Source organism: Molothrus aeneus, chromosome 20 (genome assembly GCF_037042795.1).
Source record: "Molothrus aeneus isolate 106 chromosome 20, BPBGC_Maene_1.0, whole genome shotgun sequence".
In the NCBI taxonomy this organism is placed as follows: Eukaryota; Metazoa; Chordata; class Aves; order Passeriformes; family Icteridae; genus Molothrus; species Molothrus aeneus.
The window spans coordinates 6,609,224-6,883,471 of record NC_089665.1 but is presented as its reverse complement, the minus strand read 5'-3'; the positions used below and the strand labels follow the sequence as shown (position 1 = coordinate 6,883,471).

The window sequence follows — 274,248 nt, the reverse complement described above, 5'->3', positions numbered from 1 at the left end:
TTCTCTGCCTCCACTGCCAAATGTCCAAGGCTGGTTTTTCTCCTTTTCCCTGCCCACTTCCCAAGCACTCCCACCTTTGCTACACCCACCTCTTTTCCCAATGCCTGGTTTATTCCTCTAACCTATTTCTGTCTCACAAACCCAGTGTCCTCACCATGAACAGCAACAACACCAAGAACAGCTGCTTGGTTCATAATATAATTTAATTTTATTCTTCATCTACTTTAACTCTTTTGGGGAAATTCTTTGTGAAAACTGTTTCTCCTAAAAGAAAAGCAAAACAAAGTTTCTTTCCCCAGTTCTCTTCATTCCTGAGTGTTTGGAAACAGATTGTTCCAGCCAGTGTGATTTAAATGTTTCAAGCAAAACTTTTGCAAAATTTGTTAATCTGGGATGGATTTGTTCAGCCTTGTGAAATGTGAGAAGCTTTTATATTAATTTTTTTCTATTTTAATATTCATTATATATATATATATATATATATTCTATATTATTATATAATATATTAAAATATACTTATTGTATTTATTTTTATTTTAATTTAAATTTAATTTTTCCTCAGCAAGACCACAGAAATGGTGGGACCACAGAGGGAAAATGTCAATGTTCATGACGTGCAGAATTTTTTTGAGGGATAGATAAATGAACCTCCTCAGGGCTTCAGTCTTGAGAGTATTTAATCAAGAGTAGGTAAGAAATGGAGACGATGACAAAAATCTTTTCCATGCTTAAATATCTCAACTTTTAAATGAATATCTGAAGCAATAACCTCCTTCAAGAGCTCTGTTGGTGTTCAAAATAGCATCTCTGCTTTCCACTGTTTCTGAGCAAATTCTGAATTCAATATTTTTTGTGTGTCCCTGTACCGGGTGAATCCCTTCAGCCTGAGCACATCCACTGTACTGATACCTGAGACAACAAATGTGCTTTTACTTTTTTCTATCCCAAATTATGGTTAATGAAGGTATCTTATGGCAAAGTATGAATAAAGAAGAATAAAAGCCAGGTTAAATATACTAGAAAATGCAAAGGAAGAATTCAGTTCTATGATTTTATGAACAATTCTCACTTACAGGAAAACAAAAAAATATAGGGATTTCTTTCACCACAAAACCTGAGGTAATAACACCCTTGAAATAAGGGACAGGAATTTCACAGAAACAGCAAACATCCCCAAACTGTGTGTGCAAAAACAGTTTTGCAACAAACACTCTGAATAAACAGTCCCTGTTTCGTTGAGGAAACATCATTTAAGCAAGAATATTGAATTGTGTACAAGACCTTGAAGCTGTTACAAAATTCTTCATAGAGAGGAAAATTAGAAGCAAGAAAAGAGTTGAAATTAATTAAGAATCATCCAAGTCCTGCATTTTCCTGTATCCTTGTGTAGTTTATGAAGCCCTAGAGATTCTTTCTGGGAGCCTCATTCTCCCTCTGAACGGGGATTTTGTCCATTCTCTCCTTAGTGTGAAAATTAACTCCTTTATTGTAACAGAATCTTAAATTTTCAGGAGCAGCTGGCTCTAAAGAGGTTGAACCTAAGCTCATTTCTTCTCTTAAAATATTACATTTCAGTGATACATAATACAGAATTAACTGATCTAAGGGGATTACCACATTAAAGGCCGAGACATAAAACTAAACCTATCCCAAAAGCTGCTCTGTTTTCTTATACATAAAAAATCATGCAAATTAAACTTTTTATAGGTGTTTGTTTTCAACACACAAAGCACAGCTGATAAAGAATATTCATTAAGGGACTAGAAATACAGTTTTGTGTTATTGCTGACGAGGTCTTGTGACAAGCAATTGCAGGAGAAAAAAGAATTGATATTTTAATATATTTTAATATATTTTAATATATTATTAATTATATAAACACTCACAAATCTGTATCAAGTTTGATAATGGCAACAGCTCAACATTTTGCCTCCTCTTACAGATCTCTGTGGGTAATCAAATTTTCACTTGTTCCAGTGTTTTTGTTTTCTTGGGTTTTCTAAACAACTACAGGATTAAATTTATAATATTATGATATTTTGGGCATTATAGAGAGTGATGCAAAACCAGAACAAGGAGTCATGGATTCAGTAGAAGAAAAAAGATGTCGACATGGGAAAGTAGAAATCTGAACAAATAGACTTTGTAGATGTTTATTCATAAATTAATGAATAAACTTGAAATTAAAGAACGTGTCTTTATTTAAGAGCTTTTGCTTTCACATATTTACACCCTTAAGTATGTGTAAATACACATATTTACGCATGTTTAAAAAGATTTAATATCTTTTCCTGTTAAACCCAGAATTTTATATTGTGGCAGCTTGTCAGTTATTAAGTGGGAAATGTGTTTTATAGCCAAGGAGATTTGTGCTTGGGGTGAGTTTTATCTGAGTTTGTTGTAAAGGAATTTCTATGTGAGTTTTGTCAGCTTTGGCTGCTCTTTGCTGGCGAAAAGGCACAAATTTCTATGTGGAAGCAACCTCATACTTTGCTTCTTTTGTCACTTTTTTTATGTTACAGAAGATCTCACTCCACAGTCAAAGACCATTTTCCTCCATGGCTGGGAGTCTTTGGAGCAGAATTAAAAAATGTCTGGTTTTCAAAGCCTTGATTTCAAACTCATGCCAAGATTTACGGAGCAGAAATATCATTGGAGAAATTCAGGAAAACTGGGCTGGAAGGGATCTGGTCCAGCTCTCCCTGCTCAGCGCCAGCTCAGTCAAAGTGGAGGCAAGAGCAGGAAAACAGCTCAAGAATAAAAAGCACGTGCCTGGCTCCTCCTGCCAGGGAAATCCAGGCCCTGTGTCTGCTCCAAGACTGTGCCTGATGTTTGGGCATTACCATCCCTAATGAGCCCAGCATCAAACTTGCTCAACCAGGGGAAAGGAATTCTTATGGGTTCTCTCATTTGCTTTTCTTACAGTCCTCCTTTTCTCCTCTCTCTCCAAATTAAACAATGCCACTTGTCACTTTTCTCATTGTGATCCCTGGTATCTCCTTTTTTTAAATTATTTTTGGGAAACTCAGTGTTGCTGGGATAGGGAGGGTGCAAGAATTGCAATTTTTACCTCATCAGGAATGCAGATGTTTGCATTGGCAGTTAAGAAATAAAGGTAAAAGCTTGACTCTCACGGGTTTCTTGTAAAACCATAGGCAAATATCATAGATACATCACATGCTTATTTTTCAGAATTTGAAGATGCTCAATTTGATTATCCATGTTGGTAATTTCATGGAGTTCATGAAACTCCCCTTTCAGTACTCACAGATTCCACATTTTCATTCTCTCTTAAATTCCACTTTGCCTTTTTTTCTCTTTTTTTTTTTTTCCTTAACAATGTCTTTATATGTAGGAAAATATTCTGTTCCTGTATATCTGATATTTTACTATTTTTGTTGAACAGATTTTCAAGAATGGCTTTTTCTGAGGAGGCTTCAACAATGAGGAACATCATCAGTTTAAGGCAAATTTTGCAGCCTCCTTTGCAGTTTTGTTGAGCATTTCTGCATGGGTAAATCTGACTTATTTTGCCTGTTGGAAACAGTTTCCTGCTGTATTTTTGTAGAGTCAGAGAGGAGAAAGAGCAGGTGACAGAATTATGCAGGGTTTTAGCTGTTAAGTTTGCTGAACACTGAGCTGCAGAGCACTCTCACCTCTGTGAAGATGGGCAGAAATCTAGGAAATTTTACCTTTTTTAGGAAGATTTCTAGAGTGTTTTAACCATTAAATGATTTTTTTTTTGAGGCAAAGAGCTTTTCCCCACAGGTATTTTATGCTGTGTGCTGAACTGGTACATACCCACAAACAGTAAATTTCCATAGATTTAAATAAGTGGTATTATTGCTCAACACCTCACAAGACTGTGTGCAGACTATCCAAAAAAAAAAAAAAATTACTTTGCATGAGTGGCTAATCTTGGGTAACTTGGTCCTGGTTTATAATTTTTCAGTCCTTTGAAAGGTTCTTACAAAAGATGTTGGACAATAATTCTTGCTGCAAGTTCCCAAAACAGAATCCAGGTGTCACAAAGCTGACCCCAAACCCATAGGGTAGAACAGGTGCTCTCTAGACACTCTGCATTTCAAAGAAAAGAAAAAAAAAAAAAGAAAAGAACCCATCCCAAATCTATTCCTGGTTGGAAAAGTAGGGCAAACATTAATTACTGACCTTAAAGCACAGTGGAAAACTAACGGGGCATTGCCAAGTCAGAGGAGGATGAGAAATTGTGGAATATTAATGATGTTTGCCTGTGATCTCACCCGTGGAAGAATACCTGTGTTCTCACCTCCCAGAGGACAGGGCTGGGGCTTTGTGAGGTCTCCAGGTTCAGTGGCCCCAATTAATTTAGTTCTGGTGAATTTTAGAGAATCAGCTGAAATTCCTGCAGAGCTGCAGGTCTGAGAATGGGCTGGGTACGAGTGGATTTACAAGACTGAAAGGAGGTAAATCACTCCCTGTCATCAAAGCAGAAAGGGTGAGGGAATTACAGGTGGCAGATTTAACTTTAACTCCCAGAAAAGGACAAAATTTTAAACCCACTGAACTAAGGGGGAGAAAAAAAAGGCAAAAGTAGAAAAGGACAAAATTTTAAACTCGCCAAACTAAGAGGGGGGAAAAAAGGGCAAAAGTAGAAAAGTACAAACTTTTAAACTAATTGAACTAAGTGGAGGAAAAAAAGGCAAAAGTAGAAAACAACAAAATTTTAAACTCACCAAACTAAGGGGGAGGGAAAAAAAGGCAAAAGTAGAAAAGGACAAAATTTTAAACTCGCCAAACTAAGGGTGAAAAAAAAGGCAATAGTAGAAGCTATTGTGAATTTGCTAAGGAGGAATTGTCCTGGCAGTGTAGTTTTCCCTGGATTTTGGCCTTGCAAGGACAGAATAATACAGATTATACAGCTGGGTATTAGTGAGGCTGCTCTGCTTTTGCCTGTGATGTTCTCATAAGCGAGCTAAGAAAAAGTATTTGAGATAAAACTGCAAGAGAGGAGGTGAAGCTGGGTGGAGCAGAGCATTAGGAGGAGTGAGAGACTGGCTGCTGTCAGAATGAAAGGGTATTTGGAGTGGATTTCTTCAAGAGCCTGCCACTACTTGGTATTTTCACTAATGACTTGAGTGATAGGCTGGAGAGGAGCTCTAATCAGATTTGGAGACAACTGGGGATGGGAGGCTTTGCCTCTCTAGGTGGAGGGCAGGATTAATATTCAAAAGGAGACAGGAGAAAGAGTCTGCAGACAGCAAAACACAGTTCAGTGACAACTGAACTGAGCATCCAGGCAGGAATAAGGAACCCTGCAGCCAGTGAGGGAGGAGAAAGCAGCAATTCTGCATGGGAACATCTTTGGGTTTAAAAGGGTTGTGAGCTGAGCCTAAATCAGCCAGACTGTGGCATAATGGAACAGGCAGACAGGCTGGCAGAAATGTGTTCTGTGAGACCTGGGAGGGGAAGTCCTCTTGGTCAAGAGTCGGCTGAAGGTTTGGGATTTTTTGGGATTTTTTGGGATTTTTTGGGATTTTTTGGGATTTTTTGGGATTTTTTGAGTCAGAGCATTTCAAAAGGTTGCCCTCCAGTTTGAAGTCCACAGGAGAGGAGGGAGAATGGTCAGAGCCCTGGGAATTCCGGCCTGTGAGGAAAAGCTTCCAGAATTCAGGTTGTTTGTTCTGGAGGAGAATTTATACTTCAGAACATTCCAGCTCTTTTTTTTTTTTCCCCCCCTCTTACTTGCTCTTCTTTGCAGCAGCTCAGGAGGACAGTGCCTGGCTGTTTAATTATTCCAGCTGGGAAAATAGTAAATTATTTCCTTCTATGAATTACTTGCATTCCTGGGAGAACAGGTTCCTGTCTAATATTTCTGGCATCCTACCATTTGCCCACAGAGGGGAATGTTGCAGGGACCTGTCCTGGCAGGTCTGTTGAACCAGCAGTTAAGAGTTTGCAGGGCAGGGATACCTACCCATTCCAGGAGTAAAGTACTGGATAGGTGTGGAAGTTGTAAGCTGACACTGGATGAGCTCCTTTGAGAGGCTCTAACAAACTGGTGAGGCAGCAGTACAGAGGGAAACAAATTGGGTTAAAATGACAGCATGTTTAACTTCATTACATGACTCTGATGGAACCTCACCCTCGATGCTTCATTCATTTCTGAGCACTTCACCAACAGAAAGATAATAATGCTCTGCATTGCAGTGGCCCTGTCTCATCCAAACATCTTTAAATGATTTTGCATATATTTACCGAGCCTCAAAAGGCACTGCTGAGATTTGTAAAGGCTGCAACAGCAATCACTTTGCTAACCACATGTTTAGCAGCTCCCTCCAGTCAGCAGGGCCCAGAGAATGCAGGTTTGGTTTGAAAATGGAGGGGGTTTAGGTAGAAGACATATAATGACTTTATGTGTTATTATTTTGTTCATAGAATGCAAAAAGAGGAACCATGCCAGATAGCTCTAAGCCCTTGCATCCTAAATAAAATAAAGAATTATATATTCTAGCACAGCTGTTTGGAGCAGCCTGGTCTAGTGGAAGGTGTCCCTGCCCATGAAACAAGAGGAGCTTTAAGGTTGCTTCCAATCCAAACCATCCTGTGATTTTATGGTTCTGTGTGGGCTCTTTCAAGGAATTATAGTGGCACATATTCCCCTGGGAAAGGGGACTTTTTTTTCCCCTCAAAAAGGGTTTATTTTCTTGCAAAAAAACCAGCAAGCACAGAGCTCTGGGTCATACCCAGGTCTCAGCTCTCTTGGCATGATGGAAACAACCACTGCTGGTATCTCATGTGTGGCCAGGAAATTGGGTGCACAAAACGGGTGAAAAACCCCCCAAAATGGGCAATGTTGTGTGTACAGGACCTAATTGATTTTAAAGAAAACAACAGAAAACCCAGGATGTTTGTCTGTGGGGTGAGGAGACAGCTGGGGAAGCAGCAGAGGATGTCCTAATGAGGGCACAACTTGGATTTATGTCTGAAATGTGGCAGAAGGGTTAATTATTGCCCCAATCTTATCAGAAGTGGCAAAGTGTCTTTGACCAATAGGACTGGCCAAGACTTTGCTTTCAGTTTCCAATATTTTAATTTCCAATATTCCAATCAGCATCCCAGCAGCACACCAGGGCATTGATGCCAGACTGACTCAGGAGGGAGAGCAGCACCTCACAGCTCTGATCCTGAGCCACAAATCCATGGAATTGTTGGGGTGGGGGAGGACCTTAAAGCTCAAACCTTCCACCTGAGCAGGTTGTGGTGATTTACTCAGGGTAAATCACTTTGCTCTGGCAGCTCCCACCCTGCTCCCAAGCAGTGCCACCACGGAGAATCCCTTGGGAGGACACAGCCCTGGCTGTGCTCACGCAGGCAGCAGAGGAGGATGTGATTTGTAGCTCCCTCCTAATCTGCATTATCTCCATAATTAATCTCTTTGTCTTTGGAGCTAATGATTTTTGAGGTGCAGGAGAGCAGGGAGGTGTGTTTGACCCAAATCTCTGAGCTGGGCCTGTCTGAGGAACGAGAAAGGGCAAGGCCACCACCAGCAAATCCTCTCTGCTGGGAGAAATCCACATTTCCTGTGGATGAAAAATCCACATTCCTGCCCATTTACTGAGCCCCAGCTGCTGCTTCACCAGATTTTCCTCACATCCCACCCAAATTTTCCTGACTTTCCAAGGGGCACAGGCAGCAGGAGCCAGCTCCAAAGCTCCAGCAGGAGCCAGGCTGGAGTGCTTTGCATGTGTAATTGTTTGGTTTGTAAGCAGGACCTGTAAAAATCCTCCATGAGACACTTCAGTGCTTTGAGTCCCTGCTTTTTAAAGGGTAAATACATGTAGTGGTTTAAATTTTTTTTTTAAATTTTGTTTGGATCTATTTGAAATTTTATGCTTTTTAAAATGTCTTGCATGGACTAATGCAGGACTTCTGCCTCCCAGCCTATCATGGTCACTTTAGGCTGTAACCAAAGGGTCGCTTTGGTTCTAACATGAATCCATTATCAATATTTTCTGCAGGGGCTTGGAAATTTCTGTTTCAGATGTTTTTGGAGGCCTGATTTTGAAATCAGGTTATGGGAGTGATTTCATGAATGAAAATAGTTCTGACACCACTCTTGTCTGACCTATCTGGAACTTTGTGGCCAAAAATATCAGAATATTGTTGTTGTTGTTGTTAATGTTCAGTTTCCAGAAATCCTAAAAAAATGACATTTCCTTTAATTTCTGCTTTACAACATAGATGCTCTGAAAGGACAGAGAATTGAAAGGACATTTTCTGATTTTTTTCAATTGTATTTTTCTCATTATCCTGAGCTGCAAAAAAAGGACAGCCTGTTGTGACCAGGGATGGATCTGAAGGATTTTGCTCCATGTAGGTGAATCTTCCCTCTCTCTACACTTTCCTCTTTCAGGTCAGTAAAATCAAATGTTTTATGTGTTCCTGGCAGGTTCCTGTGCTGCACCCACCCCAGTGGCATTTTGCAGATATTCCCATTTGCTCCCCAGAGTGCTGCACTGACTCCTGTCTCTGGCACGTGGCTGCAGAAACACCCGGGAGCTCAGCAATGTCACACCAGAATCTGTGCTCTTCTACAAGCCAGGACTTTCTCACACTCTACTTTTACATTTGAAGCTCAGATTATTTCATTTACATTAACCCTTCTTCTGCCAGTGCCCATCTCCCCCCACCAGGGTAAACAATCTGCTTTAATGGTGCATTTTCTTGGTTACATATAACTGCTGACAGAGAAGTTCACAATCCTTTGCTCCTTCAGAAACATACTTTATCTATCCAATATTTTTTTCCTTTATGCCCATAATTAGTTATTAACAAAATAAATACATTTTCAGCCTACATCTCATCCAGTTCAACATATCTCATACAGTATTCAAATTAGAAACATATGATCCTGATAAACCAAACTGAAACATTTATAAAGGTCTAATTCCCCAAGATTTAATCTGCTGTCCAGGAAGGCAGGAGGGTCAAGAGTTGAATGACAGATGGTTGTTATTTATAGGTTTAGGTAATTATTGTGTTTGTAACACAAACAGTCCCTTTCTTGAACAGTCTGAAACTAAAAAGCGAAGAGAAAGAGATGTAAAGAAATAAGAATTCAGTTTCTACTGGCAGTGCTCAAACTCAGCCATTCCTGCCCTAAACACACCCTGGCTTCTCTCTGGAGGTGACTTCAGCCACCTTTCCATATGGGAATAAATCCAAACAAAGTTTTCATCCTCTGCTACAAACCACACGAGGCAGAAGCACCAGATTTAAAACAGCAGTAAAAAACAAGCTTGGCTTCAAAACACAGAGCTTCCCAAGGTTTTGATTCACCGCTGGAAAAGTTGGACACAAATCTTTCAAGAATTGGTGAGATATGGGGCTTCCTGCATTTTTTCAGCAACACTTTTCTTGGTTTGTTGTTTAATTCCCCCTGTTTGTTTTTTCCTTTCAGGTAATGAAAACACTTCCAGCTTTCTTTATAATTATGGAGCAGAAGGATTGGATCGAGCTGCACCCGAGACGAGAAAAGCGACTTTTTTTTTCCTTTGGGAAGGAAAAATCTTCCTTTTCCAACCTTCCTTTCTCCCAGCACCAATGGATCCATGAACTTACCTGGATTTCCTTGGCTCCTTCTGTGCTGCTGGCTGGTAAATACCTACAGGAGCTGCCGAGGACCAGGATGGAGGTGCTGACCTTCCCTTCCCTCAGCCTGCAGTTCTTCAAAGTCAGCCCCAGGGACTCCACATTAAATAGAGGAGCCAGGCAGGAGAGCTCTGCTCCCCCTTCTGTTTGGCTTTCACGGCTGAGTTCTAAAAAGCTGCACAGAGGTTTCCTCTTACCTTTCTACTGAAGCACAACGGCGTGGTGCTGCTCCAGGACAGGATTAGGTCATTCAAAGAGCCCAGAGAGAGAGAGAGTGGAGCTCAGAGGCTCCAAAGGCTGGAAAGATCTGATCTTACATCAGGTGAGAGAAGGCAGCTGGCTGGGCAAGCCAATAATTATGATATCAGCTCTTGTTGGCCTCAGGCAGTCCTGCATTTAATAAGAATACAAATATGACTAAGCTGCATTTTTTTTTTTTTTGCCTTGTTCTCTTGGTAATTCCTCAGAGAAGCTGGGCAGGTATGGAGCTCTAACTGTCTGGAAAGAGAGAGCTCCCTCTCCACCTCTCTGTTTTCCTTTTGATTTAAAACACCCATCTGTTACCCTGTTTTGCAAACCTATTATCCACCTGTGGTTATTAAAAACACTCTTTCCTGGCATGGAGTTTGCCAGAGGATCCCAAAGCCTCCAGCTCCCAGAAATAGGTGCCTTTCTTGCATTTGTTCAGCCTGAGCTCTCAGCATGGAAAGAACACGTTGGAATGTCAAAACATCTTGCACTGTTTAAAGCATCAGAGGAACACTACAAAACCAGGGCACTCAAGATTTTCTTCCTTCCCAAAACCAGAGTGCCTTACACAGGACTAAACCAGAGGAACAGCTTAGTGTGGGCCTGATTTTGTACATGTATTTATGTGGAGAGGTCTTTTTGTGTGCAGATCCATAGAGGGGAGCAGGAATCGAAGTGTGCAGTTGCAGGAATGTGTGTTTGCTGCCCTTACCTGGCTTTGTGCACCCTCTCCAATCCCCTGCTCACACCTACTGTAATAACACTCACCTACCTCATAGGGTGTTGTGGGGATTAATTAATGTTTGTAAAGTGCTTTGAAGATGAAAAGCCCTGAATGAGTGCTAAATATAATTATCATCATTCCACAAAACAGTAGAAACATCTCCATGGCCCCCAGGTCATTGTATAGGTACACCCATGTTTATCTGCCACGATTATGGTCAGATACTGAACCAGGTATTGAAACTTTGATAAAAATTCCCTCTCTGCTCTGGAGGATGTATTTAAATTCATCTTAAGTTCATGCTATTTGTGAATTTTTTTTTTGGGAATCCTGTTGGAGAATATTTTCCACTGATCTGTGATAGAAAAGCTCTGCCAGGGCACCCACATGCCACAAAAACAGGTGGAGGAAAATCCATGTTTTCACTTGTGATGAATTATTTCCTATCACGAGTTTGCCAGTTTGATTTTATTAAATCTATCAGAGACTTCTGATCCTAGAGATGAAGACTTTGTCAATTTATCTGCTGGATCTTCTAGCAATGTGGAGTGTTGGTGGATATGCTCTTTCCTGTCTGGAAGATCCCAAAGATAGTGCTGGGTAATGACTTGTCTTTTCCAAGGACTTCCACGTTTGATGTTCCTCAGAGCTGTGTGTCTGAATCTGCCAGGGAAGGCTCTGAGATGGCTGGGACGGCACCCCACATCTCCACTTCATTATTCCCAAATCCTGCACCACCTTTAATCTCCAGCTCTCACTGTGATGGCTGGGACAGACAAACCTGAGATGGTTTTTGTGTGATGGCAGCCCAGAAACAAAGGCAGCTCCTGGCCTGGCTGTCCCCCCAGGCTCCTGGGGTGCAGCTGCTGGTCCCTAAATTTGCTGTTTTTACATCATCACCCTGGTGGGTGTGCTCCCTCCAGCTGGAGTCACGGGTCGGTTGCAGTGCAGAGATAAGAGCCTGAATGAAAGTGAACCACTGAGTGGAGAGCATTATCTCTTCATTCCTGGGATGAGGATCAGGAGGAAATACCTAGAGGAAAGCAGGGTGTCAGAATTTGCTGCACATTTTCCCGTCTCTTACCAATGTGGGTCACAGCCTTGGATCAACACCCAATTTTGTGGGTGTGAGGAGCACAGCCCAGCACTGCTTCCTGGGGTCTCTCCTTTCCAGTGGCAAAAAACAGTTTTGTGGCATTTAAAAGCAGTAATTTTTTCCCTTAGAGAGTTTTGTTTAAAGCAGTTTTTTCTTCAGGACATGAAGCCAAACAACAGGAGAGATCAAGATGTTTAAATCAGAACAACCTTGGTTTTGTCAGATCCAGACTAGACTACTGCAATGTGATAACTTTATATCTCTTTGGTCTGGGCTCTTATGGAAAGACTGAGCTGTTGATTTGCTCTACTGGCAGCTATGCTAAACTGCTAAATTCTGTTCCCTAATCTGATATTTAATTTTAGGGGGAAAAAACTTAAAATTGCAGCCATTAAAGTTGTAAAGTAAATATTCAAAAAGCGAGTCAGTGGAACCCATTCAGTGCTGTCTGTGTCTGCAGCCTGAAGTAACAATGTCAGGTGGAAATAGTTCCTATCCACTTCCAGCAGAGCTCCTTGTTTTCCACAGTTTGATCCTTGTCCCAGAGGCTTTCCCTGGACTGGTGCTTTCTGCTTTCCAAAGGGAGAGGGAAAGCTGAGCTCAAAGCTGTGCATGACACCCTGTGTGCAATTCAGAGTGTTTGATCAATTTTAACATTAAATATTCTTCAATTCCTTGACATGGAAAAGCACTGCTGACCTCATTATAAACCCCTGCTGCTATTTATAATTGACAAGAACAGTCTTGTTGATCTGGAAATTTATCAGCCAGTAGTTCTCCCTATGAACTTCACTTTTTGCCCAGCCAAAGCATAAATTAATCCCTTTGATTCAATATTCCTGCTTAATTTAGCAGTGGGATAATTGCTTATTTTTAATACATTGTTTATATTTTATTATGCAGTGATGGCAGCAGTATTTGTTATCATAAATAGATTTGTAGGCTTACAATTTTTGTATCCTAACATTTGGATGATAAGCTTAGAAAATGATTTAGGACGTAATCTAACCAGCTATTCTGCCACCATTAAATAGGAAAAGTGGCCCAGCATCTCTCCCTTGGGATCACCTGAGGGAAGACACACCTGGGTGTAACTTTACTCGTCTGCTGGGCTGCCTTTAAATAGTAGTTAGGACTTGCTTTTTATCTTCTGAGATATCCCTAGGGAATACACACCTTGGTTTAACCTACATACACTCCAGTCCATTTCTGTCCCTCAGAAGTAATCACAAGTGCATTTATCTGGCAGTTTGATGTGTGGAGAAAAACACATTGGTTAAACCTGAGCTTGGCAGTGTCAGCATCCCAAATATTTCACCAAATCAGAGAATGCTTTGGGCTGGAAGGGACCTTGAAGACCATTTGTTCCACCCCTTGCCATGAGCAGGGATGCCTTCCACTAACTTGTTCCGGCCTGGACTTGAACAATTCCAAGGATTTAAGAGAGTGTAGCTCTCATTCCCTCTTCTTTTGGCAGAATTTATCTGTCTTTTTCCTGTTATTGTTATAGAGGAGCTGTGAGCTGGAAGAGTGAGGGATAAAATTCACCAGGGAGATCTGAATTACAGCCTCCAAATCTGGCACACCCAGAAGATGCTCTTTTGTTGGCATTTGCAGAACTTTCAGCTTGCTAATTGTTCAATCTTAAATTAAAATAGAAAGAGCCATCATTACACACAGAAATATCATTTCCTGACCAGTGATTTAGTGCTGCCCATAAAGCACAGCATGAGGAGCAGTGTGGCAGCCACTGTAAGGTGTTATTTTGTTATTTTGGAAATGAGGCTGAGCTCAAGATGCTGTTAGACTTGACTCTGTGCCTTTCTGCTCTAGGTGAAATTCAGGAAGGCGATCCTGACACGTGTTCCAGGCATTGTGTCACCAGCACTGGGCTTTGCTTTGCATTTTTGACAAGACTGCTCTTAGTGTGCAGCTTTCAGTGCAGAAGGGAGATAATTAATTAAAGAGACACAGAGATCAGGCTGATAATTGGGAGTAATAATCTCTGATTGGCCTCACAGGTTTATTTTGTCCTGTGAGGAGTTATTTGGTCCTTCCATATTCAGTAGCTGGACCCTGCATTGTTCCAGGGTAGCTGGAGCTGGATCCTTCTCCTGTCCTCAGGGAGGAATTCCCGTTCCTCCTTGCAGCTGATCACTGTAGAAATACAGAATTTCAGACCTCAGAACCAGGTTGGGATGCCCTGTAACAGATGATAAACCTCCCTCTCTCCTCACAGAACACAGTTAGTGAAGAGTTGGCAGCATTCTGTCAACTTTCCCTTTTTGTTGACACTGCACTTCAGAACAAGCCTTTTGTGATTTTTCCCCTTTTTAATTTTTTTTTTTGTTTTGAGGTTAACAGAAAGGGAGCAGGCTTTCCTAGCCTGCAGCTGCTGGATAAGTGGTAGCTTGGCAGGCTGTCTTTGTTTGTTTGGTCTGATGGCTCCTGCATTTTTGGCTGCCAGGCTGTTCCCAACATCACAGAGTGAGGCTGTCGGGGGAGTTTTGGTGACACGACAAGGAAAGGAGAGATCCTGCCTTCCACCAGCTTCCAGAGACGGGAGCTGGATGGATGTCAAAGCCAGGGGTGTAGGAGAATGTGGCCAATGTCACAGGGCAGCGATGGATGGAATCCCAGCAGTGCTGCTGATATTGCAGGGGGTGTCCCTCTGCCTCTGCAGCTCCTCCATCTGAGCAGGACCTTCTGAAGGTCAGAGCACAGAGATTCAGAGGAGAATCCTGCTGCATCCTGGTTTTAAGGCCCTGAGGGACTGTGGGAGTTTCAAGAACAGGTGGATCTCCAAGGGAGACCTTTGAACCACATGAGTCTTCCCAACCCACTCCTGTCACACTCCTGACTCTGAATATGTCATGCAGGTTTGGCCACTTGGTGTCCAGGCATTGGCAGGGAAATGATCACTCATCCATGACTTCATTCTGTTGTTTCTAAGGCTTGCTGCCTGCTCTTTTTATTTTCCATTTCTTTTAGGCTGAGTGGTGATTTCAGAGCTGTTGAATAACCCACACCTTCCCCCAGTAATGCCCAACTTTTTGTTCTTGGGTTTTGTTTTTTATTCTGTTCCTCCTTGCTGATGCTCTGTGGTGAACTTGCAGCATCATTTCTGGAGCTGTGGCAGAGCTCAGAAGCAGAATTAGTTTGTGAATAAGATGTTGCTTGGTGGCTCAGATGAAAATGTTTGCAATTCACTGCACTTCACAACCCAAGGTGAAACACTGTGCTCTGGCCCTGCTCCTCTACAGCAGCAGAAGAGAGGATCTTGTTTGAATTGCCGGAATGTCTCTCCACATCCTCAGCTTGCAGAGCCTCCTAAATCCTTTCAAAAAAAAAAAAAAAAGAATTCAGGAATATTGCTCTGGATTTTGCCTTGCTCAACATATTTTCTGTAGAAGTCAGGGAATCCTTCAGCTAGAGATAAAACACTAAAACCTCTTGGTACCACAACCTTTAACCAAGTTTCTCTCCAGTTAGTGACATGATTGGTTCTAAACAGGATGATTAATATTTAGCCAGCTAGAAGACAGCTAACAGTGTTTTACTCCTGCCAGAGGCTTAGGCTAGCACATGATTATCTTCTTATAACTGGCTTGGCAGAAACGTGTGTGTGTGTTGTTGGTTTGGTGTTTCTTTTCTTTTCTTTCTTTTTTTTTTTTTTTTTTTTTTAGCCCCTTAACCATGTCTAATAACCAGAACAACTGGTCTGTCTTCTTTCCTTCTTGGAGTGTGTGCTTGGATGTTCCTGACTGCTCCATGAGCAGCCAGTGCCAATACATGCACACCCTTTTGGTGTTTCTCCACTTCCATAGAATCTGGGGGAATGTTTTCCCCAAGATTTCCAAAGAATCAATGGGAGAAATGCAGATGCATCAGCAGAACTGGTTTTTATTGCAGAAAAACTGGTTTAGGAGCACAACTCAAATTTATCTCTCCAATCACAGAGTCCCAGGATGGTTTGGAAGGGACCCTAAAGGTCATCCCATTCCAAGCTCTACCCAAACATTAACCAGTCTGAAATGTGAATTTCTTGGGAGCTCCTGAAGAGAACACAGTGATACCTGCAGGCCTGACAGGGGAAGCTGACAGATGTGTGATATCACCCCTCCAAGGTGTTGTCTCAAATCCTACCAGCCACAATTGAATTTGAAACAGAAAGGAGAGCTGGGAAGAGCTGACCTGGGACATTGGGAAGCACTGACACACTTGGGTTTTCCTGACCAATTATAATGCAAACACAAGCTGGGATGAATTATTTGAGCCAGACTAGAGCAGAGCCTGGATTTAGGGAAATAAGCAGCATGTTCAGCAGGAAGGTTATGGAGTTATAGCTGTGTGTGCTCAGGCTTTGAGCTGACCCCCCAGCTCCTCTGTTCACGACTTTGGAGCCATCAGGTCAATAATCAGAATTCCCAGGTTCTCCTGGCCCTCTCCAAACCATTTTCCCATCTTTCTTGGACCACCTTCATCTTCAGCCCTAATAATGGAAAACACAAAAACTCTGTGCTTCCTCAAACAGCCACTGAAATCATCCCAGAGGTATTATCTTAAAAATGAGAAAATGATTCAATGAAAGAAGGAGTGAATCACGTAAATACCCGGAGTGTTGTACCTCAGCAATGTCCCTCCCTTCTGAGTACAAAGCAAAGAACAAAAGCCGGCTGCTGCCTGGCATGGGCCCCTCCTAGATGACTTACTGGGACTGTGAAATCATCAGAAGCCTCAGAAAGAAGTGCTTAGGCAGCGTTTATAACTTGATTTTCTTCTCTTCAGTCCTCTGTGAGCATGGACCTGCTCACTGTTTAGTCCTCGAGATGGATGAGGAAGGCAAATATTTAATGCTCACTGAATTCTGGATGCCTTTTACATTTTAGAGGCTGGCAATTGGTTTTATAGAGCTAAAACATTGCATGGAGGAAGGGGCATAGACATTGTAAGGTCATGAAAATATGAAACCACATTTTTATTGCTGAGGATGATTTTAAACACACTCTTAGAAAACAGGCAGTGTGAAATCTTGTCTGTTCAAATGGAGAGTTATAATGGGAGGTAAAAATCCTCAGCAGGCCATTAATTCCTCCCTGGCAGCCAAACCAAGATTGCTTCAGCACTTAGAGGAGCTTCAGGTAGAATGAAATATTGATCTCAGATTGCCAGATTTAAAATTAAGTGTGTGAGATACAAGAGTCAGAGTAATCCACTCTAGAAGGTATTCAATGCAAAATATGCTGTGAAAGATCCTAATTATTTTATGAAAAATCATTGTACAAAAGATGAAAGGACCCAAGGAGGATAAAAAGGAAGTAATTGCAACCCTGAGGTTTCCATTCTGAATTCAGTTTAAAATGTTTCAGCTTAAAACAAGTGTTTTGAGTTCATGTGATTCTCCACAGGCTCCATGCAGCTCCTTAGGAAGAACAGGATCAGTTCTCCCTCATTGTCAACCTTCTGTAAATCCTGATTTTTTAATGGTTTGTTCAGTGAAATGGGAATACTCTGCAGCCACTCCACAGTGCTGAAATGCCTTTGTCAGTGGTTTTTTTTTCCCTTTCTCATTGCCCTCCTCAGTTGTTTTTCTGCACTGTGTGCTTTTCACTCTGGCTCTTGTGACATCAGTGGCAAATGTCTGTGAGGAATTGCCCCGGGCCAGTGTGACTTTCAAAGGATAAGACAATTTGTTCCCTTGCCAATGAACAGTTTATTACATTTCTAATTATTGTTATTAGTCTGGCAGGTGGTGCCATGCATGATATTTTTACAACTGCCAAAGATGCAGGTACTTCTTTCATGATGAAAAAATAACCTGGGTGAGATTTAAAGGAAAACCAGGTGCTCTGCTGTTGTATGTGCTGGATAATTCTCTGCACTAATGTGGTGCACTGGTTATTTTCAAATCTTAAGTTGAAACATCCTGACTCCTGAAAGATTTTGTTGTGAGACCAATTGTAATTAAAGTGTGTTAGCAGCCTAGGTTAGATATGGAGATTTCTCTCCCTCTCTTCCTCTCAAGTTCTTTCCTCTAATCTTTATTACTCTACTTGTTGTGCAAATTAAAGACTCATCATATTTATAAACTCTAACTCAGAGTTCATGTTAATCACTGCCTAAGAATATTAAATACCCCTTTCCCAATGAAGATCTGGGTTCCTGAACACAGAGATTTGACTTTCTCTGCTCTGTGGGGTTGCATGCAGTCAGATTAAAGACATAAAAATGATATAAATACTCTGTGCTGGTGCAATACTTTAATATCCCTCTGGAGCAGCCCAGTCCAGTTCCACCCACTGCTACCTGTGCAGAACAGTTTATAAAACTCTGAGCAACCTGATCTAGTGAAAGGTGGCCCTGCCCACGGCAGGGTGCTGGAATGAGATGGTTTTTAATGGTTTTAGCCTCAAACACTCCATTATTCCATGATAAACTCTGCCATTCCTGCCTTTTGCACTCTCCTGCTATTGTGTGGCAAAATGCACTTTCTTAAAGCAGTTTCACACTGTTTATCCTGTAAATCCTGGATGATTTCATGTCACTACAGAGAAGAAGTGAATTCAAAAGCAATAGAGAAATAAAGCAGATATATTCACTGATGGTTTCAACAGCCCAAGCTGACAATAATTAGAAGGGTCAAAGTCCAGCTAGAACTTAATCTGGCCACTGCTGTAAAAGGCAATAAAACTGTTCCTATAAATACATCAGTAACAGAGGAAGACCAAAGGAGATTCTCCCTCCTTTACTGCTTGTAGAGGGAAGCCCAGTGACAACAGATGAGGAGGAAGCTGGATCCATCCAGGGACACTGAGGATCCAGCTGGAAATGCTCCCTGAGCTGCTGGAAATTCTCCCTGAGCCCCTTTCCATCCTTCCCCAGCAGCCCAGGCTGACTGGAGCTCGCTGGAGGTCAGCAAATGTGACACCCACCTCCAAAAAAAATAAGATCTGAAGGGGAATCCAGGGCATTCCAGGGCTGCCTTGGTGCCAGGACAGGCTGTGGGGCAGCCCCTCAGGAACGGCATCACGTGGCACGGATGGGACAGCAGGTGATGGAGCACAGCTGGCACAGATCCACCAGAGGCAGGTCCTGCCTGACCAACCTGATCCCTCCTGACAGGGTCAGGATGTCAGGAAAGGCTCTGACACCACTTCCCACAGGATTCTCCTGGGGAAACTCATGGCTTGGGTGGGTGCACTGCTGGTGGAACACTGGCTGGAGCCCAGGGAGTGGTGGGAACGGGGTCACAGCCATTCCTGCTCACCTGGCTCAGCACTGGGGCCAGTCCTGGTTCACCTCTCCATCATTGGTCTGGCTGAGGAGGGCGGGACAGCCCCAGCAAGACTGGATCTCAGGAGGAACATCTTCACTGAAAGGGCCACCAGCGGTGGAGCCACCATCCCAGAGTGTGGATGTGGCCCTTGGGGACAGGGCTGTGGTGGCTTTGGCAGTGCTGGGTAACGGCTGGACTGGGTGATCCTAAAGGTCTTTGCCAACCTAAACAACTCCATCATTCCATGTTTGGGTTCCATCAGTGTGACCGTGTTCACAGGGGTCTCAGGCTGAGGGAAGAGACGAGGATCTGACTCCATGTTTCAGAAGGCTTGATTTATTATTTTATGATATATATTATATTAAAACTATACTAAAAGAATAGAAGAAAGGATTTCATCAGAAGGCTGGCTAAGAATAGAATAGGAAACAATGATAACAAAGGCTTGTGGCTCGGACTCTCTGTCCGAGCCAGCTGGACTGTGATTGGCCATTGATTAGAAACAACCACATGAGCCCAATCCCAGATGCACCTGTTGCATTCCACAGCAGCAGATAACCATTGGTTACATTTTGTTCCTGAGGCCTCTCAGCTTCTCAGGAGGAAAAATCCTAAGGAAAGGATTTTTCATAAACCATGTCTGCGACATATCAGCACTGCAGCAGGAGCTACCTTGTTGTTACTCACGTGGCTGCTGTCTCAACAAGCACAAAGCAGCTCTCTCTGTCATTCTCATGACAAAAATAAATTTATTCTGGTGAAAAAATTAATTTATTCTTTTCATATATAGCCCTCTTTTCTTCTCCATTTGCCCAGGAATATCAAACAATCCTATTCAGTAAAACCAGACACACAAATTTGCTGTAATTTATGCAAATGGATTTTACTGAATTGTACTTTGAGGAGTTAAAGAGGTGGGACACTCTTCAGCTCTGTCCCCTACCCTGATGTTTTATTTTGACAGGACAAATTTCCTTAATGCCACGTTTTTACCTCATAAAAACGGCAGCACCAGAAAATTAGGTATGTCCTGCAAGAAAAACAAACCAACAGAATAATTTAGTAGAAAATTGAGTGTTTTTGTGTTTCTGTGACTTGCAGGAGCTGCAGCTGTGCTGGGATGGGTTCAGGGTTTGGCTGAACCTGCCAGGGCTCCGGGAAAGAGCAGATCCTGCTGGAGCAGGGAGCATGGGCATGTTTTGGAGTCACTCCCTGCAGGGGCTGTTCAGCAGGTACAGGAGGCCAACAGTGGCACTGAGTCAAAATAGAGGCTGCAAAGATATTACAGAGCTGACTGCACCTGGTGTAGAGGAAAATAAAGATGTCAGTGCCCTCCCCTTTCCCCATCACTTGTCTCATATTTCTGAGATACAGGTGTGTGGTTACTGTGTAAACACAGCAAAGATTTTTCTTCTAGGCTAATAAGCTGCATGTTTTGGTTTGGGGTTTGGTTGTTTTTTTTTTTTTTTTTTTTTTCCTCTCTTACAGTATCTGTGCCAAATTACAAAAGCTTACAGTGTGAACTCCTGCACTTCCACACCCCCGTGCTCACTTTGGTTTCTGAGCCAGGATTCAGTCACAGCCTGCCCCTCTGGCAGCTCTGCCTCAGCCTTTTCTGAATTTATTTCAGAAATTTATTTTTGTCTTGTCCATGCACTATGTAATCCACCAACACTCAGAGCATTTTAAATTAACAGATAATGCATAAGCGTGAAACTGCTGCTTGTTTTACTGCCCCATTCACCAATCTGTTGTGACTATCCAGGTAGCTCTGGCTGTGATCATTGATTTTTGCCAATAATTGCAGGGGGGGGAAACTGCCCTATCTACACCCTAGAAGTCCTCAGAACTAATCCTGCTGATGTTTCTATCTGCCACAGAGTGATAAAAACATAACACTGAAGGAATCACACAGGTTATTTTGAGTTATTTCCACGGAATCTTGTGGGGCTGCTCTTTCTCCTGTGCCTGTTGCAGCTCTCAGTGCCACGAGAGCCCTTGCTGAGGTCTGAGAAAAGCAAAAGCCCAGGTGTGAGGAGGCTGCCCCTGTCCAGCTGTGCTCCCTGGGATGCGCACAGGTGATTGATGACTGCAGGTTTCATGTAGCAGCAATGACATTGCCAGAGGAAAGAGCAAGGAGGGAAACTCAGGCTCCCTTGGGGTGACAGAGTAAAGAAAGAGGATCCTTTTTCAGCTTTCTGGCAAGTCTCATCAGGAGAGTCCTAGAGCAAAAAAGGGAAATGTGGCTTTCCTTTTGCAGTCACTGAACTGCCCCAGACTAACCAGCATTGGCTAAAGGCCTCTCAAGAGAAAACTGGGAATGCTGGTGCAGCTAACTGGAACACTCTGCACACACCCTGCTGGTCTCACATTGTGCAATTCCATATAAATGTACTTTATTTTCATGGACAACCCTGACCACTTCTCCTTGTGCTTGATGGAAAGGCGCAAGAATCAGCAGAATTACTGAAATTGGGGTTCTGAATTGGGAAATGACTGAGAGTCCCTTCCAAAGAATGGAAAGTCTTAGATGAGGAAAACTTGGAATTGCTCTACTCCTCATGGACTGGATAGAGATCAAGGCAAGTGAGGAAATTCCTGAAATTTTTCCATTTCATTTACGGAGAATGAAATTTCTGGATTTCATTCCTGAAATCCGGATGCTTTTAGGACCCGAAATCATCTGAATGGTATAAATTGGGAGCAGAGTAAGTTTCTGATGGTCTAACTAATTCTATTTAATATTTCAAGTGCAATGGCAACTAAAGTAGTTGTGATTCATTGTTAGATCACAAATACCTCACACAGGCATCCAACATCTGAGCCTTGAAGCAGCTGAATCTGGTCTGATTCATAAAAATAAATGTGTTGAACCTTTGAATTAATCATTCTGTTCCTTCTCTATTTTCAAGTCCATTTGGTTTTGCTGTTTTTCGGACAATTTTCATACATTTTATTAAATGTATGACTCTGCTGCCCTGCATTGCTTTTGAGAAGTGTTTCCTTGTTCCATTCCTTTCTAAGGGAGTTTTCCAAGGAAAATCAACACCAGCCCAGGTGCTTGGCCTGGATTTGGGGACCCTGGGCTTGGCCTGGTGCAGTGTCTGCAGCAGGAGGTGACACCTGGGGAGGGAACCTGCACCTCCTGCATGGTTTCGGTGTCTTAATATGATTAAAGGATAAATAATACTAAATGTTTCCTTAATAGGAGAAAATACCCAGCATTGACAGTAGTGATTAAGTTCCATTAAACAGTTGTTAGTTTGGACACCAGGTGATTAGTACATCCAAACCACTTCATTTCCAGACTTTGGCACCTTGCTCATTACTAACTCAAGCCATAAAGTTCAGTGAATCAAGTTGTAAATAGTTTTATTGGTCCCATGTTAGAAAAAAAAAAAAAAAAAAAATTGAGGGTTGTGAAATTCCTGGATGATTTCAAGTTAGGTATTTCTTAAGTCCTTGTGTTTCTGCTTTCTGTTCTTTAGTTATTCATCATTGCAGAGGATTTAAACTCTGTTTCTGCTTTGGCAAGCACTAAATCCAGTGGGCTAGTTGAGAGTTGTGTTCCTAAAATAAAATAAACCAAATGGAGAGAGGGCTGGAGATGCACTCAGCTGCCAACATGCCATAGTTATCCAAGGGAGGAATTTCCTCAAGGACACCAGAGGAACAGCTTTTACAGCTCCTGGAGAAAGGTCCACAGTTACCCACATGCTGCTAATTATTGAATAAAACACAGAACCTCGTGTTTCTGTTTGTTTGCTGAAAACAATTCTCACCTCTTGGAGAATTATTTCACATCCATTTTATGATAAGGTGTCCTTCCAAGTAGTTTTTGTTTATTTACTTTTATTTTTAATGAAAGTTTAGGAATTGAGCTGTACGTCCTGACTTATTTCAAGATGTCAGTCCTATGCAACAAGTCTCATTTTAATACCTCTTAAGTGACTGGGAGCAAATTTTTGGTTTCTCCAAAGCAATTTGAGGATTAGAAAGATGTGCTGGCTTCATCCTGGTTTAGCTTTCAAATTGCCATGTGTCCTGTTAAGTCTGTTTATGATTTCAGTGACCCTTGCATCACTCCCATGCCACTTTACAAATTGCTGCCGAGGTGTTTATGGCCAGGTTTCTTTCCCAAATGTAAGCAATTTTTTTTTCAGGAGCCTGCCCAGAAACCATCAGCTTTTATGGTGTGGTCGCAGAAATTGTGTGTTTTTAGCAGGGCAAGGCCTCCCTGCTCCCTCAGAGTGCATGTGTGTGCCTGCAGAAGCTGTGTGTGTGTGTGCAAGGCAAGGCAGGACAGCTCCATAACTGCAGGGAGAATCAGGAGGTGACTCCGAGTCACCCACTTACTCACTGCTGGAAACCTGTGTTTTGTGGTTTTGCAGAGCAGTTTTTTAGGCCAAGGCAGGCAAAAAAAAAAAAAAAAAAAAAGACACGGGTCCCCTCCTCGTTACAAAATTTATCACTTGTGGAAAAGCAAACTTGGTGTCAGCTGGGAGATGAGGAGCTGCAGTGGGAATCCCAGCTGAGCACAGCAGGTGCTGAGCTGGCAGTTTCACAGCAGATTGTGAAATTTGATCTCACAATGGGAAATGGAGCCACTCCTTGAGGGCAATATCTGGAAACATAATGGGGAACCACCCTTCAAAGGTGATCCGGGTAATAATGGGGCTTAGAAACACTTTCTACCTGCTTTGCTTAGAAAATTATGAAAATTTTTAATGGTGTTACTGGTTTTTGCACAAGCACACTATATTTAGCTGTACCTCGACTGGTCCTGGGCTCAGACACACCCAAGGCACTAAACTGCCCAGTGCCACCACCACTGCAAGGTGGAATCATGGGATTCTCAGTGATCCTCGTGTCCTGTTTGTTCTTCTCTCTTCTCTTCTCTTCTCTTCTCTTCTCTTCTCTTCTCTTCTCTTCTCTTCTCTTCTCTTCTCTTCTCTTCTCTTCTCTTCTCTTCTCTTCTCTTCTCTTCTCTTCTCTTCTCTTCCTCTCCTCCAGATTTCCACCCCTATTTTTTCTGGAATTTGGGCGTTTTTACACCCTCTGAGTAACTTCCACTGCAGATAAATCTGGTAAATCTGTGCTCAGCCATGCTAATGAAGGTGGAACACCCAGCATTAATGCATTGGCTCCATGACACTCTCTGCTACTTGATGTCTCCCTCCTTTCTTCTTGAGATTGGCATAAAGATTGCACCTGTGCTCCTGCAGGTACTTTATGCACACCACAGCCTCTGAATAATGTAGACTAATAGAAAGGACTTCAAAGAACCATAACACAGTTTTAAAAGGGCTGGGAGGAGAGGCCAATGGGAAATGTTATAAGAATTCCACCTTTCCTGCTTAGCTAAGCAGTGATTTAGGAGGACATGTAAAGTCTACAGGAGAATTTCAAAGAAAACAAAAAGCAAACAAAAGCAGAGCACACTGCCTTGATGCTGGAGACAAAGGGAGGGAGAAGGGAGAGGCTCTCAGCAAATCATCTGCTCCAGTTTGGCATTTTTAAGACAGAGGGTGAGCAGAGTAATGAAATATTTAGAGAGATTTGGGTGTTATTTGATAGAGGTAAAAGCAAAGGGAAAGGAGAGTGGTGTAGCAGTGACCTGAGCAAGTCATTATGTGATTGAAATCTGTTACCCAGGAGCTCATTAGCAGCAGAGAATAAATGCCTTTCCTTCTGGAGCTGTGGATATTCTGCTGGATCTCTATCTCACATCAAATTAAAACTCTGTCAAAGCCACAGGAGGATTAACACCACCAGGCTGCTCTTTCCAAGACAGAGATTTCCACAACCACTGGAACCATCAGTGCTGAGGAATTAATGACCAGCAGACACCAGAATTATCTGTATCTTTGGAACTGGAAAAAAAATCTGCAGCAAGTCAGTGAATTTTGGACATTTTATGAACCAAAATTACACTGCATGCTGCCCCCTCATCTCCTAATAATTAGGATAGAGAAAGAAAAAAGAAAGATTTTGAGGAGAACATTCTGTTTTACAGTGAAATTCCCTCATTTTCCCTCTCATGGAACCAGTGTGGAGATCCCACCAGAGTGGGATTTCAGAAATGCACTTTGTGCACAATTGAAGCAGGAAACAACAGAACAAAGGTTTCAGAGCAAACTTCAGGGGCACACATTGAGCAACTGCTCTGCCCAAACCCAACCTCATTTATGGCACCAAGAGATGGTTTTGGCAAAGTGCTTCTGGACATTTTTCAGTTTGGTCATTAGGAATTTATCTGCTACTAAAAGTCAGCTCCAGCAGAATAGGGATGAGATATGGAACAGGATTACATAATAGGCTTTTACAAAGGAAAATCTTGGGCTGCACAGTCCAAGAAAATTTGACTCAGTAATAACAACAACATAATTGCTACTTTAAAGATAAGAGAAAATCAGCTATGCTGATTTCTCTGATTATTTAAAGATATTGCAAGTGAGAACATGGTCAAGCAGTTGATACCTGGAAGACAGAAGCAGTGATTTATAATTAAAATAAAACAAAAAAACCCTCTAGAACACAGGGGTACGTTAAAAAAACCCTTTAATTCAGTCATACATATTTTAGGACACAGGGAGTCTCTCTCTTTCAAGGAAATGCCTTACCATGAACTTGCAGGCTGTAATCTGACATAAATAACACGGGGGAGGATGTTCTGGGAGAAAATTCATCTTTTACATTCCTAACAAGGGGACTGCAAATAAATACATTTCAAAATAGGAGGGGCTGACAGTGCTTTTTCTGTGATCACACAACACACAGCTTGCTGTCAGTGCCCACAGAGTATAAAACACCTTGAACATTTACACATATACAGGTGGAGAGCTGTGCACAAAATCAGGAGCTCAGAGTCTCTCTCTCCTTCCTTTTCTCTATTCACACCTCTCTCTTTTTTTCTTGCTGCAGATTTCAGACTTACTGGAAAAGCACTGGGGGCAAACACCCCTGCAGAGGCAGAAAACCTAAAGGTGGGAGGGCTGGAAAGCCAAAAACCACCTCAATCCTCCTGCTGGGGTGACAGAACCCAACAGCAACCAGGCAATTTCACTGCTGGTACCATTGGGAGGGTTTTGCTTGTCCTTTTGCACAGAACAGGCTTTTCTCTGAAGCTCTGTGGGTGAGAGCCCTGCTCTCCTTGCAGCTCTGGCAGGAGCAGTCCTGGCCCTGTCCCCTGCCCAGGTCACAGGCAGGTCCCTGTCCTGTTGGCCCACGAGGGGAAGGTCTGCAGCTGGAACAAGGATGAAGCCCAGGTGTTGATGGCCAGGGTGATGGTCAGAACTCCCAGAATGTTGAGTACAAACCCAGCTTTGGCCTAGAATTGGAAAAGAGAAGGGTTGTTAGCAGCCCTGAGCATTTTTTTTCCTTCCTTGATGGTTAGGATGGTTTGCATGGTTTGATTTTGTCTTTGGTGGTCTTTTTCACACCTCCACCAAATTATGTTTAAGTTGGTTTTCTTCACAAATATAATTTGTATAAAGGGAAAGGTTTCCATTGGATAAAACTCTTAAAACTAGAAGTCCCAAAATCCTTTTAATCCACTTCTCTTCTGACCTGGTATTTCTCTCTAATGTTACTTTGGGTTTCTCCTTGGATCAATTATAAGTTAGGGAAGTTATCAAGAGACATGGCACTGCTGTCCCTGCATCTTTAGTGACTTCTGGAGGCATCAGGGCACCCAGTGAGCCGTGCCAGGCTGTTCCCTGTCCCTGCAGAAGGACTGCCCAGGTGACAGGGCCCTTGGACACCCTCATGCTCTACATTTGGGTTTTTCCAAGCAGCTAGGCATTGACAGCTCTTATTACAAAATCTTCAAGAGGTCCTGGGTGTTCTTTAAAGGCTCATTAGCACCTTTCTAAGATTCTCAGAGCATATTAAAGACAGTGTGACCCTTTATTAATGCACACACATCTTCTTTCCACTTGACATAAGCCGGGCACACTGACTTTTCCAACTCTCCAGGAAGAACCAGAATTAGGAAAAGATCGAACCTAGGGGTGAAAATTCTGGGAAAAAAGTGTTTGTTTGTTTGTTTGTTTTTTCTCACCATATCAATAACCCTGAGCTGTCCATAGGAGAAGACAATGGCATTGGGAGGAGTTGCCACGGGGAGCATGAAGGCCAGAGATGCAGAGAGTGTGCAGGGCAGCATGACATAGAGAGGGTTGAGGCAAATTGCTTCAGCCTGTGCACAAAAAGAGAGCAGAGATGATGGCTTTGACACCCAGAAATGCACAGAAATCTGGTTGTATTTGTCCATGTCAGAAGGCTCATTCTTCCCCAAACACTGCAGCCACTCATATTTTGCTGCTGCTTCAGACACTTCCAGCATATTTACGCAGCAAATGCAAGAATTGATTTTGTGGTCAGGGCTTTGTATAAATGGATAAATAATGCTTATATTCAGCTCTAGACCCTGGCTTTGAATTGGTTAAGAACAAAATTAAAGTACCAGGGGGGGCAGGTGAAGCTCTGGAGGTGAGAGCTTTGGTTTAGGGGCTGGCTGGAGTCTGTGGCCTATGCAAAAAGATTTTGGAGGAGCTCATTCCAGTTTCTGTCTGGAACCAGCTTTTCAGTTTGCAGAACTCTGTCTGCCCCAGCAGCAGGAATCTCCTGTGGAAATGCAGAAGTCTGAATTAGGTCATGCTACCACCTTCAGAGACTTCTGCAAGGCCTTGGTGGGGGTGAAATACAGTCATGGAATGTTGCAGGCAAGGAAATGCTGCTGCTGCTGTCTCCGTGCAGAGCAAATTGGAAAAAACAAGTACAGCTGGCAGTGACCTCATGTTTAGGCCAGAAGGCAAAGTCTTCATATGCCAGTGAATTGAATCCCTTTGCTTTTCCCCAGCAATGGTTTCATAAAGGTTGAACACACACATAGGTGTGTGTGTGTTCCTATGTGCACACGCAGATTTTTGTTTCAGGTCTGGTACCCCTGATGGGATACAGGAACCACTGCTTGGCTTTGCCAGTAAAATTGATCACTTTAATTTTGGCAACTGAGGAGCTGAAAGCTGTCCTTACAAGAGTATTTTGACATGCTGGGACTCACCATAGAAGCCAAAATGGGCAGGAAGAGGGTGGTGGTGGCCACGTTGCTGGTGCACTCGGTGAAGGTGGCGATGAGGAGGCACAGGAGGAAGGCAATGGCTGGGTGAGGGATGCTCTGCAGAGGGGTCAGCTTGGTGCCCAGCCATGCAGACAGACCAGATTCCTGCAGCAGAGCAGAGAGGGATGCCAGGTTGGAGAGGGGAGAACAACATCAGTGTTCTGGGGCAGTTCTCATGCCTGTTCAGCCCTCCCTTCTCAGAGCAGTTCTCATGCAAACTGCAGGAAAACACAGCCAGTGCTCACAGACAGGATTGTCCAGTCAGGTAAACAAAAATACCCCAACATTATTTCCCACCCAAGGAACTGGAAAGTAGGAGATCCTGCATTTATATTGCATTATTGACAGCAAATAATTATTTCTCTGTTCAGATCATTACTTGTACATGATCAATATTTGAGGTGTTTTTTTATATATAATCAAAGATATTTGAATTAATTTCCTAAAATATTTTAATATAAATCTTATCAGATGCTGTAGTGATTTAATGTCATTTCATCACATTGTCTGAGATCTTGATAACTGCCTGAATCTTTTCACACCCTTCATCCTTGTTAGTCACTGGGAAGTAGCAGCATCCTCCCTGTCATTCTGGGCTTTCTGCAGCAGCTTTTATGTATTTGCTTAATTATTCTAGGATAAATTAAAGTGATTTCCCAAATATTTCTTTTTCCAAACATGTACTTTTCCATTTTAGTGTTGCTCTTTGAATTCCAAACTAGTATTTCTAGGCACTTGAAGCCTTTTAGAATTTCTTTATTGCCTATAGATTTAATAAATGGATTGTCTGTTCCATCACTTAAATCATTACTGAAAAATAATGTGTGGCATGGGACCTGAAGTTTCTCTAGCAAGCTCTACATTTCTCTCCTAATACTTGAATTTAAATCCTATTTCCATAACTCCTTGGTTTGAAATACTTTGGAGACCCCTCCTGGGTGAATCATCTCATTGTGCTGGCTGCATCAATTACATTTTATTTAAAAGAACCTTTAACATGTTGGGGGCAGTTTCTTAATCAGCCAATTTTCTAGAAACACAGTTAATGGTGCTGCCCTGCTTGGCACGGGGAGCAAGCAGGGTGTGATGCCAGCACTCCAAGGCTGGTCCCAGTGCCAGGAGCTGGGTGAAAGGAGCGTTTGATGCTCCCGGTGTGCCCTCTGGTGTCCTGGGAGAGCAAGAAGAGCAAGGTGGAGAAGGAGCCAGCCAGGAAAACACAGATCACAGGTGAGCTGAGGGATGTTACCTCACTGCCTTTGGCCAAGGCAAAGCCCCCTCCCAGCAGGAACACGATGTTCCAGGGCATCTTCTCCTGCACCACCTTCCAGTCCAGCAGGGGTGGAGGGGCACGGAACTTTGCCCTGCCCCCTGGAACCCAAAAAGAGATTTTGTGAAGCCACAAAAATCCCCAAAGAAAGGGAGAACTTCTTGGTGGGAGGTGAGTTTGGTCTGAACTTCAGGAATCCCTTCTGTCAGCAAACTCTGGAATTATCTCCCGAAGCAAACGCTGGGAGCACCAGCAACAATGGTTTTAAAAACTTGACTTGTAAATGAATGATCTGTAGCTGCTCCAAGAAGCTCAGTAGGTGGCAGGGAAGGGTGAGTTAAAGGTGTGGCAGGAGCTCTGTGTGTTTCTGTTAAGTTGTGTGCTCCCTCCTGAAGATTCCAGCTTGGAATCCTTTACAAATGGGAATAACAGGGCCAGGAACACTGCTGGGATAAGAGTTTCCTGATTAGTTGATGAGAAACTGATTAGTTGATGAGTTCCTGATTAGTTGATGAATTTCCTAATAAAATGATGAGAAACAGAATTTTATGCAAGATGTGCTTTGCCAAACCTAAAGCACACAGCTGGAAGAGCACTTTGAAGTGTTACTTGATATTTGAAGTTTCCTTTGTAAACCCAAAACGTAAACATTTCCCACACACCTATTCAGACAGCAGATTCGTGGTGCTTCAGTGACTCACCCGTTTGCCCTTGCTCTCTGTCCTGGTTGGAAAAGCCAGAAGGGAGGATGAAGAGCAATATTGAGATGAAGAGGGCGACTGTAGCATCAGTGACATAGCTGCAGGAGAGCAGGCAGGAATTTATTCAGCTGTGATTTCAGCTGGGTAAAATCCAGCCTGTTCCATTTTTATTCCGAGTGAGGAGGGGAAGGGGCACTACCTGGTATTATCTTTGTTGAAGAGAACTGTTGCCCAGCCTGGGATGAACCCAGGTTCTCTTGTAAACCACAACACCACCAGGAGAACAAAGAGGATTGAAACTTCTATTTCTGCAAAGCTCATTTTGCCCAGTTTCTTGCTCTCTTCCTTGATGATTTCATAGGCCTGTTTCTCCTTAGCCTTGGCAGCAGGACTGGCACCACAACCAAAGTTCTTCTTGAAACTAGAAGAAAATGGATGAGAAATGTCTGAGAAATTTGCCAGCTATCCAGAGAGTTAAAAATCCAAATTTTATACTCAATCATAATGTCTTTATATGTATTTATATATGAATATTGAAATTAAATATATTATAATTTGCAGCCATGGTGAGTAGGAGCTGCATGTCTTGACAAGATGATCAGAAAGACAAGATGATCTTGTCCCTAAAAGCTCATTACTTTAATGTAAAGAAGTGAGATATATGGGCATGTGAGGAAAAAAAATACAGAATCACAGGATGGTTTGTGTTAGAAGAGACTCTAAATTCCATTTCATTCCAATGAATGGGCAGGCAACCTTCCACTAGACCAGGACAATGTTAATGTGACTGGCAAGGCTGTTTGATCAGCTTACTAGGAAGTAAAGAGCTGCCAAGCTTTTTAAAATGACAGGAAATGAGAATTTTAAAGGAGGAGTTTGACGGTGAAAAAGCATTTCAGGTGTTACAGCACTCTTTCCTATAAAATGAGGGAAGTTGGGATAACACAAACATGAAAAGCTGAATATTAAACAGGCAGGAAATGCAGGCTGGTTGTGTGGGGTGATGTGCTCCAGAACCAGCCCAGAACTAATCCTCTAGGTCTGAAGCAACCCTGGTCACAAAGGCATTTACAGCTCTCTGTAGAAATCAATTTCCTGCTTTGGAGCACAGCAATCTCCTAGGACATGACAGCAATGCTGCAGAACAGGTCATTCATGTGCACTCACAGCTCCCTGTTTTCATCTACAGGGTACATTTAGCTGGGATTTAATCAGATTCCTTAAAAGAAAACTTGCAGAATTTTAACAGGCACCGAGTGCTGTTCTGGTCTCTGTTGTGTGTCAGGACTTCACCACCTTCTGAGTGATTTTTCTCATCAATAAAGGGGTCACTGGTGTTGGACAAGTGCTGATCAAAGCCTCCCCAGGTGCATGGCAGGGGCTCAGGGTACTCACTTGAAGCCCAAGTACAGGATCTGCAGCCAAATCCAGGCCAAAATCAGCAGCACCAACATGGTGGGGAAGGCGAAGGAGAACCAGGAGGCAAAGTTGATGATACCACCATTGTCTGGATAGATGCTGGAAAATGCAGGTGGCTGTTAGCATCCAAAATTCCACACTCTCTTCTGAACTTCATTAATGGGCCAGAAAAGGGGAGGTTCTGTAGGGCCCATTAGGGAAGAGAAGCTCACATCCCAGGAAAGGGACCAAAGTGACATTTTCCTTCTCTGTGCTGCCTGGGAGTCAGCTGGAGCAGAATGCTGCAGTTTGGAGGGTGTTTAATCCCAGACTTACTCATTAACTTGTCCTTGCAGCACCAGATTTGGGGTTGTCCCAGTCAGAGTGGCAATCCCTCCAATGCTGGATGAGTAACAAATACACAGGGACATTCCCTTGGACAGCTTCAAGTGTTTCTTCTCAAGCTCTTCATTTCTCTTTCTCTCTTCCTCAACTACCAGGACATGAGAATTACCTAGATCCCAAGGAACAGAAGAGCTGCAGGAGCTATGTTGGACAGCAAAAGGCCTCGGGCCTGCAGAATTTAATATTTCAAGGCTAGGACACAATGGATTCAAAGCTGAAGGAACCAAAGTTCCTCCTTTTAAGGCTGGCATTGTTAATTTGTTGATCCTCTGCCCATTTTCACTGGTTGTCTTGGCACAGAGCAGTTTTTCAGAGGGGAATTTGAAATGTGTGCTAAAGTTTGACACTTCCTTGTGAATGAGGGCAATGTCTGAACTGCACATGGAGGAGAGTGAGGCAAGAATTCAGGGAATTGTAACAGAGTTGGAGGAGCTGGGCTAAAAGGAACTTTTTCTGCACCAGCACCTGTCTGCTGGCACTGAGATTTATGCTCAGAAACTCTGGAATCACCTCAAAAATGGGGAGAGGGCAAGACAGCTGGTAAAGAGATATTGTTGCTTGATTGTGTACCTTTGGATTAGAAGGATCTTTTTAATCCCTAACCTTCCATCTGGAAATAGGCCAGAAATTTTGCCTTGGGAATCCCCTATGATATGATAAGTTACACAGTAGATAATAATTGAACAAACATAAATATGCAGGGAAATAGCAAGCCTGATATAAAGTCTTCCCCTAGTCTAGAATTTTAAATTTTTGTCAGTTTGTTGAGTAGTTATAACCATTTTATATTTTTGATTTAACTCCAGCCTATCCATAATAATAATAACAATAATAAAAATTGTGGTTTTGTCTGGTTCATGGAAGAGCCTCATCAGGGCCGTGTGGTGCAGTCAGGATGCTTTGGGGACAGTTTTCTTTCAGGATTTACTAGGAACTGCTACGACAGAAGAAAGGCCATCCTCCATCACTCTGAAGAAAAAAACACCCCCAACCCATTCACCTTTTTCCTCTGGCTCTTTCAAGCTGTCAGGTGACTTTTCCTGCAGCTCAAAGGCTTTGTTGGTGTGTTCAGACACTTGGTCAGTGGTGCCAGACTCTGCTTCTGACTTGTGCAGCTGCTCCATCACGGCCTGCGCAATGGGGACCATCATGGCAGTGGTGGCTGTGTTGCTGATCCACATGGACAGGAAAGCTGTCACCACCATGAAACCCATCAGGAGTCTGCAATGAGAAGGTTTGGAAAAGCTGGATCAGAACCCAGCCCTGCAGTGCTCTTTATTTTTATTTGAAAGAGTCAGCTGCAAATGCTGGGTTTGGAGAATGCTCAGCAATCCCCACCCAGCATTTCCTCCTGCCCTGGTTTGCTTTGTGAGCGACCCACTTGAGATTTAACATCAATTTCTCTTTTCCAACCAATTTTTTGACATTCTTATGGCTAAGGAAGTGGAAGATGGTAGGTTGGAGCAAGCAGTTTATCCAGTCAGATCCTGCTTATCCCACATCATTCTCAGGAAGACATTTCTCATAACACGTGTCAATGCATTATAATAGATTTTGAAGAGGGATTGCGAGCTGAATTTGATCCCAAATGGCAATCAGTTTAAGCCATAAGGAAGATGATCTCTTTTTTTCCCTCTTGTTATTTTATCCCACCTCTATTATTTAAGATTCTCTTCTGACTCATCTAAAATTCTAATCCTCGTTTCAGTATTACTCTGTTATTTGTCTCAAAATTATTCTTTAGATGAGATGTAGATTATATATGAGATGAAAAGGGGTTTATCTTGTATGCATTTTTATTCTATTGCTTCGTAATTTCCTTCAGTATTCCCTCTTCTTATGAGCTGAAACTGATTAAACAGGGCGGTGTAGCCTGTGCATCGCTTAAAGTTCTAGTCTGGAAAGCATTTGTTGTTTTCCAAACAAGCATCCTCATATTTTCTCTTCTCTGTGCAATCAGCAGCAGGCAGAGAGTCCATGTTCTCTGTGTTCCAGCTGTGGTTCTTCCTGACTGTCCAAAGCTGTGCTCCTGGCCCAGCCTGGCAGCACCCTTCTCTTTCCAGCATTGACTCCCTTGTTGCTATTTCTCCACCTAAAAGCCTTTTGGAATTAAAATAAAATAAAATAAAATAAAATAAAATAAAATAAAATAAAATAAAATAAAATAAAATAAAATAAAATAAAATAAAATAAAATAAAATAAAATAAAATAAAATAAAATAAAGACACACCAGGTGTGTAACACCTCGACATTTGCAAGGCTTGCTCAGGCCCTAACTCACTTGGGCTGCAGGAAAGCGTTTGCAGGGAAAGATTTGCAGATTCCCATCAGAGATGGGGTCTAATGCCATAAAATCCTTCATCCCACACCATTTCCACCCCTGTCACTCACAGGGCTGGCCTGACACCAGTGATCAGCAGGACCCTCAGAGCCACTCGCTTGTGCAGGTTCCAGGTCTCGATGGCAATGGCCATCACCAGGCCCCCCAAAAAGAGCATGTTGGTGTCCTTCAGGTACTCCTGACACACCTGTGAGGTGGGAGAGGGGAGAGGGAAGAGTCACAAGAGAGTAGGACATTTTCTGAGGGAGTTTATTCCAAAGGCATTAGCAGGGAGTAACTCTGGGGTGCATCTGAATGGGGAATTTGCTTTGATTTCAGATTAGCAGCTCCACCCAGAGCTCACTCTGGGCTCATGCATGTTCTAGTCCATGGAGAAGACAGAGAATAATAAGAATAAAGTTAAAATATAATAATACTATCAATAACATAACTATAATGGTGGTCATCATGTAATCCTGGGGAACAATCCCAGAATAAAAGCAGCTGACTGATTAATACATGGAACAAGATCTCTTACTGTGGTTGAATCCATGATATTCATTAGTGGGAACAGCAGGACGGGCAGGAGAGCTGTGACAGCCAAAGGCAGAGCTTCTGTGCACCAGAAAAGTGCCATCAGTATGATCACATAGCCACACAGTGCCTCCTGCCAGGGAAGGGGACAGAAATAAGAACATGCTGAACATTGAACCTGGGACTTCATTCAAAGCCAAGGCCTCTTAATTACATTCACTGCCTGATAAAGGGATTAGATAAAAGGTTATTTCCTGTGCTTCTCTCCCATCTAGCCTCTGACCTCTGCAGATCCTAATCAAATGTCAAACTGTGCAGCAATCTCATCAGAACTCTGAGGAGCAGATGAGACCTTCAGCGAGGGCAAAAATAGCACCAGGGCAAAAGAAGCGTGGGTGACTTTGGACTTTAATGATAAGGGATTGGCAATCACTGAATAGGCTTCTTGATTGTGCTGATGGTGTTATATTCTGATATTCTGGTTGTGCTGATGGTGTTATATTCTGTATTTATGTCCTTGAGTTGTAGAATCAGTTGCTGATCCAGTCAAGGCTTCTCCATCTGTTTTCACACCAGCTTCAGGTCATGGCCCAGGTGAACCACAGCTAATTTCAACAGCTTGGACTCCTTGTACTGTAAATACTTTTATAACTTTTCACTGGATTTTTAGTTTAGTAGAGACTTTGAAAGGCTTACTGGCAGACTGGTCACAGATCATTTCAGCTTCCACTGACTTTATCTTTTTTGTTTGAGGAAAGTGAGATTCCCTATTTCATGTCACTCTCTTTCCAAGGAAACCTTGGTTTACTTCTGCTTTGGACAACCACTCCAAATTTCATGTAAAAATGATTCCGACAGTCCCTCTACACTGAAAAGATTCAAAATTACTTGTCACAACAGTGGCATTTGGTTAGGCTGGGAAAGAATGTCAGAGGAGGTTTTGGTGTCTTCTGTGTTTTGGAACTTGCACAATTGTGGGAGACCCCAAAGCCAAAGGAAGAAAACCATGGATGTGTGGTCTTGGATAAAGAATGTCCACTAAAATATACTGCTCAGTATGAATGAAATTGTAGTGATGCTTTTGGAGGTTGGATATACAGAGGATTAAAGCAAGGAGCTGGAATAATGGGTGGCAGGATTGAATTTGAGACTCTTGGGAACATGCTCAGGAATTCTGAACGTGGTGTGGAGGTTACAGAGCTGTGAAGAGAAAGGATGAGCAGGGAGCTGAGCAGTCTGGAGGAAAGAAGAAGACAGCAATCTAGGTGTGAATTGTCAAAGCAGCCAGGCTGAAGAAGTAAGTCTGAGAGATTCCCCAAGATACTAAAATGTTCCTTTTTGAGCCTTATTTTTGAACGAGAGCATTAAGAACCTCAATTATTCATTCCAGTGATCACTGAGATCAATTTGCCCTTTTGACAATCCTTTTTCTCCATTTTTGTTATTAAAAGACACAGATAGGTGCCTTTTGAGAGACCCTGGTAGAGCTTTGGGATGTATCTCATAGGCACAGTGCCATTGTCTCCCATCCTGCTGTGAACAGGCTCTCAGTCAAAGCTGGGAAAAGGCATTTCCCAAAGTGAGCCACCCTGTAAGGACTTCTTCTGCCTGAAAGCAAGACTTTTAGCATTGTTTGCCCTCAATTATAATAGCTCAGTGTCCAGTGCTATGTCATCTTAGGGCAGGTTAATAGATGAACAGAATAGAAAAAATGTGAAATTCCACCCTGTAGCTGCTGGCTCACACCACCAGCTTTTCCTGCTCAGCAGTGGCACAGTGCACAATTTAACCCCAAAAAACCCTTCTCAAAGGTTTCCTTAAGTGGCAAAGGGAAAGATCCTGGACGTTTTCTATTTTTGTCTTGTTGCTGACTGCATAGAAACCAGAGAGAGTCATTTTCAAAGAGCAACTGAACCAAGACTGCCAAATCACTCCACAGGTAGCTCCAAGGACTCACTGTATGTAACAATGCCTCCAGTAAGTGAGTTTGAACTCACGGCCTCAGGGCAAAAAAAAAAAAAAAAAGAAAAAAAATCACTCTCTGTCTCCTTAGAACTTAGAACTTTCCTGATCCTGATCTCTTTCCACTTCAGTGATTCCTTTGCCTACTGGACGTTAACTAGCAAAAAAAGGTACTTCTTATTTTTCTTGGTTTTTGGTTGGGTTTTTTTTTTGGTTTTTTGTTCGTTTTTTTTTTACTTCCTGGTGAGCTTTTAAGTAATAATTTAAACTATTTTATTTACCTAGTGAGGGAATGAGAGCTGACCAGCTGTCACACTCAGAGCTGAGTTAGGGAGGGAAGGGTTAGAGAAGTAGAGAATGGAACTTGGAGAAGGAGCCTTAACTGGGAATCAGCAGGGATTGGGAGGCAGAGACCAGAGGGAAGAGGTAGGATTTGTTGTCCAAAGAGAAGTGACAGGAAGGGCAGTTTGGGATGAGCTATTTCGTGGTGCTGGGGTTGTAATAAGAGACCAGAGATCAGATCTTTCTGCATGAAGAGATTGGGAGTGCAAAAAAGAGTGGAGAAGCAGCAGAAGACTGGGAGTCTGTCAGCTCCCAGCTCTCTCTTTAAATGATCAATACCCCAGAAATACCAGCCCAGGTACTGCAGGTCCTGAGTCAAATTTCCTGAAGGAATCCTAAGCCAGGTCTGCCAGAACTTGGTGTTTTAAATTTAAAATCCTTGTTTGGGAGGATTCTTACAGAAATAAGTTAAACTGAAATCCATGTTATTTTCCCTTATGTATCAGAATGCCTTGTCTGTCTAAAAATGCCTCTTCTAAGCAGCAGTGATAACAAGGAAAAAAAATAAAAGAAGATATGGACTGAACACTGTTAGAAAATGAAAAGGGGGGTTAAAATTGAGCTTTAGGTCCACAGGAATATCTTCAGCATAGAAAGTCCTCATAGAAAGTCCTTCTCTAAATCAGCCAGATACAAAGCAAGAGTCCCAAAATCTCTCTCGGGTCACTGAGTGTTCCTCTAGAAGATGCAATCACAGATGTAGCTCCTCATCCATCTATGCCCCACTGCTGTTTTATTGCCCCAATATACTCAGGAAAAAAAAAAAAGAAAAGAAAAGAGATCTCCAAGCAGCAGATGCAGGTGCTCCGAGAAAGAACCTCTTCCCCCTCGAAAAGAGCAGCTCTGAGACGTGGAGGCTTTGAAACGGAATTTTAAAAATTCCTTACCTTGGTGGGCAGAACCAGGGGCAGAGGGAGGAACACCAGGGGTACCAGGACGATGATGAGGTATTTCCTGCAGGCCAGCACTGCCTGCCAGGAGAAAGCCATGGTGCTGGAGCTGGCCCAGTGCTGAAGGGCCTGGAATCTGCTCTCGGAGCCTATATAAACACCAGGGAATATTAACCATTGACCTCGGGAGATTGGGTGTTGTTTTTGGAACTGTAATCGGAGAAAGAAGGAAGCGAACAAAGAAGGGAGGAGACAGTAGAAGAGTGTCAGAGCAGGAACTTTCTGAAGAGAATCTTGCAGAAAGGTGATAAATCTGGCAGAGAATTAATTCCTTGGGGAGCAAGCAGGTTTTTGAAAGCATGACCTACACTTTTAAAAGCATAATATTAATGATTTGCTCTTTAATAATGCCCTTTTTGAATAGGTGCTGTTATTCCTCCTGTTAAAAAAAGAAACTGCTCCCTCCAAAACAGGTTGAAAAATAATTTCAGTTTTGAAAAAATATGGGAAACACTGAAAATGGCATCTGTAATGCTCAAATACAGGGATTAGAGACACCAGTGTAAAATAAATAAATAAATAAATATAATTGTTCATGATGTTTATGTTTGTTCAGTGAGAAATTCACTTTGGGTAGCAAAACCCACCGGGCAGAGCTGGTGTCACCAGGTGCCACATCAAATCCCCAAACCAAAAGGGACTGACAGGCCCTACCTTAGGTCTTAGTGGATTGGGAAACACTTGGCTACAGGAGATCTCTTTGCAGACACTGAGCTATTTTTTTTTTCCCCCTCACATTTTTGATCTTGCAGGTTTATAGGCACAGCTTTGGGAACTTGCAGGGTGTATTGGGGGTGAGGAAAATTAAGAAGAAAGGGTGCTACAGGGAAATTACCAGTGATTCTTGTCCCAGTTGCAGGCAGCTTCCAAAATACAAGCTGTGAATCACTAGATTCTATACATTAACAGGAATAGTACTAAACATTTTAAGTCCAAAGGGTAATAAATGAATAAAAGTAATAATACAATAACAATAAAATAAATAAAATAAATTAAGTCCAAAGGGTAATTTCTTATTAATGCCATGTTGATGGCTTTATTAGATCATCCAGGTCCATCCTTCAGCTGATGATGATAACATTTCCATTTGATTGCTATAAATTATCTTGGTACTGTTTATAGCTTACTAGAGAGAGACAAAGTGAAGCACAGCCATCAGGTCATCTGATGTCAGCTCCACAAAAAGCTTCTGCTGTTTCTGCCTCTCCTCCCTTTTTTGCCAGGGCTTTTCTCTCAAGAATGTGCTAATGATGGAAAATCAGCTGCCAGATTTGCAAGCTGGACTTGGGCATATTGCTCACAACAAACAGCATCACATTTCTTGGTGCCAACCCTGAGCTTCACCATCTCACCCTTGGTACAAAAAGAATGAGAAAGAGCTTTCAAATTTATTCTGTTCCCCCGTATCTTGCATCTATGGAATGTTTAATTACTGCCTGACAAGGTGCAGTGACAGCAGCCAACAGCAAGGTCATTTTTCTGCTTTTTACTCTTATGCCCTAAGGCTGTGATGGAAATCTAAAATAACACCTCGTTTTTGTATCTCTGCAACACAAATGTTGGCCTCCAGCTGCAGCCTCATTTATGGAGTGTAAATACCAATGTGGAAGGGTCTCAGCTGAAGAATTGTGCCTGTCCTTTAAAAGCAGCACCTCCACAGAGATGGTTGCCACTGTCATGTGCGTCACAACACTTTCAAAGATGCTAAAAATGAGTTCTAGAAGTGCTTTACTGGAAAATGAGTGGTACTGCTCCACTTTATATAAACAGGTTAAATCAATACTCTGAATTGTGCGCTTTGAATTTCAAGGACAACTTGGTCTTTGCTTCCTGATCTGCTCTTTGAGGCAGCCAAACCTCACAGAAAAGCAAACAGCACAGCCAAACCCTTCTTCATTAACTGAGTTTCTAAGTTATTTTGTCCTTTATAAAAAGCAGTATTTTCTAATGTGCTGTGAATTAATAGAAATGATGGTATATTGCTAAATACAGTATTTTGCTGATCCTAGTGCAGTTAAAATGTTGATTTATGTTTTGCTTGGTTTGTTGAGCCTGCAGAACACTGAGGGGAGCCTTCATGGCATCCTGCAGCTTCCTCATGAGGGTGCTGGAGCGGCAGGGGCTCTTCTGTCCTCTCTGGGGACCAGTGACAGGACCCGAGGGAGCAGCATGAAGGCATGCCAGGGGGTTTAGGCTGGATATTAGGAAAGGGTTCTTCACCCAGAGGGTGTTTGGGCACCAGCACAGGCTGCTCAGGTAAGGGGTGGAGCCCCATCCCTGCCGGGGTGTAACTGTGTGAAGGTGTGGCACCTGGGGACACGGTTTAGCGGTGGCTTTGGCCGTGCGGGGTTAACGCTGGACTCGATGCTCTCAGAGGGCCTTTCTCGCCTCAAAAATGACATGATTTGTGGAACATCATCCCCTGAGAGCTGCACCTTTTGCACCGGGCTCGCTGCAGCGCCAGCGCCGAGGGGTCTCGGGAACCCCCGCGGTCCCGGCGGCGGAGGGAGCGGAGCCGGTCCCGTTATGGGCACAGCTGAGCCTGAGCCGTTCTGAGCGGAGCCGGTCCCGTTATGGGCACAGCTGAGCCTGAGCCGTTCTGAGCGGAGCCGGTCCCGTTATGGGCACAGCTGAGCCTGAGCCGTTCTGAGCGGAGCCGGTCCCGTTATGGGCACAGCTGAGCCTGAGCCGTTCTGAGCGGAGCCGGTCCCGTTATGGGCACAGCTGTGCCTGAGCCGTTCCGGGCGGAGCCGTGTCAGTGCCATCCCGGGCGGAGCCGTGTCAGTGCCATCCAGGGCGGAGCCGCGCCAGTCCCGTTCCGGGCGGAGCCGTGTCAGTGCCATCCTGGGCGGAGCGGTGTCAGTGCCATTCCGGGCGGAGCCGTGTCAGTGCCATCCAGGGCGGAGCCGTGTCAGTCCCGTTCCGGGCGGAGCCGTGTCAGTGCCATCCCGGGCGGAGCCGTGTCAGTCCCGTTCCGGGCGGAGCCGTGTCAGTCCCGTTCCGGGCGGAGCCGTGTCAGTGCCATCCCGGGCGGAGCCGTGTCAGTCCCGTTCCGGGCGGAGCCGTGTCAGTCCCGTTCCGGGCGGAGCCGTGTCAGTGCCATCCTGGGCGGAGCGGTGTCAGTGCCATTCCGGGCGGAGCCGTGTCAGTGCCATCCAGGGCGGAGCCGTGTCAGTCCCGTTCCGGGCGGAGCCGTGTCAGTGCCATCCCGGGCGGAGCCGTGTCAGTCCCGTTCCGGGCGGAGCCGTGTCAGTCCCGTTCCGGGCGGAGCCGTGTCAGTGCCATCCCGGGCGGAGCCGTGTCAGTCCCGTTCCGGGCGGAGCCGTGTCAGTCCCGTTCCGGGCGGAGCCGTGTCAGTGCCATCCCGGGCGGAGCCGTGTCAGTCCCGTTCCGGGCGGAGCCGCGCCAGTCCCGTTCCGGGCGGAGCCGAGTCAGTCCCGTTCCGGGCGGAGCCGAGTCAGTCCCGTTCCGGGCGGAGCCGTGTCAGTGCCATCCAGGGCGGAGCCGTGTCAGTCCCGTTCCGGGCGGAGCCGTGTCAGTGCCATCCTGGGCGGAGCGGTGTCAGTGCCATTCCGGGCGGAGCCGTGTCAGTCCCGTTCCGGGCGGAGCCGTGTCAGTCCCGTTCCGGGCGGAGCCGTGTCAGTGCCATCCCGGGCGGAGCCGTGTCAGTGCCATCCCGGGCGGAGCCGAGTCAGTCCCGTTCCGGGCGGAGCCGCGCCAGTCCCGTTCCGGGCGGAGCCGAGTCAGTCCCGTTCCGGGCGGAGCCGTGTCAGTCCCGTTCCGGGCGGAGCCGCGCCAGTCCCGTTCCGGGCGGAGCCGAGTCAGTCCCGTTCCGGGCGGAGCCGCGCCAGTCCCGTTCCGGGCGGAGCCGAGTCAGTCCCGTTCCGGGCGGAGCCGTGTCAGTGCCGTTCCGGGCGGAGCCGTGTCAGTCCCATCCCAAGCGGAGCCGAGTCAGTCCCGCTCCGTGCAGAGCCCAGCCAGTCCCGTTCCGGCGGAGCCTCCGCCCCTCCATGGCCGCCATGGCCGCTCCGCCGCCCGCCGAGCCCCCGGTGCCCCCCGGCCGGCGCCGCCTGTCGCTGCCCGCCGTGGAGCCGCTGCTGTTCCTCGCCACCGTGTCGCTGGGGCTGCAGGGCCCGCTGGCCACCCAGTACCTGTGGGACCGGCTGGGGGCCGAGCACGGCTACAGCGACCGCAACAGCACCGACTCCTCCGGCTGCGGGGACGGCAACGCTACCGCCGACCCCCTGCGGCAGGTGGGGACACGGGGGGATGGGAGAGCCCCGGGCGAGCTCTGGTGTGGATGAAGAGCTCAGGGGGAGAGCCCTGATAGGAGGCACGGGATGGATGGGGACCGGGGGGAAAGGTGGGTCCCCGGAGGGAACGGGAGGCTCAGGGTGAACGGGAGGCACCAGGGGAGCAGGAGAGGAGAGGTGCCCCGGGGAACAGGGAGCCCCAAGGGGAACAGGGAGCTTGAGAGGAGCTGGGAGTCCCTGGAAGCAGAGTCAGGAAGGAATGTGAAGCCCCAAAGGGAGCAGGGAGCCCGGAGGGGAAGGGGAGCGTGATGGAAGCAGGGAGCCCCAGGAGGAGTGGGGAGCCCAGTGGGTGCTGTTGGAGCTCCTCAGCTGCCTGTTTTTCCTGCAGGAGGTGGAAGCTCTGGTGTCCCACTGGAACCTCTACATCAACCTGGGAGGTTTCTTCGTCAGCCTCTTCTCCGTGACTCTCTTCGGCACATGGAGCGACAGCGTGGGCCGGCGCCCGGCGCTCATCCTGCCCACAGCAGGCATGGCCCTGCAGACAGGCATCTACCTGCTGGTCATGTACCTGGAGCTGCACGTCGCCTTCTTCCTCCTGGGACGCATCCTGAGCGGCCTCACGGGCGACTACAACCTGATCCTGGCCGGCTGCTTCTCCTACGTGGCCGACACCAGCGAGCGGCGCGCGCGGACGTTCCGCGTGGCCATCCTGGAGGCGTGTCTGGGCACCGCGGGCATGGTGGCCAGCATTGGCGGTGGCCAGTGGCGCAAGGCCCAGGGCTACATCAACCCCTTCTGGCTGGCCTTTGCTGCCAGCCTTGCTGCCACCCTCTACGCCGCTTTCTTCCTGCGGGAGTCGGTGAAGCAGAAGAAGGCGGCCAAGCTGTTCACGCTCAGGCACTACAAGGCTGTGTTCAGGCTGTACACGGCCCCCGAGCACCCGAGCTCCAGGTGGAAGCTGGCTCTGTACTCCCTGGCTTTCTTTCTGATTGTCACAGTGCATTTTGGAGCCAAGGACATCTATGTGTTGTACGAGCTGGGCTTCCCTCTGTGCTGGGCTTCTGATCTCATCGGGTACGGCTCGGCCGCCAGCTACCTGGCTTACCTGAGCAGCCTGGCGGGGCTGAGGCTGCTGCAGCTCTGCCTTGAGGACACCTGGGTGGCAGAGATAGGATTGATCTCCAACATTGCTGGGCTGGTGGTGATGTCTCTCGCTACCACAACGGCACTGATGTTTACAGGTGATGCTGGAGGCTTAAATCCCTGTTTCTGGTAGTGTGCTTCTCAGGGAGTTCAGGCAAGTGAGGGAGTTCTGCCTCATGCACCAACAAAACTGTTCTGCCTCATACACCAACAAAACTGTGCCTTGCTAAGGGCAGTGTTGGCCAAACCCTGAATTTGGAAGTGCATCCATGTAGTTCCTAGAACATTAGGCTTCCCAGAACTGCAGACACAGACTGAAGTGCCTTATGAGATCCAGAAGGGTGAATTGTGTTTAAATATAGCAGGGAGACACTGCCAGCAGCTGCAGTGCATTTCTGGGGCTGACTTGGGAGGCTTTACTTTTCAGGTGAGCTTTCCCTAATGTGCTGTGTCTTGCTCACAGGTTATGGAATTCTGTTCCTTTCCATGGCAGCCACTCCAGTCATCAGATCCAAGCTCTCCAAGCTGGTCAGTGAGACAGAACAAGGTAAGGAATTAAGCACTGTGCTTAAGCCAGATCCTGAAACACTTTTTTCTTGGAATATTGAAACCAGACTCTGAGCAGGTTAGGAGCTCCCTGGCTCCTCTGGACTCCTGCACCCCTGCATTCACCCTCAGGCCCAGGGTATTTTATTTTCTTTTCCCCCCAAAATAATTGTCATTCTTTGATTCAGACTTGCTGCATTTCCAACATGAGAACAAAGGAAGAAAAGCAGGAGTAGTTAATTCATCCATTCATGTATTTCCAAAGCTTTTACAAGGAGCAAGAGTTAAAATGGATTATATAACAAGGAGAAAAGAGTCATTCTCCTGACCATAACTTTCCTCTGTAGATCAGTAACAGTGGGGAGAACCAGGTGCTGTTGGAGGGTTGTATCATTGACCACGGTGAAAGATCACGGATAACCCACAGGAGGAGCATATTTGCCTTTTGTCCAGTTCTGTGTTTGGAGGGTTTGCACTTGCTGTGAAACACAGCACAGGAATGTCTCTGGGGCAGACAGGGGGAGGAGGGAATCCAGGTGACAACAATGGAGAGGTGATTTTGCAATGCTCAGGTTTCTCATTTTAGGGTGGCGATGGCACATACAGCATATTTATGGTGCTAAATCTGCTGCTGTACTTAATGTTTAACAAGTGATAAGAGGTGCCCTGGCCTGGAGCATTTACAATCCAGCTGATAAAATGTCCTGGTCATCTCCTGATACAAATCCTGCAGATTGGTGAGGTGGTCATGGCCACAGGCTGGATGTGCCAGGCCAGTCCTGTCCCACACTTGATATTCACACACTTTTCTGATGGCAAGTGCAAACCCTTGGAAAGATTGGCAGAATGCACTCAGGGTGATGTGTTACAGCTGTTTATAGGCAATAACCACCTGCCTATCTCACCGTTAACCTCTTATCTCTTTCCCAGGTGCTCTCTTTGCTTCTGTTGCCTGCGTGGAAGGGCTGTGTTCACTTGTGTCTACAGGAGTGTTCAACTCTCTCTACCCTGCCACCTTGCACTTCATGAGGGGATTCCCATTTCTCTTTGGGGCCATAATCCTCCTTATTCCAGCAGCTATCCTTGGGTAATTTACTTCAAATGTCCAAACTTTGACATGCAATGTCATATGGAAAATACTATTTACTCTATTTACTCTTAGGATAGAAGCTGGCAGTTGTTAAGGCATATTTTCAGTTCTGGTTGTGAGAGGGTGTCTGGTGCTCCAGTAAAAAGAGGTGCAGGTCATTTCCTTTGGAATCTGAATCCTAGGGATAAACCTGCAGCCTGAGTAATGTAGCTGCCAATATTCAAAGTGCTTCAAGGCCTCACAGCAGCCTCAATGGAATCCAAATTCTGGAATTGAATTTGAAAGTTCTTCATGGAAGTGATGGAGCTCTCTCAGCAGTCCCTCTTCCCATAATTTCTTTAGTAATTGAAGCAGAAGTTTTGTTGTGATAGAAAACAAATACCCTGGTAGGTTCTGGGAGAGGGAATGTATTGGAATTTGCAGAAGTGCAGCAGCTCCTGGCAGGGTCATTTTATTTTGTTCCTCTGAAACTTTTAAGACACACTCAATTCAGTGACATCCCCATGTTTCTTTGGAAGCTGAAACTGTTCATTCTTTTCTAGGTGGATACAAATCTGGGATTCAAAACACGACTACAACCACTTCCAAGAGGCTTCCCTGTCCCCCACAAAAGACTGAATTTACCACCAGCACGGCAGTGTCCACCTGGACACTGCACTCCATTCTTCCCTCAAAGGACTGATCAGTGTGGGAGGGACACTCTGCTTGTCCTTACTGACTTTTAAATGCTAAATAATTGGAAATCACAGGAGGAACTTGATTTGGAGCTGTGAATGCTTCCTCAGCGTTGTGTTGGCTCATCTGTCAGAGCAAATCCAAGGGACCCAGGAGCCAATCAAGCTTTTGTGGGCCTTTTGCAAGGCTGCTTCGTGGTTTGGGGTTTGGTGGGGCCAGGAGGCTCTGCCATGCTTTTAGTGGGGAGAGAGGACTGAGTTCTGCTTTAATTGCTGAGCATTTTTCCCTCAGGGTATTCCAGTGTGCAGAGATGAGCTGTTGGTGTGGGTGAGGCACAGGCTGAACCAGAGGCACCCAACAGTGTCCTGTGCTCCAAATCATCACATTGCCAGTAAAAACCCAACAAATGTGACATGCTAAACCGCAAAAATCCTTATGGAGAGGGGTAGTTTAGCACAGGAGTGCTATTGCTGTCCTTACTGACTGAACCAGCTTTAGTTTTGCAAGTCAGAGGTGTCCTAAGATGACGATCTAATTCATGAAGTGTTGGTAGGAGTGCCAGTGGTATGTCCTGCCTTGTCTGCAGCTCAGACCAGGATCTCAGAGGTGGTTTTGAGAAGTGGCAGATCATCTGAGAATACTGCAGGGCCAGTAGAGTAAATCCTGGGTTAGGAGGAACCCACAAAGATCCTTGGAGCAACTCCTGTAGGTGCCTTAATTGACATTTGCCAAAAGCTATGAAGTTAAGGAGAAAATTGTCAGAATTGTTCCCCCCTTACACTGTAGATCTGAGCACCAGTCCTGTGAAATCCCTGCTGTGCTTATCCAGAGCCCTTCCTCAGCAAGCTGGGGACAGGACTAGTGTCTTAAAGATTAATCTTTTTGGTTGTATGTGGCCTAATCTTGTGTTAATGACCTCAGTGCTGCTGCTTGGGATCTGTTGATGCCAGCAAGCAAACCCCATGTCCATGGTACTTAAATTGTTCTTTCCAAAGCATTACCTGTGTTGCTGCAATCCTTTTTTTTCTCTTCAGTGTGCCATAAACCAGCAGTTCTGTGTACACTGCACTGCACATGCTGTTCAGGTACATGCAGTAATGACTTAACTGTTACTTTCAGAATGAATAAAATCTCCATGCTCTTTTATGGTTCATAAAACTCTGGATACCTTGTGCAGTTGTTGATATCGTTTGTCCTTGACTCATTGGCGGTTTCTCTCCATTATTTTACTTCTCAGTCCTTTATTGAAGACTGCAGTAAAGAAGGAGCAGCAGGAATTTATCTGTCTCATGGAGAATGAGTGTGTGAAAGTGGAAAGTCGGGGGAAAATGCAGGTTTGAAACTTGCAAGCAGCCCAAACTTGCTTTTCCTGACCACCAGAGTAAAGCTTGCAGGAGAGCTTTGTCTGAAATCTGTCCTTCAGTGTGCAGAAAATGTGAAAGGCTTTAACCCAGCTTTGTCCCTGTCCATTGGGACTTTGTGGTAAAAGCAGAACTGGGGAGCGGAGAAGCAGGGAGGCTTGAAGAACTTGGTGTTATGCCACTTGCCCCAAGCACTTCTGCCAGGGGAGGTTGGAGTTACAGGTCTGACTGCTGGGCTCAGCCTGGAATTGGCCTCCCTGAGGAACAGGGCATGCTGTGAACGTTGCAGTAGATGTTTGTGGCTGAGATGATTGTGAAGTGAAACCCTCTGCACCCCCTGGGTGCCAATTCAAGCAGCTGCTCAGTGTTGCGCAGGGAGGTGAGACCTGGCTCTGCATGGGGACACATTCAATGGCAGCTATTATGCCTAATTAAAAAAATTAAATCAAAGTTTTTCTAGGCCACCCTCCAAGAGTTGTAACAGTGGAGCCATGGCTGATGAGAGCAGGCAGAGTCCCTGGGGGTGCAGTGCATCAGTCCATGCAAAGGTGAGTGGGAAGTGAGGGGTTCCTGCAGGAATGGTGCTTGGGAATGTCAGTTCTGCTTTGTGGTGGCAAGGAAAAGCAAGTGTGAAATCTTGCAGGGAGAGAAGCACGTAATACAGACAAAGAGGAAGGGATTTAGAGTAAAAACCAGATTTATTAATAATGCCTGATTGAATAACTTCAAACACTTTTGATGTGGTAGAGCAAAGGAATGAGGGAGGGTGAGGACAGAGGAATTCATTTCCTTGGGTCTGCTCCAGCTGGAAGGGGGTGGATTTGGGATGCTTTGCCAGAAGCAGGGCAAGTTCATTAAGGTGAAGATAATGATGGGGAAACAGGAGGAGTCACAGTCCAGGCAGCTGGAGCAGGAGATGGGATCTCGTGGCAGGTGAGAATGAGTAAATCTCCACACTGAGTGCTGGGTGAGGAGGCTGATTGCTACAGAGCTCCTGGGAAACAAGACACAATCACTTACCAGATTATTGCAGGGAGGAAAATCCTTAGGACTGTTTGTGTGGGACTCCTTCAGTGGCCATGGAGGCCCTGACATTCAGTTACTGAAGGCTGTTCCCTGAAGCAGCTGACAAGAGGCTTTTATCCTTGGGCAGATTCACCTTTGGGCTCATCTGCTGCCTTCTTGTTATTTATTCTGGAGATTAGATGGATTCTAATTCTGATGAATGCTGGGCAAATATGGCTATTAACCTTTCACTGGAGAGCAAAGATGCCATTAACTGGGAGCTGATAAGAACTGTCCATAAAGCACCAGAATTAACTTTTCTTCTGCCCCTGATATGTTTGTGGATCCAAGCCAAAAGAAGAAAGTGTTTGTGTTCCTGACAGTTAAAGCAGAGCTCCAGGGAGAGCCAGGAGGAGGAGAAGCTGGCTGAGACTCCTTGTTACCTCCTGAAAAGGTTGAGTTCTTCTTGAGCAAGGATAGGAAGAGGAGCCTGTTTGTTTTTCAAGGTGATTCAGCAGCCTGGAGTGTGGAATGCAGGGATTTGTGTCAGGATGCCCATGGTTCCTTACCTGCAGTGTTGGCAGCAGGCACTGATGGTTCTGGAGCATCCTTTGCCAGCCCTTGGCAAAAACTCCACTTTTTCTCAATATTTTAAGGTGAGGAGCTGCAGAAAGCCCAGGTGGGTGTTGAGAAGAGGTTGATAGGAAGAAGCAAGTGCTACTTGAATTGCATCCAGCAGTGAGCAGGGACAGCCCCAGGGAGCTCAGCCAGGGCTGTGGGGGTGTGGTGGTCAGCAGAGAGATTCACCAGCTCCTGCTGAAGGCACAGACCACAGGAGCAGGATAAAATACAGCCACAGTGTGGAATAACTCCACAAGCACAGCAATTAGCATCTTCCCTGCATGGATTTCAAGTTTTCCAGGGTCACAATCCAGCCTCCTGTGCCCTGGAAATACAGACCTGATAAAGGGGTGAAGCTGAGACTTCAGATGGAGGGAAGGAGGGTATTTGAAAAGCACTTTTTGCAGGGATCCTGCAGAAGCTTCACATGGTCTAACCCCAAATTCCCACTGCCAGAGGTAAGAGCACAAAGTGGTTTTGCAGCACTGGGAGGTGGAAGTCCTTTGAGGGGGGAAGGAGCTCTTGTGATAAAGGGACATTGCTGGGAAAGATAAAGCACTTCAGAAGGCCCCTGTGGGTTATCTTTCCCAAACACAAAGATTTTGTTAGGGCTTAATTTTTACTTGCCCTTTCCTGCTCTCAGTTTCTGACCACAAGGATACTCCTGGGGCACACGGCAGAGCCACACCTTCCTCTCAATTGCTCTTCTCTCCCTTGTGTCCTCTTACGACGGATTCTCAACGCTTCTCCAATTTTCAGTTCTCCAAAGGTTCTCCCTCTTTGGACGTGTTTCTGGGGGAAGCTGCAGCTGCCTGTGGGGGTCTGGATGGTGCCAGTCTCCCTCACACCCCACAGGAGGACATGGAAGACACATAATCCATCCCAGAGTCCAGCTTGGCTTGGCTCCCCAGGCACTGAGGGAGTGCTGGGACCAGGGGCTTGTATTGGGAGGGAGTAAGAGCCACAGGATTTCTCTCAGAGATAGGAAAAAAGTCAGGAGGGATAAATTTGGACCCCCACAAAAAAAAGGGGTCACCTGTGAGTCTCTGAGGCTGCTGTGCTGGTTCTAGCTCTGCCCCAGGGAGTGCAGGCAGTCCAGCCCATTCTCTGAGCCAGCCGAGGAGTCCCGCGAGGAGCGGCCCTGGAGGAAGCGGATGATTTTATCAATCGTGGCCTCCTGGTACTCGTGGGACCACCTGAATCAAAGGGGAAAAAATGTGCTGTTTACTTTTTCTGCTGTGTGTGGGGTGCCACAAGATAGCTCAGTTCATTTGGGCCAGCCAGAGACCCCTTTCCTCCACCCCAGCTCTCCAGGAGTTCCCATGGGTGCTGCAGAATGCCCTGCCAGGTTGCACAAAGGGAAAGCAGGGGGGAAAGAAACCCAGGTGAGCTGTAAAACCTGCCAGCATCACTGAGGATGTGTGTCTTCCCCCTGTGTCACCCAGAGGAGCCCCAGCACAACAGCAGCAGCAGGGATGTGGTGGGAACCTTTGCTCCCTGCAAGCTCTGGAGCACCTGGAGTGACTCAGTGTCCCTTTGACCTGTTCTGCCACCCTCATCTGTTTGTCCCAATGTCCTTGGGCTCTTTGCTGCTCCTTATGCAAGCTGTTCTCCCCAGGTGTCAAGGAACCCCATGGCACAGGTGGCTTTTACTTACATGATACCATTGAATTTCAGGACAGCCCTCATGTCCTTGGGAAGTGTTTCTGGGTCTGGCCACTCAAAGTGGTCTGTAACAGGTACAATGTTCTTCCCAGAGTTCAGGGCTGTCACAATCTCCTGCAGGAACAGAACATGCAGGTGCTCGTGGCCTGTATTAGCCCCTCACCAACTCTCTCCCACCAGAGGTCCCACCTGGTGGCATCTCTTACCTTGTGTACCCAGTCCTTGCACTCGGGGTCCTCCATGCATTTATCCAGTGCGTTTGGTGAGAGCACCAGCACAAAATTCCGGGCACTCAGGACACTCTGGATCAGCTTGTCTTCAAACTTCCCTGCCTCCAGCTTCTCCACATCAATGAACACACTGAAGCCGTGGAGCTGCAGGTGCACCTTCAGCAGGCTGGTGGCAAGAGGGGACAGCACCATGAGGAGAGGTTTCATTTGCTGTCTCAGCACCTTGGCTGAGACACGATGAGACAGAGGAGCAGGGAATGAGGTGCCAGCTCCAGCCCCAGCTGTCTGGGCATGTGCAGAGAACACGAGGAGCTGGCATTGACTCCATGCTGTGATGCCCTACAGCCATAGGAGCATGAGGAAAAGGCCACTCAGTGCCAAAGTGGTATTGGAGCAAGGCAACCCCCAGCCAGGGAATAATATGCATTGACTCCAGTGATTTCAGAAAGCTGAACAATTGCTATATTAAGTTATACTATATTATACTACATACTACACTAATACTGTAAAATACTAAAGAAAAACCCATGACCCCTTACAGACAGTCACGACACAGCTTTGGCCTAATTGGTCAATCAATCAAAACAACCATCACCAGAGTCTAATTAACAAATCCCTTTTGGTAAAACAATCTCCATAACACATTCCACATGTGCTAAACAACAGGAGCAGCAAGTAGAGATAAGAATTGTTTTCTTCTTTGTCTGAGCTTTCTCGCAGACTTTCCCCAGGAGAAATCCTGGGAAGGTTGTGCCTGCTGCTCTCTGTGAAGAGAGCTGTGGCCACAAAGTGGCAGTGACAGGACTGGGAATTGGCCTGTCCACGGTGCAGCTCTTCACATGTGCTGTCCCCATTTCCTCTGCAGCTTTTGGCAGCCTCTCCCTCCTCCCCATTCCCCACTTTTCCCACAGCTGACCACCCACCTTCCCCAGGGCCTCTCCGTTCCCTGCAGGGCTCACCTGGCCAGCTGCGAGCCGGTGCTCCTGCGGTAGCTGATGAACACGTCGGTCCCGTTGGTCGTGGTTTGCAGCGTGATGGGCGAGTGCAGCGTCTCTAGAAGCACAAAACCACCACCAGAAGTTACAAACCAGCAGCTTGGTGAGTTGTGATTTCAGGGTTTACCTCGGAAACCCGGGTCCCTCCCCTGAAGATTCCCTCCCAGGTGTGTCAATCACCTCGCCTTTCCCCTCCCTGACCCCTCCCAGCACTGTCTGTCAATCCTGGAATTCCAGAAGGCGTGGAGTGATTGGGAGATCCAAAGGATGTCCTCTACCCCTGGGGGGGCATTGGGCCATTCAGGTGTCCTTTGTCCCTTGAGACCTCCCCTCCTGTCCCTGCTTGGTGGCTCCCTGCCCCTTCCCTCCCCTCTCCCCGGGATTCAAAGGAGCAGCAACCACGGGCTCAGGGAGTTCTGTTGGAACTGGTGCTGGATTCAGAGGCCTGAGGGCCAGAATAAAGCTCTGGATCCAAACCCTTCATCAGAACCGACTCCTTTCCTTCACCATGGCCTTAAAGCTTCTCCACAGAGGGAAACCTGAGGAGCAGCCCCTGTTATGGGGGAAAGCTCCATCCCATCACCACCAGAGCTCCTGCAAGCCTGGACTTGGTTCCACATGCCCAGCTGCAGCACCCAGCCAGGCAAAAGTGTCTGTGGGGTGAAACACCACACACCCAGGCAGCCAAAAGTGTCTGTGGGGTGAAACACCACACACCCAGGCAGCCAAAAGTGTCTGTGGGGTGAAACACCACAGTTAGTGCAATTTGATTCAGCACCATGGGCCAGACAAGCCAAGGCACATCCCGTCCGCTATATTGGTAATACTCTCTTGGAATAATTACCAATATAGCCAGACGAGACATGCCTGAGCTTGTCTAGCCCTTGCTGCTTGACCAAATAGTGGCAACTGTAGTGTTTTCACCCCAGAGCCACTTTTGGCCAGCTGGATGTTGCAGCTGGGCACTTAGAAGCAAGTCTGGGCATGCAAGAGCTCTGGTGGCTGCAGAATGGACCCCATAACAGGGCCTGCTCCTTGAGTTTCCCTCTGGCAGAGCAGCTTTAAGGCAGTGGTGAAAGAAAAGAGTCAGTTCTGATGGAGGGTTTGGATCCAGAGCTTTATTCTAGCCCTCAGGCCTCTGAATCCAGCACCAGCTCCAACAGAACTCTCGACCACGTGGTTTGCTTGCCCTGTTACCTGTAAGAGAAGAAGAGAGAAAGAACACAAAGACCACCAACCAAGCACAAGGGACAAAAGACACCTGAATGGCCCAATGTCCCCCCTGGGGTAAGAGGCATCTTTTGAATCTGTTTAATCACTCCACGCCCTTCTAGAACGCCAAGACTGACAGACAATACTCACCAAGGAGCAAGAGAACAGAGAGAAAGAAGTGACTGACACACCTAGCAGAGAATCATCACAAGAAGAACCAAGTTTCTGAAGTGAATCCTAAAATCACAACATTGCTCCAACAGCAGCTCATCCCAAACACCCCTCCAGCCCGTTCCCTGCCGGGCAGGCGCACCCCTGGCCGCGGTGAGGATGCGGACGCGGTGGAAGCCGGTGTGGATGTGGCAGTCCTCCTGCAGCTGCTGCTCCGTCACGCGGTGCAGGAAGTTGCGGTCGATGCCGCAGGTGAGCAGGTTGTAGGTGTACTGCCGGAATTTGGGCTCGATGCCCCCCAGCCAGTCGGCCAGGTTGCTGCGGTCACAGGTGGAGTAGTTGGCGAAGGTCTTGAGCTCCGTCAGCTCCCGGAAAAACCTGGTTGGAGGGACAAGTGGAGCAGTGTAGCCATGATCTTTTCTGAAAAATCCTTTCCTTAGGATTTTTTCTCCTGAGGAGCTGAGAGGCCTCAGGAACAAAATGTGAACAATGGTTATCTGCTGCTGTGGAATGCAACAGGTGCATCTGGGATTGGTCTCATGGGGTTGTTTGTAATTAATGGCCAATCACAGCCCAGCTGTCTGGACTGTCTCGATCAGTCACAAGCCTTTGTTATCATTCTTTTTCTATTCTTAGCTAGCCTTCTGATGAAATCCTTTCTTCTATTCTTTTAGTAGAGTTTTAATAATAATATATTTAATAATATAGATTTAATAATATATATTGTTAAATCTATATTATTAAATATAAATATATTAAATATAAATATATATAAAATATATATTAATAAATATAGATTTAATAATAATATATGTCATGAAATAATAAATCAAGCCTTCTGAAACATGGAGTCAACATTCTCATCTCTTCCCTCATCCTAAGACCCCTGCGAACACCATCACAGAGCAGCACTTAGAGACACGTGGTACCACTATGGGATTTTTGAAGGAGTTTAGAATGAGTTAGAGACGGGACCTCTGAGTTGTTTTAGGGGATATGGTTTGTTTTTCTTATTTTCTGCATAGGCAGGAAGGGTGAGTTCGGCTCACATCTTTACTGCACGGTTCAGGAGGTCACAAGACTTGCAGTTACAAGACTTTTTAAGGATTTATGGACCAATAAAACACTGCTAACAAGGATATTTATGCTTTTAACTTAATCCTTAATCCTTAACTCAATCCTCCTATTTTGTCTTATGGACTCATGCTACAATGTAAGTTTTCTTAACCAACTATGTTATAACACACAAACCTACAGTACTACATTCTAAAAATCTTGTTTACCTTTGTAACTACTTTTATTTTTTCTGTATCTTAAACTCTAAAACTCTAAACTTTCCTCTTCTTAACATGTCTCTAGTTTAAACTATAAATCCACATTCTTACTTCTAGCATCTAAGCTTGGAAGCTTTTTCCAAAGTCGCAAGTCAAATCCTATGTTTAATTCTTTGGCTTACAGGCCCAAAGTTCTGAGAGTTCCCTGCATTTCGGATTCCAACATTTTACCTGCTCAGGAGGGAGTGCAGCTCCATGCTGGGGTGAAGGATGAGCTCCAGGAAGAGGAAACAGAGGAACAGCTGCACGGGAGTGCTGATCCTCTGTACACTGAGGTGTGAGGAGCTCAGCTAAGGGTAAGTTCCCATCTTTCTGCGTAACTTGCATGATCCCACCTGCCCTGTGCCATAGGTGGTCTTTCCCCCACCCACACCTCTGCTGTGCAGTGGTCCCATTACAGAAATCTCTCTGTGACTGCAAAAAGTTCAGTGGAAAAGCCCTGGCAGTCCAGGTTTTGCATTTGGAGGATCTCCGTTCCTGTTTTTGCAGGAAGGGAAAGGCAGAGACCTTGTCCCTGCTCTGCCACTGTGGTGGTGGCCCCGAGGCAGTCTCCAGTGTGCCCTGGTGGTGGCCCTACCTTTTCCGAGTGATGCTGGAGTCCATCCCCAAATCCTTCTGCAGCTCCTCCTCTGTCAGCCTCAGGAGAATGTCCCCATCCACCTGGTGATCCTGCCAAGAGAAACCCAGGCTGGAAAGGTCCCAGGAAAAGCTGGGTGAGATGCTTGCACCTCTGCTGCGAGATGGGGCAGAAATGTCCCTCCCCCAGCACAGAGCCCTACCAGGAATCTCTGGCAGTATTTGTTGAATCCAATCTGCTGCAGCCACGTCTGCACCTCGCAGGATTTCCAGTTGGGAACCGTGGGCAGGATGCGCCGAGGAACCTCCTCCCCTATCAGGCGCAGCACCTTTTTGGCCAGGGAGGAGGTGGTGCTGCTGGTGGAGTAGCACACAATCCTCTTCAGGCTCTGCGTAGCCCCAATCTCACTGAAAATCTGGGGACACAAAGGGAGGAGACGTCACTTTGTCTCCCCTCATCCTCTTCCCTGTTGTTCCAGATGAAGGAAGGAATGATAAATCTGACTCCATGTTCTTAGAAGGCTAATTTATTATTTTATGTTACTATATTATGTTAAAGAATACTAAACTAAAACTATACCAAACTATACTAAAGAATACAGAAAGGATACTTACAGGATACTTAAACTATACTAAAGAATACAGAAGTGATACTAAAAGATACTAATTAAGACTCATGACTCTTTCCAGAGCCCCGACCCAGCTTGACTGTAATTGGCCAATGAGTCAAAACAATTCACATTAAACCAATGAAACAACCACCTGCTGGATAAACAACCACATTCCAAAGTAGCAAAATACAGGAGAAGCAAATGAGATAAATATTGTTTTCCTTTTTCTCTGAGGTGTCTCAGCTTCCCAGGAGAAGAATCCTGGGCAAAATGATTTTTCCAGAAAATACGACTGCCACGCTTCCCAACAAGCTGTGCTGGGCCGGGTGAGGACCAAAACACACCAAGACGCAACTGTGCCACCCCTTCCCTTTGTCATCACCCTCCTCCAGGCCAACCTACCCTTTACCTGTGTTTTCTTCTGCCTGGCTTTGATGGCAGCCTCGGTGCACAGGTAGAAGGCGGCGATGCACTGAGCCTCCAGCCTGGAGCTGTCCAGCAGGGGCACCAGGCGCTGCAGGTCCTGCGCTGTCCTCCCCTGGATGTTGTCACTGCTGCCCAGCATCTGGCAGGCAAACTGCTCGGGGTCCAGCGAGGCGATGAAGGGCTCCACCAGAGCCAGCGTCCCCGAGCGCTCCACCTCCTTCTCGATCTCCTTGTTGGTGGCCAGCACCGTGATGGCCAGGCAGGCGTGCAGCCGGATCAGCTCGTCATCTTTGGAGAAGGCCAGGGGGAAGAGCCACTCTGCTGCCTTTTTCTCAATCATCAGGCGCTGGTTGGCCTGGCCCCCGTACATGGCACAGTTGGCCAAGGCCATGGCGCAGTGGCGCAGCACGGCGTGGTCCGTCCAGCGGCACCAGTACAGGATGGTGTCCAGGCCTCCGTCCGAGATGAGCTGGAAGCAGGTCTCCTCTGTGTGCTTGAACATGTGCTCCAGGATCCCAGAGAGGCTCTGGGCCAGCTGGGGGATGTCCCTCTCCTTGGCTAAGTTCAGGATCACGCCCAGACCGATCCGAGCAATGCGGTCCCTGTGGGGAGGAGATGGGAAGGGGGGCATGTGGATGTGCAAGGGGTGACAGCAGTGACTGGTGTGGCCCATGCCTTGGTGGCATTTATCCCAGGACAGGCATTTATCCCATTGCCAGATATACAGTGCAGCAAGGTGCAGCAGGCTGGTGTTGGAGGAATCTCTGTGGGTCTGATGGAAGAATTTGTGATGGAGTGCACATCCCACCTACCCTCACTGGATGCTCTCATGCCTGAGGTAGGATCTTCATAGCAATTAACAGGCAGGATGGGTTAATGCCAGACTGGAAATGGATCTGCTGGGCCATCATTGCTGTGGTGTGGAGCTGTTTTGTGTTTGGGAGTGAAACTTGTTTGTCCCCTAAGCACTGCTGTCAGGGCTGTCAGGACAGGGCTTCCACACCTGGATGAGCAGCCAAGCAGCCCCGTCCAGGCCCCCAAGTGGGGCACAGGGGTTTGTCTGTCCTGGGATGGCAGCTGGAGGGAAGCTCTTTATTTCCTCCCCCTGCACTCTTCTGGAAGAGAACAGCAAGAGCCTGGGGTAGGTGGGTAAGGGCCACGAGCTGCTGCTTGGCCATGGCTGGTTTTGGAAGGCCTGTGCTTAAAATGACACCTGAATGGGACTGTGCCTTGAAAATGCAGTGGGAAGGGAAAACCAGGGTCATAGAATGATTTGGATTGGAAAGGACCCAAAACTGGAAAACTTATCCAGGTCCACTTTCCACCAGCCCAGGCTGCTCCAAGCCCTGCCCAACCTGGCCTTGGACGCTTTCAGGGATGGAGCAGCCACTGCTTCTCTGGGCACCCTGTGCCAGGGCCTCACCACCCTCTGAGATGAGCTCTTGGCTGTGCTCCCATGAGTTTCCTGGGGCGAGTGGCAGCTCCATTCCTGCCCTCAGCCGTGGCCATTTGGTGCCTCTGTGCTGGAGCTGCTCTGTCAGGGAGGCAGCACTGGCACTGGTGCCCCACGCCCTGCTGCTCAGGAGGGCAGTGGCACACTCATGGTGGGGTGATGGCACTCCAGCTTCTGTGCTGGCAGGCAGGAAGAACATTTCTGGGAAGCCTGTGACCCACAGGGCTCTCACTGACCTTGGGGTGGGTTTGACAGGAAATGTTGTGGAGAGCCCTGGGGAAAAAAAATTAAATAAATAAACCCTTAGCCTGGGTCTGGCTGTGAGCCCAGACTCAGCCGTGGAGCTGGATGACAAACACAGGTCCCTGACTCCCTGCAGCTGCAGACGGAGCCAGGACCTGTCCAGCTCCCAGCTCAACACCTCTGCTGCTAGGCACAGAGTGGGAGAGTTCTGCAAGAGAGAGGTTGGGCCCAAAGGGGAGCCCCACACCTCCCTGCCATGGCTCAGGAGCTGTGGGAAGCGAGGGGCTGGAATGCCATGGCTGCTCCAAGAGCATGAACTGCTCCTGGAGCAGAAACAACAACTCCAGCAAATGCTTTCTCTTGCTAAGGAGCTGAGTGCTGAATGCAGACCATGCCAGTGATGCTTCCTGGGATTAAATTCCACCCTAATGGGCTTTCCTGATTTAGCTGCTGCTTATTTTTGCCTGCCAGTGCATGAAGTGAGGCCCAGGCTGTGAGTCCACAGCCTTGCAGCAAGCGACATCCCCCAGGAAACCAGAGCAACACTTTGGCCAGGCTCCCTCCACATCCTTTCCAGAGCCCTGGCTGGGCTGGGTTAGGGTGCTCTGAGGGAGAGCAGAGCTGTCAGAGTGCATTTGGGGTGTTGGAAGGGTGAGCTGTGTGTGGGTGCTGTGAGTGGGATGTGTCAGGTGTGCACATGCACCTTTGTACACACACACACACCATGCCCATGCTCTGACAGAGACATCCCAGCACCTCTCACCTGTCCTGGGCAGCAGCACACACACCTGAACGTGGGGCTGAGGGCTGCTGACCAGCTGAGCCCTCCTTATGGCTTCATCCCAGCCCTGGTCAGCAGCAGGGAGGCTCTGGGGAGTGGCTTTGTCCTCCTTGTGCTGCAGTTATGGCTAAAGGAGAGTCACACCTTGTCCTTTGGGTCGGATGCTCTGAGCCAGCCAAACTGACTCAGCTCAACTTGGCTGAGGGGGGTCAGGAGGACACCCCAGTCCTCACCAGCATCCCTGGGCTGGGGCTGGTCCTCCTCCCCCAAACTGTAGGGATCCAAGGGGAGTTTGTGCAACTGAGAGCACCCACAGCAGGGAAATTGGGGGTGTGAGGATGGGTGAAGGTAGGTCAAGGCCAGGTTGGATTGATTTGAAGCAACCTGGTCTGTGGAAGGGGTCCCTGCCCATTGCAGGGGGTTGAGATGAGGGGGTCCCTTTGAACCCGCCCCGTTCTGGGGCTGGCAGGGCTGTGTCCAGCAGGGTGAGGCTGAGGGGCTCTTTGCAGACTCACCTGTTTTCCGCCACCAGGATCTGCTCCAGGAGTTTCCCTGCCTGGCACTTGGTCTCCAGCTCGGCGGTGTAGAGCAGGTTGAGCAGCAGGTCCAGGCCCCCCTCGAGGCGGATCACATCGCACAGCACCTTGGCCACGTCCCTCCCCACGGCGGGCATCCCCCAGGCCTCCTCCACCAGCCGGAACACCTCGGACAGAGCGGCCCGCAGCCCCTGGGCCGTGTCCGCCCGCGTGGCGTGGCCGATGGCCCTGCGGAGCACGGGCAGGACCCGCTCCAGCGCCTCCCGCACCTCGCCGCCCACCCCGGGGGAGACCCCGCCGCTGCCCCCGCCCGCCCGGCTCGCACACCCGGGCACCGCCAGCAGCTCCGCGCTCGCCATGGCCAGCGACCGGCCCAGCGTGTGCAGCGACAGCAGCAGGGCGAGCATCGGCGGCGGCTACCGCGGCATGCCCGGCCCCGCGCCCGCGGGGAGCCCCCGCTGCTGCCGGGACACGGGAGGGGCGATGCGGTGCCCCCGCTGCCCCCGCTGCCCGGCCGGGATGCGGAGCTGGGAGCGGAGCGGGATCCGCCTTCCCCGAGCCGGGCTCAGCATCCCGGTCCCCGGGGCTGATGTCACCGGGCGCAGGCGCCGCCTCTCTCCGAGGAGGGGCTCGGTGCTGGCGGCTGCAGCCCCCTCCCGCCGCTGAGCCCCCCGGAGCCCTCCTGCCACCGGCCCCCGAAGGATTTAACAGAATCGGGGATGTGGCACCTGGGGACGCGGCTCGGTGGTGGGCTTGGCAGTGCCGGGATAACGGCTGGGGTCGGGCTTAGAGGGCTTTTCCATCCTAAATTTTATGTTTCTGTGATTGTGGCCTTTCCGTGCTTAAATAGGGCTTAATAAAAGGGGAAGTGACTTTTTACATGAATAGATACCGAGGACAAGGGGAACTGGTTTTAAAATAAAATATGAGAGATTTAGATTAGATACTAGGAGAAAATTTTTATTTGTGAAGGGCTTGTTCAGGGAAGCTGTAGATGTCCCAACCCTGAAAGTGTCCAAGGCCAGGTTAACGGGGCTTGGAGCAATCTGGGATAGTGGAGCATGACAGGATTTGGAACTAGACAATTTTTCATTTTCAACCCAAACCATTCTATTCCACAGCCCTCCCTGCCTGGCCCGAGCTGGGGCTTGTCCTGCTGTCCCCAGGGCTCAGATCCCCCTTTGTCCCTGAGCTGGTGATGCTGCGGTGTCACCCCCATGGCAGGCAGGGACCCCCACGCTGATTCTGCAGAACTCCTCTTCAGGACCCTGTGTGACCAGCGAGGGGACCCAGGGTGCAGGCAAAGGGCACCAGGCACCGTGGTGGTCACGGTGAGGCTGTGACCACCCTGGCACGGCGTTCTGAACCCGTTTGGTACCAGCAGGAAGCAAATACCCATTGCTCGGTGGAAATTCAGAGCAGCTCTTCTGGGTGGGCTCTGGATTTGCATGATAAAAGAAAGAGCAGAGGCAGCCTGGGCCTCTTTTGTTTTCTTTTTTCCAGGCCAGACGTGCTCAGGGCAGAAATGCTTAAATGCTTTGGGCATTTCTCGGATGTGCTGGGAGGAGCAGCTTAAATCCTTGCCTCCAAAACCAGGTTGCTGCCAGGTCAGCCTGAGACTTAAATTCGAGTTGATGTTTGGATGTGACAGAGTCGCTCTTAATCCTCTCTGAATCCACTACGAAGGGACAGACAGAGGAAAGGGAATCATCCCACAAGGAAGGACGGCGAACGAGGCACCCCGAGAAGAGCAAAACTGCGGGAGCAGCTCGGCACAGAACCAGTAAGGAATTTCCCGATAAATCATTATTAATCAGGGGTAACCATAAGGGTTGTTGCAGCGTAGAGCAGCAGAGGGTTTGCTGCCCGGGAGCAGCAGAATTCAAACCATTCCCTTCGGCTTGTCCTGGCTAGCCCAGAGAGCTGAGCTTTGTTTTGCTCTTAATTTTGCTTTGCTTTGCTTTTTTGGGGGGGATCTGGATCTGGAACTGCAGCGGTTCCCAGCCTTGCCCTGGCGTTTCAGCCCCGTTTCCCGAGTTCTCCTCACCGGCTCTGCTCAGCCCTTGGCTGCAGGAGCTCCCCGGGGCCCTTTTATCCACCCAACCCCTCTCCTGGGATCTGCTCCTGGCAGGGAAGGGATCGCTGAGCCTTCATGGAGCTCTGGCTGGTGGTTGGGAGCCTGGAGCAGCAGGAGGGAGCTTTGTCTTAGCTGATCAGCCAAAGCAGCTCAGACATTGCCCAGCCCTTCTCCCCCAGAGCCTCCTGCAAGCCTGGCAGGGCTGTTGTCCCCCAGGGCTGGTTCAACAGGGATGGGATGATGCCCAAGTGCAGCGCTTGGGGACAATGCCAGCCCTGCCATAGCTGAGGCCAGGGGACAAGGAGTGGGGTGAGGGCTGCAGGAGAAGTTCTGCCCCAAAAGACAATGTCTGGTAGCTGCCCTCAGCTCCCCAGGGCTTCCAGGTGGAAATGCCTGTCTCAAAACCAAATAAAGCTCTTTCCAGCAAGATGCCAGGAACTGCCTGTGTCTGAGCTGGCAGAGGAAAGACCCCTGGAGAATTGGCACCCTGCCTGGATTTCTCTCCCCCAAAAGCTGCACCACTCCTGCCCGAGGGCTGGGACAGATCCCTTGGAGCTCCTGTCCCAGCAGAGGCAGAAGAGACAGGATTGCTGCAGCCTCGTGTGCATTTGCTCCTTGCCCCGATTAAATAAACATCCCAGAGTTATCAGGAGCTGCCAAAAGAGCTGAGTCGACATTAATTAGTAACTGAAAGATTGGTGGGAAAGGGAATGACGGGAGCAAAATACACAGGCCTTTGTTTGCCTTCTGCAGTGAAAGTGCTGAGGGCTCCTGGCCCCGGGCACTCACCTCTGGCCTCTGGTCCCCAGGCATGGAGGTGGCATCTGCCCCGTCAGAGGAGCCACCCTGCCTTGGGGTTCCCCAGGTCTGTTCCCAGTCTTGATGTTGAGAAAGCTGAATTCCCAAGAATAAGCCCTCCAAAATGGTGTTATTTTGGGCAAGCATAAGCCCGTGGGTTTTCCCTTTGTCTTCTGAGCACTGCTCCCCCATCCCATCTCATTTGGGTTTTTGGCTTTGCCAAGACCAGGCTGGGAAACAGCTGCTTGCTTTTACAGCATGAGGTATGTTGTGAAATGAGTGTGGCAGGACCTCAAAACTGGTTCCTGACTATCTGCTGTCCCTGCCCACTCTCTGAACAGTGCCCACCCTGCACCGGGGCTGGGGAGGAGGTGCTTACACCCCTCCCCAGCAGCCCTGTCCCCCTGCAGACACCCCCAGTTCAGCGTGGGCTGTGGGGGAAGCTGTGTGGGAGATCATCTCTGCCCCTTTCCCCTGTGCTGACCTTGGGCTGTTTGCTTTCCCCTCTGGGGCAGGCTGAGCAAACACTGGACGCTGCTGGGGCTCTGCTGTGCTCCAGCACAGTCGCAGGAGGGACACCCAGGATGAGGCTGCTCTTCCCTGCCCTCGTGCTGGCCCTGCTGGCCACCACCCGTGCTGCAGAAGGTGAGCTTTAGCCAGCCAACCCCTTGCCAGGTGCTTTGGGGATGGAGAAAGAGAGGTTCCTGGGCTGGTGGAGGGGCTGGGCAGGGTGGGGAGGGAGCGGATGGTGGCCATGGCCATGCTGGCTGTACCCTGCAGGATGGGGAGAAAGTGAGTGGGCAGTCAATGGTGCCGTGGCAAATCCCTGCCCATGCACAGCTGGGCTGCCAGCACTGAACTGGGAGCATGGCACAGCCCAGCCCGTGGCTCCCATCCCAGCAGGACCTGAGTGGGAGCAGGGACCACCCCAGTCCGTGGCTCCCATCCCAGCAGGACCTGAGCGGGAGCAGGGCAAGGAGCTGCTGTAGCCCCTGGTGATGGATTTGACCATGAAGGGGTGGGGTACCCCCAACCAGGACATCCCCAAGTTTGTTTTCCCCCATGGAGCTGGGCTGGGAGGGGAGGTCCCACTGCCCCACTCCACATTACCCCTCCTGAGCTGTGGGGTGGCTTTTGCAGACTCCTGCGAGGGCCGCTGTGAGGAAGGCTTCGATGCAGGGCACAAGTGCCAGTGTGACACTCTCTGTGTGTACTACCAGAGCTGCTGCAGTGACTACTCCACTGTCTGCAAAGCCAAAGGTACTGTCCCCATGGCCACCCTTCTGGCCAGGGCACCGGGGGAATGGGTGCTCCACAGCGTGGAGTCTGTGCTGGCTCAGCTCTGCACCCACCTGTGGCTGAGGGGTGAAGTCAGCACCAGGATTTGCTGCAGCACAGGGGGGTTTTGGGAGCTGGCTCATTGCCATCTGGAGTGAGGGATCTGTGCTAATTGGATAGATTGGTTAGTAGGAAAAATGTCTTCTCTGAAAGGGTGTTCAGGCATTCAGTAGGCTGCCCAGGTGGAATCATCATCCATGGAACTGTTCCAAAAATTGTGTACTTGTGGCACTTGGGGACATGGTTGGCAGTGCTGGGTTGAATTGGACTTGAGGGCTTTTCCAACCTTAATGACTCCATGATTCTATAAATCCCTATTGCCTGGGAGGGAGCATCTCCTGCTCCCAAACCCAGGGGGAACCAACCTGCTCCCTCCTGCAGTGACCCGGGGAGACGTCTTTGCCTTGCCGGAGGACGATTACCTGGACTACAACCTCACTGTCGACTTTGTCACCGAGGAGGTGCCTGTGGCAGACCCCACAGAGCTGCCCACAGCCCCAGTGCCGGTGGAGACCACGCCAGAGAGCAAGCCAAACCCTGAGGAGACACTGCCAGAGGTGCCCAGCACGACCCCAAGTGTGTCTGAGGAGCCTGAGGAGCTGTGCAGCGGGAAACCTTTTGATGCCTTCACCGACCTGAAGAACGGTTCCCTTTATGCTTTCCGAGGTACTTTGGGGACCTTCCCCAGGCACATGGGACATGCTGCCATGCTGTCACCCTGTGCTGGTGTCTGCAGTCCCTCCTGCTGCCCCTACCTCTTCTCTCTCCCCAGGGAAGTACTTCTATGAGCTGGACAAGACCAGTGTGAGGCCTGGCTACCCCAAGCTCATCAGTGATGTGTGGGGCATCGAGGGCCCCATCGATGCAGCCTTCACACGTATCAACTGCCAGGGCAAGACTTACCTCTTCAAGGTGGGCTGCAGGGCTGGGGGTACTCCCAGAATGGCCAGTACAACCCCCCAACCCACCCTATATCCCCTTCTGGCACCTCCCATACACCCACACACACAGTGGTTGCCAGAAACCCCAAATCCCTGTGGTTGTTCTGGGACCCCAAGCAACCACAGCCTCATGAAGGGGCTCCCCATCATCCATTCACTCCTTCTGGCAAACCCATGGCTGGGGAATGTTGCACCTGTGACCCTTCTCTGTCCCCCACCCCTCAGGGCACCCAGTACTGGCGCTTTGATGATGGAGCCCTGGATGCTGGGTACCCTCGGGACATCTCTGAGGGCTTTGAGGGCATCCCTGACAACGTGGATGCAGCGTTCGCCCTGCCTGCCCACAGCTACCACGGCAACGAGAGAGTCTACTTCTTCAAGGGTAAGGGGGGCTGCCCCCTGCTCCTGGCAGAGCCTGGCACCACTGGGCACCCCTCCAGTGCTTGTCCCCTTGTCCCCCCCACCCCTAACACCCTGCTCGTCCTCTCCTAGACAAGTACTACTGGTCCTACGACTTCGCCCAGCAGCCCACGCAGGCCGACTGTGAGAAGTCCTCGCCCTCCACGGTGTTCAAGCACTATGCCTTCATGAACAGGGACAGCTGGGAGGATGTTTTCCAGCTCCTCTTTGGCAGCAGGATGCGTAAGGGCTGGGAAGGGTTGGCAGGTCCCAACAGCGGGCACTGACAGGGCATGCAGACACCCAAAGAGGAGGCAGCGATGCCTGAAAGCAAAGGTGGGCAGGATGAGCCATCACATCCTGCCCAGGCCATGCACAGGAACTCCCCAGGCCACAGCTGCACCTCCCACAGCATCCCCAATCCCACCCTCACAGCCCTTATGCCCCCCATGACCAAACCCATCAGCAGCTGCCTCACACCACGGTGCCACTGCTGGGGACTGTTTATTGTCACTGGAGCTGGAGATGCCACAGCAAAACCCCAGCCCTGAGCAGGGAGAATGAAAGATAGAGAGGAGGAGAAGGGGGCTCAGCAGATCCCAGCCAAGGGGGTGGGGGGGCCACTCCTGGCTCAGCCTGGCCTGTGTCATTGTCACACATCCCATTCTGGCTGGGATCCCTTGGAGCATTCCTGTGGGTCTCGGGCACGCTGCTGTCCCTCTCACTCAGCCTCTGCTCCTTTTGCAGCCGGGGCAAACGGCCCGGGGTACATCAGCCGGGACTGGCGGGGCGTGCCCAGCCGCCTGGACGCTGCCATGGCCGGCAGGATCTACGTGGCCTCCCAGCAGCCCCGCAGGAGGAAGTCTCGCCGCCAGCGCAAGAGGTACAACCACCACCGGTCACTGAACTTGGGATTCTGGAGCTGGCTGCAGAATGACCCCGACTCGTCAGGTGTTGAAAGCGATGGGCTGTCGGGCTCCACGTGTGAGATGCTCCAGAGTGTTTACTTCTTTGTGGGAGGTGAGTCTGGTCTGGCAGGATCCGGGAATGATGCGGGATCAGGGCTGCTGGGGCATGGGGAGGGCGCCTCTCTCTCTGCAATGGCTCTGGGATGCAGTGGGAAGGTGCTGGCAGTGAGGGCTGGCAGCTCCCCAGAGCTGGGGACAGTCCTGACTGCCATGTCCCCTTCCCCAGACAAGTACTACCGTGTCAACCTGCGCACCAAGCGCGTGGACCTGGTGCGGCCGCGCTACCCCCGCTCCATCGCCCAGTACTGGCTGGACTGCCCCCAGCCCGGGGAGGAGAGCACCTGATGGGATCCCTGGACCCACCAGCAGCACAGCCCCAGCTAGACAGAAATAAACTGTGAGGGCCAAGCAGGCTGGAGAGCTCTGTCTGTCCTTCCATCCAACCGTCTGGGCCATGGTTTGTGCAGTCCTCGCAGTCCAAGGTCCTGTGTCCCCAAGGGCTGTGGTTGTCCCCCCAGTCTGTGCCAGATCCCTGATGTTGGCCCCATCCATGGTGTGCCTGTGGCAGCTCAGATCTGCTCTGCCAGCCAGTCCAGTGCCTCTTCCCACTGGAGGAGAGGGACGGTGCCGGCAGCTGCCAGCAGGGAGCAGCAGGGTCAGGTCTCCATCTCCCCAGGATCAGTGCACAGCCCTACCTGTGAGAGGCTGAGCAGGATTGGGTGCCCATCCAAGGCCCTGCCTGCTCTCCCAGCACTGCCCCGCTCACCTCTGGGCTCTGGCAGCCCTGGCCATGGTGGTGCTGAAGGGATGACCCTTCCCTCAGGGCTGGGGATGCGCTCAGGACCTGGCAGCTCTCGCTGCAGTGGGTGCTGCTGAGACAAACTCCTGCTCCTGCCACGACTCCTGCCATGAGGGCACACAAACCATCCCTACCCACACAAACCTCACCTACCATCCCACCACTCCCCAAAACTCCAGGGAACTCCTGAGCTGCAGCTGATGCCCAAGGAGTGGCTCTCACCGTTGCCTCTGGTGCGGCTGGGGGTGATGTGAGCCAGGCAGAGCCGCGTCCTCCTGTCCAGCACTTCTATCAGGGGGCACCGGCTGTGGCACAGCGGGCACTGGCAGCACCTGGGGGTGAGCAGAGCGGTCAGGGTGGCTGTGCCACCTCTATGCCACCCTTCCAAAGGGACCCCTGGGGCTGTACCTGGAACATGGTGGCATTAGCTGGCCCAGGGCAGCACTGTGGGCAGCTGGGGTGGCTGGAGGCAGGAGGGAGCTTCTGCAAGAGAGGACAGCAGTGAGTGGGTGGTTGTGCATGGGTGGGTGGTGTGTGCATGGGTAGGTGGTTGTGTATGGATGGGGGGTTGTGCATGGCTGGGTGGTGTGTGCATGGGTGGGTACTGTGTGCATGGGTGGGTGGTTGTGCATGGGTGGGTGCTGTGTGCATGGGTGGGTGGTTGTGTATGGATGGGGGGTTGTGCATGGCTGGGTGCTGTGTGCATGTGTGGGTGGTTGTTCATGGGTGGGTGCTGTGTGCATGGGTGGGTGGTTGTGCATGGCTGGGTGCTGTGTGCATGCTCTCCCGGCTGTGGTTGCAGGCTGCAGAGCCCTCCCTCTCACCGGCAGCCGGGGCACAGAGCTGGGTGTGGTTTCGGGCCGCCGCTGCCTCACCGGGAGCTGCTGGGGGACGTGCAGGCTGTGGGCATTCCGCAGCAGGGGCTGGCTGTCACAGGAGCTGCCTCTGTGGGATGGGCCAGCTGGGATGTGCCCTCTGAGGTGTGGGGACAGATGGGAATGCCTGGGGAGCAGTAAGGAAGCCCGGCAGGGCATTGGCAGCCTCCAGAGAGCCCTGCCCAGCCCCACGGAGTCACCGAGGGAGGCTGGTTGGTGCAGGGTGCTGCCCGGCCAGGGGCTCTGGCTGCCCTGGCAGCCCCTTAATCCCCTATTCAGGGGTCCCACACAAGCTTCCCATACCTCATCTGCTCGTTCTCCACCACGAAGTCCCGCAGGAGACCGTAGAGGCTGGGCCAGGCCGGGGTTCCCTCTGGTGGGAGCTGCCCTGCAGGGCCGTGCCTGTCTCCAGAGCCCACCCATGCCTTTGGAGGGTTCCGTGCGACCTCCGTGCCCCTCACTGGCACTCTGGGCAGGCACAGCTGCTGGCGCAGGGAGAGGTTTTCCAGCTGCAGAGCATGGATTTCTTGCTCCAAGGTTTGCAGCAGCTTCTCCCGGGACACCTGGGAGGGGTGGGTGGATAAAGGGGGGGTGGGTCAGGAGGGTCCCAGCAGCGGGGAGAGGAGCTCAGAGGGGGTCCCTGTCTGCAATACCCTGTTGGCCAGGGGTCTGGTGGTGACCCTGCGGGCACGGCTGGCGTAATGCAGAGTGCTCAGGGTCTCTGAGAGGCAGCGTGAGGATGGGGAGATGCAGGCGACCTGCCAACGGGCAAGACATGCAGGTGGGCTGTCATCCAGAGGGTCACCATTCTTTTCCAGCCCTCCCCTCCACGGGGTGAGACCCCTGCCCAGCCTCCTGCATGTTTTACCATCAGGGTGATGCCCGAGCCGCCCAGGGAGCGAGCCAGCAGCCGGGTGAGCTTGCTGTCCCGGTAGGGGACGTGCGTTCGCTTCCCTCGGGGTTTGGCCAGCAGGGAGATGCAGTGTCCTGCCGGAGGATGAGCCACACAGGATGTGACAAGGCTCTGGTGGGGGCGCTCCCAGGGCGGGTTCCCCAGCCCTTACCCAGCGCCAGGAGGCTGCGGTTGATGCTGTTGGCCTCCACGGAGAGCTCCCCGCTGGAGCCAGTCTCCTTCACCCGCTCGCTGCCAGCCAGGTCCACGAAGCACAGCGTGCCCTGCTTGCTGGGACAGGCGCTGGCCTGCAGAACCACGTTGGGGGGTGATGCTTTGGCCCCCATCACCCCTTCCCCATGGCCCACAGCGCTGTCCCGACTCTTGGGTCTTGGATAGGATTCCCGGCTGCTCACTCCAGCCCCACCCCGGTATCCTTGAGGAGAGCATGACCCCCCCACCGTGGGGCTGTTTGCACCCCCGCGCTGAGCCCCTGAGCCCCCCAGCCCTGCCCAGGAGCGGGATGCGCGCTCACGGCTCGGCTGCGGACGTGGATGGTCAGAAGGGCGTGGCTGCGGCTCGAGTGCCTGTTGAGGGCATGTGCCGAGGTCCGGCGCCTCTGGGATCCTGCCGAGGGAGGAATTGATTACATGGCACCCCCCATCCCTGCCCCACCCCACAGCATCCACTGCTCAGCATCCCCTGCCAGACCAGAGCTGCCTTGGCCGCTCCTCTTGGCTGCTATCGGAGCGCCACCAGCCCTGGGATGGTCTGCGGGGGGCTGAATCCCCCCACACCGGGTCTTGCACGCCCTGAACATGTCCCAGCCCCGTGCCTGCGGCTCAGCACCTTGCAGGAGCAGGTTGACGATGGCCTCCAGGCTCTCGAATTCCACACTGAGCTGGTTCTCCACGTAGAAGCCGCGGGATTTGCTCCAGCGCAGGGGCAGGGCGCACGGTGGTCCCGGGCTCAGCAGGTCCCGGACCTGGGGTATGGCAGGAGGAACGCACCGGGAGAGGGGGGCAAGGGGTGCCAGCAGGGCCGGAGGGGGCGGCTGGGCAGGCACTTACCTGTTCGTTGTAGATCTCCAGGTAGGAAGCGCTGAGAGCCAGGTCAGAGGCACGGCTCCGGCTCTGCTCCAGGAGGCAGGTGAAGGATCTCTGCATCAGCCCCAGCAGGGCAGGGGACGCCGGCTGGGTGTCGCTCTGCAGAGATGCCAGGATGGTGAGCGGTCACATCGGGCACCCGCCTGCACCGTGACCGGACGGGGAGAGCTCATCCCACGACCAGGATCAGGTCAGGTGGTCAGCGTTGTACCTGGCCGAGAGGTCCCATCAGGGTGTAGGTCTTCCCCGAGCCGGTCTGCCCGAAGGCAAAGACGGTGCAGGAGAAGCTGTGGAAGATGCTGAGCGTCAGGCACGGCCGCAGGCGGTGGCACAGCGATGCCACCTCCCGACACAGCCCGGGCAGTGCAAACCCGCCGGAAAGGCCCGGCGTGGGCTGTCGGGAGGGTTGGGGTCCGCGGGGGGCTCTCCGGGACTCACCCGTCCATGGCCAACTCCACCAGCTGCCTCATCCCGCTGCCTTCGAACACAGCCTCCTGCGAGGCGCCGGCGTCGAACACGGCGCTGAAGCCGAAGGTGGCATCGTGCCTGGCCGCGCTCACCTGGCCGTGGGAACAGCGGCGGCTCAGGGGGTGCCGCAGCCCTTCCCAAGCCTGACACCCCCGCGGGGAGGTGGCACTTACGTGCACGGCGCCGTCACCGAGGCTGTGCACCACTTGCTGGTCACCTCGCCGCGTCTCCGTGCAGGTCAGTGGCCGGACCCTAAAGGTGGGGTGTGGACGGGGACACAGAGGTGTCGCTGCACGGGGACCCTGCGGAGCCCTGCTGTGACCTCGCCCCAGGCAGGGAGGTTCCTGCCGCGTCCCTGAGCCCTTTCGTCTCACCTTACCTTAGCACCACTCTCAGACGAGTCTCTCTGCCCTCCATGGGCCCTCCCCGCTCCTCTCCAGGACTCCTTTGGGAAACAGAGGGCAGCAGGGTGGTGGGTGCCCCCCAGCTGGGGGGTTCTGCCCGCGGGCACCCCGGGGGCTGGGGTAGAGGGACCCCCGGTCATGCTGTGCTCGCACCGTGCTCCCACCTCCACTGTGCCCTGAGGCCTGGCAGGGGACTGAGCTCACTGTCCCCGCCATGTCGCCGCAGAAGGACGGTCCTGTCCCCCCCCAGCCTTTTTGGGATGCCACCCCCCGCTGCCTGTATCAGCCGGGCAGTCACTGCCCAAGTCCTGCTGCTCCAGGACGGGGTGGCCTCTGTCTCCTCCATCTCCCTGACAACTTACGGTCTGTCCTGGCCCCGTGGGAGCGTCCTGGGCCGGGGGTCCGGCTGGGGGTCCCCACCCCGCTCCCCCTCTGGTTCCATGCGGCCCCGAGCACGCGGTGGTCGGGGTGCCCGCAGCGCCCGGCCGGTCCCGGTGGGAGCCACCCTCAGCCGGCCCCGGCTGCCCCGCACAACCGGTACCACCCCTCCGGTTAAACATTGACCGTGCCAGCCCTGCGGGAGAGCGGCGGTCGCACGGCGGGGGGCGAGCGGGGGAGGGAGCGCAAGGGGCGGGTGGCAGGTGGGTCCCCGAGCCCTGGGATCCTCACGGGCCCCACCGTGCCCCTGTACGAGCAGCTGGTGCGGGCACCAGTCCCCGGGGATGCTGGGGAGTCAGTGGGGCTGTCGGGGCTCTGCCATCGGGGGCGCGGAGCTGGGATCGGCCCCGGGAGCCCTTGGGAAGGGCTGGGGCGGGGGGGGACAGCACCGCCCGCTCGGGGCGGTCCCAGCCCGCCGGGGGGGACCCAGGGGGGATAAAAGCCGGGGCGGCGGCGGCCCCGGGGGAGCCGGGCAGGATGAGCGCGGCCCCGGGCACCTCCCGCGCTCCCCAGCCGCTGCTCCGCTTCCCCGACGGGGCGGGCGGGCCGGGCGGCGGGCGGGCGGCAGGCGGGGGCGGCGCCCCGGGGCCGTGCCCCTGTCCCTGTCCGGGGGGGCCGCGGAAGCGGCGGCGGACCACGTTCAGCCGGGGGCAGCTGTCCGAGCTGGAGCGGGCCTTCGCCGCCGTGCCCTACCCGGACATCGCCACCCGGGAGCGCCTGGCCGAGCTCACCCAGCTGCCCGAGGCCAAGATCCAGGTGAGCGCAGGCGGGATCCTCCCCTCCATCCTTTCCTCTTTCCTTCCCGGGGTACCCTCTCCTCCGCGGGACCACCCTGTCGGGGTACTCTCGGCGTCTCACAGCTCCCCTCGCCCGTCCCAGGTCTGGTTCCAGAACCGCCGCGCCCGCAGGATCCGTAGCGCCAAGCCGGAGCCGCCACCGCTACCGCCGCTGCCGCCGCCCGGGGAGCGGGGTCCTCCCGCGGCACCTCCCGACGGCAGCATCCCGTGCCCGGCCCCTGCCCTGCCGCCGCCGCCATCCCACAGTCCCGCTCGGGGCCTCCCCACCTCGCTGGGCTCCATCTCCGACCTCATCTACAGCGCGGCCATCACCAACCTGGGCGAGCCATAGCCGTGGCAAGGACCCCTGGCTCCTGGGGACCCTCCTGGCACCGTGGCCCCCCCGGATTAGCGCCACGATTTCATTAGGGTGTGGAATTACTGCCGGTCCCAAAGGCTCCGAGGATGTCATCCAATATCCTAAATGCCGGTGCGGCCACAGCAGGGACAGCTCCCCATCAGCTCCCTAATACCGACTAATCTTTTGGAAAAAATACCTTAATCTGAGGCCGTGTCCAGGGATGATTGTGGCGCGGCCGCCCCTAATCCGCAGGCACGTTCGCAGGTGCCGGCAGATCTCCCTGGATCAGATATTAAACCATGTTTCCAGGGGGGCTTAGCTGCCATCAGAGCATTAATCACTGTGTCTGGCCCTGGCAGAGTGCCCACCAGGCAGGTGTCCGGGTCCCCAGGGCCTGCTGTGGGTGTCCCCTCCCTGCTGTGGGTACACTGAGCTGGCTCTGCTCTCTGTCCCACAGCACCTGGAAAACCCCTGGGCTCAGTGTTGAGGGGTGTTCCCTCGCTAACTCCAGAATCTGGGCACCCTTTGGCAGGGGGTTGGGAGCACCGTGCATCCCTCACTGTGCAGGCACAGGAAGGTTTGGACAGGAGATGCAGAGGGAGAGGGAAGATTCACGTCTCTGCAGTGGCTTAGATGCCACATCAATGTTTCTCCTACCAACCAATACCTCCCAATACGCAGGAACACACAGTGTTATTTATTCCCAGAATAAAAGGACAGGAATTTCCCAGAACAGGGATGGGAGGAGCTGATGCCCCTCTCCCTCCTGGGGTGGTCGGAGTCCACAGCCATTCCCTCTCCTGTTCTGCAGCTCTGGGAATTCCAACTCATGATTCATTTCAGGAGCAGGAAGCAAAGGACGAGCCTGAGGAATGCAGCAGGAACAGGCACAGACAGGACAAGATCTGTCCCAGATTAGCAGCTCCTGAAGAGGACAAAATCCTCCAGCATGAAGCCCGCAGTCCATGGTCACAGTTTCCCAAGGTCCCCTTCGAGGGTCCGCACCATCACGTACAGCTCGGCCAAGCCCACCACCGAGGCCACGATGACAGCTGACAGGACACGCTGGGGACACAAAAGAGACAGAGAGGTGACCCTGGGTGTCCAGCCTGGCCAGCACACAGCACAGAGGGGCTCCAGGGGCTGGCTCACTCACCGCAGCTGTCTCTGCGAAGACGTACTGGCTGCCCAGGTAGGTGCAGGCAAAGGCGGCCACCACGGTGACAATGAAGTTGAAGATGGTGATGACAACGGCTTTCACGGAGCGAACTGGGGACACAGGGGTGGAGGAGCTGGTTTTAGGTAAGGCTGGACACAAGGTGTAATCATGCCCAACTGCCTCAGCTGTAGGTGTAATCCTGGGGGAGTCACATGCTTGGTGCCTCCAGAAATATTGGTGAGAATGACCAAGAGGCTCCTTTATTCAAGGAACACTTCAGTGCATGAAAACTTCCTGGTGAGATATTCCGACAGGGAAGGGCTGTCACCAGCTGGAGATGGAACAGTTCCCATGCCTGACCTGCCACATGTCAACAGGACAGGGAGCCACTCACCTTGCCTCCCAAATTCAGCCAATGGCCCGTTCATCTCCTGAAAGAAGGGATTGAAACAGCTTGTGATCACTTGTATTTTCATGTTAATATGTTAATGTTATTACTGTGTGTGCAGAATAAAAGCAATGCCAGTGCCCTGTCTTGTCCACAAGACTGAGATTTTGGGTGGGTGGGCTTTGTGGGGGAGCAGCAATTTCACAGCACACAGGTTTCTCTGAGATTTTGCACAAGCTCTGCTAAAACCACCCTGGATTACAGATCCCAGCATGGTTTGGCTTGGAAGGGACCTTGAAGACCATCTTGTTCTAGCTCCTGCCATGAGCAGGGACACCTTTCACTAAACCAGGTCAAACGTGGAGGGGTCCATCTTGGCAGAGAGCAAAGCAGATCTTCCCATGAGAGTTAATGTGCCCTGGATGCCAGGTACAGTGTGGAAGGGCAGAATGGGATCCCAAGGATTGCCAGCAGGAAGGGATGCTGACTTGTCTGAGCAGTCACCCTGCCAGAACATCTCAGCTCTCTCAGGAAAGAATGAGTGCCCACATATGATCTTGTATTTTCAGCTTTTACGTTGACATGAATGAGGCAATTTTAAAACTATGACAAAAATTTAACCAGCACAGATGCTCCCAGTCAAACATTTATGGCATGTGCTCAGTCTCCCAGAACAGAACCTGAGATCTTTGTCACAGTGAGCAGTTCCCAAAAGTATGTCTAATTCACCACCCTATTAACCCTGTCCTACCTCCGTCCTCAACACCGGATCTGTTCCTGATGTGTTTCCAGTGTGCTCTCCTCCTATGCCTTCCACATCCCCTCTGCACTGCACTCTCTCTAAGGGGGACGAATCCCGGCAGCAGGTACTGCAGCAGCCCCTCACCTGGCCAGTGATGTTGCGGGTCATCCGCTGGTACTCCTCGTGTGCCAGCTTGGCCTTGATCCGCTCCAGCCGTGCCACCAGCTCGGGGTTCTGCGGGAGGCACAGACCCACCGTGAGGCCCGGGAGCCGCTGCCTCCTCCCGCGACTCCGGGCCGGCCCTCACTCACCCGCGGCGGCACCGGCACCTCGGGCAGGTGGATCTCGCATCCTTCCAGCAGCTCGTGTAGGTGCAGCGGAGACCCTGCGGGCGGGGCACGGGGCGGTCACGGCGCGATCCCGGCCGCGGTCACGGCGCGATCCCGGCGCAGCGCGGCCTACCTGCCTCCCTCAGCGCGGCGTGCAGCCTCCGCAGCAGCCCGAACGGCACCAGCCCTCCTTCCTCCGCCAGCGCCTCCTCCAACTCATCCCTCAGCCCGGCGGGCAGCGCCGCCAGCTCTCCAGCCCGCACCGCCCGCCGCAGCCGCGGCCCAGCCCGCACCGCCGACGCCATGTTGGGCCCGGCCGGCGTTGCCGGGGCGACCGGGAGGGGCGGCGAGGGGAACCATAGAGACGGCGGGGCGGGGCGGAGCGGCGCGGCCGCGGGCGGGCGGGGCGGGCGGCGCGGGGCACTGTGGGCCGCGGGCGGTGGGATGTCGGGCGGCGCGGCGCGGCGGTACGTGGCGGCGGCGCTGGGCCGGGCCCGGGCCCGCGGGCCGCCCCCGCTCTGGGAGCCGCCCCCCGCCCGCCACCTGAGGGCTCTGGGCACCGGGGGGGCAGTGGCGGCGCTGCCGCCGTTGCTGCTGCCGCCGAGGCGGCACCTCTCGTCGCGGTGAGGCCTGTGAGGGGTTGGGTGAGGGCAGGGGGTTCGGGGGGACAGGCGGTGAGGGGCTGATTGAGGGTGAGGAGAGTTGGGGTCTGTTGAGTCACTGGGGGAAGACTGAAAGAGCTGGGGGCTGTCAGGGTTGATATATGGGAGAGGAGGGGATTGGGCTAAAGGGACAGCTGGGTGAGGGTGTCCGGGGCAGTGGGGAGAGGGGACACCGGCAAAGGGTGGAGGGCAGGGGAGGGACTGGGCTGCTCAGTGCATAGCGGGGCTCTTGTGGGGTGCCCGACGGACACACAAGGTGGGGAGCAGTGTCCCCCTGGGCTGGGCGCTGCTGCAGCCCCTGCAAACCCTCCAAGCTGCCTCTCTGCTCCCAGGAACCGTCCCGAGGGCAAAGTGCTGGAGACCGTGGGGGTGTTTGAGGCCCCGAAGCAGCACGGGAAATACGAGACAGGCCAGGTAAGGGGTTCTGGGGGACACTGCTGACCCTGCGGGCTCCTGCCATAGGGATTGGGCAGCTGGGGGATTTCCTGTAAGGAAAAGTCATCAGCAGAAGGCCGGGAGTTTCACAGCTCGGTGCTCCTTGTCTGTGCCGTGTCTGCAGTTTGTCAGTCATCTGACAATAGCAGCTTGATAAGAATCTGCAGCACAACACAACTGTTGTACAATGGCGTTTGCTCCACTGTCTTGCTTTGGGGTTTTCTCCCTCAAGGATCCAAAGAGACAATCAGTGAATTTGAGAAATAAGAACTAAACTTGTAATTCCTGTCCTGAAGACTCTCAGATCTGTTTGTGAGCAGTCTCTCCTTTCTGCTGCTCTGTTACTGCATTACTCATTTAATCCTTCCCTTTTATGGGATGGAGATGACATGGATTTCTTCTCCCATCCCAATCTCTCTTGGTGCTCTGGGCCATCACAGGGGTGATTCTCCCTGTATCCCCATCCCACACATTAAACTTTTTGCAAATGTTTGTAGTTTTACCCCAGATAACAGATTTTTAAAATAATTGAGCTGCAATTATTTGTTCCTTCCAGCTCTTCCTTCACAGTGTGTTTGGCTATCGAGGAATAGTCCTGTTTCCCTGGCAAGCCAGGCTTTATGATCGGGATGTGGCTTCTCCTGTCACAGAAAAGTAAGGATTTGAGAATTTGGACTGGTAGATTTGCATTTTGTAGTGAATTACCTTTTTGGGGTAAAAAAGTGTTTTTAAGGTGGGGCACTGCCATGGGTTTGTTTGCATGAGTGTAAACTAGGAGAGGTCATTAGAGAGATACTCAATACTTAATAATGAAGTATTATTAATTAGAGACATGATGGAAGTATGAAGGATGACAGTGTGTGTATGGAGGAAATAAAAATCAATTTAAAATTATGCTAATGGTATTTTGTATTATACAAAAAGACCCTTTTTGAGTTAGATCCGTGCTCCTGTGTTACCATTTGGAGGCTATTGTAGGTTGCCAGTGAGTTGGGTTTGTCAGCTTCCTCCTCAACTTCAGCCCACTAAACCAAGCTCATCCTTCTTGAATTGCTGTTCAGTTCTCTCCCCTCTTGCACCTGTGTTTCCCCTGGCCTGTGATGAGTTGTGCTGGGAAGGAGTGAGGATCAGAGAGAAAATCAGAAGGCAGTAGGAATATCCACCCCAGAGAGCAGCCTGCACTGAGCAGGAAAAACCTCTGAGCTGTTGGAGCTGTGTCAGACACCACTGGTGGTCATCTCAGCTCGTCTGTCATTGTGTGGGTGGCTCGTGGGGCTTTGGTTTGGGTGCAGCCAGATGATTACAGGCTGCAAAATGTGGCTTTAAAAAAAAAAAAAAAAAGTTTATAAGTGCTTGGTCCTGGTAACAAGAATTTGCTGCCATCCTGGGCTTGAGCTCAGAGCTTTGCTTTTCTCTTTAGGAGCGAGAATGTGGCAGGCCATGGTTCCAAAGAGGTCAAGGGTAAAACACATACTTACTACCAGGTGTTAATAGATGCCCGGGATTGTCCACATATAGTAAGTAATGAGTAATGTTGGTATTGAAACTTGAGTATCTTCTCCTGCATGAGTGGTTCGAAGGGACAGGCACTGAAGGAAAATTGGTTTGGTGGCTAACTGGATTGGTTAGGATTTTTGGATACATTTGTTCTCCAAGGCATGTTTTCCCTGAGAGAGATCATCTGGAATGTCATACAACTGTTTTCTGGATCATGTTTCCCCTTTCCAACCTCCTTTCCTCTTCCTGGTGCTGTTCCCACACTGTTGCACACAGGTCATTAGGAGTGAGAAGCACTGAAAATGCTTCTCACTTGTCTGAGTGGGGAGTTAGTCCAGAGGAATGAAATTGAGAGAATTCTGAGGTGAATTGGTTAAATGAAATAAACATTATGTGCTTTATAAAACACACTGATGAGCTGAAATATGACTGGAAACTGTCCTGCAGCAATGCACACAAAGACATAAAGCTCCCTGTTTCTCAGTCCCAGAGATCACAGACAGAGGCAGTGACGTTCCTGGCAAATCATGATGACAGCAGAGCCCTCTATGCCATCCCAGGTGAGTGAAATCCTCCTGCAGCCTCTGCTCCTTGTGAGGTGAGGTCAGAAAAGGTATCAGTGGTCAGCCCCTGCCAGTGAAGCAGCAATTCCTGCCTTGGAAGGACATTCTGTAGTGGATCTGTCCATAGCTTAGGGCTGTGCTGGACACAACAGAGTGACTAAAGTACAGGAGGCCCTTTGGGTCGCTGCAAGTTGGGCCCTCTTTGATCACACACAGCCATGTCTGATTTGAGCTCTTGAGGCACAGATCCCATACCAAGTTGTATATGGGCTGTTCTGCTTTGTGGTCAGGTGGATTTATTCCTGTCCTGGGCATTTCCTGCCCAGAGTGCTTTTGGGGCAGTGCAGGCACTTTGCAGGCCAGTGTGTGTTTATCAGAGGAGTCACTCCATGAAAAATCTCACAGGAGAACACTGCCAAGAGTTATTCCTGGCACATCCCCCCATTCTTCATTGCAGTTGTGATATTAGCTTTGACTTCTGCTGCCAAAGTCCTTTTTTCTCACCAGTGTGATCAATTTTTCTGCCAGGAGACTTCTGTGCTACTCTCTGCTGGGGAAGTTCCATAGCTTTTGGGGTTTCTTTTTCAGGTTTAGACTATGTAAGCCATGAAGACATCCTTCCCTACAGCTCCACTGATCAAGTGCCCATCCAGCATGAGCTCTTTGAGAGGTTCCTCATGTACGACCAAACAAAAGGTAAATTCTGGCTGCACAGGGAATTCTCCAGAGTCAGATAGTGCTCTATAAAAATACCCAGTGCTCTATAAAAAATACCCAAACCCCATCATCTTGGATATGGTACGAAAATCATTTCTGGCTTGGGGTTTGTTACAGTAAAGCTGCCCTTGAATATATTTTTTTTAAACCACGTGAAAGGAGTTGTGTTGAGGGGAGAGCACTCCAGCTACAGCGTTTCCTCTCCCCTTTCCCTCCCCACAGTCCCACCTTTTGTAGCAAGGGACACTCTGTGTGCGTGGCAGGAGAAGAACCACCCCTGGCTGGAGCTCTCGGATGTGCACCGAGAAACCACGGAGAACATCCGTGTCACTGTTATCCCCTTCTACATGGGCATGAGGGTAAGCGTGCTGCTCTGGTAATTCTGCCATTTGTTTCACTGGCTTGTTTTTGTAAGACTGGTTTGCTGCCTGAAGGCACCTTCTGCTTACTGGAGAAGTGACATTTAACCACAGTTGCTATTTTGTTCTCATGGGTATAAACATGAAACTGTTTTGTGTTATATTTTTGGAGAACATCTCCTGCATATTGGCTTTAGCTGGTTATCAGTAGGATGAGAAATAACCTGTAATGTTCTGCACAACAGTGCTAGCAAGACATTTGGGAAGACTTTTGAATTGGTCCTGTTAGTGCCTCAGTCACGTGAGGTGAGGCTGGGGCCATCTGCTCTGTAACAACAGCCACGTCTGTTACCCTGCCCAGTGATGGGCTGCAGCTCCCTGCCCATTTCCTGCCTCTAGTTTGGCTTAGAGGGTTTGGCTAAAGCCTTCTGGATTTAGCTGATAACCATGTGCTCTTTATAGCACAGAACTTCACGTGGACCATCCAAAATAATGCAGCCCAAACAGACTCCTGAGTGGGAGAGCTGGGAATTCCCACAGCAGTTTGTGATTTCTGAGCACGGCTGTTGGGGAGCCTGAGCTGTGGCAAGTGCACGTTTTGGTGTGCATTTGCAGCTTTTGTGGAGTGCAGCAGATGTTTGTCAGAAAAACAGGTGCCCAAAGGCAAGGAAAGGGGTGTTTTTAGATCTGTAGAAAGTGCATAATTAACAAGGAGATGAACCCTGGGGGTTGTCACGAGCTCCTTGCAGATCTCCCACGTCATGATTAGTTTAGAGCAGAGGCAGTGCCAGGCTCTGCTGATGGAAGGCCTCAGAGAGCAGCTGTCTGTGCTCATGTGAGTTGTCTGCGTCACCCTGGCATGGAGTGAGAGCCCCTGTGCTGGTGCTGTGGTGACAGCTGAAGAGGTTTTTGGCACCACACGTCCAAGGGCAGCTGCTAAAGTCTTTTGTTTCTCTTGACAGGAAGCCCAGAATTCCCACGTCTACTGGGTAAGTGCCTTTTGTATCAAGGAGCAGCTAAAGGGAAGGAGTTAATTTGCTGTGGCATCACTGCAGTGTGATAAGCTCTGAGGGAGAGTAGCCTTTGCCTGGCAACTGTTTCCCCAGTACCAGCTGTAGGTTATCAACAGCTTGCAGCTGATTCCAGCTCTTGATAAGAGCCTTTCTTCTGCTCAGTGGCGCTACTGCATTCGCCTGGAGAACCTGGACAGTGAGGTGGTGCAGCTGAGAGAACGGCACTGGAGGATATTCAGCTTGTCTGGCACCTTGGAGACAGTCCGGGGCCGTGGGGTTGTAGGAAGGGTAGGTACCATCCAGCCTTTATTTTTGGGAAACATGGCCCTTTGCTGGAGTTCTCTCACTTGGTTGTGTGGATTTGCCAGTAAATTGCTTAGTGGGCACTTGAAATAGATGGAGTGGGAAGCTGGCAGTGAAAAAAGTCACGTGAGCTTTTCATCTGTTGTTTGTCTGGGTGAGTTGAAACTTCACACTGAGTATTAGAGAGTGATCCTAAATGACTGGTGGTTGGAAAACTGGAATAATAACAGGATTCTGGTGCTACTCAGTGGACAAATTGTTTGCTGTGTAATTGAGAGAAATGCTGGGGTGTAGGTTTCTGTTTGATTTTGTTTCATGCTATATAAATTTCCTGTTGGTGCCTATTTGTGGTAGAATTGCTGATGCCCAGTGGTCTCTTGTTTTCTCAGGAGCCAGTTTTGTCCAAAGAACAGCCAGCATTTCAGTACAGCAGCCACGTCTCCCTGCAGGCATCCAGTGGTCACATGTGGTAAGAAAAGAAGCCCTAATTGCTGCAGCAGTGTTTTGGGTGTAGGACCCCCCAGCAGTGAGCTGGGGTGCAGCTTGCAGCCTGGGGTTGTGGCTGAAAGCTGGGTGGAAGTAGAGAGGACAGGGCATAGTTGGTAGCTAAAATCTGATGAGCTTCTCTCTAGCTGTATCCTAGTTAGTGATAAGATGATGCATTGGTTCTCTGCACCAGGAGGGGTTCTGGGATCATTTTTCCTCTTGCTGTGGGTTGTGCTAGACTGGATTTAAAGACATGAAGCAGTTATTCCTTTTGTCCTTGGTGCAAGAGCCAAGGCCTTGTGCTGGTGATTTTCTCAGCAGCAGGGATGTGTCCTCTGCTATCTCCTTTCTGAGAGGATTGGGCTTAAACTCCATCTCCATGCACTTCTGTGTCAGGAATTGACATGCAGGGTTTTCCCAGTTTAAACCAAGCAAGGACTTCAGTCTAACTGGTGTTTAAGTTTCTTCTCCTGTAAGTGCAGGGAGGGAAATGCCCAGCTCAGTTGTTCTTTTCCTGTGCCTTGGGGTTAAAGTAGCTTCTCTTTATTTGCCTTTTGGCTGGGTTAGCACATTTAGTGCCACCTCTGTGTGGACAAGGATTGCACAGCCACCTCTTGCCTTCTGTATGACAGGTCCTTCTGCATTTTTTTAAGGAAATCTCTTTCAAAAGTTAGGTTGCATTTGAGTTGGGAAAAGCAGGAGAGCAGCTTTTTGCATATAGGGTGTACCTTGTTTGCCATGTGAAGTGTTTTGAATTGCCTGAATGGATGCCCTGGGGAATAAAACCAGATGGTCTAGGAGTTTTTCCCTCTCTGCATACATCCTGAAGACAGAGACAAAGGTTCTGCAGCTCAGAAGCTGCTCAGCTTGACTTCTGGTGTTCAGTTGTGTCCTCTCTGTCCTGAGAACCTGTTAATTTATCTCCACGGCCCTCTTGCCCATGTTGTGTTCTGCAGTACAACTGTCTGTAGTTCAGAGCAGTAAACAAATGGTTGTACCAGGACAGGCAGGTTCAGCTCTGAAATGCAAAGTTGAAGCTGTTCCAAATTACATCTGTGATGAGATTTCTTAATGCCATAGACAACCAGTGGAGCTCCTGCCAAGAAACACAAATCTGAATTTACGTGTAACCAGTCTGTAAAAATAGCTCAGATGGCTCTGTGTCCTGGGGAGTAGGAGTTGGGTAAACACCACTGCAGGTGCATGGAGGGTGCTTGACTCCTGTGGGCTGCAATCATCACAGCTTTGTGCAGGAAATGTGTCAGGGATGTGCTGTAGAACTGCCCAGGAGTCCTCCATCAATGAGTTATGTTTCCAGCTGAGCCCATGTCCTTGCTGCTGGACCAGCCTTGCAGATGCATCCCCAGGATGTTGAAGAGCTCAGGTCTTACCTTTTTGCTGATGCTTCCTAGGTGTGTTTGGCCCTGGCCTCAGTGTGACCTCTGCCATTATTTTTGCAGGGGCACTTTTCGATTTGAGAGGCCTGATGGCTCCCACTTTGATGTCCGAATCCCACCCTTTTCCCTGGAAAGCAACAAAGATGAGAAGACCCCTCCCTCCGGCCTTCACTGGTAGATCAGAGTGCCCAGAGCCACGGAGGCCTGTGTGTGTTGTAGACCTTTGCCTCCCCTTTATGCTGCAGCCAAGAACACGGAGCTTTTAAACATTTTAAACCATTTTTGTTTTAACTATTGTCTGCCAGGGAGGCTTTTTTTGGAACTTTACTACTGGCTCTTCTCTCAGGCTGCTTGTAAAACATAAGCTGTGTTCCAGGTAACCCTTTCCCTCTGTGACACCTGCTGGGTTTTTGGGGCTGGGGGATGTAGATCTGTGCTGCTGCAGAAGACTGGCCCCCCTCAGCAGGCCTGGACCCTTTCCAATGTGTTGTGACTTCTCTGCAATGTGAGGTTTCTCTAATAAACTGGCCCTTCCAGTTGCAACCAGTCTTCCTTCCTAAGCCAAGGCCATGGCTTTGCATCCAGCCTGTCCCAGCTTGTTGCTCCCCCAGAGTTCTTGCTGCTTCAGAAGCAGCTGCTCCTCCTTTAGGGAACAGGAATGTGAGCTCAGCTTTCCTGCAGTGCAGCTCCTTTTTGGGATTCAGCCAGGGTTGGAGCAGCCTGTGAGCTGCACTCATGGCACAGCTTGTCTGGGCTTTGTGCTGTGATACAAAGCCTGTTCTTTTTGGAGAAGAGGGTGCAGAGGGGATGAGGTGGGTGACATATGGTGCTGTCACAGTGTCCTGTGCGTGCAGAGCACCAGGCTCTGTGCTGTGATGGCACAGGAGAGCTGAGGGAAGCCTTCCCCCTGCCAGGGCTTTGCTGCAGGGATTTCCGTCTCAGCAGCTCCCCTGCTTACACTGTGGCTGCATCCATATTTTCTTGGTGGTTCCTGCTTGTTTTCACCTGGAATGCTGTGAGGCAGTACTTGGCTTTCTGCTCCTGCTTGCTCTGCTTGGCAGGCTGTGATTTTTTTGGTGGCATGTGTCTGGAGGGCCCTGCAGGACTGTGAAATCCCTGTAAGATGACAATGTATGGATGTATGGGAAAGCCAGAGCAGCTCTGAGGATTGCAAAGATCATCAGCCCCCGTGGTGTGGGACCCTTCTGGCTGCCTCTGGGTATCCAGACTTCTGCATCACTCTTGAGGCAGGAGTACTTGGCCTTGTGATAACCCTAGAAAGTTTCCAACCTTCCTCCTTTCCTAGTCTTGCATAAATGACAAGGTGTAACTAACTCACAGGGTGTTTTCCTTGATTTAGAAGTATCCCAGTTATTCCCTCTTCCCTGGAACCCCCTCTGAGCAGCCTGTTTGCCTTTGGCTCTGGAGGGCAGAGCTGTGAGCAAACAGCCATGGGGGAAGACTCTGATGCTGTCCCATCAGGCAGTCGATTCTGTTTAGAGAGACTCAATCGCTGCAGCGTTTATCTGTCACCAGTCTCTTCAGTTTTGTGTCTTCCTTCCTCTCAGGTAGTCCGTGCTCAAATTTAGACTTTCAAAGGTTCAAACAGCCAGCCTGCTTTTAGGGGTAGAAAAGGATCCCTAAAGACCAATCACAGCTGACAACCCCACATTGCTGCTGTCATGCTGATTTCCTCTCAGGAGGAGGAGGTGGGAAGACGCCTCGAGTCCAGAGGCAGCAGGAGCCTGTAGGAACCTGCTTTTCCCTTCCCATGCAGCTGCCCTGCCCCTCCCTCGAGTTACCTCAGCTTTCCTGGCGATTGCAACACCCTTGTGAATGTTTAACCCCGCTGCTCCACCCCGAAGGGATGGAGTGATCCCGGGGCAGGCTCTGCTGGGCTTTGGGGTGATGTCCCATCGGGGCTGAGGCAGGAACGGACATTCCTGCCTGGATAATCATTGGCGAGACCGAGGTCACCGCGGTAACACACCGGGGCACCGCAGGAATGTTTCCACTCCAGCAGGCTTTGCCGTCCTGTCCTGGCGCCTGGGCGCGACGCCAGAGGCTCGGCAGGGCCTTTCCCCAACCGCTTCATCCCTCCGGAGCGCGGCCGAGCCCCGTCCCCCTCTCGGTGTAAATACCTGTACAAAGAACCAACCAATAAAGCGCTGAACGAACGCCTCTGCCTCCCGCCTCTCATTGCCCAGCTACGGCCATAAGCCCTGCTGCTCTTCCCTCCCCGCCCCGGCGTTCCTTTCCTGGGTCTCCTTTCCCTTTCCCGGGGTTCCTTTCCCGGGGCTCGGTCCCGGTCCCGTCCCTCGCGGTGCCCACGTGGGTCCCCGCAGTCCCCGTCGCGCCGGAAGTGACGCGAGGCGAGCGCGCCGAGGCGGTGGCGGCGAGGCGGCAGCATGGTGATGGCGGCGGCGGGCGCGCACCGGCCCGGGCCGCTCAAGCAGCAGAACAAGGCGCACAAGGGCGGCAAGCACAGCGGCTCCTCGCAGCGCCGCGCTGGAGGTGAGGCGGGACGGGCTCCCCGCGGGTTCCCCGCTGCCATCGGCCAGCCCTGACCGTTCTCTTCCCCTCCCCAGGCCGCGTCCCCGTCAAGGCCCAGCCCCGCCGGCGGCTCCGCGATCTGAACAGGGTGGACCGGCGGCATCAGGCGCTGCAGCTCCGCCGGCAGCGCAAGGAGGCGGTGAGGCACCGGGGGAACCGGGCCGGTTGTTGCGGGGGAGCGGGAAACGGCTCGGTTCGAGTCTCTACCGGAGGGGGCTTGAATTGGGGCCGGGGGGTCCGGATGTAGGCGGTGCGGCCGGCCCGGTTTGGGACTTTGCGGGGGAGCGAGCGGGTGCCGGGCCCGGTTGGGTTTGGATCAAACGGAGCATTGCGGAACGGACCGGGTGCGGTCGGGCTGCGGCGTGGGGTAGCCTGGCCTGGTCCGGGGGCGGGAGAGGAGCCGCGCTCGGGTTGGCATTCAAGCCCTGCCCGTGTGCCCGCAGGTGCTGGCGGAGAAGCGCAGCCTCGGCAGCAGGGACGGGCCCCCGCACCTCGTGGTTGTGGTGCTGCTGCACAGCAGGGCTGCGGCCCAGGACTCGCTGCGGCTGCTGCAGAGCCAGGACTCGGCCGTTGTCCGTGCAGATGAGGGCGGAGCTGGCGGCTTTGCCCTGCTCTGCCCCCGGCTCAAGCAGCGCTGGCGCTTTGTCACAGCCCAGGCAGGTGAGGAGGTGCCGCTGTGGGTTAGGTTCTTGGTTCTGGTGCCTCTGGCAGCCCCACTAATAGAAGTGTTTTGGGTGCAGGGGATCTCCACGCTGTTTTAGACCTTGCCAAGGTTGCTGACTCCCTGCTATTCATCCTGGACCCTGTGGATGGCTGGGACAGTGAAGGGGAGCACTGCCTCTCCTGCCTCTTCGCACAGGGGCTGCCCAGTTATGGTGAGAAATGTTTTTGGTTTCTGGGGATGCTTCATGGAGATTGAGTGTCACAATAATTAAATTTCAGGGCTCTGTCACCTTAATGGAGATTGAGTGTCACTGTAATTAAACTTCAGGGCTCTGCCACCTTCAGTGAAAATAATATTTTTCTTATGTTGAGGTGGAAGTTCTTTCATTTCAGATTATGGCCATTGCTCCCTGTCCTGTTGGGCACCACTGAAACCAGTGAAACTCCCTTTGTACCTTGTGGTGCAAATCTGGCCATTTGGGCTGCTGACATCCAAATATTTGCCTGTGTTTGGTAAAAAGAACAGCAGAAAGTTTAGGATCTGATCCAAGCTCTGTTTTCTGCTCGCCAGCTCTGGCTGTCCCAGGAGGCACTGACCTGCCCCCTAAGAAGAGGATAGATGCCAGGAAGAAACTCTCCAAGTGCATTGAGAAGCGTTTTCCTGAGGCCAAGCTGTTCCCACTGAACACAGAGCAGGAATCCTCGCTGCTCCTGAGGCACCTGAGCTCCCAGAAGCAGAGGCACCTGGCTTTTCGTGCCCGCCGCGCTCACCTGCTTGCCCGTGCTGCTGAGTTTGTGCCCAGCCAGGACAGTGACCTGGTGGGGACTCTGAAGGTGTCTGGCTTTGTCCGGGGACAAACCCTCAACGTGAACAGCCTGGTGCACATTGTGGGGCACGGGGACTTCCAGCTGAGCCAGGTGGATGCTCCCCCTGACCCGCTCTCTTTGAACCCACGCGTGGTTAAAGGACAGAAGAGGAGTCAGCAGGACATGGAGGTTCAGGTGTGTGGGGTGAGAACTTTGTCAGTCCTTTTAGAACACAAGGTTTCTAAAATTTCATTGGGGAAAATACACCTGTGGGAAATATGTGGGTGAGGAGAGGGGAAAGGGAGTTTTGTCTGTGCTCTGGTGCTGGGCTGAGGTTCTGTGCCTGCAGTGTGTAATGAAAGTTATGTCACAACATCATGAAGGGAGTTTCACCTGAGACTGACTGCAAGCTTCAGTTGGGTGTGCTCAGATCTAGGAGCTTTGCTCTTGTCCTTCAGGATGACTCTGGAAATGGTGCTGTTGAGATGGAGGAAGATGTCAAGGTGCTGATGAAGGCAGATCCAAGCAAGCAGGAGTCTCTGCAGTCAGAAGTGGTTCCTGATCCCATGGAAGGGGAGCAGACATGGCCCACTGAAGAAGAGCTGCAGGAAGCAGAGGGTGAGCAGAAGCAATAGTTCTGTATTTCTTCCTTGTCCCTCTTAGGAGGGTTGTTAGAAACTTCTGTCACCAGGGTGGCTGTGAAGAAACATCTTAGTTGGGGTGACTTCCATCCCCAGTCCCATCAGGTGGTTTGCCTGGCAAGTTAGCAGGTTTTGGCCGTCCTTACAAATTCTGTGCTGCAAAAAAAGCAATTCTGGTCTAGATCTGGTTTTGGCTATTCTGGTGCAAGTGTTGCTGAGGGGAAGGAGAACTGTTCCTGTACTAACCCCTGGTGGGAATCCTACAGATTCTCTGAAGGCAAACAGGAGGGTGGTGAAGGTCCCCAAAGGCACATCCAAGTACCAGGCTGCCTGGATTGTGGATGATGGAGAAGAAGGCAGTGAGAAAGATGATGATGAAGATGACGACATGGATGATGATCTGATGGAAGAGGCAGTTTCTCAGGTACCTCCAAGGGCTGATAGTACAGGTGATCTCCAGGCCATTATTGCATGTTCTAGGAAGATTCTGTCCTATGCAAGGGCATGGTGCAGAGCCAGGACTTGCCTGGATTTCCACTGTTAAATCCCTGCATGTATCACATTCCTTCTTTGGCCTGTTAGACCCCAAAATGATGGGCTGGGGTCCCAAATCCCACAATGTGAGCACACCCAGGGTGCCAGTGCTGCATGCACTGCTCTGTGTGCTCACAGGCTCTGTGCTGCCCTGTGCCAGGAGGGGGAGAGCAGTGAGGAGGAGGAGGAGGAAGCTGGGGAGGAGGAGAGTGAGACCATGACCATGCCCGAGTGCCTGCGGGATGAGCAGTACGACGAGAAGATGGAGGAGGATGAACAGATGCTGGAGAGATACAAGCAGGAGAGGATGGATGAGATGTTTCCAGATGAGGTGGACACCCCACGGGATGTGCCTGCCAGGGTCAGGTAAGAAATGGGATGCTTTGCTGGGAGAGGAGCTGGAAGGTTCCTTTCTGTTTCATTTGGTGAGGAAGCCTGTGATGTCTTAGCCGTGGTGTCTGAACCTGGCTGAAGGACTCTTGTGAAGACTCTTTTTGGCTCTGAGGCTTCCATTGCAACCACTGGTTGGCAGGGAGGGCTGGGTCCTGACCTGGGAGAGAGAGGAGGATGGCCCTGAGGCAAGGACAGCTTGTTTGGGGATTTGGTTGCTGGTTTTAGGTCTCTTTGCACTGATATCTTTCCTGAGGGCTAATGTTTGCTTTGCACCCTTTGTCCTCCTTGAGGATGTGAGACCCTACAGACCACAGCTGGTGGTGAAGGATGGGATTCACCTCAGTTGGTGAAGTAATTTGTCTTTCCTGCTCTCTGTTTTCAAGGTTCCAGAAGTACAGGGGGCTGAAAAGCTTCCGGACTTCTCCTTGGGACCCCAAAGAGAATCTTCCAAGGGATTATGCCAGGATCTTCCAGTTCCAGGACTTCTCCCGAACCAGAAAGAACCTCTTCAGGCAAATAGAGAAGGAGGAGACTGAGGGAGCTTCGGTAATTCCCTTTTGCTGATCCCTTTCCCTATTGTGTTCCTTTGCTCCCAGTAGGAGTGACTTATCAGGGAGGTGGTTGGGTGGATCTTTTGGCCAGCTGGTTCTTAGTAGGAAGCCCTAAGTTCAGACAGTTTTCTCCTGGATTCCCTTCCTAATCCAGGCACATCTTCTGACACTTTTTTTCTGTTGAGAGAAGTGTTCACAACTGCTCCTGTCTTGGCAGGTGGGCTGGTACGTTACACTTCATGTCTGCAATGTCCCTGTCTCTGTGATGGAGAGCTTCAAGGAGGGGAAACCCCTGGTTCTGTTCTCACTGCTTCCCCATGAACAAAAGGTGAACACAAGGGATATACCTCGGAGGGATGTGCAGCTCCCTGTTCCTTCAGGCTGCATGGCCTGGGGAGGGTCTGGCTGCAGAGGGTTTGGGCTGAAATGTCCCCAGATTGTTCCTGTTTCAGAGGGTCTGGCTGCAGAGGGTTTGGGCTGAAATGTCCCCAGATTGTTCCTGTTTCAGAGGGTCTGGCTGCAGAGGGTTTGGGCTGAAATCTCCCCACATTGCTCCTGTTTCAGAGGGTCTGGCTGCAGAGGGTTTGGGCTGAAATCTCCCCACATTGCTCCTGTTTCAGAGCAGGTCGGAGCACGCAGAAACTGCTGGAGGGGGGGTTAGGAGAAAGTGTCTGAGCCTGGCACTGGTGACCAGTGACCTTTTGGGACCCCATTTTCCAGGACATTCATCTCTGCTGCAATGTCCTGTTGTTTTCTGCTGCCCAGCAGCCCCTGACTGTGCTGCCTCTTGCAGATGTCCGTGTTGAACTTCCTGGTGCGTCGGCACCCGGGCAACAGCGAGCCAGTGAGGGCCAAGGAGGAGCTGATCTTCCACTGCGGGTTCAGGCGCTTCCGAGCATCCCCCCTGTTCTCCCAGCACACCTCAGGTTTGTCAGGGACTGGGTACAGCAGGAGTGGGGTTGGGAATTCTGGAGCAGGAAGCCTGTGATGTCTTAGCCGTGGTGTCTGAACCTGGCTGAAGGATTCTTGTGAAGACTCACTCCTAGGCTCTGAGGCTTCCAGGGCAGGCACTAAATCATGGGCAGTAGAATGGCTTGGGAAAGGTGGTTCACTGATCCAGGCAAGGTCCAGGTTCCATGCCAGAGGATCACCTTCATTCCCAGATACTCAGTGCCAGTAGAGATGGGGTGTTTGTTGAACAGGGAACAAGGAGCTCTGGGGTTTCTCACAGCTCTGAGGGCGGCTCTGGCCTGAACTTGATAATTTCTGTTCTGTCCTAGCTGATAAACACAAGCTGGAGCGTTTCCTGCGCCCAGATGCTGCCCTGGTGGTGACTGTCTATGCTCCCATCACTTTCCCTCCTGCCTCAGTGCTGCTTTTCAAACAGAGAAGTAATGGTGAGTTAATAAATGCTGAGGAGGTGATGTCTGGGAAACAAACTGTCCCCATACCCTGCTTATAAGTGCATCTCTCCAGAAAGTATGACTTGAAAAAGCTGTTTCCTTCCTGCTGTTTGAGATGAGCTTCTCTCCATCCCTGTTGTCACTTATTGTCCCTGCTGTGGGGTTGCTCTGGGCCTGCAGCCCTTTGGGGAAGGTGTTTGTGCTGGGGAAGGGGGGTGATGGAGGCACCTGCCCTGGTGAAATGGTGACTCTGTCTGGCAGGAATGCACGACCTCATTGCCACGGGCTCCCTGCTCTCCGTGGACCCTGACAGGATCGTCATCAAGCGCCTGGTGCTCAGTGGCCACCCCTTCAAGATCTTCACCAAGATGGCTGTTGTGCGATACATGTTCTTCAACAGAGGTACAGCTGGTCTCTGGTGGGAGGAGAGGCTCTGGAAGTTCTGTCCCTGTGTTTATGTTGGTGCAGCACAGCCTGTTCCTTACCTGCCTTTTGTGTTTCCATCTCCAGAGGATGTGATGTGGTTCAAGCCCGTGGAGCTGAGGACAAAGTGGGGACGCAGAGGGCACATCAAGGAGCCATTAGGTAGGTTTGATTTGGTGTTTATCTCTGTGTTGCTGGCATGGTGTGATCCTCCTGTGCCTGAGAGACTGCTAATGGCCTCTTCTGCCCTCTGCCTAGGGACCCATGGGCACATGAAGTGCCACTTTGATGGGCAGCTCAAGTCCCAGGACACGGTGCTGCTGAACCTCTACAAGCGTGTTTTTCCCAAATGGACTTATGACCCTCATGTCCCAGAGCCTGTGCCGTGGGTGAGGAGTGAGAGTGCACTGCCAGAGCAGGAGGTGGAGATGGAATGAGTCTCCAGCATGGCTGGAGTTTGTGCCTTGGCTCCCTGGATGCTGTTCTTGGCCCGTGCACTGTGAGGACAGCACTGATGCCTTGGACGTGTTACTGCTGGGGTCTGTACAGGGGCAGCTGCGTCGCCAGCTGCTGCTCAGGTACCAGCTATAGCTATTTATTTTAATGGAAAATGTCAAAAATGCCTAAGTGCCTCTGTCGTGGTGGTGGCCAGGAGGCTGTGAGCACCCCTTGTCCACTGACCCCACTGGGATTGTTTCAGTCCCTCATGCCCAGCCACCTGGGGTGAGGGGGATTTTGCTGTGTGGAGGAGTTTGCTGGCAGTTCCTGTGCTGCTGAGAAAGAAGAGCCAAGTAGCAGCTGGGGAGGGTGACTGAGTGCAGCTCTCTGGAGGCCTGGGGCAGGGCAAGGCAGCTGGGGAGGGGAGAACAGGCAGTGCTTTGTTTCCAGTCCCCCCCCACAGAGACCAATGCCAGCTTCCCTTGTCCTTCCACAAAAACTCCCAAACCTTTGGACTTGATCTGTTTTTAGTAGCGCACAAACCACCGCGCAAATTCAGAGTGAGGTTTTTCATTCCTTGAAACACCACTCCATCCTCATTCTGCTTTCCCAGAGAGGTCTGTGAGCCAGGTCAGGGCTCTCAGGTCCACGTTTCCCCCACACAGCACGATGCAAACGTTCTGCACGTCCTGGGGGACGGCCTGGAACTGCTCCGAGAGCACAGCCGCCAGTCCCACGCCTGCTGTTGGCTCAATCAGCAGCTTCATCCTTTCCCACACCAGCCACGTGGCTCGCTGTGGGGACAGGGCAGCAGCTGTCAGCCCAGCAGCCAGCACAGGCTGCTCCAGGGCATCCCTGCAGCACTCTGGGAAGGGAGGGCAGAGCTCCCAACAGCCCTTTCCAGCTGGAGACAGCGTGGGTGTCACAGCTGCAGTGGTGCACGGGGGGTTTGTGCTGCTCTGGGAGTGTGTTGGGGTGAGAGCAGAGGGGCAAGGCAGGGGTGGAGGCAGCTGCCTGCTGGCAGCTACCGTGAGAAGGGAGCTGGGAGCCTTTACCTTGATTTCTTCCTCTGAGACCGTCAGAACATCATCAACCAAATCCCTTATGATGGGCCACGTGTTGGGCCCGATGCTGGTTTTTACAGCGTCTGCGATGGTGTCCCGCGGGTGGAGGTTGGGGGTCAGCTCCCCTCGGACCTTGGATTGGTAACAGTCATCCACATTGCTTGGCTCAGCAGCAAACACCTTCACATCCGGCCTCAAAGCCTGGGGAGAGCAGGAGGAGCCACTGGGGTGACACCAGTGTGTGCCTGTCCCCTGTTTCTGTGTGTGCAGGGGACTAAGCAGGCCCTGCTGCTGCTGCCATGCAGACTTTCACTGTAGGGTCTTTGTGTTTCTAAAGTTAAAAGCTGCTCCCTGCCTTGAGAGTCCTGCCCTTCCCACAGGGAGATTCCTGGATGAGCTGTTGCCTACCTTGATGGCGACTGCTATTCCTGCAACCATTCCTCCACCTCCCACAGGAACCACCACTGCATTTACCTGGGGTGCCTGTGCAGAAAGGAGTGTGAGGGCTTCTGACACTTTGTGTCCCCCTTCTTGCTGTGCCCCTGCAGGGGCTGGGCTGTGCATTTCCCTCACCTGCTCCAGTACCTCCAGGGCGATGGTGCCTTGCCCTGCAATCACTGCCAGGTCCTGGTTGGGGTGCACCAGGACTCCTCCTGTCTGCTGGACTACATTGGATGCTGTCTCGGCTCTGGACTAAGAGAAAGCACAGCAGTCACCTCTCACTCTGCCTGGGCAGTGTCCCTGGCCCATCTCCCCTGTGCCTTACCTTGTCACTGGGGTCACATGGCACCAGCGTGGCACCATAGGCACGAATGGCATCTTGCTTACACTGCGGGGCAGTCCTGGGCACCACGATGTAGGCAGGAATCCCTGTGGCATGAGACAGGAAGTCAGTCCAACATCTCAAAAGCCACAGCAACCAGCTCAAACTGCAGGAGCAGGCAATGCCTTGCCTATGCCAGCTCCTGCATGGGTTCAGGAGAGGGATCTCCATCCTCTCCAACAGAACCAGCTCTGTATTTACCCCGTGCCTGCCTCTTGGAGCAGGGTGGGGGGTACAGGTTACCTTCTGCCTGGGCAGCACAGGCGAGTGCCTGCCCGTGATTGCCGCTGCTGTGCGTGACCACAGCGCGGGGCAGCTCCCGGCCCGTGCGCTGCCGCTCCTCAACGAGGCTCCTCACGGCGTTCAGGGCTCCGCGGATCTGCAGGGAGAGCGCAGGGCTGGGTGTGCTGGGCTGAGTGTGCTTCCTCCTCACACCACTCCCTGAGCCCTGGGCAGCACCGTTCACCGCAGGGAATTAACAGGGCGGCAGGAGCTGGTGGGTGCCGGCGCAACGCGAGTTTCCCTCTTGCAAAAAGCGACCTTTGCCCCGGGGCTTCGCAGTGCCGCCATCCCCGCGCACCTTGAAGGATCCGGTCTTCTGCAAGAGCTCGCACTTGAAGAGCAGCTTCCTGCCGGCCATGCGGTCCAGCCCGGTGCAGGTGAGCAGCGGGGTGCGATGGATGCGGCCCCGCAGCCGCCGCTCCGCATCCCGCACCTCGCCCAGCCCCAGCGGCGGCGGCGCGGCTCCGTGCGCGGCCATGTGCGCGCGCCTGCGCGCGGCCGCGCGGGCGGTTTGTCCCTGCGCGGCTGCCGTCGACGCCGCCCGCCCCCGGCGCTGCCAAGATGGCGGAGGGGCTGGAGCGCGTCCGCGTCTCGGCCGCCGAGCTGCGGGACATGGTGGCGGCGCAGGCCCGCGCGGCCGGCGGCGGGCGAGGTGAGGGGCGCCGGGAGCACTCGCGACCCGCTGCCGGGCCGGCCCTGCCGCGCACAGGCGGCTGCCTGCGGCCGCGCACGGCCCCGCGGCCGCGCTGCGCCTAGGGTAGGGCTTGGGGCAGAGCTGCCGCCCCGCCGGCGCCGGCTCGGGGCTGTCCGGGCTGGGAGCGCACGGCACCGACCACGGGGAGCCTGCAGGGCGGGCGAAGGCACCCGGAGCGGCTTTGCCCCGCGATGGTCGGTCCCAGCCCCTCGGGGTCCTCCGGGCCGAGCCCTCGGTACCGGCGGGGTTCGGGGCTGCGGTACTGAGAAGGGGGAAAGTTTAGGGAATGCAGCGGGGAACAGCCCGGCTTTGGTGGGGCGTTTAACTGCGGGAACCGGCCTGGGCTCTGTAACGATTTTTTTTTTTTTTCTTTTAAATACGGTTAAAGGAGGAGGAGAGAAACGTTACCGGATTGTGAGCAAGGGGGAAAGGCGCCTTTGAGTCAAACGGTCCGGTGGCAGAGCGGGCGCTGCTGGGGATGGCAGCTCCTGCACCCACAGCAGGCTGGTGACTGCTGCTGAACCTGCCGTGATACAACTTTACTCTTGCTGCTTGTGCTCAAGTCTGGTGGTGTGCTTTGAGGAAAAACCTGTTGCAGGATGGGATTTGTAAATGGATCAGGCCAAGGATTTGGTCAGTTGTGTTAGGCTTTCTCATTTTCTACTCTTATTCTGTGATTTCCCATAAATACTGATGTAGATTTTCAGATCTGGCAGGCTGTTTGCCTTGACTTGAATATTTGCCATGGTATTTTTTGGTCCCTGGGAATAACTTTCTTTTGTCTGTTTTTCCTCAGAAAACATGAAGGAGGTGAAGGAGCCGAGGCACCGCAAAGACAACAGGCGCCCAGACCAGGAGATTTACAAGCCTGGCCTCTCCAGACTGAGGAGCAAACTTGTGTCACCAAAGCAAGAGGCCTCAGAGAAGGAAAGGAGCAGAGCTGAGGAGGGCAAGGAGGAGAGTGCTGGGGACAAGGACTCTGTGGGAGTGGGAGCTCCAGCTGTGGAGGATTGTGACAAAAGTGATGGCCCCAAGCAGAACGGTCCTTCACAGGAAAAGGAAGAAACAGAGACCAAAGGTGGCCTGCAAAGCCAGGAAAACTCATCCAAGCAGCCCATTGTGGATGAATGGTGCCCAAAGGCCCCCAGGAGAACCAAGAAGCCAGACCAGCAGATCTACCAGCCTGGGAAACGCCTGCACTCTGCTGCTAAAGAACCCTCCCTGCAGTCAGCCAGCGAGGAAGTCACCGGGAGGATGGAGCAGCTGAAAGTTGAGGGAGACGAAGAGACTGAGAAAAGCACTGGAAAAGACAACAACAGGAAAATCAGATCCAACAAGGAGGATAGAGAGGGGAGCCAGGCAGGGGAAGCAATGAAAGCCTCCAGGGGGGATAAAGGGAGGCGAGCAGAGCGGAGTGACAGGGTGAGGAGGGCGGGGGATGAGGTGCTGCCGGGGAAGCTGGGCTCCACCAAGCGCTACTCGCGCACGGACAAGCGGCGCAGCCGGTACCGCACCTGCAGCACCAGCTCAGCCGGCAGCAACAACAGCACGGACGGAGCCCTGCTCGTGGATGGGGTGGAGAGGAGGCAGGAGCGTGCCAGGGAGAGGATACGTCCCAGGAAGCAGCTCTCTGTGTCCTCCACAGATTCCCTGGACGATGACAGGATTGATGAGGCTGAGGTGTACGTCTCCAGCAGGAATTCAGACAGGAGGAGGCATTCGGAGCAGAGCCGAGTTTCCAGGAGTGAGAGTGAATGGAGCAGCAATGGCAGGGAAGTCAAGGGACCCTTTCGAGTGACATTTGACAGCAGGACCATGAACAGGGACATCGGCCTGGCAGATACAGATAAAAAAAAGTCCCTGAAGGCCTCTGAGGTTTCGGAGGCAAGCAGCCAGAGCAGGGAGCCCCAGGGAAGGGGCCGTGGGATTCTGTTCCTGCCTGCCAACACGGACCTCTCTGCCAGCTCAGTGGGCGTCCCTGAAGCCACTCACCCTGGCCCCAGGCTCCTGCTGGGCGGGGCTGGCAGCAAAGGCCCCCGGAGCCGGGGCCGAGGTGGCACTGCCCGCCGCCTGTGGGACCCAAACAACCCGGACCAAAAACCCGCCCTGAAGAGCCAGACTGCTCAGCTTCACTTCCTAGACACGGATGATGAAGTGAGCCCCACCTCCTGGGGGGAAACCCGCCAGGCCCAGCCCTCCTATTATAAATTCCAAAACTCTGACAACCCCTATTATTACCCTCGTGCCTCCGGGCAAGGTCCCCAGTATCCCTACGGGGGATATTCCCTGCAGTATCCTATGGGTCCAACCAACGGGGTGTACCCAGGAGCTTATTACCCTGGGTACCCTGGCCAGGCAGGGCAGTACCTGTGTGGCCCACTCCCTCCTACTCCTCTGAGCCCTGAGATGGAGCAGCAGATGAGGAACATGCAGCAGCAGGAGCTCAGCAAACTCCTGCGTGAGGCTGGGAACCAGGAGCAGCAGCTCAGCAACCTCCTGTCCAGAGACCGCATCAGCCCGGAGGGGCTGGAGAAGATGGCCCAGCTGAGGTTGGTGGGTGGGCTGTGGAGGGGGGAGTGAGTCATTTCCAGGGTGAAAATTTCCAGGAGAATGGTGTCTCCTTTGGGGATCTCGGTGGCTGGGAGATGTGGCACTGGGTTGTCAGTTTTTGATGTGCTGGGTCTGTTTGTTGTGTGCCAGTGGTGCATGGGTGGTGGAAGGAAGCTGTGGGTGAGGATGGATGCCACTTCCCTGTGGCTTCTTGTGCTTGGTGAATGCCTTGCAGGGACACAGAGGAGCAGGACAAGCACCTGCTGCACATTTTTGGTTCTTCTGGCTCTTGCTGGAGCTGATGCTTCTCAGTTCCAGTGCTCTCAGTGTTTCTTGTCAGACTTCTGCTTTCTTACCTATCCTTAGTGTGGGCTCAGGAAGCATTTTGTTGTTCCTGGTGCTGTCAGTGGCAGTGCCTTTCCAGTGCTGTGTGGTTTTGCTCTTGATGCCACTCAGCGTGGTGACACTGCAGTGGGAGTAGCCCGGTGATGCCAGTCTGTCAGGAGACAAGTAACACTGTTGCTCTGGGGGGTGGTTAATATGGCTGTAACAAGTTTCTACTTGGCATCTTTCACGTTTATTTGTGATCTCTGTGTCTGCAGGGCTTCTCTGGAGGCTGTTTTTCAGCAAATCTAGCAAATCTAGCAAGTGAGCTCATTTCAGGGCTTGTTCTGTGTTTTGGGCACTTGCTCTATAAACCACGGACTGGAATATGTCTGTGATTGAAGCAGCACTTGAGGTTTTAGGTCTTCCTCAAGGAGCTGAGGTCAGCCAGAGCTGTTGTGTGGAGGGAGAGGAAACACTGGAGTGCTGCTGTGGCTGTGGAAGCCCCCCCTGCCCTGGTGGGCACAGTTGACCCTGTCCTTGCTGGCAGTGCCCCTTGTGTCCTGCCTATGTCCAAGTGGCTGCTGCCAGCTGTGTGGGGACACTTACATGGCATCCATCTGTGGAAATGTCCAGTTTCCTTGGTGTTTGTGCTGTCCAGGTGTGTGTGCAGGGTTTGGGGACTGTGTAGGGTCCGGCAGCCCATCCTGGCTCTGTGCTTTGGGCAGGAACCCATCAGGATCCTTCTCTTATCCTGTCACGCTCTTCCAGGCATTCCCATCTGGCTTTACTCCAGGCTTTACCATCCACACTCTCTACTGTTTCTTGAGTACTTGAAAGATTATAAGGAATAAGGCAGGAACAGCTGAGGATCCCCTTTACCATTAACTTGCCCTACATGTTTCAGAGCTGTTCCTAGCCTGCAGCTATTTTATTAAATTTGAGGGAGGAATTCTGCTCCAGCATCCAGGCAGGGCTGTAGGCAGCTGAGAAGGGAATGTGATTCCTGGGACTCTGAGGCTTTATTTCCATTGTTCCCAACTTGTCCATTTTTGAGGAAGCAGAGTCTGTGACTCTGCCGTGTATTTTGGTTGGATGGGAGAGGAGTGGGGATCATTTTAATGGCAAGATCTGTGTTGCCCTGTGATTCTTTGTGTTCTGGTTCCTGGCCCAGACCTTGTGCTCAGAAGGAGCAGAGCCTTGTGTGTGTTCAGAGCAGTGTGTGTGTTCTCTGTGTTGGATCAGGAGACACTTGTGCCTTGCTGTTGGCAGAACTGTAACCTTGCTCCTTGCACTTTGCCAAACCTTGCTCCATTCTGAGTCACCTGTACAAGGCAGATGCTCCTTTTGGATTTGCCCTCTTGGAGTTGGATTGCAGCAGCTCCCACCTCCCTGGGGGCTGTGTGTGGAAGCAGTGAGTGCTGCTGGCAGCTGGATGTGAGCAGCAGGTGGCTCAGCACGTGTTCCCTGTGCTTCTGGGCAGTTGCTGTTGCATTGACCCCTCCCTGACTGTGTTTTGCTGCAGGGTGGAGATGCTGCAGCTCTATGAACGGTGCATCCTCATGGATATTGAGTTCTCTGACACCCAGAACGTGGACCAGTTGCTGTGGAAAAATGCTTTTTACCAGGTGATTGAGAAATTCCGGCAGCTCCTCAAGGACCCCCAGGGGGAAAACGCCCAAGAAATTCGGAACAAACTGCTCTTGCTTCTTGATGAGGTAAGAAGAGAGAGAAACATCTCCAGATTCCACTAAGCCTTTAGGTGGGATTGACTGGTTTTTAGAAAGGGATGGTGCAATGGGGCAACTGGTCATCTTGATCTTATTCATGTCATCCTTATGCAAAGAGGATGCTCAGACACATTATGGTTTAGTGGGGCAGGTGTAGGTCGAGGTAGACATCTGTTACAATTTAAACCAGCTTGTTTTGGTGTGTTTGTGTTAATTAGAAATTTATTTAAGCTAAAATGAAATTAATGCCCTGAAGTGAAGCTAAACAGAAGCATTCATGGAGGTGTTTGTGGCAGCTTTACCGAATTTGCTTGGAAATTATTCTGTAAAACTGCAGCTCAGTTTAGTCTTTGTACCAGGAAGACTGACAGATCTGAGAAGTTGTGTTTTAAAGAATTAGGGTGAGAAAAGGAACTGCTGGAGGCCTTTAGTCCACCCTCCTCCTCAAAGCAGGATTTGTTAAATACTAAATCCAGTCAGTCCTGATTTTGTGTAGCTCAGTCTTAAAAACCTCTGAGGCTGGAGATCCCCCAACCTCCTTCTTGTGTTCTGAAGAGGAGCAGCCCAAACCTCAGGGAGATGGAGCTCCTTTCTTGCACATGGCAGGGTTGGTGTGGTGATTTTGTGCTTATCATTAGAAAGATCATAACATCCAAGTGTGTGTGTGTGTGTTTTGCAGGGCTCTTCTTTTTTTGATGGCCTCCTCCAGAAGCTGCAGGTCTCCTACCAGTTCAAGCTGGAGGACTACATGGATGGGATGGCCATCCGCAGTAAACCTCTCAGGAAAATGGTAGGTTGGCTTCCTCCTGGAGACTTCTTATCCTGGTAATCCTGTGCAAGGTGCTGCACTCAGTGTGCTGCCCTTGCCAAGGGGCAGGCAGCTGTACCCAAACAGAGCCAGTTTGTATGCAGGGAATCTTTCTCAGCTGCTGGACAGCTCTGCACTCTGGTGCAGTAACATTTCTTAGCTTCCTTTGCAAAGAACTTGTTTTGTACAAATAACAAAGCTAATAAAGCAAAGAAGTTCTTTGCTAATAAAGCAAAGAAGTGTCCAAAGGCACCCTGACCTTTCCTGAGATACTGAACATGGTTTTTTTCTGCCTGTGGAATCCAGAATCATGAGGGGAAGCTGGCAGTTGTGCTGCCTCCCTGACGTGTCGCCCTGAGCTGTGAGTGCAGGTGCAGGGACAGCTGGGAGAGGATATTTTAGTCCAGCTCCATTCCCACAGAGATGTGTTTATCCAACAGCTGTCCTCAAATTGGTCGTGGAGTGAACAACCCCCTTCTGGAGAGAGGTGGGGTATTGTGTCAGAGAGGAGGTGTTTTGGGGATTGGCTTGGAACCTTGTCATTTCATCCTGCTGCCCTTTTGTGAGACCTTCAGCGTGTCACTGACCTCCTGTTGGCTCTGTACAACCCCTGTGGGCTCTCTGGCTCTGCAGGTGGGTCAGGGCTGTGTCCCAGGTGCTCCATGGCTGCTCCTTTGCAGGTGAAGTACGCGCTGATCAGTGCCCAGAGGTGCATGATCTGCCAGGGGGACATTTGCCGCTACAGGGAACAGGCCAACGACACGGCGAACTACGGCAAGGCCCGCAGGTAGGACCCAGCTGCTGTGTCCTTCCAGCACAGCTCTGCCTCTGGATACCAGGGCTGGGTGTAATTTCATCCCTGAACTTGTCTCTAGCCAAAGAAGTCTTTCTCTTCCTTTTAAAAGTCTTTCCTCTGTTGTATGGCAGTCCTGTAAAGCTGAAAGGTGTAGCTGGGTTTTGCTGTTCCAGAGAGCAAGCTGCCAAATCCAGTCATCCTCCATCTGGAAGTGGAGGTGGTGGAAATTGTCCTGTGCTGATCCTGCAGCACAGAGGGGAGGGTTTGGACCACTGAGCCTGGCAGATTTGCTCTTGTGTTTTCTGGTGATTTTTGCATCCATGTGCTCTCACTCTATCAACTTAGCAGCACTTGTTGTTCCCTGCTCATCTGTGGGGTGAGCCAGGGGTATTTCCTTCTGCAGCTGGATCTGCCCTCTCTTACCCAGTGCCAAGAATGGGCACAGCTCCCTGTCTGTGCTCACTCCTGCAGGCAGAGGGCACTTGTGGGAAGGGCCAATTCCCTGCAGAAATGACAATTCCAAGGGGAGTTCTGTACCCTTGAGGACAAGGAAGGCAGCCTGATGTCCTTTCAGTGACCTTTTCTCTCTGTTTTTTCCCTTCCCCAGCTGGTACTTGAAGGCTCAGCAAATTGCTCCCAAAAACGGCCGCCCGTACAACCAGCTGGCACTTCTGGCCATCTACACGGTAAGATGCTCCTCAGGCAAGGATGTGCAGGCACAGGGAGAGCCTCTGGGATGGCTGGGAGATTCCATCTGGAGGAGAAATGCATTGTTTAGGGCAGGGCTCAGATGGTTTGGGTTTTTTCTTAAAAGAAAAGAGGCTGATGGCAGGATGTGCTGTGTGGATTCCAGCTGCTGTGGCTTCAAGCAGCTTTGTCAGATACACGCTACTCCCTCAGGGATTTTGGGGACTGTTTTGTGGGCTGTTGAGAGTGTAATTGTTTTAAGTTGAAAACACAGCCCACTTTTTGCATGAGATTTTTGTGCTCAGAGCCATCTGTTTGCTGTCTTATCACTGAACCCGTGGGCATTGATCTCAGCAACATCCACACTGGGTGATTTCCCTGGGTTTCCGTTGTGCTGGCTACTCCAGCCATGCAGGAAAACTGACTTCAGGGAAGATGTGGCAGCAGATAATGGAAGCATCATGCTGGAGCACAGGGATCTGCCAGTTCCCAACACTGGAACATGCTGGTTTAAAGTAGAGCAGTTCAGAAACACCTTTCCTTCATGACCTTTCTCACTGTGTCTGTCTGTCCCAGGCAGCATTGAGGGAGACAGAAGAGGAAACACATGGGAGCACTGGGGCTTTGAATGCCCCAGAGGAGTGGCAACTCTGAGCCACTTGTTTTTGTTTGGTTGTGTGTTTTGCAGAGGAGGAAGCTGGATGCTGTGTACTACTACATGCGCAGCCTGGCTGCCAGCAACCCCATCCTCACTGCCAAGGAGAGCCTGATGAGTCTGTTTGAGGAGACAAAACGCAAGGTGGGTCTTGCAGCTGGGCTTTGGGGTGCTGCACCTGCCTGTGCTGCAGAGCATGGAGAGATTGGTGGCTTTTGGACTTGGAGACACTCCTGACCTACTTCTAAGAAATTTCATGAGACAGGCAGCCTTCAGAATGGTGGGTTTGGGGTGGTTTGGGCAGTTGAGTCTTTTGTTTCTGGGTCACAAACTGATTTAGCTGAGCTCAGCAAGGGCTGCTGGTTGCTGTGGTTTGCAGCATGGCCTTGGCATGCAATCATTGCTTTATTCCATAGCTGCCCCACAACCTGTGGGGATGGATAAGGGAGGCTGCAGTGCCTTTGTGCCCCAGGGAGCCACCCCAAATACAGCACATGGGCTGCCACACATTCCTGGGACTGGACACAGCTTTTCTTGTCCTGGGGTAGCTGGAGTTGAAAACTGCTCCCCTGCTCTGTCCTGCAGAGCCAGAACCAAATTCTGGATGTGTCCATGAGTTACTGTTGTTGTGAAGCAGGAGAAAGGGCTAATTTTTCCTAGAATAGGAAATGATACACTTCCCCTGACCCTTGATCCCTGGGTGATCTGAATGTGTCCTGTGTGCCCAGTCTGAGCAGATGGAGCAGAGGAAACATCAGGTGCTGGATGTGAGCCCCAGCCGCCGGGGCAAGGGCAAGAAATCCACCCTGAGACAAGTGGGAGACGATGCCACCAGGCTGGAGATCTGGATCCATCCCTCCCACCCCCGCTCGTGCCAGGGCCACGAGTCCAGCCGGGATTCTGAGCAGGACAACGGGCTTGGGAACCTCAGCCCCAGCGACGTGAGTACGGCACGAGGCGGCCGCTGCCTTCGCTCTCATGTCTTTGGAATGCAGTGGAATGACACTGGATCTGTTTTGCTTTCCTGTTGCTAAATTTTCCAGTGTTTTGGCTTTCCCTGTGGGAGCTGTGCCTGGGTCAGGCTGAGGAGCTGGTGACCTCGTGCCTCTCGTGTTTAAGGCATGTTGTTACCATCCCTTTCTTGGCAGCGCGCGCTGGCGTGGCTGATGTGGAACAGGAGAGAGGCACAAACACGAGATGCTGTAAAGTGCTGCTGCTCTGAGGGCTCTAGCTTGGGTGAGGTTCCCGGTGGGAAATGAGGTCAGGTGCTGGAGACCAGGGTTAACAGTGACCCTGGCAGTTCTGGGGCTTGTTCTGGAAGTGTGTCACTTGTCCCATTGCCAGATGATCGCTGAGAACGGGAAAACCGTGGTTTCAATTTCCAGTGTAGGTGTTACATTTGCATAACTTGCTCTGCTGAGAGGCCAGACCAGCACCTTTCTTTTGCAAGAATTAAAAATATAATTAAGTGGTGGTGTCTCCTGTGAGCCTGTCCAGCTGTACCTTGCAGGAGGAGCACGGGTGAGCTCTGTTTGTCAGGCCCAGGAATGCGGGCAGAGGCAGTGGTGGTTGGGAGCTCATCCTCCAGGAATCTTTGCACTGCTCTGGCACATTTGACTTGCAAGAGAACTTGCCAGGGAGCTCTGGGCTGCCTGTCCTAAAATGGCTGTTAAGGATGGGAGTTTAGGAGACCTGGGAAAACCTTCCCTGCACACTCTGGGGCCCAAAGCTTCTCAGATTTGTGCTTTTGTAACAAGTTTGTGACTTCAGCTGGGTGGAACTGGGGTGAAGTCTTGGGGCTTTGAAAGATAAGCTCTGTCACGTTGCTGCAGCATTTTTCAAATATTCCTGCCCTTGGTTATTTTCCCTCTCCTCAGCTCTTTTTCTGGGGACTTTTGCTTCCTCAGCATCACTGAAAGGAACGTGCCAAGCTTTAGCTTCTCCATCAATCACAGATGAAGCTGCTTGGCATGAGATGCTGTCAGTGTTTTTGGGGCACTGGTGGGGGTTTCTCTTTTGCAGTGCTGTCACAGGAGGCAGAGTAGCAGCTGGCAAAGTGGGAGGCAGGGGTGTGTTTGTAGTGCAGCACTTTGTGCTGGAGCTTCCCCTTGCTCTGTTCAGTGGGGTCTGTGGTCTCTGAAGTGCAGCTTGTCTGTACACACAGTCTGATATTTACCATTAGTCTTGATTTCTTTCTGTTTGAAATATCGGCTCCTGAAAAATAGGAGCTTTCTGATCATGGAGAAGCCACAGCATCAGAAATAGAATGGGAAAAGGGATCTGAGGGCCTGGGCTTGGGCACTGTTGGTTTTGGCAGCCAAGATATTTATTCTCAGGCTGCCTGTGCCTACTGTGGGGCAGCACTGGAGTTGGCACAACTGCTTATGGGGCCATATCACCCAAAATAACCACGTGGAAAGGAAACCTTAGATCTGTGTTGCTGCCAAAGCTCCCGAGCTGTGAAGCCGTGGGCTGGGTGAAGACAGCAGCTCTTGGGGAAGCTCTGGGCTCCTTCCTCATTGAAGCTGTAGCCTCTTAGCCTGCTCCTCGCAGCATCCGCGGGTGTTTTGGAGCCGAGCAGCCCCGAGTTGCCACTGTGTGGCAGTGTTTGGCCTCGGAAGGGCAGGAGCAGGAGCAGCCCTGGCATGGCAGCACCTCTGCCCCACATCCCCGGCCGGCAGGAAGGGAACAGCTCTGCTCCCAGGGGACGTGTGCCAGCGTTTGTGTGTCATTTTGGGGAAATGAGGCTAAATGTGTCATTGCCTGCCCAGTCCCTTCCTTGCCAGCTTCAGCCCTTGAAGAGGCAGAGGCAGGCTGTGTTCTGTGTTGGCCCTGATAGCTGTGCTCTGCAGGTAGCAGAGGGATCGGCCTTATGGCAGCTGATGCAGACCCACAAAACCCCTTTAACCCCCTCAGAAATGCCGTAAACCCCCTCAGTGCACCCCGAGACCCCCTCAGAGATGTCCTAAACCCTGATGATGCTGTCATCCTAAACCCTCTTGCAGACCCCTTTAATCCCCTCACATCCCCCCCTAACCCTGTCAGAGACCCCTCTGCACCCTCAAAATCACTTTAACACCCCTAAACTCCCCCAGGGATGTCCTTAACTCTCTCAGACATCCCTAACTCCTCTCTGGAATGTCCTAAACCACCTCAGAACCCCTCCTAAACCCCCTCAGAGATGCCCCAAACTCCTCTCAGTTTCTGGGCCAGAGAAGGGGATTTTGCAGGGCAGAATGGGTAAGTTCAGATGCCAGCAGCAGATATAACACTGCAAGCAGAGCTGTAACAGCTCTGGATGCATTCTGGGCAGGGTGTGGGACAGAGGCTGTTTGCACCCCTCTGCCAGGGGCTGTTGTTTTAAACCCAGCCACAGGTGATTTGACTGTGAGGATGCTGGCTGTTCCACAGGTGGCAAGAAATCGATTGGGGATGTTTTCTGTCCTCAGTAGTCCCCTGTTTTCACTGTGCAGGTGGTGAGGTGCCAGCCCTGTGACATGACACACTTTGGGAAAGGTGCTGCACGATTTGCTCTGCCAGGACCTGCTGCTGTGTGTGCTGTCCCTGTCAGCACGTGCTTGCACATCTCTGCTCAGGACTCACTTCATTCTCCCTTATGCAGCTCTGTACAAAGACCCCAAAATTGCTTTATTTCAGGGTCAGGAGCCCACAGGCTGGAGGTAGTGATGTGGAGTGGAAAGGCCAGCTCAAACCACAGCCATTTCTGGGATGAGGGAAGTGGGTGGGGCTGGCAGTTTGCCTTGCACTGTGCTTTTAGGTAGAGGCTTGGCAGAGCTGCCTGTTTCACAGTTTGCTCCATTCCCTTTTCTAGGAAGATGCAGAACTGGAGGAACACGCCACCTGTGCACACCAAGGGGTGTAAATCTGTGTTTGGCCCCTTCCCCTGTCACTGGGTTTGGCACTGCTGGCACACAGAACAAGGGACAGTTTCAGGACAAGCTGAGGAGGTGTTTGAGTTGCAGCCTGGCTGTTTTGTGCTCAGGGTTTTGGCTGTTTTGGCCACAGCCCTTTGGGGTTTCATTCTGTGAACAGCTGCTCTCTGTGGTCTCTTGTACGTTGCACGTTTCTGGGTGTGCAGGGGCAGGAGGGCCCAGGCTGACCCTTCACCTGGCAGTATCTGGTCACTTTGTGTGCAATTCTAATGAGAAATGCTAAAAAAGGAGGCTGAGCAAGTGAGCAGTTGTGGTGGTGAGCTGAAGAGCTGAACCTCTGCCATTTCTTCTCTGCCACTGGTTTCATTTGCCATGGCTCTGTATTCATCTTAAATCTAATAGTACTGTAAGCAGTTTGCTCTGCAGGCTGTGAATTGGTAAAGTAAACAGGGCAAACGGGCTGTCAGTCTCTTGAGAAAGTGCTAATATTACACTGAGTTTGAGATTTTAATCACTCCTGTCAGGAAATGCTGAGTTAAGGTTCTCACAATTGCTGCTGCCTGCTGCCTGTGCTCTGCAGTAGACACTTCCTTGTGTTACACACAGCATGCAGGCACTAATAAAGATTGCTGCAGCTAAGATTAGGGAAGAGAGGTTTTCCCTTGGCAGGCCAGTAATTGAATAATACTTCTCTCCAGATGGCTGAATACTTCATCATCATTAAAGAATTAAGTCTCTTAGCCTCTTTGTGAGAGGTCAGTCTTGTAGAACCATCAGAAGTTTGGTAGGGCCACCAGAAAAGCTCTTGGGAAAGCAAAGGGCAGAGTCAAGATCTGCTGTCCCAGCCCTGTGCATGGGCTGCAGAAACATTCCCATTTTCCTCCAGCCTGCTGGTCATGGATGGAGGTTTTGGGTTTGCCTGGAGCAACAGCCCCTTTGCAGTGGCAGAGAAATTGGGGTGGAATCGTTAGCTCTGGAATTCAGAGCAGGTTTTAACTTCCATTTCTTCACCCAGACTTTCTTCTCAGCAGCAGGGAGTGTGGAGCACTGCAGCAAGGTTTCCATGAGTGAGCAGTAAATATCACCGCGAGGCAATTTTGGGAATGCATGTGCAGGAGCTTGGGGCTGCCCAAGCTGCTTCCTCAACAGAGACCTCGTGTCCTTAGTGAGAGGGTCCCTGTCCCATCCAGCTCCTGCATGTTTCACATCCCTTTTTCCTTGGTGATGTTTGTTGTTCCTGCTCTGTGCTCTTGTTCCTCTTGGGCAGCAGCCACTGGGTGACTGGGCTGGCTCCTTCTCCTGCCTGGTTTCAATCCATGCAGTTTTTCATCTGCTGGAGCTTGGGCTTTTCATCTGGAGGGATAAAATCCTTTTAGTCTGGGACCAGCTCTGCTGGGGCTTTCTTGGCCATTCTGCTCCTTTAGCCTGGACCAGTCACACACGGGGGCAGAAGTGACCCAAGTTCAGAGTTGGGGCTGCCTGGATGTCACTGCCTCTGCTCCCTGGGAGTGTCTGCTTTGTTCAGAGGCTGTTGTGGTGTGAGCTGGGTGTCTCTGAGCATGGCCAAGCTTTGCTCATGCAAATACACCCCACAGACACCCCTGTTTCTGAGAGCTTCCCCCTCCACTCTCAGCTCTTCCCCTCACCTTGTAACTCTGTTCCATTACACATGGCTAGAGGTAAGTGACAGGCAGAAGTGGAAATGATGTATTGCTGTAATGATGGTTGTTCTTCCATACAGATGCACAGAGAAGGGGCTGCTTGGGGAACTCATTATTTTTGGTGCATCCCTGCCAGGCTGGTGGGAGCATTTCTCCTCACTGCCAGCATGGTTGGGTGGTTTCACTCAGGACACTGAAAGATTGATCTTTTCTTTGCAGACTCCTATAAATAATCTTTGCTGGATGAAGTGCAGGGCTCCTACAGGGCTCTCTCATTTGATCCTTCCATGGTGTCAGGTGGGCACAGCCCTCAGAATGTTCCATTTTAGGATCTTGTGATCTGGAAAATGAGCCCAGGCAGCTGGGGCTGTGCCTGTGGTTTAGATGGGCAGGGTGAAAACACAAACTTGCTGCCTTCCCCCCACTGCTGGGGCATGGTTCCCCAAAAAGATAACCCTGCAGGCTGCACATGATGTCCTTTTGCATGCTTTTAGGGGTTTTTTAACCCAAAACTAGATGCTGGTGCAGAGAGTGGAGGGAATGGGACCCAGTAGCCCAGCAGTGCCTGCACATGCCGTGTGTGCTGCTGCTGGAGCTGTTCCCACAGCAGTTAAACATCTGAGCCCCACCAGAGCAGTGGTGTAGCTGTGTCCCCAAAGGGAGGGAGTGTCCCCTGGGGTTTTTCTCATGGAAGGAGCCAGTGGGACACACACCAGCTCTTAGAGTGCCAGCACCTTGTCACAGGAGGGTGACTTGTGTCAGGAAGTTTGTCCCCTCTCTGGTTAGACGCTCTCTGGTATTGGAGTGGGTGATTTTGAGTGAGGTGTGCTGTGCTCTGGGCTGTCCTTGTTGTCAGAGGATGGCAGTGCTTCCCCCCAGCCTGCTCCTGATCCACACCCTGCAGAGCTGCCAGCACTGCTGAGCCTCCCCTGCAGCACAACAACAAGCAGAGATGCACTCTGGGGTGGGAATGCCAGGCACCAGCAGCCAGCTGAGGGCTGCCTTCCCTTATTTCTGGCCTTTATCCACCACCCACATGAGAGAACAGCAAGAGCTGTTGCATCCTTCATCTTTGTGCCCAAAACGAGACTTGAGAGGGAGAAGTGTGGAGTTCCCTCTGTCCTGCCCTCATTTTCCTCACCCCCACGAGCTTGCAGGAAGCTGTTGGGTTTGGTTACTCATTCATGGAGGTCAGCACTAGGTCTGGGGTTTTTTTTTCTCTTTGTGTTTAGGAAACAGTTTACAAACTGTTTTGAGCACGGGGGAGCTGGTGGCGTGTGAAAGAGGCTTGTCAGCCTCTTTACTGCTGGACTTGCATTAATTCTCTGCCCTGCCTCCTTTTCTGTAATCTCTTTCTTGGTTGGCAGCATGAGTATTTCTGAGTGCTTTCCCCTGCCTGCAACCCCTCTGCCTCCTGATATGACCTCAGCCACCAACCACCCTGGGGCTTTATTTTTACTCAAGCCGTTTTGTTTCGCGTGATGAGGTTGCTTTCTTTCCCTCAGCAGTGAGAAGAGATCTCTGCAGAGGAAGTAAAAGAGTGCCAGGCTGCAGTTGAAACTGGTTAAACACCAAAACCACACTCCTGGTCTCTCTGGGTTTGAGACGTGACACTCAGCCATGCAGTTCAGCCCTGGCTTTTTTTGCCTGCCAGTTTGTGCACCATCCCTGCTAGCACTTGATTTTTTTTTAATAAATTGTGTTTTCACTTCAAATTGCTGATAAAAACCTTCTCAGCTGCAATTCCTGTGCAATCCAGCCAGAAAACGCTGTTTCCACTTTGCCTGGGCTTGTGATGTTCTGTGGATGCTCAGTGCTGCTCCACCAGAGCCCAATCCAGCCTGTGCATTCATGTCATGTAGAACCCAAATAATCCTTTCCAGCACAACTTGACCTTTTGTCACTACCCAGAAAGTGAAGACTGAGCTATTTGTAACAGTTTCCAGAAGGTGGTGTTGATAATTTCCCCCCCCTCTTCTTTTTAGTTGGTGGTTTTATTTAGCTGTGAAGAACAAGGCAGGGACTGATATTGCCTGAATGGGAGAGACCCTGGCATGTTCTCCTTCTGGCAGCAGGCATCTGGTGCTAATGTGTGTGGTGGATCAGAGGTGGGAGAGCACTACAAGGACATCAGTGACTTGTGCTTTGTGAGGGGCTCTGCTCCATCCCTGTGCTCAAAGAGGCTGCGGTGAGGGGAGAGAGACTTCGTGTTCCAACAAGCTTCTCATACCCCAAAACCAAATACAGTCATGCAGAAACCGCCTTTCCCTGTCAGTCACTCTTCCCTCATTTCCTCTCCTGCTGGTGCTGATCAGGCAGGGATTTGTGTGTAACCAAACCCCTCCTGCTGCTGCACACGAGGCCTTTCTCAGAGCACTGGGTTTGATGATCCTGGTGCTGCACGGTGGTGTTGGGCGGGAGACTTTGCACTTGAGATGAGAACGCTGCCAGAATTGGCAGTACTGGTAAAGGAAGTAAAATATCTTAATAGCAGGATTGGGAGTTTTTCCAAAGCAGGGTGAAGGCTGTAGACAGAGATTTCTCTGGAGATGTTTTTTGTTGTTTGTCTAACCTTGATCTTTGTCTGAAGTTGGCCCAGGCCAACATTTCCTGCTGTCTGCTGTAGACTTTTTGAGATTGGCACCTCGTATCCCACAGCCAAACCTCTTAATTCTGCCATGGGGAATGTTTATTCCTCTTCAGTGTTGAATGAGCCATTTCCAGACAGGCCTCCATCCCCTGTGGAGGTGGGTACTAGGAAAGAAACTTCCTTCCGGAGGATCAGGGAGTGGAACCTGCTGGACTCTGTGTCATTTCCTCTGTCCTTGGCTCTCCTCTTCCTCCCCAGCAGATTTCACTGCTGCATAATTCAAAGTGGAGAGGGAGATGCAGCAGGGTGGACAGCTACCTGTGGGAGCAGCCTGGCTGGGAGCAGCTCCTGTTGTCCTGGGTGGGGGTTGTGGGGATGTGAAGGCTGCGTGAGATAATGCTGTCATCCTTCTGGAAGGTTCTGTCTCTGCTCAGCCTGGTGGCCAAATGTCTCCTCTCTTGGCCCAACTCCATGCTAAACCTTTCAGGGTTCCACCTCTTCAGTCTTCACCCTTAATTTCTCACGTAATCTCCCTCCTTTGTGTTTAACCCCACGAATAATCTGCTCTGGAGTAGTAAAGAAGGCTGACAGCACCCCGAGCTGCCTCTGCAGCTGATCTCTTACAACCAGAATTCATCACACATTTCTCTGTGTCAGTTTTCTGTCACAGAAAGGTGAATGCTGTTTATTCCTGGCAAGCAGTGAGTGTTTGAGTACAAGCTGCTTTTGGTTGGGGCTGCTTTAGTGCACATGTGGCCTCCCCCTTACCTGCTGGACACAGAAAGCTCTGCCTGGGCTTTAGTGCTTAACCAGATGCAGCCTTGAGGAGCTGAGCTTGTATCCTAAACGACCTGCAGCACCAGAGCCAATTTGTGAAAAGTTTTGTGTCAAAAGTGAACTTAATATCTCAGCTGAGGACTCTCTGGCGTGTTTGCATAGATTCAGAGAGTTTATGGTCAGCAGGGACCATTAGATCATCTAGTCTGATCTCCTGTATATCACAGGTCCTTAAATTTCACCCTGCTACCCCTATATGAAGCCAAATAACTTGTGTTTGGCTCAAGCAGTACTTCCAGAAAGACATCCAGCCTTGAGAATCCACCCTTTTCCTGGGGAGTTCATTCCAGTGATAACTGGACTGGTTTTGAGATGCTTTTACCTTATTTACAGAGTGAATGTTCCCAGTTTGTTCCCATGCTTTGCACTTCTGCAAGTGTAAAGAGCCCTTAAGTACCACGGAGGCACTTTACACCCAGCAATCCAATCTCCTCCCAGTCTTATTTTGATAACACTGAACAGATTGTGCTGTTGAAATTTTTCACTGCAAGGCATCAGTTCTAGCCTTTGAATCTCTTTTATGGCTGTTTTTTTGGATCCTTACCAAATTTTCAGCATCCTTTTAAAAATAAGGGCACTGGAGCTGGATGCAGTATTTCAGTGCCATCCCCCACAGGGCTGTATTTAGATGTGAATGTGCTGTCCAGTCCCTGCTCTGCTTGCACATCCAGGGGATGTGTTTAATCCTTTTTGCTGGACATTGCATTGGGAATTCAGCCATTGTGGTCCCTAAAGGCTTTGTGGAGAAGCTGCCTTGGGCACAATCTCCTGGAGGCTTCATTTTCCATGTGGTGCCAGATGAATAACATGACATTTGATGCTGGAAACCCCCAGATTTTGAAGCTGTTATAATAAACCCTGTGTGAATGTTCTGTAGCCATCATTACTTACTGCTCCAAACGGGCAGTTTGACAGCAGAATTTCCTTTTGTTGATTAAAAAATGTTGCTAGTGAGTCTCTACCATCCTCTCTCCATCCAGTTCAGTGAGGGTCCCTGAAGTCCTCTCTTTAAGAGGTTACTGAATCAGTTTATTCGTTTAATGATAATATTTTTTCAAGAATGTTGCATATTACTAATTCATGGAAACCAAATTTAGATACAAGCTTGGTTGAAAAGGAAGTAACACACATAAAAATATTCTATTTGACCTGCTTTCGTTGAGTTGAACGTTCTGCTAGTAAATTTGTTACTAAATTATGCTGAATTTATTTAGAAGTCAGATACTTGTTCTGGAGCCAGTGAAGTTACCATAGCTTGATCTTTACGTTACTAAAGCAGATAATTTTCTTCCTTAACATTTTTCCTTTCACCTGCTCCCTGCTGGGATGAAGGAAGAACTCAAAAGCTCACTGCTTTTGCCAGGGAGCTTCTTAAATTCCTCTTTTTCTTTGCTGGGTTGATGGCTTGTAACTTTTATAGCTATGGAGCTGCTGCACTGCACAAGACCAGGGAGTTGCAGGAGTGTCTCAGTGTCTCTTTACCTATAAATTAATTTTTTTTATGCCTCAAGGCCATGATGCATCAGGGTTCCCTCTCTCTTCCGTGTCACAGCAAATTGGATTTTACGTTTGTGTGGTGTCTGATGTTAAGTAGCTGGATTTTCACTGGAATTGCTTTTACTGCTACAGAAATGAATCCATTTGAGTGCAGGACGTTGCTCTGCTAAGCAGAAACCTGCACCAAACACGAGGCAGCCAAGGCAAGCCCTGTATCCATTTGTGGTTGCAGGTGGTATATGAAGAGAAGTGATTATGGTAATTAGCCCAGCTGGAATTTGCCCACAGCTCTGTGGGTACCTTGTAAACACTGCAAAAATGCCAGACAATTTTAACAGCCCTTTTGTTTCATCACCTTTATGGAGGTAGCCATTTGCACAAAACCCTTTCCACCAGCCCTTTGGTGGGGTTGCACCTGTAGCAGTAAAAATTCTTCCTGCTATCCTGCCAGTTGAGCCCACTGCAGCATTCTGGGCTTTTCAGGAATCTCTATCAGTGTTGGACTGGGTGCTCTGAGAGAGCTGCCTGTGGAAAAAGAGGAATAATCTTAACGTGGTGTATCTAACTCTTGAGCTGGGAGTGAGAATATGGCACGTTTTTGAGTGCCTGGATGTTATTTCACACAGTTCTCAGCAAGGAAGCTGTGCCTGGAAAAGCCTGACTGCCCAAGAAACCCTGAAAATATTTGGGATGAGTGTGGTACGTGTTTTGGAGCAGAGCTGTGTGGCTCTGTGGTCTGTATCCCAACCCCTTGTCACTGAGGAGACCCTTAGACTCAGGAGAACGTCCTGCTGTGCTCCAGGCCCTTCCACTCCAGTGGAGACAGCACATTTGTTACAGGCAGTTTTGCATCTGGTCTCTTGATTAATGGACTTGTCTCTTGCAGCCTATTTTGACTCTGACACCGCTTTCTGCTCCACAGATGCTTTGCTGATGTTGAAGAAAGTTTGCCTCGCTTGATAAAGACCAGATCCTGGAATTTACTTCCAAACCTGAAGTAACAATTTTTAACTTGAAATGCTTTTTCCCCAGGAGTCACTTCTCCAGAATCTTTCCCTTATTTGGTGCCTCCTTCCCAGCTGGAGCTGATGCTCAGGTGCCAAAGCTCTGTGCACTCCTTGCCCGGAGACAAACGGGTTCCAAGCCCTGATCATGGCACTCCATTTCCTGTGCCCTGCAGTGGCATTTCCAGCATTGCTCTGCTGGGGTGGGGGACACCACTTTCAGTGCAGGATCTGGAGGTGAAATGTTGCTTTCTTCTCTGCTGGCTGGAGACAAGGCAGACCTTTCCCGAAGCTGCTGTCAGGTCGTGCTCCCCCTGGCCTCGAGGAGATTTGAGCTGGCTGTTCAGCCCTGTTGCTATCTCTGCTCTTTTAGCTGCTCCACAAGAAGTTGTTAGTCACTGTTGATTCCTTCCATGGCAACAAATCCAGTTGGGTTGGCGGTGAGGTGTGTGAACGCTCCCCAAGCAGCGCTGGGCTGCTTCCTCTGGTGAGGTTGCCTCTTCCCAGGTGGATTTAGTCTGTCTGCACATGCTGACTCATGACAGCTGAAACAGCTGTTTTCAGCTTCAGGCACTACTGTGTGCAGGGACCCCTTCTTCTTCTTGACAGCTGGTTTGTTTTTGTAACTAATGCCTTCACTATATGCTCATAACTTCCATATCAGTGATGCCCGCTTTTCAGCTGCAAGGGCCAAAATCCAGTTTTTGACATAGTTTTGTTGTTGTATAAGCTTTTCTTGATGGGCTTTTCCCAAGTGGGCAACTGGGACGATCCAGATTTGGTTTCCTGACCCAAGGAGCAGCATTGCCCACAAAGGGCAGCAGTGTCAGTATGCTGGGAGTCCTGGTCTGGCATCCTGATATTGGCATGAGGACCATTTTTGGGAAATTTTTGGAGGGGGCTGCCTTTGGGCTGCACAATCAGTGAGATGTTGTTGTTGTGGGTCTCATGGTAGCACTGTCAGGGTAGTGAGCATGCTGACAATGCTTCTGGGAAGTGTTCCTCTCCACCATGTGAGTGCAGAGCAGCAGGTGACAGAACTTCCTCCTCTGTGCCAGGCCACTCATGGAGGTCGCTGTTTCCCTCTCCCCGTGAGAAGCTGAGTGTGATGGGAGGAGCTGGGAGGGCTCCCAGAGGCTGAGGGACAGGTGAGTCAGTAGAGAAACAGTCATCCAGAGAAAAGCCCAGTCAAAGCAGCCCCATGGCCTTTGCATGAACCCGAAGATGAAAGGTCCGAAGTTGAGTGATGAGCTCGTCAAAACCTCGGGGCTGTGAGAGAAAAAGTGGTGAAAAAAGTGTGAGGTGCCTGCTTGAGATGCCACAGTGCTGGGGCACACAGGGCTCTGCCTGGGCTTGCTGGGGTTGTGATTTAAGCTGGCAAGAGGCATGAAACAGGCTTCATTCCTAGAGGCAGGTATCACATTTCCTAAAAACAATTATAAGTAAGCACATATCTCTGTCCCAGTTCTCTACTGGATGCTGGAGAGTGTGACTGGTTAGTCCTTGGGATTGTGAGTGAAAAGGCTGAGTGTGAAACTTGCTGTGAGAAAATGGGGGTGAAGGCAATGTCCTGACAAGCCCTCCTGGAGCTGGGTGTCTGTGGACACACTCTGGGCATGTCCCTGCTGGGTGTCACTTTCCATTCAAGGTGGGGAATTCTGGTTTTCCCCTGCTGCCAGTAAAGTGTGGGGATTGCAGAGCACTCGTGGGTGAATGTGGGCCTTGGAGGAAAATTTCTGCCTCAATTTCTTCTTTCCCCCACCTGCAGCCTGCCTGTGAGTGTTGCTGTTCAGTAGAGATGGGTCAGGCCATGAACTCCTTAACTCCTTCTCTTTTCCATATTTCCCCTCAAAGGATGCAGAGCATGGTTCCCTCTTCCAGCTCTTGCACAGGGTCTTGCTGTGGGGCAGAGCATTCCCCACCACCCCTCCAAGGCTCTTGCATTGGGCTGGGGGCCTGTGATTCCTTAGGCTCTGTCTGTGTCAGGGTCTGTGATTTCAGCCAGGGCTGGTCACAAACCAGCTTTTTTGCCTCCACAAGCTCTTGCAGAAAAAAAAAAAAAAAAGACCTGTTAAAGGCTTCAAGCTCTCAATTACCATAGTGTCCTAAGGTGAAGAATCAGCTATATCTAGACTTCACTGCCAGAATGAATAAGGGCTTTGCTGTGCTGTCCCAGTATTCCCCAGTCTCTTCTGGGTTCCATCTGCAGAGTTAATAAAATGGTGGCAAATCAAGTTGAGTTCTAGTGGAAAGGGCTCTTTAGGGCAGCAGTAAAATAGTGAGTAAGCAAGAACCCCTTGCTGCAGGGGCCAGTTTAATTGGTCTGGCTTGTTTTATGAGACAGGTTTTATGTCTAAACTCGCACATGGCCCAGGAGCAGCTCTGCAGCAGGGCATCATTCTCCTGCATGGATCCTCCGGGAGCGCAGCCGGGTTAATTACACCTCACTGGAGGTGCAGAGCAGCTGGCATCAGTCATGGCTTGAGCCCAGGGGCTCAGCAAATGGGGCTGGGAGGTGGCACCAGAGCTAGGATGCCAGTGACAACTGTCCCCTGCAGCCAAGCCTGGCAGAGAGCTCTGGTCAGTACCTGCCCCGCGTCCTCTGGCGTGTGCCCAGCTCTTGGCTGGGCACTGTCACAGCCCTGCCAGGTGATCTTATCCTCCCCCTGTGAATGGAAGTGGGGGAGTTGAAGCTGTAAAAGCCCTGGGTGGATTGGAGCAGCGTGGTGGTGCTCTGGGTCGCTCCTGGTCAGCGTCTCCCTCGCAGCACTGGGGGCCTGGCTTTTCTCAGCACGCTGAGGCTGTGCAGGCACAGGCGAGAGAGGAAAACCTCCTGCTCTGGGGAAGGTAAAAGTGAGGCCAGTCCACTCCTGCTGTTACACAGCCACCCCCAGGGCCAGGCTGAGGGAGTGCTCACCCACCCACAGCCATCCTCAGAGCCGTGCAGATAAGGACTGGGAAAGCCCAGAGCTGTGCTGAGCGAGCAGAGGTGGCCTGCAGCAGAGTAAGTAATTATTCAAGTCAGGTTTTGGAGTCAGGGGACCAAAGCAGGGCAGGAAGCTGCCTTCACACTGTGTGCTGCATCCAGCTCCTTGTCCGCAGAATCATGGAATGGTTTGGGTAGGAAGGGACCTTAAGGACCATCTAGTTCCAACCCCCCTGCCATGGGCAGGGACAGCTTGCACTAGAGCAGATTGCTCCGAGCCCCATCCAGCCTGGCCTTGAACACTTGCAGGAATGGGGCATCCACAGCTTCTCTGGGCAGTTCAGTGGCTGTTGAAAAGGCAGGGTCTCACAGGCTCTGCTGGCACATCTGAACACTGTCTCTAGCACCAGATAAATGAGGGGGTGCAGCATCACCCCAATCCTCCCTGGCTTCTGGAAGCTGTTCCTGGCAGGGCACACACAAGTGTCAGAGCTGCTGCTGAGCTCTCTGTGCTGGCTGCTCCGCAGAAAAGTGCTGGGGAGGACATCCTGCTCCCTCTGCCTTGTCCAGCTGCTGCTCTGCCTCTGACACAGTCAGGAGCACGGAACAGGCTGCTGCTGGTGCTTGTGGGGCTGTGTTTTTCCATCAGTGGGAATGCTGCCTTTGGAGACTCCTTTTCCAGAACCACTTAGGCTGTGCTGAGTTTTGAATTGATGAGACAAGGGGAGGAGAGCTTTGCCTATCAGTGCCTGGGTGCAGGTATCAGCTGTGGCTTGCTGGGGTGCAGGTTTGGGGTGCCCAGGGTGTGGGTTGGGGCTCCCGGGGTGCAGCAGCCCTGTGCAGGATCACAGGACCCGGCAGAGGGTGCTGTGTCTCCATCGCCTCTCCCGGCTCCGCTTCCAGCTCCAGCTGTTTGGCACTTGCCTCTGCCTCTGTGCATGATGTTTGTAAGAGTTTGGGCATGTCCATTTGGTTCCCATCTCCAGTGCCACCCCCAGCATCCAGGCCAGGTTCTTCTGTCACTGGGGACATTCTTAATTCACAGGAAATAAGAGAGAGTTTAATTGTTTTCTCCTCTCTCTCTTTTTTTTTTCCTTTTTTTTTTTTTCCCATGCAGCTGAACAAAAGGTTCATCCTCAGTTTTCTCCATGCCCATGGGAAGCTGTTTACCAGGATTGGGTAAGTGTGCAGGATGTTTATTTTATTTTCCTACATTACAAGTCTTTTTGGAATTTAATATTGTTAGCAACTAAGCTGTGTTTGGAGCTGAGGGCACAGGGTGTGAATTCTTGCAAGCCTGGCCTCCTGGTTCTTATTCCCCTTACCCGCCCTCCAACCCACACTGGCTGGAGCTTGGGCTTTTCCTTTCCCCCACCTCAAAGCCCATTCCTGCCCATGCCCCAGGACCCTCTGGCAGAGGCTGAGCTCAGATGGTTCACACACACACAGGAGGGATTAGAGGCTGTTTTCTCTCTCTCCCATCACCTAACTGTGCCCCCTCCACTTGAATTTCTGGGTTTAACCCCCTCTCTTCCATTGCCCTCACCCAGTGCAAAGGTGGCTCCTGGGGGTCTCAGTGGCTGTTGCCTGTGAGGATCACAAAGCCATGGAGGCAGATCCATGTGCTGGCTGAAAGAGATGGCTGTTTTGCCATCCAGAGGGTGGCAAAACAAGCCTTGCCCTTCATCTTCTTGCTGCCATGTCAGTGAAAGCCCCATAGCTGAGAGCTGCCCTGGCTGTGGGAACTGGTTTATACAAAGAGCCCTTGGCAGTGGCTGTCAGAAATGGGTTTCAAGTAATTGAGCAGCTCCCCTTGAAGCAAAGCAAGCCTGATCCCAGCCTGGGCTGAGATCCCAGCCCAGGGGACACCCTTGTGACCCCAAGGGCAGAGCTCAGCCTCACAGCTGATGGGCTTCCCATGGAGCTGCCTCTGCTCCAGGTCCAGACTGGCCCTCACTGTGTGGGAGCAGCTGCTGAGGAGAGACCCCATGTGGGTCTCTGGCAGTGGTGGTCTCTGCTTGAGCCTGCCAGGAGCTCGGAAGCAAGCAGAGTCTCCTGAGCTCTCTTGGCTCCTTCATTCTTCTGTGGAACTGCTGGCTGCAGGTCACAGGGCTGAGAGGGTGCAACCTTTTCCAGGCTGTGTGGGTGCAAAGGGACAGCCTGTCCCTGCTGGGAACAGCTCAGATCCTGCCACACAGCAGCACCTCAGCACTTGCTGTCTCCAGTGCTTACAGGGGTGACCACTCAGGAGGGGCACTTTGGACCCTTCACAAAAACCAGGGAAGCAGGGGCTGGTGATTTGCTGGAGATCCAAGTGTCTGAGGGTCACTGCTGACCTCTCCCTGATTCACTGATTATCCCCTCATGGGCCACCAGGCTGGCCTGCAGCAAGGAGGCACAGCTGGGTGTCCTGCCTGCAGGAAAAGAGGAGGAGAGCTGCCAGAGCCCAGGGAAGGTTTGGGAAGTGCAGGGTCTGTGCTGGAGGGCAGAGCATCCGGGGAGCTGCTGGTCCCCGGCGCTGTGGGGCCGCGCTCGCGGTCGAGCTCCGCTTGAACGGATGCCAGCAGGGGATTAATGGGGATGTAGCAGAGATCAGTTGCACATTTGGCTCCTGAGGCTTTTGTGAAATTAAGATGCAGCGTTTCAGGCAGTTGCTTCCCAGGACAGTCATTTAGAAAACCCAAGTATGTTTAATGGTACAATATGCCCTGAAGTACTTAGAAGGGAACTAGAAAGTAATACCATGACACAGGAAGAGAAAATCGTCCGGCCCTGCTAAACAGCTTCCGTGCTTAAAATAGGTAAAAGGTGAGGAATAGCCAAGTCCTTTTTGGGCAGGATCTCTGGTGATTTATCTGGAAAAAATATGGAAAAGATGATGTTGTCCTAATTGGACTCTTGCTCCTAAAACCACAGGTAAGCAATTTATTAAAAGCTTCCGCTCGGCTCCTGACCTGCTGGTTCTGAGCTCAGTGGGGTTACTGCATGCTGTTCCAGATGTGCTGTGGTATCAAAGCACAGGTGGTGGAGCTAAGGAAGCCCTCACTCCTTCTTGTTGCTATTCCTTGGCAATAATCTTCATCTCCTCAGTAACAACCCATCCTGCAAAGAGCTCCTCCATCCCCAGAGTGCTGTCTGCCCTAGGAGGATGTTGCTGAATACACTGGATGTGGTTTGAGATTTCTCAAAATTAGGAAGTCTTTAGAAGCAATCAGTTTGCTCTAATTCTCTGGCTGTGCCCCAAATACAGGGAAGTTGCCTTTTGCAGAGAAAGCAGTGCATTTGTACTGACAGAGCTGCTCCGTTCTGCACAGCTACAAAGTACAAGGAGACTGTTCCAGCCCATGTTTTTGGGAAGGTAACAGAGACTTTGAACTGCTCCAGCAAACAATGCCCAGGGAGAGGGTACCCTGCTGGTAGGCAGGCCCAGGTGATGAAAAGCACCCATGAAATATGACTAAAAAGAAAGCCATTTCTATCTTTAAAAATAAAACTGTCACTGTCCTGAAGTCTGTTGGGGAAGCCCAGCAGAATTGCCCATGTGGGTTACCAGAAGTGGCTCATTAATCCAGCCCGTGGTGATATCACAAGATCTGAATCTCCTGGGGGGAAGATAGAGGAAATTGCTATGGAGGCCCCTGAGGTCGCCTGCCCCAGCTCCAGATGCCTCACCCTCTGTGGGTTTTGGCTCCCTCACTCCCATGTGGGCACTTGAGAATGTAACTCATAACTGGTGTGGGCACTTTCTGGAAGATATTCAGTCTGCTGGGTCTGGCTGTGGCTTTTTCTAGTGTAGGAACAACAATCAATACAGCAAACTATGCAGAAGAGGCAGTGGGACAGGAGGACCTCCCCTCACAGTAGTTCCCAAGGTTTTGGGCAGCTTCTTGGTTATAAAATTGTCTTCATGGGATACCAGGTGAGGACTGTTGTGAGCAACCACACCTCAGTCATTTTCGGGGTGTGACTGCGCTCTTTGCAATAATTTCTGGGAGCTTGCTGAGGATCCAACAGCTTTGATAAGTGACCTCAGCTGATTCCCTCAGCGATGAGGAGCAGGATAAAGGTGTCAGATTTCCGTGGGCGCTTGTGAGGGGTGTTGAAAGCTCACCCCATCCCCAGGCGTGGCCCCGCAGCCGCGGGCTGCTGTGTCCTGACGCGCGACAGCGGCGCTGCGGCTGCGGGGACCCGCTCCAGCTTTGACACTGTCAGCAGCTCCACCAGTCTGAGAGTCCCTGTCCTGTGGGGCTCGAAGTGATGAAGTTTAGGGGCTCAATCACAGTGCTGGAGAGTGTGTAGCCTGGGGGAGACAGGGCTCGGTGCCATGTTGCAGCGAGGAGTTCTGGAGGAAGCACGCTCTGGCCGGTGTTCAATGCACTGGAATTGCCACATCCGCAATGTGGCACCAGTGTGTGCATTTTGCTGCAGCCTTGGGAGTCCCATGGGCTGCTCCTGGTCCAAGTGAGCTGCTGGCCCCTTGGCACCTCTCCCAGATTGGTAGAAGTCAGTAGAAAAAAATGGTTGGTCAGAAATGACTCATAAAGGCCGTGTTTTCCTGCCAAAAGAATGCTGCCTGTCGATCACAGAGCAGTCCCTCACTGCCCTCTCGAAGGAAGCAGCCTGCACCTTCATTCCCCACAGCTCCTGGCTGGGAGACAGCACCCCAGGGATTCCCTCTTCCCCAGGAGATGTGATACGGGCTGAGCCATGCCCACCTCCCAGCCCTCGTCTCAGGGCACAGCCTGCTCTCAACAGCCTCTCTCCCTGTCTGCAGGATGGAGACTTTCCCTGCCGTGGCCGAGGAGGTCCTGAGGGAGTTCCAGGTGCTGCTGCAGCACAGCCCCCCTCCCATCGGAAGCACCCGCATGCTGCAGCTTGTGGCCATCAACATGTTTGCAGTGTACAACTCCCAGCCCAAAGGTACCACGTGCTGCTGGAGGGGAAACTGGATGGGAATCAGCCCTTCCCCACGTGGAGAAGGGTGGGGGACACACCAGATGGGGAGGTGGGAGTGGTGGTTGGATGCCTGTGGGTGTCAACACAAAGGGACCTTGGCTGGGCCTTTGGAGCTGGCTGAGGTGTCTGAGGAGTGGAGAGGCATCACATCCTCCTGGAGCCTGAGTCATCAGCACAGAAGGAAAATGCTGCTTTGTGGCTCTGCCTTCCCAGCGTTGAAGCTGGGCCCTGCTCAGTGCCTGTGCTGGCACCAGGAGGGCTGGGACAGTCTCAGAGGCCTCAGCTGTTGGCTGTGGCTGCCTGTGTCCAGGCAGGTGGGTGGGGATGTGATGCCACTCTCTGAAACACTGGGTTGGAGCCTGTGCCCTGTGGTAATTCAGAGAACAACACAGATCTAGTGTTAATTACTCTCCTCCTCTCACTTCCTCCATCCACCAAGCAGCCTGGATGGTCTGTACCATCGAAAAGTTTAATGTGCTGGGCAACAGAGGTGCCACCAAACCAGGACCTCTTCACTGAGTTTAAAATGATGCTTCCAGGGATTGTACTTTCCCTGTGTCCCCTCCAACATGCAGTCAGCAGCTGGTACCCAGGTCTGCCTGAGCCATGAGTTTGGGAGCAGGGATGGGGCTGCTCTCTCTGGGTGGGAGGAAGCAGCATTTCACATCCTGATGCCTTAGGATTTAGATCCCAAATATGAAGGCCTCCAGCTGATGGATTTCAGCTAAGGCCAGCATGTGGGTGATCAGGCTGAGCCCCAGAGAACTGCTGCTGGAAGATCCCTCCCTCGTGAGCCAGTTGGCCACTGCTCAGGCTGGTGGTCAGTGGCCAAGGTCAGCTGATGGAGCAAACCAGCACCAGCTGGAGGGCTGGGAAGTGGCTTCTGTGGCTGTGCCTGCCTTGCAGGCACTCTCCTCTCCTGGGGGGAGCTGTCAATCCCACTGGCGAGGCAGCCATGCCCTCCTGCCTGCCAGATGCCAGCCAATGATGGCGTGTTTATCTTTGAGCTGCAAAGTACTTTGTGATTATAAGCAAATGCCTCTGCGTGACAGTAATTATTGTATTCATAATATTAATAATACCCCTGGTAGGTGAATTAATAGTGGTGTCTGTGCCACAGACAGGGGCGGGTGGGAAGCAGAGGATGAGATTTGTCTGGGATGGATGGCAAGCCCCTGTGGCAGAGCTGGAAGCAATCCCAGCTCTCAACCACTGGGCTGAGCTCGTCTCTCCACAGCCGAGTTGTGGATGTGTGTGAGTGACGGAGGGAGTGCTTTTTATCTCATGAAAAATAAGTATTCTCAGAGTTTTCTGCCTCCTGTGTGGGTAGCTGCCAGCTGCTCCCAGCTTTTGGATCTCTGGAGAAAGCAAACCTGCTCCTGCCGGGGCCCGCGGGCTGCGTGCGGAGCAGGTGGCAGCTCCTGGAATGCCTGCAGGTGGGGTGGCACCACGGCTGCCATCTGATGCCAAGGGCCCTTCAGGGATTTCCCTGAGGGCTCTTTGCTCTGGTGACCCTGAAATATTGCTGAGAGTGGTGTTGGCAAAGCAAACCCTGCTGTCAGCACAAACGCCCCGGTGGTCTCGGAGCGCTCGTACGCCGAGTGCTGGCACAGCGCAGGTCGGGCTCGCTGCCGACGCTGCCATCCTGGGAAGAGCTGGGTGCAGATGGAAATCAAAAGCAGAACAGCAAAGGGGCTGGAGTTCTGTAGGAAGGAAGGCAGGAATGTTGGAAGGATTTCGGAGTCCCCTGCGTGGAGCGAGGGCGCTGGCTCGCTCCCCAGGCTGCTGTGGGCAGAGGCCTGGGGGAGCGCGGCAGGAACGCTGTCGGGAAGGTGCTGTCGGCTTTCCATTTCCCAGCACATGAGTCACCTCCCTGTGCTGCAGCAGCAGGGGCAGCAGGGAGCCCGGGGGCCGAGCCGCCCCTGTGGGCCTGTGGGAGGCTGGCAGGACGCAGGGAGCAGCAGTCCCACCCTGCCTGCATCCCAAATTGCCAGGAAGCGTTGCTGGGGAGCCGGCTGGAGTCAGAGCTTGGCTGTGTCCACTCCACAGAGCTTGGATGTAACTTTGCAGTTGGACCAAACAGCCTCCGGAGATCTCCTCCTACTGAAATCCTCCTGCAAATCTGGGAGCAGAGCGTGTCTGTGTCCTTCCCATCTCACGGGCCTGACACTCAGTTTGCAGTAGCAGGAGGAGATCTGTGGGTTTGGGGCTGGGAGGGAGGTCTGGCCTCTCTCCCCTGCTGTCCGGGGGTAGCTGCTCTCTCCCTTCCCTGCTGTGTATTTCCAGGTCTCTGGAGCCCCAGCTACTCCTGAGAAACTTGTAGATGCCCCTGTTGCTCCATGTCTGGTGTGTAACAAATCCCTGGTGCTGAGGTCTAGTGGTGCTGGCAGTCATGGTGTGGTGTCATTGGCACAACAGTCACAATGTGGGGAATTCTATGAAATTCTTAACCACTGAATAAGAACTTTTAAGTAAAGAGTCAGGTATTAAGAAAAAGGGAACCTAAAATTAAATGCTGTGTTAAGCACCTGTCCTCCCTCTTCCTCAGATTTGCACCAAGCACAATCCTGCCCCATCTCAGCCTCAGTTTCTCCCATTTTTGGATTGTGCTTGGTCTGTCCCAGACCTTCAGTGAGGATGTGGGCAGCACAGGAGGTTGGGGCTCATGCATGATAGTTTGTATCTGCTGCTCTTTGCTTTTTTGTTCCTATTCTTTTGCTGTTGTGTGGGCTGGCCGTGACCCCTCAGGGGTGCCCTGTCCTGGCACGTGTCCCCTGTAGGATTTGTGACATCTCCTCTGTGTCTCTTCTCCCAGCCACTGCCACTTTTTCATAAGCCAACCAACACCAACCGCAAGGTCACCATGTGCTCTTCTGACAGGGTGACTTTTTTTGTGCTGTGTTTAAACTGGTTTCAAAACCAGCCAGCTGTGAGCAGCACGTGGCATTTCACATCCTTCTCCCACGCAGCTCACTGCTGTGGTTACCTGAACCCTGCAGTGGGTGCCAGGGCTCAGGTGAGCACAGACAGGGCTCCGTGGCCCGTGCCCAGTGCAGCTGAGCTGTGCTTGTCCCCAGGGACAGCACCAGGCACGCTGGAGCTGGTCTCAGCTGCCTGTGCAGCCGGGCAGCACTGGGAAGATCCTGGGAGATGAATTGGATCTGTTGTTTTCTCTGACAGAGGAAGCCAAAGAATTCCCACATGAAGTGCATCCCCTGCTGTTCAGCATCAAACAGCGTGTTCCTGCTTTGTCCAGGGAGGCATGCAGCCAGTGAGGGTCCCACTGACCCGGCTGCCTCCTGTCAGGAGCGCTTCAGGTGTGAAAATGCTTCTTGCAGACCTCAAACCCATGGGGCAAGGAGTGCCCGCCTAGGGGAGGGAGGCAGAGAGAGGTGGCCACTCTACATGGCAGAGACTTGCAGTTGCTGGTGCTTTCCAGGGTGGGACATAGGTGACCAGCCAGTGTTTTGGGCCATCCTGGGCTCTGGCTGGGGCGGGACCATAGTGGGGTGGCCCATTTTAACAGTTTGGTAGCCATCTGCACAACCAACTCACAGAGAAGTTTGGATCCCTTTATCCCGACCACAAACACTCCAAGAATTTTAATTTTTTTTTAATTCTGTAATTTGGGGAAATAAAACTCTGGTTTCTGAAAAGACTAATTGAAGCCGTGCTTGCGGCAGGGGCATCTCGGTGAGTGGAGAGAGAGGAACCCCCTCCCAGCCCATCTGTGCCCAATTTACTCCAATCTGGCCTCTCTGAGGCTTTTTTCTTTCTCTCTCTCTTTAATAATTTGTTTTATAATTCCTGGAATCAAACCCATCTCAGACACACTGTTTTATTTTACTGTATTATTGGATTATACTTCCTATAAATCACTGGATGTTATTCATAGGCCACCACCAGAATAACTTCCCCTCTCCCCCCAAATCCCCCCCCTGACAGCCGTGCATTCCAAACAAGCACACACCAAGGTGGGGGTGCAGCAGCACGGGGCACCCTAGAGACACTTCCCGGAAATCCCAGCAAATTTGCCTGGCTGTGGGTGTGAAGCATCAGGCTGCAGCACCTGGATGCCTTCTGGCACTCTGGGCCGGTGGAGTTGTGCAGTGTGGAGGTTGTTAGGAGGTCGGGCTTAGGTGGAAGTGGAGAGGGGAGGGGGCTGCCATATGTGCATCCTCAGCACATGTAGGGAATGAAGTTGCATCCCCCAGGGCCGAGCAGAGTCAGGGCACAGAGGCACAAGGAGGGTCTGGCCAAGTGCGTTGCTTTTGCTGAGGATTGGGAAAGTGGAAAGTGCCAGTTTGGGCAGGGTGAGCCGTGCACAGGGCAATCTGCTGTGCCAAGGAGGAAAACCTACTAGCTGTGCCCAGGCAGAGGGACTGTGCTCATCTGGGTTTGAGGAGGGCTCAATGTGGCATGGGCAGGCTGAGCTTTGCTCTGCAGACCCTGAGTCTGTCTTCTTGAGTGGAACAGGGCCAGGTTCTCTGTGCGAGGTGGTGTCAGCTGGGAAACCTTGAAGGCTCATGCAGAAAGGGAGGTTTCACAGCAGCAGCTTCCGAGCACTATCTGTGGCTTTTGCCACACTGGTGTCCTGAGACCTGGGTCGAGCAGGTCGGTGCTGCAGGGGCTGGAGAGACTCTGCCTGGCTCAGAGAGGAGCTGCTGCCACACAGCTGTGACTGCAGCCTGTGCAAGGGTTTGCTAAGGCACGTGGCCCTGCTTGTTCCTTGAACACTGACACCAGCTTGAGATGCGGATCTTGCCCAAATCTTGAGATACACACAAGGAAAGATCTGTAGGTCAGTGCAAATCCCCTGCAGCACTTAAGCAGGTCCAGGACTTTCTGTTTTCATTGGGGAGGTCAGAGCTCTGAGATGAGGCTGTGCTGTGGTAACCAGCAGCCAGCTCTGCTGCCATTCCACCCTCCTCACAGCCCCGTGCCGGACACAGCAGGTCTCGCTTTGCTGACCACACCTGCTCAGGCTTGCAGCCTGAACCCTTAAAATATCCCTAGAGATGATGCAGAGGCTGGTGGTGTCTGCCTCAGCTCTGACCATTGCCACAGGCTCGTTTGTGCCGCTCAGACCCAGCTCTGCTCAAAGAGCTGACTGCAGCATCAGAGAGGCTCAGAGGAAGCACCTTCTGATCACCTGCGGCAGCCTCATCTCCACCTCTTCTCGTGAAGCTCTAACCACATCTTGCATGTTGGAGCTGACAAAAGGTGGGGGCAATCGACTGCAAGAGAGTCCAGTGTATTTGCCCGAGTTTAAAAATAAAGCAGTGCTGTGGGTAACTGCCTTGGTTTGGTGGAGTTTTAAAATTAGGCACAAAAGAAAGCTTAATAAACCTTCGGCTATAGATAGCAGCAGAAGCAACTTGATGTGTCCCTATCTGGGGAGCTGGACTGAGTCCTTTTCTCTGAATTCCCCTCTTTGTGTGGTAAATACACACTTCAGCTGTGGGCTCTGACACCTTTGGGCTAAACAGCCAGGAGGGTGATGAAGATGTCACGTTGCAGGGCTGTGCCGGGGGGACGCTGAGCATCTGCAGCCCTGTGCTCCGTTGAGAGCAGAGCCTGAGGTCCCTCCACCTGCCTGGGGGGCTCAGTTTGTAGTGCAAAGCCCACTTGATGCAGGGAGGCTAGAGTTGAGCAGTTTGACATCTGGCTTTCTCTGGGTGCTGGGGCTTTGGTTGATGTACAGCAGTTGTGGACTGAGGTGTGTGCACTGAGATCTCCAGCTGCACCTGGAGTCACTGTGTGACTTTCCCTCTGAGACTGGGCAGTGCTGTCTTTAGTGAGGTGGTGTTAAGACATAACGCTTCCCAAGGCCTTAAGTTTGGAGGAACTGGATGTTTAATTTATCCTTCCCCTCCTTTTACATTACTGCTTGTATTTGCTTTGCATTTGAGTGGTTTTTCAGAGAGGAAACTCCGAGGAGGGCTGGCTGATTCTGGTGTCCATCCTTCCCCTTGCTGCCTGCCTTGCACTGAGGCTCCTGAGCGAGCTGGCTCTTTGATGCCACTGCCTTTGTAAAGGGCTTTTACACTGAATTTAGTGTTATTCAGTGACATCTGCTACTCCCTGTGTCCAGACACAACCCATACCCTGAGATGGGTGAGTAGGGGGAAGTGCTGAAGTGGTTCAGGGAGTGCTACCTGCATTGCTCATCTCAGGAGCCACACAGCTTCCTGTGCTGAGCCTCCTAAGGGACACGTACGTGTCCAGAGTTGGCAGCTGACCCTCCAGGGTTTCTCCTCTGAGCCACTGGGAGTGTTGGAGGTTGGCACAGTTGCTGGGAACTGTCGGCGCCTTTCCCTTCAGGGAAGGAAGCTGTCTCGGACTTGAGACACATCAGTAAAGTTCAGGTAAAATAATTCTGGCCCAGATGTATCTTCAGAGTCTTGCTCTCGGGCTCTTGAGGCTGGTGGCAGCAATGTTTAGACCAAAGTCTTCCTTTGCTTATTCCCCTCTGTTTCCTGTTTAAAAGGCAGATTGTCACATATTTGGGGATTTATTTACCGTAATTGGAGTTATTTTCCTGGCTGCTGGCTTCTGCCCTCTGATGCAAGACTCCTTAGTGAAACGTGTGTCCAGAAAGCCATGTGACTTTTTTTTCCCCTTGCCACAAGTGCCAGCAGGAGATGCAATAATCAACGCGCTGCAGGGAATTTCCACTGGCAGTTCAGGTTTCTGAAATCTAGACCTTGGCTTGGGAGGCAAAAGATTGAGCAGGGCTTTGTGGCAGGGAAGGGAAAGGTTTCCAGCAAAATTGAGCGTTTGCTGGTGTGTCAGACTCTCCACTCCTGCCCTCCAGCTCAAGTGCAGCAAAGTCCACATCAAGTGGTGTTAGATGAGCTTGCTGGGGGCTTCTGCCTGGTCTGCCTGTCACCAAGCACATCCTTACATCTGCCCTTGAAGCTGTTCCACGAGGTGATTGCAGGATCTCATTTCAGGGCAACAAATCGAGGGGAAATTATTTGTAAACACAAAGCCTGAGTCTGCTTTAGAGCCAAGCTTCAGCAGGCCAAGCAGCAAATCAGGACAATCAGTGACAGGTGAGGTGAGGTTGGAGAGGCTTTGCTGTGGTTCCAAGGCATGGCCAGCTCTGCAAACACTGAATCCAGCCACTATTTGGATGAAGAAGCAGCGTTGCTGTGTAAAATGAAAGGCAGGAAATGGAGCAATGGCACTCTGTGTCCATCTGTCCTGCCGTGGAACAAGAAAGGAGGTGCTCAGGCAGCTGTCCCAGGTCTCTGCATCTCCCCAGCTTTGGTGGTGGAGAAAGAGGGGTGCCAGGCAGTCAGGGTGAGGTGCACCAGGTGCAGCAGCTTTGGTGAAGCTTTAGATGTTTGCAGCGTGACAGGAAGTCCTTTTGCTTTTGAAGAGATATTTCTGATTCTTTAATGTGCCTTGCACCTTTGATTTCCTCATGCTTTTAAGTAGCACCAAGTCAATTACTGTATTTCTGTTTAATTCTCTGAGAGAACACTGTATAATTAGGCTAATTATGCTGCTTTGTGAAGTTGTAAAACTCCTGATTGAGCTTGAGGGGCTGTTTTATAACCTTCCAGGTGTAGGCAGGGGGGGCTGCCCGCCCCGTGCCCTGTGCAGGTTTGGGTGCAGCCTGCCAGCTCAGTGAGGGTAGTTCCTTCCCAGGGGCTGCCCCACAGGCTCATCCCCTGCCAGCTCCATCCTGCCTTCCTCTTTTCACGGGCTGCAGTCCCTCTGGGAATGCTGTGCCCAGTGCTAGGGGAGCTTGTTGGGATCCCTTTTTGCGTTAATGTTGAGATCAGGAATGGCAGCACAGCTGAGGCTGTTTCTGCTCTTGAGTGTGTCTGAGGAGGTGACCCCATGCAGATTATGGTGTGGAGATCTTTTATTTTCCCTGATTAGGCTGCATGTGCCCTGCAGTGGGCTCTTGGCAGCACAGAGCTGGCTCTGCCTGTGCTAAGTGACAGTCAAGAGGAAGGTGTGACCTTCAGGTGTCACCCTGGCTGTGTGATGCTCACTCCAGCTTCACTGACCAGGTCAGTTTAACCCCGGCTGAGTGACAGCCCTGAAGGCACATGGCCCATCTCTAATGGAATGGTCATTTTTAATGCTGGTTGCTGTGGTGATGATGGCCGTGGTGGCCTTAGGGCTGGCTGGTAGGTGACACACAGGGTACAGAGTGATTTGTCTGCCCCAGGGCTCTCAAGTCCCATCCCAGAGAAGCAGCCAGGAGCACATCACTGTGGAATGGGAAGGAGATACCCCACGGGGATGGGTTTGGCTGTGGAGTTTCTCCATTCCCCCTTCTCCCATCCCTCCTGGGATCATCTGGCCCCCTGACCCTGGCCCAGTGAACTCCTGGTGCTTCTCTGCCAGCCCCGGCAGCAGAGCTGGGGCGTCTTGCGAAATCAGCGCCTGCTCCCCGGCTAATGGCACGGGGCTGGAGAAGGAGGCTCTGGCTGCCAAAGGCGGGTTGGGAACAGCATAAACCCTTCAGCCCGAGGAGCCAAGGGCTGACAACCCTCGTGCCTGGTGCTGGGAGCCGAGCTCATCCCGCCCGCCCGGGGGGCCCCAAGCGCGCTCGGGGCCGCGGCGGAGAGCGGCCAAAGGCGGCCACATGGGCGCGGGTGGCTCGGCAAGCAGGCGCAGAGGAAGTGATGCTCCCGGGCCCATCTGCACGGGGAGCGGGAGACGCGCCCCAGCTGGTGCGAGGCCCTGGCAGCCCCAGGAGCTGCCGTCTGTTGGGCTTTACTGCTGTCTACGTTGAAACACGGCTTGGGAAGGACGGGAGGGGGGTCGGTGGCACGGTGCCAGTCCCGGTTCTCCTGGCCTTCTCGTTGCTCTCTCCTCCTCCTCCTCCTCCCCGCTCCCTCCAATGCTTTAAAGTCACATTTCCAGGCCAGACATAGAATTAATCTCTGGGCACTTCACATTGCTGGCAGCGCAAAGCAGGATGTGGGATCTTTTTTTCTCTCTCTCTGCGTCTTGGCTGACTTTTTTACCTCTCGAAGAATTTGGAAGGGCCGTGAGATTCCCCCCACCCCCCCTCGCCTCAGTGCCGTGCAGTTTTTCAGCACGCTGATCACCCTGCTGTGGCTTCACCCTAATAGATTTCATATGCTGACACAGTTGACATCAGTACCAAACTATTTTACATGTGATCTGGTGTATTTCCTGAGGAAATCTGCAAGATATTTATTAAGAACTAATAAAATAAACCTCTCCATGAGCTTTTAGGTAGTTTTCAATTTTTCATGTCTCTCTCGTTTCCTCTTATCAATGAGTTTCTATTTTCTCCCTACTCTCTGACCATTGCACAAGGAAACAAAAATAAATGTTTTAAACCGTTCCTGAATGGACACTGGGAATATTTCTGTAGTGATGTATTAGCAAAGTCGTATTTTTAGGGCTGTATTGTCAAGACTAAAAATATCCCACTGCAGTGCATCCTTTTTATAGGGCTTTGTGTGTGTGTGTGTGTGTGTGTGTGTGTGTGTGTGTGTGCTGAGCGTTGTACAAGTTTGCACCAACGTGCAAAGGTCTTTGTACTACTGCAGCGTTGCCTCCCCATCACAGCTGGACTCCATTAGGCCTTGGAAATTAGTGTAATCCCGGTTAAGAAAGGGGAAAAAAAAAATTAATCAATCTTGCAGAGCCGCATTTCCCCAGCTGAGCCGGGATACCTGCGTGGCAGCCGTGCTCTGGAGGGCTCCAGCAGCCAGTGGTTTTGCCACGGCTTTCCTGCCTCGGAGGGTGTTCCCTGACGGAGAACAGCGGCTCTGCTCTCCCTGCCTCGGGGTTCAGGCAGGATGGGCTGCGGGCTGCAGTCGCCCGGTGGGTTCTGCTCATTTGTCACACCCGGGAACCCCCTGGGGCTGCGTTCTGCTGGCAGGCAGCAGCGTGTATGTGTATGTGTATGTGTAGCAGGGAGCAGGCTGGATGCTTCGCGTTCTCAGAGGGATTTTCTGCCTTCCTGCTATTTGTGTCTCCTTCAATTAGCTGCGATTGGAACGGAGAGAACCAAAGGTGGGCGCCGGGCTGAGAAGCCGCCTCCCCTGTGCGCTGCTTGCAGGGGGACCCCTGTGCCGCGCTGGGAGGCGGCTCAGCCTCTCCGTCACGTGTGATTGATGCAGCCCTTTCCAAACACGATTTCCCCTCCGGCTCGTGTCCGCGGATGCCGGCGTGGAGCCGCGGCCGTCACTCCTGTCCCCAGCAGCAGCAGCCCTGCGTCACAGGTGGTGGGTGCAGCGGCTGACGGGTGCTGACGGCCGGCCCAGCGCCGTGCGCATGGCACACGCGCCGCACTCCCCCTCCATCCCCTCCGTTTACTCACGGGCTCCTTGCCGTAGCTTTCCTGTCTGCTGCTGCTGCCGTCTGGAGAGCCACAGCCTCTCTGCTTCCTGTAGAGCAGTTCAGCGAAAGCAGTAATTAGGGCCTGTAAAAATTTATTTTATTAGCAAGAAGTGTTGGTGGGTAATTGGCCATAATTTGAACCCAGCCAGATTGGAGATTAATAAAAAAAAAAGAATTTCATATACATATATATATATGTATATATAGTAAAAAAAAAGAAAAAAAAATTACAGAGAGATCTTTTTACCAGAAACACCAGGGCTGTGAGCTGGAAACCCTTCCCGAGGCGGGTGGGACGGGACGGGATGGCGGCTGCGGAGAGGGCGGCCGGCAGTGAGCGCCTGTGCTGTACCCGTCCTTGAGGGTGTTTGACACTGGCATGGGAAGAAAGGAAACCTTGTTTTCCAAGAACTCTGCTCTTTCTCAGCTTGATAAGCATTTAAAATAAAAGCTGCACAATTGGAATTGGCAGAGCATCCTCATTCTTTTGTCTGTCTGTTTATTTTTTTCCCCTCATCCCTCGACATGTGTGCTACAGCCCAGGGTTACTACACCCTGTGGAACCACAGGCCTGGAGCTCTGCAGGCGCTCGCTGAGCTCTGCCCACCCCCGGCCTGGCTCTTTGAAGCCTGGCAGAGCAACAGAGATCCAACCCCGACCCTGGCAGCCTCTTGATGGCCAGGGCACTGAAGTCTTTGACAAAACGTGCGTTCTCAGCCCCTTTTGGCTCCCCCTTCGCTCTCAGGGCAGCAAACCCAGGGCTGCGCCTGGAGCCGTAGCAGTGGTTTGGAATCAGGCTGTGACTGCACTATATGGACCCGATGGCTTTGGTATTTATAGGCTTGGTTGGAGCAGCTTGAGCGTGGCCAACGGAGCGGGAGCGGCTTGAGGGCCGACGCTCATCCCGATGGAGGGTGATTGGAGAACTCCCTGCTCCGGGAGGACGGAAGAGCCAAGCCCCTCTGCACACATGTCACGCGCGGTTACTGCCGGTTGAATCACACCAGGGAGTTACTTCAGGCTACTAGCCCTGCTTGTTGCTTTGGTGTGAGTTACTCGGGGCGTTCCTTCAGGTCCGTAGTGCTTGTTTTTTGCTTGGCAGCCTCGGGGCTGGGACCTGGTGTAACCGTTTCCCAAGGAATATTTTTGGTTTGAAAACTGAAGGTCAGCAGTTCGCGAGGGCTGCGCTCGCAGCCAACTCTGCGGTTCGCCTTGTGCCACCGGGCCAGCAGCACTTGAAATCCTGATCAATTGATCTGCAACAATATGAAACCACGAAGGGTGACTGCCAGTTAAAACTCCCTGTCTCGCCCCATTTTCCCCACCCAAAGTGTCTTTCTGCCCATATCCCCTTTCTTGCTGCCTGTCTCCCTCCCTCCCTTTCGGCTGTGTATTGGAGTTTTTGTCTATCTTTTTCCATCTCTCTGTCTCTTTTCATAACAGTTTTTAATAATGTTTTAGTTAGTTCCAGCCTTTTCCCTCAATGGATCCCATTGGAAAATACATTTGAAAGGAAACAGTTATACACTTCCCTTCCTTTGAAACTCTGTTGGCACCTTTTCCAGTGCAGTAAACCATACAACATGGATTTTCAAAGTTTCCAAACACAGACATGCTGGCGTTAAATTTATGAAAAAATATTTTATTCGGCTGTATAGTAACTATGAGTCTCCAAGCTGCTGGTCACAGTGAAATCGAAGCTCGCTTTGGAACTGCAACAGGTTTTCAAATCTCTGCAGGAAACGGCGCTGGAGCCTGCAGCTCCCTCGTGTCCTCCTGCCAGGAGACACAGCAGCAAACAAAAGGGGTGCTGGGGCACCCCATGGCCATCCCACCAACCCCCAGCACAGCCTTCCCTCTGTATGGCCAACGGGAGCTGCAGGGAATATCACAGTTGTGCCAATCCTATCTCAAATCATGGGGGAAAAGAGGAATCTGGCATAAAAGTGTGATGTGTTTGAATGTGGAGGGTTCAGGCTCTTAGCTGCTGAGTGCTCCATCGCCTGTGTGAGCCCGCACGTGCACTGGGAGCCGAGGCTCCGGCTCCATGTGAGTTGTTGGAGCACTGAGATCGTATTTTCTAACAGGGGGGCTCGGATGTTGAACTTCCTGGAATGGTTTCTCTGCGTGCTGTGGGTTTGTGCCTGTGGTCACGGCCCTTCCCACAGGGAATCGCTTGCTCGACACCTGAGAACTCCCTTTGCATGGCACCGCCCGCAGCTAAACTTCTTCCAAATTTCCACAGAAGACCACAGCCCCCATTCACCACCAGAAGTCTGGGTGGTGAATCTGGCTGTATCTTCATGAGGAGCATTTTTAGGGGTTGTTTTCAAACAGAGCAAGCCTCAAAGGCTGTGCCCAGTTGCACTTCAGCCTCCTGTGATAGACAAGGTGATGACAAAGGGATCCCAGGCTCAATTTTCCTGTTGTCCTTTTGCTTGTAAAATTTCTTTCTCTTCTCATGGGAGTTTTCCAGAGAAGCCACTAATTAAGTGCTGTCGTACTCGGTGCCACTTGGGGTGTAGGAAAATCGACAAGATTCAGGTCCAAATAATTGGATGGTGTAAACTCACTGGTGTGTGCTCATATCTTAGGTTTGGGTGCCTCTTGAGCACTGTGTGTGCTCAAATCTTAGGTTTGGGTGCCTTTTTTCATGGTACCGATGGGGAACTGAGCTTAAGGAAAATACCAGATTTTCTAGTCCCTTTTCTGCCCACCTTGAGATGCAAGAAATGGAGTTCTCCTAAAAACAGAAGCCTTCAGGAGCGGCCCTTGATCAAAGCAGAGTTGCTCAGTGTCTGCAAATTCCATCCCCTCTGTGTCACCAGCCAGCCAACAAGTGAGGGACACAAAAATAGCTGAGCACACGCTCTGGGAGGAGTTAGGAGGACTTCTGGATCTCCCTGAAAAGTTCAGGACCAAGGCGAGGAATGGAATCAAGTTCTCCATCTTAATCCCCCAAACCATGACCTTGTCCTGCAGCCCTGAGGCTCATTGAACATGTGCACATTTCAGCACATCAGAACACTCTGCAGGAGGGTCTCTGCTGCCTGTTAGTTTTCTGTGTTGAATGAAAATGGTACCTTGAGGGGAGAAAAAGTGACGTGTCGTTAGGACGGCTTTATGGTGAGTAAGTGCGATGGAGTTGACTTGAAGCTGCATAGATGCCTCCAAGTCTGGTGTTCTGAGACTTTTTTGCATGTGTAGTTTCCATGGTTTTCAGAAAAGCGAGCTCCCCCATGGAACCAGGCTGACCTCATCTGGGATCCTTGGCTGGCACGTGAATCTGGATGCACCACACAAGGCTCTGCCACGGCAGGAATGCTGCACGTGTGGGGCTGGGATCCTCTGGGAGAGCAGCCACTGATGGTGCCAGCAGAGCAGTGAGGGGGCTGGAGAAGGGGCTGCTGTGCTGTGCCTCTCTTGTGCTGCTTCAGCCCCCTTTCCCACCTGCTTTTCCCTCTCCAATGCCTCACCTGGCTTGGTTTATTTTTCTGTCCAAGCAGGTGAACCAGCTGCTGCTTTTGGAGTGGCATGAGAGCTGTCTGACAGTGAGCACCCCGATTTCCATAGGTCCCCACCTTGGCAAAGCAGGATGGAGATGGCAGAAGGCACACCCAGACCCCTCTGCTGTCCCCTGCCAAAATTCTGGTTCCTGCTCCAAGTGTGAAGGTGCTAGGGATTTTGCTGAAATGGTCAAAAGAATTTTTAACTTGAGAAGAACAATATATTTTCCCTAACCTCATTCTGGCAAATGGCTGAACCTTTGTAGTTGAAATTTTCCCAATAAATTTAGCTCGAAGAAAGCTTTTGGCATGAAGGATTGCATCCTAAATGGTTAAAGTTTGGCAAAGTTCTTAGGAACAGAAACCAAGGTCTTATAATGGAAATTGTTAAGTAAGCATCACTGCAGGCAGAGTGGCTGGGCTGTGCCCCTCTTGGTGGGGCGTCCTGGGGCTGGGAGTGCCATTGCCATCAGCCAGGCAGGCTGGAGGGACCAAGCAGGGCTGGAGTGGGAGGTGAGGAGGCAGTTCAGGCTTGCAAGTGTTTGATGCAGACCCTGGGATTTCCTGCTTCCCAAGAGCTGGGAGGAGGGCACGGATTTCACTTCATGTTTTGGCATTTGCTTTGCAAACACTGGGCCCTCAGGAAGCCCTAGGAAGACGAGCAGCAAAGGAGGGAATGTGCTGAAAAGGAAGCTCCACACTTTGCTGTTCCTGCCCCATCAAAGGCTCCTTTCTCTGAATGCTCCTGTCTGCAGGCACTTGCTCTCATGAGCTTTAACTGCAGGCTCTAAGTGCTCACCCAGGTTCACACCCAAGGATGCCAGTTCCAGGCTGTCTGCTCACATTTTGCTGCCAAGGACATGCCCACCTCCAGCAAGAGCTTGGGGGGTGCAAAATGCTGCCTGTTACTTGCTGCTGTTATTTGTCCCTATTTGTAAACTTCCCTCAGGGCTGGAGGAAATCTCTTGGGAAGCTCTGTTCACACCTCCTCCCTGTTGTAAATAACATCTGACACAGTTATGGCTGGGCACACACAGCTCCTGGGGGGATGCTGGTGGCTCTTGCCATGCTGCTGTGTAACCCAGCCAGGCTCCCCAGCTCCTCACTGGCTCTTTTGGTGAGGTTCATAGCTCTGGCATCTTCAAAAACAGCTGACAGATCTGTGCAGACAGAGGATAGGCCATCAGGGGTTTTCTTTTTCCATTCTGCATCACTGCAGTGCCCCTAAAACCCTTTTCCATTTCTATCATCCATGATTTTTCTTCTTTCATTCCCTGTTTCATCTGAACACATCCTGCTTGTGCATTTTATGGCAAATATTCCCTCCACAGGAAGAGACAGCTGGTGCCAGGCTGGTCTGGAGCTATAGATATGCTGATGAGCTGGCATGCCAGCTTGAAGGGACACACTTCCTTATGAGCCAGCCAGGAGTTACATACATTTAGATTTGCCAGCCTTTTAGCTGCCAGACGGGTCAAATTCACGTTGCTGTCAGTTGCTGGCAGCAGAACCTGTGGCTCTGGGGATCTGCTGTGACACTGCTGGCACTTTGCTGTGCCTTTGTCACAAGTGCCAGCGTCAGCTCCCGCGCTCAGAGCGGCTCCAGTGCTCTGGAGGGCAGTGCTGAGAAATGAGAGTTTCTCTGGCAATTCTCCAGGTTTGCCAGCATGGATGAGCCTGGAGGTGCCTCTGCTCCAGCTGTGATGGTCAGGGACTGGCGTGTCTCAGTGCAAATGTGACTAGTGACAACTGGGATGGATGTGCCTCCCCAGGCAGGGGGAGTGTTTCTGACTCTGTATGGGCTGTTCCACATCCCAAACTGACTCCCACAGCCTCGCTGGGGTCAGGGGGGCAGAGCAGGATCCTGCCCTTGCTGGCTGGGTCAAGCACCCCAAGCGTGTAGGGAGAGCTCCAAAGTGCTGCTTAGTGCAAGTGGAAATGGCTTCAATCTGTGTTTTGACTGATGGGTCTTTTCAGGAAATTTCTGAGAATAACATTTCTAAAAATGGCTGCTTCTTTCCACTGATATTTCCTGGAAAAGGCTGTAGTTAATTTTAAACCACTATCCTTTTCCCTTTTCAAGTGGAAATGGCTTTGTGCTTGTCCTCAAGGCTAATGTCATTCTTTCTGACCTAGCTTGGGTTGTGTGGTGGGGAGGGACATTGTGCCATTGCCTCCTCTTGCAGGTCCTGTTGGTCTCCCAGAGCTTCAGAAATTGTGTGTTGGGGTGTTGGGGACACTCTGTGCACGTGTCTGCTTTCCCTGTGCAAATTAATAACTTCTTATTAAGTTAGCATTATTAATAGTCACTTCACAATGATGTTTTTTGTCGTTGACTCCTGGCCAGCCCTGAGTACACAAGAAAGCTGTCCCTAAAGTCATTCCCTAAAGCTTTGTTCATCAGGGTCAGGAAGGATATACTGAGCTGGTTATCGCACCCCAGGTGCAAGGATCCAGCCCTGCCTGGGCTGAGGGATAATCAGAGCCAGAGACAAACTCCTGGATCAGCCAAAGGGAGCTGGCAGCACAGAGCTGTCTGGGGCAGGCAGCCCCTTCGTGTTGGGCAGAGCATGGCTTCCCCTGTGGCTCCTGGGCAGGCTCTCTGCTTCGGGTGGGAATATGTCATTAATTTTTATACCTTCCCCTGTAAACCATCGACCCTTTTTATGATGTCATGAGGGATTCCTTAATTTTGCAGCTGCTTCCTGGTTACGTCAGAGAAGAGCCTCCTGTCCTAGAGCCCAGCGCTGCAGTCCAGGACGGCTGGAAACAAATGAAGTGTTGAATATCTAATGGCTTCCACAGGGAGAGCTGCTCCATCCTCCCCAGGCCCCCGGCATTCCTCACCTCCTAGGCCTCCCTCCTTCCTTCCCTCGGACAAGTCAGGGTTGCAGAGGGAGCTGCAGGCTCCTGGGCGGCCCCAGCTGCTCTGGGAACACGTGCAGCGAGTTCCCCTTGCTGCTGCTGTGACTGAGACCCTCCCAGGACCTTCCTGCCTCTCCACGGGGGGACATCAGTGCAGGGAGGTGGTTTTGGGGGCATCCAGGTTCTTACTAAAATCCTGAGGTTGCTCTGGGAGGGGTCCAGCCCTGTGTGCTGCAGGTGGTGATGTTCAGCTCGGCCACAGTGCTGGAGGGGCTGGAGCTGCCATCCTGTTTGCTCAGAGTGTGGGAGCTTCCTTCCAGGAAAGCTGCCCATCATTCCCAAGGGTAGCAGGCAGGGCTGAGCAGTGCCTGCAGGTTCCCAGGCTCTCTCGGGGGCAGATGAGTGCATGTGTGACTCGCCAGTTCCCAGAGCTGGGAGCGCCAGTGACTCACAGCTCTCCTGCGAGGGGGGTGTTGGGGAAATGCCCCACAGCTGTGAGCATCCCCCTCACTTTTGCTGCTTTATATTCCCGTGGTTGTGTGCGGTCTCCACCAGCCTGGGCCGGCAGCAGGGCTCTCCTCACCCATTTCCTGCAGACAGCCCCACCCCGGGGGGCTGCCCTGTAGCCGTGCCAGGGCTGTGTCTGGCAGGAGGGAGTGACTCACCTCGGGGAAAGCTGTGTCTGCGAGTGAGGGAGCAGAGGAATTGCCTTCAGGTGGTGTCAGCTCCGAGGTGACCCCAGCTCGGGTCTCTTCCCCTCGGGGCAGCAGCCAGCTGGTGAATCAGTTGTCTGTGCCTCCAGAGTTGATGTGCTGACACATCAGGCGGGTGCCTTCGCCCCCAGCCCTGTGCTCACCGAGCTCCTGCAGCTCCTGTGTCCCCTGGCCAGCCCGTTATGTCATCCCTGGGACTGTGGCCATGGAACTGTTCGTTCTTTTGAGTGCCTTCCCATGCAGTCCTTCACCCTGTCACCAGGAAAGGTGGCTTCAGCTGTTGTTCCCTGGGAGCAAAGCACGTCCCAGCCCTGGGATCACCTGCTGCCAGCCCTGCTCTGGGCTTCCCAGCCTGGAGCCACAGCTCAGGTGAGGACAGAGAGGCCAGCATGGAGGCTGTCCCACTGGAGCCCTCCTGACCCTTGGCTGAGGCAGTCTGGTTGCTTCAATCAAAGGAATCTGCTCTCCTTTGAGATTTGTTAGCTGGGATTGTTTTAGCTGTGGAAGGTTCAGCATTCCTTGTGTTTTGTTAGCTGGCATGGGTGGATGGAGGAACATGTCTTCTGCTTGCATGTAAGCTTGGCGGTTCCTGTGGCTCCTTTCCACCCAAACTGGGGGCAAACTCAGAGCAGAACAGCTGGGGGCCCTCACTCCCAGCCCCTGCCCCGTGCCTGTGAGCAGCCCACGTGTCCTGTGCTGGCTGTGCCCCGATTGTCCCTCGCAGGATTTCCTTCAGCACATGGCACTGGAGCAGCCACCAGAAGCTTCCTCCAGCAAATCCCTCTCCTCGTGGGCGGCTGCCCCTTGCTCTTTTCCCATTCCCATTTCCTGTGGTTGGTCGTGCTGCCCTAATAAAGCTTTGGCACTGCTGTTTTGCACACCCTAGTGGGAGAGGGGATGTGTTTATCACTTTTCCTGGAGATTATCTGTTTAAGCACTCTCTGACAGTTACAATAACAAGGGCAGCGCGTTGTGTTTCCCAGCAAAAGGACACTCTCTGCTGAAAGATGTATAGCACTAATTAGAAATACATAACATCCGGCCACATGGCAGCCTTCTCCCGGCCGCTCCATTTCCTGAGCTCAGACGACTTTGACGACAGTTGGTTTATGTTTTCCATGAATATAACGTTCTCAGAGAAACACTAATTTCTCCCCGCTACAAAAGTTCCCTTTTCTCTCTGCCTCTCACCCTCTCCCCCATGGAACAGGTAGATTTATGGCTGCAGGAGTGCTGGGTCGGGCTCTGCTGCGGGCTGGGTGGGAGCAGAGCCCACAGAGCCCGGGAGGATCCAGGTAGGAGCTTGCAGAGGGCGCTGCAGCTGCTGATCCACCCAGCTCCCTGCAATCCCTGCAGGAAACTGCCTCCTGCTAGGAAAACAGAGCAGACCTCAGCTGGGGAAAAAACCCTCTTCCCTACATGCAAGGAAACAGGAGGACTCCTCTTCTTGATCTTCAGAAAAACCAGTCACTGGTTCCCAGTTGCTTTTGCTCTCTTCTTGCAGTCTGATGCTCATCAGCTCCCATTTTTTCCGTCCCATCCCTCTCCCTCTCTCACCCTTGGGCTCTGCTTCAGAGCCTGGGTCCAATCTCCAGCTCAGGCACTCATACAAGGACATTTTTACAGAAGTCCCCACCTGCTGGATAGGAGCAGGGCAGTTGCTCTGCTGCCTGTAACACAGGTGAAGGGAGGTAGGAAGATGGAGCTTGCTCAGGAAGGTGAAATCTTAGCAGGTTTTAACCTTTGAAAGGAATTCCTGTTAAGTATGGAAAACCTGGTGTCTTTCAGATGTTTATAGCTTGGCTAAGTGTGGACAGATTTCTAGTAGGACGGGAAAACTCTCTGTTAAAAAGGTTATTCTGCAGCAAAATCTCAGATCCTTGTTCCAGGATTTACAGTTGCTAGATTAGCTGAAGGAAAAGGTTGTAAGTGTTTTTTTACAAACAGGGGTAAGCCACTATCTTGTTTCCTAGCCTCATTCTCACAAGTGGCTGAGCTGTTTTGGCTGAAGATTTCCAGGAGAATTCAGGCTGACACAGGCACCTAGCATGGAAACTTCAGCAAAGTCTGGGCCAGCTAGAAAAAGGGCCTGACAAGTGGCGAGTGTCAGTCAGGGTGCTCAGAACTGCTGCAGCTCGTGTCCTGCTGCCAGTCTGGCCTCCAGAGCCCTGACCTTCACAGGGGCCTGCAGGGCTCTGCAGGGCTCTCATTTATTTTTCTGGTGCAGAAAGACAGATCTTTGAGGAAAATTCAGCCTGTGAAGTGTGGGGTAGTGTAAGTCAGTTATTTCAAAGTGTTTGGTGACTGCTTTAAAATGCTCTGCCTGCTCCTTCCTAGCCCCATGCAGTGTTCCACAGACTGGACTTCTGCTGATGTTGATGTGGGGCTACAAGTGGTCGAGAAACAGCTCCAGCCTAAGGAAACTCCCCACAGGAGGCATTTTAGGCCAGCTCAGCTGGCTGCAGCGTGGCTCCAGGGGCTGTGTGTTGGTACAGCAGCACAGACAGGGCTGTGCATTTACCCCGAGTCAGTCTTGGCTGCCAGTGCAGGAGCCCTGACCTTGTGGTTGTGGTTTAACAAGCAGTTATTGAGGCAGCAGTGCCAGCTTTGCCCACCTGCCTCTGCACCCACGCAGCACCTCTGAAGGCAGTGGCACAGCTGAGAGGTGACATTTGTGAGCCTGCTGAGCACTGGTGTTCTCAGAGCTGAGAGGTGACGTGACAGGAGCTGTTTATCCAGGGCTGGCATTAACAGGGACGTTTGCTGGCTTACAAGGGGAGAAAGGTGGAGGAGGAATGTGTTGTGGTTGGTGGTGTTGGATGATTTCCTGTGGAGTGTCGCTGCTGTGGCTGCTGGTGGCACAGAGGAGCCACCTCAGAGCTTGTAACCCCGTGGCCCCTTCCTTTGTGTGTGATTTCTTTCCACAGTTGCCTGACACCTCCATGGTGTGCCCCAGCTGTGCAGCAAGGCTGGGTGTGAATTGGGAGGGTTATCTGATTACAGCCCCATTTGGGGTTTCAGGGGAGGAAGTGGAATAGATTTGTGGCAGCTTTAGCTGTTGGGGTGCCATTGATGCCACTTGAAGTCTCTGTCACTGAGCTTTTGGAGGCAGCCTGCGGGGGTAGGGTGCAGGGTTGCCTGTGGACCTGACACATATTGTGCTTCGCCTGCACCCGCTGTGGATCTGGGGAAACACATCTGGGAATTAGAGGTTGCCCTGACTTGGGCAGTCAGAGTCTCTCTGCCTGCTCTTGTTGGTCTGGGGCAGCCTGTATCTCCATTTTTACAAGTGCTGTGCAACTGCAGGGACAGAAATGACCTAAGGGTCACTCCAGCCTCCAAAAACATCTCTTTTCCAATAAGTTTGTGTCTTACTGTGCATTAGCAGCAGCACAGATGTAATTACCAGCTCAGCTCAGAAGTAACGGTGCCCTGTGGGCTCCAGAGCAGATTTGTTGCTCCTGCCCTCACTTCAGCATATTTTGTACAAAATGTTTTCCTCTTAGTGCCAGGGTAGGCTCAGACACTGAGTGGGTCCAGAGGGTTGGTTTCCTTATTGCCCATCACTCAAAACATTTTACAAGTTTCTGTTTAAACACCCCAAGTGCTTTGCCCTTTGATTGTCCCCTCACCTTGTCTGTCTCCTGTGGCAGGGGTAGCCTGGGGTTTGTCCCCACATCCTCTGTTAGCCCTGGCCACTGGCTCCCAGCTCAGGGCAAGCCAAAGCTCCCAACCTCCCGAGGAAAGTGGTGAAAAGGCACAGAGAGAAAGTTTCTCCTGATTTATGGTGCTTTCCTCTTTTGTCCTACAATTAAGCTCTTAAGAGCCTTTGCTGGTGCATGCTCAGGGGTCTTGAACAAGCACCCACCTGGATGTTTGTCATTCTCTGCTGGAGGAGCCTCCTGGGAATGAGGCTGATGAGCTCATCTGGTGAATGAACTTTCAGGACTGGGGGAGTTTTGTGCATTTTATGAGTTTAATGATGAGCTGACAACACCCATGGTAGCTGAGCTGGAGCTGTGTGACAGCAGCCCTTCAGTGTGGGTGTCCTAATGCTCTTACCTGCACAGTGGGCAGCTTTGCAGGCTGTACCAGGGCTGAGCAGTGTTGGGGTACATCGGGGCACCTTTATGAGCTGGTGGGCACATGGTTCATGTTTGCAGCAGCACGAGATGTTTGATGGACAGCTGTACCTGCCACAGCTCAAGTGCAGGAGACTTTTTAGTGTATTTTGGCTGTTAAATGTTGTGTGGGGAACTTGTAGCCTGCAGCAAGAGCTGCTGGTGGCAGTGGGAAGGGCTGGGACCAAGCCTGGCCACAGCCACCACAGAGCACTGGTCCAGCTTTTGCAGCCAGTCTCTGAAATACACCCTGAAATATGGGATGCTCATCACCTTCACCATCCCAAGCACTGAAGCAGATGTTTTAAGCTTTGCCTGTTTTGGAGGGGGTCAGGATGTGGCTTTTGCACCAGCTTAGTTTGGGGGGCTCACTGTGAGTGCAGTGCCTGGAGTCCTGGGGGCTGCCCACTCAAAGTGTGGGAGTCCATGCTGAAATGCCCAGAGATTTTCACCACCCAGGGGACTTGCCAGACTCAGGTTTGGCAGCTGGACCACCGTGGTCTTGTTGTGTGTCCATTTAAGACAAGAAGGGAAGACTCTCACAGCATCTCATCCGAGTGCAGCGGGAGGGAGTGCAGGGAAGATGACTGCAATTTCTTGGACTGGACTGTGGCCAGAGCACTGGGACTAACACTCTTAATTGTGGGAAAGGCTTCATGAAAGAGATTTACTGTCCCAGAGTGGTCACATCTTTAGTTTTATGTTTCCTCCAAAAGCTGACAGCCCCTGTAGTACAGCACTTCCTACCATTGCTCTGCCACACCAGCTCAGCCTGGCTCTGTGAGCAAGGCACCCTCTTTCAGCTACCAGGTGCTTTTCGTGCTACCCTGGGTTGCCCTCCACACTGGGTGCTGAACTCCCTGACAGCTGTAAGAACTGTCAATCCAGCCTTCAGATGTTCCTCCCTATTTTTCCTGTATTTTCTTGGTGCGTTCTTGTCTTTTTTTGGATGTTTTTAACCTCCCACCCCACTCCTCTGAAATGATCTGTCCTTAAAACCCCACTGTTTAATCTGTGCATCTCAGGTGTTTTGCTAGCCCCTGCTTAAATGTGGTCTCAGTGTCTTGCTCTAATCCTCTTGCTGTTTGCTCAGAATCCCTGCTCTGCCACATCTGGGCAGTTGAGCTCCCCACAGCTCCCTGCTGACGTGTGGCTGGTGCTGATGTCTCCAGCAGAGGTGCCTGGGAGCCGGGGGGCTCTGGGGGCTCTCCCTTCTTTACTCAGCCCTGGGGCTTCACTCACCCATTCAGAGTCAGTAGCTGTTTGTAGAAATCCTCTGCCTGGCTTGGGGAGCAGTTCTCTGATGCTGCAGTAAACCAGGGAGGAGCATCCTGCACAGAGCAAACAGCACTGATGGGTAGAACCCAGTAAATGTGTGGGTTCTCCCCAGCCAGCCACTCCCTCACATCCTGGGAGGATGTGGACGAGGAGTAGAGGGAGTTGGGAGGGCAGAGGCTTCCCTTAAGGCTTAAACCCCTCGTGAGAGCTCTGGGGCAGGCTGGCATGTCCCAGGCACTGCTGGCCTCCCCAGCCTAACCCAGGCTGGCTCCAGGCAGTTCCCTCGAGCCAGCTCCCCGCTGCTCTCAGCAGCCTCAGAAGTGGTTTCTGGCTGGGTGTAGATGTGCTGGGGGGATTTGCTCTCACTCTGAGCCAGCTCTCTTTGGAAGAGCTGTGGTCGTGTGGCATCTCCTTGAGTAACAGTTCCAATTAAGCTCTCTTGACAAGCTGTTGTGTGACTGTGAAACTAATGGGAGGAGCCCCCTCCTCAGCTGCTGAGGTTAAAACTCCAGCAGGGACAGAGATCAAACATGCAGCTAATTACCCTTTTAACACTTAAACATCCCCTCCTCCTCAGGGGAAGGCATCAGCCCCAGCAGCAGCTTCTGTGCTGGGAGCCCTGAGTGCCAGCGTGGTCCTGGCTGGCTCAGCACATGCCATGGGGTTGGGCATGGTGTGGGCAGGGGGGCTGCAGCCTCTTCCCACTCCAGAGCAGCCACTCACCACCTCTTTCCTCCCTACATGGAACAATTGTGTCTGGGACAGGTGTAGATTAGGGAATTGCTCACCCCTACCCCTCGTGGGATGCAGAAAGGGAGGCAGTGAAGGTGAAACCAGGTGTGACCCAAACCCTCTGTGTCTCCTAGAGTGCATCTCTGAGGATTGCCGCTCCGTCATCCAGGAACAGGCCACGGCCCTGGGGCTCTCCATGTTTGCCCTCTTGGTGAGGAGGTGCACCAGCCTGCTGAGGGAATGCATGCCAGGTAAGGGCTTAGCAGCAGGGTCCTTGCAGGGGCCCATGACACAGCCTGGTGGGGGTCAGGCTGGTTTTTACATCCCTTCCTGTCTCTTGGGGTCTTAGGATTCTCCTCCAGCATCCCAAGCTCTGCCCAGGTTTTAGCTAGATCAGCTGCAGGAAAGCCCCTGGTGTGTGCAGACAGAAATGTTTGGAAGAAAGGGATAGACTGAGGCCATGCTTTCTGCCAGCAACTGGGAAACTTCCAAAAACTGGGACCTGGGAATCCTGTCTCTGTGATTGGTGCAGTGGCACCCTGCTGCCCTCAATAAAAGGGATCACAAACACCCTGGCTTGCCCTGCAGGGCAGTCCATGGAGGGAGAACAGATCTGTCTTTGTGCTTGCTGTGGGTTGTGGCTGTTCCCTTGTGCGTCCCAGGCTGGGATGTTGGGATCTGTGTCATACTTTCCCAGTCCCTGCCTGAGCCTGGCTGTGGTGAGCTGCCTCAGCTCTCACGTCTTCTATTTGCAGTTCAGCCACAAGAGATGGAGCAGGAGGATGAGGAGGACGACATCAAGGTCTCTGCCTTGCCCCAGGACCTGAAGGAGCTGCTCCCCAGTGTGAAGGTTTGGTCGGACTGGATGCTTGGCCACCCGGACACCTGGAATCCTCCTCCAACAGCTCTTGAGCTCCCCAAACAGTACGTGCACCCTCTGGTTTCTGCTCCCTCCCTGAGCTCCTCGTGCCACCCTTCCCCTTTGCTCATGCTTTACTGCTGGCTGTGGCACCATGACCTGAGCACCCAGGCAAGGCCCACTGCCCAGGGAATGTTGGGAATCTGTCACCCTTGGTGACACAGTGACCTCTTCGTTGATGTGTGAGTGGGGCTGGAGGGTGCCTGCTGGCTGCCCTATGTTTCCATATGTTAGAAGATGGCTTATGAGGTGGATTTTTACTTTCTGCTTAGGATGTGCATCTGGTTTTGTTGGGATCCCCTTCCTTTAGGTGTTCTGCTGGCCCAGCCAGCTGGATGGGCAGGGTCCTTCTCTGGACCAGAGGGAACTCCATTTCCAGCATAAGCATTTCATTGCCTTTTTTTTGACTGAGTCAGACCAACCTTGCTTGGGCTGGGCTAGCCTGGAGCAGCTTGCCTGTTCCTGGAGCTCCAAAAGTCACCTCCCCTCTACTTCAGAAACCGCTTGTCCCTACCCTACAACACCCAAAAGGGTTAATTTTCTAAACTGGCCGATTTCAGCCCATTAGTCCATAATGCGGACTAGGCAATTTGCATATTTTTGGACAGAAAATTGAGCGAAGGGGCCAAGTATGGAGTATGCAAACGGCATCTGAGCATGCTCCGTAGCTGCCTTCCCGCAGGATTTTCCATCTGCCTCCGGTACTCCGGATCCAGAGCCTGAAATCACGTCTTACTGTTAATCCAAAGGAGCCAGAACCCTGGGTGATGGGAAGGAGCATTAAGAGTAATCCAGCAAAGTGGCTTAACCATTAATGGGTCCCCTCTCCGTGCGTCAGGTCCAGTCCTGCTCTCCTGGTTTATTGCCTCTTACTCCAGTTCTTTTTCATTTGGCTGAGGAAATGGAAATCTCACACAGGAAGTTCTGGGCCTCATTTTGTGGAGATGGAGTCTGTTTTCTGTTTGTCGGCTGCTCGGTGTGGGACCGCTGCCTGCTCATGTGAACTGCTGCCCATCTTTGGGCAGGAACTCAAACTGGGATCCATCACGTGAGCCTGGCTGCACCAATCCCCCCTTCCCCTCGCAGGGAGCGCCGAGCCCTTGGCCAGGGCCAGCCTCAAGATGGAATTTCTGATTGGCTTCACTCAGCCAGCGCTCGGCGCCTGCCCTGGGACCAGCTGCTCCCCCTCCTGTGGGGCACAGGGCTGTGACAATGTCCCCCTGGGGTGATGGAGCAGGTGCAGGCTCCTGTTTGCCCCTTGGGGTGGGAGAAGGTGGTGGCGGTGGCAGCCCAGCCCAGGGCTCTTGGAGGAGTGGTGGGCATAGACTGGGGGCTCTACTCCACAAGATCCTGATGTGTTCAGTGGAGGAATGAGTATCTCTTGTCTTGCTTGGCCGTTCCATGGAGGGGTGTCCCTCTTGTCCCACTGTGCCCATCCTGTCCCCCATGTTGGCTCCCAGCTCCTCCCCTCTGGTGCTGTTTGACTCTCATGGAGAATCTGCCTTAGCCATGCTGCTCTTCCAGCCCAGACCTCTTGTATGGATGGGTGTTGGTGGTCCAGGACTCTGGGACAGCAGTGGTTGAGCTTCCATGGAGATGCAGGTAGTGATGAACAGCAGGGAGCCAGCTCTGCTCTTGGGCATGACCTGGAATTTGCAACATTTGCCCTGGGGATAGGAAAAGAAAAGGAGAGCACTGGGTTAGTGTTTCAGTTCTCTATTGACACAAGCCTGCTGGCTGCCCTGGGGCTCTTCAGGAACCAGGTAGAGCCACCGAGTCCAAGGGTTTAGATAGGAACAGCTTCAAAGGAGTTTAGAAGTAAAACATGGGTCAGAGCAGCAGGCGTGGTGGAGTAAGCCAAGGTTTATGGGCAGGGTGAGCTCAGGAGCAGGGAGAGCACGTGAGGAGCAAGTGCAGATGCCAAGTTAGAGCTGAGTGAGGGGCCTAGGTCACGTCACACATGCTCCTGCCTCTGGGATGTGCTGTGAGATCCACCACTGCCAACAGAGAAGCTGGTTGGATACTCTTAAACCACTTTCCTTGCCTCTTGTGATGGCATGGGCACAGAGGAAGGATGTAGAAATCCCCTAAAGCACAGCAGCGCCCTGCAGAGAATGCCTTGAATGTGCTAAAGCTTCTGGAAAAAACAGGCCTTGTACCCACCTGGAAGCCCACTCAGAGCCCAGAGCTCGCATCAAAGTGCAGCTCATCCAGGGCCAGAATGCTGGGCTGGGCTCGTGGCCAGCAGGGCAGCTTGGCAGGGCTCGGCCGGAGCTTTGGGCTGGGGCTGTGTGTCCCAAGGCCTCTCTTGCCATGTTTGCAATCGCTCCTTCTTCATATGGGAGAGAGCTGGGGGACTTTGAGAACGTCTAAACTCAGCCCAGCTGTGGCAGTTGGTTTATTGCTTTCAGCTGGTACTTGAACCCGGGTCCTGGTCTTGGAGTCTTTCCCAGGTTTAATCCCCGGAGCTTTCTCTGCAGCTGTATGACACTGCGCTGACCCCGAATGAGGATAGGAAAATAGAAACGGTGCCAAGCCAGAGTCTCTTTTTCATTTGGAGTCTGGCTGTCTGCCCATGACCAGGGTTACATAATGGGAAACATAGCTGGGGCTCTGGAGAGCCCGCGTTTCACCACGCTGCCCAGACCTTCGCGTTCTGATGCTATATATCTTCCTAATTGTAGCTCGGATGCATTTATCACACTGCTGGATTTGAGTCCTTACAATAAAAAAAAAAAAAAAGAAAAAATAGGCTAAAAAAAAAAGCAAAACCAACCCCACACCAAATTCCTCAGCTCGCTGCTTTCCCCCCTTGGACAGAGGCGGAGGGAAAGGTGTGAGGGGTGAGCACTGCTGAAAGCCAGCAGATGGATGTGAGCCATGCAGGAGTGGGCTCTGTGGAGTGGGATGAGAGGCTCTGGAGGCTGTGTCTTCAGGGTCCTTTTTCTTGGTGGGAGCTTGGGAATGAACCCTGCTTCCTGGCAGGCAGCCTCTCCCTACCTGGGGGCTCAGCAGTCTTGAATTCAACCCAAGCGAGAAGCTGCATCTTTCCCCAAATCCACCCTTCTTCTTGGTCTGGTGCACTCCTGCAGATCCTGGCCACACTGCATGGTCATCACGGCTCAGGGGATGCTCTGGAACAGATTTTCAGTTGTTGGACTTCCTAACTACCTCTCTGTGTGAATTTGAGAGGTGAAAGGTGTCCTTCCTATTTTGGAAGAGGTGCTCAGCGAGCTTTCCATGACTCTTTCCTCATGTCTTTCCAGAATAGGAGCTAAACTTAACCTTGGACATCTCTGCTTCAGTGCCTCAGGAATTGTGTCTCTGAACCAGGTGTTGCCAGGTCTCCTAGCAGCAAGCAGCTGTCACTTCTGTATCTTAAAATTAATTTCTGTCTTCATGTTTCATGGCAAACCTTGTGTCGAGTTCTCTGCAGGTGGTGGTTTGAGGCAGTTGGAGAAGCATCTTTCAGACCAGATGTCCCCTGGAGTGAATTGCAGAGATTGGGCTGTAAAAGCAGGGATTCTGGGGAAAAGGGAGCAGGGTGGCTCCCCTAAGACACTTTTGGGACATGTGGCTGGGAAGAAGGTGAAGAGGGCTGGACAGAGCTGCTCCTTGCTATGTTCTGTTGCCACAATTAATCCACTGCTAAATGAAGCACAAGGACTGATGGGGAAGCCACTGACTAGATACTGCTGCAGGGCTGACCCTGGCAAATCCATGCTCCTTCCATACGGGGCCAAGGGCCTCTCAGTTTGTGGAGACTGTCTGCAAGCATTTAAAAATGGTTAATTTAAACCAAGTATTAAATTAAATCCAAAAGCTGTGAGCACATTCTAGAGCTTACCTTCCCAGAGAGATGTGCCAGATCGCTCTCATCACTTCGCTCTTGCGGAGAAGTGTCACTGAGATGGCAGCTCCCACTGGGAGGGATGGACAGAGTCTTGCACAGGGGTGCCAAGACATTGCTGGAGTTTGCTGGAGACTAAATGGAAAATCCCTTTTGCAGATCCCATCCTCAGTAACTCTGGCCACCAGAGTTTCCCTATCGAGACATCAAAGCCGGGATTCAGAGGTGTCTCAGTAGTGTAAACCTGGCTGAGATTGGAGATAAAGTCAACCAAAGGAGAAGCTAAAAGTCTCTGTGGAGAAGGGGGCTGTGGCAAAGCAGGGGCTGTCTGGGAGGAGACTGCACCTCTCCTGGGTAAAGGAGCTCAAAAGGTGAGTTCCTGGGAGAGGAATGGATTTATGGATGCCTGGCTGGCCAAAGGGATTGTGTGCAGTGCAGAGTAGGGGAAATCACTGATGCACAGGGGCTGTGAGCACCTCATCCTGCTCTGTCTGTGCTCAGACCAGGGCTGCTGAAGGCCTTTGGGGAAAACCCCCATGGCCAACCCTTTTTACTCCTTGCAAGGGAGCCACTTTTAGTTCAGCTTCCCGTGGTCCAGGAGAGAGGAAAGGCAGGAGGAGGAGGAGGATGCAGAGCAGCTCATCCTGTGGGCACTGGGAGCCAGCAGTGCCCAGCCCCGGGAGCAGCAGCCCGAGGCGTTTGCCATCTGCACGGCAGCGCTGGGAACACAATGCAGGGCTTCTTCTGCGCCGCGCTTCCCGGGTTTGTGCTGCAGCTGTGCAGTTTGGATGTTAGTGTTTAAACAAGCTGGTATTACACAGGAAATGGCCACCTCCACAGGCCCCCGCAGGCTTGTAACGTGGGGTCATTGTGCTTGATATTAATCACCAGGCAGCGCGCGCCCCCGGTGAGGATGGCGGCGCCCCGCGCCGGGATTTGGTGAGCATCAGGCTCGCCCTGGCATCCTCTGCTCTCTCCATGCTTTGCTGTGTGCTTTTTGCCTTGTGGTGATGCCCATCTGGGCATTATCTCTGCCAGGAGCCCTCCCCAGCCTCTCCAGGGCGGCGCTCAGCCCCGGGGCTGTGGTCCAGCTCACTGCACACTCACGCAGCTCTCGCCGCTGCCTGGCTGGGCCGTGTCCGTCGGCGTTGCAGCTGGGCTGTGCTCACACTGACAGCTACATTAAACCTGGAATCCTGAGGCAATAAAAAAGAAATTAACTCTTATTTTTTTTTCCTGTCCTAGTGGAATAAGCAAATGTAAATGTGTCTGTGGGGAAGCGAATGAACCCCCGTTCCGAGGAAAGACCTCGCGCTCACCCCCTTCTCGCTTCCTCGGTTAAAAGCTCTGGGAGCCTCGTCCCCGTACCTGGAGCTGCGTGCCTGGGCTCGGTGTCAGTAATTCGGGGCCTCCCTCCGCACAGGGACGGTGAAGCCGTGGCACTGTGCATGCACAGAGCTTCCAGAAACTTGGAGCTGCCTGGGCTCTGCACAGAGGCTCCGGCACTGCTGTATCGTGGGGGTGACATAAGCCAGAAATGCTTGGGGGTGGCCGTGAAGTGGTCCTGGGCAGAGGCAGTGGGGAGAAGGAGGCTGACAGGGCTCACAAGTGTTGTGTGACCTTCCAGGGCAAGTGCATGTCCCAGCAGGAGATTCCCAGGGCCGTAGGTGTCAGTGGGAGCCGTTTGTCCTCGCTGGCTTTGCCAGCAGTGGCAGCTGGTGAATGATGTTGGTGGTGGCAGTGATGGGAGATGAGCTGCAGAGGAGGAGGGGGTGGCAAAAAATGGTCAGAATTGATCTCTGCAGTGCTGCCTCTGCCATCACAGGAGAAAACCAGGGAAAAACGCCAACACTCCTTCTTTCTTGGCTTTCTGAAGGCTCTGCAGGGTGCTGCTGGGGTAGCAGTGCAGTGAGAGCTGGCTACCCAGGGAGCCAGCACAGTCTGAGGTTTGACTGAAGCGAGCCCAGGGTGGGAATCTGTCACGTCCAGGGCAAATGGGAGATGTGGCAAGGCACTGTCAAGCTGTAGGTGAAGGATGAAGTGACAGGGGCTGCTCTCACACTCAGGAGTGGTGAGGGGTGCCCTGCCTGGCAGTGCTGCTGAGGGAGAGAGGAAAGGGAACTGCTAGGCTGGGTGCCTGCAGGGGCATTAGCAGTGCCAGCTCAGTGACTGTTCCTGTGGCATTTTTCTGACGTTGGATGCCAAGCCCTGTGGAGGGAGATGCTCCCTGTACTTTATCTGTGCTGATACTCCTGCCACCACCACCCTGGCCCTGCAGTGAATCCTAGTCCAGCCCAGCATCCTGCCACTGCCCTCTGCCTCCCTCTCCCCCTCACTGTCATCATCATCCCCTGCCTGCAGCCCTGTTTTTTGGGAATATGGGCGAGCTCTCTACAATGTGTTTCTTTCCCTTCTCCTCCACCATGGCCCCATACACCTGGCTGTCCCAGCTCCCTGGAAATGTCCCCTGCATCTCTGCCTGTCCCCAACACCCCAGTGCTCTCATTCCCCGGCAGTTTTGGGCACTTTTCCCATTCCTCTCCCTGCTGATGCCTCTGCATCTCCTTCATCCCAGCGAGCCCTCGTGGCCGTGGGGCCCCACCAGTGCTATGTGACTGGCCTCAGGCAGCCAAGCCCAGTTGCCAGCAGGGCACTGGGGGAGGCTGAGCCTCCCAAGCCCTGTGCATCTCCCATGGGCAGAGCTGCCTTGGAGGTGGCCCAGAGCAGCCCTATCACATCCGGTGCTTGTCTCTGCAGCCTGGGCCGGAGGATAAACTATCAGGGCTGTGGGGCAGTGGATCATTCCTCTTATTATTTTCTTCTTTTGCAGATAGGGGTCGTGGAAAGTTCAGTTCCTTTTAACCCTCGCAGCTCTGTTTATTTTCCAGCTGGTAGCACAAACGCAGCGTTTCCCATTACATCACAAAGGGCCTCGGACAGATCCCTCCAAAAAACGTGTTGCAACTGTTTATTTTTTTCCATATTTAAACATTTCTGACAGCCAGACCTGGCTGAGCCAAGCGATGGAGCTTTGTGAATGAACCCAGCTCCTGGTGTCTGTGACCAGAGGGTTTTGAAGGACCTCTCCTCCTTTGCAGGACGTGGGCTAGGGCTGGCTCAGGGACGTGGGCGACTCTGCCTTACATGTGTGCTGATTATGTGCCGGGCTTTGATTAATGGCTCCTCATTCTGCCTGGCTCCCAGGACGCTCTTGAAAACAAGATGTTTCATTTCAGTGTGCTTTCCTGGTACATTGATTCCCGTAAATAACCCAGTGCAGACTCTGTCCACCTGGAGCAGTTCAAAGAGCAGGGGGCCTCCCTCCAGCCCTGGGCTGCCTTGGCCCGCACCGGTCACTGCTGCACCCCTGGGGATGCTGGATTCCCTCTGCTTTTCTCCAGAGGTGTGGGCTGGAGGAGCAGCCTACCAGAAGCATATCAGCCCCAGTTTCCCCTATTTCCTACTTAAATCCCAGTTCACATCTTAAAAAACCCCCAATCTGAGTGTTTGTAGAAACAGGAGGGGGGAAATGCAGTGCAAGGCAGCCTGGTCAGCTGTAGTGCCCCCATGCTTGTTGCTTGTTTCCCTGCTTTCTCCACACTGGCTCTCTCTGGAGTGCTGGGCCTTCCCTGGGTTGTGATGTGTGATGGATGTTTGCACCCTGGACATCACTGCCACTCTGGGAACATGAGACATGGCAGAGTCAGCTTTGCAGGTCACTCGTGAGAGTTGAAACCCACGGCCAGAAGCAAAACACGGCTTTAACCCCCCATGGCTGGGGTTTAGCTGTGAAAATCTCTGTGGCTGCAGCACGTGGTCACAGCAGATAAGAGCTGTGTGAAGGAGAGGATGCTCCAAGCTGGGCTGGAGCCCCCCAGGGAGGATTGGAGCCCTCCAAGAGCCCCTTCAGCCCCGACAGCAGCGCGGGTGTTCACTCTGTCCTTCCAGCAGGCTTTAAAATTGAGTAACATCATCTGGAACGGGCTGGGCTGCGCACGGGGCAGCCGCTCCCCGCGGGCAGAGGTGGGCAGAGCAGCGGCAAGGGGACATCCCGGGAGCTGTCCCCATGCAGGGGGACGGTGGCCGGGCTGAGGGTGACGGTCCCCGGTCCCCGGCAGGGTCGGTGCCAGCGCAGCTGCGGCGGGGCCGTCCCGCAGGGCAGGGCAGCAGCAGCAGCAGCAGCGGTGCCGGGCTCGCCTCGCCTCACCTCTCTGGTATTCGCTGCAGCATTGCAGGCAACTCCCAACGCATTCCAGCCCTGAATTGCTCACGTCTCTCCTCGTTCTCCCAGGGTCTCAGTAGATGTGTGGGCGACGCTGGCTGACTTCTGTAACATACTGACCACAGTGAATCAGTCGGAGGTGCCCTTGTACAAGGACCCAGATGACGACCTTGCCCTGCTTAGCCTGGAAGAGGATCGGCTGCTCTCGGGCTTCGTTCCCCTGCTGGTCGCCCCCCAGGAGCCCTGCTACGTGGAGAGGACCTCGGACAAGGTCAGCAGTAGGCCAAACATCCCCCCTCGATTCCTCCAGACTTTTATTCTTGGGAAGTTTTCTGTGCAAACGGAACACGATTAAGTCATTGAGAAGGGTGTTAAGGGAAAATATCGACCTTTCAGCCGCTGACATCCAGCTCTGTGTCATGAAAACCCCTCTCGACTTCCTCTGGTGTGTGTGTGCTCGCTGGCATGTTGTATATACGATCATTTCCTCACTTGTTTAAATAGTGCAGCTTGTGTTGGCAGAGCTCTCGGTGCACTCCAAATGGTTTGCATCATGCTTAAAGCACCCTCCCCCCGGCCACAAAACTCTGCCTTAGGAAGGCAGCCAGGACTTTTTTCCTTCTCTAAAGAGGAGAGTGATAAATAGGTGACTAGAGAGAAGCAGACACCATGTGTTAACATACAAAAGGCTTTTAGGAATATGAAGCATTCCCCACTGCCCGCTCTCTATTTTCCTTTCTTTGCTCTAGGAGCCCATTCTAGGCTGAACTTTCCTTTGGCTGTTTGTTTTTAGAATAATGAAATCAGTTCCCTTGTTGATGTGGGGTTTTGGGTCTGCTCTCTGCCACCACCTGGCCAGGAGGGATCTGGGGGCTGCACTTGGAGAATGTGTGTGAGCCTGGTGGGGGATGGAGGAGGCACAATGGCATTTGTTTTGCATGCCCTTGGAGGCACGGCGGGATGAGAGTGGCTCTCAACAGTTTCCTGCTCAGAGGCAGAGCTGCAGCTCCAAAAATGTGGCTCATCTGGGAAGCTGCAGTGTCCCCTGAGGGGGTGATGCTCCAGGAGGAGAAGTGGGGATGCAGAGCAGGTTTCTGTGGAGAGCCTGCCTGTGACAATGGCAAGGTGCCTTTCCCTGTGCCACTTCTTCTTCATGACATTGTCCTGAAATGACAGTGAGAAATTCAGGACCTTTCTCACAGAGGGACCCGAAGGTGCAAATTTCTGTTTCACTTCCCTGTCTGGCCCAACCTGTGCTCACAGCACTGCCTGCAGCACGGGAGCACAGGCTTCCAGTAAAACCAGGAGCCCTCTCAGTTTGGGGAAGCAGCTTAGTCCAGGAAGTGTCTGTGGAAGCATGAATTTTCAAGGCTCTATTTCACAGGGTTAAAATAAGAAGTGTGCAGTTGTCATTGCTGCCCTAAGGATTGCCCAGTGTGTGTGGTGGCCTCAGGGGGGTTCTGCTGGGGACAATCCAAGTGTCCCTATGCAGAGATTCTTTCCCCAGCAGCCACAAACCAGAGTCCCGGGCAGGCAGATGAGGTGGCTGAACAACTCTGGTGCCCCTGTGGGAGGGGGTCAGTATTCCCTGAACTCTGCCTCCTCTAACCACACACCAGTTTATTTGGAGTGCCATCTACCTGCCCTGCCAGGCACTTGCACTCATCTTTGTGTCTTTGTCCTGTAGCTACACCTGAGCTACCGAGCTGAGTTCTTCCTGTCCCAGCTCCCTTTGGCTCAGGTGCTTTGTAAAGAAACTACACAACTCCACAGGTGGGTTGGTGAGTTGGTGCCCTCACAGCTCAGCATCAGCCACCTAGGAACTCTGGAGCATCAGGCATGGTGTTATCTCAGTTCTGCTGAAAAAGCAGCACCCAGAGGGAAAGAGCCAGGCCTGGCTGTGCCTGTACCCCTTTATTTCTTTCTGACCAGTGCTTTTATTAATGGTCAGACAGGTGAGACAGCAGCTGTGCATGTTCACTGTGCAGAGGACACCTGAGAGCATGAAGAGGAGGACAGTGAGTTAGCAAAGAGAGCTCAAAAGCCTGATTTCCAAGAAGGGCCTGGGTGAACTGAGGCTATTTAGTCTAAAGAAAATTCGGGGAAAAGGCAGAGAGGATAACAAGGTGTCCTCCAGCTCCGTGCTGAAAAGCACAGGAAGGAACAGGCAGAAATTGTAGCAAAATAAATTAAGAAACTTCAGGAAAGGTTTCATACCTTTGGGTAGTTCAGCACTTGAGAGCAGCCTCCTCAGTGAGTCTTAAGGAACTCTCCAGCCTTGGAGATTTTAAAAGCAAGCCGGGTGACTCTGGTACAGCTTGGACTGAGGTAAACACCTTGGAGTAGGAGGCAAAGTGACCTCTTTGGATAAACTTAGCCCATTTTCTGCCATTTGGAAATGCTCTAGAAAGAGACTGCAGTGGCAGCTGCGTCAATACAGTCAAGTGACTGCCCTGTTCCACAAATGTTATCCCTCTGCAGCATTAATGAAGGAATTGTTGGGCTCTGCAGGAATGGGGTGATGCAGAAGGCACTGCAGAGCCAGCCAGGACCGAGGGGCACAAACCCACATGGGACTGACTGTGAGCAAGATACAAAAAGGCACTTTCTAGCAAAGAATCCCCCAACCCAACCTAAACTTGTGTGCCATCTCCACTCCACCATCTGCTCCTTGCCCTCCCATGCAGAGCCCAGGTGAATCCAACTCCTTGGCAGTTCATCAGTTCAAGGCCAGGTTGGACAGGGCTTGGAGCAGCCTGCTCCAATTAGTAGGAGGTGTCCCTGTCCATGGCAAGGGGTTGAAACTGGATAGTCTTTAAGATCCATTCCAACCCAAACTATCCTGAGCCTGTGGGATGCATCTCTGGGCTGTTTGCAGTGGAAGGTCTGTGCTGAGGCTGGTAGCATTTTGGGATCTGTGTCCCTGAGCCTCAGCAGGCAATGGCAGCAAAGCAACTCTCTCTGGCACTGATTTTTTTCCCATACTGATTTTTCATTGCTTTTTAGCAGGAGTTATTTTTTGCACCAAATTTCTTTCTGTTGTGTTCTCAGTCTTGGCCCAGTTTTCAGCCCAGATTCTTTGCTGGAGAGGCAATGAGAATGTACTGCTCTTTATATGGCACAATGTGAATGTCTTGTGGGTTCTGGTGTGCCAGAGTGACTCTGGGTCCTTTTTCTACCACTTGCATGGCTAAGAAGAGGCAGTTGGCTTTTACTACAAGGATATCTCACCTTGCTTGCTGATGCTCCAAATCTTTTGCCCATTTTTTTACCCTCAAGCTTCTTAATTAATTTGTAACATTTCAGAAGAAAAGAATCTGTTGAAAGGCAGGACCAGAAGGAATTGGGCTTAAAATGGTGTTGGGCTCTTTGCTCTACCAAGAGGGTGATTGTTTTGTAAGCTGCATAGGACAAACACTGTGCTTCCCACTCCTTTTTGTTCTCCACGTCCCATTTAGCAGATGGAGTGCAGAATTCAGCCAGAGTTCCTCAGTAAGTTTTTGAGCATTTGGCCTGGCTCTTATTTTGAGTGAAAACGTTCTGACTCCATTCGCTGCCATGGAGCCGCGCGTTCGAATTCCTGCTGGAGCCAGTGGGACACTTAGAGCTTCCCATCGTCTCTTGCACTGTCATTGGAGCTGTAACCAACAAAAGCTGGCTCTGGGGTGAGCAGAACTCAGAGTTGTTTTCCTGGGTGTGTGTGTTGGGCACATCTCCACTGCAGCTTGTGTGATGGAACACCACCGACCGTACCAGTCAGCAGCAAACTATGCAGCCTGGTGCCTGAGCTGTCAGCTGTGTCTGCAGCCTCTGCAGCCCAAGGAGACACTGCCAGGACCTCCCTCACCCAGCCTTGGACCCCAGGCAGGAGCTGGGAGCAGCAGCATGGCTGAGTTAGGGTCGGGAAGGGGGAAGGTGGCAACTGTGGAGTTGTGGTGCTGGTAATGGAAAACACTTGGATCGTGTTGAGGTTAAAGAGAGTCCTGGTGATGGTGCGTGGGTGCAGCCCTGGGAACGTGGGGCACATCCTGGATTCCTCAGCTCTCACTGGATGCTGTTGTCTCGGGAGCATCCTGCTCTGCAGTGACCCCATGGAGCTCGTGGCAAAGCTGGAAGAGGGCAGATATCCCTGATGTGGAGCAGAGCAGGGAGGTTCTCCTCTCTGCAGGCATGGATTGCCCACATCCCTGCAAGCTCTTCATGGGCTCATTGTGTGCATCCCCCAGCACACCGTCTGCCACATGCCCCTGCCATGGGCAGATGTGGAGGAGAAAGTGTTAATGTCCCTTCCCACAATAAACCTCTCTGCATGGGGGGTCCTGAAACCTGAGCCTGTCTCTCCTCCCCCAGCCCTGACACACGTTAATAAAAGGTTTTTAAACGCCAATAAAAAGGCAGCAGCCCCAGCTCACCAGGTCCGGGGCCCAGGGTCCTTGGGAAGGCACTTCACAAATGTGTTTTTTGCATTTTCAGGCTTTTGGCTGGTGAATAAGATTGAGGAGAAATACTCCTTCCCCTGATAACAATACAGTGAGACGCAGGATCAGCAGTGTGTGGATTAAAACCAGACGGTGCATGATTAATACGTGTGCTTATAGGGCCAGTCACCGTGGTTCCCTCCTCTCAAACAGAAAGGCACTTTTTTTCCTTTCCCTCATGTGCATGCTCATGTGTGGAGTGGACTGTCTCAGATACTCACCACTCAACTGGTCTCAACCCTGTCTCACCTCACCAGGCAAATGAAAGCCCTAAAACGCGAGGCTCTGAAAATTAATTAGCAATATTTTACTGCCAGACCTACAAACTGAGTATTGCGTGGCTCCTCCTGCTCTGGGGTGGCCAGTGAGCTTCCCACACTTGGTGCTGTTCCTTATTTCACTCACCTGTCAGTGCAGATAGCCTAAATCCTAAGCTTTGTTCTCCTTAGAAATCCCAAATCTCCTTCCTCTGCACTGTCCAGCCCAGGTGGATAGTTTAAATGTGACCCTCTCTCTAGTTGCCCCAACATGCTCAAGATTAGGCAGTAACTGTTTAGGAGCTAATTATTATTTAGGCTTGGGCTAAAATTAGTCCTGTCTGGTTATTCACTTCACTTATTTATGGTATTTCAGTCTTCCTAAGACTCTCAGAGATCTCTTGGCAGCGTGTAGTCATGTCTGATGCTTCTTGGAAAGGGAGCCCCAGGTTTAAAAGCCCAGGAGGAGTAGCTGTTGGAGTGACTGGGCTGTGTCATGCCTCTAAACACCAGGCTTTTTGTCTTTTCTGAGACCTAATGACTCCTGGAATGCCAGGGATTAAATCCACCTTGGAGTGGCCACACTATAGTGATTTTGGGAGGACTTTTTGCAAGGCATCAGAGAAAAGGTAGCAAGACCAGAGCTCTGAGAGCACAAACTCTTTGTAAGCAGAGAGAAAACCCCAGTGAACAAATGTAACTTGTTTTCTCAGCATCCTTTCCATATTCCCATTCCATAGCCTTGGAGCATCTCCCTCCAGCTGGCAGGCAAATGCTCTCAGCCCATGAGAGCGAGAGCTTCCAGCTTGGAGTTTGGTCCAGAGAGGAAAAGGGAAACTGTGAGCAGAGATGGGAGCCCCAAGGAGGAGAGTCCAATGAGGAGTCATCCTTGAAAAACTCCTTCCATTCCTGCCTGCCTTGGTTTCCAAACAAGCAGTGAAAGATCCCTGCCACGGGCAGCCCTGCTGGGAGCAGGGATTTGGCAGGAGCTGGCAGCCCCGAGGCGGCAGAGTTAGAGGTGTTTACATTTTCTGACCAGTATCTGAACTCCATCCCAGCCTCGACCTTCCCTTTCATGTGGTGCCTTTGGATTGTAAAAGGCAATTAAACTAAATTATGGGCCATGCTGGAAGATGATGTCACGGGGTGATGGAGGAGAGGCTGGATTTTATGCCACCACGAAGGTAGTGTGGGGAGCATCACCTGCTTTGAACTCCTCAGCTGTCCTTGGCATCACCTTGAACCACCAGTGCCAGGGGCTGTGTGGGCACCGTGGGAGCCTCTCTCTGCCTTTGCCAAGTGCCTTTAGCACAGTGGGAAGTGCCAGGTTCAGTCCATGTCCCCAGGTCTGGGTGGCAGAGGAGGCAACGCTGGTGCCTGTTGTGCTGTTTTAAATGCAGCATTGTAGCAACAGGCACAAGTCCTGTCCAGTGACTGCTGCAACATCTCCTAGAGTCGTGCAGGGCATCTTCCAGAGAGGAATCCTGTTCAGTTATTGTTTGGCCTCAGTTTTTAATCACTTTTTAAGCCAAGAGAGTTCTGAGGATATTCTTAAAATTGAGTTTCTGCAGCTGAAGGTGAAGTGAACCGATGGCAAACAAGCACTAGCACGGCACAAGGACGCTGGATCCAGCACTGGAGAAATCTGCAATGTGGAATAACAGTTCAGCCTCTTGAAGGGAGGGGGGTGGGTTAAAAAGAAAAAAAAAAAAAAACTGCAATAAATCTAGCGAGTGGAATCTGCGGGAAATGATCCCATCTGGAAAACTCCAGTGCTGGTGCTGCTGAAGGCTTAAGGAGCGATGCAGATCACAAAAAGCAAAGCCTGCAGTCTGAGGATGACAGGCTGCTTAATTGATGTCCATTGCAACTGGTACTCTGCCAGTTTATGTTGGCCACCTGCCAGCGTGCTGTAATTTTGGGGCCAGGTGTGAAGCGTTTCTGTTCCATCTTGTTCCCAAGCACCTACAGAAGCCTCACACATCTCACTCGAGGCTGCAGCCCTGTAGGAAACAGCTGTACAGGTATAGGTGAAAGGAAATGTCACAGCTGGGCTGGGAGCCCTCCCCCGTGCCTTGCCCAGGGCTGTGTTTGGGGGGCCACCCCCTCCCCTCCGCCCCCACAGCGGCTTTGGGGAGGTGGTCACTGTCACAGGCACACCTGCCTGTCTGTCAGCAAGGTGCTTTGAACATCAGGGAGCTTCTGGGAAGAATGCACAGGTCAGAAACCCCCTCTTCAAAGAGGAGCCCAGGGTGGTGTGTGTCAGTTCTGGGAATGGGGAATCCAGCCCGGGAGAGCCCCGGATGCTGGCCAGCTGGGGAAGCTGTGGCCATCTCCACTGGTTTTTTCTGCCTCATGAAACCACAAGGAAATTTCCAACAACAGGTCTTGTAGAAAGCACAAGCCCTTGATTCTGGAAGGCTGAGAACCCTTCAGGATCCTCAGCAAATTGTCACCAGGCCCAGTTTCAGTCACTGCTAAAAACACGCATTATTTCCCAACTAGATTTGCTTCGTCTCAGTTTCCAATAATTGGCTTTTGCTGTAGGTTGGGAAGTTGTGGGTTGCTGCTCTACCTGATATGTAAATGTGTCCCAAGTCCCCCCAGTTCCCGTCCTGTTTTTTATAAGCTGAATAGACAGAGTGAAAGGCAGGAGAGTCTGGGGCATGGTTTGGATCCCCTGAGCTGCTCTCCTGGTGTGTTTGAGCTGTGACTGTCCAGGCTCCTCAGGAGGAGTGACACTGTGCTGTCCCACTGTCCTCTATACCCATGGACATTCCCAGTGTCCTGCAGCCTTTGCTCCTTCCTGCAGGCACAATTTGGCATTAACTGTGGTAAATAGCATGGGGTTTGTTCCTAAGTAAGTGACTGAGCAATCCCCAAGTTTTTGCCTGTTACTGAGCTGCTCTCTTAAAACCTCAGGAGGGTTTGAGTCAGTGTCTAATCTGCTGGCTTTATCAGGAGAGGTTTTCTTTGTCCAGGTCACTGAACCTATTGTTAAGCAGCATAAGCCCGAGCAAGCTTCCCTGTGGCCCCGCCAGCACTGCCCTCCTGTTTACTCTGACATTTTAAGACCTCTGCTGACCAGATTTTAATCCAGGCCGTATCCTGTGCACTGCAGTCTCTGGGGCATAGGAGCTTTTCACATCCTCTGGCCCGGCCGTGCCGAGAGCTCAGGGCTGCTGACGCACGGGGCATCGGGCTGTGAAAGGCAGCAGCAGTTCAAAGCCCTGCAGCCCCTTGGCCACAGCCAGGTGTGAACAGGTCCTTCCATAGCCCTGGGCAGGCAGGGGGGTGAGGAGGAGCAGATCTAACAGCAGCCCCACCCCGTGCAGAGCTGGGGTCCTGCTGCTTTGCCCAGGGCTCAGGGCTGTGTGTGGGAACTGCAGTCGCACTGCGAGGTGAGGAACCACCTGCCAACGTGTTAAGATCCAGTTGCACGTGTTCTCTTCACCCCTGTGTCAGTGAGAGGCAGAGTGGCTTTGTGGTCTGGGCACAGCTTGCAGGGAAGTACAGGGTGCTGCCTTCCAGGCAGCCCTGTCTCCTGCAGGGGGGAGCAGGGAGGGAGGAACCAGCAGCTGGTGGAAACAACCTTCCCTGTCCCTGAAATGCCTCTTTCCTGGCATGGGGAGGGAAGGAGCGCTACCACGCTGCGTGGGGAGTTTTCTCAAGTGGCTTGTGATGTTTCCATGCCTTCCTCCCCAGCCTTGGATGCACCTCTGCCTCTCCTCCAGGCTCATCTTGGACAGGGCGCTTCAACCACAGCGTGAGCTCCAAGTGAATCAGGGTGTGAGCTGTGCACGTGCCCCAGCACGTGTCGGGTGCTCAGCCAGCCCTGCACAGCTTGGCTCTGCTGTCAGCTGAAGGCTCTTTTAAAGTGTTTTCTGGAACTGAGATGGGATCATCAGCTCCTTGAGGCAGAGACTGACAGGATAAATCAGCCTCGTCCCACGGCTGGGGTTGGATCTTTTCCGTGCGGATCAGATGACGCTCATTGTCCAACGTCCTCATTTGTGTCATGGTCAGGCCAGGTTTGTGTAGTGGGATGGGAAACTTAACTTGTGTTTAGTCCTTTTGTCCTAAAAACTGCTTCCAGGGGTTCAGCACAGATTCTTGGGAAACGGGAAATGTCCTATTCAAGAAACTCGCTGACCATGTGTTCCTGGGGTTGGGAATAGTGGAGTGACCTAGGAAAGGAGAGGCAGACCATGTGCAGCACCTCCTTGGAGCACACTGTGTGCACCCTTCACTTCCCTTGGGGTTTTGCAGTGGGAAATGGCCTTGTTTCTGCTGCCCCAGCACCCAGATAGCACAAACCCTGCCACCTCTTGGCAGGGCATCAGGCCCAGAGAGTGCACAGCTCTGGCTGTGCAGAGGTGTTGTCACAGCTTTAGTGTACTTGGAATGACATATTGGAGCCCAGACCTTGTGGAATTTGCTGATTAGTCTATAAGTGTATTGAAAGCCCTCATTAAAACACCATTAATGCTGGATCCCCTCCCAATGAGCCATCTCTTATTGCTACCCAGAGAAACTCTGAGGAAATGGAAAGGCTGCTCTGGCTGGCTGAGCTGTCCCTGGGCATGAAGCGTGGCCTGAGACAATCTTTGTGCTGCTCAGGTGTTATTGTGGTGCTTTGAGAGAGGCCCACATGAGAGGTCCCTGGGACCTAGGGTTGCGTCTTTGCCTCAACTTTGCCACCTGGATACACTGCCATTGCTTTTTTCAGACTCTTCTTTCTGGTACTAAACTCAGTCCTTGACCTGACTCTTGGCCTCTGCCCAAAGCTCAGCTTTAGAGGGAGCCTCTTTCATGGCACTGTTTTGTCTCTGCCCAACTGAAATGCTTAAATCCCATCTGAAGGCGAGGACGGCTGTGGCATCCACCAAGGCAGCTATGGGAAGGACCTCAGGAAACCCTAAAAAAGACCCAATTAATAATTCCTCATTGTTATCCTGAATAAGAAAGATCCACGTCCTGCAGAGCTTGCCAAAGAAGTGGACGGGGTGGAATGCAGGGAGTGGTCAGCCCAAATAACAGATGGGGATCTACTCTGTCTCTATGGGAGACGGAAGGTGACCTCTGTCATTGAGCTTGGAGTCTGCTCCCCACGTTTCTGCTCCCAGCTGAGCCTTGTGTTGTTTTTGGATGCCAAATCCGTTTGCCAGCACTGGGCTGGGGCTGGGCGAGGTGGGAGAGCCCAGCTCCCATGGCAGGACAGAGCTGGCACCCTCAGTACCCTCCTGCTCTCACATCCCAAACCCCAGAGAGAAGAAGACACCACCATAATCTTATTTATTGATTTTTTTTTCTCAAAGTCATTGAAGTCAAAGCACTTCCCAGGCATTAATGAACGTATCTCCACAACACATTGTGACAGAAGGAAAAGCAATTTCCTTGTTAGGGATTGGCAACAGAGGTACACAGGGCTGAGGGACCAAGCTGGTCCCACAGGAAGCCTTGGCTTCAGGATGAGAACAAACCCCTGATACCCAGGATTTCAGGCCACTGCCTCAGCCCCAGGCCACCCGTGTCCCTTAGGAAGACAGGGGGGTACTAAGGGAAGGTTCATTGGGAAGCATTAAAATTCTTCCCAAACACAGACCCCACATGAGCAGCTTGACTTCTGCTGGCCTGGCTGTGTCTGTGGTGGGACATGAAAAATGTTGGATATTTAGTGCAGCAGATAATTTAATCGCATTTTTCCCCATAACATATTTGCATATATTTCCTTAAACATAAGGTAAAAACCATAATTTATTTAAATTAACAAAATTTGCCTTAACATTTTACATACCAGCATTTTACATAAAGCATTTTCTCCACCATATGTAACAAATATTTGTCTATCTGTTTATATATTACGAATAGTGACAACTATGGTTCTTATTTGTAGTCATTTCATTGATTTATTTTTTAAACTTTCCCAAAACTTCATTGTACTTGGAATAGGTAGATGCACATATAAACACAAGCTCTCAGTATGAAGACAAATGTGTTTTCTGAGGAGTTACTGCCTGCCTGCTCTGTGAACAGCAGAACAGATTTACATTCTGGTTCCGTATTTATCTTAAGCATAAACGATGTGATGTTTATTACAGCAGCCATTATTAGGGAAGGAAGGAGATTTATATCCATGCACAGAAAAAAAAAAAAGGAGTTTGCTGCATCCTTCCAGAGCTGTGTCACTTCACCTGGTACCTGTACCACACATGATTGAAGGATGTTTTTGCTACATCCTTCCAGAACTGTGTCACTTCACCTGATACCTCTTCCATGTGTGATTCCCATGGAAAAGTGTCTCTGAGCAGCTCCCCAGGGTGTGTCAGGGACGTGCCTGCTGCTGTGCATTCCTGGAGCTCACACAGTGACCTCCCAGCTGCGGTGACATGCCACATGTCTGGTGCTGAGGTCACTCCTGAAGATCATTTTTGCGCTCTTAAGTCACACAGATGCTTCTGGAACTTGCACCCCTTGCCAGTTTTTATTATTAGCTCCCTCTAGTACCAGTAACTTTTTTTAGTTTTAATGAGTAAAGATTTAATCAGCAGTGATCTGAGCTTTGCTGAAGCCTCGTGGATGAAATGCTCTCGTCAGTCCAGGCCATGGGAGCTGAATTTGCTCAGCACTTGGCCCTTTTCACACTCATAAATAAAACTTCCATTTAGACATGAGCATCCTCACCAGTTTCCCTGGGACTTGAGTTAGTGACTGTCCTGATCTGGGGAGGGAGAGATCCTCCAGGTCTCCTCATTTGGGAAGTTTGGAATACCTGCTGAGCATGCCTTTCTTCCTGGGAATCTCTGGAATCTCCGACCCTGTGGAGGTAGCAAAGCCCTCACTACAGCACATCCTCCCCTTTCCAGAATAAAATCCACCACTTTGGAGAATGGTTTCTTTAAATGAGTTCATTTTTATGTGGGTTTTTTTTGTTTGTTTTTTTTTTTTTTTTGTTCAAAATGAAACATCTTGGCATGGTGAAGTGTGAGGACGAGAGAATTTGCTGGAAATTCTGAGACTTAGCACGCGTGTGCTAATGGGATATAATTTCCACACTGCCATGTCTCTCCTCATACAGACTGAGGGCATGGGCTGTTCCCTCCTCGTGATGAAATCCTGGAAGCCTGATTTACATGGCTCCAGGGCAGCCTGGTGAGGAAGAGGAAGCCTGGCAGCACAACCCCTCAGAGATGCCCCATCCTGTCTTAGGCAGTGCCACCCCTTTCTGCTGGCACCTCGCTCCTCCTGGAGCTTGTTCCCTCAGGCAGGATTCCCACTTTTCAGCTCTTCCCAGATTTCACCTCGGTTTCCCCCTTTTTAATAGGAATGTTTGGCCTCTTGCACTCGGGCTCGGGGAGGAGCAGCTTGTTTCTGTAGCTGGCCTGGTGCCAGATGTCATCACTTCAGGCAGTGCCACGCTGCACATCTTCAGCAGTTTGAAATGGAGAGACAGAGAGAGACAGATAAGATCAGCAGCTTTAGGTGATGGCATTGTTTCAAATAAACCATGCATGACCCAAAGCTTCCACTTCAAATGGGGAATGAAATTGCTTCATCCTTTGACAGCTTGCTCCATGAAAGAAATTTATCTTCACTTAATTGCTTTAGATCCCAAGAGGCTGTGTACAGTAATTTCTAGGAGATAATTATATCAAATTAAAAAAAACTATGTGACTATCCGGCTGCTGAGCATGAATGCAGTGGCCAGAGAAGAGAGCAGGGAGGAAGGAGGCACCACAGCTGAGCCCTGCTCCAGGATCCTTCTCCTCATGGTCCACAGGCACTTGGAGAGCCCAGGAGAGTCTGCCTGCAGGGCATTGTGAGCTTGGAGCTGGGAATTCTGCTCTCCCAGAGCATCTTGAGGAGCAGGGAAGCTGGGGCATGGCAGGGATGTTGTCACCCCTGCCTTGTCCCTTGTGCTCAGGACACCTCGACAGGAGAGCTTGGCAGTGCCTCCATCCGGTTCGTTCTCCCGTGTGGATGTACAGTAGAGCTGAGGAACAAGAAAGCTTGTTGATTTAAAAACATGTATATTTAGAAGCAGAGTGTAAACTTCCTGCCCAGGCTGGGATTGGATTCTTGACTATGTTTGAGTTTCCAGTTTTCATTTCCTTTGCCCTCATACTTAACATTGTGTATCTCCCAGAGTGTGCCCCAGACTAATCTCTCTCTAACCCTCCCTTGCCCTGCATTTTTCTGCCATTATTTGCACATCAGTTCCAACTCTTCCAGGAAGCAGCATATCTCCTGATTGTCACTCCATGCCACGGCTTAGCCTGGACTCCTGCAGGTCTCCTGTGTCCCTCTGGAAGTGACCTCAGACCCCAGTCAGCAGCAGATCCAAGCTGGGGACTGCAGCAGGGACAGAACTGCTGGCAGTTGCCATCCCTCAGAGAAAGATGAGCTCTTGGCACGGGTTTGAAATCCTGAAGGGACACTCATTCCTCTTGTTAGCTCATGGGAAACAGTCACTGACCAGTCCCAGCAGGGGTAAATCCATCCTCTAAGTCTTCTCTTTCTCTCCTTCACATCAGGCTTCACGCTCTCCCTGACTGCTCCTTGTGACAGCTCCTGCCCTGCCATTGCCTTTACAGCCCATATCCTGGGGACAAAGAGAAAGTTGTTCCCCCCAGGGCTGTGACAATTTTTTTGTGTGATCCAGCGTGGGCTTTGAAAGGGTTGACAACAATCCTGAGCCAAAAGTGAGCTCCTCCCCAAGCCCTGTGATGTGCAGGCTGGTTTTTGAAGTGTGCTGCTGCTTCAGCTGTTCCCAGGAAGTCTGCAGGGGAACCGTGTTTGTGCTAACGAGGTAAAGTCCCCTTGTGTTTCTGGAGGGGATCCGCTCAATGGGCTCTTTGATGTCATCTCAGTTTTTGGACTTACATCAAGTAAATCTAAAAAAGAAAAGAAATGTTTTGGCTTAGCCCAGAACGTTTGCACCTGAGCAAGATGACCTGTGGCTGTGCTGAAATCTGTGGCCACAAGTAGAGCTGTGGCCTGGAGAAGGGAGACGAAGTATTGAGTAGTGGGAGAGTTAACACATGTAAAAAAGCTCCTCAAACATAGCACTGTCCCCCTGTGCTGATCAAGGTGCGGTCAATTTTATACCACCCTGGGTGCAGACAAAACTGGGTAGTTCAGGCCATTTGTGCCATTCTGAACAGCCTCTCCTATCTTTCCCTGTGGCTCTAGAGCCCTGAGAAATGTTATGTTGGGATGACTGCCCCTAAATATCCTCAGATTTCATGTGTTGTCTCCTAGTTCAGACCTCACAGTGCTGCCATGAGGTTTATAATGAATCATGGGAGTATTCAGTTGCAGAGGGGTTGGAACTTTAAGGTCCCTTCCAACCCAAACCATTCTGAGATTCTTGGTCCTGGCTGCCCAAGCCCAGCTCCCTGAAGGTCACACATCCTGATCTTCAATTCTAGCTTGTTGTTAATTTTTTTTTTTTTTTTTTTTTTTTATGAGGTGTCCTGACAAAGCTCAACACATCACAATGGGTAGCAGCTTCCACTGCTCTCCCTGACAGCCTCTGCAGCCCAAAGAGCCTTTGTCCCTTTGTGTCCTCCTTCTGGGAATGGCAGAAACTGGCAGAAGAGCAGTTAAGAAATGGAGTATCCAAGGAGCTCATCTGGCTGGGAGCTGCTGCTCACAGCAAAGTCGACATTTTTGTTTCAGAGGCCACGAGTGAAGGAGTTAATGATGATCCCAGATGGCTTCAGACTTTGCCTCTTGCCACCCCTTCCTGTTCCCCCAGGACCTCAGATGGTGGCGGGAGATGAAGTAAAATTCTGGAGTTTATTGTAAAGTTCATCCCTCTCCCTAAATCATGCTGGAACTTGTGTGTGCTGTGTTGGCAGCTTCAATGGGATGCTACCTGGTAATTAATTAGTTGTCAAGAGACAGCCCAGAGCTTCCAAGCCTTTATATTCTTGCTAATAGAAATTGCTCTGATTACATTTTCCCCCTTGGCTGGAGGGATGAGGAGCAGGAGTGATGGTCCAGGGGCAGCTGGAGCACGCCTGCCTGGCCTTTGCTGGGGCTCCTGTGAGCGTGCTAGCACATGCTTCCATCAGCACAGCCCCTGAGGGAGCCCACTCCTGAGCCAGGCCTCTGCCAGCCTGCTCTGATCACGTTTCTGTTTCCCCTGCCTTTGCAGGTGAGCCCTGCCACAATTCCCCTTCAGCTGCTCCTCAGGGTCTTCCCTTGGCATCTCTGTTCCCTTCCCCTGCCCAGGCAGAGGTGCTTTGCATGTGCTTTTAGAGCCTTTTTTCTGGGCTCAGCTTAGAGAGACATTCAGTGTCTGCAGAGGTTCCTGGTGTTTTCCCTCAGCCTCACTTCTGTTTCCTTTTCATTTTTATTTCCATGTTTCTGCAGTTAGTTGTCAGCAGAATTAGGTTTTTACCTGCAGTGTGTGATCAGGGAGCGAGAGGTGCCTGGATTTTGTGCTCAGCCAAGCAAGGCACTGGTCCTAAGCTGAGTTTACCTTACCCAATGGTTTGTTAAAGAATCATTTCCATTTTTGTACACTAGTTTATGTTTTTCCCATATTTTTTGCAGAGATTCTCTGCTAACAGCTGACAGTTCCATTCTCCTCCTCTCTGGCCAGTGTCTGTGTGTCCCCTAGCAGCCTGACACCTTGAGCAGCCTCAAAATTAGAATATTTGGAGCTGAACTCCATCATCCATCCTTATGCTTCTCTGGTCAGCACCACCACCTTGGGGGCAGCAATCCCAGCTCTTTGGGAGGTGTCACTCATTGCTCTGCAGCAGGTCACAGTCATTTTCTGTCTCAGTTACCAAACCTTCCCGTGGCTCCAGGGAGCAGCTGCCTGGGCAGGAGCTGGGAGAGGATCAGCCCAGCCCTTCTGGCAAGTGCAGAGCCCAGCCCATGGGTGCTGCAGCTCCTTTAATGCAGCCTTGGCCAGGTTTTGGGGTATCCCCAGCGGGCTGCAGTGGGGTCTGGATAGTGCAGTCCTGCTCAGCACAGCCTGTCCGACTTCCCAAACAGCTCCCAGCCACCTTATCAAGCTTAGGTGATATCAACTCTAGTGATTATCAGCTCATTTTGTGATTTCAGCTCTTTGCTTGCTAAGTGCCTTAGGCAGATGCAGGGAGAGAGAGGAGAAGGCTGTGTGAGGTTCCACAGGAATGTCTTTGTTGGATCTTCTGTGAAGATTCTCAGGGGCAGCTCTTCTGCCAAGCTGGGCAAAAGTAGGGTTTTTTAGGGTACAGAGGTTTTAGGAATTGTCCAATAGTAGGAGTCATGTGACCTGTAGCCTTACAGAGAGATAAGCAAGGGTCCAAAGGCAGAAAAATGGGTTTCTAAGGTCCAGTTATCATGAGTCAGCATTTCCTATCTTAGGCTGCTGAATGCCATGGTGGCTTTGCAGGTCCTGGGCGTGCTGCACTCCTTGGCCCTGGGGAGCAGCTGAGCCCTGGCTGATCCCAGGAAGGCTCCCTGGAAGGCCGGGATGCAGCGAGGCTCTGCCGGATGCTCTCACGCCTGCCCGGGGCTGTGCCTTCCCTTCCCACCCCCGGGGAGCCCCACCTGACACTGCTGCCTCTGCAGACATATGGTCCCTTGTCTTTGTGTTTGCTTTAGTGTGGGAGGGCTCCACGCTGAACTCCTGGAGCTTTTAAGCTATTGTTAGTGCCGACCCGGCGTGGCAGTTTTACAGGCATGGCCCCAGCCCTAACAAAGGCAATTAGGATGCTATTCTGTTGGAGCTTTGGGGATGAGAGATTTCTAGTGTCTGGAAGGAGCAGTCTGGAAAGGGCATAATCTAATGCAGAAGATGAAGACAAAGGCATTTTGGAGGCAGGATGTGGGGGAAATGGGGGCATGAGATGCTCAGAGGGCAGAGCTGCTGCAGGACTGGGGATGCAGGAGCTCAGCAGCTCAAGGTGCAAGGATGGAGTGAGCAGGAGAAGGAGAGATGCTGCTCTGGGCAGGTACAGGGAGGTGCTTCTGCTGGGGTGGGGTGAAGGGGGAAGGGGAAGACTTGGGTGCTCTGTCCTTGGGCAGGAAATGATGGTTCTAGTGAGAAAAGTGTGGGGTGGAAAAAGCCCCAAGGTGTCACAACGACTCGAGTGTCACCCTGCAGAGTAGTGAGCAAAGGAGACGGAGGTGACAGCTGGGACAGGAGTGTCACAGGGCTGTCGAGTGACCTTGGAGGTGGCACAGGAGGGGTGGGGGAGCAGCAGAGGGTCACAAGGGCCACCAGCAGCATGTGGTTTGGTGCGATTCACCCAGGGCGAGTCAGGAGGCCGTTCCCAGTCACAGGGCTCGAGTTGCATTTCTTGCTGCTGGCTCCTTCCTCGCTTGGCTTTTCCAGCATCTGATCTGAGTGTTTGTTTGCTTCCAGTGATTTCAGTTGTTTTCTATTTTAGCTCCTGACCCCGAGTGCCTGGGCTGGGGCAGGCAGGCACCGTTTGAAAGCCGCCACTTGGCGGCAATAACTGTTCGAGCCGCGGAGCAGCACCCATCTAACCCCTCTTTTCACACACTCGGAGCTTCCCAAACATTAACCTTTGGATTAAAATTTTCCATGCTTGGTCTCTCCCCAGATGTGATGTCTGAGCTTTGGTTTGGGTTCATGTTTTTCCTGTTTGCTGGATCCGTATTATGGGAGAATGAAAGAAATACTTTTCCCATTTACAAAAAAAAAAAAAAATTATAGTCTTCATTTATTTGGGGTTGTTGTTTTTTTTTTTTTCATTCGGGGATTCACCAAAAATGGTTGAATTTGAAACTGAAAATAATTAGCTTGGCTGCAGCAGGCTGTTGTCACAGCAGTCAGGGATGTGCCACAGCTCCAGGTGTGTGACACTGTGGGTACCACCAGCACAGCCTGCTCAGCCCACTCCAGGTACATGCAGGCACTGCCAGCAGAGCCAGGAGAGCCTTGCTGTGAGTCAGCCTGAGTAACTCCAGATCTGCAAGAGGGCGTCTGGCTTTTTTGTTTTTTAGAAAAGAGGGGAAAAAAAAGTTGTTTTTCAGGCTGCACATGCAGGCTGCCGATGCCGGGGCTACGCAGGCTCCTGGGCTGGGTGAGTCAGGCACAGGGCTCATCCCCTGCTCCTGCTGCAGCTCGTGGCACAGGGCTCATCCCCATGCCATTCCCAGTCCCCTGCTCCTGCTGCAGCTCATGGCACAGCGAGGAGATGACATGCTGGGGACACAGCCATGTGCTCGCCCCTGTGGCTCAGCTCCTGCCCTAAGCCCCCTGTGCAGCGTGGCTGTCACTGCCCTCCTTTGCAGGACAACCTGCCTCCTTTCATCTGATGCCACCAAGGGGCTGCACTGTTCCTTGTCCTGAAGCCAAACACTCAGATCCCACTCTTTGACACCTTCTTCTCCACCTTGGACAATGCTCTGCGTTTCCCTGCGTTGATTTTTTATTTTATTTTTTGCTGGCTGCTGCACCCCTCCTTTGTGCTCCAAGTCTGCTCACTGCTCATCGGGTGGGGACCTGTGCTGCTCACACCAGCACTTGTAATGTCTGGCCTGCAGTTCTGCCAGAGGCCAGAATTGGCTCTGGGTGCACGGCTGGATCGCGAGGACGGTGTTAGATGGAGGGTGGAGTGAGTGAATACCCCTCTCTTCCTACTGTGCTTTCAGGAAATGTCTCTAATGCAGCTGTAAGTGTGAATGAAGTCAAAAGTATGGATTGGTGCCCCTGCTCCAGCCCACCCCACTTGTCGGGGCCCATCCAGAGCCCCCACCCTATTGTTCTGCTTCAGCTCCTCAGTTTCGGGGCAGGGGCCCTGCTCTGCACTCAGCATCCACTCCCGAGAGGAGGAGCTCTCCCGAAAACAAAGACACAGCGAATAGCTTTCCTTTCCCCACCGAGCCAACGTTCCAATTCCTCCTTCCCTTCCCTTCCCTAGGTGTGTTTGCAGTTCTTGGCCCAGCTGGAAGTGAGCAACTGCAAGACTCAGGCCATTAATCATTTGCCAGAAAAGCTGAGTATTGGGTATAAGTAGCAGAGCTGTGCTTGCTGCTTCCTTAAAGCAGAGCAGGATCTGCGTGGGCCAGAGCTCAAGGCCAGTGCTGAAAATCACCTCTCTGCTAGGCTAAGGGAGCATGTCCTGCTTGGAGCAGCCCCTCCTGGAAGAGGACATGGGCTCTCAGGCACAAGAACGTCATCGGGAGTCCCCTAAGTGGCAGCATTTCACTGTGAAGCAAAACAGAGCGTTTGTCCCTCCCTGAAGTGGCTGCTGGAAATGGTGTGAGCCTCTTCCCGCCCTGCCCCAGCCCGGAGCGTGCTGCCAGCGCGGTTCTTGCGGCAGGGGGGAAATGCCAGTGTTGGTAATATCTCTGGGGCTCTGGTGTCCCAGCCAGCCAAGCCGTGGTGGCATTTTTCTGGTGTTATTCCATTGCCTGCCAGCCGTGGTGGCATTTTTCTGGTGTTATTCCACTGCCTGCTCTATCCCCACCCTCTGTTTTCAAGGGAATTCAACGCTGGCCCTGACGGAGCAGTCGGAGGAGCTCCTCCCTGCACATGGCAGCCCCGTGAGCTGCCCTTTCACCAGGGCTTTGTTAGTTCAAAGCAAAGCTGCTTCTCCTTCCCCTTCCAAAGCTGAGGAGAGGCAGAGTGCCCTGAGCTTCCCAGCAGCATCCAGGGCTGGTGAGGCGTGCGAGCAGCACCGGAGCAGCTCGGCACTGATGTTGCTCTGTCTGGCTTCTGGTTTGTGGAGCAGAGGTTTCTCATCCCATGGCTCTGACTCAGGTATCTTGTTTCCTCTGATGTGGGCAGCCATCACTGGAGCTTTTGCCCTGGGCATGCTGTTGTTTTGTGTCCCCAGGGGGTGGTGGAAATTGTGGGAGAGCTCCCTGAGTGCTGCCACAGCCGGACAGTGCTGTGGATCCCTGGGATGGGAAAAGCAGCATCTCTCTGTTCTAAAGCTCCCCTAAAACTGGTGGGATGAGCATCCAGTTTGTGTCCTAGACTGAAAAGTCTGAAGGAAATGAAATACACACACACCTTGACTCAAGCCAGTGTGTGCACTTCAACTCAGATTTTGGGCTGTTGCTGGGTGTCAGCTCAAGGACCCTCAGCTCTCTGCTCCACATCCAGCTCCACGTAAGAGCAACACCAAATTCCTTTGGCACTGGATGCTTAGGAGGGATCTTTTGTGGTATTTCTTTGGCTGCATTTTCCTGGCCAAACAGCCCTGCCTGAATTCAATACCGTTGTGCCACTGGCACTAACCACTCTGACCAGTTTACCTAGAGAGGGGTCCCAGTTCAGCAGGTTGGGATTATCACCCGCTGAGAATTGCTGGTGTTTGAGGAAGTGAAAACCCTCTGGGGAGGCTGCAAGCAGTGGCCAGGTGGGAGCTTTGCTGCTTTAGGAGGTTTTAGTGGTTCTCATTAAAACAGTCTCCTGTAGACTCAGTTTCCTAAAAGAAGAGGAGAAAATTCCAAACGCTTTCATCCCAGTTCAAGTATCCACCAGGGCAGGGAACTGTGGAAGTTACGGTGGGATCTCAGATGACATTCTCTGGAAAGAAAACTTAATAGAGTGCAAGTATGAAATGCTCAGGCCAGAGCAGCTGTGCCCTCTGCAAGGGCTTGGCCAGTGCTTGCACCTCTCCCTCGCCTGTGCTGGGTAAGGAAGGGCAGGGAGGGGGAAATCAGGGGTCTGCTGGAGGAGCCCCTCTACTTTGGAAGCCTTTGGCACCTCCGTGAGATATTTAAATGACAGACAGACATATAGGGATCTGTAAATACTCATTTGGTGCCAACTAAACCACAAAGAAGATACAGCATTTGTGGTCCAAGGAAGTTTAAATATTTGTGGTCAAACTTAAAATTCGACATAAAACTCTCATCTGCAATGGAAGGCAGCCAGGAACTGCATGGAGAACGTATAAGCTGTGTAAACTCACAGAAATGGCTTCCCAGCCAGCTCTGCCAGGACCAGGCAGAATATTCCAGCTCTTGCCTCTCTGCCTGAAGCAGAGGTGGCACAGGAAGGGCAGGAGGTGGATTGGGCAGCTGGGGGCTGTCAGGGTGAGCTCTGGTTTGCACCTTTATGTTATTTTTATTTTGTAGATTGCCAGCCCTGCTTCCCCATTCCTGTGCTGTCATGCTTTTCCTTCCACCACCCAACTTCCCACTGTCACAGCACTCTGTGACACTGCTGCTTTGTCCTGTGGGACAGGAATCTCTGAGTTACCCGGTGGGTGAAATCCTGGGACAGTTTCTCATTGTCTCCATGGGGAATCCTCTGGAAAGAGTTTGTGCTGCTGGTGAATCTTCAGGGTTTCCTCCTGTGAGCCCCCAGCAGGGCCAGCTCCAGAGACACATTCCGGAGCAGGGAGGGTGCCAGATAACCACAGCAGTGTCCCCACAGCACAGGGCAGCCTGCATTGGGCTCCTGCCCTTTTTTTTCCCCTCCACATATCCTGCAGAAAGGGCTCTGTCTCAGGGCACTGTCGCAAGAGCTCCCTGAGATTTGCAATCGAGATGTTGGATTGAACATTCATCAGCCGCATTTCCCAAATTCCAGGAGAGACAGATCCCAGTCCTGGCACAGCAACACAGTCTCTGGTCACCAGCGTGGCCCCACAAGCAGATGTACCCAAAAAAAACCCCAGGGTGGAGAGGTGTGGGGGTGGCCCTGCCTTGTCCCCAACGCCAGAGTCCTCTGATGGTGGCCTCAGAGGAAGGGCAGCGTGCGGCTGCTGAGAGCAGAGCTGTCGCCTTTCCCTTACTAAGCAATCCTCCCTTCCTCCACTGAAGAGCCTGCTAACCACTTTCTTATCTGTCTGAACTCTGCAAAACAATCTCTGGCAAGGCAGGCATCCTCCAAAATGGCTGAGGAAATAAATTCCCCCAGTCCCCGAAAAGGAAAAGACTGGAGGCAGGGAGAGCAGCCCATGCCCTGTGAGAGCTGTCAGCTGTGCCATGTTGGCTTTGCTGAGGATAAGGAGCTTGCCTTCCTGCTTCCCCAGCCTGGGACCACAGGTTAGGGGCAGGATTTCAGGGATTTGTCTTCCCTGGTTTGTGTTCCAGTAGGATTTGCAAGGGAGAAGCAGAGCAGGCTCCGTTGGACTTGGCTTTACTCATGGCCTGACTTTTTCTGTTTCTTTCCTTGGGGAGTTTGGAGATGTGCTGGGAGCTGGGCTGGGAGACAGGAAGGCACTGAGGTGGCTGTAACAGGGAGTCCCTGTGTGTGAGTCACTGTTTCTCCAGGAGTCATCTGTCTCTCTCACAGCTGTGATTTTTCAGCCCCTCGTTCACATGACAGACAATTTAAATTTGTGGTCCTGTGCTCAAGGCTTCACCTTGAAGAGCAGAAATGCCCTAGGTATGTCACTGCTGTGGGGATCAGCACATGTGGTCATGGTGGGTGGAAGCAAATTCTTTCTCCAGTGAAAATTCTTGCAAAAAATTCCTGCAGTGTCTTAGTGGAGGCACCATTTTGCTCTTTGGAGGAGCCCACAGCCTCTGCTGAGCTGTTGGCACCAATGCCTGAGGACACGAGGAGAATCAGACACTCACAAACCAGATGAAACATCCCCATTACTCACTGGAAGCTTCCTGTATTCCCATCATCTTCTCAGGGACTGCTCTGGTGGGGGTAAAATTAAACAAGCTGAAGAGCCACCTCCTGCCTACGAGGTGTCAGATGCAGCGTGGAGCCAACTGCTCCATGCTGCAAATGCTGCTGCTCTCTGGATCTGACAGTCAAGTTCTTTAGCACATTTAACAGGTGAGTAAGACATTAGGGCAAGTCTTTCCAAGCATCAGTGAAAGCCAAAAGCTTGGTTTGGAATCCAGCAGGAACTTTCCTCTCCAGGCTGTGTAGCTCCAGGGAAGGAGTTGGTCCTGGGCTGGGCTGTGTCAGCTCTCCAGGCCATCCTGGGCACAAGAGCTTTAGGTGGATCTGGAGGATGGTTTTTCATCTGGAACATCGCTTTGGCTTTGGTGTGACTCTTCCACAAAATTAACTAAAGGTTCCTGCAGGACCCTCAGAGGTATTTTGGCTCCAAGCCCCAGAGCTGCTCACAGCTTCCCCCATGTCACTGAGTCTCACCCTGATGTCCTACAGCTGCCAGCAGTGACAGGTACCAGAACCTTGGCAGGAATCTGTGCAGGCTACTCAGGGCTTCTTCTGGTCTCTGACCCCAAAAACTGGGTGACTCAGCTCAGATCCATCACTTTGCACCTTCATGTCACCCATGTGTATTCTCTGCATCACTGCACTGGATGAGGCAAGCCCAGCAAGCCCTGGGGATGGTGGGCAGCTGGCTCCCTTTCCATGCTGCTTTCCAGCTTTAAAGGCCAGTCCTGGCTGAGCTGTGTGGCCTTTAAAGCTGGAAAGACGGAGGTGTTTGCCAGGCCAGAGCACATCTGCTGTGATGACTCGTCTGAGACTGTGTGTGCCCCAGTGCAGAGGCTGGAGCTGTGCCTGAGAGAGGCTCAGCATGCTGGGAGAGAGTTTGGGATAAGACATGGCCACATTTTCTCTTTGGAGAGTGGTTCTCCAGCTGTGGCCACGGGGAAGAGCAACTGGAATGGTTCTTCTGGGCTTCTCTGTCTTCCTTGGGTGTTTTCTCATGCTCCTCTCTGTGATGGAGCATCTGGCATGGATGTGGCAGATCCTTTCCCCAGATGTGCTCTCTGGTTGGTGCACAGGATCCAGCAGTGAGATCCATCCAAGCCAGAGGTGCCGTGGTTTGGTCCCTGCTGCAGCCACTGTTGCTCTCTGGGGTCACACACAGCGTTGCAGGCACGTGGGAACCACGTCCACAGAGCCTGCTTGTGGGGTTGGTTGAAATTAAAAGTTTCTCTGAGAGACCTGTGCCTGCAGGCAATTCTCAGCTGCCGAAACCAGGGTTACACCCAGCTGTGAGTGCCTCTGCCCAGCTGGTTTGGACACCTTGGGCCTCCCTGCCCAGGAACCAAACCCCTCCAAGCTGTGTTTGGGGCTGGGCAGAGCAAGGGGCTCCTTGGGTGGGGAACGAGCCCAGGGGAGGTTGGGCTGTGATGAGTCCAGGGTTGAACCCAGCCCAGCTTCTGTGCAAGCCTGTGAGATTAAAACCCAGAAGGGATGAGACCAAAGGAGGCAGGCGCTTTCCTTTGTGCTCCTCCTCCGAGCTGGCTCTCCAGGGATGGGAGGAGGCAGCCCAGGGCACAGAGAGGCACTGAGCCATGGCCTGCCTGGATGTTTTGCAGGGTCAGTGCAAACGTTTCAGCTGGGCAGGGCAGTCCCTGCGTGGTTTAGATTGTTTGGGGCTCACTTGGTCTCAGCATCGTTCAGCTACTTCAGCTAAGACATATTTAAAATGATGTGGCAAAAACAGTGTTATCCCCACTCTGGATTGTGCTGGAGCTTGGCTCTGAGTCCTTGTCCTATCCCGTTCCCATCTCCCAATCTGGGATGGGATCTCTCCATGCTATGACTCAAACTTCTCATGTCCTTTTCCCCTTCTGAATGCAGCTGTCAGGATGTGCTGGTGTCTCCCCCTCTCACACAGGAATGCAGAGCCGGCAATGGCAGCCTGTCCTCTGAGCAATCGCTTCTCCAGAGCTGCTGCCTCCTGTTTCCTCGTGGAGCCGCAGGTTTTGTCGAGGGAGGAGCAGCCAGGATCCCTGCACACACCTCCAGCAGCAGTGGGGACCACGTCCCCCCGGGATGTGGCAGGTCCCTGCGGCTGAGCAGGGCTCCCCCGGCCAGCTGGCTGGGCTGCCAGAGGCTCTTTGGACTTAGCTGAAGGAATCTGCATTCCTGCCTCCCAGTTGTTTGCTCTTTAGGACGCTGTGTAAAATTAACAAGTTGTAAAAGTTGATTGAAGGCGGCGGAGGGTGTGACAGGGATTTTGGGAGCTGCGGGAGGGAGAGCGGCGTGCGGAGCAGCGGGGCCGGCCCGGGGGCAGAGGCTGCTCTGACCCAAAGCGAGAGCCAGGGCTGGTTTCTGGTGGTGTCACCAGACCAGGTGCAGGTGTCCCCTCAGGCACAGAGCTCCCAGCTCGCAGAGCAAGCCCTTCCCTCCCCTTAAATCTTCTGGAGGACATGTGGTGCTGTGGTGTGGAGTCCTGTGCTCTTTCCCTTCTGCCTGTTTTATCAGTGCGGGGGAAATGCAGCTGAGACCATAGAGGGGATCAGCTTCATTAGATCTGGGATGCCCTGGTTAGACTGGGGAACCTCACTGACTGCTGGCAGGAGGTGACACTCGTGAGGTCCTGGTGGCACTGGCACTGCAGAGTGGCTTTGAAAACACAACAGCTGGTACAGTTAATGCTGCAGCCCTGTGGGTCTCAACAGGCAGTTAGTGTGTGTTAATGCGTGTCCCGCTGTGTCTTACTCAATGATCAGTATGTTAATGTGTGACCCATGAATTAGCAGTCGGCTAATGAGCCTCAGCAGCTTGGCCAAGCAGCCGCCAGCCCCCAGTGGGTGGCTGGTGCTGGAGCTGGTGGTGAGCGCGTCTGATGGAGCAGGAGATGGGGAACGTCTCCCCTCCAGCCCCGATGGCAATCGGGGCTGCTGCAGCCAAAGCCGCCTCAGTCCCACGCCTGGCCCGCAGCCACGTGTCCCCGAGAGGCACCGCGGTGGCGAGGGGCTCTGGGCTGGCTCTGGGGAACTGAGCCCGGGTCACGGACGGGGGCACCAGACCACTTCAGCAATTCTCGTTTTCGGTTTTCCTTTGAGAGCGGCTGCGTTCGTGTCAGGCCTATTTTCATACCCAGCAGTGACTCGGAGCCAGGCTTTCAGTTCCTGCTGTCGCGCTGCACGGAGGGGGAAGGGCTCTATTCCCCGCTGGGGCTGAGGTGTGTGCTGCCACATCACCAGAAACATCCCCACCGTGCCATTTCACACTGCCATTCCTCCAGGAAAGTCGGGCACAGCTCCTGGTGTCCCCACCACACCCCGCTGGCATTGCCACCTGCACCGGCAGCACCATCGCGGTTATCCCGGCGCTGCCACTCACATTTCCACCCTGAAACAGGAAGTTTCTGCCCCGGGAGGGTTGCTGGGCGGCATGCAAGGTCCCTGTCCGCTGTTCAGAGAGCCCTGGGTGCCAGTCACGGGTCACTTCTTTCCCAGCCTGGCTGCCGGCAGCCCGGGGCTCTGCCGCGTCCTCCCCGGGCAGGGCTGCACGTGATGGGGATGTGCAGAGCATTTGCTCCTTCCCTGTTTTTCATTCATATGGGCTGGAAAAATGTGTTCATGAGACGAGTTGCTGTGGCATTATGTCATGGGCCTTTTGGTTGGGCTCTTTTCCCCCCCAGCAGATGAGCTGGATTTAAGCATGTGCTGTGCTAGCTTGGCAGGAAATCTGGTGTTTCCTACTGGTTTCTTCTTCAGGGGAGGAAGGAGTGATCCCACCTGCCCTTGTCCCCAGCCCAAGCCAAGGGTGAAGGGAACTCTTCTGCATTTTGCCCAATCATTCCTGATCCAAGAGGCTCAGATTTAAGCCTTTGTGGAGCAATGGCTGCACTGCAGCTGTGCCAGCACTCAGCCCCTCCTGAAAACCTCATGGATGTGGCTTTTATTTCTAGAGGTGTCTTGAGAAATCCCTCAGGAATGGGGTCAGGATGGGGCACCCATCTCTTCCCCACCTTACAGGCACTTCCTGCATCCTTTTCCCCACTGCTGCTGTTCTTGGCTACATTCTGGCATCCCCTGGCACGTGGCTGGCGGTGGTGGGCACTCTGCTTGCCCAGCAGCCTGGGCACAACAGAACTGCAGATACCCAGACTGGAAAACCCCAAGTTACCCCGTGTGAGTTAGGCTGGGTCTCCGTGGCGTTAGCCCATGGAGCTGGGGTGAAGCCAGTGGTGAGGTTTCCACCACTTCCCTCAGCTGCAGCCCAGAGCTCTCAGGAACTCTCAGGAGGGATGTTTCCCATGACAGCCATTCCCACTTTGCTCGTGTTCTCTTTCCTTTGGACTTTCCCCTGCACACGATCATTCCTAAAGGAGAGCCAGGAGGTTGGGAATGTTCCTGTGGTGACACTTGCAGGGATTGCTCCTGGCTGGATGTCACAAGCAGCAAAAGGCTGTCCTGGGAAAGAGGGTCCCCAGCAGCTCCTGGAGCTGCTGAGCTGGTGTCACCTTGTCCTTTGCCCACCTTGGTACCATAGGACACATTTTATAGCTGCGGAATCAGTAGTTATGAATCTGTTGATCCTCAAAATACTAATTCCTGTGATCACCCTGCTCACACCACCTCCCTGCAGCAGCAGCTGCCTCTGTGGGGAGGACAGGGCTTCTCCTGCCATGCAGGTACAGGGGAACAGGAGGATTTCAGGGGGACACCTACCAGCAGAGGCAGCCCCAGGTGCGGGTGCACGAGGGTGCCTCGTTGCGGCAGCAGCCGAGGTGGAAGGTTGGAGGTCAGAGGAGGGTCAGGTTTTTGACACGCACAGCAGAGACACAGTGGTTAAAATTAGCCTCAGAGAGGAAATTGGCAGTGCTGTGGAAGAGCAGAAGTTTCCTCTCACGGCAGCCTGGTGCAGCGGGGCCAGTGCCACTGCCAGCCCTGGCTCACCGAGGCACCATCGGGGACCAGGTGATGTCCACCACACCAGCACCTGGCCTGGCATCACATGGTGTGTGTCCTGGCTGTGAGGACTCTCCCCAGCTTCCAAATCCCAGTCCTGGCAGCCTGCAGAGACCTTTTTGGGATGAGGGTCTCTGAGACTGCTTTGGTCTACAAAGCAAACCCAGGGTGGTTTGGGGGCAGGGGAAACTCAGGCGTCAGCACAGACTTTGTGTCCGTAGTGTGTAGCACTTTTAATCTCGTTTGCTGACTTTCTCCCTATAAATCTGCAGCTCCCTGGGGGTGACACCAGTCAGCAGGAAGCACCAGGGGAGAGCTGTGCAGGTGCAGAGCCCTGCTGCAAGGGGACAAGGGCAGAGCCAAGGCCAGGCGTGGCAGAGGTGCCGGCTGAGGCTGTGCCGCGTGGGACAGGGCTGCGGAGGCACCGGGCTCCTGTGCTCTGGAAACTCCATTTGAGAGCCTCATAAATTGGATAATTACCCAAGCTATTGAGTTTCCTTCAGGCCAGATCCGTCCCAGCCTCCCCAGCAGGGCTCCCCAGTTGGTCTGTGAGATGGGCCTGTGGGACGGGGGCGGGCTGGAGGTGAGATGGGGCTCAGGTTTTCTCAAATGCCCCCACTCTCTCACTCTCACACCTGCATCCCTCCACAGCTCTTAGGGGGGAAAGCCAGCAATGAAGCCAAAAGGAAGCAGAGGGATAGGACACATCATTGATCTCTCATGGTTCAGCAGGATTTTCCCCCATCTGCTGGGGCTGGCTGTGCCCTGGGAGTCCTGCAGCTCTGGAGTGCTCAGAGGAAGCAGGACAGGATCAGTGCTGAATGTCCTGACTTTGCCTGCCTCCTTTTCCCTGGGGACTACAGAGCAAGGCAAAGCCTTTCCAGCCATGTTTAGAAGAGGGGCACCCCTCACATCCCTGTGGTGCTGCCTGCATCCCACTGGGCCTTCCATCCCCAACATTTCCCCCTGGTCGTTACTCATCCGCTCCCCTTTGCACTGACTTTGTTTTCCTTTCCTTCTCCCCAACCCCCTCGTCCTCACCCCGTAGGTTATTGCAGCCGACTGCAAGAGGGTCACAGTTCTGAAGTATTTCCTGGAAGCCCTTTGTGGACAAGAAGAGCCTTTGCTGGCATTCAAGGGTGGAAAATATGTGTCAGTGGCACCCGTCCCAGACGCCATGGGAAAGGAAATGGGAAGCCAAGAGGGAAAACAACTGGAAGATCAGGTACCGTGCGGGAAGAGCGCGCCTCGGTGAAGGAAGAATCACCCCTGTGGGGCCCAGCCTCTGCCTGCCCTGCAGCTCCCGCTATTTATAGCTGGCCTAGCTGCGTGTGCATTTTATGGGGGGAGGCAGGGGGGGCAAATGGTGCACAGCCCTTGTCTCCTGAGTGTGCTTCGCTCGTGCCCTTTCCTGCCAGCCCGGCCCGCCCGCCTCTATCTCGCGCCGCTATGAGTTCCAGATGCTGCTTTTTTCATACCCAGGGTGGGGGCAGCTTTAATAACGTGCAGCACCATGGCCCCTGGAGAGGAGGTGGGCGAGGGGGTGTCAGGGTTCAGCTTCAGGATCAAGTTTATAGCCGTGGAGCTGGTTGAGCAGGGGCCTGAGCTCCAGCCTCCAGCACACGTACAGGAAGAGCTGACATTGGCGCCCCGTCCCTCCCCTGCCTCTCACATCCTGATGTGATTAAGGAATTCAACTCTTGTTTTTCTGCCCTTGCTTGTTCCTGTAGGCCTTGCTTCACTCCAGGCTCCGTGTGTGTGTTTAAGGGCCCTGCCAGCTGCTCTGCAGGTTGACTCCTTTCTTCTGTTTAATCTTGCAGTTGGAAAGGCCAGGGAAACAGGAGAGAGGAGCAGAGGCGTTGGGAACGGGAGGCTGGGTGGCCTGGTGCTGCCCAGGCTCACTCTGGCTCCCCTCCCTGTGCTGGGGCCGGGCACTCAGAGCCACAGGGATGTCACCCTGAGCAGGGACAGCACCTCCTCTCTGTCCCATGGGAACTGAAAGTCAGAAAGCTCAGAGAAGCCTAGAGCAGTGCTGTACTCAGCACCCTCCTTGTCCCAGCTGAGCAGGGGACAGCAAATCCCCAGACAAGAGTTGTCTCTGTAAGGTGGGAGGCCTGGATCTTTGTCCTATTCTGGAGAAGATGCTGGAGGTTTTCAAGCTGGCATGTGGGATATGGGAGGGTGTTTATGTTCTTCCCAGTGTCATGACAGGGATGGTCCTGTTCTTCAGAAGGCTCCTTTTGTTGGCTCAGTCCCTCCAGTTCCTGCTGTGAGCAAGCACAGTACCAGGATAGCTCCCTCCAGCCCTGTCCCCACAGTCTCTGCTCAGCTGTGGGAATCTCTCCATGAGCTTGTTGTGCAACCCTGGAGCTTCCCTCTTGGGCACTGATCTCAAGGGAGCTTGCAGCTCACCAGAGTGACCACCAGCACTGTGGGGCAAGCAGGTCCTGACCCCCCCAGCAGATCTGCATCAAACAGAGACTTGTCCCAGAGGCCCTGGTGTGACACTCTCCCTCTGGCAGCATCCCCCCATCCCCTGTGGTCCAGGCTGTCCCAGCAGAGGGAAGTGAGCCTGAGGGCTCCCATCTTCCTCGTTCCCATGGCTAAAAGGTCACAGGGAGAGAAGAGAAGGTGGTTCTGTGGCCTGGGTGAAATGATTGAGCGCACGACTGTGCAGCACTGGGGTTGTTCTAAATTAAGACCACGAGTCCCTGCTGCTGACACGTGTCATGGCAGCCTGCACAGGGCAGGGAGTGGAGCCCTGCTCTTACCCTCTGTGCAGGATCTGTCTCCTGCAGCCCTCCAGGGGCTCAGAGCAGGTTTTCCTGGCCAGATGCCATCTGGAAACTCTACCCAGCCCCATCACAACCCTTGAATTTTGTGCAGAGAAGGGAGGATGGGTAGTGGCATGGCTTGAGGGCCATCCATCATCACTGGGGAGCAAGGTTGGCTGCATGAGGTGAGGGGTCTGCAGGCAGCAGTGGAAAGTTGGGCTCCTGGGCAGCACATGTGGGACACATGTTGAGGAGCAGGGACTTGTGGGCTGCCCTTTGGGTGTGGAATGACTGGGGAGAGCAGCAAAGCTTGGGCAGAAGATACGAGTGAATGATGACCAGTTAGACATCAGCCACCATCTCCCACCCTCCTGTATCCCAGAGATTTGGGAGGAACAGCATGGCTCCTTCTGGGGTCTCCAGTTCAGGCAGTGTAGGCACACTGGGAATGGTCTGCAGAACTGGTGGGGAAGGGTCTCTAGAGAGGAAGAAGATGCAGTATGGTCTGGATGTGCTGGTGTGAGCAAGAGGCTGGAGAACCAGGGACCCTTGAATTCAGCAAAGACAAGGTTCCTGGAGAGCAGGAGCATGGCAAAGGCTGATTAGAAGTAGGGTGGAAATGTTAACAGAGGAAGTCATTAACTGTTGAAATGAGTGACCTTGAGACACAGTGGATGCTCCATCATGTGAAGTTTTAAAATCAAGATTTTTGAACATCTCCTTCTGCAACATCTGTTCCAGACCAGCTGGAAGTTTTGGGGTGGGGGCAGGAATCTCTCTGGCCTACCCAGAGGTCAGAATGGAGAAGGGCACCTGAGTTAGTGAATGGATCTGAGGTTCCTGTCAGGATGAGCAGCCCGTGTGCCCTGTGGGATGAGGCAGCAGTGTTAGAGCAGCCTTGCACTGCCCTGGTGCAGGGAGGTGGGAAGAAGCAGCCTGAACAGGGATGTGCAGCCTGAGCAGCCATGCAAAGCAGAGAGACAGGGAAATACCATGATTTCACAGAACTGGAGGCAATAAAACATCAGTGACTCACCCAAGGCTGTGGGAAGAGTTTCCCAAGGTGAGGAAGAGGGTGTGATTTTAGAACGGAGCATAAAGCTGGGCTGCCCCTGCCCAGCTTGGTCGCTGCCTTTCCTGCCCATTATCTCCTGTCTCACCTTGTCATTTCCTGAAGGTTTACTATTTATTTGGCTTCTTTTGGATGTTTAGAAATAGTCAGTCACCCATCAGCAAGGGGTGATGCACTGCCTGGCAGGGATTTGTCTGCTGGAAAAGGAAGAGCAGAACGAGAATGATCCCTGCCACCAGCACCCCTTACAGTGACTGCCCTCCTGTTCTTTTCTCTCTTTCTGCATTTCCTGGAAGAAGGAGGATGATGTGAGGATTGAGGCCTTTGAAGATGACTCTGAGACTGAAGGCAGTGGAGGAGAGATGGACATCAAGGAGCTCAGAGCCAAAAAGCAAGCGCTGGCCAGGAAAGTGGCAGAGCAGCAGCGCCGCCAAGACAAGATTCAGGTAGGATGGGCTGATCCCACCTTGCTGTGCCAGTGGTGCACAGCTCTTTTCTTACCATGCTTCAAAGGCCTCTTGGGATGTCCCATGGCACCTTAACCTTCCTGGGTGTAATGCCACGTGCTGCCTCTGTGAAACCCAGCAGCAAACAGCCGTAGCCCTTCAGAAGGTCCAAATCTGGCTTGCTGTCCCCACCCTGGGTAAGAAATGAGGGTTTCTGCCCTCACAGGCCTTGAAATGAAGGTTTTGGGGACCCACTTGAAGCCAGACACAGCTTCCCTGTGGAGCTGCCAGCACACCCAGGAGTGGCAGGGCAGTGCTTTGGCTGCTGGCTGCAGTGCAGCGTGTGCCAGGCAGCGAGCTGTGCCCCAGGCCAGCAGCTCCTCTGTGCGTGTGCCAGTGAGCTGTGCCCCCACCCAGGGCAGAGGCTCCGTGACAGCCAGATTTGGTGAGAAATCAGCCTTCCTGTGCAATGGGGCACAGACAAGGGAGAGGGTGGGACGTGAACAGCAGAGTTCATGCAGGAGCCAGCGGCGGAAAAATAGTCTGTGAAGGGCTGCTGGAGCCAGAACGTTGCCATCGTTATGGGGACAAACAGACGGGATGCAGGTGATCCTGGCCTGGCCCTGGCCTGATGAGAGCGTGTTTCCCAGTGGGAGCTGGTGAAGTAAACTGGTTGAACTGGGAGCAGATGCACCCTGTTGCTTTAAGAGCAATCTCACATGCATGGATGGCTGTTGGCTGCCTCCTCGCTCGCAACCCCTCTTCCTCCAGCCTCACGGCCCAGATGAGGATTTCTCAGCAGAGGAAAAATTCTCCCTGGCTCCCCTCCCCCTCACCTCCGCCCTCTCTAATGCCCAGGGCCCTTCACTTCCATAATTCTTCATTTTCCAGCCTTGAACGTAAGCCAGACACATCTGTCTGGCCATATGCGTGAACTCTGCAGTGTGTGCCGAGGTGGTTGTAAAACAGGGCTGCTGAAGGCCCTACTGGGAGAGCCTGCACATGTGTACCCTCGGGCTACTGGCGCCGGGCCCAGAACCACTGCGCTTCGCTTTTCCAAACCCACCCCAACCTTTGCAGATTTCGCCTTTTTTCTCTTTTCCCCCCCCCTTTTTATTTTAGTTTTTTTTTTCATTTGAATTCAGAGCAATCCATATCAAGGTAGAAGTTTGTGTGCTGGGAGGGAGGGGCCGCCCCCACAAGCGAGTCCATTATTGTTGGCAGGTACCTGGGTCACGTTAATGCGAGGAGGAAGAAAAAGCAGCAACGAAAAAACGAGTGAGAGATTGGAGAGATGGGCCGTAAATTAAAGCGGCCTGAAGCCTTCCAGCCTCCCATGGTTGTTAAGCGGGAGGTGTAAGTAAATTCCCCACTTCCCAGTGCCTTGTACAGACACAGCAAACAGGAACTGCACATGTTCGGGGAGGGCAGCGCCGCAGCTGCACCGGGGCCCCCCGGGATGGCCGCTGCCCACTCTGCAGGGACAGTGGGGGCTGCCTGATGCTGTCAGGGGCTTTCTCCCCCCGGCCTGCTCCTCCCTTCCTCCTCAGCCGTGCTGGGGCTGATGCTCGCAGGCAGAGAGAGGTCAAAATGAGGGTGTGGGCAGCTTCAGGGGCTGCACAGCTGAGAGCTGAGGTGCACTTGGAGTCTGAAGGAGCGGGGTGGAGGAGAAGTCCTTGGGGCTTCAGTCAAGTCATCCAGGCCGTAGCTGGCTGGGAATGGCCTGGAGCAGAACATGTGTGCTTGCCCCAGTGCTCTCCCTGCCCGGGTACTGACCACGCAGCTGGAGCAGCAGAGGAGCTCGGGTGGAAAATGCTGCTGGGGGAGGCCAGGTTGGAGCCAGCTCAGCATCCACCCCCTCCACTTTCCCTCTTAACCTGTGATCCTTGACCTTTCTGCTCTTCCCAACAGATTTAGTGTTTCATGGGAGCTGGGGAACTTTTCCCTTCCCTGTTCCAGCCTCTCCTCATTCACTGCCCACCTAGGGAATGTCAGCTGCTCTCCCAGTCACCCTTTCATTTTTCTGGGGACAAGGCGCAGCTCCATCCGAGTCCAGCAGATGTGGCTCCTGGCTCAGCACACAGGACTCAGCTCCCCACACAACAGTGGGGACTCAGGTCCAGGTGCTGTGGCTGCCTCCTGTGGAATCTGTGATGGTGTGTGCAGTCCCCCAGGGTGCAAAGCCTTCATCTCTTGGCTGTGTGGTTCCTTTCTGTGCCCAAGGAGAGCGCAGTGTCACAGCCTCACCTGGGATTTGCAGAGTACTTCTCATGGATCAAGTCACTGCCTTCTCCCCTGCAGGTTTTCCTGCCTTTGCCCTGCTCCCCAGTCTCTGGCAGCCCAGCTGTGCTGTTCATTGACACCTTGAGGGGGATTTGAGCTTCACTGCTCTCCTTAGGCCCCTGTCCCTGTCCTGGCTATCTGCAGGACTATGGAGCTGCTGGGGAAGCACAGGTCCAGGCAGGATAAATGGCAAATGGGTGGCCCTCGGCCAGCACCAGCTTTAGAGGGAACTCAGCTCAGCTCCATTCCCCTACACAAGCACAGACCTCAAACCATTACTCTGAGAGGAAGGATAGACCAGAGCAGGGTCAGGTTTCTTGTGTCCCTGGTCAGCTCTAGATGCAAAGCAGCTCCCTGGCTCCACTGCCAGCCTGCCACTGCCCTCACCACATTCCCACACTGGGACAGAGCTGGTGCCAGCTGCTGACAGCAGGGATGCATCAGCACGAGGCGAAAAACCAGGCACATCTCAGGTGTTTAGAGGGAGGAGAGACCAGGCAGGCAGGTGGACAAAAAGAGGTGGCAGCAACACTGCTGGGGCAGGCAGCTCTCTCAGACAGGGCTGTCCCCAAGCCACAGCTTGTCCTGCTGCTTGGCCAGCCCTCGGTCCATGCTGTTCAGCGTCCCCTGTCCTTTGTGCCGCCGCTGCGCGCTGGGAGCGGTCGAGTTTCCTGACCGGTTGAAAACATCCCACCTGAAACATAACAGGCTCTTCCTCTGGATGCTGCTATTGTTTTGCTCAGCATTACAGAAGCAGCTCAACCGGGGACGGCCAATTATGACATGTCTTCCCAAAATAGCCTCTCTCCTGTCCCTTCTGAGCCCACGGAACGGCCGCCCCCTTAAGATGCAGCCGCTCCTTTGTGGCGGTAGTGTGAGTAAGTGGCTAAATTTAGCCGTGTCCCATTCACGCTCTCCCTCCCCGCAGGAACAATGCGGCGGGCGCACACGCACAGCACCTGCCTGGAGCGGGTGCCTGCTGCCTGCGGAAGGCGCACACCCACCCACGGCGGCTCCGCCACGGCGGCGGCCCCGGTGCGCTACCAGCCACGGGGCACGTTCACTCCCGAGGAAGACGCTGGGGACGAGCCTTGGGAGGAGGAAGCCCTGGAGCAGAGAGGCTTGGAGGAGGCATTGTTCTCGGCCCTGGAAAATCCGATCCCCGCGGAGAGCGCGGGGTTGGAAGGGGCAGCGGCGCCGGCTCTGGCCGCGGTTGGGGAGAGGGTGGTGGCGGGACGGAGGTGCTGGCAGGATGGTGCTGGCCCTTCCGTGCTGCCTGAGCGGCGTGACCCCGTGTGACCTGTCGCTTTTCTCATCGGCCTCTCTGCCATCCTGGCACCACGGGCAGAGAGTTCTGGGGTCCGTGTGCGAAGCTCCAGGGTCCATGTGGAGCCTTCTCCTTTTCTGTGCTGGTTGGAGGCTCTCAGTTCGCCCCCCTGTCGCTCTGCACAAAGTCCTGGCTTTTGGGGGACCCGTCCCCTGCCCACTCTAGGAGCCTTCACACGGGCATCGGCTTCCGGGGAATTCCCCAGGTGATCGCAGCTGATGGATGAGCTGGGAATTTGGGACTGCGTGTGCAGGAGTGTCTGCTCTCAGTGCTGCCACCAGCTGGGGCAGCCGGGGGAGCCACCTCCGGCTCCGGCCCAGCTCCCGGGAGAAGCCCCCGTGGCCGGACAGAGGGATGGGGAGGGGGCTGCGGGTGGTGGCAGTGCCGACACCTCAGCGTGAGGATGCGGGAGGCGAGGGGAGTGGAGCTGGCAGCCCAGAAGAGGACATGGGGCCCCTGGTCTCAGAGGTCCCCTGCCACGTCCAGCACTGTGGGGTCACCCTGCCACTGAGTTGAGCCAAGCCGAGCCTATTTGTTTAACCCAAATAAGCCAAAGCTAAAATCCGGCTGCCCCAAAACACTTGGGCCAGGGCGAGGCTGTACCCCTGCTGTTCCATCCACCCTGGTTTCCAAACCCCACCTCCCAGGTGGACACACAGGCCACCATCTCCCTCTCCTCATTTTAGGGACACTGAGGCACCGTGGGACCAGCAGCTCGCTTCTGGCAGCCCTAAAAGCACAGAAGCTGAGTCCCAAACATGAACATCCCGATCCACACCCGCATGGGACCGTGCCCCACTGACCGGCAGAAGGGTTAAGGCAGAACTGGCCTCCCCGGTTCTGCCGCACATGGGCTCCCTTTCATCTCTGGCGTGGGGCCAGCCAGCGTCCGCATGAATCACAGGCCACTCCTCTCTCCCCCAAACCCCTTGGCCGGAGGCTTCTGCAGCCTTTTACTCACACAAACAAAAATAAATCTCGCTGCCGGCCTCTGAACTCTGCAAAGGCGAGTTTCCCTCTGGCTCCCCGAGCGGCCCGGAGCTGTGCGCGGGGACTTGGCACGCTCCCCGCCGACCTCGCTCTTTCACTCCCGGCGCATCCTGTGTCCTTCTCTCACCGGGCGGCCCGGGGAGCGGAATGGGACGTGACGGCCGGCACAGGCCTTGCTGGAGGCTGCCAGGAATCAGCCGGGTACGGCCCTGCCGGGGCAAATGCCACACACGAGGGTGCTGCCCTCCCCGCCGCCACCGCCGGCCCGAGGGAGAGCTGAGCAGGTCAGCAGGTCCTGCTGACACTGCCGAGGTCACCTGCACGGGCTGGGCTGAGTCACAGGCTCAGGAAGTGAATTGGGGTGTAGGCGGGGGTCCCCTCTGCCACCAGCTCTTGTTCACATAGCACTGTCACCGTTCAGTGGAGACTGCGTGGTTTCAGCCCCACTTCTGCAGCTTCAGGGCCATTGACCTCTATGGCAGCCCCACGAGGGAGTTGCCACTCTGAGTCTCTGCATTGGTCGCTGGGGCCTTTCTCCATCTCCCCAAGGCAGGTGGAGCAGGCTCCAGTGCCTCCCAGGGACAAGCAGCTCCTCCCACACCCCAAAACCTTGTGGTGACACCCAGCTGTTGTTCTCCTTGTGGTGAGGGGGCAGCAGCAGCTCCATGCTGGAGTTGGTTCCAGGTTGTCCCCGACTGCAGCAGTTCCTCTGCCACCAGTGAGTGCCAAGGCAGAGCACAGGCAGGGATGGCATCTAGCACGTGGCTGGTACAGAGCTGCAGCCTGGGGACACTGCTGTGTCCTCTGTGTGATGGGGATGGCATTGTCCTCCTGCTGGCATGCAGCAGACAGGACCTGATGTGCTCCCTGCTCTGCCTGCCTCCTCTAAGGGTTTGTGGGACCAGCACTGCCAGAAGGAGGGTGGGAGGCACGTGGTGAGGTTCTGCTTGCTGCCTTGCCTGGAGACACTTGTGGGAGGTGGCAGCATCAAGCCGCCTTGATTTAAAGCCAGATGACAACACTTGGAAATGAATTAAAAACCACTTCTTTCCATGGCCACTGCTGGCCCATGCAGCTTGTTGTTCCAGTGCGCCTCCGAGGGTTTGGCATGACTGAGGGAGGGTTGGGATCCTCACTGTGGGCAGGGGGAGCTCCCCATACCGTTGGGCAGGACAGGGTTGGTGGTCACCACGTGTGCCCCGGGCACATCTGGTGGGTCCAAGCCTGATCTCAGAAGGGTTTGCATGGTGGATGTGTTCCACAGCAGCTCTGCTGTGCTCCATGGGTGACCGGTTCCTATTAGAGGCAACAAACATCAGCAAGTCCAGGGAAGCTATTTTTAAGCAGAGGAAGCACTAGAATAGCATCCTGAGTTTTTTAAGCCTGTGGCTTACTGAAGAGCCCAAGTCCTTCGAGAGCCTCGAAAGTCATATGTGAGCTCTGGGGTCCCGTTTTGGCAGCTGACTTGGGCCAGAGGTCCAGGTGCAGCCCAGAGGGCAGCCAGCCAGCCCCAGCAGACCCTCCCCCTGCGACTGTGAGCACCTCTGGTCTCTGTGGGTGTGAAGGGCTTGACCAAGGACAGTGCTGTGAGCTTTCGGGACTGGAACCCACCTGGTTTCCCAGCTGGATGGAGTCAGAAAAGGCAAGGCATGTGCAGGAGGTGGTAGGACAGTGAAAGAGATATTCAGCCAAGGATCCCTACCCCACAGACCTCTGGCTGCCTGCTTGAGGTCCCTGTGTTAGGAGGCTGTTGGCAAGACTTATGCATCCCAAACTGGTTTGTTTTGTCTCTTGTCACCTTGACCTATTTCCATGTGAAGCCCCAGAACCCCTGCCCTCCCTCCCCCTTGGCACCAGTGCAGATGATCCTGGCAACTGCCAGTCCCACAAATAGGACAATTCCCAAAATACCTCCGTTTTCAAGGCCAATGCCAGTTCTCCCAAAGCCTGGACAGGGCTGTTTTTCTAGGAGAATGTTTTCTTGGAGGCTTTTGCCATCCTGCTCCCATGTGTACTGTGGGCCTGCAAGAGCTGATGTTTGGGGTGTGCAGGTGGGATGGATGCAGCCTCCTCCTATCCCCTTCCCCTGGATCTGTACGTGCCAGCCAGGCTTATCTTCTGCTCTCAGGGTCCATGGATCATAGGACTGACATCCTCCTTACTCACCATGTGTCCTTCCTTCTCCTCCAGGCCGTGCTGAAAGACCAGAGCCAAATGAGGCAGATGGAGCTGGAGATCAGACCTGTCTTTCTGGTCCCAGACACCAATGGTTTCATCGACCACCTGGGCAGTTTGGTCACGCTGCTGGACTGCAGGAAGTTCATCCTGGTGGTGCCCCTGATCGGTGAGTAGGGCCAGTGCTGTGGTGGGGGCTCCCCCTCTCCCCTGGTGTGGTCTGTTCCTCCAGGCTGGCTCCCTCTCTCCATGCCCCACGTGCCCTCAGTGCCTGTGTGGTCTGGAGCCAGTCAGCTTGTGCCGTGGGACTGGACTTCATCCTGCCCTGTCTCATCCCAGTCGTTGTTGGCATTCCTTCAGCCCCTGTCACCCTGCTCCCTCCCTGCCAGCCCTCTGCCCACACCACTCAGCAAACTTCTCCCAGTGCTGCATTTGGGGGTGCCAGGGGGCTGGCAGAAAGCAGATGGGTGTTAAACAGGATTCGGAGGGAATTTCGAAGGGAGCAAGGAGGAGGAATTGTTAAACAATCAGAGCAGATAGCTTATCCCAGCTGAGCTGGGGCTTAGGCAGGCTGAGCAAATGGCCGGCCTGTGTCCCAGCAGCGTCTCGGAGCTGCTCAAGCCCAGCCCTTCTTTTTCTCCTTATAAAGCTCGCAGTAAAACAGCAAGCTGGTTCCCGTTATTGGTAAACACTGGCCCTGGCAGATAACGGCTGTGCTGCTGGGTGGTCTCCCGGGGTGGTGCAGCCCTGGGCCCGTGCCTTTGCTCTGGATGTTTGATCACGCTCTGGGCTGGAGGTGCCGCTCCTCCTGCCAGTGCCACCACGGCGCCTGGCACGGCCCGGTGCCAGCCTGGCACTCACAGCATCCCCAGGGGCAGCAGGAGAGGCTGGGGCAGGAGTGGGGTTGGGCGTTGCAGAGCCCACATCCCGTCCACAGCCCCCAGAGGATGGGGACCAGCTGGGTTCTGTGGGTGTCAGGCAGTGAGGTGGCACAGGTGCACCCCATGGCATGTGGGCGTGCTGCCCTCTGAGCCATTGTGGGGGTTCCTTCTCAGCTCTGCCTGTCCCAGAGCCAATATCCAGCTGCTGCCCTTCCCCTCAGGCTGAGCAGCCCAGCTCAGGAGGGATTCTTGGGGCTGGCACCCCTGGGTGGGGAGAGCAGGGCTGGATGCCTGCCCAGCTCAGCACAGGAGCTGCCAAGTTGCTCCGTGGCTTGGCACTGCAGAAGCCAAGAGAAGGCAGTCAGCAGCACCAGCAGAGCCTGGGAAGCCCTGGGGGCTGTGGGGCATGTTAACACCTGGGAGAGGCAGGAACCTGCCCTGGAGCCATGGCTTTGCCTCCTGGTGCACTCCAGTGGTTGCTGGGAGACTTCTCCATCAAACCCCAGCCAAGGGCAGCAGGACAGCTGAAAACTCTGGTCCTCCCCCTGTCCAAGATACTGCTGCCCTCAACCTGCAAAAGGAGCCTGGCCTGCCCTACCACAGGCACAACTGAGCACTTTTAGTGCCCTCCTGTCCTGCTGCCTCATCATATGGGAACAGAGTAACTCATCTCCCACTGCTGCCACAAGCCCCCCAGAAGCACCCCAAAGCCAGCAACTCCCTGTCCATGCACAGGCTGGTCACATTCCCCCTCATCCCCCAGGACAGCCATCAGTATGGGCAGGAGGAAGCCATCCTCTGGGCCTGTGGCTGCGGGGAACAGAGGCCTTGGTGCCATGTCCCATGGGCAGGCTGGAGAGAGGCCCAGTGCCCTTCCCTCAGCACTGCTCCCTGCTCTTCCCGGGGGTGCAGCAAGGGGTTAAGCGCTTGGCTTCTCGTTGGGTTTGTTTCTCTTGCTCTTTAACCTGCTCCGTGCTCCTTGAGCCTGACCCCGCCATGGAGAAGCCAGGCCTGGTGCAGAAGCACAAACAAGCCTCCCCTTTGAAGCCTGTTTAGCTTGGAAGCAGGAAGGCGGATTTCGGGAGGGAATACCAGCTTTTCCTGTTTGATGTTCCGTTCTTGCACGGCTCCCCCCACCCCGGGCCCAGCCGTGCATTGTGTGGAAATGGCAGCATCAGGTCGGTAGCAAGAAGAGTCTCCAGCCAGGGAAGAGCAAAGCAGCTCCACGCAGATTTAATTGGAATACCCAGACAGTGAGTGCCAGTCTCACCATGGGACAGAGCGATCACGCAGGCTCCCCGGGCAGTGATTCACAGCACTGGGGAGAGGCCTCAGACCCCGAGCTCTCTCCCCGAACCCCCCAAGGAATGCATAGTTCCCACTTGAACTCAGGACTTGGCTCCAAGCTCGGAAACAATCTTCAGAAATGAAGCCATGGCTCAAACACACACACACACACAGACACAGAGCGCAGAGGCTCCCTCGCACACACGTGCACACCAGCTCTGTGCACACGCAGCCCCGCACACCAGCACAGCCAGGGGACACTTGTTTGCACATCTGGATGCACGTTTGTGTGCCCAGCCCTGCTGCCAGCTGTGAGGCCAGGCATACAAGGGTGTGTCCAGATGTGCTCAGAAGCATCATCACTCACACACGCAGAGCGGCTCTTCCAGCAGCCCCAGCACCCAAGGGTTGGTCCCTCCTGGAGTTCTGGGGTCCCTTGGGCTCGTCAGGATGGAGCAGCTGGAGTTCCAAACCACTTGGCAGCAGTACAAGAGGTTCCAGTCAAGGTGAACAGGCTGGGAATCCACCTGGATTCCAAGCTCGTCTTGAGGCAGGACAGATGCGCAAAGCCAGATAGGTGAGGCGTTGAAAGGAGCGTGTTCCCTGCCAGGAGCACGGGGTGGTGGCTTCAAGTGGGAAAACAGGCCTGGGATTTGTGTGGGAAATAGTGCCAGGGTGGGAACTGCCTGCTTCCTGTTCCCATGTGCAGCCCTGCAGTCAGAGGCAGCAGTGCCACACAGGCAGGAGGCACCGTGCCACGGGCCAGCGCTGTGCTCGGAGATAGAGGAGCAGGAAGCAGGAGTTCAGGGTTTCCTGACACCCCTGGGCACGGACGTGCTGTTGGCATGGTACAGCAGTGTGGGATGGGGGGCACAGCAATGCTCCCCAGTGTTTGGCGGGGCAGAGCCAGTTGCCCTCACCAGTTACACTGCGGGGGTGAGGTGCCTGAGCTCTCGGGGCTGACCCAGGTGACCCACGGAGGTGGAAGGCAGCAAAGCTTTTCCAGACCAGCAGCCAAGTCCAGGAGCACAGGGACACTGCAGCAGCTGAACCCAGATTTCCTGAGCCAGCTCCCAGTGCCCCGGCCCTGAGGCCTTGGCAACTTGCATGCTCCAGCAGCAGGTCACGGGAGCACCTTGTCCCATAGTAACTGTACCTCCTCTTCCTGTTTGAAGTGATAAACGAGCTGGATGGCCTGGCCAAGGGCCCAGAGATGGAGCACCGGGCTGCAGGCTATGCCCGCCAAGTGCAGGAGAGAGCCAGGAAGTCCATCGAGTTCCTGGAGGAGCGATTTGAGAGCAGGGACAACTGTTTGAGGGCTCTGACCAGCCGAGGCAATGAGCTGGAGTCCATCTCCTTCCGCAGCGAGGACACCACTGGCCAGCAGGTAAGGGGCATCGGGGAGCTCTTTGCCACCACCTCCTCTGGGAAAACCAGGGGCGCTGAGGTCCATGAGCTCTGGCCGGGGATTGCTCTGTGCCCCCACTTTGCAGCTGGCTGAGCAGGCCCTTGTGTCCCTGCTCTCACTGAGCTGTGTTGGGGTGTCTCGAAGCCGTGCAGCAGTCAGGGTGGTGGGGGTGCAAAGGTTTCCCTGCCAAAGGTAACCTTGCCCTTTCTTTTCCAGGGAAACAATGATGACCTGATTCTGTCCTGCTGCCTCCACTATTGCAATGACAAGGCCAAGGATTTCATGCCCTCCAACAAAGGTGGGACATCCTCACATCCTCTTTGTCCCTACTCTGTGGCATTCCACAGACTCCTCCTGTTTCTCTTTCATGACCCTTGGATCTGTTTCCCTCCTGCATTTTGCCTCTTTCAACACCAAGGTGCCACCTCCTGCCTCAGGTCAGCCCCAGGCTGTGGCTCTCCCACCTCATTGCCAAAATGTCACCTCATGGCACCTTGGGGATGCCCCGGCCTGTGACCAACACACCATAAACATCCACAGATCCATTTTTTGTTGTGACAAAGGGCCAGAAAATGCCTCCTCCCCATGACCCCTGATGCCTTCTGTCCAGGACTCTTTTTCCTCTGCATTCCTGGTTGGCATCAGCCATGTGTGCTGGGACCAGACAGCCTCCAGGCTGTTGCCAGGGCGGCAGGGATGGGAATCACATCAGCAGCTGCCCAAAAAATCAACCCGCATTTGTCAGCACGAATTCTTAGCAGCTTAACTTGTCAGATTCACAGAGAAACCGTCACCAAATGTTTATGTGCAAATGATGCTGAATTTTGAAATCATGTGGATTATGGGGAATGGGGCCTGACAAGCTGACAGCCTCTGGTTTGTAACAAGGAGGCGCGTCACCAGCGCGGGGCAGAGGATGTTTATTGTTACACATTTCTTAAAGTGTCCGCGCAAAACCTCCCGCTCCCACTTGAGGCAGCTCTCAATCCCTGCCCTGCCTTCCCGCTGAGCCCCCAATTCCCTTCCTTCCAGCACAGGCCAGCCAGGTGCTTGCCCACCATCCCCAGCCCCAACACCGTGACCATAGCCCGCATTCCTGGCCACCCTCCCCTTCCCCTCGTCCTGCTGCTCCCTGCGCAGCCAATCTGGGCCCATGTTGGGCTCCCATAAACTCTGTTTTTTCCATTCCCGTCCTGGCTCGGAGGCACTGTGTTTCCTGTGCTCATAGGAACAGTGCTCTGGTCACAGGACCCAGCTGCTTACACATAGCCCATATGCTTCCCCTGCCTCGCAGACACGTAAGCGTGGCTCCCACATCCCAGCCCGGCGCGTTGCGTGCGGGGCAGCTCATCCATCTGGGGGCAAGATCCCTCTGGTTCTTTCTCAGGCATCAACTCCCAGTGTCTGTCTGAGCCCCAGCCAGAAACGCCTCAGTGTCAGTGGCGACTCCAAAAAAGCTCCACAAAAAATAAGGGGTGGCTTTAGATCTTATAATGAGATCAACAGAATAATAGCACCAGCTTCCTGCTGGAGCCAGGGTCGCAGGCCGTCTTCCTGGCCTGGGTCAGGCAGGGACCTCCTCTTCCCAGCCTGTGGCCAGTCCACCACCCCTGTGGGCAGTGGGCAATGATCACAAATCATCCCTGGGCAGCACAGAGAGGGGAGCAGATTGGCCTTGGGGATGCCGGGCTGTGTGCGAGGCCCACCAGGAAGCTTGGCAGGGAGCAGGGAGGGTAGGGGAGCACACCATGGGATGGATGAAGGCCTGGGGCAGGTCAGAGCTTCACTGTGCTCCGTGTGTGTCTCGTTGCAGACGATCCCATCCGTTTGCTCAGGGAAGTGGTTTTGCTGACGGACGACCGGAACCTGCGAGTCAAAGCGCTGACCCGCAACGTGCCGGTGCGGGACATCCCCACCTTCCTCAAGTGGGCTCAGGAGGGCTGAGGAGGCCAAGGGGGGCCCAGGGCCCCTGAGGGAGTCACGCAGCCCCTGACGGCGGGAGCCCGGCTCCAGCGGCCGCCTCGCCGCGCCGCCACCGCCGCCAGCCCACCACGAACAATAAACGCCACGTCTTCAACCCACCCCGGAATGGCCGTGCTGAGAAGGGCCCCCCGAGGGCAGAGCAGCTGGGAAGGTCATTGCTGTGGATGGTTCACGTGGAGGCTGGGCCCTTGAGGGGCCCACCGGCCTTTGGGCAGTGCCAGCGCGGAGCTGGAGAGCCCCGCTGGCGAGGGAAGCTTTGGGTGAGCCCTGTGCTGGATCACCAGCCTTTTGCTTGGTTTGCTTGGGTGCAGAGAGCTCGAGTCACGCCTTGGTGGCTCTTTGGGTTTGTAGGCTGCGTAGGGCAGAGATTGGGGACACGCCGGCACAAGACTTTGGGATTGTTTAGTCCAGCCTGTACCCCTTGGAGAGGCCATGGATTTCGAGGGCAGGTTTCCCCCTGCCCCAGCCTATTTGTCCTGCATGGCCAGACAGCCCCAGGTCCCCATCCCCTTCCCCACCATGTGCTGCCCCACGCAGGAGTGCTGCTTGCAGAGGGGTTTGTCCTCTCCGTGGTGCGGGGTTTGCTTGTTGAGTTTCATTTTTTCAGTGTAGGTTAGTTTTCAGGTGTGTGCCCTGCCTGCTTTGCTGGGGGAGGCTTTGAACACCCCTAGAGCCGCTTTGTCCTGATCCCCTGCCCACCCCAGCTGTTACTTTCCCCTTCCCTTCTCCCCCAAACCCCTTAGCCCTACCCTGCTACCTTTAGGCATGCTTTTGACCTAGGACTCAGTGTGAGGCTAACAGAATTCTCCAAGGACCCCAGGACCGGCTGTCCCATGGGTACTGTGTGTCCTCACATTGCCACAGGCCCCTCTTCCATGTCGGATCTGGCTTCTGCCTATGGCTGCAGAGTCAGAGAGAACCACAGAAATGCTCAGCCCCATTATTTGCCTAGCTGAGAGGGTCCATGGATGGAGCCATTGCCTCGTCCCTGGGTCATTTTGCACTTGGATTTGGGGTTGGGGTGCTGCTAAGCCTTCCACACCCCACCTTGTCCCATCACCAAGTGTCCCATCCCCAGTGACACACCAGATACAGAAGCTAAGAGGGAGCATTAACCCCTGAACCAGAGCCCCTGGAGCTCTGTCAAGTCCCAGTCCCCTGAGCCAGGGTGGGAGCAGCCCCAAGGCCACCCCTGGTCCCCGCTGGGGCGCCGCAGCCGTGGGAGGGAAGTGTCAGAGGTGGCAGAGGAAGCAGCAGGACAGAGCCCAGCGTTTTCCTTTCCTGTGTGGGTGGCTCAGACCCAGAGTCTGCATCAGGAAGCTCAGTCACCCCTGTGCCAGCCCCCAGCCCCAGGGGCAGGGCCAGCAGCAGGGTCAGAGCCTCAGCAGCGTGATGGACACACAGACTGTGCTGGATGACCTGTGCCAGAGCAGTGCCCAGCCCGGGGCACCGGGCACAGAGACTTTGTGGTGCCCACGGCTGCTGTGGGGCACACGGAGCCATTGGCACAGCACCCACACCCTGATTCCTTGCCCACAGCCGTGCTGGCTGCCAGCTTTGCAGAGACTTCGCCTTCTCCTCCACACCGGGTGTGTTTCAGTGTTTGTTTTCTTACGGCGCTGCCCCAGCGCTCCTTTCCGAGGTACCACCAGCCTGGAGGGCCCTGCAGCTCTGCCAGATGTGTCACAGGCTCAGCCATGGGACAGTTTTGGTGCCACCAGACCAGGTGGCACAACAGTGAGCAGAGCTTGAGCACCTGGGGCCGTCCCTGCCAGGCTGCTGGGAGCCCTTGTCTCGGGGCAGCGCCCGCATTCGGGATGTTAAATTGGTTTTAATGATTTTTAGTATTAAACGTGTGTCAGTGCAGCGTGGTGTGTCATTTGTTGTCAGCCCATGAGTTGCTGCTGAGTTTGGGGTGGGGGACACCAGGGAGGGGCAGCAGTGGGACACATTGTAAGGATGACAGCGGCCCTGTCCCACCTGCATCTGCTGCTGCCCCCCAGCTGAGGGAGTCTGGGCTAACCAGATGCACAACAGAGCCCTTGGGTCCCCTCCCTGCAGCTCTGCACCCCCAGGTGACCCCCGGGGTCACTCCCAGCCGTGCTCAGCTTCAGCCCTGCACCAGCCAAGCCCCTCCCCAGAGAAGAACGCAAGGCCACGCGTGTTAATGTCATTTTATTGCTCATTCCGTTTTGACTATAGAAAAAAAAAAGGGCAAGAAGCCCGTGTACAAATTGGACGTGATACAGGGGGGGCCGGGGCCCCGCTGGGCGCTGCCAGCTGTGCTTTGGGTGCTGCCACCGCCGCCAGTCACCCCACGGCAGCTCCGGGGGACCGGGGCAGCCCCGGGAGGCTCGGGGGCAGCTGGGCAGGAGCGGCAGCTCAGGCTAAGGCACAGTGGCTGCGAGGCCGGGGGCAGTCGCTGCTGGCGGCCGCCCGGAGCCTCGTGTGCAAAGGAGAGGAGGGGGCTCAGGAGGGGGGAGAAGCTTCACATTTGCCCCAACGGAGGGGTCAGGGCACGGGCCGGGGGGGTCCAGGCTGGGGGGACTTGGCCCACACCGAGCAGAAGGTGGGAGAGGGGGTGCGGTGGTGGCAGAAGGTGCCCGGGGGGGGACTCGGCCCCAGGTCACATCACCCCCCCGGGCTCTGCCCCACCGCCCCCTCCCGCAGCCCCTGCCCACCTCCCGTAGCTGACAAACCAGAGACCGCTTTGTCTTTGTCGTGGACCCCCCGGCCCGGCCCGGCCGCGCTGGAGACGGGCGTCTTTGGCAAAAAATAAAAAAATAAAAAATAATCAAGGCGAGTGTGGCCGCCCGAGGGCGAATCCGCCGGGTCCCGGGGCTGGCCCGGGTGCCCCGGGCATCCCTGATGGCGAGGCAGGGCCCAGGGGCTCAGTCTGGGACAGGCCCTGCCCCACCTCCCAAAAACACGGGGAGCAGCCGGCTGAGCCCCTGCGCTGGGGACGGGAGGTCAGTGCTTGCTTCGGGGCGAGGAGCATCGCGATTCCCCGGCCCCCCCAGCATGGACGTGACCGCCGCTGTCCCGTCCCGCGCCCGCTGCTCAGCCCGCACCGTCCCCCTCCGTCAGTCCGTCCCGAGCCCCCGGGGGATGCTCGGGCACACACCCCCAGCCCAGCGCTGGCCGCTCCCGCTCACACGGAGCCGTCGCTCCGGCCACGACGGACGAACTACTCACGGCGCTCGGGGAGGCACAGTCCGGGTCCCGTCGCGGCAAAGCCGAGCGCCGGCGGCTCCCAGCGCGGGGCCGGAGCGACGCGGCGGCTGCCGAGGGCGTCCCCTGGCCCGGGGGCAGCCCTGAGGTAAGGAGCGGGCTCATGTCCTCCAAAGCCTCGGGGCGCAGCCCGGCCTCACAGCTTGTGCGTCGCTGCCGCCCGGTGCCGGGGCCCCGGCACCCCCCACGGCCAGGGGCGGAGGTGCCGCGGGGTCAGTCCCTGATTTGTCGGCTTCTCCTGAGGGACACGCCGTCCATCCATCCCGGAGCAGCTCTCATGGCACCTTCGCTACTGAGCGAGTTCTCCGGGACCGCCGGCAGCGCCTGGGGACGAGCACCCATCACCTCTCGCCCCCCCCCCCAGCTCCACACGGGGCAGCGAGGGGAGCCCAGCGGCCCCCCCAGCCCCCCGGCCAGGCCGGTGCTAGGGGGGCGAGTATCGCTCTATGGTCCGGGCGGCCTCGGTGTGGAGGTGTGGAGCCTGCGCCAGCACCTCGGCCGCCTTGTCCTGGCTCAGCCCCAGGTGCTCGGCCGTGAACTTGGCCAGGGGGTAGAGGCTCTCCATGGCCTTGGGGTCGCTGAGGAAGTGCGAGGTGTGGGACAGCAGCTCGGCCGCCTTCTCCTGCTTGAGCCCCAGCTGGTCGGCGGTGAGCCGGGCCATGGCGTAGACGCTGTCGGGGAAGTCCAGCTTGGCTTTGCCGTCGGGGCCGGCCGCGTGCATCTTCATGTGGCTGATGAGGTTGCGCTGCTGAGCGAACTTCCCGCCGCACACCTGGCACTCGTAGGGCTTCTCGCCCGAGTGGATGCGCATGTGCTCGGTCAGGCGGTACTGGCGGGTGAAGCGCATCCCGCAGGCGTCGCAGGCAAAAGGCTTCAGGCCGAGGTGGCTGCGCATGTGGCGGGTCATGGTGCCGCGCTGCGTGAACTTCTTGCCGCAGATGGTGCAGGGGTAGGGGCGCGTCAGCCAGTGCGTCTTCTCGTGCTGCCGCAGCGTGGCCGGGTCCTTGTAGGACTTGTCGCAGGAGGAGCAGCGGTAAGGCCGCAAGATGTCACCCAGCCCCGGGCCACCTTTGTCCAGGAAGGGCACGGCCTGCTCGGCCGCCGCCTTGTGATAGAGCTCCTCTTCGTTGTGGGCCTCCACGTGGGCGTTCAGCTGCTCAGAGCTGGGGAAGCCCTTGCCGCAGGGGATGCAGACGTACAGGTTGTCGCCCAGGCTCTCCGGCTCGTAGCCCAGGTGGTTGCAGTAGCGGTCCAGCGCGTCGCCGGGCGAGGGGCCCTCGCTGCTGCCCGTCTCCTCGCTCGTGCTGTTGTCAGGCTCCAGGTCGTTGCTCTCCACGCTGGGGTAGCGGGGCTGCGGTGCCGCAGGCGGCGATTCGGCCTTCTCCTCCCGCTCCAGCTCCTTCTCCGCCTCCCCCTCGTCCAGGTAGGGGCCCAGGGGCTCGTGCTTCATCCAGCGGTACATCAGCTCTCGCCCGTCGGCGCGGGGCAGCGGGGGCTCGGCGCAGGGCGGCGTGCTGCGGAAGGGGTCGGGGGCGTGCGGGTGTCCCCCCGGCTCAGCGCCCGGCGGGGAGTCCTTGTAGGCAGCGGCGTGGCTGCCCAGGAGGCCGGCGCTGACAGGAGGGCTGTCGTGCCGCGGGGGCAGCGAGGGCTCGCGGGGCTCGCTGGGCAGCAGGCGGTCAGTGGGCAGGAGCTGGGCGGAGGGGCCGGTGGGGCTCTTCTTTGAGAGGTCGAGGCCGCAGGGCGGCGAGCAGTGGCGCTCGGGCGGGCACAGCCCGTGGGGGTGCAGCGGGGCGCCCTGGGCGGCCGAGGCGTACAGCTCCCCGCACTGAGTGTTGAGAGGCGCCGCCGGCTCCACGGGAGGCAGGTCCACGGGCCGTGGCGTCCCCGAGTAGCAAGCCTGGATGACCGGCGTGGCAGCCCGCAGCCCGCGGCCCAGCTTGTAGGGCGCGTAGCCCCCGCGCAGGTGGCAGTACTTGCCGCTGCGCTTCAGCTTCTTCTTGCAGAGGGCCACCAAGCCGGGGATCTGGAGGTAGCTGGCGGCAGCCAGCACAGCACCCAGGCTCTGCTCGCTGCCCGGCTCGCACTCGGCCAGGCGGCCGGTGTAGATGAAGTCGAGGATGAGGCGGAAGATGCCGGGGCTCACCATCTCATGGTCCAGGTTGAGCAGGTTGTCGTGGACCACCAGCGACTTGAGGTAGGCGCTGCTGGCGGCCAGGATGTTCTTGTGCGCACGGAAAAGCGCGTTCTGCACCACGATGATCACGTCGCACAGGAAGCCCTTGGTGCGCTGCGTGTTCAGCTGCAGCAGCAGCTGCCGCGAGTGGCTCGGCACCTCCATGGCGTCCAGCATCCCGCTCCTCGCCCGCCGCCCTGCAACACAGCGGCCGCCCCGTCAGCGCCGTGCCCGGCCCCGCGGGCCCGCCGCAACGCGCGGGGGGCTCGACGTGCGCGGCCGGAGCTTCACCCACGCGTGGGGTGGGCGGCGTGGCGGGGGCGGGTCTGAGCCCCACGCACCGCTGAGTCCCGGCCGCTCTGCGCGGCCGCCCGGCCGGTGCCACCGCTTATATGGGGGCTCGTTTCTCGGCGGGTCGGGGGGGCGGGAGGGGGGCGAAAACCCCCGGAGGGTTTTGGAGAAAGTGACATCACCCGCCGCCGCCGCCGCCAGTGCCGCGCCCCGGCCCCGCCAGCCGTGGGATCCCGAGACCCCGCGCCCACCTGCCAGGGGAGAGCAGGGGGGAACACTCCGAGCCGGTGCCCGCCGCCACCGCCCGCCCGCCGGTCCCCGCTCCCCGCCGCGCCTCCCCGCTTCTTATGCGCCCCGGTCCCGGGAGGCGGCGGGCCGGACCCCCCGGGCGCCCCCCGCCCCCGTTTCCTCTCCCCCCCTCGAGGTGAGCGGGGGGACGGTCGGGGGTGTGGGGGGCAGCGGGACCTCCCCTCCCCGCCTCCGTCCCGGTGCCGGTGCCCCCCGCCCAGGTGCGTGAAGCCAAGAGCCCGCGGAGCGGCTTTTTCGGCCGATTTCCCCGCATTTCGGGGTGTTCCCCCCCTCCTTTTACCTGGGCGTCCGGTGGCCTCCGCCAACCAGCTGAGGTCTCGGTGAACTCTCATGGCTCAGCCCCGGGGGGGCCGCCGCCGGTTGCTGCTCCCCTCCACCCTCCTCTTCCTCTGCTGCTTCTCTTCCTCCATACCCCGCGCTCCCGGCCGGTCCTACGGAACGGGAGGAGGAGGAAGAGGAGGAGGTGGTTGTGGAAGAAGCAGCAGCGGTTCCTCGGGGTTCCCGACGCCGCCAGCTCGGAGGTGAAACCCGGGCTGCGAACTCCCCCTGACCCCGGCCTGAACTCCGAGCAGCGCCGCTGGCTGTTAAAGGGACGGCGGGAGGTTTTCCTCCTCCCATCCCCGGGCGGGGCACCGACAAGCCGGGCCCCCCCCCTTTACACACCCCTCCCTCCCCATCCCGGTCTCCTCCTCCTCCTCCCAGCCCGGTTTTTCCCTCCTCCCGGTCTTCTCCTGCCGCGCCCCGACCGCCCCCTCGGGGGTCTCGATCCTCGCACATCGCTCTTTGCCCGGGGACAGCCGGGTGGGGCCGGGAGCCCCGCAGAGGGGGGCCCGGGGGTGTCCCCGGGCAAAGGGCGAGGTGTCCCCCCCGTCGGTACCGCTCGTAGGGCGCCATCTAGCGGCTCCCGGTGCGCTCCACCCCGCCCGGTACCGGAGGCGGCTCCTCCCCGGCAGGTGGGACCCGACGGGGCGGACGGGGCTGGGGAGCGATAGAGCAGAGGGGTTTCGCTCGCCGCCCCGCCCGAGGGATGGGTGCTGATGGGCAGAGGGGGGGGGGCACCCATCGGTTGGGAAGGCTGGAGAGGGTGGTCGCCTTTTTGGGGTGCAGAGGGTGGAAGGTCGTGTCCGATGAGTGGAGATGATGTGGGAAGGGGTTCTGGGGAGCAGGGAGGGAAGGCAGACGGGCGCAATTTTCTGGTGGGGGGGAGAGCAGAGAGCGGGAGAGGCGCGCAGCGCTGGCGCCCAGATGTGCGGTGGCGGTGGCGGTCCTGGGGTGGGCTGGGGGCTTGCGGTGGTTTGGGATGAGGAGGAGGAGGAGGAGGAGGGGGAGGCAGAGCCACGTTTCCCCCGCTTTATCCCTCCAGCCGTCGCTGAAAAAGCTGCTGGGCTTGGGGTGCAGCACGGGGTACCCCCCTTGGCGCGGGGGGAGCCGCCTCTCGCTTCACACTTTCACTTCTCCTTTCTCACAGCCGCAGCCTCTTGCACAACCTCCTGGTACAGCAAAGCATCGTGATGGGCTCCCCCAGGCCGGCTGCTAATCCTGGGGTGTCCCGCTGGCACCCCCTGACCTGTGCAGGGCACCCCGAGCAGTGCCATCCCTCCCACCTGGGCTCTTGGGGTTTCACCCCATAACCCCGGTCCCCTGGTGAAGGGGAGCCAATGTGGGGGCCCTGGTGCCTGGGACAGGCTTTGGCCAGCCCTGAATCCGGGACAAAAAGGGATGGGTGCTGGCAGGGAGGGTGCGGGCTGGTGGCAGCCCTTGCCCTCACAGCTCAGCATCGCTCACCTGGAACCCACCCTCAGATTCCCTTCAGATTCAGCGGGTCCCAGTTCGCTGCGGAAACGTCACCCTGGGGACCGGGACGGAGTGTCACTGCCCGCGGGCTCATCCGAGGCTCAGAAATTCCCCTCCCTGCTCCCCATGCTGGGCTCTTGCCCACAGGAAGAGCCGGGATCCTGGGAGCGGGACGTGGGCGACCCTCGTTAGAGCCGCGGTTTAATCCCAACTCTCCGGGCACTAATTTCTCCCCCCTCTCCCACTTTTTTTTCTTTTCCCCCCTCTTCAATTAACGGCTGGAAGTGTTTCAGGTTCTGGCAGCGAGCTCTGGACGTCGCTGTGAGCGATGGCTCCCGCGGGCTCCGTGCCGGTAATTTATGGGGCTGAGCTGCATAAATCACGGCAGCGAGCGGCTCCCAGACAGCTGCATCCCCCGGGGCCGGCCGGGACCCCGGGCTGCCCCAGCTACCTGCTGAGTGACGCCGAGCCTCGGGGGCAGCGGCCGAGCGAGGCAATGGAAAAACCCTTCACCTTTTCCACCCTCCTTTGCAGCTCCTCTCCCACTCCCGGCCTCTCCCAGGAGCAGAGGGGCGAATCGGTGCCCGCAGGGCTTTGGGGCAGGTGGAGGGGTTTTTTTTTTTTTGCACGAGTATTCCCCGTCCTGTCCTTCTCGGCTTTCTGGAGGGATCCTAACCCAGCAGCCTGAGCCAGCCTTCCGCACCCAGAGCTCTCAGAAACTGCCGGGCGTCCCCAGGGAGCTGCAGCCCATGTCCAGCTCCCAGGGACATCGGGGACGGCCGGGCTGCAGGACCGCGGGAGGAGCCAGCGCCGGCAGCGCGCAGAGAAAGGGGCATTTTCGCCTCAATGTGCTGAGCAGATTGGAACCAGCTCTGGTTAAGTCATTGGCTCTGTTGGGAGGTCTGAGCTGGAGCGTTTCCCGCCTGTGCCCCCTCCCCACGATCAATCAAAGTTGCAGCAAATTAGCCCAGATGCTGGGAGATTCGGTTCAAATCCAGCTGTGGTTTGGATCGCGTTCGCATGCCTGGCTTCATGTGGGACCTGGGCTTTTGGACAGGATACAGCCCCCCGGTCTCTGCAGGGCCCTGTTTCCCAGCGCAGCCTCTCCCCAAAGCCCACACACATGTCTTCCATTACTGCCCTTGGCCAGCGGGGCCGCATCCGGCAGCGCCAGGAGCCTGCAGCCCCCGCTGGCAGCTCCAGCTCCGTTCTGCCGGCGGGGCCGGGGTAGAGCAGCCCCGAAAGTGCGCCCCTGTGTGTGCGGGGGATGTGTGTGTGTGTCCCTTCCACTGAGGGGCTGAGGCTGTGCAACTCGTGACAGCGCTGAGCCCTGGGTCACCCCTGCCCATCTCCTGAACTGCTCCGGTGCCAAGGCCCTGGGGGCAGCCACGGGACCCTGCCGAGCTCTCCCGGGGTGCCCCCATCAGGAGAGGATCCCTGGGAAGGGCAGAGGTTCCCCGGCACAGCACAGGCCCAGCCAGGGTGGCTGCTCCCTGCTGGGCTGCCTGGGTGGCATTGCTGGGGTGGACAATGGGAGTCATTCCCTGGGGGGTGATGCTCCAGTGGCTTGGGGAGCCTTCTCTGTGGGCTTGATGGGGCAATGGGACCCTTTTCTTTTGGGGTGACACTGAGAGGACCCTTTTTTACAGAGTGATACTTGGTCAGACAAGGGCACCTATCCCTGCAAGGTGATATTTCACGGAGCAGGACAACCCTTCCTTGCAGAAGGGTTTCCAGGTGCACAAGAGACAGACTCAAAGAGCAAGAGCTGGGACTGGGAGAGACCTCAGGAAGTCATCCCCAGCCCCAGCAGGGTCACCAGGGCTGGCTGCACAGGACCTTGCCCGGGTGGTTTTGGGTATCTCCAGGGGACCCCAGCAGCTCCCTGGGCAGCCCAGGCCAGCGCTCCCCTCCCAGTGTGAAAGGGCTCCCTGGTGGTGGGACTCAGCCTGTGCCACCTGCCCCTGGCACTGGGCAGCAGGAGCTGAGTCTGGCTCTGCCCTCTCCACACCCTCCAGGGCTGTGCATGCACTGACAGGTCCCTGGAGCCTCCTCTTCTCCCAGCCCTCTGCCTCTCCTCATCAGGGAGATGCTCCAGCCTTTTGCTCCTCTTAGTGCTCCTTCCCTGGACTCCCTGCAGCATTTCCATGCTGGGAGCCCACAGGGGGAAGGATCCTCTCACTGCTGTCAACCAACACACACCAGGACACCATTCACCTCCTTCATCCCGAGGACACAGGGTCAGCTTCCCCAAGGACCCTCAAGGTGTTTTCCACTGAACTGCTGTCCAGCTGGGATATCCCAGAGCTCAGGGATCTTCCTCCCCAGGAGCAGGGCTTGGCAATTCCCCTTTCTGAACTGGGGGGCAATGGGATCCTTATGGGGGGATGTTTGGGAAGAAAAGGGAGCCCATCCCTGTGAGGTGATGTTTTGTGGAGCAGTGGGACCCCTTCCTTGTGGGATGGTGCCTGAGGGGGTGACAGGACCCATCCTCTGCAGGTAGATAAGGATCCTGTCCCTGTGGGTCAGAGTTTGGTGAGATTATGGGACCCCTTTCCTTATGGGTGATGCTTCTTGGGGGCAATTTTCAGTCAAACAAGGGCACCCAACCCTGCCAGGTGTTGTTTCCTGGGGCAGTGGCACCCCTTCCCTCTGGGATGACACTTGATGGGGTGATGGAACCCCTTCTCTGCAGGCAGGTGATGATCTCATCCCTGTGGGATGGTGCTTGGGGAAACATTGGGACCTTTCCCTTATGGGTGATGCTTCATGGGGCAGTGGGACCCCTTTCTTGTGGCACAATGCCCAGATTGGGTGAGGAACACTTCCAGCAGGGTGATATTTTGGGCCTTGAGGCGATGAGACCCTTTCCTTTGAAGCGATGCACCGTGGGGCAGTAGGATCCCTTCCTTGTGGGGTGACATCCAAGCAGGTGAACACCCCGCCCCTGTGGAGTCACGATGGCACAACGAGACCTCCCTTCCTCTCCCCCTTCCTCCTCCAATCCCCCTCACCCACCACCCCCTCCCCACGCCCTACAGGTGACCTCCCCCTCCCCACGCACATCCCCGGCTCCTCTCGCTCCCTCCCACGGCAGGGACGCGGCTGTTTCACCGGTGGGAAGCCCACGAGATGGCAGCAACGGGCCGCGCTCCGGGATGCGACACCCCCTCCTCGGGGGCCGCGACCCCCCCACTCCACCTCCCGCTCGGGGGACCGTGTGCGCGTCGGGGGGGACCGGGACGTGCAGTGGGGGGGTCGCGGCCCCCGGGAGGAGCGGCGGAGCTGCGCAGCCGGTTGCGGGTGGGCCGGCCCCAGCTGCTGACTAATCCCGGGCTGAGTCACGGTTGCGGCGGGGAGCGCTGCGGCAGCGATTCCCCACCTCCCCTCGCCGAACCGGAGAGCCCCGACGGGGCGAGCGCCGGTGCTGCGTGGGGGAAAAAAAAAAAGGGGGAGGGGGGGGGACAGGAGTGGGACACCCCCATCTAGCAGGGGGTGGGAAAGGCGTTTTGGGGAGTTGTAGGGGGGTGGCAACACCTTGGTCGGTGGAGGGTGGGGAGGTGCCGGTGGGGTTGGGAGGGGTTAATTCTCTGAGGCGCCCTGCAGGTATTTGGGGGTGTGAGGGGTAGGGGAGTGGGGCGGTCGTGGCTTGAGGCCCCCGGAGCAGCGTGTGGCCTTGCAGCAGCGCGGCCTTGCGCAGCGGCGGATGCTGGCGGGCGCGGATGCTGCTGTCAATGACAACGCCGCTGTTGCTGTGGTTACCGGTGTGATGCTTCGCCAGAGCAGAGTGAGGTCAGACGGCTCCAGCAGGAGTGGGGGAGATGCATGGATGGATGGATGGATGGATGCACTCACAGGTGCATAAAGGGAGAAAAGATGCTCCCAAATGCCCCTGGATATGACTCTAGGCCCATCTAGGGGGGATGCAGGCGCTCGGGAAGGAGCAAGGAGCCAAAATTAACTCACCCGTGAAGCCACAACCTTCTTCTGTAGCACTGACGGCTTTTGGGGGACTCAGCCCTGGTGGGAGTGAGGGCCAGCCCCCATTGTGAGGCTGGAGGGGTCAGGGCAGCACGGTGCTGCAGTGGGTTGCTCACCCCGTGTATTCTAAACTCACCCCCCACCACTGCTTGTGCTGTCCCATTGTCCTGCAGGGCACTGGGGTGGCACCCGCGGGTGCTCGTGGCACTGCAAGGACAGGGGGTCTGATGAGGGGACACGTGGGAGGTGCTGCTCAGGACATTGTTGTGGGTGAGGGTAGCAGGTGGGCAAGGGGCACCCCCAGGATGGTGCCTGGATGTGGGGACCCCTGTGCGACCTCTTTCCATGACGGGGGGCTCAGAGAGCCCCAAATCAGCAGCCTTGTGGTGATGCCAGGATGGGGCCACGTCCTGGCCTAGCAGGGTGGTCAGGGGGGATGGGAACCCCGGATTCCCATGGGTGCCTGGATGGATCCCTCTGTCTGGGGCAGGGGGTGCCCCACACGGCACTCCCGGGGGGACAGGACCCTCAGTTTGTGTCCCAGTGGGTGCACGGCCCCTGGGTCTGGCAGCAGGTGGAGAAGGGATGTGGGGCGCTGGGTGCTGCCCCACTGCGCTCCTCGAGCATCCAGGGAACGGGGGGGGCTCCGGAGGGGTCGTGGGGAGGGCCGGGGTCCTGCTGCAGCCCGGACCCCCTGCCCGGCTCCGGGCCGCTGTCCTCCCCCCGCGCCGATATAAATAGTAGCGTCTTCCCGTTCCCTAAATTTCCTCGCTGACGTAGAGCTCACGTCATTGTGTAGGTTGATGCTTTTCTATGAATGAGCCGAGATCCCCGTTACTACGAGCCCGATCCTATAAAAGCCCCGCGCGCTGCGGACAGCGCAGCACCGACACCGGCGCCGGCCCCGCCGGGAGCCGCGGGGCCCCTGCCCGGCCCGGCAGCCGCGGGGCCCGCAGGAGGTAAGGCACCGGCTGGGTTGGCCCGCAGGTAAGCGGGGACGGAGCCCGGTGCGGGGGCGGGAGGGGGGCAGCGGAGCCCCCGCTGCACCTGCCGGCCCCGGGGCGGGGGTGAGGCGGAGCGGAGGGCACCGGGGGCCGGGGCGGGGGAAGGGGAGCTCTGCGGCGGCGGGGGCGGCGCGGTGCCGCCTGGCGCAGCCCCACGTGCGGGCCGGGCGGCGGGGGCGGCGGGGCCGGGCGGCGGCGCCGGCGGGGGCGGTGCGCGGGGGCGGGCGCTGAGCGCGGGGCCGCCCCGGGGGGGAGCACGGCGGGGACCGGCCGCCCGCACCTTGCAGGGGCTGGGGGGTGCGGGGAGAGGTGCGGAAGCGCATCCGCGTGTGGGGCCGTGCGTGTGCGTGTGTGTGTGTCCCGCTCCGCGGTGACACCGGCGCCCGCTGGCCCCCCCCTCTCCGAGCGTCCCCGCGGCCACCCCCGACGGGACCCCCCCAGCCCCATCCCGCGGTGCCGCTGTGCCAGGCACTCTCCACCGCCGCCTCCCTCGGGTTCCCCCGCAGCCCCGTGTCCCCAGCCCGGGTGCTGCCGGCTCCGCAGCCCGGGGAGGGAGGCGGGGGGGTCGATCGCCTTCACCCCGCTGCGTCTAAAGAGCGCGGAGACCCCGTCGAGGAGAGCCCGAGTCAGAGCGTCGGCACCTTGGCTCTAGACTGCTTACTGCTGCGTAGGGACAGGACAGTAACAGTCTACAGTCATGGCTACTGAAGCATGACCCACCGCCGGCACCGGCACCGGCCCCAGCCCCGGCCCGCACCGGCCCCGGCCCCGCCGCAGCGCCGGGGGGGCGGGCGCTGTCCGTGGTGCTGAGCCGTCGGGGAGCGCGCCCCGACGGGGGCGGGGGGGAAGGCGGGAAGGGGCGGGGATGGGGGGGTGTCCCGGTGCCCGCCTGACCCCGCTCTCTTTTTCCCCCCCCGCAGACACCGACCCCCCCACGGCGGACGCCCCCCCCCCGCCTTCCCGCTGCAGCCCAGGTAGGGGGGGACTCCCGGCGGGGCGGACACGCGTGGGAGGGCAGGGGGCGGGCGGGGGGGGGTGGGCGGATGCTACCGATGCTGCCGATGTTACCGACACTCCCCCCCCCCTCCCAAGCACCGGGAGTCCCCCCCCGCGCCGCCGGTGGGGGTCGGGCGCGCTCGCTGCGGTGGCGGGGACGCCTCCTCGCCGTCGCCAAGGCACCGCTGCCCCCTCCCAACCCGCCCTCCTGACTCCCCCCCCACTCCGACGCCGCCCGGGCGACCGTGGCTTTAGATTGTTACTGTGCCGCTGGGGGGGTAACAGTCTACAGCCATGGTCGCCGGGACAGGCGGACTCGCACCGCGGGCAGCACCGGCTCCCCCCACTCGCCCACCCCCGGGGGTCCCCGAGGCGGCGGAGGCAGGGCGGCGGGGGTCCCGTCGGGGGCGGCCCGCCTCCCGGGGCAGTAGGAGCTCACATGCAGGATGCAGCTCACCGCACATCAACTCTTACTGTTCGGGGGGGCGGGCGCCGAGCGGCTCCTCCTCGGGCAGCGGGATCGATGGGGACCCCCTCCTCGGATCCCCCATCCTGCCCCCCGCCCCGCAGCCCCTCACCTGCCCTCCCGGCGGGGACCCGGAACCCCTCGGGGACCGTCCCCGCCGGGCTCGTCCGCTCGGCAGCCGGGGTCCCGTTCCCCCGTGCCGCGTGTCCCCGCCGGGGGGGACCCGTTGGCGGAGCGGGGCTGGCGGCGGGGCCGGCGCGGCGGGGACTGAGCGCTGCCGGCGGGGCCGGGGCGGGGGCGGCCGGGGGCGGTCGCAGGTTGCACAACCCTCCCGGCGCGGCCAGGAGATTCCTGAGCGGCGAAGTCAGAGCGGCCCGGCCTGCCCCGGCACCGGGCACCGGGCCTTCAGCAGCCGGCGGCGACCGGTGCTGGCCGGGCAGGGCTCCTCGTGGGGGGCACCGGGGACTCACGGCCCTGGAGATGGAGAGAAGGGGCTGGAAGGGCTGTAGGACCACACAGACCCGGAGGGGAGGGAGGTACCTCATCCCATGGGGACACCGGGGATGTAGGGTCAGGCCCAAGTGGGTGACGGTGGCAGTGGCAAGAGGGACAGGAAGAGTCCCTGAACAAGAACTTTCGGTCCTGCGATCCTGCAGCACAGGGCTCCTGTGGGTGTCCCATCTAGACTGAGTAGGGGTCATGCAGGGTCCCCTGCCCACAATCTCCCTCTGCAAAGCAGCCCCATTAGGATCCCTCACCCATCCATGGGGTCATGCACCTGGCAGCTTTGCCCTCACCCAGACAGGCATGGCCACCACCAGGTCCCCAGGGGCCAGCAGGGCCACAGTGGGACATGGGAGGATCAGAGGTAGCAGGTCCTTGCTGTGCCCTGCTGTGTCTCTTGCTTGTTCCCTGTGACTCCTGCTTTTCCCATTGCTGCTGGTGGTGATGGGCCTCACACCTCCAGGATGGGGATTTTTGGGCAGTCCCACCAGTGCTCAGGTAAAACCACAGCTATGTCCAGCACATCCATGCTGCAAAGTTGCCACTGCCACAAAACCCACCCTCCATCTTCTGGGAAACACCTCCTTGTTTATACCCCATCAACAGCATCACAGTGAGATCCAGGCCATGGTGACACCAGTGTCCCTTCCAGGGTACCCCTGGGTGAGGGGACATGTCCTGTGGGCAGTGCTGTGGCCCCTTGTACCCCATGCTCCAGCCCGGGAATGTTCCAGCTGCACTGTTGTTTTGAAGGCCAGGTTTCTCCCGCTGACACCCTGGAATCAGTTTTTCTTCCAGAGTCCTTAAAAATATCCTGGATTCTTGACACCAGGACTTGTCTTCCAACGGCGCTTCCAAGCTGCTGGGCCTGGGGCCAGCTGCCGGCGCCAGGGGACAGAGGCTGTCCAGCTCCCGTGCTCCTCCTCAGCACAGAGACCGCAGCGGTGCCGGGAAGGAACGTGGTGCCAAGGAGGATCACAGCCCCTGCCACGGCCTCCTCCACGGTGGATTGGTGCTCAGCAGGGCACAGGCATGGCACAAACCGTGCCTGACCTCGGCAACGCACCCAGCGGCTTCAGAACGCGTCCCTGCGCACGGCCAGGAGGGTGGGAAGGGTCTTCCTGGCACCTCCAAACCGTGACCCCACAGAGCCCGGCGGCTGAGGACCGGGGTGGACACTGCCTCAGCGAAGGTCCCAAGGGACTCTCCTGGATGGGATTTCCCTGTGCATCCCTGGGAAAGCACGTGGCCCCAGAAAACTTCTAGACAAAACCTGTCACCCGCTCCCGGCTGTGCCAAGTGACATCCTGGCACTGTAGGAATTTAGGGTGGGCCCAGGGGGGCTGAGCCAGCAAAGCTGGTGGGGGCTGCAGGAAGAGGTGCTGCTGTTGCCCCCCCAAAGGCCGGGCAGGTGCCCACTGGCCCCACACGCTGTTGCTGCCATCTGACAGCTCTTGGCGAAACGGCCTTTTGTGATTCAGCTGTGTTTATCCCAGCCTGCAGCCCGGCCCAGCGTGGGTTTCCATGGAAAACTTCCATCCAAAACAAGGAGAGAGAAGGAGCTACAGCAGGAGTGACTCAGCCACAACTGGAAGCTTCTGCGAGTGAAGCAGGGAAGGGGGGGCTGTTCCCTACGGCTTGGTCCTGCTCCAGCAGCGGGGCCCAAACACGGTCCCAGCTGTGCCCTGCCCGTGCCACCGCCACTTCACAGGCAGGACCTTGGCAGGTTTGGGAAAAGCCTCGCTGTAAAACCATCTGGGAAACACATCACCCTCCTAGAGTGCCCCATCCCCACACCTCTGGCGGTCCTGCTGGTGGGGACAGAGGAGGAAGAGAGTGAGATGAGTAAGGCTCAAACCCTGGCACGAGCCGCACCTGAGGCCTGGCTCGGCAGGACGTCGCTTTTTCCAGCGCTGCCCACAGGAACCCCTGCCCATGCCTGGTGTGCCCCAAGTGGGTGGCTGGCAGGGTGGGCAGTGGCACTGACCTCGAGATGGCAGTGGCACAGGGGGAAGGGGTGAGGGGAGCTGGGGAGAGGTGGGAAAACAGCCAGGAGTTTGCAGGGAGGCAGCAGCACCGGCAGCACTGGCAGCACTGGCAGAGTCTCTGCTCATGCCGGGCTCCTCCTGCCCTCCCCGGGACACTGGGACAGGGCTGGGGGCTCTGCTCACCCAGGGAAGGGGCAGCAAAGCTCTGCCTGGCCAAGCCCTGGACTCCCTGCCCTCCTCAGGAGCAGGGCCACAGCCAGGGTCCCTCCTGTCCCTGAGGTCACACAGGTGGCTCCCATGGCTGTACTGGGGTATGGAAAGGCACATCTGGGGACAGGGGTGACATCCCCCCCTGCTGAAACCCCCCGGCTCACGGTGCTGCTGCTAACACTGCTGATTGTCCCCAGGGCCCTCTTGTCCCAGGCAAGTGGCACAGCTGCCACCCAGATCCCGGGCTCAGTCCATCACTCCCTGTTCAGCAACAGCACCTGGGCCACACTGTTTTGGGGAAAAAACCAACTCCCCTGGGCCAGGCCGGGTGATGGAAAAGGGAACTCCCCAGCATGAAGCTGAGTGAGGGGTGGGAGGACATCAGCCAGTCTTGTCTCCAGGCTCACCTCTGCGGGCAGCCAAGTGCTGTGGCTGCATCCCAAGAACAGACCTGGATCTGCGAGACAGGGGCAAGCCCGAGGGAATCTGGCCAGGAAAGGAGGGAGAGGGCAGGTTTCCCATGGCAAACCCCTCCGAGCCGCTTCCCTCCTCCCACCACACCGGGACCAAGCAGAACCTCCCCGCGCTGCTCACACAGGCACCTCCTGCCGACAAAGGTCGCGTTTATCTGTTTTAATAATTTATTTAAACTGCTACAGCAGACACCCCGCAGGAGCCATCTTTATGCAGACCCCGGGAAAGGGGCAGGAACCGCAGGTCGGGTCACCCATCCCTCCCCGACCCACCGAACTGCCTGCAGAGCTGGGACCGCGCTGCTCACTCACCGCACCCTGAGCTTCTTCCCTTTCTTTCCTTCCCAGCTCCCGGGAGCTGCCGGTGCCTCCCTGTGCCCGGGAGCTGCCGGGGCTGCGGGGCCGCAGTGCGGGCGGGCGGCCATGGCTGCGGTGCCTCCCCCCGCGCCGGGAAAGCACCGGGAGGGGGCTCGGCGGCAACCGAATCCTTCCCGGGGCTGCGAGCCCGGCGGCGGGGGGACAGCGGGGACAAAAGCTCCGGTGCGTTGTCACAGCTGGTGGCCGTGCTCGGCCACAGCTGCAGCTGGGCGTGCAGCCCCAAAAGCCAGCCCGTGGTGTCACCAAGGGGTGCAGACACCCCACGCCTTCGCGGCAGATGTGACACAGCCCACGTGAAGTGGCACAGACGGCCAGCACTGCCCGAGCCCCCTCAGCCCCGCAGGGCAACAGCAGAGCGGGGTTGGGCTGCGGGGAAACAGCCACATCCTCCTGCCAGCATCACCTCGGTGCTGCAAACCGGGCAAAACGCGATGGGGCTGAGCTGCTCACCCCTGCAGTGCTGCTTTGGGGCTGAGCTGCTCACTCCTGCAGTGCTGCTTTGGGGCTGAGCTGCTCACCCTCCTGTGCTGCTTTGGGGCTGAGCTGCTCACTCCTGCAGTGCTGTTTTGGGGCTGAGCTGCTCACCCTCCTGTGCTGCTTTGGGGCTGAGCTGCTCACTCCTGCAGTGCTGCTTTAACCCTCAGGACTGCCAGGCCCGTTCCCAGCTCAGTGAGCACAGGAAGGGTTTCAGCAGCTCAGAGTCCTACAGCCTCACAGGGGAAAAAATAACTTTTTTTACCCAATTTCCTTCCTTTACCAGCTCTACACCCCACGGAAAGCTGTGGTTAGAGAAGCTCTGCTAGCTCTTCTCTCCTGAGACTGGTGCCCAGTGATGAGCTGGGCAGAAGCTGAGCAGGACACCTGCAACTGTTACAGCAATAAAGATTTTCCTGTGCTTCTGGATAATACAGAGCCACAAACAGCAACAAGCTTTTCTTGTTCATGGAGGCACTTTGTGCAGGGAATACTCAACACATGCACACCGAGCCAGGAGGCATTTCATTCCTGAAACAAACACCAGCCCTGGCACTGCCAAGGATGAGAGGTTTTTCCAGGCCCAGACCAGCTGGAAGCTTGGCTTAACAGATATTAAAAACCACGAGGTTTTGGGGTGTAAAACTGCAAGAGCTTTGTGCTCTGCAGACATTTCCTGTGGCTGAGCTGAGGAACTCTCCTTTTGAGCAGGTGTTGGAGTATCTGAAAGCACCTTGCCCATAGAGCAGTGTCACCCTCCTGCCTTCAATCCCCCCACTGTCACACCCCACACTCATGTGTTAAATGTCATACATGTTATATATGTTATATATAACTTTATATGCATATATATATACACACACACATATATATACATATATATTTTATACTGATGTATCCAACAAAGCTGGAAAAAAGGGAGATAAAGAACCATTTAGCCTGGCCTGAGTGAACACTGAAGAGCAGAATGTGCAGTGAGCTGATCTCTGGTCCCTCTGGAGGCATGGAAACAGTGATGTTTCACAGGACGGGGGGCTGCACACGGCTCACCAGAGCCCTTCTTTATTACAGAGCCCGTTCTCGAGCTTCCCCAGCCTCTGGGCGCTCGGCTTGGCCCTGCCCGGGGCAGAAGCGTTCCAAGAATTCCAGGTAGGCTTTCTTCTGCGCCGCAGCCGCGGGGATGAAGTGCCCGCCGGGGTGCGAGAGCACGACGGGCTCAACGAAGCACTGGGCCAGCTCCCTGCTCAGGGCCGCTGCGATCACGGCGTCCGTGTCGCCCACGACGTGCAGCGAGGGCAGGGCGATGGGCTCCCGGTAGAAGTGTCCGTGTGCCGGGGCGCGGCTGGCGAACGCGGCCACCAGCACGGCGAAGGCCACCGGGAAGCGCGGGTCGCCGCGGGCCCGCAGTGCGCACACCATGGCGGCCAGCGCCGCGCCCTGGCTGAAGCCCAGCAGCCCGTCGAAGGGCCCGTGCTCCGCCACCGCCGCCGCCACGGCCGACAGAGATTCCTCCAGCCCCGCCGGAGCCGCGGCCGCTTCGCCCGCCTCGAACGTGCCGGGCCCGGAGAACCACCAGCCGCGGGGGGGGTCATCCCCGTCGGGGTCGTCCTCAGCGCTGCTGGGCAGGCGGTGCGGCGCGTCGATGGCCACCAGCTCGGCGCGGCCGCGCAAGGCCTTGCGGAGCGCGCCGGTGCGCTGGCGGAGGCGGCGGGCGCTCTGCCGGTACCCGTGCAGCGCCAGCAGCCGCAGCGGCCGCGTCTCCGCCATGGCCGCGCCCCGGCACCGCCACTTCCGCCTTCCCGCCGAAACACCGCGCGCTGATTGGCCGGGCAGACGAGAGCGAGCGGAGCGGCTCCGCGGAGGTGACGGCGCCCCCTGGCGGCGGGATGTCGCCGGTGGGGGGGTGAGGACGGGGCAGTCCCGGCGGGGCGGGCGGGACGCGACCCTCGGTGCGACCCGGGCAGGGCGGCAGCACGGCCCGGTCCTGCAAGGGGCAACTCCCCGCCGACAGCCGGGGTCGGTCCTTGCGGGCAGTGGTGTTGTCGAGTTACGGGGTGCGACCCCATCCGTTGCGGCAGAGGGGGTCCCGGTGGTGCTCACATCAGCGGTGCCCCCGCCGATGCTCACGCCAGGTCCCGGAGCGCGGCAGCTGCGGGTGACACTCACGGGGCTGCGAGGTCCCCGGTGCTTGGCTGCTCCCCACCCTCGGGAGGGGCAGGGGGCGCGGGTGGCTTCCCCTGCAGGGAGAGGGAGGTCAGGGATGTCCCAGCCCCAGCCGGAGCTGCGATGAGCCGGTCCGTGCCCAGCCCGCAGCACCCCCGGGGGAAACCCCCCCATTCTTGGGGATCCGCGGGGCTCGGCAGGCGCTCACCCCGACACGGCTGGGGGGAGCCGCCTGTCCCTCCCCCGGGCCGGGCTGGCACTGTCCCCGTTACTGCTCGGTGGCAACGACACCACGGGGTGGCGCTTTCGGTACGCGGCACCGGGCACCGAGCGGCACCGGGCGCTCAGCCCGTCCCGGTGCTCTCACCGGCCCGAGGGACCGAGCGGGGAGCCGGTGTCCCCCCGCTGCCCACCTGTGCCGGCCGGCCGCGGCGCGGGGGCTGGGTGCCACCGTGGTTCACCGTCCACGGCCCCAGGGACTGGCTGGCATAGAAGTCCATGGGATAAGGCTGCTGCCACTCGATGTCCTGGAGAGCCACCGCAGCCTGCAGAGAGGACCGGGAATGAGTCCCTGAGAGGTGCCCGCACAGGGGGAGCTGGTGGTGCTGGGAGAGGTCCCAGCATCCAGCCTGGTGTGCTGAGGAGGGCACTGCTGGGGCAAAGCTGGAGGCACTGGGAATCCCACTGGTTTCACAAAAGATTGGATATCCCAGCAGCATGCCTAGACTCTGCACAGAGCACAGATGCAGAGAGGAGGGGACATTATCTGGGTGCAGGGACGTCCCCAAGCCTGCTCTGGTGCATCGCCCCAAGCCAGAACCGTCCCCCCAAAACAGAGAGTGGTGCTCACCTCATAGGGTGTCAGCAGTGGCTTGCTGAAGGCTTCTCCCCAGTCGATGGAGAGCCGGGGACAGGCTACCTGCACCCACCTGGAAGGGAAATGTCACAGTGGGGATGAGCGTTTTGGGAAGAACAAGGCACAGTGAAGGCCCTCAGCAGAACCCCAGAAGGTCCTTACTGTGCCAGCACCACCCTGGTAAGGACAGCCCTGCCCCTTCCCTGCACGGTGACAGAAGGACAGAAGTGTCAGGGACAGCTTCAAGTGGGAATTGCACAGGGATGGGGCACCCTGGGGCTGGAGGGGGTCAGCAGCACTCACACATCCACCTCTGGGAAGAGTTTTAACTTGCTGGGGAAGATCTCAGACAGCAGCACCCTCACGTAAGGCCGGCCCAAAGCACGGAGACGTGACTCCAGGTGCTGCAGGGGAAAAAGGCACCTGGCAGGGTTAGGGTCCCCCAGCAAGCCCCCCCAAGCCCTGCTCACAGCCCTTTTCTGGCCATCAGACCCTCTGTGGGTCCCAGCTCTGCCCCACGTGTCCCCTTGGCAGTCATAGGCCAGACTGTGGCCATGGCTCCAGCTTGCGCCCAGCTCTCCCCAGCACCTCAGCCTAATGAAGTAATTACTGCTCAATGACAACAATCTGTTCTCGTTAGTGGCTGCCTGCCCTGGGACACCCGCCTGTCACTGGCTGGCTGCAGCCAGGGCTTGCAGGAGGAGGAGAGGGGCCAGAAATGTCCTTGTCCTCCAGGGCCAGCACTAATCACTCCCTGCCCAGCCAGCCCTGACCATGCCTGTGCCCTGGCCGCTGTGGAAGAGCAGCTGCTGGGACCTTGCTGCCCTGCCTCAAATCTCACCTGTGGCTACCCCAGCACTTCTGGGTGTGAGCAGGCCCACCATGCTCAGAGGGCAGAACTCTGCTGTCCTGCTCCCCTCTCCCAGCCGGGGTGCAGAAAGCACCAGCACGGCAGCTGAGCAGGGAGGCTGAACCTGATCGGAAGTTCATCCAATTAAAACAAACCCAGCCAGTTAATTGCCGAGCTGTCTGGGCGAGGGGGGGTTCTCCAAGACTGGCCAGCTCTCCCCAGGAACGGGTTTAATGAGCCCTTGTCCAGCCTCCCTCATCTGCTGCTAATTGCCCACGAAGGCCGGGGCCAGTGGCCACTGATGGGTTGCCAGCGGTGCCACATCCACCCTGGCAGCGATGGTCCAGCCTTCCCCACGCCCAGCAGCAGCTCCTGGTGCTCAGTGGGGACATTGGGGAGTGGGCTGGTACCTGCAGGATGCTGGGGGAGCCCTGACGTCCCAGCGTGCCCAGGATGAGGCCCCAGCAGCGGGCAGTGCTGGCAGTGAGGATGGCGTCCTGCCGGGCGCGGTGCATGCGCTCGTGGCTGTAGTGCTCCTGCGAGAACACTTTGCTGTAGGGATCATACCTGCAAAGCACAGCCAGGCTCACACGGGCTCCATCACCTGCCCTCCTCCCAGTGATGCCTGTCCCTCATTAGCACTAATTGCTTGCCACAGCATCTGTCCTCCTGGCTGATGTAGGACCCAGCCGGCTCGTTAGGGGACAAGGACAGGGATAGGGACAAGTGTCCCACCACAGCACCCCAACGCCCAGCAGAGCCTCAGCTCCGTGCTCGGCTTCACACTCAGCTCCCCCCCCCCATCCTGGCTCATCAATTATGAAGAATTCTTTGATTTGTTGCTTTGTTTGACGAGGAGAATTTTAATCAAATCCCACTCGGGTTTCGGCAGCTTCACCAGCGCCATAAACCTGACGTGCGCCTCCCGTTTGTAACAAACGACCTACTAGGAAATTCAGATTCCTCCAAATGGGCCCAGCCTTTCACTCCTGATATTTCATCTGCTTTCAGCGGCCTCATCATCGCGCTTTATAGCCTCTGCCTGCAGCAGCCGGGCTTTAATGGCTGCACCTCCACAAGCTTTCACAGGTACTTGTCAAAATGTTTATATTCAGCCGGAGTAAATGGCTGGTGTTCATCTCCCCCAAGCACCTCCTCACCCACCCCGCGGCCTCTCACCTGCCCATGCCTGCTGCTGGGGGGCACATGGAGACAGATGGGGTGGTCCCCACCATGGGATTGGAGTGGGTGCCTGTACCTGTATGCAGGTATCCCTGGGTTGGCAATCATGATGGACTCCAAGTGGAAGCGCCCGTCGCCCAAATACCTGCCAAGAGGGGAGGGAGAGTTGTGGCACTGGGAAACAGCAGCACCCCGTCCACGTGTCCACTGGTTTCCCAAACTGCAGCACAGTGGAGATGCCAGGAATTCAAGCTCCCGTGGTGGGACCCAGGGGCAGCAGGCACAGCCAGGGCTCCCTGGCATGGCAGGGTTGGAGAGGCAGCTGTGCTTGGAGCAAGGAGGGGTGCTCACACCAGCACGGGGTGGCTGGGAGCTGCTCCATCTCAATGGCTGGTTCTAGACGTTGCTGCTTCCATTTCTAATCGGATTTCCAGTCAGCAATTACATTTCAAAGCCTTTCATTCAGCTGCCCTAATGGAGTGAGGGCCTGGAAAATGAATTCAGACGTAAAACTTGACTAGATTTTGCCCTTAATTGGAGAATGACATTTTGGGAGATCAAAGCTAATTTGTCTGCAAAAGTTAGCCCTAGAGACGGTGCAAAGAAGAAACTAATAATGCAGGGAGGACGCAGGTAGGGCCAAGTGCACCTGCGTGGGTTGGTACCGCACTGCTGCTCCTGTGCCAGCTGCAAGGACCCACTCTCACCAATGCAGTGCCAGTCTGGCTGCCCCTGCCCGCTCCTGATGTCCTTGGAGAGACAGAGAGTGGCTCAGGATGAATCCACAGCTCTCACTGTCCCCGTGTCCAGCAATGTGGAGCCCAGCTCCCTGCATGGAGATGCTTGGAAAGGCACTGGTGCTGTTGGCTCCCAGCAGCATGGGCAAGAAGCATCTTAGCAGGGCCCAAACCCACACCTGGGCTCCCCGGCTCCCCCCAAGGGTGGGGTCCTTGTATTTATTTATTCTGCAGCACACTGTATTCACAGTACATTAAGCATTTCCATTACCTAAAATAATTAGGTGATAGGAAGCGAAGTGCTCCCTCTAATTTGCTGTCCTTAAATAAAATTAATGTTGCTGTGATGTTGGGCCCCGGCCATTTGTCTTTTCCAATTATCCACCCGCCCTTCCATCTATTATCTATTCTGATATACGACTCAATTATTTCCTCAGTGCTACAAGCACACGCCACTTAAAGCAGCGTGAGGAGCTGAAGGGGGCCCAATCCCAGCCTGTGGATAGCCCTAAAACTGCACAAAACCAGGCAAGGGGTGTAGGAAGGATGGCAAGTCAGGGCCAGGCAGGAGGGTGCTGAAGGACCCCGGGTACTCACACAATGGCATCCGTGTCCTGAGCGAGCCGGGGTGACGTACAGCCCAGGATCTCTCCCGGGGACAGTGGCTTACACTGGGGCACACACAGCTTGTACTGGGAACGGAGCTCCTGTGACGCTGCCTGTGGGAGGTGTGGGGTCAGCAGGGACAGGCACGGCACAAAAGGTGGCTGAGGACCTTTGGGGACACCCCAACCCTGGCAGTCCCAGCTGTCATGACCTGGTGGAGGGGAACCAGCCTGCTTGGGGTGGCACCAGGAATGGCCCCGCGCAGCCGGGGATGCTCAGCGAGGCTCGACCAAAGTATCAATTAAAAGACAAGGGAAAAGGCTTAACGCTTGGATAGCCCCGTGTTTTGATAGACACGGCTCAAGAGGCTCATTCATCTCCTCCCCTCCTGCCCAGTCGGCCGTTCAGGGGCAGACAGACAGAGCCGCCGGAGCTCCCCCGGCCGCTGCCGGCACTGCATCAAAATGCCAAGTGCTCCACCGCCTGCCCTGACATTTCCAGAGCAGCTCCCGGGGGAGCAGGGGAGGGGTGCCGCCATGAAACATTGATCAGAGTTATTATAAAGTACTTGATCAACGTTATGGCAGCACCACATTATTGCAGCCACTCGTCAGAGGGGAACCAGCTCCGCCAGCACCCCGGGGCAGCCGCTCCCGCCGTGGGGCTGGGACAGGGAAGGGCTGAGCCACAGGAAAACTCAGAGGAAGACAAAAGCCAGGGATTTCCATCTCACCTGCACCGTGGAGACAAACTGGATGGTGCTGACCAGGGCCAGAGAGGTGCCTGCTGCAAAGTTGAAGCGAATGGTCTCAAGGAAATGGGATGCATCGATCTTTATGTCCACAAACACATAGAGCATCTTCAGCCCCTGGGTGGAGTCGATGGGAACTGGTGACAGGAGGAGACAGAGTCTGAGTGTGGGGTACACCCAGGGCTCCAGCAAGCCCCTGGCTGTTGCTGCCTGTTGGTGAGGCTCCCTGTGCCCCAAACTGCCCTGGCACAGGCAGGCTGGGCTGTGCCACCCCTCTGCCTGTGCTGGCACCCAGGGCAGGGGGTGCAGATGGGAGCCATAGAGAGCACCTGCTCGTTTCTCTCCAGATAATGGCAGCCTGGGGAATCAATGAACACAAATCTAATTACCCCTGGTGCTAAGAAGCCTTTGTCACCACGATTAAGTGAATAATTAAAGTACACAGAGTCCACATCGATCCACAGCTCCATGTTCACTTCCCATTTTGGTGCTCTTTGCCTGATCACAATTAAGTGCAAATTACTCCCTCCTGCGGGGCACGTGGGGCTGGGAGGGAGCAGGAAGCATCGTGGGCCTCACCATTGGCCACCCTAGTGACAGAACCACCCTGGCCAGCTCAAAATGAGCCCAGCATCCTCACATCAGCCCGTGGGTAACCCAGAGTGCCCCGTGACCCACCCAACTCTGCCCTGTGACCCACCCAACCCAGAGCAGGCAAGGGCAATGAGGCCACAGGCAGCAGATGGCAGCTGGTCTGGTGACAGTCAGCCTGGCAGTGCCTGCCTGTCCCTGCAGGGAGCAGCTCCAGCTGATGAGACTCCCATTCCCTGGAGCAGCCTGATGGATACAGCCCCTTCCTCCCCTTCCTGCTGTTCATTCATGGGCAGCAGGCTACAAACCAGGAGTTTTATACTCCCTGTTCCAGTGGTGCCCATAACCCTCCTCCCGTAACAAAGCACCTAGCACACATATTTATCACCAGGAACGCTCACACCGACGTGGCTTTCAGAACAGAGTTCTCAACTGGGGAGTCAGTGTTTCACACAGAGCCTGATGCAATTCTTCAAACCCATTTATAGGGCCCCATAAACGTCCAGGAGGGCTGCCAGGTGCTGGGAGCGTGGCAGCAGCAGGGATGCACACACCTCCTACTCATAATGGCAATTCTGCAGATCCACCTTAAAACCCAGAGCGTCTTATTGTTATTTTTGGGCTGATTCCATCCTGGGTGGACTTCAAAGTTAGCAGCATCTGGGACAGCAGCGCAGTTTCCATGGCAACTGGATCCAGAGTACTGTCCGCCTGGGGAGCACACAGCCTCCTCCTCCTCCTCCCTTCCCCGCCCAGCCTGCACTGTACCCTCAAAGCTGCTTTTCCTGGCCCTGGGGCAAGCGGGACCCCCAGGCCCTTGCTCTCCCCTGCCATCATTGCCTTTGTCATCACTCCTCAGAGGCCAGGTGGGGAGCAGGAGCAGCCTCATCCCCTGGGCCAGGGGGTCCTGACAAGCCATGGCCTTGCAGCTCTGCTCTTGGGGACACGGCTGGATCTGTGTGCTGCTGCAGCAGCCAAGCAGGATGAGCACGCCCTGCTGCACCCCAAATCCTGCCTGTGAGCAGCCACCCAGCCAGCCTGGCCCCATCCAAAGCCAGCAGCTGAAGCTGGAGAATAGAAAGCCCCCTGGGAAGGGATTAGCCTTTGGCACTGTCTCTGAGCTGGTATCCAGAGGGGTGTGGAGTTGCTCGGCGTGGCACGGTGGCAGCAGCACAGCCTCCACAGTGCCACACACGGCCACCCCAGCAGAACCCTGGGACCTGGTGTCACCTACTTAGGCAACTGTGTCCATAGTGCACCAGGAAGTCAGCGCCCAGGGCCCGGGCCGTGTAGTCATCCACGCAGCAGGCGCCGTAGGTCACGTCACCCATCACCACTGCCTCTGCATCCGTGAACCTGTGGGAAGGCACAGCACCGAGGGTCACAGCTGTGTCACCACAGCCCGGGTCCTGCCCCCCAGCCCCCTGGCATGTCACCATCGGGGGACCCCGCGCTGCCACCGAGCCATGCGCTGGAGAGGACAAGCACTGGCTACTCTCCGAGATGTCAACATGATTAAGCTGGAGAGCGGTAATCCGCCTCTTCAATTGGGTAAAGCTGTTTGCAATTCAGCGGATTATCCACTCATCAAACAATACGCTGCCAGATTCCTAATGCTCCAGCGGGGAGAGCAGCAGAGGGAGACCCGGCACAGCGTGGTGCCACCGCTTCCACCAGCCAGCTCTAGGGACTGGAGCCACCAGGAGGGGCAGAACAGCTGTCCTGGCATCCCCTGTGCTGCCAGCCAAGCCACCATCACCTCATGGCTGTGGGCACTGTGTGATTTGGTGAAGCCAATCTGCACCAGGCTGTGTCAGCCCTGGATGCCAGTTTGGCCAAGCTGTGTGACCTCCAGAAGAGCTGGTGCTTAAGTGGCACTTGGTGAGGGAAAGCACCAAATCACCACTGGTGCTGTCCCCTACCCCCAGTGCTCCAGTCCAAACCCACCTGGCACCTGCCAGCCTGTGGGTGAAGGGGCACACACCAGCACTGAGCAGCAAAGCCAGGGCTCTGGCATCATTCAGAAGCAGCACCTTTGTGGGTATTTATTGCACCATTTTGGGGGATTATTAGCTTGGCTACCTTCCCGGGGAGCTGCCGCAGCAGCATGAGAGCAGGTATCGCGATGACAAAGCCCCGTGCCTGGAGGGGCTGCTTAAACCAGATGCTAATTCCTTATTTAATTGAGGCCTGCTGTATCTCCGTGCCAGCGGGGTCCCCCCTGCTGCTGGCACCGGGGACCAGGGGAGGAGGGGGCCCTGGCACAGCGTCACCCCCTGCAGCACCCATGCCTGGCTGGGGGCCAGGGTCCCGCGCTCCCCCCGAGCGCCAGGCAGGGAGCGTTACGTCGGCGGCAAGAATAGAAATGGTGGGCAGAGCTGGGCAGATGGCAGAAGGTGGAGAAATGGCGGAGCGTGCTGAATATTAACAGCTCCGGCCCATCCGTCAGTGCCCGGGGAGGGGCACAGGGGAGCAGCAATGCTGGAGCATCCCTGAGGAGGGGGCACAGCCATCCTCACCTCAGTCTGGCCTGGGCAGCTCCCACTCCACAAGGGATGGGGAACGTCAGAAGATGGGCAGGATCCTGCCAGTGCCCAAATCCCGCGATTCCTCAGGGCCAGCGTGGCCTGGATGGGAGGATGGCTCCTCCACTGCCCACGTGGTCACACCGTGGGGCTGGGGGATGCCAGTGAAGGTTCGAGAAGGCTCTTCCCACCCTTCTGAGCCCCCAGCCCCCTCCTCTAATGAGAGGTGATGAGATGAACATGAATCAGACTCCACACATCTCAGCAAAAGTGGAAAATTATTCAGCTCCTTAAGATTCAGGATGGGGAGGTCTGACTCAGAGCGGCAGCCAGCGCCGCTTAATTTTTTATAGATTAAAATGTATGCAAATTGGCCCAAACCCCAGAGAAAGTCCCTGGGGGTGAAGAGCAAGAAAGTGAAATAGCAACAGTGGAAGGAGGAGGGCAGAGGTGCCCATGGCCCTGCCTGATGTGTGGGGCTGCAGCTGGGCAGGGAGAGATGAGGCTGAGCGCTGTGCTGGCCATGGGTAAGATTCCTCCTCTGGCTGCAGGGAGTGGAGTCACAGGTGAGCAAAGAGGCCACAGGATGGTGCCTGGTGAGGAGGGAACCCTGGCAAGGCCAGGAGCCTGGTGGTGCTGCAGGAGGGGCTCCAGGATGGCACACACCGGGATCACCCGCTCCGGCTGGGCTGGACAATCGAGCGGAGCCGTATTCATCTCCAGAGACAAATCAAAGGCAGGCACCAGGGCCTCCCCTTGATGTTTTAATCAGTTCAGTGTCGCCAGAGTCTTTCATCAAACTACAGAGGAAGGAAATGTCAATTAGCAGCCACCTGCCTCCAAGGCGGGCTGGGGAGCTGCTTCCCAACCAGCCCGGACCAGGCCGTGGGCAAGGGGCAGCCAAGGCAGCATCTTTGTCAGTGTTTTGTGTCCCTGGAAGTTGTCACAGCCACGGATGGGTCCCAGCAGCGTGCTGGCAGTGGTGACAGGGATGTCCCCACCCAGTGCTAAGATGCTCATTACAGCTGGGAGCTCATGAATATTGAACACGTGGGGAGGTTATTCATCTTTTACGTCCCGCAAACCCCGGCTCATTCTGAAAAACCGCCTGGCCTTAGCATTTTTCTCATCTCCCCCTAATTCATTATCTGCTCCTTTAAACAGATGGCTCCCAAAATCCCATTTATAAAGAACCATGCTCAGCACTGGCAGGATGTGCCCCAGGGCAGGCCAGGTCCCGGCCTGATCCCAGCTGGGACCCCCAGACCCTCCCAGCCCTGCTCCCCAGCGCAGGATGGAGGCAGCAGCAATCCAGGGACAAATTTTTGGGCTGAAAACGCTGGGTCAGAGACTTGCACACATGGGGCCTGCATGTCTCCAAGCATGGGGTAGCCAGCCCCTGTCACCTGAGCACAGGCACTTGGCTGGAGCAGCCCTGATTTATCCCAGCCCCTCGAAAAATGAATGAGAGCATTTGCTGCTGGCAGGAGCGCGAGGTCCCTTGGCAGCGTGTGAATGATACAGTGCTGGTCCTCAAGCCATGAGGCAGAGCTGCTCTCCCCAGCAGGGACGAGTCCTCAGCCGCTGTGTGTCCACCAGCCCTTGGTGGGGAGAGGATTGAGGGGACTGGGCTGAGAGCAGCCAGTCCTGGCTCCCCTGTGCTGTGGGAGGATGGAGGCAGCACTGGGATGCCAGGGTGCCTGCATGATGTGCTGGGAACAGGGACGTGGTGCCCCTTGCCTCACCTGCATGTGGCCCTTCAAATACCCCACAACCACCCCATAATCACCCCACAACTGCCTGCCCTGTGCCCACACCCAGCATGTCCCAGGACACCCGTGGGTGCTGCTGTCCTGGGCTGTGGGGGCTGAGCTCAGCCCTGGCTGAGAACAGCGCACTTAATTAGCAGAGAAGCCCATCACCAAGCCCCATTACCAGACTCCAAACTTCATTAGCACAGGAAGGCTGCACATAATTAAAATAACGAGTTTGAGGTTTTATTGCAATTGGTGCTGGAAGAGCCCGGCTGCAGCTGGGCAATGATGGAGCCCCACAGAGCTTCTGCAAGTGGGGCATGATGGGGAGAGGTGGGTGTCCCCACAGCCCCCCAGGAGGAACCATCTCCAGGTGGGTCTCCTCCCCTGAGGGGCCTTCCCACTCTGTCCCCACTATAGGTGGCAGGACAAACATCACCTCTCAAGGGGCAAGTCCCAGGGCACCCCAGCTTTGCTGGTCGTGTAGCAACAAAAAAAAAACCCAAAATAAGGCAAATCAAGGGTCAGCACACATTGGTTGTAAAGGCACCATGACCATTCTGTGTCTGAATTATGCCTGTCCCCTTCACAACACAGAGCTCTGTGGGATACCAGTGCATGGGGCACTGGTGGTGGGCACCACAGCAGTGCTGGCACATCCCAGCCCTGGGAGGTGCCAGCCCTATAGACCCCACACATTCCCCCCAGCCCAATTCCCCTGGCGCAGCCACCACCCGGGCAGAAGGTTTTGAACATCTCCAATGAAGTGAGAACTTCATTCCTCCTAATGATGCTGTTGTGTGGTTAATGACAGTGATTAAATTCCCCTGCACAGTGTGCACCCGCCATCAGAGCCTCCAGGTTGTGCTGAAAAGGACGAGGGGAGAGGGGAAGGCAGTGCTGGCCAGCAGAGCCACAGCACTGTGCAGCTGAGGCCAGATCCTGATCTCTGTTAGCATCCCAGGGTGGCCTTTTGGGACCTCCTGGTGATGCTGCCAGCTTCATCACAGCATTCAGTCCCACACTGCTCAGTGCCACATGGCAGACCTGCCTGGCCAAGGGACCTGGCACCTGCTGGCACTGGCAACAGGCTGGGCACACCATCCATGGCACTGGGTACTGTGGGGCACACCATCCATCAGGGCCTCTTTTGTCCTGGCCATAGTGGGGCATTTCAAGCTCTGCCACAGCTGTAGGGCTGTGCATCCAGATGTTTAACTCTTTTATTGCTCAACCAAGAGCGGAGCACTGTCTGAACCTGCTGTCACTCCAAAAAGTCCCTGTCTGCTCCTGAGTCACCAGGATGAGATTAGGATGGTCTGTGCACCTCCAGCATCGCCTTGCATGGACCTTCAAAAGCCACTGGGAGTTGGGAGGTGTTTAAAAAGGTTTTTAAAGCCACTGGGAGTTGGGGGCTTGTGGCAGGACAGCCTCTGCAGGCATCAGGACACCCCTGGACCCCCTGCTATTGCCCACCCCCACCACCAAGCCTCGGCTGATTAGCAGGAGCCTCTCACCCCGGCGTGGCACAGGAAGACAGAGGGATTAGCAGCTGCGAAGCCTGACAGCCGACTTTATTAACACGGAATCAAAAGCCCAGCTGAGAGCCCAGCTGATCCGTCTGCTCCAGCCCTGGCAGGGAGGGGAGCAGGGGCCCGCTCCTGGCCGCACAGCCCCCAGCTGCAAGCTGGTGGCACAGGGGGGGACACGACTGCCACCTCCCCGGTATGACAGCGGGTGGGCTTGGGGGGGCTGCCCCTCCCCGAGCTGTGGTCCGAGCTCCCCCCACGCTGCCGCCCCCCAGCACGAGTTCCTCCCTGCCGAATTGCATCAGCCGTGACAAATGGAGCCAATTTGGAAGGTGCCGCGCCAGTGTCGTGATGTGGCGCCGGCAGCGCGCAGACCCCGGCCCTGATGCCCACCGCCCCCCCGGCAGCCCGGCCCGCCCCGGCACGGCTTTGACAATGACAAACCTATTAAGGGTAATTAACTGGCCTCACACCGGTCAATGCTCCGAGTGTGCTCTCGATTTCAAAGGCTCCAGGCTGAGAACCCCACCGGCCTTTCCGGCTGCGCTGCTTCGGCTACATCTCCATCCCCGCAGCCCCTCGGGGCTCGGCCAGCGCCAGTGCAATGCTGGGAAGCTCAGACCTGGCCGCCCCCCTCCCCTCCTCACTCCACGGAGCTCCCCGGGGCCCGCTCACTCCCACACGGCGCTGAGGGACGTGGTGACACTGCCATCCCACCGCACGGGGACAGACAGACGCACAGCGAGCAGCGTGTCCCCCTCCTGCGGTGCGGGGGAGTGAGCCACATCCCCACTCTCAGCTCTCCCAGCACCACCAGGCCACGGCACAAATATTCTATTAGAAGGCAGCTCCAGCAGAAGGGATAAATATTCCGTCTGAGTGGCAGCTGACGCGGCTCCAGTTCAACCCAAACACACAGGGGCGGGCACTGTCACCCCAGGGGCACCAGCCCCGGGCATGGCTCTGCAGCCAGCAGCAGAGAATGCAGGACAGGGGGAACTCACTCCCTGAACTCCCACCAGCAAGGACAGGGCAGGAGGCTCTGGGGATGGGCTGGGGAAAGGGGCTGCTGGCTGAGCAATGCCCCCAGTGGGCACACAGGTATTCCTGTCACATCCTCTCTGTCAGCAGGAGGAAGGGGACACCAGCCCAGGGCTGATGGTACCCCTAGCCCCTGTCCCCAGCCTGGTGACAGCAGCCAGAGCACACACAGCTGCAGCGATTCCTGTCACGTTGGAGGCTCATCCAGCCCCAGCACTGGGTGAGGAGGGCCAGCAGGAGCGGGTGGCCGAGCTTCCATTTCACGTTAATGCTGGCCATGAATATTAACAGCAGGAAGAGGCAGGAACTAACGAGGCCACCTGCCGATTCACACCTCACCTCCAGCAGTGTGGCTGGGTCCCCAGTGTGTCCCCAAGAGTGTGGACATCGGGCTGGGCTCACTCCTGCCCACAGCCACTATCCTCTGGCTGGCAGTCCACATCCCCAGCCAGGGTCATGGATGGCACCCAGTGCTCCCAGTAAGGGAGTGACAGTGGAGTGTCCCTGCGTGCTGCATGACGGCAGTGAGGGAAGGATACAGGCCTCCTGCTCAGCCTTGAAGCCATCCCACATCCAAACACCATCCCATCGGTGCCCCCACATCTCCTCCCTTGGCTGGGCACCTCCACCCACGCAGCACCCCCTCACCAGCCCAGCAAGGATGCCAGCACCCCAGAATCCAGCGGCACCCTGGCATTCAGCACCCTGGAATCCACCATCCACCGGGAAGTGAGGCTTAAGGTTTCATTCAGATAAAAGAGCCCCTTAATCCACTGCCTTTGAAGTCGGAGACATGAAAGCGGCTGGGTGCCAAAGCCGGAGAGGAGGCAGCTCCACTTAAAGGGACAAACCCACGCCGAGCTGCCCACACTCGCACCCATCCCCTGCCCCCCCCACCCGTCCCCTGCCCGCGCCCACCTTCCCAGCGAGTGTGGGGAGGCGATGGCAGAGGGGGACAAAGCCCGCGGGCACGGCTGCCTTCCCACCCAGCACGGCAGCCTCGGCAAGGCAGCTGCTAATGAGTGCCACGACCCCGATGGCAGACGAGGCACGAAGTGCTATTAGCACTAATTCATTGTGCTAAAACAGAGAGGGGCTGTGCTGGGTGTGGAGGAAGGCAGCCGCGCTCAGCAGGAAAGAGATCACGGCCAATTTCTGCAAGGTGCCTGCATCCACTGTCACTGCACAGCCCAGCTCCTCTTCAGTGCCTCAACCTCGTCTCTCAAGCGGCTCGGAAAAATCAAGAGAGGAGCCTTGGCGAAGGGGTCACCCAGCAGGAGTGACCCTCTCCGTGCCACCACCGTGGCCTCAAGCCGCCCCAGCCGCAGCAGGGCTGCCCCTGCACATCTCCGTGGCTGCAGAGGCAGGACGAGGCCGGGGGGAGGAGGCTCGGTCCCTGCCGCAGCGGTGGCCCCGCGGCCGGCCCTCCCCGGCGGCGCTGCCGTGGCACCGGGCTGGCGTCAGCCGGTTGTTAACACGGCTGCTCCCGGCTCCAGCACCCCTGCGGGGCCCGGCATGCTGAGCCTGTCAGCAGCTCCCGGCACAGTGGAGAGGGGAGGAGAAGCTGAGCAGAGAGGGCTGGGCTGGCACCGAGCCGGTCCCTGTCCCCAGGGATGGCAGCAGGTCCTTGTCACCCGCCGCAGGGCTGCCCAGCTGTGCCCAGCCAGGTTGTGGCTCCAGCCACAGCACCTCCTCATCCACAGCCCTGGGCCTCTTCCTGCCCAGTGGCCAACCCATCCCCAGCAGCAGCCCCCATCCCCTGGCCAGCCCCAGAGCCCTGCAGGGAAGCAGGGAAAAGCTGTGCTCTTACCGCTCAATGATGTCAGCGATGGTGCAGGCGAACATGAGGAGCCCTTCCGGCATCTGCAGGGCCACTGGGAAGAGAAACAGCCACGGGGTTAGGAGACCTCCTAAAGTGGGGACCAGCTCAAGGTGCAGCCACAAACCACCCTCCCCAAAGCAGCCGGGTGTTGGCCAAAAATCCGTGTGGCTCTGGCAGCTGGGGTGCAGCCTGCCCTGCCTTGGGCTGCATCCACACCTCATCCCTCTCTGAACCCGCTGACACTGCTGCTCTCTCCCACTTCCCACTGTAATGACTTCCAGATTTTAATTATGTGCTGCACAGCAAAAGGTACTTTCTTCTGTTTATTTTAAACCTGCTCCTAATAATGTAAACGTGTGCCCCTGGTTCTCCTGGTACAAGAAAGAGTGAATAATCATCCCCTGTTCAGCCTCTCCACATCATTCACAATTCTACATCCCTATCATATCCCCTTTCGTTCACCTCTTTTCCAGTTAAAGGATCTAAACCTATTTAATCTCTCCTCATACAGAAGCTGCTCCAAACCTTTGATCATCCTCACTGCCCTTCTCCACACCTCCCTCGCAGCTTCTCTCTCCATTTCAGGAGGGTGGCCAGCAACAGCCGCAGCATTGTGCCTTGCAGGAATTTATTCAACAACAAATTTATGTTCCCTCATTTGCTCCCTCCTCACAGAACAATCAGAACAATCCCTCTTCCTCCAAAGGCCAGCAAACTGCCCAGTGCCTGGGGTCCAGCCAGGAGGCCCCAACGGGGAGGTAGGGAGGAGCAGGGACCATGATGGAGGAGGTAAATGGAGGAGGCCCCATTAATCCTGTTGTTCTTTCACCTCCCAATCCCACTAAGATATCCCAGCTTCCATGCTATCTATCCAAACACTCTTTCCAACAAAATCCCCGTGCTTCCAGGCCCAACCCGCTGGCCAGCGTGGAGCTGTGTAAAGGCCTGGCAAAGCTGCACATGCTCTGCCAGCCCCTGCCTGACCTGGCAGGGATGAGGTTCCACATCCCAGCATCCCCCATTGAGCCCATTTTGGCCCATTTGGGGCTGCCCTCCACCCCAGATCTGCAAAGAGCAGCTTGGCAGGAGGTCGCTCTCCACTGCCACAGCACAATGGGCAAAGGGGGTGCTCCCCAGCCCCCCCAAACCCCGCAGCAGGCAGGGCACAGGCAGGGCCGGCTGCAGCCCTGTGGGAGGCTGCGTTCCCCCAGCAACGAGCCCCTGGCTGCTCTCTGCACACGCGGATTTTTAAATCCCAGCACGGCTGGCTGGCTGATGGGCTCGGCTCCCAGCTCGGAAGCCTAAATCCCAGCCGCATATTTACATTTAATTAGGAGGTGCCAAGCAGCAAAACACAGCGAGGAAAACCAGAGCCAGCACGGCTGGGCGGCCCCGCCGTGTCCTGCTGGGACACGCCCAGCCCTGACTCCCACCCCAGAGCCGGGATGGGCAGGGCAGCCCCACACCCTCCGGCCTTTCGGCATGGCAGCCGCGAGCAGCTCAGCCTCCAGAACATCCCCGAGACGCCTGCCAGCCCTGGCAGCTCGGTGGCAGCAGGCAGAGCCATTCCCAGGTGGATACAAAGCATTGCAAATCCGGCTCTGCCACACGAGCAGCCCCTGCCTGCAGGTGAAGGCAGGGTGGGGACGCTGGTGACACCCGGGGACGGAGGGGGAGGCTCTGAGCCCTGCTCCCCCTAGCTGAGCACACAGTGGGATGCACGGGAAAGCCCTGGCACCACTCCTGAAGCCTCCACAATCATTCCCTGCTCCTCTGAGGAAGGTTCAGACCAGGGAGCAGCACGGCCCAGCTCCCTGCCAGCCCCAGCCGGTGCCCGGTGTTGTGGGGCTCCCCCTTGCCAGCCCCAGCAGCGTGTCAGGAAAGTGCAGGGAGAGAGGAGAGAGGCAAGAGGAGCACAGCAGGGACCTGGCCAGCATCCCAGACACATCTCCAGGCTGACAGGTCCACGCAGCTCAACCTGTCCTGTCCAATGTGATTATAATCCAGAGATACAGATCTATTAACCCCCCTCGAGAGGAGCAGAGCTCGCCAACACAGAGCCTAAACATGCCGAGGGCACAGCAGCAGCAGCTCAGGACCAGCCTCACCTGCCCCACAGTGGGAGCTCAGCAGCACACACCAGCCCCAAACCCGCTCATCCCCCGGGGCAGCGCTCACCCTTCCTGGCCCGAGCCTGCCGGATGCGCCAGATGGTCTTGGGGATCTCGAAGTTGTAGTTGGGGGGCAGGGCCAGAGCCGCCTCCCGCAGCTCCGCGTTGCCCAGGATCTCCTCGGGGATCTGCTGGGCCACCCGCCGGGCTTGGGCTGCGGGACAAACGGGGAGGGGACGGAAAGGAGCAGGTCAGAGGGCAGCGCAGCCCGCACGCCACGGGCCACAGCAGCCGTGCTGTCCTTGGGTCACTGTGCTCACACCCCGAAGGACAGGCGGGGAAAAGGGCTGCGGTCCTGCCCTGCACGCTGCGGGCAGATTGCTCTCGCTTTTTGGGGAACAAGGCGGCTTCTTTAGCCCAGAAAGCACCGCAGTAACGATGTGAAACCCTATGAGTGCAGCCGGCTGTCCCCACAGCGAGGGGACAGCACGCACAGCCCCTCAGGGCCAGCACCCCGGTGACACCATAATGCACCCCCGTTTCCCCAGCAAGGGGATCCCGTTATCCCACCGGGAAGGAGCCGCCCAGCGCCGGGTGAGCCATCCCCGGGAGCCTCATCCTGAAGCCGCCCCCCGACAGCAGCAGCCGCCCCCCTACATCTCGGCGATGCCAGAGTGCAGCGGGGGAGTGACAGCAGGGGGATTATTCACTATTTCCAGCCCAACACCAGCGCTCACGAGCCACCAAACCCTCCTCGCACGGCCCACGGCACAACCGACAAAGGGCCAGCTGGGCCGGGCCGGCGGCGGGGGTGGCCGGGACGGTGGAGGAGCCACCTCCCGCCACCGGCCGGGCATCCCCCGTCGAGGCAAGCAAAACAGCGGCCGGTAGCGACACCAGGACCCGGCGCTGAGCCGGTCTCAGCGCACCTTTAGCGGGCACCGGGGCCGCGCTCCCGGCCCGCACGGGGGCCGCCATGGCTGTGCGCACGTGGGGGCGGAAGGCAGCACTAAGCGATCCCCGCGCAAGGCCGGAGCAGTCGCCGGCCGAGAGATCGAGCTCGGGAGCGCACCGGGCGGGCCCCGACGGGACGGGCGGTGCGGACAGGCGGGGACCGAGCGCTCTCGCCACGGTCGCGGCGGGACGCTGGGAGTGCAGTGGGATGTGACAAGCGCTGCGATGGCGGGGCTGTCCGCCCTTCACGTCGGGGACGTGGTGCCGCCGCATCCCTCGCGGTGCTGAGAGTTTCAGGGTTAACTGTCCTAACGTTAACACGGGGACGGGGCGCGGGCGCCGGGGGCGTTGTGTCACGGTGACGGGTCCCTGTGTGTCCCCCCCCCCACACCCCTGCGAAGCACTGGGGCAAGAGGGACCCGAGGGTAATGGTGACACCCTGGAGATAACGGGGATCCCGACGGTGCAGTGAGGACAGCGGTGCTCCCGGTGGAATAACGGGACCCTCTTGGGGCAGTGGGGATAACGGGAGCCGCGGTGGGACAGAGGGAAAGAGGCAAGAGGGACCCTCGAGAGGCACCGGGGACAGTCCGGGGTCAGCGGGGACCTCCAGGGACGACAGAAGACCGAGGAGGCAGCGGGGACCCCCCCGAGGAAAGCGGCGATCCCGGCGGGGCGGTGGGGACAGCTGCGCTCCCGGGGCGATAACGGGGGAGGAGGCGGGAGGGACTGTCCGGGGACAGCGGGGACAGCTCGGGGGCACCGCGGTGTCGGGACCGCGGCGGAGAGTGCGGGGACAGCAGGAATCGGGACACAAAGGGGACAGCGGCGACCGGGAGGCAGAGGGGACAGCAGAGCCCCCGGTGACCCCGGTGGGACGGCGGGGAGGGGACGAGAAGGGGCGGAGGGCGCGGTGGGGAGCGGCTGGGACCGTGCCGGGGCGGCGGGGACAGCGCGGATAGCGGAGACCCGGACCAGACGGGGACATCTCGGCAGGACACGGCGACACGGAGGGCAGAGGGGACGATACGGGGCCGAGGGGACGGACAGTCCCCGGGGAGCGGCAGGGACGGTGCTGGGCAGGCGGGACAGCGGGGACAGCCGTGATCACGGCAGGCGCGGGGCGGCGCGGGGGAGCCTCGGTGCGATAACGGGGCACCGTGCGGACGGCGACGGCAGAGGGGACAACAACGTGCCGGGGGTGACAGTCGGTCCCGGGGGCACCGCAGAGCTTCGTGGGGGGCGGCGCTGGGCCGTACCCCCCGGCGGGGCGGAGGGAGGGCGGCGGCGCGGGGAACGGGAGCAGCGGCACTTTCACGAACTGTCCACGGGAGGCGGGAGAGGCGGCGGCGGCGGCGGCGGAAGGGGGGGCCCGGGGGGGGCTCGCCCAGCCCAGCCCAGCCCGGCCCAGCCCTGCCCGCCCCGTCGCTGCCCCGCCCCGCCCTGCCCAGCCCTGCCCGCCGCTGCAGGCAGCGCGGCACCGGCACCGGGCACCCCTTTATAGGCTTTGCCCGAGGGGGTGGGGGGCGGCGGCGGCCCCAGCCCCGAGGGGGCGGCTCCCCCCTAAAAGCCGGCGGCGGGACGCGCGGCGGGCAGAGGCGCGGCCGGCGCTCCCCGGTGCTCCGGGGCCGGCGCTCCCCGGTGCCGCTGCGGCTCGGCCCGCCATGCCCCCGCGGGGGCCGCTCGCCCGGGCTCCGGCTCCTCGTTCCCGGTACAACAGCAGCAGCAGCCGCCGCCGCCGCTACCGCTCGCCGCCGCCGCGCCCGAGGCTCTGAGCGCCGCCGCCGCCGCCGCCGCCGCCGGGAGACCGCGCCCGCCCCGGCTCCAAGATGCTCCGCCAAGGTGAGCAGCGCACCGGGAGGGCACCGGGTGCCGCGGGCACCGGGGGCAGCGGGGCCGGCCCCGAAGTTTGTCTCCCCGCCGAAGTTGGGGCCGCGCCGCCGGGCGCCCCCCGCCGCCACCGCGTTACCGGCGCCGCCACCGAGGCTCGGGCACCCCCCGGGGAGCGGCACCGGCGGGAGCGCAGCGCGGCGGGGAGGCCGGGAGACCGGGAGGAGCGAAGGGAGGCAGGGCAGGCGGCGGGTCCCGCAGGACCGGGGACGCGGCGGGTCCCGCGGGCACCGGGCTACGGCGGGTCCCGGAGGCAGCGGGCATGCGGCGGGCGCGGGGGGGGGGGGGGGGGTCGGTGCTCGTTCCTCGTTCCTCAGGGCGAGGGAACGGCAAACGGGGCTCACCGGGGAGCGCGGGGGCTTCGGCGGGGAAGTTGGGGCGAGCCGTCCCGTTCGGCCCCCCCCGAGGAGAATTGCTCCGCTGTGACATCACGCGATTTCCATGGCAACCGCCTGGGACATCATCGGGGAGCTTTGTGACATCACGGCCAGGGGAGCTGCCGGCCCTCCCGGGGGGTCCGGGACGGTGGGGCGGGGGGGGCAGGAGCCCCGGGCCCGCTGCACCGGGGCCAGTCCCGGGAGATGCTGGGGACAGCGGTGCCGTGCGGGGGGACCCCGGCTGGAGCCCCGGTGCTGTCCCGTGCCCCGGGGAGGGGGCGGCCGCACAGCCCCAGGCCCAGCCCTCGCCACCGGCAGCACATGCCCCACTCTCCGACGAGGCTCGGGCAGAGGAGAAGGTGCCGAGGCTGTGCCTGCAGCCCCTGGCATTGGGGTGCAGACCCCCGGGCAGGGCAGAGCCCCCGCTGCCACCCCAGAGAGGCTTTTTCCCGCTGGGGGAAATGTCACCTTGCGGCTGTGTGGCCTCGCACTCGGATGCTTCTTTTCTCTGGCTCCCGCCTCAGCTTTGTTTGGTGTATTAACCCAGCCCGGCTGATGACTTGAGAACAAACCCCAAGCCTTTGGAGCTGTCCTGCTTTCCAGCCTCGATTCCCAGCCCTGGTGCAGGGAAAGCATCATCCAGGCTGGGAAACGGGGAGCCTGAGGTGGAGGCAGGCGGCGAGGCTGCCGACACGGCCGGATCCCACCAGGGGTAGCCTGTTAAGGTCAAGATCTACAGCTTTCATTTGTGGAGCTAGAAAAACAAAATGCAAATTGAAGAGCCTGTGGGCTAAAGCAAAACCTATTCTTAAAGTTTTTGTCTTGTTAAGCAAGGAAATAGAGTGCCAAATAGGCTTTGTTAAGTGGCAGTCTAATTAATAATTTAAAATCTTGTAGCTGTCTTTCATTAGAATTTATCTGTACATCAACCACAAAATCAGTCAAACACACTCATTTATAAGTTAATACCTTTCCTGAATAATTCAACAGGCAGTTAGAGGAGGCCTCCATCCTGCCACAGGTTCTCCCCTCCCTGCCTCACCGTGGCCAGGTGTCCCTGGGCAGGGCATCCCCGTCCCCAGCATTTGCCCCAAGCAGGGTGTGGAGGGGACATCCAACATGTGAAGCAAGGGGACAAGGGGACAGCTGCTGCTGGGGCGCTGGGCTGGGGCCAAACCCCCCTGTGGGGCTCTGAGGTGGCTGATTTTGTCAAGGATGGTGGCAAGGTGGGTGGCAGCGCGGGCTGATGGTGGCACTGCCACCGCCTTCCATGTCCCACTGCCAGGGACCAGGCTTGAGGCTGGGGCCATGGCAGGGCTTGAGGCAGCAGGAGCTGTGCTGTGGTTGACACCTCCAAGGGAGGCAGCTCTGAGGGGACAGCTTCACACCCGGTGCCACACGGTGTGCAGCAGGATGGTGGCAGCATGGCCGGGCGAGTGCTGCTATTGCTGAGGGCATTTTGGGCCTCTTGCACCCGTGAGCTTCATCTGTGGAGTCACTGGTGGGATTCAGGGTGGGTTCTGTGCGGTGGGATGTCACTGGTGCTGTGACAGTGGGTGACAGCATGGGGTGCAGCTTCCATCCCGGGTGAGGGTGTCACAGCCCTGGCCGCAGGCAGCCGCAGGCAGGAGTGCAACACTGGCGATGCAGGAGGAGGAGATTTCCAGGTCAAGGATGACACCAAGGTCATGGGCAGCCACATCCCTGTCCCCTCCATCGCTCATGCCATCAGTGGGTGTCCAGCCTCCATCCCTCCCTGCCAGGGCAGCAGTCAGTGGGCAGGGTGCAGGCGCAGGCTGGACTGCGGTTCTTGCGCCGGGGAGCCAAGAGCCCAGAAACCTTTCTGCTTATAAAAGTTTAATTTCATAAAGAGCTGATAGGAAGCCACAAGCTCTCTGTGCCCAGTGAAGCAAGGGAGGGGGGTCAGGATGTGGCCCAGGCTGTCCCTGTGGTGGTGCTGGGGGGAGAGAGGAAGGCTCAGCAGACGAGACCTGCCTGGACCTGGAGCCGGGATGTGGAGGAGCTGTGGCTGCTCAGTGACCTGCACTGGTGGAGCCTGGCAGGGTCTCAGAGCCATGGCCAAGCTTGGCTGGATGTTATTCCCACCTTTTGCCTAAAATGCCACACTCAGTGTCCTGCAGTCCCATCTGGGTGCTGGAAGCTGTGGGTGACACTCCAGGTGGCCTCGAAGCACTGCCCTAAAAACATCAGTGAACCAGCTGGGGAGATGTAAAAAGATGCATTTTCCAGCGTGATTTCACACCCATCTTTCCCTGAAGCACCTGGCAGTGCTGGAGCCAGTGGCACAGGCCAGCAGCAGGGGCAGGGGGGCTCCATGGTGTGCAGGATGAGGCCATGAGTGGGATGTCATTGCCTTGGGGCCAGGCAGGAGCTTGGGCTGCTGGAAACTGCTGATGGGTTTTGACAGCAAGAGCCAAAATCTTGTTTGAAGGCAAAACCCCAGCAGGGAAGTGTGGGAGCCTGGAGGGACGTGGTGGCGGTGGCCAGGTGTGACCAGGGCTGCCTCCCACTGGGTTGTCCCCTGCTCCTGGCAGTGCCCCTGTGGGAATGTAGAGGCAAAGCCCCCCTTGCAGAGGAGTTACCCAGGACACGGCCACTTCAGCCCCACACCCCTGTCCCACTATGCCCCACATTGGGGCACCCCTGGGTGACACTGCCACTCATCCCCACCCCAGGGAGCTGCTCCAGTCTCCCCCAAACAGCCCAAAAACTCGGGCTTTGTTTGCCAAGTGCAATTCCAGGGTTCAGCCACGATCAATAGAGACTTGGGTTATTAAGAGCAGATCATGTTTGCAGAGCACTTTGGTGGAGCAGCAGCAGCACAGGCACCCACACCCCAGCAGTGGTGCCTGTTGTTTGGTTCCCAGAAGGTTGGGATGGGTGAGGTGTTGCCCTCATTCAGAACCCACCAAAGGAGGCTGAAATCTGATTTAGGAGCAGCTGCAACAAGTGGGAGGCTGCAGGGAGAGCCATGAGGCCAGGAGCAAGGGGGATCCTGGTGGGAGTCAGAGAGGAGGAGCTGGGGATCCCTGTGCTGCCACAGGGTGCAGGGCATGGCCTCAGGAACACCCCTGGGATACAGGAGCATCCCTGTCCTCTCCTGCAAGGCTGCTCTTCCCCTGCTATTTTGGGTGAGGCTGCTCAAGCCCAAGGCGGAAAGAGCTGGCTCAGCCTCAGGATCCTGTGCCAGCAGCAGGGCTGGTGCTGTCCTCGCTCCGGATGTCAACACCACGTCCCATCTCCCAAAAGGAGGAAGCACCAATCCCGCCGATCCCCCTGTGCCATCCCTGCGGAGCAGCATCACCATGGAAACCCACAGCCCGGCAATCAGAGGGGGGACACTTTTAGGAGTATTATTTTTACTGATGACAAATGGTGAGGGCTCGCTGCTGACAGAGGAGATGAGCCCGTTCCTGGGCATCGCCTGCTTTCCCCGGGGCCGGTTTTTCTCCTGCTTTTCCTGCTAGGGGCAGGTGCTGATGGGGTGCTAAGTGCGGGCAGGGCGAGCGGCAGATGCAGGACGGGAAGATGCGGGGAGCAATCTTCTTTGCACAGATTAGGATTGGGGGTTATTAAACGGAAAAAGCTCCATTTGGTGTAGAAAGCTCCTTTTCCTTTTGAACAGCATATGTGCCCGCTGGCTGCTTGCTTCCCGGTGGTGCTGGCACAGCGGCTCGGAGCCGGCACGGCAGCTTGGAGCCCGCCCAGCTTTGGTGAGCAGCTTTTAGCGATGCTCCTGCCAGGGCCGGGAGAGCCGTGACCGCTCTGGTGGCTCGCAGTGCCAAAAGCTGGTTCCTCTCACGGCCAGGGGGATTTGGCCCTGGGCAGGTGATGGCACAGCAGGTCCAGCACATCCCAACAGATCCGGTGTGTGGGGAGGGAGCGGTGCTGGAGCTGGAGGGTGTCAGAGGTGCTCCACGTGCTCCCGAAGTCCCGACATCGCCATCCTCACCCGGGGAGGATGCAGCCGCTGTTTACCGGGGAGGGAATTTGGCTGCTGCTGCTCCGGCAGGGCTCCTTACGGAGCAGCCCTGCAAGCGGAGGGGAGGTGCCAGCGGCTCCGCCAGCCCCGTGTGCCGCACTTGGGAACCGCTTTCTATTTTTTTATTTCCAGCTGCATTTGCACCAGCGTTTGCATCGGTTTGCTCGGGGAAACCCCATCCCCGTGACCGCGGGACCCCCGCGGGTGCCACCCGAGGGGCGCAAAGCCCGTCCTTGGGCACGGGGAATGTCACCGGGCTTGTTTTGGCCCGAGGTGACCTGGGTGAGGATCTTGTCCGTGAGACCTTCACCCAGCTGGGTATCCGTGTGCGTTTGGTAGCACCGGGCAGATCCCTTCTGATCCCCGCGGGGGGAAGGCAGAGGGGGACAAAAGCTGCCGGCTGCATCCACTCCTGCCTCCCTGAGCCTCCCTCCTTCCCTCCCCGCTGCCTGCAAATTCGGCATCCCGTCGGGTGCTGGATACAGCCACCCTGCGGGAGGCACCCCCGAGCCAGCAGAGGGGCTGGGATGATCCCCCCTCGGCAGGGATGTGCCGGGGTGTTTGTGCTAACAAGCCCGGCGTATTATAATTTCAATGGAATTTAAAAAACAAAATAGTCCTCAGACAAACGACTCTGCAGTGCCTCTGCCAGGGCCTAAGATCTGCTGCTATCTATTTTTTAATAATTGAGGGTAATAAATATGTATTTCTTTCTCCTTTCTCTCCGTACGCCGCAGCTTGTCAGCTCCCTGCGTCTCTCCTCTGATCAGACCCCATCTTTGCCGCGCGGAAAGGAAAAGAAAGGGGGAAAAAAAAAAAGAAAGAGAGGGGAGAAAAAAAAAAAAATTCTTTAAGCAAAAAGGATTAAAGCCTTGAAAGTAGGTCTGCCCGAGCTCCTCGGCTCTTCCTGCTCCCTGCCAGCCGCAGACAGGGCCAGGGACAAGAGGAGCATCCCCAGGTGGTGGAATCCGTGCCCGCGGGGTGTTTATGGGTGCAGAGCCCGGCTGGGCAGCGGCAAATCCCCCGGGGCACAACGGGGCTGTGGCTGGGCAGAGCCGCCGCTGGGTAACTTGGCACAGCGCTGCTCGGAGCCGGCTCTGCCTCGGCGGCAGATATTCCCCGGCTTATTATTCCCTCTGGTTTTCAGATGGAGATGTTGGCTCGAAGACGTGCAGGGGGTTTGGCAGTGGGGCTGAGCCCGGGCCAGGCTCCGGGACCCCCGCCCCCCCCCCCCGGCCTCCTCGGGATGCTGGGGCGGAGGAGGCGCTGGTGTGAAGGAGGAGGCTATTTATAGCTTCCCTCGGCTTTTGTTCCTTTTCCAGTAGAGCTCCTCTCGAAATAGAAACAGTGCCGACTGCGCGGCCGCTCCCGGGGCCCAGCCTGGGTGCGGGGGGCACCTCCCGGCCCGGGCTGGGGGGATACCCCGAGCTATGAGATGCTTTTGCCTTGGGCATCCCCCCGATCCCGCATCCCTCGAAACGGGGCCGGTGTGGGATGGGGAGTGGAAGCTGCCCCACTGCTCCCTCCCCCGTGTGCTGGTGATCCCGACCCTGAAGGGGATGAATGGCTCTGAGGGGAGCATCTCTGTAGGGTGACAGCTCTGGGTGTCCCTTGGGAGAGCAGGTGAATCCCTCGGGAACGCCCTGGCACGCTCTGTCCCCGTTTTCCAGCTCAGCTCAGTCGTTTCCTCTGCTTTTCCCTCCCGGCATCCAACAGCACCCCCTTGCTCCCCCCACCCCACCCCCCCTCCCCACTCCATCTCTGATCAATATAAGCTGGGAAAAACAAAACAAAACAAAGTAAATATTTAATACGATCCAGGGAGCCACAGCGAGCGCTCCCCCCGTCTGTCTCCTCCAGCAGTCGCTCGCAGCAGCTCCCTGGCCCTAATGAGCCTGAGTGCAACAGGGATCGATGGCAGAGGCAACCTCTGCGCAGGGGTCAGCTCTGCCACATCCCCTGTGCTGCTCCAAGGCTCAGGTTTGGCCCCCTGCACCCCCCCCAGGGCTGCCCATCCTCCTCATCCTCTTCCTCGCGCCCCGTTTTTCCTCTCCTGTGTCCCCTTTGTCATTCCCAGTTGTGGGAGGGCTGAAGGTTCTGCTGCTCCATCACAGCCACACGGGACATGAGCTGTGGCAGGCATCAGCTCTGGGCTGGGGGCTTCCTTGGGGTGTGGGACGGGGTGTGTGTAGGGCTGGATCCCACATGGGATGAGTGTGTCTTACCCCACACTCAGGGAGCAGATCCCTTATGGAGGGAGGTGGGAGCCTTTGGGAGACCCCAAATTCCTTTAGAGCTGGTGCTGGCTTTTTAACCAGTGTCTGTTTGTGGTGGGATGAGGTCTCTCCCCCTCCTCCTCATCCTCCTCCTTCTCCTCATCCTCTCCCCCCCTCAGCTGCATCCCCTGCTGTCCTCCAGAGACCCCAGGTGCTGACAGAGTTTGGGAAGTGCCAGTGCCAGGTAACTGGCAGGCTGGTCCTGGCAATGCCAGCGCAGGACCTGCCTCATTGCACTCTAGCTCTGCGTGTTTTCTGAGTTTGGATGGTCCCTGTCACTCCAAACCAGTGGAGCTGCCAGATTTCCTGTCACCCTGACCCAGCTGCCCTGCACTGGATGGTCCCTGTTGTGCCCACCACCCACAGGAGAGGGACCAAGCTTTGCCCCCAGCCAGGCATTCCCTCAGCTGGACCTATGCTTCCCCATGCAGCCTCATCCTGCCCTGGTGTCCCAGCAGGACGCAGAGGTGGCACAGAGGAGGCAGAACCCAGGAGGGGCACCAGGCTCTTCTCCTCCGCCACCACAAGGCTTTGCAAATTGTTTTTCCACGGAAAACTCAGTTGTCCTTGCTAACACCTGGGATGAACCCAGAGCTGAATTCCATCCTTGGGATGTGGTGAGAGGGATGCCCACCCTGCCTGATGCCCCTCACCCAGCACTGCCAGATCTCCAGCACTGCAAACCCTCAGCCAGGCTGTGCCTGGGGATGGGAACTGCATTTACAGCTGGAAAACAACACCCAGCATGCCCCGAGCACAGGGCTGGGAATGTGCATCTCCTGCATCCCAGGTGATGCTGCTGAGCATCCTCCTGCAGCTCAGGGTGTCCCTCCCAGCAGGCAGAGGGCTGCAGAGGTGCCAGGGCAGGGGAAGTGCAGCACTGGGAGCAGGAGCTGGGACAGCGGCGCAGGTCCTGCGTCACAGATGCAGCTTGTGGCAAAGTGCCGAGGAAGTTTTGCAGCAGCATTAGAAAATGTTGACATGTTTTTTGAAACAATTTCAGATCTGATATCTGCGCCAGATTGAGTTTGTAACCAGCTTTATTGTTTAAGCCTGCTGGGATTTCATCAAAGGCGTCTGCTGTTTACCCAGAACCATTTCATTGGAGAAAACAGCAAACAGACCTGCATTTCTATCTGATTTCACTTTTTCCTTTTCCTCCTGAATTTAAGTGCTTGTGAAAAGCATGGCTGATAAGGCAGAGCGGTGTGGATAAATCCTGAGGACTGGCGGTGGATGCTCTACCAGCTGCTCCAGCTTTATTAATAGACTGAAGGCAGTTGCTGGACCAGCTGCTGGGTGCCAGCCTGGAGCCAGGCACCCGCCTTGGGGGCAGCTGGATGTCCCCAGATGGTTTTGGGATCTCCATCCCGGCAGGCTGAGCCGAGTCATGACTCCTCAGGATGCCCAAGGCTGGGAAGAGGATCCACGCAGAGCTTTTTCAGTGCTTTCAGTGTGAATTCAGATTTAAACCGTGAGGGAGCCAATGGCTGTCCCTCCCCAGGGAGTGACCCCAGCAGGCAATGTGCTCTGTCACTCCCTGACAAGCCAGGCCAAGGCAATGCAGCCTCGGGAAGCAGAGAAGGATGAAGGAGAAACCAAACGAGAAAGGGGCTTGGTGTAAACTGCATCAATCCTTCTCTCACATCCCTGGGGAATCCAGTGGCTGCCAGCCTGGCTCTGTCTTTTGCCCATTGCTGACCTTGGAAACACACTTCAGAGGAGGATTTGGGGCTTGAGACAGAGCCCAAGAGGCTTTTACAAGGAGCTGACCTGGGGGCTGCAGCCCCCTCTGTCACCAACTGCTTTGCTCCAGGCATCTTCCCATGGCTGCATCCTGGTCATCCATCACCAGCATTGCTTTCTCCAGGCATCTCCCTCACTTGGGGACGGCCTTGGTGGCTGTTCCCGCTTTTCCTGGCTTTTGGAACAGAGACACAACGGCCTGGGGTTGGTGGAGTACATCCCACTGCCTGTCCTGGAGTCCCTTTGGCATCTCCCAGCTGTCCCAGGTGCTGGCACTCCCTGTGCCAGTGGCACCTTGCTGGCAATCCCAGGGCTTGTCCTGCCCATCCATCACGCCTGCACGGTGACAATGTCATTTTTATCTCCACTTGTTTATTTCTCAGACAGAACTACTTGTAAATTCTGAGAAGAATATATATCCCTGCTCATGACAGACCCAGCACATGGCGATTAATCTGCCCTCTTAAGACCTGAATACAAAAGTGTCCCAATGTCACTCCTAGATGGGGTGTCAAGCCCCGGGGCAGCACTTTGGGGATATGCAGGGACCTGGTGGCAGAACGTGCCCAGGTCCTGGTGACGCTTCCCAAATACTTATTGCACTTCCTACCAGCTCCAGTGTGGTCCCTGACTGATATTCCAGCTCTCCAGACTCAGGCTCCAGCTCCTCTTTTTGGAAGGTTTATGCAAATAGACCTTCTTTTTTTTTTTTTTTTCTTTTTTTTCTTTTTTTAATTCCTTGCCGCTGCTGCTCTGCTGTGCCCCAGATAGCAGAAGTGCTGAGGACAGGTGTTTGCGTCAGGTCCTGCGGCACCGCGTCCCGCCCGGCCGAGGGGAGGAGGCACCGAGGGGATGCCCCGGGGGAAAAAGGGGCAGGGAGCAGCCAGGGCAGAGGCCAAGGATGGAGAGGGGAATCTCCTTTAATGGCTGCACTGCGCTAGTGAGGATGGGCATTGATGGCACTGCAGGTTTATCCAAGCCCCAAGCATGGCTCTGTCCCCAGGACAGGCTTTGGGGTGTCAGTTTGGGCTCTGCAGCATCCCACAGCCCCACTGGCAACACCCTCTGTGTGACAAAGCCTCTTATTTACAACGTCCTGCTCGGGAGCATCTGGGAAGCGAAGCGCGTCATTTCCAGGGAGAGCAAAAAATGCTGCATATTTCAGTGTCTTTTGAATTTTTTAGGTTTCCCTGAACTGTGCTAATGGGTTGGTGGTGGCGGGGGGGAGGTGAGGGCCCAGCCCAGCTCCCGGCCTGCCTTGCTGCTCCTCCACCGTGCGCGGCCATCACTGCATTGCTGCTCTTAAAATATTCAGTGCTGTTGGCCACAATTTCACAGCGGGTCAAAGCACGCCGAGCCAGCAAGAAGGGAGGGAAAGTGTGACAACGAGATTAACCCCGGCCCGGCAGGCCCTGGCCGTGCTCGGCAGGCTGAGCACGATGTGCTGCAGCCACCTCATCCCAGGGGACCAGCAGAGAGCCCAGAGGGGCCACGACACCCAAAATCCCTCAGGCTGCCCAGTCTTGCTGAGTTGGTGGCATCACCTCTGCCAAGTGGTGAAGGGACATGGAGAGCATCCAGAGTCCTGCTGGGAGCACTGACCATCCCCTCCTTCTCCAAGCTGCTGCAAAGCAGGAGCCTGGTGATGCAATGGGATGAAGAGCTGAGGATCCCCCCCAGTTCTTGGGGATGTTGCTGAAGAGACTTCAGTGCTTTTCACCCCAAGATGTTGTGGTTCCCAGGCCTTGTACAACCATCAGTTGGTGCAAACAGTGGAGCAGCAGATTTACAATGCAAAAGAGCAGCTGCTTGAGCCCTGTTTGCTGACAGGGATTTAGTAATCCTGTCGTCAGCCCGGAGTTTGCTCTCGGAGTCCCTGGCTGTGCCTGCCAGGCTTTTCTAAGAAAACTTCTGAGGCTGGGGGAAAGAGGTGATGCAAAGCACATGGTCTGTGCCCACCGTGCAAGGGGGATGGTGGGTGGTGTCTGTGATTCTGTGTGGATCCTGGGGTGGGTGAGGAATGCTGCCACAGGGAGAAGGTGTGTGCCAGGCTCAGTCCTGAGAGCCATGTGTTGTTCAGAAGCTGGAGACCCCCAGGAACTGCCTCTTCCACACCCTTGGGCTGGCATACCCTGTGTGGCCAGGTTGGCTGAGGCTTCCTCTCGTGTCTCCTGCACTTTTCCTTGGATTCTTGGTCGCGTGCCACGACTCCAGAGCTCGCCACCAGCAGCACGGATGGCTGCGCTCACAGGCGTGGTGTCACCTGCAGGAAGTGCTGCAGCTGATGGATGCTCTCCTGGGCTTTTGAGGCCACTGTGGCTGATTTGTCAGGGTGTCTCCAGGGGTCACTGTCATGCCACAGGTCTCCATGGACAGGAGGTGGCCACTGGGCTGGGTGTTGTGGCAAGGAGTTGGCAGCACTGTGACCATCCTGCTGTCCCAGGCAGCCACCTCCAACCCGAAGCCCTGTGGTGACACCTCTGTCACCTCTGACACCTCTGCCTCATCCCCAGACACACCCACTCATTCCCAAAATCACACTTCCCAAGGGTGCAGGGGTGTGTTGGTGTCTCTGCCAGGCTTGTGGCTGGAGCAGCAGTGCCCTCCTTGAGCCAGCCCCGTGGTCGCCCTCCTGCACCCTGAGCCGCTGGCTGGCCAAGCTCTTCTCCCTAATTCTCCTTCATCCCTGTTAATGTACCACCAGATGTTCTCATTATCCATTTAAACATATAATCCTCCCCCGAATCCCACTAAGCTCCTGGCCTCCCCGATACCTCATGGCAGCGCTGCGTTCCACAGGTTAATTATGCATTTTTAATTAATCACCAAGCAGAGAATGACCCATGAATAAGGGATATGAAGATCCTTCAGCTGGGAATAGTTGGCAAATTGTCCCCAGGCGGGGCCATGCTGGTGTCATGGTCTCCTTGAATAACAAGAGTAGCTCTAAAAATCCCTGGTTTGTGGATCTGACATGACTGGAGGTTGTGACAGAGCTGTGTCTGTGTGGATGGGACCCCTCCTGTGCCTCATGTCCCCCTCCAAATGGGGAGGAACCACATCCCCACCAGAGCTGTCTGTGTCCCACCTGGAAGTGATGGAGCAAGCGCAGAGAGGAGGAGGAGTGAGGCAGGGAAGGGGAAAAAAAAAAATCACATGTTGTTTTAAAAAGGCATTTTTGAGTGAATGCTGAATAGGGTTTGGGAAAATTGCCTTAAAGGCCTGTTCTCTGCAGGGACGGAGCTTTTCATGGAGCAGGAGTATTCTGAAACTTAATTGCACATTTGCACGGGCTAGTGTTTTTATTTCTCTCAGGTCTCCGAGGTGGTCTTTGAAGATTGCTGTCTCTCTGTAATGGTTTTCTTTATCTCAAATAAATTCCGCACACCTGCGAGGTGGAGCTGCTTGAAAGAAATTATGTCGGAATTGGCTCTCGATTTAATAAATCTGCAAATGGAACTGGGATGCAGAGAGGCGAGGTGGTTGGTGGGGCTGGCTGCGCCTCCTCCCTGCTCCCCGCCCCTCCTCTCCCTTCCCTTCTCCACCAGCCTGCTCTCAGCCTCCCCATGGGCCAGGAAGAGTGTGGGGCTGAGCAAAGCGAGTCCAGATCCTGCCTTTTCCCCCTGCCAGGAGGAAAAATGGACCCCTCTAATGCCCACCTGGCTGCCTCCTCCAGGAACGTGCAACCCTGGCACGAACCCATCTGTGCTTCCAAAAGCTGCCGTTAAAATCCTTAGATCTAAAGATTGAGATGATGGAGATGATGCTACCAGCTGAATGCCCAAGGGGTATTCCCAAGGAATGTCCTCAGGACCCTCCTTCGAGGAAGTTTGATGCCATTATCATTCTGGCCTCACTTGGGAGCTGTGGTTTGCCCCGGCAGCTCCTCCTGCAGCCACCATTTCTCCTTCTCCAGGAATCAGTTCTGCCTCTCCCCGGCTCACCAGGGGATGCTTAGCCAGCGCTCCATTTTGGAAGCAGCTCGAAGCACTGGGGAAAAGCCTGAGGCAGGGCTGTGAGCTGCTGTAGCAGGCAGACACAAACCCCCGGGCAGCCGGGGCAGCCCTGGCTGTCAGGCGGAGAGGGATGGGCGGCCACGGGAGTACACAGACAGGTTAATGGCAGCCGTGGATGCTGCACAATTGGATTTCACCTCCCTGCTTCTTAAGGCATCAGCAGCTCTCCCTTGCTTAGAAATCCACCCGTCCCCCTCCTCCTGTGAGCCTCAGGATGAGCTGTCACCCGTGGGAAGCTCACCAAGGGCCACCCCAAACCCTCCCTGCCCTTGCTGGTCTCCCCAGACACCAGGCTGCCCGCAGAGGCCGTGCCACCTCCTGTGCTGCTCAGGCTGCAGGTGAACAAGGCGCCGGGAGGTTTTATTGCATTGCTGGATTTTGTTCCACCCTGTTATTGGCCACGATTGGATTTGCTGCCGAGGAGGCAGAGCCGGCGCAGCTGGAGCTCCCTCACCGCCCGTGCTGCTCTGCTGGGACCGTGACCTTGTCTGGGTGCCTCCCTCAGCCCTCCCTTGGGCTGGGGAATTGGGAGCTGGGCGTTCCTCTGCCTCCCACTGAGCATCCTGGCATGGTCCCGCTCCCCTGCCTGAGCCAAATCCTCGCTCTGCTCCACTTTTAAGCGTTGACCTTGGAAATGCTTTCAGGGAAAGCATCTGCCTTCCCAGCTCTCTCCTCTCTTTCCTACCTGATTGTGTCCCTCTGTCCTCATCTCCCTGAGCAGCTGCTGAGGTTTCAATGCCTCACCACAGTCCCTGAGCTCCTGTGCAAAGCATTCCCAAGTTTCAGTCACACTCGCTGGTTCATGGTGTCAGCTGGGAAACAGCATCTCACCTTCCTCCTGCCCTGCTCTTGCACTTACGTAAAAAACACCTTCAGTTTCCTGAAAATGTAGTTTCTTGGCTCATTTTCTCTTTGCACAGAAAGCTCTGTGGCAGCAGAGCTGGCAACATCCCACCTTTCAGTGCAGGTGGCCTCGGATCAGACCAATCCTGTGTGGTGGCACCGATGCCACACCAGCACAGGACCAGACCCCCAGCCCTTAACAATGACACAGAGCCATTCCTGGTGCATTGGGAAATGCAGCTGTGAGGGGTCAGTGGGCAGAGCCATCCAGGAAGGCTGTGGAAGCCTCATTCTCTCTGTGTTGACAGCAAGAGCTCTTCTCCCCCACCAGCTGCACCATTGCCTGTGCCCTGTGATTGAATTAGGGGGCTGCACCCACCCCCCTCCCCTGCCAGCCCCGTCCCCGCCGCGCCGGGCTCAGGCTGAACTCGAGAGCCGTAATTGAATAAGTCTCAGGCAGACAGTGCTCCCATAGCCTTCGGGATCTCTCGCCTCTCCCCTGCCCAGCCGTGCACTGATTGATGCTCCCAGGTGGTGGCTGGGATTTTGCCTGGGATTTGTGGTCTTTTCCCGGAGCAGGGGTGAGCTGGGAGCAGGAATGGGGTCAGGCAGGCTGGGGGTGAGCGCGGTGCTCATGCTTCACTAGGCTGACCCTTCATCTGAGGAGGAAGGAGGGATGGGGGGCAGAGGGACCCCGTTCCTTACAGCAGCTGCTGTTCTCTGGCTACCTGGGCAGAAGGAGTTAAAAGTTGCAATTAGTGAAGTGCTGACGGTGGGAAGGTGGGGTGGAAGCAAGCAGCACTAAATGAATCCTGAAAGGTTATTCCAATAAGCAGCAGCAGAGTTTCCAGCTGCGCTCACTTTCCTGGGAGCTGGGGGACAAGGGAAGGGATCCAGGATCAGAGACACCAGGTGGGATGAGGGATGTTGCAGGAGGATGCTCAGGTGCCAGCAATGCCTGCTGGAGTGGAAAATACAGCAGGGGAATTAAAGCAGGAGGGGGAGAGGCCACCACATCCCAGAGATGCTCACGCAGGGGTTGTGGTGGGTGAGTCCTGCCCATCCTGAGCCCCCAGTGACTTTTCCACATGGTCCAAACCCTGTCACAGGGTGCACAGGGGGGTTTGAGGGTGGTGTGAGCCGCGCTGCTGGGGCAGGGAATCCTTGGGGTGTGGAGAGTGGTCTGTGAGCCACAGGGGGGGCTGCAGGGAGGAGCAGCCTGGGAAAGGCATTGCTGTTCTTCCAGCTGAGCACACAGGAGCCAGCAGTGGCCTCTCCCTGCCAGACGTGGCTGTTCCAGCTCTCTGCTGGTGCAACACCACGAGCTATTATTAGACTCCAATTTTCTGTGGGTAGCTCTGAACTCCCCAGTGCCTCCAGCAGCTCGGCAGATGCCAGGATCTGCTGGCACTGGTGGGGACAAGGGTCCCTGGTGAGTTCAGTGGCAGTGGGGGGTGGCAGAGTCCCCCCAGCGCAGGGACACATGGAGAGCTGAGCACCACAGCCTGGTCTGGAGCTGCAGAGCAAAAGGCAATTCATTGTCTAATGAGAGGTTTGGCTGATGAGGAGGGCACAGAACCCCTGGAAACACTCTTTGGGTCAGTGGTAGGTGAGAGAGATGCTGCTCCAACAGAGATGTGGTCTACAGGGCTCTGCACCTCGAAGCACATCTGGATTTCACAGCATCACCAAAATGGAACCACTGCATCCCCATCACTGCCATCCTTGTGGGAGCACAAAAGGGTTGTGGCAGACCCACAGGGCAGCCCATCCCATGCCAGAGGAGGGCTGGGGCTGGGATGACATGGCATCTCCTTGCTCCCACCCTCTCCCAGCCTGGTTTCCAAGCAGGAGTGTTTAAATGCCTTTTATGTTGTGACTCAAATGATGAAAGGCCTGAAAATGGGACTAACAAAGACGAGTTGTACTTCAGGATAAAAAAACCCATGAAAGCAGCAGATGCTGTCATAGGAATAAATTGTATCAACAGCGATCAGATGGGAAGTGAAAAGTCAGAATGGAGTTGTTCTGTCTTTCACACTTCCAGTGAAAATTTCTGTGTCCATGAATTTAGCCAGAATCAGGTAGGATGAAAGACTTTGTCTGACAAGGCATTTCAAAGGATCTGGGAACCTCCAGAGATGTGGCCACTTGGACAGGGAAGTGGGGCCCCTCACTTTTAATGAGCATTTCAGTTGCCTTCCTTTATCCTTCTGCCAAGATCTTATCTTTGTTTTCTTTTCTTTTCCCTTAAAACTGCCGATTTCCGCTCTTTGCAATTTGTTTTAACTTTGCAAAACGTGCATTTGAGCCACACAACACGAGGAGGAGGAGGGTAGAACATCCCCATCACTCCATCCACCCCAACCTGTTGCTTCTCACCATAAAAAACCAAACATCTGTGGCCAGCCCAGATGTTTCAGCACCACCAACCTTCATCATCTTCCCGGCCCTGCAATGATTTCCCATCTCCCCATCTCCCCTTTCCACACTGACAGGATCCTACACAGGCTGTAATTAATAGAAATTAGACTGTCAGGACCTTGCAGCCCCATCCCATAATTACTTGGCCTTGCTGTGTTGGAGGCACAGGATCGGCGGCAGGCTCGAGAGCTGCCGCTGATGGGAACACATCCCGTTATCAAGCTATTTTTATTAAGCTTTTAATGCAGGCATTTGCGTGGTGCTGGGGGATGTGCAGCATCTCCATAAAGTCCACTCCCAGAGGGATGTTCAGGGGGATATTTTGGGATGGAATACCGGCACTGGAGCTAGACAAAGCAGGATATTAGCAGAGCGCCGTGTCCTGACCACGTTCACCGCTTGCGCATTAATTCCCAGCACCCAACTGCTCCAAACATTCCCATTCCAGGGGGTGGCAAAGCCTTGCTGCTCAGCCCTCTGGTCCCCCACATCCCCACACACCCCAAGAGCTGTGTGGGAGAGTGACAATGCCCAATATCCAGCTGGGCACATGGCATTTCCTGCCGGCTCATTAAGCCTCCGAACGGCCCCGGATGCCGGCCAGAGGAGCGGCACAGCTCAGCTCTTCACACTGCTCTGCTTTTATCACTGCCTTTTTCATGAGCTGGTAAAAAGTTCAGTGCAAAGCACAGGAGAGGTCTCTGAAAGGCAGCCGTGCTCATGACCCAGCATGCTGGCTCCAGTGGGGATGGGGTTTTGCGGGAATCTGCAGTGCTCTCTCGGCTGCTGACCCGCGGGGATGTTCACTTGGAGGGCTCATGGCATCGCCCTGAGAGGAGACCAAGGGCACAGGGGAAGGTGCTGCTGCCCTTTTTGGGTGTGGGAGAGAGACCTGAGGCTGTGGGCTGGGCTCCAAATGACGCCAACACTTCTTTTTTGGTTGGGGGGGAAGAAAATGTGACAGAGCCGGCGGCTTTGATGCCTGCCCGTCCGTCTCCTTCCCCCCTGCTGCAGGCAGAATGATGTGCTGCTGAATGAGGAAGAAGGTACACGACAGGCTCCAATTTGCCCTCTTCTCCACCAAACACAAGGACATCCAGTAAATCTCTAATGCAGAAAGGCTGAAAAGGGATGATGAAAGAGAGCCCATGTGGCACGGTACAGAATTGGCCTGTGGATCTCGGTGGCACAGGACACTGCTGGGGTCGGGACCTCAGCAGGATCACAAGTTTATAGGACTAATGCCCTCCCTATTAGCCATGCCTGCACGAAACCATCTTTACCTCCCTGTGTTGGGTTGCTGTCCACTCCCAGCTCCAGCCAGGTAAAGATCGATCCAGCACATCCCTGCTTTTCCAGAGCCTCCAGTTTTTCCATCTCCTGTGGATGTGTGCTGGATGGGGCAGCCAAGCGTGCACTGAGAGCCCAGGCAGCTGTCACTTTGCTCTTCCATCTCATATTTGCTCAGTTTTGGCTGTATTTCTGATCCTAAAGAAACCCTCAGTAGCTCCTGGCCAGCTGCTGGCAGGGAAAGGGGCTGGTGAATCTGCTTTCTCTACACATGAGCTTGTTCAGCGTTTGATACCGATCTGGCTGGTGCTCAGCTGGGGTGGGTTTTGTCATTTCATCTGCAATTGTTTTGCTGTCAAGCACCTCGAAGGGTTCACTCCCCGGCTGTTTATTACAAAGGACATCGTTCTTATTACCGCTGTGAATGAACTGCTTTGCATTTCTGTGAATGGGAAGGAAAACTTGTCACCTCAGGACAAAAAGGGAGTGGAAGTATCTGATGATCCCCTGAGACGCCTCAGACAATCCACTAAGCTCAAGTCATCCTCCTGTATTTCTTTCCTCGGGGGCAATTGGAATTATTAGTCCCTTCTCAAGGACCTCGAGATCTCCCTGTCCTTTGCCAAATTCTATCCCGGCTTCTCTGCAGGCTGCTGGCAAGTCCTGCCAGAGCCCTGTCCTGTGCCTGGTGCCTGCTGGGGGTCAGGAGAGCAGTGCCAGTGGCTGGTGGAATACTTATCCATGCCTGGAATCCTGCTCAGGGTGTTCCCTGGTCCATGCTGTTCTCTCCTGGAGAAGCAGGAGCATCCTGGTGTGCACTGGCACCTCCAGCCACAGCAGGACCCAAGGATTTGACTCATCCATGCACAGAGAGTTGTGCCTTTCCCTCCAGCATTCCTGCACTCCTAAAAGGTCCCAGTAGCTTTGGAGATGCACAGTGGGGTGAGACACAGAGGCACAATAAACCCTGCAGCAGACCCAGGAAAAGAGGATGGTCTGTCTCCTCTGATGTCCAGGGACAGGACATGGGAGAATGCTTGCACCAAGGGAGGGTTAGACTGGAATGAGGAAGCATTTCTTCACTGAGAGGGTGGTCAGACCTGGGACAGGTTTCCTGGAGAGGTGGCTGATGCCCCAAGCCTGTCAGTGTTCCAGAGGCATTTGGACAGTGCCCTTAATAACAAGCTTTAGCTTTCTGGCAGATGGAACAGATGACCATTGTGGGACCCTTCCAACAGAAATATTCTATCCCATCCCATCCCAATGATCCCATCCCATCCCAATGACCCCATCCCAAAGATCTGTCTCCAGCTGCTGCAAGCAGCAGCCCAGCCTCTGATTTAAACACTCTTCTGCCAAAGCTGAGCTACTGGGGTTGTTCCCTGTGCCTGCAGCCACAGGACCAGCAGCAGCCCACTGCAGTGTCCCACCAAGGGCATCCCTGCCACGGAAGGTGTGCTCAGAACTGGGGTTAAGCAGAGCAGATTATGCTGGGAAAACACACTCTACACTCCCTCTGCTTCTGCCTGTGTTAGTCCTGAAAGAAGCATTTAAATTAAACAAGTTATAATAGCCAAGTTTCAATCCCACAGCCACTTCCACCATTGACCTCCTTTTTTCCCCCTTTTCCTTTAGCTTGAGAGCAGGAGGAGGAGATGCAGACAGAGAGGAGTGCTAATTAAACAGGGAGTTCCACATTAGGGTACAAATCCTCTGGACTAGCACAAACCCTGCCAATTTCTGCATTTATTTATTATTTTTTCAGTACAATTGTAATTTCCAATGGTGCCTCCAGCACCAGGAGAGAGTTCAGGGGCTGCTCTTGGAGAGGATTAGCACGCTGGAAGCATTATTACTTTCCTTCACTGTGAATTCAGGAGTGATTCCCTGACGGCTGCACTCTATATAGAAGTGAATCGGTGCTAATTTGTTTTTGAGGATCACACATCCACCAACATGTGAAAGACAATCCTGCTTCTCGATGTATATTTTGAGCCAGTGCTACAGCAAACAACAGAATATAAGCAAGCAGAGGAAGCCAGACCTCCCTCGCCCGGAAAGCCAGGGCTGGAAAAGAGCGGACTTCCATTATTTTTGGTGTGTGTGAGTTGGTTCTGCATCTTTCCAGAAGTATTTTGGGTTTTTGGCCCTGCTGCCCATGGCAATAGAGAGCAGGGGTTTGGGCAGCTCTCACATGGAAAGCCTCAGGGACGCCGTGTTGGACGGGATGTCAGAGAGACTGAGCGTAAAAGGCTCCTTATTTTTTCCTGTTCAATCATCCTCGAGTTTAACTGCAAGAGAGGAATAAATGAACTAATTGAATCTGTAACTATGGAGGGACTGGGCACCTGGCAGGGGAGCAGCAGCCCCACCACCCATGGCTCCTCTCTCTTTGTTTGTGTGATTCAGAGGGACGTGGTCTGTGGGGAGATATCAGAGCTGGCTGAAATGGAAGACAAAGCTATTGTTTCAAACAGAGTTATTGATTTTTACATTATTACACTATGAAATTTATGGTCTGGTTTCAAACTGCAATAGGAGTTAATGACCACCATCCAGAAACTTCCAGGTGACCTTGGCCTTGACTTTGGTGGGGGAAGGTGAGCAGCTCCAGTTACCAGGTCAGCAAATGTAAATTGAAGTTGCAACACCCTAAAGGACTGGATTTTGGGGGGCTGCTGGCTCTGGGTCTCCACCCTGAGCTTGAGCTCACAGCAAATCTGGTTGACAGCCATGATGGAGTGGGGAAATTGGACCTTCTCAGCTCCAAACAAAAGTTGTTCCTGATGTTAAGCCACGTTTTGCCCCCAGCCAGAAACACCATGATGTCCCCAGAGCTCCTGAGCATGGTTCTCCACCTCCCAGCACAGCTTGGCTGCCCAAGGGTTTGCTCCTTTCAGTCACAGCTGGGGAAATGCAAACCAAGGGGCTCAGGGATGGGTGAGGAGCACCCGGGGAGAGGAGGCAACACATCCCAGAGCAGGAGAAACCCTGTGAGGGGGCAGAGCAAAGGGCAGCACCCAGAGCAGGCAGCTGCCTGCCAAGGCCACGGCCCATTCCCGGTTCCAGCTCTCCCATCTCAGTCACAGGAGGAGGATTTGCTCTCAGAGTGACAAGAAGATGTTTGTACCAGTTAACACACAAGATACTGGTGACACAGAAGGGTTTGCAAAGGCACTCCCCAGTCTACAGCCTTTTCCTGGCTTTTCTTTAAAAGGTACCTCCTGATGCGTCTTTTGGCACCAGTCTCTTCCCAAAGCTTTCCTTAGCACTATTCCTTCCAAATTTCCTTTTATGCTTCTTCCTGTGGGAACAGTGTTTCCACTTGCCAGCCAAGGAAGGCAATTTTCAGCTGCTGGAGAAGGTTTTTTTCCCTTGTAGTGCCATCTCCCTGGAACATCCCTGATGCTGCACCCCGAGCTAAAGTCGTGTGAAGCCAGTAGCCTCCGAGCTCATCTTCTGCCTCGGAGGTCATAATTGCCATTAAATCACAGCTTGCCTAACCAAATTATGCAAAACCGAAATTATCTCCAATGATTTTTATGTTGCTGAAATGTTCCAGAACTGCCGGGGTGATGACTGGGGGATTGGGAGCAGCTGTCACTCCATCAGAAACCATAACTCCAAACAGCTGGGATCTGTCAGTTATTTATGACACCGGTCGCAAAAAAAAAAAAAATAATAATAAAATGATGAAGGTGGATGGGTGGCTGCCACTCTCTGGCTGAAAAGCAGCTCGTGCAGAAAGCAAAGCCTCGTGTCCCGGTGCTGGGAGCTGCAGCTGATGTTTTTGGGAGCAATCCCAGGGAGGATGCTCCTGCTGCAGGACTGAAAGGGAGCTGCTGCTCACTGGGGAATTTAGGCTTTGTGACAGTCAGCATGGGCATGTTTATTTTATCCTCTGTGTTGCAAAAAAAAAAAAAAGAAGAATAAGAGGAAATAAACCCTGCAGCTGCTAAGCAGGGTCTGACACTGCTTTGTCGAACCATCCCAGATCCTGAGTTTGGCTCTTGGCTCGTGCCCAGTTGCTTTTGCTACTCTGTCCTTGTCTTTCATCGTCCTTCACTTAGCTGATGAAATTGTGAGCGTTTGAGGCTGCTTTTTCTCCCTAAACAACAGTTTCTCTCCATGTGAACATCCAATTCTGAGGTCGTTCCCAAGTTTCAAAGTGTACTTTCCCCCCAGGGGCTGCAGTCATGTCTTTGTGCACCAGCTTGTTAGGGGTGGATTTTGAAAAATCCTTTGATAGATCCAGGGTGGGAACAGGAGAGGAAAATCTCTCTGTAGAGCTCAGTGAGGTGCTGGTGTTAGAGCAGGTGTGAGTTTGGCCTCAAAAGAGGGTGAGTGATGAGGAAGCTTCTCCCTTTTTGATAATCCCGCCTGTGAGCAGATGCTTTGTCCCCACTTGTAGCGCACTCTGGTTAAGTATTATTATTTATATTATGTAGTAGCTATACATAGTGTTTTATGGCAGCAAAGATACATAAATCAGCAACCAGAAGACGAGGGCTTTGCTCTAAAGAGCTTATAAATCTAACAGCTTGAGCAGCCCTGGTAATGGACACAGTAAGCAGGCAGTCAAGTTGCATGTAGACATGAGCTAAGATGGGTCTCCCAAAGCAGATGGTGGGTTTAGGAGAGATTTGGAAGAGAAGCAACCTGCTCCATCCTCGAGAGCGGATTCTCCTGCTGGAGAATTAGACAGGCTCTGACCCACATAAGCTTGTCCGGGTGGAGAGGTGAAAATATCTATCAGAGAGAAGAGGGGGTGCTGGGGTTTGTGGCAGGGCTGCCTTTTGGGGTTGTCCTGCAGGTGTATCCCCCCAGGGACAAACCCATCCTTGTCCTAAGTGATGTCTTGGCCTCAAGTCTGAGCCTCCTAATGAAAGTAAGTGGCATCATGTTCTAAAGAAACTGAGTCCCTGCCTGGCTCAGAGGTACAGTAAAGTGTTCTAAACCTTAAAAAGCAAGAAAACTGCTGGGGCAGGTACACCTGGCTCTCTGGAGCAAGTGGCACTGCAGAGTCAAGAGTCCCTGCCGTGGTGGCAGAGAAGTGCTGCAACCCTTCAAACCATCTGTCTTTGATCCTGGGTATCAAACCAGGGGTTTTTGTTGTTTTTTTTTTTTTTTTCAAATTTCTTCCTGTGCTGGCACCGGCCTGGGAGGAACCTGGTCTGGGCTGGAGAGAGATGTGCAGTGTCTGGCTGATCATGCTGGCTCCGGGTGTCTGCATTCTTCTGGCTGCCTTCAGCTTCTGCACAAATTGAGGCTTCACGCTAAATGCATTACACTGTATAACAATTAATCCCGTGCTACATATAGAAAGTCCTTACTCATCAATAATGCATGTGGGAGGAGTGATTTTCACTCTCAGTAATAAGGCTAAGACAATGGAAACAAGCAGGTAATGGAGAACATTTATAAAGATGTTAATCTAATAATGAGTCTAATGCTGTTAAAAGTAAGACTGCAAACTGGACGCATCCAAAGATAAATTATTTCAAGCATTCATTAACTGATGCCTAATTAATGCCCAATTAGAGGGATGTTACATGGGAAATGGTTTGGACAGTCAGACGAATTCATTCCAATCACTGAAACCTCAGTCAGAAGCAGGAGGCAGCAGAAGGACTCGGCGAGCAGAGGCCGGGGTGACACAGCACGTCAGTGGGAGAAAGGCAGGAGATAAACACCCCTGTGCTGGTTTTATCCATGTCAGCAGGGATTTGGTTTTACTCACTTCACCAGCAGGTTTCTGGAGGATTTTTCTGTGCTGCTTTTGAAGCTCTCCCTCCCTGGTGAGCTCTGACATGGGTTGGTGACCCTCCGTGTGCCTCACAACCTTTACAAGGTGAAGTTGAAAGGGCTGAGTCAGGAATAACAAGTTAGATAGGGTCAAACTGTCAGGAGAGCTGGGCTGGGGGCCTCTCAGGGGGCTCCCATGGTGTTTTCCAGTCTGGGAAGCCCAGTGAGACCCAAGTGCTCCTGGCTGTCATGCCTCAGTGGGATTTGGCTGCTGGATACCCCAGAGCTGGTGTTACCAGCCTCAGGAGCTTCATGGCTCCATAACCTCTTTGCTTTTTGGGGATCTCATTCCCAGATCTAAACTGGGACCAGTCCCAGAGCATGCCAGGAGCAGCTTCTCACAGCACTAAGCAGTCAGCAGGTTTTACAGGCTTGGAAGGAAGGCCTCCTTGATGAGACCACAGGCCTTGTGTGCATCCACTGGGGAGTCCAGACCTTCATGGAATCCAGATTGCTTTGGTTTGGAAGGGACCTCGAAGAACGGCTAGGGCAGGGACACCTTTCACTAGGACCAAGTTGCTCCAGGCCCCATCCAGCCTGGCCTTGGACACCTCCAGGGATGCGGCAACCATAGTTTTTCTGGGCAGCCTGTGCCAGGGCCTCACCACCCTGGCAAGGAAAATTCCTTCATTATACCTAATGTAAACCTACTCTCTATCCAAATCCCATTCACCCTTTTTTCCTAAGTATCCATCCTTCTGTTTCCCCATTCTCCTCACTCCCAAGCTGCAATAGGGAGAAAGACATCCCTGTCTTTTCTTCCCACCATCCCATTCTTGGGAAGCTGAGAACCAGTAACAACCCCAGCCTATCCTCACCACCATCCCTGGCTGCAGGAATCCCATCTCTCTCTCCACAGGAGCTCCAGCCATTAACTCAGAGCTGCCTGTTAATTAAAGAGATGAACTCAGTTCCCTCTGACCTTTACCTCCGGAGTTATCCCCGCAGGCAGCGAGCTGTTAAACGCTGCGTTCCCTTTCTGCAGGAACCTCTACCTTGGCCATGCTCCAGGGAGGCCTGGGCTGCCTTGGTCCATCACCATGCATTGCTAACAGCCTCCTGTCATCACCATCCCTACACGTGAAATCCTGTATGCTCCCAGATCCCTGCCCAGCTCCACCTCCCGTCAGTAATCCCGTTAGCCTGGCAACTGTTGTGTCACGGAAGAGCGCATAAAACTGTTGTTTGGAAGCAATATGTAATCTTCCAACCTGCTGCGTGTAGCTGGGAGATGGTTTATTGATTCAGACCCTTGTGATTTGGTATTTGCAATAACAGGCTCTGCATGTGGGAGATCGTCACAGCACTTGTGCCTGGCAGGGTTTTACTAATAAACATCAGACCTACGGAAGGCACCGTGCTCCGGTGTCACCGAGGTACGACGGGGGACGTGGAGCCGTCCCACCTTGGTGGAGCACATCCTTGAGTTGAAAAGCCCAGCAGAACATATCTGCAAACACTGCTTTATCTCTCCCATCGGAGGATAATCACAATATCCTCAGGACACCGCTGTTTCCCAGGCTGTGAGCGGCAGCCAGGGCTCCGGTTTTGGCAGGGAGCTCTGGGTAGTCAGCACGACGCTCCCACCAGCGCAGCCCCTCTCTCATCGTGCAGAGGCACAACAGCAAAGCCAAAATGCTACGGCAGTGACTTGGAGAATGTTCCTTTTCCTACACAGCCGTAGGAGTTGTCGCGAATTCAGCGTTCCCGACTCACCAGCCCTTTTTGGCAGTGGCGCAGGGATGAGACATCCCTCCTGGTAGCCCGTGCTTCGTTTCTGAAGGGCAGTGCCTGGAAGTCATCCCCCTCATTCCCATTCCCAGGCAAGGCTCCATCCCATGCTTTGGGCAGCGATGCTATTTTTTTCCCTATTAACCGCCCAGTCAGCGATGACTGGCTGTTACTGGTGATTTATGGAGAGTCTGAATAACCCAGTTTATCTAAAATATGTGGCAACTTTGCCTTGAAAGGATGGGTTTAGATGGACGGGTCACCTGCTGTTAACTTAACGGCAATAGATCTCCATACCAGGGAAAAGGCAACAGCAACCACACAGTTATATTTCAAACACAATTAATAAGAAAACAGTGAGGTTTTTGTGCCTCCAACTCGTATTAGGCTGTAGGCACTGAAAAGAGGGACTGTAAAAGCCCAAGGGGTCCCGGCTCTTGGACTAGCTGGTGATAACGACGTGAAGTAATTAGAGATGAACTCCACTTCCACTCTCGTTTTTCAGATTAGTACAAGCTGGGTAGGACTCGTGGGCAGGATGGCACTGGCAGCTGTGCGCTGCTCCGCTGTTACTCCTTTTCCCTGCAAAGTCCAGAGGCAGAATTCATTAGACATGAGAAAATTTTGCGTGTAAGAGGAAAAAGCCAAATCTAGGAGGAAAATCTGAATGAGAAATGACAAGTCTGGTGCAATGAGTCTGAAAAGCCACTCGGCACAGAAGGAATAGCCTGAAAGCAAGCCTGGTGCGAGGAGTGGGAGCGAGACGGGAGCGGGGCGGCAAAACCTGAGCTCTGAGGAGCTGAGCAGAGGGAGGGGACGGTTCTGCCTCGTTCTCTGCTTCTCTGCTGCGAGAAAGCCCCAGTCACAGGCACATTCTGTAGCATTAGAGGATGCAATATGCTTTGCCACAGGACATCCATTTAAAAATATGTCTGAGCATCCCACTTCCAAACGGAGTTTTCGGCTCAGCCTTTTCCACCAACTGCTGACAACATATTTCCCTGTAAATCACTCGGGTTTCGGGGTGGATGGTGGTGTCTAACAACTGTAGTGAAAGGAGACAGTGGGGATGGGTCTGTGCATTTGGGGGGAGTGGGATGCACTGCACACGTGTAATTTTAGGTGGTTTGCTGGGAATTGCTGAATCTCTGCAGCTTTTCCTCTCCGATATGTGCAGGCGATTTAACAGATGCATTTCAAGAGGAGTGGGGACACCTGCGAGGGTTTGAATTCCCCCTGTTTGCTCTCACACCGCGGCATTTCCTTGCCTGCAGGCAAAGGGGCTCTGCTGCCTGCTCTGCCAGCGTGAATTCTCACCGAGAAAGTTTCTCCTGCCTGTTCCGGGCTGGGAACACAACCAGGCGCCTGTTGCAGGCAGGGAGAGGAGGCAGGGAGTACTCCATACATCACGTTTTAACTGCCGTGGGTGATGAGCCTACTCATCACAGCCGCGTGGGTAATTCATGAGCAGAGAGGAGGGCTGAGCTAATTGGGGGCGTTTTTCACCCGGAATAGTCTCCACAGCAGCGATGGGTGGGCGGGAGGTGCCCGGTTCCCGCTGACGCCGCTCTCCCCTCTCTCCGCACAGGGGGGTTTGCGGAGCTGCTGCTGGTGCTGCTGGGGCTGAAGGTGCCCGGTGCCCTGGGCTGCCCCACCGACTGCGTGTGCTACCCCTCCCCGATGACTGTCAGCTGCCAGGCTCACAACTTCGTCACCATCCCTGAGGGCATCCCCGAGGACAGCGAGAGGATCTTCCTCCAGAACAACCAGATCACCTTGCTGCTGCGGGGCCACTTCAGCCCTTCCATGGTCACCCTCTGGATCTACTCCAACAACATCACCTTCATCGACCCCAACACCTTCGACGGGTTCATCAACCTGGAAGAGCTGGACCTGGGGGACAACCGCTACCTAAGGGCTTTAGCTGCAGACACTTTCCAAGGGCTGGTGAAACTCCACGCCTTGTATCTGTACAAGTGTGGGCTGAGCTCTCTCCCCAGCGGGATTTTCGGTGGCCTCCACAACCTGCAATACCTTTACCTGCAAGACAACCACATTGAGTTCCTTCAGGATGATATTTTTGTTGACTTGGTTAACCTCAGCCATCTTTTTCTCCATGGAAACAAGCTCTGGAGCCTCCATCAGAACACGTTCAGGGGACTAATAAACCTGGATCGGCTGCTCATCCATCAAAATCAGCTGCAGTGGATTCATAGGCGGGCTTTTCATGACCTCCGAAGATTGACCACCCTTTTCCTCTTCAATAACAGCCTCTCGGAGCTGCAGGGGGACTGCCTGGCCCACCTGGGAGCCCTGGAGTTTCTCAGGCTGAATGGGAACCCGTGGAGCTGCGACTGCAAAGCCCGTTCCCTCTGGGAATGGCTGCACAGGTTCCGAGGCTCCAGCTCCAGCGTCATCTGCGAGTCCCCCGAGCAGATGCACGGCAAGGACCTCAAGGTGCTAAGAGCAGAAGACTTTAGGAACTGTTCAGGGTCCGAGTCGCTCCACCAGATGAAAACACACACCTTCTCTACAGCGGACAGAGGAGCCTCCAAATCCCACCACCCTCACCACTCCTCCAAGGAGAAGGGGAAGGAGCGAGGGGCTGAGAACAGTTTGCACAGCAACCAGCCCGCCGGCCCGCCGGGCTCCCGGCCGGGCTACCGCAAACCCGGCAAGAACTGCACCAGCCACAAAAGCCGCAACCGAACCTCCAAACCGGTGTCCTTGGGGCCGCGCAAAAACGGGCAGGAGTTCCCGGACTATGTGCCTGATTATCAGCACAAATACAGCTTCGGGGCCATGCCCACGCTGTCCCCCAAGCGCAAGGGTAAGTGCACCCGGCGGACGCCCATCCGCCCGCCCAGCGGGGTCCAGCAGGCGGCCGGCTGCCCGGGGCTCAGGGCGTCGCTCCTGGTTTTCCTGGTGGTGTTGGCGGCCGTCATCCGCTGAGCCCCCCCAGCCCTGGCCGCGGACGGAGCGGAGCTTGTACTGCCACCAATCTACAAAGGACCAGAGTTTCTTTTCTTCTTGTTTTTTTGTACGTGGCTCAGCGTTGGCCTGGCGAAGGGAAGAACGTTGTCTCGGCTTCCTGTGAGGGTTGTCTCCGTGCCCGGCCGGACTGTGCCGAGCGCAGCGGGAGCAGATTAAAAGGCATTATCACACCTTGTCACAAACAGCCTAACCGAGCACCTACAACAATAACAACAAAAAAGCCAACCTTACAAAAAGCAGATAACAGGGGTGGTAACCAATTCGTCGGTGACAGCACCCAGACAAATGGACTGTATCCATGCTCTTGTGAAATCCCGTTCGTTTGAGAGCGCTCCGAACGACCCCTCCAATTACCGAAAGGAACATAATTGCTGTAAAGACCATCACCGATTAAGCCTACACTGTTTCTCTCTGAAAGTGAGTGCAAGGACACTGATGCCGATGTAACAAGGACATTTGGTTCTCCCACGTTTTAGCCCTTTTGGCTCCAAACCCAGAGGCCAAAGTTGGCTGGGAATCTCTTAGAAGACAATCTCAAACCCCTGAATATCTCAGGCATTACAGCAGAACAGGGCTTGCCTGCTGGGCTTGGAGTAGCCGACAACCAAAGGAAAGACTGATTAGAGGTGGAATTAAACAAAAAAAAAAAAAAAAACAAAACAAAAAACCAAACCCCGACAAACCCAACACATAAAGAAATGAGGTACCTGCAGGAGGTGTGTTTTTTGTAACCATGTTCCCACATCTGAGAAAAACACCCCAACAATTGCACAGGCTCCCCCTCTTCCCCTCAATTATCCATATGTATGTCTTACAATGTTTATAAACTATATGGAAACTGTATCTTCAGAACTAAGGATTGTATTATTGAATTTATAGCAGACCAGTATATGATTTTTTTTTTTTCCTTGAGAAAACAAACCGGCAGCAGTGCCTACAGATGCTGAAAGCCATCGGGCGGGCTCAGTACACGCGGGGGAACCACAACGGACCAATGTTCTCAGCAATTCAGAGCACTAAACTTTGGGAGGGGTTGGGGGGTGGTTGTGTGCGATGCAGCAAAGTCCATACCCAGAGAGCCAAAATTCACCCTTAGATCCTAATTTGTGACTGGCAGGGGAGAGAGAGAGAGAGAGATTAATTAGCCCAAATAAATAGAGCCATAGAGCTCTGTCTCCGGAGAGCACTCGAGGCCCCGGGGAGGACAGGGGCTGGTTTTGGGGCTGGAGGCAGAGAGAGGCTTCCCAGCCGTGGCAGTGGCGTGAGGACCTTTATAGCTGGACTAAGGTTTTCACTGGGGCAGCAAGGAGCTGCTCCCAGGCTGCAGACAGACCTGACAGAGTCAGGAGGGGTTTTGTTTCTTAAAAGGAACAGATTCTGGAAGAGTCAGAGCAGGGGGAAGCTACAGCTTGTAGAGGACCAGCGAGAAGCGCGGTGCCCAAGGTTCCTGGTCCATGGCAGGAGAGAGAAATCCGTGGTCCAAGAGAGCTGTACAAAGGGGGTTGTGGGGAGGTGGAGGAGAGGGAGCAGGGCATCCTGTTCCCCTCTTCCTGGGTTAAACCATGTGCTGGAGGGATGTGTTTGCTGGTCAGGGGCATGGCAGAGCCGGCAGCTCCGCCGACGGCAGCCCGTGGGCTCGGGGAGGTGCTGCCCGGATTCTGCAGTTGGTGTGAATTCCCTGTCAGCGTGGATGTGTGAGACCAAACAGACACTGAAGTTAATGAAACAAGGGAAATAAAAGTGATCTTGGACAAGAAAAGGCTTCTGTTCTTTCCATAATCATATTTCAGTGGTGGTGTTTCGAGCCTGTGGCTCAGGTGGGGGGCTGGAAATGCTGAAAAAAACAGCTGCAGTTTTCCATCAGACACACAATTAGCTCCAGGAAGGATGGGCCAGCTGGGGAAATCTGCTCTCCCAACCACTTTGGGGAAGGGGAGAGGGTATTTACACAGTGGCAGATCCCTTGGAGGTATCTGGAAATGGAAAGGGAAACTCCCACTGAAAAGAGAAGCAGAAAACTCCCTGATGCACTTGTGTTTACGAGCAGCTGGATGCTGAGAGTGGGAAGCTGGAGGGGCACGGCCTCCTCTGTCCATCTTGCAAGCAAGGAAAGCCAGAGGCTTGGATGCTTCTCTTTTAAACACCCTTCTTGGGGAATAGCAAAGAGTAATTCTGGGAGGAGGAAGGAAGAGGTTACTTCATCAAGCCCTCTGCCTTCCAGCTCCTACCCAAACTTTTCTGTCTACAGGGCTCTAAAGCTCCACTAAAGGGATGTCCAATGCAGCCAGAACAAATAATCCGTGGTCTGAAATAGCTCCCTCATGTCCTACTCTCTATAACCAATAGCAACTGAATGAGCCTGGCACTGTCCCTCAGAAGTGGAGCATGTTGTTATGTTGGTTATTTCGTTTCATACTCTGGAAATCAAAGCTCTCAGTGGGAGAATGAAGAAGAGAAGCACTTTATTAATTTTTTTTTAAGTCTGTGTGTAACTCCTGTAATATAGGAGTGAAATGTCAGCACAAGAGATGCTAATGTTTTATAAATGATTTGGGTGCAGCAGGCACGGTGGATAGTCTTTGAGATGAATTATATTAGAACAGACTACGCCTGGCTCAAAACCATAATTGTATTTTTAGTATCTTTTCCTTTAACATGTAGGAAAAATAAAGGCAACTCCACGGTGTATTACAAGCCTTGTCAGTCAAGTGCTCTAACTCCTAGTGATAAAGGCAACTGTTTAAAAACCAGAAGGGAGACATGATACACTGCTAAATAGGAGATGTCTCTTGACATGGCGTTGTGGTTTAACCTGGCAGGCAGCTGAACACCACAGGGCCGTGCTGGAATGGGGGAGAGGATTGGGAAAAATACAAGTGACATTCATGGCTTGAGATAAGGCTGGTTTAATAGGACAGAAATGAGAGAAATAATAATAGCAACAATAGAATTGGAATATGCAAACCAAGTGATGCACAACACTGTTGTTCACCACCTGCTGATGCCCAGCCAGTCCCTCAGCAGAGGCTCTCAGTTTATTCACTGACCATGATTCCATTTGGTTTAGGATATCCCTTTGGCCAGCTGGGATCAGCTGTCCCTTCCCAGTTTATTGTGCCCCACAGCATCTTCAGAGGAGCAGAAAAGTCCTTGACTCAGGGCAAACACTGCTGAGTAACAACAAAATCCATGTGTTATCAACATTATTCTCATCCCAAACCCAAACCACACCTCCTAGAAAGAAAATCAACCAACCCAGCCCAAACCAGGACACACAGGTTCCTGATATTCCTCCTGTCTCCTCCTCAGCTGCCATCCCTCCCCATTCCCATCCTTCTTCCACGACCACAGCTCTTTGAGGATAAACTAAATTTTTATGGCATGCTCTGACACTCGGGCTCGATAATGAACTTCCCAGCTGCGTGGTTCAGCTCACCACGGCCCTGGGTTCACACTCGTGTGTCTTTTCCCCAGCTCCTTCCTACAGCATGTCTTCATGCATTTTGAATGCTGCTCTGAGGCCTGGCAGAAATCCCCTCTCCTCTGCTGCAGCTCTCCAGTGGAGCAGACTCAGGTATAACCCTGACTGCCAGAGATTGTCTGACTCAGATAAGTTGGAGAAACTTGGGATCTCATTAGAGTTGCTCCCAGGTGCCCAAGGTGTCTGGGAGGGGTAAAGAGCTGATCCCCAAAGTGCTGGGAACCCCCTTGGAGGTGATGCTGGGCTGGAAGGATGGGCTGAGGCCAATGGGATGAGGGATAAGGCCACGAGGCAGGTGCTGCACTTGGTCACAACAACCCCACACAGCCCCTACAGGCCTGGGGCAGTGTCTGGAGAGGTGCCCAGTGGGAAAGGAGCTGGAGGTGCTGGCCAGCACTGGCTGAACATGAGCCCAGGTGGGCAAGAAGGCCAAGGGCAGCTGGCTTGGGGTCCCCATCCCTGGAGGGATTTAACAGACCTGTGGATGTGGCACTTGGGGAAGTGATTTACTGGTGGCCTTGGCCGTGCTGGGTTAACTGTTGGACTTTACCACCACATAGGTCTTTTCCAGCCTAAATTATTCCATGATTCTATAAGTTCTGAACCTTTCCATGCTCCTATCACAAGTTCATCCTTTGGATGTGCCCTGATCCCCTCTCGGGGTGGGGACAGACAGGCCCTGTTGCCTGGGCAGACACTGCCAGTAGCTCCCCACAGCTCAGCTGTGATCTCCACACAGTCCCCCTGGGAAAAACATCACCTGAGCCTTTATTTGCTCATCAATTTGCCTTTCCTTGAGTGTTCTCCAGTCTGCGCTGCTCTGGAAGATGAGATCAGTCCCTATCTCTGTGGCTGCCTTCCCCTTCCTCCCATCAGTGAGCTTTAACACTCTGACTTTGGGCTGCTCATGCAAATCCTTTCCATTAAAAAAAATAAACACCAGAGAACCCAGAGGAGACCCCAGACTGTGCCTCTGGGAACTCACTCCCAGCGGCAGAATCCCGTTTCCTGAGTCGGAGCCAATTTTCTCTCCTTTGTAGCACTTTTCCACAGTTTCATCCCATAATTGCTAATATGGAGCTTTTCGTACATGCTTTGAAATCAGAAACCACGCAACACTGCATCTCTTTTATCCTCCCAGGCAGGATGAAAAACCAAACACCTCTTGGATACTGAGAATAAATTTTTAGTTTATCAGCCTAAACCAACACCACGAGACCACAGCTTCTCCTGTATTCCCCATCACTTCCCAGACCACGCTTGTGCACCCCCTGCACCAATTCCAAACTATTTCCTTTGTCTCAGAAAGTTGCTTTCTGACATGCTCCCCTTCAGAGGGACAGAGCGGAACAAAAAGCACCGCATCACATTCCTTGCAGCTAAATAACACTTTTTTTTGCAGCCCTTCAAGTTTATCCTTCCTTAAATCCCCTGCCTGTGTATTCTTTCCCTGCCTTAGCTTCAACCACTCCCCCAGGAACACTTCCCAAGAGCCCATTTCCCATTACCAAGATTATTTCCCTTTTTATCATTATCTCCTTGAGGTCCTGCTGGTGGGCACGAGCCCCCTGTGCCCCCAGCCCCCTCTTACCACATCCAGCAGCCCCTGAGCTCATCCCTGCTTTGCAGAAACGTGAGATACTGACACCAGTGCTGGTGGGAACAGTGATTCCAGGGATGCTGTTGTATTCCTGACTGCGTTGGAGTTTGTGGGTTACAGATGGAAGCAAAAGCAGCTCTGAAAGCAGGACACAGGTGCTCACACTCTGCAGTGTGTGTTTTTGGGGAAGGTGTCACGCTGACGAGCCACAAACATCTCTGCCCACAAAAAAGCAGCCCCAGGAGCAGCACCCCTCCAGGGTGCCCATCCATCCCTGTCCTCCCCTTTCCCAGAGAAGCAGCCTTCAGCAGGGAGAGGGATGTGTCAGCTCAGTGGCCACCTCTCTGGTCCCCACCCAAAGGCAGCAATTTGGTGACCAGCACAAGTCCCTCATTAGCCAGCTCCCTGCTGGAAATAGCTGCTCAGTAAATCCAATTTTTCTCCCACCCTGTGAACACGGGTGAAATCCTCCCCACGCCCAGCCACTCTGCAGATGCAGCTTTATCTCTCTGCAGGCTCATCCCCACCCTCATCCGCACAGCCCGAGCCCTTTCTGGAGCTGCCCCTCCATCCTCTTCCTCCTTTGTGAAAACAGAATCAAAATAACTGTTTAACAAATCAGCCATTACCTTCTCTCATGTCACCAATTCCCCGCTATCATTTCGTAATTGGCCAATTTTCTCTTTTACCTTCTCTCTGCTCTGAATACGTCTCGGGGAGCTCTGATTGTGTGTTAAAATATCCTCCCTAATTCACTGCTCAATATCTCTTTCTGCTCTTCTAATTGCCCTTTTAACTTCCTTCTAATTTTTTTATAAATCTCCTAATCCTCCTCCTGCACAGGTTGTTTACATGCACCGGAGAATGTATATGTATTAGCAGATGTTCCTGGGTAAATAATGCACAAAAGAATATTACTGCATCACGCAAGCTGCAATTACTGCTTCCCTCAGAATAAGCCCTGTTTAACCCTCCTATTTAGGGCACACGCCCCTGCTCTTGCTGCACATCTCCAGGCTATTTCACTCCTGCTGCAGAACATTAACACCACCAGCTCCACCACGGCTCCCTCGCTATCTTCTGGGGGGGAAAAGAAAAGAACTCGGAAAAAAAGAGAGAAAGAATCTAAGGATAAAGGGAATAATGATATAGTTATGCTCCGAAATTTTTTTCTTTTTTGGGGAGCACAGCTGAAAGAAACTAAACAAAATAGCCACATGAGTCAAACACAGCAAGTAATACCCCAAGTAATAAACAAATTGGATAGTCTTGGTGCTTTTGATTTCTGGAGAGCTTCCTGCACTCCCAGCTCAGGGCTGTGACAGCCCCGGTGCTGCAGACAGGCACAGGGTCAGGCAGGCGTTGTTTGCCATCTGCTTTGTAAAACACTTCCTAACATTACTCAACATTTCCTTCCTCTTCTCCATTTCTCCTCTCCATTTGTTTGTGGTCTCCCTTTTGCCAACACGCTGCAGCACCCGCCAGATGCTCTGGATCCTGTGTTTTCCACCCTAAAGGGGGGTGCTAAAGCATGGGTTTAAAGTTACGGGTCTTGTTTGGATGAAAAGAGTCGAGTTCTCCTCTCTGGGGATGCAGGCAGAAATCAGTGTTTTGCAACCCAACCCTTGATCCTGTTGAGGGACAAAAGGCATTGCTGGAAGCTTCAGGAAGTGGGGGTTATTTTGTGCTTACAGAGTCTCAAAATCCAAGTACCAAATCGTGATTTGCAATTATGTCCTGGCCAACAGAACATCTCTGGTGTCTTACACCTCCATCCTGCCAAAACTACATCCTGCTACACCCTGTGAGGCTCCAGCACCCACACTGAGCACCTCACCTGCCCAAACCTGCCTGGGGGACAGGAGATTTAAACAAATGGAGCTGGAGGAAACCCAAAATCTGATGGAAACAGTGAAAATTCTCCTGCTTTTCAGGGCCTGCTCTGCCACACACGGTGAAAAGAAAACACTTCTATTAAAATACAGAATTGTTCATATGACAGGCTGAGGATTGCTGAGGCTGTTATGGAATAATGAAATTCTTGGCTATTTGCTGACTTGCCCAGGATGATTTCCATTTCTCCCCTACATCCACACACTTTGTTCCCCAGAGAAGCAGATCCAGCTCCCAGCAAGGGTTGCCACCATCCCCAGGGATGGATTTTGTTTGCCTCAATCTGAGCTGCACCAGGTGATCCCTGTCCACCTGGCAGGTACCACAGCACCCCCAGGACAGGACTTGTCTGCACCTTCCCCATCTCTCAGATGAGATTTAACACCTCCACTTTGAGCCTACCAGCATGACTTGGTTATTCCTTTTTTTCCTACAGACCTTGCGAAACTTCTCTCAGGCCTGATTTCTCAATAGTGCATACAAATTGCTCTCCTTGGGAAAGGTTTTCATCATGATTCCCCCAGTCAATCCTTCTACAGCTAAAATATCCCGTAATCAAAGGTGTTGGCTCCTCACACATCTTCTCTGAGGAAGCGTCTCTGCGTGTTCTGGCTCATGAAGTGCCTTGCATGCCCTCGTGTCCTCAGAAAAAGCCCTCCTGGAAGCCCTCCTGGGATCACAGGCTATCTGTGTGATTTTCAACTCATTCCTTAACCTCCCTCTGAAATATAAAAATGTAAGAGATAATAATTTAAGAGAAAAAGCAGCGACTCTTTTGGCACCAGAGGATCCTGGGGAGGACCGAATGTGCAGAATCTGCTGGCGCACAGCGTTGGCTGCATGCAGGGTCCTGTTCCACAGCTCTGTGTGCCCTGCTCCCAGAGAAATCTTGTCCCTTACCACTTTTTCAGGGATCCCTGATAGGAGGAGTCCCTGGGACACTTGTTCCTCTCCAGCTCCTAAAGGCACAGCTCGAGGAAGCAGCCCAGCAAAGGAGAGCAGAGCACAAAGCAGCGAAACCTCACCCTCACTTCTCCACTCTTCCCTGCATCTACTTAGCACGTAGAAAGCAAAAGGAAACAAGAGAACACACACATATGGAGCCCCTGTTAAACCTGAACTAAATATACCACGGGATGTTAGCAGCCTGCCTCAGCTCCCTGGCACTCCAGCTGGCACGGCAGCGCCCCGGCCACCGGCTGCCTTGGGGAGCTGGAAGGGTTTTCTCTGGAGCAAAGACGGGAAACCTCCAAAATCCCCCCTCCACATGTGCTGCTGACACAGCACTGCCCTGAAGTGTTGGTGGCAGCATGCAGGGAGCAGAGAGGCACAGAGCAGCCCTGCCTGACTGCATCTCCTCCTGTGAGGCTCCATCTCCTCGTGCGGATCCCCTGCCTGCAGGCAGGCGAGGAGCAGAGCTGGGACCAGCCAAGGACATCTGCATGGGGGAGCTGCACAGCACAGCTGATCCCCAAGCCATCAACTGAGGGGATCTCTGGGAAGGAAGATGGGAATTATCGAGATTAGAGCAGGGAGAGAGAAGGGAAGGGCTCGGGAGAGGCAGGAGCAGCAGGAAGGAGGGCAGACGTGCTGGCTGGAGTGGGTGTGTGCAGCCCTGCCAGGGGAAAGGTGGACATATTTGCCTTGAGAGCTGAGAAATTATTAGAGCCAATTATGTGAACAGAGTATGTGAAAAGTAATCCCAGCTGCAGGGAGCTGGGGGCGGGGTGGGGGGGGGAAAGGAAAATCATGATGTGATTCAAGGGGGCCCAGGAGAAAAAGCACAAGAGCAGAGATGACCTGGTTTGCAGATGGATCCATTTCTATTTCTGCTCAGATGCTGAAGCTGAGCCTCACACAGAGCTCTCAGCTCTCCCATGGCTTGCGTGACTCCTTCCCTGCCTGGTGCAAGTGTCAGGCACATGCATGTACCACGGGGCATCTGGGAATCATATTTGCCTTAAGAGTCTGCACAAATGTAAGGGCAAACAAGAATTCACTGTTAACACGAGCTCTTCCTCTTCCAGCAGAACAATGTTTTCTAGTCCAATACAATACTCTGTTCCCAGGTGTCAATATTTGGGACATAGGCTGCTCACTTTATTTCTATTTTCTGTCTTTTTACAGCTTTGGTAATAAAAGCTAATTCATTGTGCACATTCTGGTAATTCTGAGTCGTGCACTAAATACAGCATTTCTCAAGCAGATTTTTTTCCCTTTTCCCCCACTTTGTAACTTCCCCCAAGTAACACTGTACACAGAGAAACCAACACCAGGGAAAGAAAACAAAAAGCAGCTCCTACATCAAGGCAGATCCCAGCTCCTCAGCCTTCCAGCACATCTCAACCCAGAACTAGAGCAAAAGGGCAGATTATTTAAAGCCATTGCATGTAGGCCAATTTTCACTGCAGTTCCTTTTGGCTCTGATTTTCAGGCCCCAGTGGAGTGGTGAAGTCATGAATAAATGCAAGTAAACTGAGCTTATCCACTCTTATTTTGAGCAGTGGAGTTTACTCACCTCATGCTGCTTCAGATGGAACACCAAAGGGTAAATTTAAAGGGAAAAAAAAAAATCCAGGGGGGAGCGGGGGATAATCTACTGCTGCCCTCACCCACTGGCTCAGCGAGTCCAGCACGGAGCAAAGGCAGGGCTGGGAAGCTGCAGACCCACAGAGATTCCTGCTCTGGATATTGAGCACACGCACAGTTATCCCCTGGTGCTCTGGAGTTGGTCCCTGCTGTGTGATGGGCAGGGGGAAGCTCCCCGTGCCCCTGCCAAGCGGGAAATCATCCCTGCCTCAGCCACTGCACACAGAAAGCTCCAGGAGGAGGAGACACCCTCAGCTGATGTTCTCCATCAGAAAGGCAGCGTCTGGAGGAGGAGGGCTGGATTTTGACTGGAAACAGGACAGCCTCCCAAACTGAAAATAATTAGGGCAAATATTTGGGAGTTGAAGAGAGTATCACCAGTCTTGGAGCACATCACCTGCCCAGTGGTGTCTGGTGGGACCAACAATCAAATGCTGCTCACCTGGATGCTCCCCAGGGACAGGGCAAGCTGGAGACACTCTCAGAGCTGGCCAACAACAGCACTGCAAAGGTTGTGTAATGAATTAAATACACTAAACACCTCATTCTGCTCCTTGGAGCCAGGACACACTTGCCCACTCCCCTGGTTTGTACAGAACTTCCCCTGAGCTCTGCCTAGGAGTGGCAGAGCCTGAGTCTGCCGTAGACAGGATCTGAAATCACCAGAGATAAATCCATTACAGTTATCACATTAAATTCAAATTTAAAAAAAAAAGAAGGAGAAACACCCTGCAATTTTATCTCCCTGCAAGCATCCCTTCCACTCAGCTCTGACCATAGCAGAGAGATGGCCACACTTGTTTCCTTGTGGTCTGAACAGCAGAGAAAGCCAGCTTCTTCAAAGTTAAAAGAAAATAGTAATAATGGAGTCCCCACATTCCTGCTGTGTTTATAAAGAGATGTTTTCTTCCTGAGCTCTACAGCATGGCGGGCTTAATCTGAAATTTCTTTTTAATCATAGCGGGAGTCCCAATTAACGTGTCGGGTAATCGTTCAAGTAGAACTGGAGCTTCATGGCTGCAGCAAGGCAAGGAGAGGCTCAGCATCAGAGCATGGGCAGGGACCAGGAGCACAGCCAGGTGCCTCACCCCCTCCCCAGACCAGGGGGAATGAGGGCAGGTCCCCCCAAATTTAGGACACAAATGGGTCCCTGAGCTCCCCAGACATCGGGAATGCAGCAGCTCCATGGAAAACCTTGTCACAGACATGTTTTATGGAAAATCCTTTCCTTAGGATTTTTCCTCCTGAGAAGCTGAGAGGCCTCGGGAACAAAATGTAAACAATGGTTATCTGCTGCTGTGGAATGCAACAGGTGCATCTGGGATT

The 274,248-nt window shown here is 54.1% G+C and overlaps 15 protein-coding genes and 2 non-coding genes across 19 annotated transcripts; 9 read left to right on the top strand and 8 right to left on the bottom strand.

The window, feature by feature from the left end:
- Nucleotides 1-26,176: 26,176 nt before the first annotated feature.
- SLC13A2 (solute carrier family 13 member 2) lies at nt 26,177-38,021 on the bottom strand. The gene is made up of 12 exons (XM_066563475.1): nt 37,920-38,021; nt 34,733-34,861; nt 34,266-34,402; nt 32,874-33,094; nt 31,805-31,982; nt 31,466-31,588; nt 30,270-30,491; nt 30,071-30,168; nt 29,349-29,470; nt 28,046-28,207; nt 27,041-27,178; nt 26,177-26,308 (listed from the first exon to the last, which is right to left on the bottom strand). The coding sequence occupies exons 1-12, from the start codon at nt 38,019-38,021 to the stop codon at nt 26,177-26,179; spliced, it is 1,764 nt and encodes a 587-aa protein (XP_066419572.1).
- A 3,971-nt stretch (nt 38,022-41,992) lies between these two features.
- Nucleotides 41,993-46,861, top strand: SLC46A1 (solute carrier family 46 member 1). Its single transcript, XM_066563520.1, has 5 exons — nt 41,993-42,235; nt 42,624-43,476; nt 43,842-43,925; nt 44,855-45,011; nt 45,557-46,861. The coding sequence occupies exons 1-5, from the start codon at nt 41,993-41,995 to the stop codon at nt 45,630-45,632; spliced, it is 1,413 nt and encodes a 470-aa protein (XP_066419617.1). The 3' UTR covers nt 45,633-46,861.
- A 2,702-nt stretch (nt 46,862-49,563) lies between these two features.
- SARM1 (sterile alpha and TIR motif containing 1) lies at nt 49,564-59,316 on the bottom strand. Its single transcript, XM_066563639.1, has 9 exons — nt 58,889-59,316; nt 55,880-56,498; nt 55,063-55,275; nt 54,861-54,952; nt 53,092-53,327; nt 51,531-51,624; nt 50,548-50,737; nt 50,334-50,455; nt 49,564-49,872 (listed from the first exon to the last, which is right to left on the bottom strand). The coding sequence occupies exons 1-9, from the start codon at nt 59,314-59,316 to the stop codon at nt 49,743-49,745; spliced, it is 2,124 nt and encodes a 707-aa protein (XP_066419736.1). The 3' UTR covers nt 49,564-49,742.
- Nucleotides 59,317-60,448: 1,132 nt separating this feature from the next.
- On the top strand, nt 60,449-65,841 carry VTN (vitronectin). Its single transcript, XM_066563713.1, has 9 exons — nt 60,449-60,692; nt 62,300-62,429; nt 62,925-63,044; nt 63,504-63,788; nt 63,895-64,034; nt 64,289-64,445; nt 64,556-64,705; nt 65,210-65,482; nt 65,657-65,841. Exons 2-9 carry the CDS (start codon nt 62,369-62,371, stop codon nt 65,773-65,775), a joined length of 1,305 nt encoding a protein of 434 aa, XP_066419810.1. The 5' UTR covers nt 60,449-60,692; nt 62,300-62,368; the 3' UTR covers nt 65,776-65,841.
- A 66-nt stretch (nt 65,842-65,907) lies between these two features.
- Nucleotides 65,908-70,534, bottom strand: LOC136565227 (kinesin-like protein KIF12). The gene is given in 19 exon segments (XM_066563712.1): nt 65,908-66,064; nt 66,197-66,333; nt 66,452-66,561; nt 66,638-66,712; nt 67,054-67,231; nt 67,408-67,667; nt 67,758-67,862; nt 67,973-68,091; nt 68,169-68,304; nt 68,532-68,623; nt 68,794-68,818; nt 68,820-68,981; nt 69,067-69,201; nt 69,314-69,389; nt 69,541-69,662; nt 69,744-69,822; nt 69,950-70,015; nt 70,337-70,467; nt 70,469-70,534. Coding segments are annotated over 19 exon segments (2,139 nt in total). The 3' UTR covers nt 65,908-65,999.
- A 355-nt stretch (nt 70,535-70,889) lies between these two features.
- SEBOX (SEBOX homeobox) lies at nt 70,890-71,622 on the top strand. The gene is made up of 2 exons (XM_066563716.1): nt 70,890-71,168; nt 71,292-71,622. The coding sequence occupies exons 1-2, from the start codon at nt 70,890-70,892 to the stop codon at nt 71,538-71,540; spliced, it is 528 nt and encodes a 175-aa protein (XP_066419813.1). The 3' UTR covers nt 71,541-71,622.
- Nucleotides 71,623-72,223: 601 nt separating this feature from the next.
- On the bottom strand, nt 72,224-74,490 carry TMEM199 (transmembrane protein 199). Its single transcript, XM_066563715.1, has 6 exons — nt 74,301-74,490; nt 74,150-74,223; nt 73,983-74,072; nt 73,103-73,139; nt 72,706-72,818; nt 72,224-72,614 (listed from the first exon to the last, which is right to left on the bottom strand). The coding sequence occupies exons 1-6, from the start codon at nt 74,470-74,472 to the stop codon at nt 72,519-72,521; spliced, it is 582 nt and encodes a 193-aa protein (XP_066419812.1). The 5' UTR covers nt 74,473-74,490; the 3' UTR covers nt 72,224-72,518.
- A 121-nt stretch (nt 74,491-74,611) lies between these two features.
- POLDIP2 (DNA polymerase delta interacting protein 2) lies at nt 74,612-83,776 on the top strand. The gene is made up of 11 exons (XM_066563714.1): nt 74,612-74,790; nt 75,162-75,243; nt 75,821-75,918; nt 76,685-76,781; nt 77,246-77,321; nt 77,913-78,020; nt 78,264-78,400; nt 79,363-79,389; nt 79,576-79,701; nt 80,106-80,185; nt 81,663-83,776. The coding sequence occupies exons 1-11, from the start codon at nt 74,612-74,614 to the stop codon at nt 81,775-81,777; spliced, it is 1,125 nt and encodes a 374-aa protein (XP_066419811.1). The 3' UTR covers nt 81,778-83,776.
- A 231-nt stretch (nt 83,777-84,007) lies between these two features.
- TSR1 (TSR1 ribosome maturation factor) lies at nt 84,008-90,190 on the top strand. The gene is made up of 15 exons (XM_066563314.1): nt 84,008-84,113; nt 84,188-84,291; nt 84,596-84,812; nt 84,893-85,027; nt 85,387-85,817; nt 86,081-86,240; nt 86,530-86,687; nt 86,958-87,163; nt 87,574-87,736; nt 87,959-88,069; nt 88,535-88,667; nt 89,022-89,138; nt 89,406-89,546; nt 89,655-89,729; nt 89,826-90,190. The coding sequence occupies exons 1-15, from the start codon at nt 84,008-84,010 to the stop codon at nt 90,002-90,004; spliced, it is 2,436 nt and encodes an 811-aa protein (XP_066419411.1). The 3' UTR covers nt 90,005-90,190.
- LOC136565278 (small nucleolar RNA SNORD91 family) lies at nt 87,224-87,314 on the top strand. Its single transcript, XR_010784838.1, has one exon. It is a non-coding gene; the product is annotated as a small nucleolar RNA SNORD91 family (small nucleolar RNA).
- LOC136565279 (small nucleolar RNA SNORD91 family) lies at nt 88,715-88,807 on the top strand. Its single transcript, XR_010784839.1, has one exon. It is a non-coding gene; the product is annotated as a small nucleolar RNA SNORD91 family (small nucleolar RNA).
- Nucleotides 90,191-90,514: 324 nt separating the features above from the next.
- On the bottom strand, nt 90,515-92,645 carry SRR (serine racemase). 2 transcript variants are annotated; one of them, XM_066563316.1, is made up of 7 exons: nt 92,473-92,645; nt 92,136-92,271; nt 91,836-91,939; nt 91,643-91,762; nt 91,478-91,552; nt 91,061-91,270; nt 90,515-90,799 (listed from the first exon to the last, which is right to left on the bottom strand). In XM_066563316.1, the coding sequence occupies exons 1-7, from the start codon at nt 92,530-92,532 to the stop codon at nt 90,602-90,604; spliced, it is 903 nt and encodes a 300-aa protein (XP_066419413.1). In that variant the 5' UTR covers nt 92,533-92,645; the 3' UTR covers nt 90,515-90,601. The 2 variants fall into 2 exon arrangements, with proteins under 2 accessions (XP_066419413.1, XP_066419414.1); XM_066563317.1 differs by lacking the exon at nt 92,473-92,645 and having other exon boundaries at nt 91,643-91,757; nt 92,136-92,243.
- An 82-nt stretch (nt 92,646-92,727) lies between these two features.
- Nucleotides 92,728-198,086, top strand: SMG6 (SMG6 nonsense mediated mRNA decay factor). Of its 2 annotated transcripts, none has more exons than XM_066563612.1 (19): nt 92,728-92,826; nt 93,665-95,417; nt 97,268-97,460; nt 98,152-98,262; nt 98,961-99,067; nt 99,684-99,762; nt 100,452-100,562; nt 101,147-101,359; nt 115,944-116,005; nt 119,601-119,746; nt 143,479-143,595; nt 144,100-144,268; nt 152,405-152,606; nt 180,643-180,819; nt 183,740-183,886; nt 190,677-190,830; nt 194,005-194,216; nt 194,454-194,535; nt 196,051-198,086. In XM_066563612.1, exons 1-19 carry the CDS (start codon nt 92,736-92,738, stop codon nt 196,179-196,181), a joined length of 4,257 nt encoding a protein of 1,418 aa, XP_066419709.1. In that variant the 5' UTR covers nt 92,728-92,735; the 3' UTR covers nt 196,182-198,086. The 2 variants fall into 2 exon arrangements, with proteins under 2 accessions (XP_066419709.1, XP_066419708.1); XM_066563611.1 differs by having other exon boundaries at nt 183,737-183,886.
- Nucleotides 198,087-198,448: 362 nt separating this feature from the next.
- On the bottom strand, nt 198,449-202,764 carry HIC1 (HIC ZBTB transcriptional repressor 1). The gene is made up of 2 exons (XM_066563487.1): nt 202,505-202,764; nt 198,449-201,821 (listed from the first exon to the last, which is right to left on the bottom strand). Exons 1-2 carry the CDS (start codon nt 202,554-202,556, stop codon nt 199,876-199,878), a joined length of 1,998 nt encoding a protein of 665 aa, XP_066419584.1. The 5' UTR covers nt 202,557-202,764; the 3' UTR covers nt 198,449-199,875.
- Nucleotides 202,765-213,785: 11,021 nt separating this feature from the next.
- On the bottom strand, nt 213,786-216,274 carry OVCA2 (OVCA2 serine hydrolase domain containing). Its single transcript, XM_066563600.1, has one exon. The coding sequence runs from the start codon at nt 216,257-216,259 to the stop codon at nt 215,558-215,560; it is 702 nt and encodes a 233-aa protein (XP_066419697.1). The 5' UTR covers nt 216,260-216,274; the 3' UTR covers nt 213,786-215,557.
- A 256-nt stretch (nt 216,275-216,530) lies between these two features.
- On the bottom strand, nt 216,531-233,997 carry DPH1 (diphthamide biosynthesis 1). The gene is made up of 12 exons (XM_066563603.1): nt 233,940-233,997; nt 233,078-233,224; nt 230,888-230,951; nt 223,463-223,584; nt 221,620-221,774; nt 220,878-220,999; nt 219,620-219,688; nt 218,772-218,928; nt 217,815-217,915; nt 217,506-217,584; nt 217,069-217,200; nt 216,531-216,729 (listed from the first exon to the last, which is right to left on the bottom strand). The coding sequence occupies exons 1-12, from the start codon at nt 233,986-233,988 to the stop codon at nt 216,655-216,657; spliced, it is 1,272 nt and encodes a 423-aa protein (XP_066419700.1). The 5' UTR covers nt 233,989-233,997; the 3' UTR covers nt 216,531-216,654.
- A 1,708-nt stretch (nt 233,998-235,705) lies between these two features.
- Nucleotides 235,706-265,118, top strand: RTN4RL1 (reticulon 4 receptor like 1). Its single transcript, XM_066563602.1, has 2 exons — nt 235,706-235,806; nt 261,954-265,118. Exons 1-2 carry the CDS (start codon nt 235,794-235,796, stop codon nt 263,315-263,317), a joined length of 1,377 nt encoding a protein of 458 aa, XP_066419699.1. The 5' UTR covers nt 235,706-235,793; the 3' UTR covers nt 263,318-265,118.
- The last annotated feature ends 9,130 nt before the right edge of the window (nt 265,119-274,248 follow it).

Bases quoted from the DNA above. Each gene is read 5' to 3' on its own strand.
- TSR1 (XM_066563314.1), top strand. From the start codon at position 84,008: ATGGTGATGGCGGCGGCGGGCGCGCACCGGCCCGGGCCGCTCAAGCAG. The intron at 86,688-86,957 runs GTACCTCCAAGG...GCCCTGTGCCAG, and splicing joins TGGAAGAGGCAGTTTCTCAG to GAGGGGGAGAGCAGTGAGGA. The intron at 89,547-89,654 runs GTACAGCTGGTC...TTCCATCTCCAG, and splicing joins ATACATGTTCTTCAACAGAG to AGGATGTGATGTGGTTCAAG.
- SRR (XM_066563316.1), bottom strand. From the start codon at position 92,532: ATGGCCGGCAGGAAGCTGCTCTTCAAGTGCGAGCTCTTGCAGAAGACC. The intron at 91,940-92,135 runs GTAACCTGTACC...CTCATGCCACAG, and splicing joins CTGTGCTGCCCAGGCAGAAG to GGATTCCTGCCTACATCGTG. The intron at 90,800-91,060 runs GTAAAGGCTCCC...CTGTCCCCACAG, and splicing joins TCTCAGAGGAAGAAATCAAG to CGAGCCACGTGGCTGGTGTG.
- SLC13A2 (XM_066563475.1), bottom strand. From the start codon at position 38,021: ATGGCTTTCTCCTGGCAGGCAGTGCTGGCCTGCAGGAAATACCTCATC. The intron at 34,862-37,919 runs GTAAGGAATTTT...CTTCCCTGGCAG, and splicing joins CCCTGGTTCTGCCCACCAAG to GAGGCACTGTGTGGCTATGT. The intron at 29,471-30,070 runs GTGAGTCACTGA...TTTGGGTTCCAG, and splicing joins CAGAGAGCAAGGGCAAACGG to GGGGCAGGGCAAAGTTCCGT.
- SARM1 (XM_066563639.1), bottom strand. From the start codon at position 59,316: ATGCTCGCCCTGCTGCTGTCGCTGCACACGCTGGGCCGGTCGCTGGCC. The intron at 55,276-55,879 runs GTAAAGGGTAGG...TTGTGTCCCCAG, and splicing joins CCAGGCAGAAGAAAACACAG to ATTTTCAGTGAGATTGGGGC. The intron at 50,456-50,547 runs GTAAGAGATGCC...CTGTTCCTGCAG, and splicing joins GCAAGGACTGGGTACACAAG to GAGATTGTGACAGCCCTGAA.
- POLDIP2 (XM_066563714.1), top strand. From the start codon at position 74,612: ATGTCGGGCGGCGCGGCGCGGCGGTACGTGGCGGCGGCGCTGGGCCGG. The intron at 74,791-75,161 runs GTGAGGCCTGTG...CTCTGCTCCCAG, and splicing joins AGGCGGCACCTCTCGTCGCG to GAACCGTCCCGAGGGCAAAG. The intron at 75,244-75,820 runs GTAAGGGGTTCT...TGTTCCTTCCAG, and splicing joins GGAAATACGAGACAGGCCAG to CTCTTCCTTCACAGTGTGTT.
- DPH1 (XM_066563603.1), bottom strand. From the start codon at position 233,988: ATGGCGGCCCCCGTGCGGGCCGGGAGCGCGGCCCCGGTGCCCGCTAAA. The intron at 223,585-230,887 runs GTAAGAGCACAG...GCCTTCCCACAG, and splicing joins ATCGCTGACATCATTGAGCG to GTTCACGGATGCAGAGGCAG. The intron at 218,929-219,619 runs GTACAGGCACCC...TGTGCTTTGCAG, and splicing joins CCAGGGATACCTGCATACAG to GTATGATCCCTACAGCAAAG.
- TMEM199 (XM_066563715.1), bottom strand. From the start codon at position 74,472: ATGGCGTCGGCGGTGCGGGCTGGGCCGCGGCTGCGGCGGGCGGTGCGG. The intron at 74,073-74,149 runs GTGAGTGAGGGC...TGCCTCCCGCAG, and splicing joins AGGTGCCGGTGCCGCCGCGG to AACCCCGAGCTGGTGGCACG. The intron at 72,819-73,102 runs GTGAGTGGCTCC...CTGTGTCCCCAG, and splicing joins GGCTGAATTTGGGAGGCAAG to TTCGCTCCGTGAAAGCCGTT.
- SEBOX (XM_066563716.1), top strand. From the start codon at position 70,890: ATGAGCGCGGCCCCGGGCACCTCCCGCGCTCCCCAGCCGCTGCTCCGC. The intron at 71,169-71,291 runs GTGAGCGCAGGC...CGCCCGTCCCAG, and splicing joins TGCCCGAGGCCAAGATCCAG to GTCTGGTTCCAGAACCGCCG.
- OVCA2 (XM_066563600.1), bottom strand. From the start codon at position 216,259: ATGGCGGAGACGCGGCCGCTGCGGCTGCTGGCGCTGCACGGGTACCGG.
- SMG6 (XM_066563611.1), top strand. From the start codon at position 92,736: ATGGCGGAGGGGCTGGAGCGCGTCCGCGTCTCGGCCGCCGAGCTGCGG. The intron at 116,006-119,600 runs GTAAGTGTGCAG...CCCTGTCTGCAG, and splicing joins AAGCTGTTTACCAGGATTGG to GATGGAGACTTTCCCTGCCG. The intron at 152,607-180,642 runs GTCAGCAGTAGG...CTCACCCCGTAG, and splicing joins TGGAGAGGACCTCGGACAAG to GTTATTGCAGCCGACTGCAA.
- SLC46A1 (XM_066563520.1), top strand. From the start codon at position 41,993: ATGGCCGCCATGGCCGCTCCGCCGCCCGCCGAGCCCCCGGTGCCCCCC. The intron at 42,236-42,623 runs GTGGGGACACGG...TTTTTCCTGCAG, and splicing joins CCGCCGACCCCCTGCGGCAG to GAGGTGGAAGCTCTGGTGTC. The intron at 43,926-44,854 runs GTAAGGAATTAA...TCTCTTTCCCAG, and splicing joins GGTCAGTGAGACAGAACAAG to GTGCTCTCTTTGCTTCTGTT.
- HIC1 (XM_066563487.1), bottom strand. From the start codon at position 202,556: ATGAGAGTTCACCGAGACCTCAGCTGGTTGGCGGAGGCCACCGGACGC. The intron at 201,822-202,504 runs GTAAAAGGAGGG...GCTGTGTTGCAG, and splicing joins GGAGGCCACCGGACGCCCAG to GGCGGCGGGCGAGGAGCGGG.
- VTN (XM_066563713.1), top strand. From the start codon at position 62,369: ATGAGGCTGCTCTTCCCTGCCCTCGTGCTGGCCCTGCTGGCCACCACC. The intron at 64,035-64,288 runs GTGGGCTGCAGG...CCCACCCCTCAG, and splicing joins GCAAGACTTACCTCTTCAAG to GGCACCCAGTACTGGCGCTT. The intron at 64,706-65,209 runs GTAAGGGCTGGG...CTCCTTTTGCAG, and splicing joins CCTCTTTGGCAGCAGGATGC to CCGGGGCAAACGGCCCGGGG.